General features: G+C 43.9%; 4 protein-coding genes across 7 annotated transcripts in view; 2 read left to right on the top strand and 2 right to left on the bottom strand.

The window, feature by feature from the left end:
- Positions 1 to 74,026: 74,026 nt before the first annotated feature.
- Positions 74,027 to 130,778, top strand: CA12 (carbonic anhydrase 12). The gene is made up of 13 exons (XM_046007815.1): positions 74,027 to 74,044; positions 77,402 to 77,638; positions 82,805 to 82,825; positions 87,705 to 87,801; positions 111,506 to 111,685; positions 112,538 to 112,680; positions 115,918 to 116,013; positions 116,885 to 116,948; positions 117,132 to 117,289; positions 118,598 to 118,724; positions 128,222 to 128,254; positions 129,115 to 129,202; positions 129,958 to 130,778. Exons 1-13 carry the CDS (start codon positions 74,027 to 74,029, stop codon positions 130,028 to 130,030), a joined length of 1,335 nt encoding a protein of 444 aa, XP_045863771.1. The 3' UTR covers positions 130,031 to 130,778.
- On the bottom strand, positions 122,524 to 193,103 carry APH1B (aph-1 homolog B, gamma-secretase subunit). Of its 4 annotated transcripts, none has more exons than XM_046007311.1 (7): positions 192,837 to 193,103; positions 191,046 to 191,216; positions 184,084 to 184,154; positions 182,854 to 182,976; positions 168,801 to 168,928; positions 160,917 to 161,111; positions 122,524 to 123,551 (listed from the first exon to the last, which is right to left on the bottom strand). In XM_046007311.1, the coding sequence occupies exons 1-6, from the start codon at positions 192,947 to 192,949 to the stop codon at positions 160,944 to 160,946; spliced, it is 774 nt and encodes a 257-aa protein (XP_045863267.1). In that variant the 5' UTR covers positions 192,950 to 193,103; the 3' UTR covers positions 122,524 to 123,551; positions 160,917 to 160,943. The 4 variants fall into 4 exon arrangements, with proteins under 4 accessions (XP_045863267.1, XP_045863265.1, XP_045863264.1 ...); XM_046007309.1 differs by lacking the exon at positions 122,524 to 123,551 and adding an exon at positions 158,260 to 158,962; XM_046007308.1 differs by lacking the exon at positions 122,524 to 123,551 and having other exon boundaries at positions 158,260 to 161,111.
- Positions 193,104 to 198,357: 5,254 nt separating this feature from the next.
- On the bottom strand, positions 198,358 to 257,405 carry RAB8B (RAB8B, member RAS oncogene family). The gene is made up of 8 exons (XM_046008429.1): positions 257,200 to 257,405; positions 213,925 to 213,985; positions 211,316 to 211,376; positions 208,798 to 208,875; positions 207,771 to 207,860; positions 206,508 to 206,573; positions 203,606 to 203,656; positions 198,358 to 202,796 (listed from the first exon to the last, which is right to left on the bottom strand). Exons 1-8 carry the CDS (start codon positions 257,321 to 257,323, stop codon positions 202,704 to 202,706), a joined length of 624 nt encoding a protein of 207 aa, XP_045864385.1. The 5' UTR covers positions 257,324 to 257,405; the 3' UTR covers positions 198,358 to 202,703.
- A 27,961-nt stretch (positions 257,406 to 285,366) lies between these two features.
- RPS27L (ribosomal protein S27 like) overlaps positions 285,367 to 288,358 on the top strand; it is a 3,524-nt gene continuing 532 nt past the window's right edge. The window contains exons 1-3 of the mRNA XM_046010297.1: positions 285,367 to 285,496; positions 286,383 to 286,491; positions 287,205 to 287,315. Coding sequence (XP_045866253.1) covers positions 285,491 to 285,496; positions 286,383 to 286,491; positions 287,205 to 287,315 — 226 coding nt within the window. The 5' untranslated portion in view covers positions 285,367 to 285,490. The remainder of the gene's footprint in view (positions 285,497 to 286,382; positions 286,492 to 287,204; positions 287,316 to 288,358) is intronic.

The following is a 288,358-nucleotide window of genomic DNA, read 5'->3' as shown; positions in this document are numbered from 1 at the left end:
ATTATTATTTTTTAAAGGTTTTATTTGTCAGAGAGAGAGAGAACGAGTGAGCACACAAGCGGGGGGGAAATGGCTGGCTGGCTGGCAGAGGGGGAAGCAGGCTCCCACTGAGCAGGGAGCCCCATTGCGGGACTCGATCCCAGGACTCTGGGATCATGACCTGAGCTGAAGGCAGCTTAACGACTTAACGACTGAGCCACCCAGGCAGCCCTAGATGCTAGGTTTTAAAAAGCTGCTAGTAAGTGATAGTGTTTTTGGTTTTAGAGACTATGAAGGTGCTGGCAAGAGCATCTTTGCAAAAACAGGAGGTCTCTGTCAGTGGTTTATTAGACCCTGATTAGAGAGAGCAGTAGTCATTCAGTCCACAAATATTTACAGAGCACCTCATATGTACCAGACAAGCGCTTTGATAAACAAATTTGAACAAAACTGACAGGGTTCCTGATCTCACTGTCTAGTGGGGGAAGTTTGGGGATAAGACAATTTTTAAAAAATAATATACTTTCTTTTACTGAAGACAAAACATCATCTGAACAGAAAAATTTAAAACACATTTCACCTCCCAAACACTACAGTTACTTGTATTTCAAACCTTCTAGCCCTTATATTCTCGAATGCACATTTTATTTTTAAAGGTGGAGGGGGCAGAGGGAGAGAGACGCCCCGGGAGCCTGATGCCCGGCTTGACGTGGGGCTCAAGGTCCATGACTCTGAGATCATGACCTGAGCCGAAATCAAGAGTCGGATGCTTAACCAACTGAGCCACGCAGGCGCCCCTAGATGCACATTTTAAAAAGCTATAATCATAATGCCAAAGTTTGTTATCACTCACTCATAATGAACACTTCTCTGTGTTGCTTGTTAATCTTGATAATTATCCTCATGGCTACACCGGAGGCAAATGTGTGGCTCCATCAAAATCTATGTAGCAATTCCCTTAAGCTCAGACACAATTTTTTTTTTCCTTTTCTTTTTCGATAATAGAAATTGCTGATGTTAATTTCTTCATACAGATTTTTATTGCATCACTTTTCAATAATCTGGGTAAGGTTCATCCTTTGTCTTGCCGTCTTGCTTCTCCCAAGAGCTATTACTAATTTATGATGCCACCTATATAAGTGAGTCAATTTTGCTGCAATACCAGGTACAGTGAATATTTTACTTTAACACATTTTTAAGCGTAAGTATTTTAAAATAGGGTCCCAAATTTGCTTTAATCTGCATTTCTTTGATACTAGTGGTCAGGTTCTTTTTTGCACGTGTATTATTTATAATTGTTCCTTTGTGAAATGTCTGTTCACATTGCTGTTAAACATTTGGTTCTTTCCTTAGAAGACAGAAAAGCACCAGAAGACTGTAGTATCGCAGGCTCGGGAGTCAGAATGGTACTTATTGCATTATTCGTTGGGTTAATAAGTCCTTCTAGAATCTTCCTAAGAAAGCTTAGCTGTTCCAGAATCTAGAGTACAAGTCTCTTTTACTGCCCAGAACTATTAAGTGGGGTCCCACCCTTGGCTGTGCTGGATTCAATAGTGGAAATGACACAATTGCCCACTGTTTATAAAAGAATTGGACATCAGCCCAGGTTACAACAATGCAAATGAAAATTATGTGATTGGGGAGTTAATTTCATTTCCTGCTGACTCTGAAGGATACAAAGCATTGTTGAGTGTCTCTGTTGGAAAGATCTTTCTGCTATGGCCCCCGCCCTGGCCCAGAGAAGCGAAGGGACTTGTTCAAGCTTACACGGGAAGCTAGAACCTCTAGCTCTTGAATCCCATCACGGCTGTCAGCTATCCTGAATTTGAATATACACGAACCCGTGATTCTCTCCACACAAAGGTCCACCTCTTCACAGCCTGGATGATTTCCAGAACACAGCTCTGGGAATGCTTTCTGTGTTGGGAGTTGGTTTCCTTTTCCTACATAGCCTCCAACAAGAACTCTGGGCCTTTCCTCTCTGGCAACTCAAATAACTGCATCGCACAGGGACCTGAGAGGTAGCTAAAACACTTGGCCAGAGCACAAGTCCTTCTCCTGAGAGAAGACTGGAAATGTTAGACATGGGGCCTACGTGAAGATGAGCAATTTGACTCTGTCAGAAAGGCTTTTGGCTTAATACTCACTACTAGTTTCTGGGATGATTAGATGAAGAAGGAACTAACATTTGATGAACTCATACTATGCCGTAGGCAATGCTTCATTTCATTTCTTAAACCACTTGTGGAGGAACAGATTTGGAAATGGAGGCTCAGAGAGGCCAGGTAATTCCATCAGACCCCACAGCTAAGATGTTACTCGCTGATCCTCAAATGGGGTTGGATGTGGGGGGCAGGGGCTGGAATGATCAATCAGAATCACCTGGAAGCTTCTTCAAACCATTCAAGCTATGTGTTCCATTGACAAAGCAACTTCACCCTCCAGAGCCTTCTGTAGGCTCTGTGTGCCAGGTGCCACTCCATGGATGTTCTAGTCTGGATAGGTATCAACAAACGTGTGACGTATTATGGGAGGTCGATCAAAATCCATGGAGAGGAACTAACAAAGATAAGGAAAAGATGCATCTGGAGAAATTCCTTAGGGAAAAAGGAATAGAAGAACCCTAAGGATTGGGACACAGGGGAGTATAAGTCAAGGCTAGAGAAGAGAGATAGTCCTCGTGGGTGGGAAAGTACAAGGGGACAGGCTGACTCATTGCAGGGAAGCGTGTGGCTGGAGGAGGAAGGGCATCGTGCAGGTTTGGGGGTAGGGTAGGGCGGGAGAGTAGGGCACTTGTGGTAGAATCTCTTTTTACCAGCCTCAGAACAGAGAAGCAGCAGCTATGGCAGGTGGAGCACTTGAGCGAGGTTCTAAGACCTAGTGCTGGCTGTGTGGCCTCGGGCAAGTCACCTCCCCTCTCTGGGACTTGGTTTCTTCCCCTTTACAAGAGGCATAAAAATAACCTTCTCCAACTAGCCCTCAGGGGGATTATGGTAACCGACTGAGGTAACTCACATGAAAGGGTTTTGTAAATTGTGAAACACTATACAAATGTCCCACATGGACTGTTGAGTACATTAAGTTCTAATTCATGATCATGCAGAATTTCAGCCTCTCCATTTGTTCTTGGCCGGTTTTATTGACAAGGCAGCATTTGATGCCCATTGAGAATGTGCATATTAGACCCTGGCATGGGTTAAGCCCCTGTTCATGTTCACATCCCCCATCCCAGCTCTGATGTTGTATCCTCAGCCCATCCAGATGGATCAGCCACATAGAAGATACCCTCTGAACTTGTCTGACTGCCCAGCTCTTGTTCTTAAGAAAGGGGTTTTGGTGAAAAGTTCATGCATACAACAAAACACATACTGATCTATAACAAAAATATCCCCAGTATCCCCTGAGAAACCCTTAATCGTCCTTCCCAGATGCTTCCCCTTCCTGCTGCTATCCTCACTTTGTGTCAATCTTTCTTGTGCTTTTGAAAAATAGCTACATCACATGCATCTTATCCCTAAGAAATAGATTAGTTTTTCCTGTCTCTGAACTTTATAAAGGAGATTGATTGTATTATAAGGATTTTTCTAGAACTTGCTTTTTGCATCCATGATGTCCCTGCGTTGATAGAGACAGCTGGCTTTCGTTCATTTTCGCTGCTGTATAGTATTCCATGGTGGGAATGTACAAGCGTTTACTTACCCTATCCTACAGCGAATGGACATTCGGGTTGTTTCCAGTTCGGGAATCTGATAAATAATACTTGCAGAGGTCTCCTGTTGCATACGTGTAAGAGCTTGTGTATATTTAGAAGGGCAAGTGCTGGTTCATAGAGCACATATGTCTTTAATTTTACTAGATAAGGCCACCCTGTCTCAACTGGTTATACCACTTAACACTCCCACCAACAGTGTATGAGAATTCTCCTTCTACATCTCTGTCTCTGCTTGTCTTTTCAATTTCCACCAACCTGGTAACTGTGGACAGGGCAAATTTTGATTAGTGAGAGATAAGAAGTAGGAAGGTGTCGGCAGGTGAGGAGCTGTCTCTCCACAGAAATCCCATGTGACCCACTAACCAGCTACAGCCAGCTCAGGGCACCATCCAGTATTTGCTCCTTCTGGTCTGAGTTGTATTTCATTCTTACTAAAGAGGTTGAGCATCTCTTCATATACGTGCGGTCCTTTTGTCTTTATCTCTGAAATGCCTGTTCATGTCTTTTGCCCATTTAAGAAATTAAGTTGTCTATTCCTGTTGATTTGTAGCAGTCCTTTAGAGATTCTGGACACGAATTCTTTGCCAGTCGTATGTGTTGTTGTGATCTCCCAGTCTCTGGATTGCGTCCTCACTCTGTGTGTGATTTTTTTGATGAATAGAAGCTCTTATTTTAGTGCCGTAAACCTCCATCTTTTCCTTTTCCTTTTGGTGTCTTGTTTAAGAAGTTACTTTTGGGAGTGCCTAGGTGTCTCAGCCTCTGCCTTCAGCTCGGGTCATGATCCTAGGATCACTGGGTCCTGGGATCGAGCCCCGAGTTGGGCTCTCTACTTGGCAAGGAGCCTGCTTCCTTCTCTCTCTCTGCCTGCCTCTCTGCCTAATTGTGATCTCTGTCTGTCAAATAAATAAAATCTTTAAAAAAAAAAAGTTATTTTGGGGGGGCACCTGTGTGACTCAGTTGAGCATCTGACTCTCAGTTTCAGTTCAGGTCATGATCTCATGGGTTGTAAGATCAAGCCCCATGTCTGGCTCCGTGCTCAGCGGGGAGTCTGCTTGAGATTCTTTTCCTCTGCCCTTCTCCCCTTTCACTCACTCTCAAATAAATAAATAAGAAATTACTTTTCACCTGAGGTCAAAAAGATAATCTCCCACATTTCCTTCTGTGAGTTAAAAAAACTCCAGATATCTTTCTTAGGACTGTTCTGTCTCCCAAGCTCCCGAATCTTTCCATAAGCCTGAGGTGACTTCTATTCTAGCCAGTCTCCTCTCAGCGCAGAGGGCTTTGAGTTCTAACAGAGGCCAAGAGAAGGACTCTGTGCAGGGAGAGGGCTGGTGGGCGCTGCAGGCCCAGATCTCAAAGGCTTGTGCGTCCTGCATTCTCCAGTGGCCTCAGACCCATAGGAGGCGCCTCCACACCAGCTCTGGAGCTCCCGGCAGCCCGCCCAGCTCAGAGGCGGTGCAATCTGGCCCTGTTCGGCTGTGCCCCGGGCTACTCTTCTCTCCCAGCTGCAGGGCCAGCACTCGCCATCGCTGAAGCCCTCCTACTCTCACCCAGCCTCCCCTTGGGCCTGAGCCACTGGGGCTGAGGCTTCTCTTCTCATTTTTGGAGGAACCACATGAACACATCCTCGCAAGTCTTTCCAACCTGTCCTCCCACCTCTAGCTCAGTCTCCTTTGCTAGAATCCCTCCTGATTCTGTATTGTGTTTTGGAGGACCCCTCACAACAGCCTGTCGTTGGGTCAGATACTGCCCCAAACCTCTGCAGAGTGGGACTGATGAGGGAACTATGGGCTCCTCAAGGGACCACAACACTTAGGGGGCCCCCAAAAGTAGCACGTGTAAGGTTGAGGCATGGCGCCCTTTGCGGGTTCGAATGTCCCATTTCATCGTTCCCTTTCATCTCCGCCAGTGAATAGCTGCCTTGTTTCTTCTTCTTACCTCAGGTTCTTCCTCTGTAAGACCCGGGTGACCATCGCTGTGTCAGCTTGTGTAGGGATGAAATGAGGTAACACAGGTAAGGTTCATTGTGCTTGGCACATAAGAGGAATCCATAATATTTGTTTCCCTTTGTCTTAGCTTGAGTATCCCCAGCAAACAGAGCCTGCAGCCAAGCTTTTGCGCTCGTGCTTTATTGGCTGGCTTCCCCCAGGGCCACCAGAGTGAGGGGAGGAGGGAAGAGAGGCAGGGAGGACCGAAAGGCAGATACTGGACAGAGCTCCTGAGCTGTGGGGTAGCTGGGTGGGGTTAAGCGAAATTTCTCTGGAGAGGTGGTCTGGAGTCCCAGAGGAGACACGAACTACTTCCCTGCCAGCACCTTCCTACTTTCTGTCTCTCGCTAACAGAAGTTTGCCCTGCAGGCTGTTCAGCCCCCTGCATTTCTGGTGCCACCCCCTGGTGGCTTCTGGGTAGCCTTTGGAGGAGCCAAGACCTCCGTGAGTCAGGTCAGCTCAGGTCTGGGCGTCTGAGCTGCTGTGATTCTTGCTGTGGTAGGCAGGATGGAAGTGTCCAGCACTCTGGCTCTTGTCCTTGGGGGAGGCTGAGGCAACCCATGGCATTGAGAGTGGAGGGGATGGTGGGGGCTGCTGGGATCTTATGAGCTCACCCACAGCATGAACTCTGCCAGGGCCATTTGGGCCAAGAAGCAGGGAAAGGGGTCAAGGTCTGGAAGTGGGAAGGCTGGAGGGCCAAGCAGTTGTAGGGGGCATATAGAGTGGATCTGTTACACCTTTCACTCTTAGGTTTACGCGACCTCTGCTTTCCAGGGCAGCTAGCCCTGAGCGCACCCACAGGGCTGTAGGTATGTCTGTATTCCCTAATTCATTCAACATTTGCACAATACTGATAAGGGTGCAGAGAGGAACGAAACACGAACAAAGTACATGACCTCATGCACTATGCAAATAGTGTATTTGGGAAGGATGCGATGCGCGTGGGTTTTGTATGGCACCGAAGCCGTGGGAGGTTATGTTAGAGACATAGGTTATTCCAGGGCTCAGCAAAAGTCTTCTACAGAAGGCTAGAGAGCAAATATGTTAGACTTGGCAGGCCATATCCATCTCTTGCATTTTTGTTTCTTTATACTCCTTTTAAAATATAAACACATTTCTTAGTTTGTGTGGCGGGTCCAAACAGGCTGCGGGCACTAACAAACCCCCAACCTAAATGGCTTAACACATTAAAGGTTTAATCTTGCTCACCTTACTGTCCAACGCAGCTCAGTGGCCTTCTGAGCCGCTGTCCTCTGTGCGGGGCTTCGGGGACCCAGGCCACCTCCATCTCGGCTGCCATCTCTGCCAACCCGGCTCCTGTGCAATGAGAAAAGAGCGTTGAAGGCTGGTGTGAGATCTTGAAGAAGCACACCACTCTTCCACGGACATTTTCTTCGTTAGAGCTCAAATGGTCCCAACATTGCAGCGAGGGAGTTGAGGAAGTCGTTTTCCGGTGAGCCTAGGAAGAGGCGACAGCATCATCAAATGCAGCACAGTCTGCGCCAGAGTGAGGAGGAGTTTGAGACATGTGCCCGTCTCAGAGGGCCCCAGGACCTGGCTGGGGAGAAAAGTGAGCGTGCATGAAAATTCAGAGAACAAAGCATCACTGCACACACCATGCCAATGTGTATTCTAACCACACGAGTAACTACAACAGAACACTTAGAAGACTCGAGGAGTTCGTAGCACCAAGAGATGGAAGGAAGTTGGAGTAGTTGGATAAAGGTTCATGGGGAAGGTGACCTGAATCAGGTTTTGAAGGATTGGTAAAACGCAGCCAGAAGCAGAGGAACGAGAACTGCTTTCCAGGTAGGGAGGAAGCAGCGTAGGCAGAGGGGTCACCCTGAGGAAGGTGGGAAGCTCCAGAGTTCACACTGGTCAAGGGCAGCACTGACCAGGTCTGACAATTACTGGCCAGGTGAGTCTTGGGTGTTGGGTCTGAGGGAGGTTCCTGGGGAGGGTCTGGGAGAGGTCCCCGAGTTGGGAGGGTTGCTGCTCAGGACAGCAGTTAGAGATGGCTTCTGATCAGTTTAACCCTGCTTTGGGCACCCAGGACGGCTTTGTCAGGGCAAATAGACTAAACATCTGGCCTGCATTGGAGGCTTATAGCAGCTGAGGATGTAAAGACAGGTGGGAGTTAAATCATGAAAGGCTTTGCTTGCCAGAGCACTTGGGATTCTCAAAGATGAATGCCGTTTATTTTCAGAGACAAAGCTTTAGCACCCCCCATAAATTAATAATGAATGAATGGTTAAATAAACAATAGTGTATCTATATAATCGAATAGTCTGTAATCATTAAGATCAAGCTCCTGATGACTTGTTAATGACATTTGTTAATGATATGGAATAAGTGTAAACAAATAGAAAACAATAGAATATAATACCAAGTCAGTAATTAAAAATATAAAGATCTTCAGAATAGAAGAACAAACATCAAATTGTAAATTGTGTTTTTTTGGGGGGGTGGTAGTATTATGCTTGATTCTTCCTTCCTTTTTTTCCTTCCTTTCTTCCCTTCCTCTTCTTGGAGAGAAAGTGAGGTGGGGAGGGACAGAGAGAATCCCAAGCCGACTCCACACTGAGCACGGAGCCTGATGAAGGACTCCAGCTCAGGACCCTGAGATCACGACCTGAGCCAAAATCAAGAGTTGGATGCCTAACCGACTGAGCCACCCAGGTGCACCTGCTTTTTCTTTTCATCATTGTTTTCTGTGTTTTAACTTTCTATAATGAGTGCAGAGCACTTTTATAATGAATAACATGTAATAAATATTATTTTTTTTACAAAGAAAGCTTAAACATGCGGAGTTTGGTGAGGTGGTTGCTGCGGTTTTACTCTTTCAGTGCAGCGGGGATTTCATCCTCATTTCCACAGTCTGCACGCATTGGGTGCCCACATTGTTCAGTCCACAGTGCCGAGTGCCGTCTCTCCCTGTGGTAGCAGACTTTGCTTGCCACTGAGCGCACGAGTGGAAAACCCTCCTGACTTGTCATTGTTCCTGAAATGTCCTCTAGGGCACCTGGAATTCCAGCAATCCGCTGAGGGTTCTGGAGACCAGGGGTGGAGGTCTGTATCAGAAAAACTCCCGATCTCCTGGAGCGTGAGCCACAGAGACGTGGGAAGGCCAAAGATGGACATCGGACTGCAGGGAGTGAGAACACATTCAGAGAGAACTTCTCAGTGCGCGGATGAGAAAACGGAGGCCAGAAGGAGGAAGGCTCTTAGCCAAGGTCACACAGTGCGTTAGTGGCAAGCAGGGACTGGGCCCAGGTCTCCAGAGTCCCATGATTTGTCGTCAACAGTCCTAGGCCCTTAGATGACTGGCTTTCCTAGGTTCGGTCAAATTCGGTTTTTTGCCCACTTTGCAGATGTAGTTTGGGTTAAGGTTCACTGAATCATTTCTATTTCTTGTCTGTTCAGTTTTGTGGCTCCCTGAGCTGTTTTACCTAAACTCTGATCTTGTTCAAATACAATATAGTATCAAAATAGTGAAAAGATTCTGTGGAAACAGTTGGGCAGTTTCTGAAAAAGTTAAACATAGAGTTACCCTAAGACCTAGAACATGCCACTCCTAGTTATATCCCCAAGCTTCGATCTACTAAATCACACACCAGTGTTCACAGCAGTATTATCCAAAATAGCCAGGAAATGGAAACCTCCATGTCCATCAATCAGTGGACGGATTGACAAAATGTTCTATATCCATACAAGGGCGTATTATGTGGTAATAAAAAGGAAGGAAGTACTTCATGCTAACTTGAGAACATCTGCTATGTGAAAGAAGCCAGTCCATAAAGCCTATAGGTTGTAGGATTCCATTTATATGAAATTTCCAGAATATGTATATCCACAGAGAGTAGATGAGCAGGGAGCCTGTTGTGGGGCTCGATCCCAGAACCCTGGGCTCATGACCTGAGCTGAGGGCAGACGCTTAACAACTGAGCCACCCAGGCGCCCGGAGTTGCTTACTTTTTATCAACTTCAGCTCCTTCAGCTGGGAAACGGGGTAAGGAAGTCTGTGTCGCAGATGGTTGCGTGTACAGAGCCTGGTGCTCATCCTGATTGCCTTCTGCTTTCCTTTTCTCACCTCTTCTTCTGTCTCTCGAGACGTTGTGTCACCCTGGCGTACTTGCCCTTCCTGTAGGTGTAAGAAGGTCTCCCAACACAGGGTTCTGGAAGTTTTCTGATTGAGTGCTTCTCCAGCATCCCAGGCAGAGGAATCCCCTCTTCCCATAGATTTTCTCAAACTCTTTAGTTAGTGACTAGATCAAGGCTTATCACACTAGAAGCTACATTGAATCACGTGGGGATCTTGCCAAAATGTAGATTCTTTTTTTTTTTTTTTAAAGATTTTATTTATTTATTTGACAGAGAGAGATCACAAGTAGACAGGCAGGCAGAGAGAGAGAGAGAGAGAGGGAAGCAGGCTCGCCGCTGAGCAGAGAGCCCGATGTGGGACTCGATCCCAGGACCCTGAGATCATGACCTGAGCCGAAGGCAGCGGCCCAACCCACTGAGCCACCCAGGCGCCCCCAAAATGTAGATTCTGAGTCACAGGTCTAGGGCAGAGACTGACGGTCTGCATTTCTAAAAATCTCCCAGGTGATGCTATTGTTTCTGGTCCTTGAAAACACCTGCATAGCCTGGTGCTAAGTCCCTGAGAATGATAAGTCAGAATAATTTATGGAACCTTCCTCAAGTAGCAAAATTTGAGTATCTCTGTAAAGTACATAGAGAGAAAAATAAATTAATGTGTTCTAGAACTAAAAGGCTTACAGAGATAGAGTCTGCAATACCACTGAAGAATTTTTTTAAAGTCCTGTCAGCTATTCAGAGATATTTCTAGCCTTCCATGAGGGCCCAGAGTTGACATAGGAAATTATAATTTGAACCATAAAAATTAGTAGTTGCAAGAAGTGTCCGCATTTCCCAAGCACAGCTTGCAACGAGTATCCCCTTCAAATCTGCTTAGGCCAAATCTAAGAAGTAGGCAGAGGAGGAATCATTGTCCTCATTTTGTAGATGAAAAAACTGAGGCTCAAGCAGGCTAAGAGACCTGTGAAGGCCCCCAGACTGCTCCTGGCTAAGCCGGGGCCCGTAGCAAACCTCTTCTCCCTGTACCTGGGGCCTGTACTCTCTCACTTCTCATGACAAGACACAGGATTCTATGCAACTCCAGATCTTCCCTCTAGCCATGGCTAGAGGCAGCTTCATGGATAAGGTAGCAAGAGAGAGAATTTCTACTAAAAGAGTATCATCAGAGGTTCAAGATCACAAAGCTAGTAATATTTCTACCCTTCTCCCTGGCCCCACCCCCAAATTCAGGACTCAAAAATGTCACGGTCTTGCCTACACTAAAACCAGCCTGGTTGAGGTCTAAACACCCATCTTGTTTATATGCCCTCGTTGTTTATAGGACACAGGAAAGCCAAAGGTCCCCGGCCTTCAGTACGTTTCCAGCCTCCCTTTCACGCAGGATACCGTGGCCTACCCCCACGTGGCCCCTGAAAAGTTCTCAGGACTTTAGTGAAGCAGAAACAATCTGTCTTCAGAGTTGGAGTTTATGTCTGTTAATTCATCATCTAGGTGTTCAGGAGTCTAAGGGTCTGTGTGATTTTTAACCTTGAAGGTTTCAACCTGGGAGAGGGCCTTAAAAATATCCATGGTGGGCGACCTATGGTGGGGGGGATAGCATTTCTTAAAGTTTTCTAGGCATGCTAATAGACAGCCAGAGTTGCAAGGATTTGTAGATCCTCCTCCCCCATCCCAAGGGCAGGTTCCTTCTCTGCATCCTGGCCAATGTAGAGGGGCTTTGCTCATCCTGGATGAAAAATGTCATGTGAATTCCATTCCACACTAATGAAATCATGCGTATGAAGCGTGGGCTGGAGGGGAGACTGGTTCACCTTTCCACTCAGAGAGGCAGTCCACGGACAGGGTTATGGGCACAGACCTTTTGGGTTTGCCTCCTGACTCTGCTACTGATGAGTTTAGTGAATCTGGACACACCGCTAAGCCTTCCTAAGCCTCAGCTTTCTTACCTGTGAAATGGGGCTGTGGTTTGTTGAAGGGACCCAAGGCTGGGCAGAGGACACAATTGCATAGCCCTCAGCATGAGTGTCCCTGTAGTTTGGCAGCCTAGGCGCCTCCCTTGCCTCACCTTGGTCCTTGCCGAGTGGATGCGAGGCGATTACGCATGCCCAGTGCTTAGCCTAGAGGCCGGCGTAAGCCAAGGACGTAATGTCAGTTGGAGCTGGGTCTGCTGCCCGCCTCTTAACTCAGCTGACTTCGCTGTATTTTATTCCACCCTGACAAATGAAATTCCATTCCTTTCCATTTAATTCAAGTCAACAACCCAACTCCACCCCTCCACTACCCCCCACCCCTGTAGCCTTCTGAACTGGCCACGGCAACTTTCAGTTCAGTTCTTTGAACAGCCCCCTACTCATACCATTGCCAGATTTTCTAACAACAAAAACGCAGGGTGTCCAGTTAAATGCGAATTTGAGATAATCACGGAGCAATTATTTTAGCCTAAGTATGTTCCATGCTACATTCAAATTTTAATTCGAAATAAATCTGAAGTACTTTAAAACGCGAAATCAGATTCGGCGTTCGGTTATTTTACTTGGCAGCACCACAACCTACTCATACGGCTCAGGCGGAGTCGGGCTCTGCTCTCTCCTGCTTTTCCTCTCCCTCCTTTTGGTGCTTAGGTTGGAAGCCTCGTTGTAAGTGCTCTCTGGCAGACGGAGCAGCTAGAAGGAGACATTGTCTCATTAATATCTCTATCTGCACTGCTTAGCCTAGTTCTGGTCCTCTTTGAGGAAGATAGAAAGAAAGGAGGGAGACAGGGAGGGAAGGAGAGAGGAAGAAAAGGAAAGGAGGAGGAAGGAAGGAAGAAGGAAAGAAAGTTCTGATTTTCAGCTAATCTGATTTAGCATATGAACCCGGAGAAGCTGAAATGACTCCCTTCTTTGTGCTGAACACTCTGTATTTTTAATAATTAACAGGCCCCCAGTGTTCGAAGATTTACAAATAGTTTATACACATCTTGTTGAATCCTCGCATCGAGACTTCTGGTCTTGTTTTTAACCCCAGGCAGTAGACGTAAGTGGTTGTGTACTCACAGTTGTTCCAGGGGTCCCTGTCCGCCTTCTCGGTGTAACTACTGGACCTTGGCTTTGTTCCTATCCTCCTCCTTCCTGGGCCTCAGAGAAGGCGGACCCCACTCCCACTCCCCAATCTGGCAGCAGCACAGGTGGGGGGGGAGGGCACTCCCTTTGCTAAGTTTTAGGCACCTGGCATGGTTCTCACAGATGGAAGCAAGGTTATTGTGGGGCTTGGAAGAACGGGGTTCCCCTTGCTCTTCGTAGAGCTGCTGTTCTGCTCCCTGGCTGCTGGACTGTGTTGTACCTCAGTTTGAGGAACAGTTATTCTGAGCAGGGGCTGGCAGAGCGGAAAGATGGAAGGAAACTGGGTGCTTGACCACAGCCGGGAGCCGATAAAGCCCACCCGCACCCTCCTCCCTCCCACTTCTCATTATACAACTCGTTATTGCCTCAGCTGTTTTGAGTTGGGTTTTCTGTTCTTTGCAGCTGAAAACATTCTGCTTGACATACTCCCTCTTTTGGGTAAAAGCGAACTGAGACTAACAAGGGAAATGACTTGCCCTGGGTCATACAGCTGGTTAACTCCAGAGAAGGGTCCCAGTACGTGAGCTCAGGTTCAAGGCTGTCTTCACTATGCCTCATTCCCCCTTGCTACTCCTGGTCACTCTTTGGGGTCTGCCACCATGACTCACATTCCCACTGTTCAGCTCTCGCTTTGGGTAAGATATTGAGGACTTGCAAAAATGTGACTACAGTTGTGTTTTACTTCTGAAGGTGTATGCAATGTGGCTGATTGTTCGCCCACACCCTGCGCCAGAAGTAAAAATCAATCCATTTTATATCAGCAGATTACCATGTGGGCACACACACTCACATAGCTGACTTTGCTTATAGCCCAAAGAGGGATTTTTCCCTTTTAAAAAATACATATTCCCTAGAAGGATGAAACATTTTCATAGTTAGTAGGAATTATCAATAATTTTTTTTTAAGTTCAGTGTATAGGGCTGGTCACCAGCAGATCTGAGGGCTTTAAATTTGCTTTCAGGTCTCCCTTCCAATTGTTTTTTTAAAGATTTTATTTATTTATTTATTTGAGAGAGAGAGAGCACACAAGCAAGGGGAGGGGCAGAGGGAGAAGCAGACTCCCCAGGGAGCAGGGAGCCTGATATGGAGCTCGATCCTAGGACTCTAGGATCATGACCTGAGCAGAAGGCAGACGCTTAACTAACTAACTAACTAACTTAACTAACCCAGGTACCCCTACCTTCTAATTTCTTCTTAGTATTTCACAAACTGTATATGTGCCAAAACACAAAGATTTCATCCTCTTCTGCAGAGAATTAGAAGCACTTTATTTAAAAAATCAACTTTTTTCTAGTAAGAAAAATAGTGTGATGTCAGGGATTGTGAATATAATTAATGTCACTGAATTATACACTTAAAAATGGTTACAGTGGCACATGTTAATTATACATATTTTACCATAATTAAAAATTTAATATATCAAAAGCCTTAAACTACATACTTTACATGGGCGAATTATATGGTATGTGCATTATATCTCAATAAAGCTGTTAAAAAAGTGGAACAGGCTATTATTTCCATTAAGAAAACATCGCTTTCCTTTGACATTTACGCTTCTGAAAAGGTGCCCAATTGCTAAATAATTTCAAGGGAGCCATGTGTGAGGACCCATTTACAAACGTCAGTGATAGTTATCACAGCCTTTCTAATGACTTTTTTGGGGTAATGTTTGATTTTTATACAATTTCAAACTTATAGAAAAGTTGTTAACATTTTACTTGTTTCAAAGTAATATATCACATATATGGGCACCCAAAGAGGGGAAATTCAGGCAATCTAAGTAAGTAGTATAGCATCAGGAGACAATCCATCATACAAAATAAACACAGCTTTAACGTTTTAGTGCATGATACATGTTATATATATATATATATATATTTTTTTTTTTTTTTATGGGCACTGGTTTTGTAGCATGTCCCTTAATTTGAATTTGGCTGTTCTGTCAGGGTGAGGTGCAGCTTATGAGGTTTTTTTTTTTTTAAGACTTTATTTATTTATTTGAGAGAGAAAGAGAGACAGAGTGAAAGAGCCTGAGAGGGGAGGTCAGAGGGAGAAGCAGACTCGCCATGGAGCTGGGAGCCTGATATGGGACTCGATCCCAGGATTCCGGGATCATGACCTGAGCCGAAGGCAGTCACTTAACCAACTGAGCCACCCAGGTGCCCCAGCTTATGAATTTTTGGTGGAAATAGCACAGCCTTCTCAGAAGGCACATGAAGTCAGTTGTCTCATTGGTGACGTTCGTTTTGATTAGTTGGTTCTAGATCTCTCAACTGTAAAGAGACTTTTTTCGCTTTGTAATTAAAAATATACAAGTCATTGGGGTACCTGGCTCAGTCGATAGAGCGTGAGACTTTTTTTCTCCTTTTTTCCCTCTTGAGCATGTGACTCTTGATTTCCAGGTTGTGAGTTCGAGCCCCAGGTATAGAGATTACTTAAAAATAAAATCTTAAATTTTTTTTTAAATACACAAATAATTTATTAGTATAATAGTTATAAAATGGTGATTTTCTGACCTACCATTCTCTATATTTATTATTTGACACAAAGAAGTTTTCTTCTCCTGTTTCCTGTCCCTTAATTATCTATTTGTATATATGTTTGCATTTATTTATTTATTTTTATAAGATTTTATTTATTTATTTGACAGAGATCACAAGTAGGCAGAGAGGCAGGCAGAGAGAGAGGAGGAAGTAGGCTCCCCGCTGAGCAGAGAGCCCGATGCAGGGCTCAATCCCAGGACCCTGGGATCATGACCTGAGTCAAAGGCAGAGGCTTTAACCCACGGAGCCACTCAGGTGCCCCATATGTTTGCATTTATAAATATCAATATGGGCTAGATTCATTGGCTAGATAATATGTTCTACTCTTTCACAGTTATTATTTATTTCAATGCCCAAATTGTCTCTGGTTTGTCCAGTAGTAACATTTTCACTCTGGTTGTTGTGTGTTTTTTTATGTCCCTATCAGCTTTTTAAAATTAATTGAGTTATTTTCCACGAACTAAAAAATGAAAAAACGCCCTCATTTTCTGACCCTACAAGATGTTCCCTGTCCTAGTCCTGGAATCAACTATTTCTCCAAGGAGTCCTAGTTCCTTTTAGTGGAGAATGGTTTTTAGAAACCAAGATTTGGGTGCTGGGCGTGGTAGAGAATGTATTTTAGAAAAATAAAACAAGACTCAGCAGCTCATGTGGGGGAAGTTGAACTGGGAGCCAGACAAAAGGCCTTCGCCCTCCCTTCTTGTCTTTCCCAGGCGATAGTGGCGTTATGCTCATGGACACTTGTTCCTAGCACTGAACGAAACCCATCTGCAGAAATGACAGAACCTTTTTTGTGGCCTCTTGGCCTCTTTTGCTGCCTCCTGGGTTTTAAAGTCCCTTGGAGTCCTGCCTTTGGTGAACCTGAAAGCTTGTCCTGCTTGGAAACTTTCCAACCTTCCCTAGAGCCAAAAAAGTCACCTCCCCCTGCCCTTTCTCCAAGGGCTTCAAGCTTTGGAAATAGGAATAAGAAGATTTGGACACAAACTGTGGTTCCTCTACCTGTGTAACTACGAGTGACTCAATGGCTCTGGGCCTCAGTTTTTGCATCTTTAAAATGGAGGAATAATGTTTACAGTCATGCAATACATTGACGTGGAAGTGCTCTGTGAACCATAACACGTCCATAAAAAATGTAATGGGCTATTATTACTATAAATTAAGCCTTCTGATGTATTAGTAGCTTAATGAGTTAATGCTCGCAGTTATCGAGTCAGCCTGTTGAACTGGGGATCCCTTTGAAGCCAGAGAACTCAGGTCTGCCTTTAATTACTTGTGTGCCCTTGGGGAAAATTACTTACCCTCTCTGGGTCTCCATTTTTTCATCTATAAAATGAGAACACAATTCCTACCTGTAGTTTGTTACTAGGTGTCTGCCGAGCCATAGGCCCACAAGGCTGACCAGGACTGGAGTGGAAAGTTGAGGGGAGGAGATGGTTGAGTGCTGGGGCGACATCACTACTTTAAACTCTCCAGGTAATTCCAGTGTTAAGTGAATTAATAAACCTAACTGCTGCCGTCCCTTCTCCTCTCTCCTTTTGGGGCTGTGACCCCTCATGGTGGCAACCCTTGGCCTGGGGGCAAGGTGGTAAGGAGGGCACCCCCGTACAGGCAAGCCTTTCAGATTCCCTCAAACATAAACAGCCGCACATTGGGACTGCCTGTTTCCTGAGAGTGCTTAGGTCGAAGTCCTTAAGTGACATAATGTCCAGGCCTCTGCCCCCCTCCCCCCGCCCCCCTCCAAGTACAAAGGATCTTATTTTTAAAAACTCTCCTTAATGATAGGTATATACTGAAATGTTGAAGCTGCCTTCAACATCAACAACATACTTAAATGTATAATAAGCACATTATGCATTTACCCTGGGGTTAGACAGAGACTTGTCATCGTGATCATCTGTGGTGCTGTCAGGGAGAGGTTTCCAGGAGAGCCCGTGGGTGCCCTCCAGCCAGACCCTTTCATGTGGGGCTGGTCTCTGGCCCACGTTTGAATCATTTTGACTAGGGAATTACAATGAAGACTTGGGCTTATATGACATTTTTGCTAGCACATTTTTGGGGCTGCATCATTTAGGACCTCAACTCCCCAAGATAGAGGGCGGTGTCCCCTTGCTTTGTCAAAGGAGTGGCAGGCAGAGCAAGAAAAAGACTGGGAGTCTTAGCTGCTAAGGTCCATCCTTCTTCCCTCGAGCAGATGTCTTTGCTTCCTTCAGATCTTTCCCTTCCCCGGGGAAATGCCTGCTTCCACCTGCAATGAGCCTTGCTGGGTAGGTCTGGCGATAATAAGCCTTATAGCTGGCAGAAGGCCTGGAGGTCGTGCTGCTGTTTTGGCTACTGTGTATTGACCATCTGCGTGTCAGGAGCTCCACGTGCATTATTGTGTCTTGTGGGCCATACTCCCAGCAGGGTGGTTATAGCTCTACTTACTTTCCCATGATAACACCAAGGCCCAGAGAGGTGAGATAAATTGTCCAAAGGCACACAGCAAGTAAGTGGCAAGACCAAGATGGGAAACCAAGGCTCACCAGTGGACTCCACTCTCAACGCTGAGCCCCACTCATCAATGAGGCCCCAGTTACCAAGCTCTACCAGCTCCTCTGGTAGAGAGAAATGTGAGGATTCATAAACAAGACTTGCCTTTCCACAATACAAACAAGCCAACAGGCAGAGCGTGAAGAAGCCCTGCTGTCCTTCCAGAATGTTCTCCTCTTACCTCTATGACCATCACCACACAGACGTAACAATAGTTGTGTAAGAGGCAGTAACGAAGGGCATTTCTCTCACTCTGGCAACAGGGGACTGTTCCCAGCCTTGTCTGGAATGCTCATTGTGTAGACACATCTAGAACACACCACAGGCCCTCAGGACTTGGCCCTGGCTTTCACACTCTAGGTATCCACTCTGCTTTTGTGCCCATCCTTTTCTAGTCCCCCTGGGCAGCAGAGGCCAGAGTCGTAATGAATTTATCTTAAAATCTAGTCTTGATTTTTAAAATTCAGGTCCATAGAATCTTCCACTCACAAGTATTTTAAAGCTGGAAAGGATCTTATAGCTTCCTGACTTAAATCGCCTTTGTTCACAGCTGGGAAACGGACATCTGGGGCAGTGTGGACACTGCAGAGGGTACACTATGAAATTAGTGGTCAGAACGCAGTGTTCCCAAGAAAGGCTAAGTCATGGGCTCCCTCTGCCCTTGTCAGTATGTCCTAGAGTTCTGTTCCTCTCTGACACTTCGATTCCTTTTCTAGAACCTTCTTCTGGGAACACTCCATCAAGAGATGAGGCAAGGCAGGCAGGGCCTGTGGCACCTAGGGGTGGGCAGAGAGGAGGGGACAGGAAGTCACTCACCCTCAACCCGAGGCCACAGCTTGGGATCCAGTGCAGCCTGGTGAGATGCTGGTCACAGAGACTCTTTGCTTCAGAAGCCAGGAATATTTTGAGGCCACAACCGCCATGTGGCAGAAGAGGGACAGGGCATGAGGCAAAGCCTCTCACATGGAGGTCAGGAATGAGCAAGCCCCAGTGACAAGGGAATTCGAGACCTGGGTCCTGGTTCCCGCTTGCCCGGAGGACCAGCTCTGGTCTGGACAGCTCTGGCCCCCGGCACAGCTGCTGGCCTGTGGCAGGTGCTCAGTGCATGACTTTGAAACCACCTGTGGAGCCACATGTGGAGTCCAGGTGCATTTCTGAGGTTTCTCATCTTGTTTGGGACAAAGAACAGTATCTTACTCTTACCCCACAGGTTCAGTTCTGAATAACATTAGCTCTTCTCAAAAATCCAGTCTATCTTTAAAGGAAGAAGACTGGTTACTCTCGGCAAGATTCAAAGGAAAGTGCCACGGACTTTGAAGGCATTTCTACAGGAAGAGCTCCCAAAAGGCTCAGCTCGAAGCAGTGATTCTCAACACTCTGCAGGCTTGAACCGCCTGGGGAGGTGTGCTAAGTCCCCATCCCCAGGCCCCACCTGCCTAATTCAATCGAATCTCAGTCTCGGGAGGTTGGACCCAGAATCAGTATATTAATGCTCCCTGGTGGTCCCAAGGTGTGAGGCTGAGACACAGTAAGTGGAGGGGCTTCCAGGCTGCTGACTTTGAAAAGATTTGGAAAGCTCAGTGCCCACGTGATTGCTCCGAAGTCTCCTTAATGACCCTGCCATTCCTGTTTACCCCCAACAGTGGGGCACACCTCCGTTCCTTTCACTGATCTCATTTGGTTCAGGAGCAGCCGGATGTCCCCTGTCCCTGATGGCAGCTTATGGACGGCTCCTGCCTGTTGCACACCAGGAGGTCTGCAACAAAAGAGAGGGGTCTTGCTGGTTGGTCCCGAGCTTTTCTCTCTTTGCCTCTTCATCTTTGTTGCTGGAGAAATCCAGTGTCTGCTGGTGATCTTGGAAAAGTTACTTAATGTCGCTGGGTTTTGATTTCTTTCCTTCCTTCTTTCCTTCCTTCTTCCCTCCCTCCCTCTTACCTTCCCTTCCTTTCCTCTTTCCTTCCCTCTCTCTTTCTTTCCTTTAGAAAGAACAAGAGAGAGAACACAAGTGTGTGAGCATGAGTGAGGGGAGAGGGGCAGAGGGAGAGGGGACTCCATGCTGAGCACAGAGCCTGATGTGGGCTCGATCTTACGACCCCAAGATCATGACCTGAGCCGAAATCAAGAGTCGGAGGCTTAACTGACTGAGCCACCCAGGCGCTTCAGGGCTTTGATTTCTTTATCTATAAAATGGGAAAAATACTAACCTTATAGCATTGAAGAAAGAAGTAAAGAAGACTGTGTTGGTTAAATGCCTGGCCAATGCCTGTCCCCGGGAATGGCAATCACTGAACAGTAGCTGATGTTTGTGTTTACCAACTTACCAGGCCCTTCATTCTAATACAAAAGACCCAGAGAGGTTTTTTTTTTTTTTAATTTGTTTATTTGTTTATTTACAGCATAAAAAAGAGATTCTTGGGGCGCCTGGGTGGCTCAGTGGTTTAAACCTCTGCCTTCAGCTCAGGTCATGATCTCAGGGTCCTGGGATCGAGCCCCGCATCAGGCTCTCTGCTCAGCGGGGAGCCTGCTTCCCCCTCTCTCTCTGCCTGCCTCTCTGCCTACTTGTGATCTCTCTCTCTGTCAAATAAATAAATTCTAAAAAAAAAAGATTCTTTTTTTTTAAGATTTTATTTATTTATTTGAAAGACAGAAATTACAAGCAGGCAGAGAGGCAGGCAGAGAGAGAGAGAGAGAGAGGAGGAAGCAGGCTCCCCGCTGAGCAGAGAGCCTGATGCGGGGCTCGATCCCAGGACGCTGGGATCATGACCTGAGCTGAAGGCAGAGGCTTTAACCCACTGAGCCACCCAGGCGCCCCCCAGAGAGTTTATTTTTAAAGAGGATATTATAGGGGCACCTGGATGCCTCAGTCAGGAGAGTGTGCAGCTCTTGATCTTGGGGTTGTGAGTTTGAGCCCCAAGCTGGGTATAGAGATCACTTAAACATAACAATTTTTTTAAAGACTTTATTTATTTACTTGACAGACAGAGATCACAAGTAGTTAGAGAGACAGGCAGAGAGAGAGAGAGAGGAGGAAGTAGGCTCCCCGCTGAGCAGAGAGTCCCATGCGGGGCTGGATCCCAGGACCCTGAGATCATGACCTGAGCTGAAGGCAGAGGCTTTAAGCCACTGAGCCACCCAGGTGCCCCCAAAATAATAAATCTTTAAAAAAAAATAAAGAGGATACTGTATCAGTCAGTTCTATTTTAATGTGCATAAGAAAGGTGAAGAATTTCCACTTCTTCAGTCTTGACTGCTCAGATGTGGATACTGAGTTCACAGTTAGCCACTTATAATGGTAGTTAGTGTCTCTCTAGCAGACATTGGTCCAATGCTATCATCACAGAGGTGGCCATACTTCAGGGCTATAATGGAAAGCAGAAGGTGTGAGAATCCTTCAACATACCATGCTTCAGGAGCACCTGAGTGGCTCAGTCAGTTAAGTGTCTGTCTTCAGCTCAGGTTATGATCCCTGAGTCCTGGGATTGAGCCCTGCGATGGGCTCCCTGCTCAGTGGGGAACCTGCTTCTTCCTCTGCCCCTTCCTAGCCCCCCCGCAGTTGTGTTCTCTCTCTCAAACAAACAAACAAATAAATAAATAAATAAAGTCTTTAATTAAAAAAAAAAAGATACCATCCTTTACAATTGAAAGAGCAACTCAAAATTTTGACATACTTTCAGGTTCTGACTGCTTTCAAAGTCAACCCAACAGCTCTGAGGAGACCAGATCCCCAGAGGCAATGGTTATAATCCCTTATGTTTATAAGGTTCTTTCAGATTTCAAGTATTTCCCACATTCATTGCAGCAACCTTGGGACAAAGGCAAGAGAACCTTGTACCCATTTTACAGATAAGGAAACTAAAGGGCTAAGTTTCTCAGCAGAACTGGGGCTGAAATGTCTGATATTTCCAAGAAAGCATGCTGACTCCAGTAGCTACAAGAGGAGAGACGGAGTCCACTCAGTAACTAGTATTCTCTACCCTGGGCTGGGCACGGGTTGAGTGTCAGGAAGGACAGTGAATGGCACAGACATGGTGCTGGCCCCAGGGAGCTTGATCAGGAGAGCCGCTCTCTGTTTCCGATTTGTTCCTCTGCTCAGGACAGTTTCTGTACCCAACCTGACCTTAGTGATGAGCCTCTAACGTACATCTCTACTGGGCGTGTGCTCCAGAAAAGGCTACTTTTGCTCATCGGCCAGACATAGACCTCTTCCAAGCCCATGGCTCATGACACACCATTCGGTTTGGTCAGCCGGTGCCCTCCCAGGCTGGTGCTGAGAGCCCCACACGTGTCCTCCACGCCGCAGACATTTGAGGTCTGCGGGCCAAGCCAGAGCCCCGCTGCCAGAGGCCCATTCTCACTTGTCCATCCAAAACTAACAGAGGAGCGTCCTTGGTGGTTATTCTCCTCACCACAGCTGGGATTACAGATCTCTGGCCACAGGCCTGATGACTTCTGTGCAAGGTGCTGGAGGTGGACTAGCGGGCTCCAGGGAGGCGGGGGAGCTATTTCCATCTTGTCCCACCAGCTCGAAACACCAGCTTCTCTTGTGCCTTATTTAGATGAATTGTCTTGACCTAAAACAAGTCAAGGCTATGACTCAGTTGAGTCGCCAAGTTGCTCAAAATGCTCTGGGCTCTTGTCTGGGGCTATTCTGAACACCATCTTTGATGGTTTGAGGTGGCCACCATGTTTAGGCAACTGAAGGAGCTTTTGGAAATCATTCTCTTTGGGTTTGGGGACCAGAATGAAATCCACTGGGGTTTGGGATCCCAGCTTGCTGTTTTTGGCCCACTCTGATTTTCAGTAGCATGGGTGGGAGGCGGACCCATGCATTCTACTCTTCTAGTAGTATTTCTACTCTTCTTAAGCACAGTGTGTGGAACTTGCAGACACACCAAGGCAAGGCCCAGAGACCAGATCCCACTGAGGAAACCACACTGCTCTGTGCACCAGGGACACACTCACTGCCTTATGGGAAGTGCCATCAGGTGAGGTAAACACATGCATTTCAGACCTCTTCTCGACCCCAGGCTGGCCTGAGGGAAGACTGGAGTAGGGCGAGGTCAACTCTGGTGTCCTGTGCTGCCCCCTGATCATTGCACGACTCCCCAGCCCCAGCCCCATGGTGGAGTCCGGTCTGTGGCTTCCTTCCAGGGACAGTAACCTGGGCTCCAGAATGGTCTGTTTGTCTTGCCACATCCACATCATTCAACTATTGCTTCTTCTTCATGTAGAACCTCCAGCGGTGAGAGAAAAATATGTTTTTAGATCCCGCCTTATGTCAAGATCTAAGCAGGATGCACAGACAAGAAGAGGTGGCCAGGTGTGAGGGCAATTTGTGAGTTCTGGGAACTTGGTTCCAATGCCGTCCATGCTGCCTCCTGGCTGCGTGCATGACCATGGCCTAAGACTCTTCACTTCCTGGCCTCTGTTTCCTTTTCTGTGACAGTGTCATGGATCATCACCCGAAGAAATGATTTCTATCAACAGCATCAGACAAACATGAGCAATGACAATGCACCTTGTACAAGTTTTGAAATCAGCCTTTGGTCCATGGTCAAACTCATGGCACCCCGCCATGTGCTCCAGCGCTGACGGGCTCGACTAAGTTGCAGTCTGCCGCATGGCGGCCATACTCAGAAGTGTGTGTGCACACTTGGCTCTGCAGTTGGACTATGGGCTTGTATCCGAAGGCTTCCACTTCCTGGCTGAGTGGACTTGCGCTGGAGTCTTGGTTCCCTCGTCTAGAAGCAAGGGTGATAATAGTACCTACCTCCCAGTGTAGTTATGAAGCTTAAATGAGTTGATTCATGTAACATTCTTAGAACAGAGCCTCGCATCCAGAAGGCACTCAATAAATAGTGTAACTGGCAGTTTACATTTGTAGAGAACACGCAGATGCATCATCTAATTTGTGTTCAATTCCTACCACATCCAGTGAGAGGCAGAGAATCATATCCATTTTACAAACAAGGAAACGCCAATTCCAACAGATGAAATGTCTCAGGTTTTCTAACTCCAAGACCAGCACTCTACTGTCCTCTGCCACATGAACAAAAACACTCTTTTTTTTAAAAAAATATTTTATTTATTTGACAGACAGAGATCACAAGTAGGCAGAGAGGCAGGCAGAGAGAGAGGAGGACGCAGGCTCCCTGCTGAGCCAAGAGCCCGATGCGGGGCTCGATTCCAGGACCCTGGGATCATGACCTGAGCCGAAGGCAGAGGCTTTAACCCACTGAGCCACCCAGGCGCCCCTGAACAAAAACACTCTTAACACTAAACCACAAAAGCCCACTACAGTCAAGTCATATGTCAATGGTTTGGAAACATTGTCACGGGCTAGACAAAATCAAGCAAATGTTTAGATGGGGCCTTGGAGTGATGGGCTCCCTACCACAATGTTCCCATCTCCTCAGCATTGCCGAGTCAGGTCTGACCTGCTAGGTGACAAAGGTTCTCCAAAGATGACCTCAGAGGGATGGTGATGTTTCCCCAGAGATGACTCTTGGGGACAGTCTGGGCTCCTTCCAGGCTGCTGGTGGGGAAGAGGATGAGGAGGTGAGAGGTTGGATGACTTCTTCCGGCCAACTGTACTGAGAAGAGTTTCTTCACTGGAGTTCAGCTGCCCTTCTTAAGTCCCCACTTCAATTTAAAAATGAAAATTATAAAATTTGGTTAGAGGCAGCATCCAACGTTCCAAACTGAAACACAGCTCCAGAAACACAGAGGAGCAAACGTAACCAGAACCCTGTGCCTGTGGAAACATTGAGAGCAAAGCACCAATTCTTTATCCTGTTCCTCCGTCCATCCATCAGTCCATCCAGCCAGCCACTTTTCCCTGCCACACGTATTTGTTAAGCTCTGACTCTGAAGGCCACCTCTTGAGTTACTCATGCCTCACCCAGTGGTCACAGTTAGCTGCCACTAAGAACAGTAGCCCTGGTGTCTCTCCTCAGTGGGCAAACCCGGCTCAAAGCAGCAGCTCGGCCTCCTTGGTTTGCCCCTTCCCTCCCTCCCTTCCTTTTCATCTGGGCCAGTGTCCTCAGACGTGGCGAGGATGGTGATTTCCCCGAGCACGGCTATTATTTTGTTTCCATATTTGGGCCACCTGGATGTCATGTGTTTAATTTCAAGGCACCATTAGACCCTGTTTTTTCTTGGCTTCTTGGAAGCAGGTCCTCCTAGAGCTGCTTCTTGGGTCCTCCCCTACCACATACAGCTGGTTACATATACAACCTCTCATCAGAAGAGCCCAGAATGATGCCTCCCTATTGTCACAGTCAGGCATCTGCGCCTGAGTCACCTGCCTGTCGGGAACATGGATGCCCCAAGCTCTTCTCCCCTGAGTGGGTGAGGGCGGTGGGGGAGGGGAGGGCAAGTGTGAGCAAAATGGTGAGCACGAAGCACCTGGAGGCGGGACACTTGCCTGCTTCCTCGTTCTTGTCCCAAATCTCCAGTAACTCACTTGCTCTCAGAGCCCAGGCAAGCAGTTCCCCCTTTCTCCGGCTTATCTGTATCTCAAGGAGGGGTTTCTGCCCCGGCTCTAGGGAGGACCGCTAGGGGCAATATGCTGTCCCGTGCTAAAAGGCACCCATCCCATCTAAAAATTAGTTATTATGGGAGACTGGTTGCTATAGGGACAAAAGAGATTCAGATGCCTGATTCCTGCTTCTTGCTTGATGCTTTTAAGACGAACCACCTCTGTGACTGAGCTGGGGGGTTCATGCCCAGACAGTTCTAGAAAGGGTTGGCAAACCTGAAGTCTGTCACACAAGTGCATACAAGTCACATGGCGAGTACTTAGAGATAATATCGCTGCTGGTGCCTGTGGTTGTAAAGATGCCACATGGTTTCAGAATATTGAGTGTCGTAAAAGGCACGACTGGAAGAACATTCTTCTGTGTAGGTCGGTCTTTCATGCTGCTTTTTCTCATCGTCTCTGTCCACATCTCTGTTCCTCCCTAGAGTCAGCTCACTTCATTTATTTTTTAAAAATGACTGTGCCGGGGTGCCTGGGTGGCTCAGTAGGTAGAGCCTCTGCCTTCGGCTCAGGTCATGATCTCAGGGTCCTGGGATCCAGCCCTGCATCCGGCTCTCTGCTCAGCAGGGAACCTGCTTCCCCACCCACCTGCCTGATCTCTCTGTGTCAAATAAATAAATAAAATATTTTTTTAAAAAAATGACTCTGCCTTTTTCTTCCCATTTCCCCTGGTAGTTCTCTCTTCAACTGGTCATAATCAAAAAACAATGCTAAAAACAATTCAGGGTTCACTGTTCTTACTGGTACTTACTGAAAGTTTTAATATTCTGTTCCAACTTCTGAATTGGATGGATAGAATATTTTATGAATGGCGAAGCACACAAACAACAAAGCTTATTTTTTGCCAACATACTAGAAATTTTACAACAGAGTGTTCTGGAACTATTCGCAGAGGATTTTTTAAAGATCCTCAATGGGAATAAAATCTTCCTTTAAGGGAAGATTTTTAGAAACAGCCAAAGAGGAGTATGGATTTGCTTCTGATGCTTTAAGATCTCTGCCATTAGTGACCTCTAAACAGATTTTTCACACCCCTTTCCCGCCTCAGGCCAGTGCTCTAGGCTGTAATCCTCAGGACCCTTCCATGTCCGCCAGCTCCACTGTGGGGTCTGGGGAGGTAGTACCCTAAAACCTGGGGAAGGGGGGTACTTGCGCTGGGCCTCACACTTTATGGAGTCTGCTCTGGCCCTTCTCTGGCATTACCCTTCATAGGGTGAGGGGTTCATGGTGCCAAATGGCTGTGCCCCCACTACAAGGCCTGCCTCAGGGTACCGGGAACTACCACAGCCCCGGCCCCTGTGCCTCAAAGTCTACTTTCAGGGCCTGCATGATTCTCTCTCAGACTATACTGCTTATCCTTGGCTGAGGGGAGGTCGGGAAGCTGTTTGTATGAAGTTCATGTGGGGGGCTGGGGTGTTGAGGTACATTCACCGAAGTCCCCTTGTGGTGTGAGACAGAGCTGGCAATGGAAAGAACTCGCCAGGGGAACCTCCAAGTTGGGGGCCTTCCTCTGCTGCCCTATTTGGACTTGGAACTTTGGGGAACGTGAACCTTCTAAATCTGACCCTGGCATCCCATCTTGTTATGAAGAGATACTTGTCAGGGTAGGAGGACAATATATTCATTCCACGTTGTGCTAGTGTGATTTTTATTTTTAAAATACTGAGGCATAGGTTCTGTGACCTCTGTTTGTGCTCTTGGCCTGGAGAGGTTAAGGAGATCCAAGCTGGCAGGCCTGTTGCTCTGGCCTAGTGTCGGCCTCTCCAGCTGGCCCCAGGAAGACCTCAACTTCACCCCAGATCCTGACGTACAGCTTCCCCACGGCGTCACACCACAGGGCCCAGGGCCAGCCCCAACGGACCCCTCCACCCAGCTCTGGTTCCTCAGAGGCCTGGGAAGGAAATTTCAATAATTGGGACCCAAACTGGGTAAATCGGGCTGGGACTTAAGCTAGATTGTTGCTTTAGATTTTTCCACGAGGTGGGCGGGCCATCAGAGGGGAGGGCAGCCCCTTTCCTCCGTGGCTGGTGGGCTGGCTCTTCAAGCAGCTCCACAGGTCTGGGGCCCAGGTAGCATGATGGCTGGAGGGAGTTGAAGGTCGCTAGGGCTTTGCCAAGACCTGAAATTGAGAGATTGGGTAGTCCAGGCCAGGAGAGGGAGAAGCCGGGATCCAGGACAGAACCGGAGGCAAGCTGCGAAGCCCATGGCAGTCACCTACAGGGGTATCGGCTGAGCACTGGCATTAAAGGACAGCAGTGCCTGCTAGAGTCTGAATGTGTGTGTCCCCTCGAAATACATATGCTGAAATCCTAACGCCCAAGGTGATGGTGTGAGGAGGTAGGCCTTTGGGATTGTGATGAGGTCACAGTGAGGGAGCCCTGTTTGTCTCCCAGCATTCCCCATGGAGGGCACAGTGCAGTGTGCGCAGGGGACCTCAGTGTTGGGGGCGAGCTGAGGGCCCCGGGATTGCGCTGCCAACAGCAGGGTCCCCGCGGTGTCCTGGGAGGCAGTGGGCTCAGCTACTGGGGACTTCCTTCTGCCTAGTGCCCTGCTCTCCTCTGCGGGGTCTGAGATGGGGCATCCGACGGCAGCATGAGTGTGACTCGGGGGCCGGAGCACGTGAAGTGAGTCTGTGAAGCAGAGAACAGCTCCAACCGGCAGGGTCCTGTTCACACTCCAGTTTCTCCAGAAACGACCCTGACTGACTCTCCCTGGCCAGAACACCCATGACGGATTAGTCTGGACCTCACATCTCTCCGTGCGTTCGATCTCGAGTCCTCTCTATGGCGCTGGGGTCAGCTTTGTTTTCCCCCAGGAGTGGGAATAAGGCCTTACACTCTGATGGGGAAGGCAGACAAGAAAGAAACAGATATACACAGAACACATTTCACGCACACATACAAGCTACCAAGGTAGGGCGTGAGGGTACAGGGTGACCGAGAGGAGGGGTTGTTTTCTTTGAGACAGAACCTCCAGGAAGGGGGCCAGGAAAGACCTCTTCGAGGAGGGGGTCATGTGAGCAGAGGCTCCAAGGAAGTGAGGGAGCCATGTGGTTACTGGAGAGAGGGACATCCCTGCGTGAAGGGCCTGTGGGCCCACAGGGTGGAAGGAGTGAGGGACAGAGCCAGAGCCTGGGTCACCTAGGACCCTGATGGCCACGGTGAGGATTTAGGATTTTATGTTCTGTGATGGGACACCCTTGGAGGGTCCGAAGCAGGGCAGTGATATAATATCACATATATAGGAAAGCGTTCACTAGGACTGCCGTGTGGAAAATGGACCAAGGGTCCATTTCCAAGGCTGGGCTGGAAGATCCTGCAAAACCCCAGGTGTCCTCATCCAGACTTCAGAGAGTTAATGTGCTTAGATGGGGAGAGGGTGCTTTGGCAGCGTGTGTGTGTGTGTGTGTGTGTGTGTGTGTGTGTGTGCATATATATATACATGGCTTTCTTTTTATGAACCTCGAACTAAATATTAGCATTCCCTTCAACGATAGATGTAGGCAACAGATCACAGTAAGAGCAGTGGTAATCACATTTACAACACATTACATACAGCTCCTGCAAGTATCTAGAAATATCGTACTCACCACCACTCTGTAATTATAATCGTCCTTAGACTTGCCATTAGATCTTTTCACTTAACGTGGCACTGGTGAAGCACATATATTAATATACTGTAAGTCTGTTCTTTATTTATTTAAAAGATAGATTGATTGATTTGAGACCGAGAATGAGTGGGAGAGGAGCAGAGGGAAAGAGAATCTCAAGCAGACTCCCCGCTGACTTAGGGGAGCCTGACTCGGGGCTCAATCTCATGAGCCAGAGACCATGACCTGAGTTGAAACCAAGAGTCAGACACCCAACTGACTGAGCCACCCAGGTGCCCTCGTAAATCTGCTTATGTAAAGTATTTTGATAACTATATTTCAATATGCAATCATATTGCATTGAATTGCAGTCTTCTTTGCAATCCCTGGCATTTTATGTATGTAGGTCTTTATTTATTTATTTTCTAAAGATTTTTATTTAACATACAGATATAGAGATCACAAGTGGGCAGAGAGGCAGGCAGAGAGAAGGGGGGAAGCAGGCTCTCCGCCGAGCAGACAGCCCGATGTGGGGCTCGATGTGGGGCTCTATCCCAGGACTCTGAGACCATGATGTGAGCTGAAGGCAGAGGTTTAACCTTCTGAGCCACCCAGGTGCCCCGATTCTATGTATTTGAAAACACCCTTCTGACACAGGGATCCATTAGTTCCTGGCCAGAAAATGCTAGGACTAGGTGGAAATAGTGTATGTGGGGAGAAATAGTAAGGTTCTGGATGTATTGTGTGTGGGGAGCCGGCAGAGCTGGCTGACGGATGAAGCGTGGAGGGGGCGAAGAGGGCCTCTGGGTCTCTGGCCTGAGCAGGAGAATGAAAACTGATGCTGTTACAGGGAAGAGGCAGATGAGGGGAGGGTGGGCAGGAAATGGGGAGCTCCGCGGGGCATGTTGATGGTTGGATGTCAAGAGTAGAGCTCCAGGGAGCAGTCGCGTGCATGAATCAGAGCTCTGGAGACGGGCTGCAGATGGAGATTCCACTATGGGAGTCATCAGTCCACAGATGGTATTGCCAGCCATAGGACTGGGTATGGGAAAGATTCCAGTACCCATCTTCCAGATAGGTAAACTGAGGCTAAGAACAGTAAAGTGTGGTACACACTGTGGGCGGGGTCAGTTCGTAACGCTGTTTTTTCTCTGAAGCAGCCCCTGCTGGCTCCTGGAGTCTGAAAATAACCTAGGGTGGCAGATCTGTCCCCCACGTGAGGACCGCGGCAAGAGGGACTGTTTGACAGCACTATGCCCAGTATCAAGTCTGGAACCAGCAAGACACAATACATAAGGTTTCCTTCCATCTTGACATGGGGAGCATCTCTCTCCTGAAGCAGACCTCTGCATGTCCACGGAGCCATGGTCATTTCATGCGCAATGGGCCGCTCCAGCTGCAGCGTATTTTGGGCAGAGATTACTCCAGAAAGGTGGTAATTTAACTGCACAGCCAGAGACGCTCTCATATATGATCGCTCGTATTGATGTGAAACCTCAACCACTGTTTACCACAAACACAGGGTGGTTAATAATTCTGTTTCAGACACAGAAGTGGGGAGCGATCATGACCAGCGTGACTGAATGAGCCTCAGTTTCCTTATCTGTTAACCGAACAGGTTCAGCGAGGTGTGCGGAATATCCCCAAGGCTTTAGAATGCAGCTTGGTTTTTCTCGGAGCTTCCTTCCCCTTGTGTGACTGTCCAGTTATTCCAGGGAAAGCTGTCATCCAAGAGGTGGGGACAGCTCTACAGGAGGGTATCAGGGTTTCTGTTCCTGGTGGCTGCTCTTCTTCTTCTTCTCCTTCTCCTTCTTCTAAGATATATTTATTTATTTTAGAGAGAGAGAGTGCGCGCACAGGGAGGGGCAGAGGCAAAGCGAGACTCTCACGTTGACTCTCTGCTGAGCTCAGAGCTGGATGCGGGGCTCAGTCCGAGGACCCTGAGGTTACGACCTGAGCCAAAACCAAGAGTTGGTCATTTAACCAACCGAGCCACCCAGGTCCCCCTCCCCAGGGGCTGTTCTGGCCTGGGGTAAATCTTTGTTTATTTTGGGGTCTCCATCCTTTTTGAGCTCTTGAATAAGAAGGAAAACTTTCAGAAGTGAGTAGAAAGATGAATCTCACGATTATAGAATGCTCTGAACAAAACACCCAGAAAAGTCCTTCACTTGAATCAACAGAAAAGTTTTTCTCCAGGGCTCTGTATTGCACAGACGGTGGTATTTGCATAGAGAGAAAGAACGGTGGTGGAGAGAATGTGGGCTTTGGAGACAAGAGGCTGGTCCCAGTCTCAGTGCTGGGGCCAGTTTCAATAACAGCTGCCACTGGGTGCCCACTCTGTGCCAGGCATTCTACAGAAACGGTTTCTTCCCACCATGATAATCAGCACACTTTACCCCTGAGGAAACATTACGGACACTGTTGTGCGGTTCCCCAGCTTGTGGGGGTCAGGGCGAGGGTGCAAACACGTGTTGCCTAGATGACTCCAAGTTTTCCTCACACAGCAGGGAGGACTGGGGGGAGGAAGTGCCCCTGAGACACCTGGGACATAATAGTTGTTCAGTGAACACGTTTCCTCTCATGTCTGGGGTACGATGGTTAATATAGGCTCCCAAGTTCCCAGAAGATTTGTTCCTTGCCTTTCCTTCAATCATTTCATTTTTACCAGTGCCAGAGCCACGAGAAATATTGGCCTTTCATCTAGGCAGCTACTTTGTCACGGGGCAGATTTGTGGGTCCAGCTTTTGCAAGCTTTCCCTCAGTGGGGCTGGGCTCTGGGGCTGTGGGGGAGCTTCTCTGCTGACCTTAGTTTCAGCCTGTGTCTGTGGAGCCCTTACTATGGGCCAAGTTCTGCATCCAGGGTTTCGGTGCATTTTCTCACTTCATCCTCAAAACAGACCCATGAGATAGACATAGTTGAGATCTCTATTTCAGAGGTGAAGAAAATGATTGTTGGAGTAAAGGGCTGCTTTCCTAAGTCCACACAACCCAGTTGTAGCAGTTAGGGCAAAAAAATCAGGTCTGCCTTACTCCTAAGTTCTTCATAGCCCTCAGAAAAGAGACATTTCTTTGGGCAAACTGGGGTTTGCCCATCTCCTCCCAGCTGTCTCCTCTAGCCTCCCCACCACCAAGTAAAACAAAAACAAACCCAAAATAGATGATTTTAAAATGAAGATTCCTAGGCATTTGGGAGGGTCCAGGGCTTTAAGTAAATAGCCATTGTCAAAGGGAAAGCTTTATGTGTTTCGTGGCAAAATTCCACACAGACAGTCACACCCCCTGACTTAGTAATTGTACCTCTGGGATCCTGCTAAGGTTATATTTAACATAAACAAAAACCTCCCTGAGTATATTTATCATAAAGTTATTTCAATATCTAAAATTTAGAAGCAACATAAACCTCCAAACTAAAGAACCGGGTGAAGGCACCAACACGACTAAATGACACGACCAAACGTCATGCAGCCATTAAAATGGATGATTCTTTAGACCATATAGAAATGGGGAAACATTTATGGACACATCATGTATGATTAAGTGAGAAACGTAGAGTACGAAGCACATACGCAATACGATTGCAGCTCAGCTCTATGCATGTGTGTGGGCAAGTCTGGGAAGGGATTAATGGAAATGAATCGAGTGGTGGTAGATCTTCCTCATAAGAAGGAAGCCATTAATGACATGAAAAAGGCAATCTATGGAATGGGAGAAGATATGCGCAGGGAATATAGTCAATCAAGGTTTACTAGCCAAAATGTATGAGGAATTTATACAACCTGACACTAAAAAAACCACAAATAATCTGATTAAAAATGGCCGGGGCACCTGAATAGACATTTCTCCAAAGAAGACATCCAGATGGCCAACAGATAGATGAAAAGATACTCCACTCATCACTCATCATCAGGGAAATGCAAATCAAAACTACAAAGAGGTATCACCTCACACCTGTCAGAGGGGCTAGGATCAAAAAAGACAAGAAGTAACGAGTACTGGTGAGGATGTGGAGAAAAAGGAACCCTCGTGCACGGTTGGCAGGAATGGAAACTGGTGCAGCCACTATGGAAAACAGTATGGCGGTTCCTCAAACAATTAAAAATAGAACTACCCTATGATCCAGTAATTCCATTCCTGCATCTTTACCCAAGGAAGATGAAAACACTAATTTGAAAAGATATGTGCACCTATGTTTACTGCAGCATTATTTACAATAGCCAAGATGTGGAAGCAGCCCAAGTGTCCATTAACTGATGAATGGATAAGGAAGATGTGGCACACGTGCGTGCACACACACACACACATGCACAATGAAATATTATTGAACCAATTAAAAAAAGAATGAGTTCTTGCCATTTGGGACAACGTGGATGGACTTAGACGGTATAATGCTAAGTGAAATGAGTCAGAGAAAGACAAATACCATATGACACGTGGAATCTTAAAAAAAAAAAAAGTGAGCAAATGAAAAATGTGGAAGCAGACCTATAAATACAGAGAACAAACCGTGGTTGCCAGAAAGAAGGGGGTGAGGGGAACAGCAAAATGGGTGAAGGAGAGTGGGAGATTCAGGCTTCCAGTCATGAAATGAGCAAGTCATGGGAGTGAAAGGTGCAACGTAGGGAATCTAGTCAACGGTATTGTAATAGTGTTATATGGTGACATGTGGTAGCTCTCTTGTGATGAGTACCGCATGACATACAGAGTTGTTGAATTACGACACTGTACACCGGGAACTAATACAACATTGTATGTCAGCTATATTTCAATTAGGAAAAAAAAAAGGAAAAAGGGGGCACCTGGGTGGTGCAGTCAGTTGAGTGTCCGACTCTTGGTTTCGGTTCAGGTCTTGATCTCAGGGTTATGGGACCGAGCCCTGCAATGGGCTCTACACTAGGCATGGAGCCTGCTTAAGATTCTCTCTCACTGTCCCTTTGCCCATCCCCTGCACTCACACTCACTAGAAAAAGAAAAAAAAAAGGAGAAAAAAAAGAAAATAGTGGTGTTAGATTGGTGGAAGCACAGGTGCTTTTTTTTAAAGCAGTTTCTGCTCATATTTTAAAAAGTTCAAACAGAAGGTATGAAGTTGGAAATATTTCTACTTTCCAATGACAGTTACTATTACATTTTCTTGTGCCCTTCTTCATAGACGCATTTTTAAAGTTAAAAAGATCCTTAATCCTCAAGATCATTTGGATTCTTCATTTTACTTCGGTTACTACATTTTTTTTTATTTTTTACTTATTTATTTGACAGAGAGATCACAAGTAGGCAGAGAGCAGGTGGGGGGGAGAAGCAGGCTCCTCGCTGAGCAGAGAGCCTGATGCAGGGCTCGATCCCAGGACCCTGAGATCATGACCTGAGCTGAAGGCAGAGGCTTAACCCACTGAGCCACCCAGGCGCCCCCGGTTACTACATTTTAATTAAAAAAATCCCAGACATACAAAAAATTTAGACTATACTATCATGGCCGTATGCATACCTACCTGGCATAAAAAGGATAAAAAGCATAAAAAAGGAAAACACTTGGATGCTTGGGTGGCTCAGTGGATTAAACCTCAGCCTTTGGCTCAGGTAATGATCTCAGGGTCCTGGGATGGAGCCCCACATTGGGTTCTCTGCTTGGCGGGGAGCCTGCTTCCCCCTGTCTCTCTGCCTGCCTCTCTGCCTACTTGTGACCTCTGTCTGTCAAATAAATAAATAAAACCTTAAAAAAGAAAAAAAAGGAAAACACTTAAAAATACAGTTTTATTTTAAGGCCTCCTGTGTGGACCCTCTAATCCCACTCCTCCCTCCCTGTCAGTGGTCATGACTCATCTGAATTTGCTGTTCATCATATTTTCTACTTTTACTATGACTACCTAACTCCCAAAAATAGTTGTTCTTGTTTGGCATGTTTTAAACGTTTCTGTAAATTATACTAGATTTTATTTCTTCTTCTGCAACCTGCTTGTTTCACTCAATATTGTTTTGTGAGATTTATTCACGTTGATACCAGTATTTTGTTCATTTCTGCTGCTGTTGACTCTTCCTGTGTTTGAATTTTAGCAGTTCCTGTACCAACCAGGAATCTCACCTTCCCAGATCCAGCACGCGGGCCTGGCTCCATTGGCCAACACCCCACATTGCTGCTGGGGGGCTTTCTCTGGCTGCTGGAGCCGGCTCCAATGCTGGGCGGGGCAAGGAGAGGGCTGGGATTTAACAGCTCCCAGAGCAGGCCTCGTCCTTGCCCTTGCCCGAGAGGAGCTGGTGGCTATGCTCTCCAGCTCCCCTTCTCTTCAGGCCGAGTAGCTCTGAGGCACACGCCCTTCTCCATCTCCCAGAGGTCCCCAGACATGAAGCTCTATTTACTTGCCCACAGTAGTCACTGGCTTGATAGTCATCTCAGTTTGGCTTCTCCAGAAGTAGATACTGAATCAGAGCTTGGGCACAAGGCATTTATGAAGAATTACTACCTGCAAAAGGGAGGCAGAGAAGCCAGGATTGGGCAGAGGGATAAGCAGAACTGCTATGCAGACCTGACAAAGCTTCAGTCAACCCACAAGGAGCTGAGGAACGAATAGGGGACCTTCAGAATGTCCCATGGTGATCCAAAATGTCTGCCTCTCTCAGTCCCTGGTTATGAGCTGCCCTGAGAGGTCATGACCTCTGGTGAGGCTGCTCTGGGAAGCTGAGGCAGACCCTCTACTCACCCCAACCCTTGCAGCTGGGCAGTGAGGCCTTCCCTAGAGGGAGCTTTGGGCACCATGTCCTTATCTGCCATAAGAACCCACCATGTTGGTTTCTTCATACGTCATGTGTCTGATCAGCTCCCATATGAACTACTTGTACTTGTATCCTTGTCTCGAGCTCTGTCTTGGGGAGACCTCAAACTAAGACAATGAATGTATGGTGATAGATTTATCCATTCTCCTGTTATGGGACACCCAAGTTGTTTCCAGTTCTTCGTTACTGCAAACTATATTGCAATGGACTTTCTTGTACAAGTCTCCTTGTGTACATGTTGTGGGAGTTGTTTGTTTGTTTTGGGAGAGGAGAGGGGCCAAAGAAGAGGGAGAGAGAACCTTAAGCAGTCTCCACATCCAGTGCAGAGCCCAATATAGGGCTCGATCTCACGACCCTGAGATCACAACCTGAGCCAGAATCAAGAATCAGATGCTCAACCCACTGAGCCATCTAGGTGCCCCATTATGGTAAATACCTAGAAGAAGAGTTCTTGCTTCACAAGGAGTGCATGTCTTTGACTATACTAGGGATTGGACTAAGGCCCTGCAGTGAGGTCAAGTTTGAAGGTGTGGATTCACTGGAGACACAGCCTCACACTGAAGAGGTTTTGTGCCAGATGGACTTTATTACAGACACACTCTCAGAATCCTTCCTCTAGAGCAGAGTTTCTCAAAAGTTAATACGCATATAAACCTCCTGGGGATCTTGTTAACTTGCAGATTCTGATTTAGCAGGTCTGGGTGGAGACCTGAAATTCTGCATTTCTCAGCTTTCAGATGTACTTCTGCTGCTCCATGGATCCCCTACAGGAGCAGACTCCAGAGAAAGAGTCTGATTAGGAGGCTATCAGAAAATCAAAGTAAAGTAGCCATGACTCTTTGTGATGATTGCTCACAAAATAGGGTGAAAAGAGATGACCTGAGGGGAATGACCTGTGGGCTAAACTACTAGGTTACTAGATGGGACATTATGCTACTAGGGGCCTAGTGATTCACCATTGGTAGAGTTTAGGGGTAGTAACACCAGGTTACTTCTCACTTTTGTCATGGGGAAAGATACAGATCGAGTGGTCAGTAGGACTACAGGTCTGTCTTGTTAACAGATTTTTCACCTCTTTCTTTGTCGTTCCAGACACAATGTTTGGCTGTCAGTTTAAGGGTGGTGTAACATTTGCCTCTGAAGGGTGCCCGGGTTAGGTGGATTTGTACTTGAGTCCTCAAGGGAGTAGGCCAGCTGGGCTGCTTTAAGAATTCACAGTCATGGACAAGCCACATGGCAAAGTCCTTTCTTTGTCCCCATAAGAACAGAGGGACATTTAATGTTAGTTAAAAGACTTCCATTTCTTTTCAAGATGGAGTAACAAGGAAGGAATTTATCATTCCATGCAAAATTACTCAGAAACAAGACAAAATATTTTAAACAAGGGTAGCAAATGAGATGAAGAAGTAATGAGGTGAACACCCCAATCACCTAGCTCACTGCCTGGAGAAAGTTTTCAGGATGTGGTGTATGGAGGGAATCTAGGCAGAGACCAGGGGACTCTCTGAGTTGAGTAAATAGAGAAGGGGTCCAGGGAAGCCAAAGCAGCTAGAGCTCACAGGGCTGAGTAGCAGAGGGGAGAGAGATACACAGAGAGAGAATGCTGAAGATCTGCAAAGGGTACCCCTTGAGGACACATTTGAGTACTGGTTAACCCATGCGTGTGAAGAATCTTGCTGAGATAAGAGAAAGAGTCACCCTAATTTTAAGCCACCCTAATTTAAGGGAACAGCACTTGGAGCTCACATAGGGTCCAAAGTAATTCCTGTTCCCGGGTGCCTGGGTGGCTCAGTGGGTTAAAGCCTCTGCCTTCGGCTCAGGTCATGATCTCAGGGTCCTGGGATCGAGCCCCACATCAGGCACTCTGCTCAGTGGGGAGCCTGCTTCCCCCTCTCTCTCTGCCTGCCTCTCTGCCTACTTGTGATCTTTGTCTGTCAAATAAATAAATAAATAAAACTTAAAAAAAAAAAAAAGTAATTCCTGTTCCCACCAGACAGAGTGGAAAACATTACAAATCAAGAGGCATTAACTAGAACACTAAGGAGGGTCTTACCTTGGGGGATAAATTTAACTCTAAATTAAATGAAGCTCTGATCTGGCCTAACAAAATTCAAAATAAGACCTGAAATGATTAAACTGTTGCCAAGTAACTTAGCTGCATTCCAGAACAAAACTCAAGAATATTTATATAAATATAAAAATATTCACATCCAACAAAGTGAAATTCACAATGTTTGACATCCAAACAAAAGAACTAGGCATGCATAAAAGCAGGAAAATATAATCCAGAATGAAAAGAAACATCAGTGAGTTAAAACTGACCCACAAAAATACAAATAATAGGATTCATGTACACTATATTTTTTAAGTTATTAGGAATATATTCTCTATTTTGAGAAGCTAAAGGAAAGAATGATCATGAAAAGCAGAGACATGGAAGATATAAAATGGCCTAACCTGAACTTTTAGAGATGAAAACTATAATGTCCCAGATGAAAAATGCAGTGGCTAGGATTAATGGGTTCTACATTGCAGAAAAAAAGAAGAGTGAAGTTGGAGACCTAACATTAGAAACTATCCAAAATGAAACTTAGAAAAGTTAGAGTACCAATAAAAAGTGGAATAATTTTAAGTGACCTAACATATGTGTAATTTAGAAACTGGACTCCCGAGAATGGGGCCCAGAGGATGAAAAATAATATTTGAGGAAATAATGGCTAAAAATATTTTAAATTTGGTAAAAGCTATAAATGCACAGTCCAAAAAACGTTATAGACCCTAAGCACAAAAACATGAAGAAAACAATATCAAGGCACATCATAATCAAATTGCTTAAAGCCAGTGATGAAGAGAGAACAAAAAATGGCTGAGGAAAAAGACATACTACAGAGAAACAAAAATAGAAATGACAGAAGATTTTTTTGGTCAGAAACAAAGCAAGCCAGAAGACACAAAACCATGACATCTTTAAAGTATTAAAAAGGAAAAAAAAACCTGTTAAACTAGAATTTTATACTCAATGAAAATATCTTAAAAATGAAGACAAGGGCACCTGGGTGGCTCAGTGGGTTAAACCTCTGTCTTCAGCTCAGGTTATGATCTCAGGGTCCTGGGATCAAGCCCTGTGTCAAGCTCTCTGCTTGGCAGGGAGCCTGCTTCCCCCTCTTTCTCTGTCTGCCTCTCTGCCTACTTGTGATCTGTGTCAAATAAATAAATAAAATCTTTTTTAAAAAATGAAGATGATCAAGAGAATGAGAAGACAAGCCACAAACTGGGAGGAAATATTTGCAAAAGACACAACTGATAAGGGATTGTTTAAAACTCAACAATAAGAAAAAAAAAGAGATGTAATTTAAAAAAAAAAAAACACAAAATTTTAATAGACACCTCACCAAAGAAGATATATAGATGGTAAATAATTATATGAAAAGATACTCCATATGATCTGTCATCAAGGAATTGCAATTTAAAACAATGAGATATCACTATATACCTCTTAGAATGGCCGAAATCTGGTACATTGTCAACACTGACAACTGCTGGTGAGGATATGGAACAGCAGGAACTCTCATTCACTTGTTAATGAGAAATGGTACAACCACTTTGGAAGACAGTTTTGAGGTTTCTTATAAAATTAAACATATTCTTGACATATGATCTAGAATCACACTCCTTGGTTTATAGCAGCTTTATTCATAATTACCAGAGCTTGGAAGCAACCAACATGTCCTTTAATAGATGGATGAATAAATAAACAGTGGTACATCCAAACAATGGAATATTAGTCTGTGCCAAAAAGAAATGATCAAGCCATGAAAAGACATATATTTTACTAACTGCAAGAAGTCAACCTGAAAAGGCTATATACTGTATGATTTCAACCATATGACATTCTGGAAAAGGCAAAACTATGGAGGCAGCAAAAAGACTGCCTGGAGTTGGAGTGGGAGGAATGAATAGGCAGAGCATAGAGGATTTTTAGGGCAGTAAAAATATTCCATATGATACAACAGTGAATACATGTCATTACACAGTTGTCTAAATCCATGAAAGTAGGGGCGCCTGTGTGGTTCAGTGGGTTAAAGCCTCTGCCTTTGGCTCAGATCATGATCCCAGGGCCCTGGGATTGAGCCCCACATTGGGCTCTCTGCTCAGCAGGGAGCCTGCTTCCCCTACTCCCTCTCTGCCTGCCTCTCTGCCTACTTGTGATCTGTCTGTCAAATAAATAAATAAAATCTTTAAAAACAAATAAAGCCATAGAAAGTACAACACAAAGAGTGTACCCTAGGCAAACTGTGGGCCTTGGGAATTGTGATGTGTCAGTGTAGGTACAATTGTGACAAATGTACCACTCAGGTTATGCCTGTGTGGGGGCAGGAGGTATATGGGAAATCTCTATGCTTCCTTCTCAATTTTTCTGTGGACCCAAAACTTTGCTAAAAAAATAAAATCTTAAAAAAATTATAAGAGGAAAAAAGAAAGATAGGTAAATAAGTGACTCTTAATCTCACAGAACAAACTGAGGATTGCTGGGGGGAGGGGGGCCAGGAGACGGGGGTGGGGTCATGGACATTGGGGAGGGTATGTGCTATTGTGAGTGCTGTGAAGTGTGTAAACCTGGCAATTCACAGACCTGTATCCCTGGGATAAAAATACATTATATGTTTATAAAAAAATTAAAAAATTTAATTAAAGAATTAAAAAAAATAAAATAAAAGGATGGCAAAAAGTAAAAAAAAAAAAGGAAAGATAGGTAAGATACTTTTTCAGACACATAAAAGCTGAAAAAAATCATCACCAACAGACTTATGCTACAAGAAATGTTATTGGAAGTCTTATAAGCAGAAGGGAAATGATACCAGAGGGAAACATAGATCCTCACAAAAGAAGAACAAGCGTAAGAAATAACAACTACAATAGCAATTTAAAGACTTTTTTCTTTTTAGCTAAATCTCCTTAGAAGATAATTGACCATTCAAAGCAAATATAATAATGCTGGGGCACCTCAGTGGCCCAGCTTGTATTCCCTCTCTCACTGTGTCTCTCTCTGTCAAATAAATTTTTAAAATCTTAAAAAAAAAATCTCAAACAATAACTGTGGCTTTGTCCATAGCTCCTTGCCATTCTATCAAGTTTGCTACATCTATTTTGAAGGTCTACTTTAAGGCATGCAAATGGTTAAGATTATTGAATTGAATTGATCCCTTTATTATTTCATTACTCTCTTTATCCATGGTAATAGTCTTTGTCTGAAATCTACTTTGTCTGATATTCATATAACCACTCCAGTTTTCTTTTGACTAGTGTTAGCCCGGTATATTTTTTCTATCCTTTGACTTTTAACCTATTTGTGTTTTTATATTTATTTATTTATTAAGGTTATTTATTTATTTATTTATTTGACCGAGAGAGGTCACAAGAGAGGCAGACAGAGAGAGAGGAGGAAGCAGTCTCCCCGCCAAGCAGAGAGCCTGATGAAGGGCTCGATCCCAGGACCCTGAGACCAAGACCTGAGCCAAAGGCAGAGGCTCAACCCACTGAGCCACCCAGGTGTCCCTGTGTTTTTATATTTAAAGTGGGTTTCTTATTGATAGAGTATAGTTGAGTCTACTTTCTTTTTTTTTTTTTAAAGATTTTATTTATTTATTTGACAGAGAGAAATCACAAGAGAGGCAGGCAGAGAGAGAGGAAGGGAAGCAGGCTCTTCGCTGAGCAGAGAGCCAGATGCGGGACTCGATCCCAGGACCCTGAGATCATGACCTGAGCTGAAGGCAGCGGCTTAACCCACTGAGCCACCCAGGCGCCCCTTGAGTCTACTTTCTTATCTCATATTACAGTCTTTGTTTTAATTTGGATATTTAGCCCATTTACATTTGTTGTGATTATTGATATTGTTGTCTTTAATTGTATCATCTTGCATTATGTTTTCTGTTTTTCCCATCTATTTTGTGTTGATTTTGCCTTCTTGTTCTACCTTTTGGTGGGCTAATTAGGTTTTTACATGATTCTATTTTTCTCTCTTTTCTTGATTTTTTAGCTATACTTTGTTTTTCTACTTTAGTGAATGCTTTAGGGTTATAGTACACATCTTTAACTTATTGCAGTTTAACTTCGATTGATAATATCACTTGTGTATAAAAACCTTATAACAATATACGTATGGATAACATAAAAACCTTTTAACAGTGTACCTTTCTAGCCTTTGGGTATTGTTGCCAAACATTTACTTCTAAATAATGGCATTATTTTTAAAAGATTTTTTTTATGTATTTATCTGATAGAGAGAGCACAAGCAGGGGGAGCAGCAAGCAGAGGGAGAGGGAGAAGCAGTCTCCCCACTCAGCAAGGAGTCTGACTTGGGTCTCGATTGAAGGACCTTGGGATCATGACCTGAGCTGAAGGCAGATGCTTAACCAACTGAGCCACCCAGATGCCCCCACCATTTGAGATTTTTAAAACTCATTTCCCGGGGTGCCTGGGTGGCTCAGTGGGTTAAAGCCTCTGCCTTCGGCTCGGGTCATGATCCCAGGGTCCTGGGATCGAGCCCCACATCGGGCTCTCTGCTCCACAGGGAGCCTGCTTCCTCCTCTCTTTCTGCCTGCCTCTCTGCCTAGTTGTGATTTCTCTCTGTCAAATAAATAAAATATTAAAAAAAAAACAACTCATTTCCCAATAACTGTTAGAATAAGCAGATCAACAGAAGATGGATTCAGTAACTCTGGGGCCCAAGGGAAAGGAAGTGTTTGGTAAACATGAAGCTCTCCTATTACTAACCACAAGTTAGGTCAGATTTCCAGTTTCTATAGTTTTAGGCATCCTTTTAATTTTTATATAAATAATCTATAAGGTTTTGCCACAGGACAAACTGTTGCTCCTGAATCACACAGAACCAGCTGGAAGCAGAATCCTTTGAATTTTATAAAGTCAGACGGAGAGAACAGTCTACGACTGTCTACCATCAAGATGCACCCAGATTATCATTGTCCCTTGGGGAACACTCTGGCAATAAAAGACATCCATGGCCTAGTCTGTCAACTCAAGCCTTCTCAAAATTGGCCCCCAAAACCCTGGGTCACCAGGAATTCGGGCCGAGTGGGAGACACACCTAGATCAAATGGTGTGGAAGGGAGAAGGAACCAGTCAGACAAGAGAAAGAGAAACAGAGATGGGTGGGAGTGGGGCTTCACATCTTTCCCTCCATTTTTCCTATTCCTCTCCTGTTTTGCTCTCTTCTATTCCCAACCCAAAAACATCATTTAGTTAAAAGCCAACTGGCCTTCGAATTGGCAGATGTATGAACCTCTCTTGGAAAAATGCCAAAATAAACCCCATTTAAAATGGAATGTGGAGTCCTGCAGAGAACGTCAGCCTTGGGCTCTAGAAGCACCTATGTCTGATGCTAACACTCAGCTCTAACCCTTGGATATTGTATGACCTTGATTAAGTCATTTAACTTCTCTAAGTCTTGGTTTTCCCATCTGTAACATGGGGGAGATACCAACATTGCAGGGCTGGTTGAGAGGACTAAACCAGCTAACCCATGTGTGGGTGTTACATTTCCCAGGCTATAACTGTGGATATCCAAAACTGAAAACTTAATTTTATTTTTCTGTAACATAACTTTCAACACTGCCATGAGGTCCCATCTTGCCTTCTAGTGAAATAACAACAGGAACAACAAGACAACAGTCAATTCCAAGCAAATTCAGACACTTGAGGATTTTCTGGTTCATTTTAGTTTGAAGCTCAGTGAAGTCAGTATTTTCTCCTCTTTCTTCTTTTCCCTAGGGTGTCCATCCTCCTTCATCCTGGGGCTTTCTGTGTCATCACCAGAGTGGAGGGAGACACCGGCCCTTGTTTACTCCCTGAAATGTGATCTGTTTTGACTAGGCTTTGGTACAACATGCACTGGCTTCTGGGACATCACGTCTCTCATCTGTTATCTGGTCATCAAGGCCATTCTGCATGACTTACTCTGCACTCCCTGGGACCTCCTGAGCACCTCTGGCCTTCCTAGGCTCACTGCCTTTGAAACATTTTAAATGTTCCTTAAGAACCCGAACAAATCCACAGTTTGACATGCAAAGGGTACAAAAAGAAAAACAGAAAATTCTCTCTCTCATCCCGTCCTCAGCCACCCCTCCTCTGTAGAGGCAATGATTTTTGCCAGTTTCTTATGTGTTCTTTCTTTTCTTTTTTAAAAGATTTAAAAAATGTATTCATTTGAGAGACAGAAAGAGAGCCAGCAAGAGCGTGAGTAGAGGGGGAGGGGCAGAGGGAGAGGGAGAAACAGACTTTCTGCTCAGCAGGGAGCCCAACATGGGGCTTGATCCCTGGACCCTAAGATCATAATCTGAGCAGAAGGCAGATGCTTAACCAAATGAGCCACAGTTGCCCCTTACGTATTCTTTCAAAAATAATTTATACATTGATAAACACAACCTTTCTAAAATCATCTCCTATAATCATATAATGCATATATATTTGTAATGATCTCCTGTCTTTCATGGATCAAAGTTTGCCTCATGCATACATACACACACTCACAAATATTATTCATGTACACAAATGTTTATATATATTACACATTACCATTGTTTATATATACACATAGTAAATACATACGAAATAGATATATATATAATATTTTTAACTGTCTTAGACAACAGAGCCTGAGGCAAAACTTCTGTCCTAACACTTTATGGAGGGACATAATCCCAGGGCACAGCAAGAGCCAAGGAAAATGATAGCGAGGCAAGGAGATATATTAATTTCTCGGGGTCACTGTAACGAAGTACTGTACACTGGAAAGGGAAAAGCAGGAGCCTGCCTCTGATGGCTTCTGGGCCCCAAATCATCTTTCTTCAAAAAGCCTGGACTCTATTTTCCCTTAATTTCTGTCAGAAACTGCAGGGAATCATCAGGCATCCATCTGGCACTTAGAGATAGTCTTTGAAAAATTGAATAACTTTCAAGTGTCTGGGACTATTAACCCCAGGTATTGAGTTATTCCATCAGATTCATTATCTTTTATTTATTTTCTAAAAGATTTATTTGAGGGGCACCTGGGTGGCTCATTGGGTTAGGCCTCTGCCTTTGGCTCAAGTCATGATCTCAGGGTCCTGGGATCGAGTCCCGCATCAGGCTCTCTGCCCAGCAGGGAGCCTGCTTCCCCCCTCCCCACCCTGCCTGCCTCTCTGCATACTTGTGATCTCTCTCCCTCTCTCTGTCATATAAGTAAAATACTTTGAAAAAAAATAAAGATTTATTTGAGAGAGCGAGCGAGAAAGCATGTGAGCAAGTGGGGGGAGGGGCAGAGGGAGAGGGAGAATCTCAAGCAGACGCCCACTGAGCCAGCCGGGCACCCCCAGATTTGTTATCTTGCACAATCCTCAGCAGATTCTTACTGAGCACCTACTACTTTCCAGCCAGTGTGCATGGCAGTAGGAAAATAGCTGGCAAAGGCAGCTCACCCTCCAGAAGCTGGTGCTCTAGCAAGAGGGAGAGAGACAATAATCAAGCGACTCAGTGCAATTCTAACAGGGCTCCGAGCAGGGAAGGACAGGGACTTAAAGAATGCAATTTTGCCCGTGTTGTTATTTATGTTTTCCCTCTTTCTAATTTTAAACTATTAGACAAGAAAATTTAGGAAGTACAGAAATGCACAGGGGCGGTCCTGGATGCTCCTTTATTATCTAGCAGACGAGAGCTACACGAGGGAAGGGGATTTTGTTTGTTGAAGGGGAGGCACATAATTTATACTTGGTGGCTAGCCTAGGCCTAGATGGCTTAGGGCTTCCTAAATTCAGGGACATCCAGTCCCACACAGAAGATAGATGCAGACTTTCTTGTGCATTCTCATCTCTTGGACGGCTTGTAAAATATGATAGATTCCTGGGGTTTTACCCCAGAGATTCTGTTTCTGAATATGGGACAGGAGCCAAGAATAGATGCTTGGCTTGGAGCCCCTCTCCGAACGCTTCTGTTTAGGGGCGCCTGGGTGGCTCAGTCGTTAAGCATCTGCCTTCAGCTCAGGTCATGATCCCAGAGTCCTAGGATCAAGCCTCCAATTGGGCTCCCTGCTCGGCAGGAAGCCTGCGTCTCCCTCTCCCACTCCCCCTGCTTGTGTTCCCTCTCTCGTTGTGTCTCTCTCTGTCAAATAAATAAAATCTTTTTTTAAAAAAACACCCCACTGTTGAGTGAATGAATTCTAATGCAGGTAATCCATGAATCCCACTCTGATCTAGACAGAGGTGCAGGAGGAAGTTGTGTCCACCGCAAAGATGTTACTAGGAGCATCCTGCACAGGGGAAAGCAGGAGGAAACCCTTTCCTATGTCCCTTCTATCCTGTGGCTCCTCTTTCCAGGACCCAAAATTCTAAGCTGGAAGAAGTATTTACACTCTAGTTCGGCTCTGTCTGGGGTTAAATAGGCATTGGGAGTTGGCCTAGGAACTTAATCATGACTTAATCATGACAACATTATTTCTTTTGGGCAGCATCAATGAGGTTCAAAGGCCAATTCAAGACATAAACTTTTAGAATTAAATCATCTGGTGAGATGGGAATTGCAGAGTAGAAAAGGAAAAGACAACATGTAAAATGTTGTAAAAAGTAACGTGAGTGTGAAAGACTACATTATATGACTCTGTTTATAGGAAATGTCCAGAAAAGGATAAATCTAAAGCAAGAGAAACCAGATCCACGGTTGTCGCAGGCTACGGGGGGTGGGTTGTGAATGAGGCTGTCCAGTAAAAGGGCATCAGGGGTCCTTTTAGGGTGATGGAAATGTTCTAGAACTGGACTGTGGCGAGGTCGCACAACTCCGCTACTTTACAAAAAAAAAAAAAAAAAAAAAGCCACCGAGTTGTACACTTCAAACAGGTGGATTTTATGGTATAAAAAGTACACCTCGTTTAAACTATTTATTAAAACTGACTCGATAAGATCTCTAAATTACCCAGCAACACCCCCCTTACACCTGTGAAGCCCTTTATAGTGTTTTCATTTACATTATCTCTATGGGCACGTCACATATCCCTGCAAGGAGATCTATTTTTGTTTCATAGTCAAGAACCTGAGACTCAGAGTTGTTATGTGACTTAAGTGGCAGGTTTCAAGACCTGTTTATGCACAGTTCTCTCACCCAGTAATATCCCAGGGCTGTAAACACCTTTGCCCAGGTACTATGCTCAGGAATGGAAGCAGGGGCCGAGCCCCTATTTTTCTCGTCTGTTCTTCTGTCTGGTCTTTGAGTTGATCTTCTCTCTGGTTACTTAGTCTTGTCGGTTCTGCATGCTTGGTGGGGCCTCCTTGGTTAAGTCTCTTGCTGTAGCTGCTTTGGGCCTAGATCCTGTTACCGCGGGGAGGTTACTCCGTAATTGGAAACATGCTGGGAGTAAGTTGGATGCAGTGAGTCAAGGCCAGCTTAAGGAGACTTTTTAGGAGGAGAGTGCATTCTGTCCGTCTCAGTTCCATTCTGGGAACTTCCAGTGGGTCCAGGGATATGCTTATTGGTCCTCTGGGGCCAGGACAGCCAATGATCTTCCCCTTGTCTCCCAGCTGGGCCGGCATTGGCACGAAGTATCACCCTTGGATCAGGCAGTCAGGGTTCCTGTCCTATAGATCTGCTTTACAGGATGATCTGCTCAGGCCTTTCTACGCCTGAGCTCTTCCCCACAGAGTGAGGAGGAGCCAAGGGGGGCTAGGGACAAGAAGCGCCTTCCAGATCAGGATCTGGGATTCTCTGCAGAAATGACCCTATGCCCTGGAATTCTCTGTTGAAATGACCCCAAGCCCTCTTCTAGGGCCTTTGATGAACTCTTCTCCAGATCTGTCCTCCCAAAGCGGGGCAGTGTCTGATGTGCGCCAAGGGGCCCAAGAGGTAGCCAAGGGGCCATCTGGTGGGAGCATGAGAATTAAGTTCGGAAGGGATTATCTGCGTACATGACACAAGGCCCTCTGCAGTGAGGAACAGAACAGAGGGTGTGCAGAGCAGCAGCACCAGCTGTGGGCCAGGGAGCCCCCATTTACATTCTTGCTTTAGCTCCTGCAAATACAAGCAGCATGCCTGCCCCAAGAACAGATGGGAAATATTCTAAGAACATACAAGAATCATGCAACCAGGGTGCCTGGGTGGCTCAGTGGGTTAAAGCCTCTGCCTCTGGCTCTGGTCATGATCTCAGGGTCCTGGGATCGAGTCCTGCATCGGGCTCTCTGCTCAGCAGGGAGCCTGCTTCACTTTCTCTCTCTCTGCCTGCCTCTCTGCCTACTTGTGATCTGTCAAATAAATAAATTTTTTTTAATCTTTAAAAAAAAAAAAAAAAAGAATCACGCGACCAACACACCTACCAGAACTTGTGCTGTGGAAGAGGGAGAAAGGTATCCCCATGGCTTTCCTAAGAGTGGACAGAAAGCTTCATTTATTTTTCATTGTCAAAAACAGACAAAATATTGGTTATTCCCAAGAGCGGAGGTTCATTTGTTTCAAAAGGGCAGTAATAGGTCCCACCATCATCGTCAGGATAAAGGGACAATACAGACAGTATCTAGTCGAGGGGAACACTGAACACATGCTAATGGGATTGTTCTCTTGTAATTTTCCTCCAGCTGGTCCCAAAGATAATGTTCAAAGCTTTACTTTTTCCTTCATTTGTCTTACGCTGTCTGGTGGGATATAGTTAATAGAAAACAGATACTGAGATGTTTTTGAACATCAAGTTAAGACACGTTACTAATTACTCTCCCACAATAGGAGAGCAAATGGTAGGCCAGGATCAAAAGCAACTGTTTTTCTACTTTTCGGAGCTGCCAGAATTCCCTTAGGTGTGTGCGCCAGGTAAGTGGGGGGACAAGCTTGGAATCTGAATGATCTCATCAACGCGGCTTCCGCCAGACCCCAGCTGGGGCCATCTGTCCAGAGTGATGAGGATATGATTTAATCTGCTCCATCAGAAAAGAAAGGGAGTGCTGAAAAACCGTGCAATCTGCTTAAATATCACAGCCTGCGGCCTGCAAGGAGTCTCCCGAGGTGGGTGAAGCCGTAGGGGCGTGACTCACGCCAGAACATACAGTTGGGATCCCTACACTCGTGTGGCTCCTTGTTGTTCACACGGCCTTGCCACAGACATGATTTCACACCCTCCTCCAAGACAGACCAGTGCTTGTCCACACAGAGTATCTGGGGTGCAGAGCCCTCGGCGTTGCCCCTCCTGTTTGGAGAGCACCAGGAGAGAATGACATTGGCTTTGTGGGTTGAGCAGAGCACCCTGTGCTATGCAGCCCATCGGTGACCCCTGAGATTCGGCTGTGCCACGTACCGCGAGACACCTAACCGGTGTGGAAGCCGCGATGCCTTCAGGGAAACCCCCACCTCGGGCCCTTGGGGGCAGCCCCTCCCATCAAGGCCCAGCTAACGGGAGGGTTGATGCACTTGTGCCCATGGCCTTGGTTTTGTCTCCTGCATGCCCTGAAGGAATGGTTGCTACTAACATGGGCGGGCATCTGGAGACCCACATTTGACCCACCACGGGCGTCTGAAAGGAAGCTCTGGTCTACAGATCTGGTTGGAGGGAATGGCCCCGAGCGGGGGGTATGTCCAAGGACTTGAGGCCAGAGGCTCGACAACCTCCTCAAGGGTGTTGAAGCTGGTACACTCAGAAGAGGCACAGAGGCAGGCAGCTGACCAAATCAACCTGAATTACCGTGACTACCATTGGGGGAGTGTCTCTAGGCTTTAAAGCCTCTATACACATTAGTCCATAGAATCCTCACAAGATCTGGCATTGGTTTTATTAGTCCCATTTCACAGATGTGGAGACTGAAGCTTAGTGGGGTGAAGAAGTTTCCCAAAGGCATGCAGCTGGAAGTGGTGGAACCAAGGGCTTTCTATCAAAAAGACTGCTTACAGAAAGTCAGAAGTATAAACCTTGGGTAAGAAGGTGCTCCCAGGCCACTGTCTAGGGAGCCTTATTTCACATCTGGGATTTTGCAAACACTATCACATAAGGTTCCACCGGGCACTTGGGTGGCTTAATTGGTTAAGTGTCTGCCTTTCCCTCAGGTCATGGTCTTGGGTCCTGGGGATGGAGCCCCACACTGGGCTCCCTGCTCAGCAGGGTCTGCTTCTCCCTGTCCCTCTGCTGCTCCCCCTGCTTGCATGCATGCTCTTTCTCTCTCTTGGTCTCAAATAAGTAAATAAAATCTTAAAAAAAAAAAAATTCCACAAAACTCAGGAACAAGGGCCTAGGTGTTTTTTCAAAAGATGACACTCTCTTCTCCATAGTTCTGTTTCAGGCTGCCCAGTTTTCCTGGTGAAAGACACTGAAGATGCCTTTTTCCCAGTCTGGCGGTGTTTAACCCGCTTGCAGGACAGAGAGACCATGTACCTGAAGGGACCAGGATGGTCACAGCAGGATTGCAGAACTGGGGACCCAATGCCCAGGACCGATGCTGGCTGCTGGGCTGGGTCAGGAGGGTAGAGCCCGCATCAGAAGTAGCTGTGAGCCACGCCCTGCACTAGAGGGAGTTTGGGACTGCCCCAGAGGAGGCCAGGGTTCCCGGAGTGGGAAGCTGGAGGAGGGGAGGCAGGAGGGCCTGAGCAAGGGAACCAGCAGGCCCCAGGTGCAAAAGAAGGGAAAGGGCAAGACTTTGTTTGACGAGAGGTTACAGGGGCCCATGGAACTGGCTGTTCTGGATGCCAGGCCCATGGAGAGAACATCCCGACTGTTTGCTCCTATGAAGCATTTTGTACAAATGAGACTAAAAACCCCACAGGATTCAAAGCAAACTTTTGCACACGCTGGCCTTCACTTTCCTTTCTGGCCTCACCTCCGCCAGTTCTTGTTTTGGTCTACCTTACACCCCGCCACAGAACGGTCTGTGCCTTCCTTCTGCCTCTGCGCCTGCCTGAGCTGTGTGCTCTCCCCAGCGGGCCCGTTCACTGGCTCACCAGACCTGAGCAGGAAGTCACTGAGAGGTGCAACCAGCAAGGATATGGAAACAGAGTTATCACAGAAATGTGAATTAAAATAACAACGAGGCATCATGGCATAGCTTTGAAATCAGCAGATTAAAAAAACAAATAAAATCACCCAAAGGCTGACACATCGGTGAAACAGCTTGCTGGTGACATTGTAAATGGGTCCGACTTTTTTGGGAGGAAGGTGGGGGACAACAGAGCAGTGTATTTCAAGAGAGAGAGAAACGTTCATGCTCCTTAACCTCCCTCAATCCTACTTTGCAGACCTAAGCTTAAACATGATACCAAGGAAGAAAAAAAGCTACATGCATAAAGATACCCTTTACATCATAAATTTTAACTCTGAATAAAACTGGAAACAGCCCAACTATCCTACAGTGCACGGCGGTAAAGGAAATTACATTCACTAACAGATGGGAATTATGATGGAAACTATTTAGCAAAAGGAAATGCATATAACTGGATGCTTAGGAGAGCACAAAACTGTGTTGGGAATATATTATGAAAAATCACAAAAATGTTTGAATTAAGGATGTATAAGGGAACACAGAGAAATTCCAGAAAATCACTACTTAATAGGGCATTATTTTTTATGACAGTGTTGTTCATCTGATTAAAATCTAGAGAAGACGCTACCCTTCCTTCAGAACCCCAGGCTTACCTTGTTCCTACTTGGTTGATGGTCCTTGGGTGTGACTGTGTCCTAGATGTAGCTCCCTTGGGATCAAAAACTCTCCAACGGCAAGAACTGTGTTCTACTCTTCTTTGTCTCACCTGAGCACTTGTATTTGCCTGGCACATAGTAAATGTTCAGTAAGCTTTTTTTTTTTTTAAAGTTAATTCAAGGATGATATTATGCTTAAAAGTAAAAACTCAACATATTGTTTATTTTCCGGTCTTCTGGCAAAAGGCGCTCAGAGAAATAGACAATCTGTATTATTTTTAAAGGCTCCGTGGGAAGGAAAATCCACATTAAAAAAGTTAGCATTTTACATCTGGTGTGACGCAGATGCGGAAACGCAGGCATCAGGTGGAAATCTACTTAGGCTCTCAGGAAGTACTTAGCTTTGCCTCTTTTTCATTCTTTCTTTCTTTTTTAAAGGGGGGGGGGTGGGCAGAAGGAGAGCAAGAATTTCAAGCAGGCTCCCCCAACCAGCCAGGACCCTGAGAAGGTGACCTGAGCGGAAATCAAGAGTTGGACCCTTAACTGAGGGAGCTGCCCAGGAGCCCCAACCTTTGCCTCTTAAAAGGCAATAAGATGTTTAAAAACTGAAGTTTTTAAAGGCAGAAGTTTGCGCCTCTGCAGCCATTAGATCCTGGTCAGAAGAGAATTACTCACCACTCCTGCAGGATCCCCCAAAGCTGCTGTGCCTGTCTAGAAGGAGCTTAAATGGCGAGGAGGCAGGAAGTGTGACAAAATGGCAGAGCTGAGCCCCCCGCCCCGCCAAGAGAGTAATGGGAATTTATGGTGGAACAAGTTTTAAGCACCCAGGCTATAATGCGTGCCTGGCACACTAGGCACATCACCTTAGGCTCCCGTTTTTACAGACTAAACCCCTGAAGTTCAGAGACATTACTCACCCAAGGTCAAATGGCTGCGGGGGTGGGGGGCTCAGGACCCACCCCACAGCTGCCAACAGGCTCTAACCAACTTCTCTATCCCGCAGGCCTTGCGGCCCACTCTGAACAACCCCATGGTGGCTGTTGGTCCTGGTTGCTGACGTCTCACGGTCTTCTTTTGGCCTTTTTCTCATTTTTAGAAGGCCAGTTCACATGGTGCAGGATCATGGCGGGGAGGAAGCGAGCGGATTCTTGCAGGAACAGCGATCTGGCTTTCTGGGAGCCTGCGACTCAGACGGTTCTCACCTGCCTTAGGTTTTCTCTCCTGGTTTTTCAGCCCGGCTCCCCCGCCCTTGGTTTTACTCGATACTCTTCGAATCGCCGTAGTCACTGGTCATTTCTCCCCAAGAAAATTGCCCACTCCCTTCTGCCAGTGACTTTCCCTGATGCCTGAGCGTGTAAATCATTTCCAGGACACATTTTAACTAGATTTAACTGAATACAGTCTCCCATATTGAGGAGACGGTTTGGAAAGGATAACAAGTGTTTGTCCAAAACAGTTTCTTCCAAAATTAATTTTTTTTTTTTCTCTTGGAAATAAAGCTTTTTCACAAGCTGACATTTCAACATTTAAGATTCTCTGCCTCTGGCTATATCCCCTTCCCTCTTTTCCTTCCATACATTTTCCAGTGGGGCAACCTGATAGTCTCTCTTTTTTTTTTTTTAATATTTTATTTGTTTATTTGACAGAGATCACAAGTAGGCAGAGAGGCAGGCAGAGAGAGAGGGGGAAACAGGCTCTCCGCTGAGCGGAGAGCCCGATGCGGGGCTCCATCCCAGGACCCTGAGATCATGACCTGAGCTGAAGGCAGAGGCTTTAACCCACTGAGCCACCCAGGCGCCCCCTGATAGTCTCTCTTAAGGTAACAACCCATCTCATGAATACCCACCCCTCTACACTCAGGCAGAGGTCAAGCCCCTCCCACCTGCTGCCTTCCCTTTGCTCATTTATATTCCTCTTGGCTTTATTTTGGGCCCTTCAAATTGTCTTCCTAGGGCGCCTGAGTGGTTCGATTGGTTAAGAGCCTTCGGTTCTGGGATCCCTGGCATGGCACTGGGCCTCCCTGCTCAGCGGGAAGCCTGCTTCCCCCTCTGGTGCTGCTACTCTCTCTCTGTCAAATAAATACACAAAATCTTTCAAGCTGTCTTCCTAAAATACGGAATTCCACATTAATTAAAAACGAGTGCAGCAAATCGGCGGTGCTTGGTAAGATCCATACTATGAAATCCCACCCATCTTCACTGTCTGGTCTTACATAGTTAAATATTAAGTGGTAGCAGATGTTCCTACTGGGGACTCAACTTGCAAGCCTGAATTTCATCATCCTCTCTAAAAGACATTCCCTAGTCCCCACCCCTTTTATTTTTCCATTAAAAAAAGAATTTTTTTTTTTAAAGAATATTATCTAGGTTTAAATAGAATTAAAACTTTTGTGCTTGGATAGTTTCGTGGCAGATGCTTTTTCTTTTAACCAGTAAAGGGAAATGGTGGAAATTCAGCCTATGCTGAAATTCACACTATGCTGAAAGTGTGCTGTGTAACATGTATATTTCAAAACAGTAAATGAATATTTTAATACATGTGTGTGGTGAGGAAATCCAGCCATAGATCCTTTGCAGCTCCTCCCACCAAGAGGTGGAATCTGTTTTCCTGTCTTTTAACTGGGGCAGTGACTTGATTTGACCGATATTAGCTGGCGTGCTATGAGTTCAGAGCCTAGACCTCAAAAGGACTTACAGCATCCGCCTTGTCACTCGGAACGCCCTGGGAATGCCATAAAAGGAAGCCAGTCTGCCCTCCTGGAGGGTGAGAGCCCAGCCCAGCAGCACTGCCAGACATGAGTGAGGCCATTTTGGACCTTCCAAGTTCAGCTGAGCTCCAGCAGAAAGCAGCTGCTTGCATAAGCCCAGGTGAGACAAGTAGAACCCACCAGCTCACAATATTAGGAGAAATAAATCATTTTGTTTGAAGCCATTAAGTTTTGGGTTGGTTTGTTCTGTGGCAATTGATAAGTGAAACACAGTGGCATCCCCAAGTCACTGTGGGTGTGTACATAATCCGCATACGTGTACTTTACAGGAAAAGTAGTTTAAAGACAATTGATTTCTTTGGAAGTTCCCCATATAAGAAATGGGTTTCTTAGGGAATAAATAGTGGATAGCCTAGGAATTTGCACTAACAACATTAAGCAAATAAAACACATACACACCAAAAATATACGTTGCCTCTACCGGTATCTCACTAGTCTGTGAAAAGTATGCGCTTTAAGCACTTTTGTTCTGAAATATTTCTGGTCTACATAAAGGATAGAAAATAAATATCAAACAACGCATACCACCACCTAGCTAAAGAAAGACTACTGTAGGTACATGAAAGCCCCTCCCCAGTCACATTCTCCTTCCTCCCTCCCTAGAGGGAATCACACTGTCCCTAATGGGTACTTATCATTTCCATGCACGTCTATATGTCATATATTACTTTGCAGTTTTACAATTTTATGTAAAGGGAATTATCTGTAGACATCTACAACGATGTCAGATTCTTGAGCTTTATCCCTGTTGGTGCAGGTGGAAAAACACTGGGCTCTATTCTTGGAAAAGTGTAAGTTGCTCATCCAATGGGAGTCAAGCATGGGAACTGGGACCCCAGTGTGACACCAAGTCACCTGCTTGTTTCCCTCTGTCTCCCTCCCACTAGTGTTAGTACGTTAAATGTGGGTGTACACCAAGTGATTCTACCCGAATATCAAGTGAATGCAAAGCAGAAGGCAGGGTCTCTGTTGTTGGGCAACAGAAATGTAATGTGAACCACGTATGTCATTTTGAATCTTCTAGCAGCCACATTTCAAAGAGTAAAAAGAAACATGTCCATAAGTTATAACAGCACATTAAATAACACCCGATAGATCCAAAATATTATTTCAATATGTAATCAGTATGAAAAATTACTAAGCAGTTTTTTTCATATCAGCTACTGAAACCCTGACGTGCATTTTAGAGTCAGAGCCCATGTTAACTCACAAGAGCCCCATTTCAAGAGCCCAGTAGCCACATGGGGCCAGTTGCTATGTTATTAGACAACACAGATGTACGTTTAAAATCTGACCTGGGGGCGCTTGAGTGGCTCAGCTGGTAGAATATCTGACTCTTGATTTCGGTTCAGGTCATGATCTCAGGGTGGAGGGAACAAGCTCCCCCGTTGGGCTCTGTGCTCAGCAGGGAGTCTGCTTCATCTTCTCCCTCTCCCCCTCTGCCCCTCCCTCCTCTCCCCTCCCCTGCCACACATGTGCGTGCTCGCTCTCTCTCTTTTGCTCAAATCTTTTAAAAAATAATAATAAAGTAAAATCTGACCTGCAAACACATGCCAAGTAATCCTCAGCGTGTCAATCTTCATATTAAGGAGCAGACACCGTGAAGGGGTTAATATCTTTCTATGAGGCTAGAGGAAGTCTTTGCACGGAGGGCTTCAGGGACGCTGGGATGGTGCGGGCAAAGCAGACTCCACTGAGCCACCCAGGTGCCCCCCCCCCCCTTTTTTTTTTTAAAGATTTTTATTTATTTATTTGACAGAGAGAGCGAGCGGGCAAAGCAGACTAAGTGGTTGGGGAGGCCTGGCGGGAGGCTGCAGCGCTGTGCTCCCCTTATATAATCTTAGGAAGGTCACTCGACCTTCCCATCTTTTGGGGCCTCAGTTTCCTGCTTCATAAAATGAAGGATGGACTGGGAGTGTTTTAAAGGCTTTTGTAGCACTGAGGATTTAGAGTTTTCTATTTCCCATGACCAGACTGCCTTGGGATAAGGGCCATGCTGGTCCTGCGCTGAAGGGATGGGAGGCTATCTTTCCTACACAGAGCACCATTAGAGAGGGACTCCTGCATGTCCCAAGGAGCCAACACATAAACCTCTGTTCTTTCAGGACGACCACGATTCCACCCCAGGCCAGGCTGGCTCCACACAAGTCCAGTCAGAAAGAACCACAAACCAGCCCCCCTGAGTGGCACAGGCCAGGCGGCACTTTATTTAGAGGAATCCACACAGAGATGCTACGGTTCGGTCTGGGAATATGATTATACAGTTTTGATGTGAGTTGGCTTACGGGAAGTCAAAAGTACTGGCTGCAAGTCCCAGCTCACATCACATTTACTGTGCTCTGCCTCAGTTTCCCTTTTTCTCACATTGCCAGCAGAGCTGTTATCTTACAGGTATGCCGGTTCTGTCCTGCCCCCCAAATCCTTTTTTAAAGAAATACAAGTCTTGAGGCGCCTAGGGGGCTCAGTTGGTTAAGTGCTTGACTCTCGGTTTCGGCTCAGGTCATGATCTTGGGGTCATGGACTCCAGCCCCACATGGGGCTCTGTGCTCAACATGGAGTCTGCTGGAGAATCTCTCTCTTCCTCTCCCTCGGCCCCTCTCCCTGCTCACGTGTGCTCTCTCTCTCTAATGAATAAATAAAATCTTTTTTAAAAAAAAGAGAGAGAGAGAGAGATAAGTCTTTACCTAAATCCTACATAAATCCAGGTTTTGAAGTAGTTTCCGGCGGAAGCCAGATGTGAAGTCAGGGAAGATCTCAAGCTTCATCTCCTTTTCTTCCTCAAAATCCAGTGGTTCTAAGGAGGACAGGTGGCCATACCTAGCCAGGGGAGCAGAGGAAAACAAAGAGAGATGGTAGCTTTTACTCTGTTCATCAAGCCCTCAGTGAGAGAGGGGTGGGGATCTGAGCTGTTAGCATTTTCCAAGGTCCCTTTTGAGGTGGGTGCCAAGGGGACAGGCTCTCAGTCACTCCTCTCTAATTAGGGGCTGGCAGGAAAAGGAAGGCTCTCTTCCTAATGTAAATTTCTATCAATAGTCAAGAGGTCCACTGGTCAGGGCCTTCTGATTCTAGGCGATCTGCCATTAGACAGAAATCTAAAGTTAATGCAGTGTTACATCCCTCCCCACCTTCCTTATTTCTGTAAAGTGGTGCATCACCGCCCAGACACTGCAGGCTCATTCAGAAATCACCTTCTCTCCAAGAGCATTTCTCCTGGAAAATCTCTGGTTTGATCCTCTCAAGGTAGTGACATTTATTTTCAGATATGATTTTTAAATTTCAAAAGTAAGGGGCACCTGGGTGGTTCGGTGGGTTAAAGCCTCTGCCTTCGGCTCAGGTCATGGTCTCAGGGTCCTGGGATCGAGGGCTACATCGGGCTCTCTGCTCAGCAGGGAGCCTGCTTCCTCCCTCTCTCTCTGCCTGCCTCTCTGCCTGCTTGTGATCTCTATCTGTCAAATGAACAAATAAAATCTTTTAAAAAAATTTCAAGAATGATCTAGAATTCAATTTAATTTAAAAAGTTATACATGGAGATAAATACATACACAGATATATACATACACACTCGCATAAAAATCTGGTAAAAATTAAAATATTATAAAAGAATATTCAACAAAAAGTTTCCTGTGTATTATTTCAAAGCTGTTCTATGCATAAAAAGGTATTTTTTTCAGGGTGCTTGGCTGGCTCAGTTGGTAGAGCATGGGACTCTTGATCTCAGGGTTGTGAGCTTGAGCCCCACACTGGATATAGAGATTACTTAAAAATAAATTCTTTTTTTTTTAAGATTTTATTTATTTATTTGACAGAGAGAGAGAGAGATCACAAGTAAGCATAGACACAGGTAGAGAGAGAAGGGGAAGAAGGCTCCCCGCTTAGCAGAGAGCCCGATGCGGGACTCGATCCCAGGACCCTGAGATCATGACCTGTGCTGAAGGCAGAGGCTTAACCCACTGAGCCACCCAGATGCCCCTAAATTCCAAAAAATTTTTTTTTCAGGCTTAAAAATAAAGATGTCCTGTTTAATTTTAAAGCTTCTTTAGCTCAAGACAAAGTAGAAAGGCAGAAACTGTGGATTTAGAAAACAGAAAAGAAAACAAAAAAACAAAGCCTGGGCTATAATTGTTTTAAATGATGTGTTGATGTGTTGAGTTTAAAAATATTTTGATGTGTTCCAGTGCATGGAAAACAAGATGCTGTGAATCACTGACTGTCCTGAATAAACTATCCAATATGATTATATATTTTTGTGTTCACTTGGCAAGGTCACCTTGACAAGTTTACACAATACTATACAGAAAACAGAAAGCTACCACATAAACTGGAGTGAGCAGGGAGGGAGGGGAAGGAGCAGAATCCTTGCTTGGAGAAGAAGCCTCAAGAATGGAAAGAGATGGCAGATGAGAGAGGTAGGTAAGCAAGCTCCAGGCCCGGGCTTTCCTGTAGAGTTTTCTGCCACGATGGAGAAGCCCACGGTCTGAATACAATGACCGCTAGAACTCTTGAGAACTTGAAATGTGAGGGACCGAATGTTTCATTTCATTTAGTTTTAATTCATTGGAATTTAAATAGCCACATGGGTTGGTTATTTTGGCAACGGACAAATAGAAGAAGCAAGGGAAGGAGATAGGGAAAGAGTAAGACACAAGTGGAAAAGTTGAGAACAATTGTCTTAAGAGACAGTGAGGGAGCCTGGACCCCTGGGAGGGATCTTCCTGCCCCTCTGGGCTTTATTGTGAGGTCTCTGTGACAGCGGCGCTGGAACGGCCTCTCCAGCGCTAGATTCTGGAACAGTGAGCATCCCGCCTGTGCTGACCACGGGAGGCCTGTGGGCCTCAACTGCGAGCAGGAGTCTACCATCCCAACTATTCCTCGACCCTAATGTGTAAAATAAGAGTTTACTCCAAGGAAAACCCACAGTTTTGATGCACCACTAGGTGTCACCATTAACCAGAATGAATTTTTATTTTTATTACTATTTTTTTAACCTGCAATGTTTGGTTAAAGTTTTTTCTCTGAATCTGTACTTGATCTACACAATTTATTTGGCTATTTTCCCACTTTTTCATACAAAAAGCAAAGTGGTTTTCATTCTGGGACCCCACTAAATAGGGATGGTCATTATAATTTGATTTTTCTTTCCAGTTAAAACTCGGCTAGATGCTACAAACATGATGTGTATGCACGCCACACATGCTCACTTGCTTGCTCATTCAGTCACTAAACATTTACTATGTGCCAGGCAGGGGCCTCCTGTACAGCTGTGTATGTTGTGTACTGCACAATCTGGGGGCACCATTCACATAGACCTCAATGTGAATGGTGCTCCCCAAAGTTGTTCAGCTCAGTGGCTCTGCTAAAGTCTGTTTTGTGCCATGCAGACAAAACCATGGCCCTTGCTTTTTTCCTTCCTTTCTGTTTTCTTAGGATAGTTAGCCTAAAACCTTCTCTGTACCTGGAAATATCTGTGCCGTATATAAGTTTTGAGAGTCATACATACCGCATGTAGCTTTCACCTTCTATCCTCAAAAGAATTCCCTTTCAGAAAAGTAATTCTCTGTACTGAGCATATTTTATGAATAAAGCAATGCACTTAGCCAACTGGAAAAAAAAGTCATTGCCTTTGCCCTAGAGGAATTCAAGAGGCTTGATCATACCTAAGATACAGCGGTTTGGCATATCTCAATCTGAGCTTTGACTACAAAAGCAGTAACGACAATTAAGCCTGAGCCTGGGGACCAAGACTTCTAGATCTTGGCCTGAATAGGGTTTCTTGGGGAATGTATTCATTAGGCTTCCCTGGGTCACGAACAACCTTGAAACTTAGTGGCTTAAAACAACACCATTGATTACTTTTCACAATTCTGTGAGTCATTTGCACAGTTCTGATCTAGCTGATGTGACGGATCTCTGAGGTCGTAGGCGGATCCTCTGGGGTTGGGTGACCTTGCTCACCTACCTGAGATTGAGAGGCTCGTTTGTTGAGGAGGGTTCTGCTGGAATGGCTCGTCTCAGTTCCGCATGCCCTCTCACCATCAAGCCCAGGTCTCACATGGCAATCTCGTCGTGGCGTTCTCAGGGCACCCAAGAGCCACAAGAGAGGGGAAACTTCAATATGCAAGCACTTTAGAATTTCTGCTTGGGTCATATTTGCCCTATTCTCTGGCCAAAGCAAGTTACATGGCCACACCTGGAGTCAGTGCGACAGGTACCACCGGAGGATGTGGCTCTAGGGAGGTGGGAACAAACTGAGGGCCCTGGTTGCAATAATCCACGGAAGAAAATGACTTTAATTCCTTCTTACTTCAGCTTTTGTATAACAACAATATTTTTTACGTAATAATGATATGTGTATTTCTCAGCTTTTATATGTAGGTAGATAATAATACCTTCTTTGCCTATTGCCCAGACTTGCGAAAAGAATAAAGACAGATAAAAGAGCTACGTGTCACTCAAAGAAAAGCAACAATACAAACATTATTAATTTTACTCCAGTTTCTTCATTTACCTTTGCCATGTCTCCTCTACAAGACGACAAATCTCTCCCACTTACTGGAAATTTCTATCGAAAGCAAAGGCCGTATTTCAAAAGAAATTCCCTTTATCTTACAATCTTCACCTATAAATAGGTACACTTAGGGGCTGTGTGTAGCGCACGGTGTAAGTAGGAGTATCATTCAGGAGCAGAGACCCAGGAATGTCTGGCCACATGCTACATTCCACAATTGCCCTGAATGTTGGACTTTACAGGTACAATTTGTTTTTTTTTGTGTTTTTGTTGTTGTTGTTTTTGAGAGAGCCTGTATGAGTGGGGGAAGGGGCAGAGGGAGAGGGAGAGAGAATCTTCAGCAAGTTCCACGCTCAGCATGGAGCCCGACTCAGGGCTCGATCCCACGACTCTGAGATCATGACTTGAGCTGAAATCAAGAGTCGGATGCTTAACCAACTGAGCCACCCTGGTGCCCCAGTGCAATTTGTTCATAACAGTTGCTTCCCACCGCATAGGCTGAGCACCTGTTACTACAGCACCCAAAGGGTTTATCCCATAATAATGAGAATGATGAGGTGTATTCTGTGTCTGTTCTTGTTCCTATCCCATATTGCTGAGTATTACTGCCAATTAACAACACCCCTGCAAATCCACATTCGATCTTGCTGGAACAAAGATTAGGCAAGAGCATTACTTCATCTTTACTATTGACTTCTTTTTCCTATGGTTCATGATCTCCAGCCTTTAATTTGATGAATAAGCATTAACTGAGCATTTACTAGGTGCAAAGAATTGCTGCGGAGATAGGAATAAGGCACAGTCCTTGCCCTCCTCAAGGTCTCTATGTAATGGGACAGTGGAGATATCTAAGAACAAATCGTAAGGCAAATCTGACGGATAAGCATGAGGGAAGGAATGATTTACGCCAATAAGATAAACTTGGGAGGACAACATAAGACTGACGACTTTTGTTCTGAGACTTGATGAATGATTAGGCTTTCTCATTGTGTAAAAAGGGTGGGAGAATTCCATGCCTAGGGAATTGTAAAGTAAACAGATAAGGTGTCAGAAACACACATTCCAAAAAAGATCACCCAGGATGGTCTCAGTGTGAGGTATGTTGTGGTAAGTGGAAAAGGAGGTGACTTGTCAAGTCCTTGAATGCTCTTATTAAAGACTTTACAAGAGGGGCGCCTGGGTGGCTCAGTGGGTTAAGCCGCTGCCTTCGGCTCAGGTCATGATCTCAGGGTCCTGGGATCGAGCCCCACGTTGGGCTCTCTGCTCAGTGGAGAGCCTGCTTCCCTTCCTCTCTCTCTGCCTGCCTCTCTTGTGATTTCTCTCTGGTCAAATAAATAAATAAAATCTTTAAAAAAAAAAAAGACTTTACAAGAGGGCCTTCAATGGCCTATGATGAAAGCATTCTCATGACGGTAATTATTTTAGAAATGCCACTCTGGCTTCTGGAAAGCAGCTATGCTCACCACTATGCTACCAACGCCACTCTGGCTTCTGGATCCCGATAAAATGGCAACCCATCTTATGCAACCCAGTGCTGGGAGTGCCTCAGAAATGGGACAACTGGTGAATCTGAGTCTCTAATGTAGTAACTGTAAGAAGCTTCTAGAGGACAGCAAATAATTGGGTCCTACGGTATGTGTGTGTGTGTGTGTGTGTGTGTGTGTGTGTGTGACTATAGCCTATGGGAGAAGGGGAAAGGTGCTATGGGGTGGAGGGAGCTTTTATCTTGGGCCCTTTCTTTCCCCCCTTTTTCCGCGGACAGATTATGGTTTATCCCAACTCCACTACAAGACAAAACAGAATCACTAGTTCTGCACCAGTAGGAAACAGAGCTTGTGGCTACGCGAGGGCAGGCTTAACTCCTGGAGATGGAAGAACCTAACAGGTGCAGGTAGACCCACCTTCGAGTTCCCTCGAAGAACAGGAACTGCTACTACTCAGCAGAGTGCTGGAGGTCGCGGCCAAGGTGTTAAGAAGCAATAGGTAAAAGGATTTGAAAGGAAGTGACAGGTGCCTGGTGGGCTCAGTTGGTAGAGCACGTGGCCCTTGATCTTAGAGTCATGAGGTCAAGCCCCAGGTTGTGTGTAAAGCCTACTTAAAAAAGGAAAGGAAAAAAAAAAAACAAGAAAAGTAGTGACAAAACTGTCATTCTTTAAGGTGATCTGATCATCTACATAGGAAACCCTACAGAATTAATAGAACCCTGGCGAGGATGTCAGGAACAAGATCTGCTTACAAAAATCAGAAGTGTTCTCCTATATCAGCAATATTTAACCAGAAAATGTAATAGAAAATAACATACCTTTCATGAGAGCAACACAATTACAAAGTACCTAATAATTAGCTTCATGAAAAGCTAAAAATGATTTTTGGAGAAAAAATGAAAAACTATTAAAGGACATAGAATAAGACTTGACTAAGCAGGGAGAGAGAGAGAGGCTATAGTGATGGACGAGACTCCCTAACATGTAGAGATGTCAATGTTCCCAAAGTTAATCTAAAAATGTAAGGCAATTCCAATACATTCCCATAATTTCTTTGGGGGCATGAAAAGGCATATTCAGACATTTATACGGAAGAATAAAATTGAGGTCCATAATTGGTTACTTTTGAGAAAAGAGCAAAGAGAAGGGACTCACCCCACTACATTTCAATGTCACGTGATAAACACCACAGTAGAAAACATGCACATAGACCTAGGACCACAAAGTGCCCAGAAATAGGTACATGTGCATTTGTGATTCTGGGTGTGATGGATGGGAAAAAAGGCACCACAGAGCAATGAGGACAGGGTAAGTTGCTTAGTAGACAGTACAGGGAAACTGGCCACTACATGGAGAAAAATGAAGTTGAATCTTCGATACCCATCAACAAAGGTGAACTTCAGATGCATTAAAGATATGAATGTGAAAGGCAATCGTACAAAAAAAACCATAGAAATATATATAGGAGAATATATTTATGATTTTAAAGTGGGGAAGACTACTTTTAAAAAACAAGACCCTGGTTGGCTCAGTTGGTTAAATATCTGCCTTGGGCTCAGCTCAAGATCCCGGGGTCCTGGGATGGAGCCTTGTGTCAGGCTCCCTGCTTAGCGGCGAGCTGGCTTCTCCCTCTCCCTTAGACCTTCTCCATGCTTGTGCTCTCTCTCTCTCTCAAATAAATAAATAAAATCTCAAAAAACAAACAAACAAACAAACAAACAAACCCCACCCCAAAACACAAAAAACCCAAGATCTAAAAAGTACAAACAGAGGCCAAAAAAATGGAGGGATTTCACTATTTCAGAATTAATGGTAATGGTGGATATTGTTACCAGAATTAGCTGACACATAAAAAAAAATATTTGAGACTTCTAAGTCTCAAAGACCAAGAAAAAAAAATATTTGAGACTTCTAAGACCAACTGGGATTATTACCTAAAATATAAAAGAAAATCCTACCAGTCAGTCAGAAAAAGACAAGAGAACCCAAGAGAAAAACAAAGTATACGAATATATTGCTCACACAAGAAAGTCTACTAGTTCCACTCAATTCCACTGGTTACAGATACATGAAAATGAAAACAAGAGTAAGAGATCTTTTTATCCACAAGGTTGGTAAAAATCAGGAAACCGGCTAACACCAACTTGTGGCAAAGTCTGAAACTTCTGCTCGCTGGCTGGCAGAGGACAGGGCTAGCACTCATCTAGGGCAGGTCAAGGATACACAATGCGGGACACTAGTTCCAGCCTGGCGACAGGTTCTACTCAGTAACTATGTTGCAAGATGGAAAAAGAATCCAGGGAGAACAGGAGTCCACTTCCTCAAAACAAAAGGCTGGCAACATTTGAAGGCGGGGCGATACTTAAAGGATGTGCAAAAGGGAAAGGTATTCTGGGAGGTCTTAAAAAGGCTCAGTCTGTGTGATGAGGCTGCCCTGGATTTGTTCATCCGTGCGTATCTAGAGGAGAAGCAAATTCTCCTGTGTCTGGGACAGGAGCCGGGGCTGCCGGAGGCAACCAGGTGACAGCTGAAGGTGGGCCCGGCAGGCAGAGGAGAGGAAATGTTTGGGGTGGTAGACTGACATTTCAAAGAGCAGAGAAAGTATTTATCACTGCAAGCTTTCTCAAAGTCCTTGCTCTAAGAGGAAGTTCGGAGCTTACCTGCTAGAACAAAGAGCCGTTTCTCCTGGCCACATTGAGCCACCACTGCTCGGAAGGTGAACACTTCCCGGGGGTGGGGGTCCTCCTAGGGACAGCCTTACAGCACCGAAGCGGTGTTAGCGTGCAGTAAAGTCTCTCCATATGGAGCGGTTTGGATGGAGTCTCTAGGGGCCAAGAGCTCTGTAGTTCTCAGGGGTAACTTGGCAGTACCTTGTCAGGGTCAACTGCCATAGACATTGTAACTCAGTGATTCCCCTCCTGGGCCTCTGCACCGTTGCTCGGGTCCTAAAGGACCATCAGCAGAGATGCTCATCTCACTGGAGGGCTGGCAGCAGGGAGCGGAGGGGATCTGCCAGGGGAATAGTGGGTTCATACACAGAAGCCACATAGGGCAATATCGTGTATTTTATAAGTTCACATATGTATCCAAGAACATGTTATCTAATTTTAGTATATGTGCTGCCGAAGCGAGCACCAAGAACATGTTATCTAAAACACGAGAGTGAAGGCCTGTGGGAAGGAGGGAAATGGAAGTGTCAGGGATGGAGGGAGAAAAAAAGAAAATGATAAAAAGAAAAGAGCAGCACCTTAGACAGCTGGATGATGAGTGGGACATTAACTGCACGGGCTACACTTAGAGACGAGGGGTGGGGGGGACGTTGGTGCAGAGAAAGGCTGTCATTCACAGGGTGGATGGAGAGCCAGAGGCTGGGGGCAGAGGCTGGCGGAGTCCCTGGGTGGTGCGGAGTTGGGGGGGGGGGCGGTGAGCACGGTTAGGAGAGCAGAGTCAATGGCAGTGAAGCCAAACCCTCAGCGTCGATGAAGGACCTGCTGTGTACCAGGTTCTGTCGGGTTCTTCCATCCTGTTTAGGATCCTAGAAGCTCCCCGAAGGAGGGAACCCTTAGAACAGCTGCTGCATGGAGGGGACCCCGGAGGTTTCTAACTTGGGCAACTGAAGGGGGAGTGTGGTGTCCTTAACCAAACTGAGAAATAAGTGAGGTGGGAAACGCACAAATTCATGGCCTGGGGTGGCCCAATCCATCACTTTGACATCGAGATATAAGAGGGCTCAGGCGGAAGAGAAGTGACAGTCACCGTGCTCCTCATAGTGATTGGTATTTTCGTAACAACAGGAAATTTGAGTGTTATTGCACATCAGATGCCATGCTTGAGCTGTCTGCACCTATTAGCTCGTTCACAACCCTCTAAATACTATTTTTTTTAAAAAGTGTCTATTTGTTCATTTGAGAGAGAGAGACAGAGCAAGCGTGAGTGGGGGGAGGGGTGGAGAGCCAGCATCTTCGAGAAGACTCCCTGCTGAGCACGGAGCCCTCTGCGGGGCTCGATCTCATGACCCCGAGACAATGACCGGAGCCAAAACCAAGAGTCAGACACTCAACTGACTGAGCTACCCAGGTGCTTCTAAAACACTATTATTATCTCCATTTTATTGATTAGGAAACTGGAGCTCAGAGAAGTACATGCCTCTGGTCCCAAGGTCACCGGAGCTTCCGCAAACCCACATCTTCTGATTCCTCAGCCCAACCATGTATCAGGTCCCATAGCACAGGCTTCCTTTCCACGTAATTCTCAGCAGTCTCCCACAAGATAGGCTTATTCTCTTCATTTTACAGATGAGGCATGTGAGCCACAGAGCCCTTCAATGACGGGTCCAGCCTCTAATTCAGACCCAAGGGCCATGGTCTTTTCACAGCCACAGCTGCACATCTATCCATGCAACTCCTCATGCTACCAAGCTACCGTGCAAAGCCCTTCATGCTACCGGTTCAAACCCTGCCCAGAGGTCAGAGTTGCTGAAGGAGATGCTGGGACCAAGTGCAATGCATGGACCTTTTGGGAGCACAAATCAAAGAAGTGGTTAGCAGAACCACGGAGAGGACCACTGGGAAAACATGATGGTGAAGAATTACTCTAGATTCTCAGTCTCACCCCAGACCTGCTGAATCAGAAACCCGGGCCGGGGTCTAGCAATCTGTGCTTGAACCAGCACTCTAGGGGGTTTTGATGCTCAGGAAAGATTAAGAACGCTGAGTCTTGAATTTTTTCAAACCAGTGCTGGGGGAAGGGTGCCGAGTTGGTGAAGGTGTAGAAGGAGCAAGGCTGGACATGAGTTGCCGATTGTTGAAGCTGGGTGATGGGTCCATGGGGCTTCATTCTAACTATACTCTCTGGGTTTTTTGCTTGTTTGTTTGTTTTTAAGATTTATTTATTTATTTGAGAGAGAGAGAATGAGATAGAGAGAGCATGACCAGCGGGAAGGGTAGAGAGAGAAGCAGACTCCCCGCTGAGGAAGGAGCCCAATGCGGGGCTTGATCCAAGGACCCTGGGATCATGAACTGAGCCAAAAGCAAATGCTTAACTGACTGAGCCACCCAGATGCCTGTGCTCTCTGTTTTTATACCTGTTTGGAAGCTTGCCCTAGGACAAAGTTTTCAAAAATCTGAATTGTTTTTCTGCAGTGATCCCTCCCTCCCCTTCTGAGAGAACAGAACAACTGTTCTCTCCTTGCTCCTCTTGGTCCTTTTTCTCCAACTTTGTACCATCTGGAGTGTTCCCTCTTGGCTTCAGAAATGGTAGCTCCTTTACTCTCTTTATTTGCCTTAAGTTTTCCAAATCTTAGAGGCTCCCTCTGCTCCGGCGCCGTCTCCTTGTCCTCCTTGCTGACGTTTTTGAATGGCCCAGCTCTTCTCAGTTGTCATTTCTCTCCTACTTGGCTCACTCTGTGTGTTTGCAGAACCGGATCTCTCCGAGGCATGGACCGGGACTGCCTGTCATCCAAGACCTTTTCTCTGCACTTGCCATTTGGGATCTTTCTGCTGCTTTTGCTGGCACTATTGACTCTTCCTTGGGTATTGTGACAATGAACCATAGGCTCAACATGGCGTCACTGAGGCCAAGTCTTGAAACAGGGACTTAACACCTAACCTAACTATAGTTTCAACCTCTCCTAGAAAGGTAGTCTTCAGTGGTCCATGAGGGAGATGCAATCTGTCCCATGGGTCCTCTCCATCCACCCCCAAGGGAAGATAAAGTACTCTGCAGGAGGAAACCCCTGCCCTGTCCCCTGAGGGAAGGTGTTCTTGCCTGGACCAATCCTTTCTTTTGTTAATAACCTCTTTGTCCCACTCTTTTTCCTATAAAAACCTTTGGTTTGGCACAACCACTCTGGGGAGCTCCCTTCCATTTGCAAGAAGGGATGCTGCCTGATTCTCTAATTGCTTAATGAAGCCACTTAGATCTTCAAATTTGCTCCAGTGAATTTTTGTTCTTCGACTCTAGTCTATTGAGTCTTTCATTAAAAAAAAAAAAAAGAAAACATTTGCCTCTTGCAATGTTTTTAAAATTTAACTTGTGTAACACTCAATTTGTAACAGATTTGCTTTAAAAAAAAAAGAATTAACCTCAAACACAGAAGTGTAACAAGTAAAATTGTCACCTTGTTTCTTGGGACTACTGTTTTCAAAATTTTTACTTCCTGCTGCCATAGCTAATGCCTCCTCCAGGTCTGAGTTCCTCCCTCCCCTCTCTCTGCTTTAGGTTCCCCAGGACAGCTCATCATCTATGGAACTGGAAGACCACAGCCTATTGCTTCTTCAGACTGAAAGATGGAGAAAGTTCAAGGGGGAGGAAGAAGTGAAATAGAGAAGAGGAGAGCAAAAGCAGAACCAGTGAGTGGGACAAGGAATGAAATGTCTTTCCTGGATGTCTGACTCTGATGACTCCCCGAACTTTTCCCTTCATTGAGTGTCCTTGGTTCTGAGTCTTGGCTCTTGGGTTCTTCTAGGAGCTCTGAGGCCCAGAAGCTTCTTTAGAGGGCCAGGTGATGAAACACTGAGCACAGTGTGAACTTAGAATGAAGACTCATGGTCATGCACTATGGCAGCTCCTGGCTATGAACTTGGACCCCTCCTTGCGGGCTCACTTCCAGGCCAGTGCTATGTATACAATCACTTCCCCTTGTCCCCAAAGCCATCAAGCCACTAACTTATAGACAATCTACCCATTGTCAGATTTTTCTGAATCCCTCAAATTGTAACTTTGTTGCTCTTCCAGGAATTTCCTGACCCTCTTGAGGAAGTCCCTCAAGAAACTTGACTCCCTGTTTTAAATTGCTAGTCTTCGCAGGTTTCATGACTTCCTGAAACTTGTCTTAAAATGTCATCAGTGTAGGGACACCTGGGTGGCTCGGTCAGTTGAGCGTCTGTCCGACTCGGTTTCAGCTCAGATCCTGATCTCAGGGTCATGAGACTGAGTCCCACGTTGGGCTCCACGCTCAGCACAGAGTCTGCTTAAGACTCTCTCCCTCTCTCTACCCCTCCCTCCTGCTTGCTCTCTTTCTCTCCCTCTATCTTTAAAAAACCAAATAAATCTTAAAAAAAGATGTTGTTGATGTAAAAATTATTAAGATCATGTAGAAATGTAGAAAAGTGCTGTGATCCAATGCTAGTTTTTTAATTAAAAAGTTGTATATACAATATGGCATATTTACTTGATGGTAACTGGATAAATATTTTTGTGGTCATGGACAAGAACAAGAATGGAATGTGTAAGGAGTTATCATCAGCTAGGATAGATTAATGGACAATTTTTTTTTCCTTTTATGAATTCCCTCTAAGCAAATTTTTAAAAGATTTTATTTATTTGAGAGAAAGTGAGAGCTAGAGAGAGAGAGAGCACACACAGAGGGAGAGGGAGAGAAATAAGCAGGCTCCCCGCTGAGTGGGGAGCCCAATGCGGGACTCGATCGTCGGCCCCCTGGGATCAAGACCTGATTATGAGGGGATCATGATGACAGAGCCACCCAGGTGTCCCCGTCTAAATAATTTTGTTTATAAAAGTCATTTGGCCAATATGTTTCCCTGTTCTAGCTCGATGTTGAGAGTTCTGTTTCCTGTCCTGGTGGGGCCTGCTTTGTCCAGCATCAGACTTTTGACTTTTCACAGAATCACCATGTTGCCCATCCCCCAGGTGGAAGACCACAGAGTTATCTTCTACTTCCCTGGGCTTCCCCTTTAGTTTGGACAATGGCTACAAGTTAGCACTGTTCCTTCCATAACTTTTCTCTGCCTTCTTCCCCACTGCCCTTCTGTGGGGGGCTAGTTATAGATTTATTATGATGGCATTTCTTTTACTCACGATCTCTCAAATGTTTGAACTGTGTTAGCATGGCTTTTCTCTCAGAGGGGTAGTGACCTCTGAGATCTTTCTTATCACAGATCAGATGCCTTCACTAAAGACAAGCAGCTTTATAGTTGCAAGTGTCAATATACTTCGTAATTACGGCATATGGAGTCCTCCCTAAATGTCTCAAAAGAATTTTACGAATTCTCACTGGAATTAAGTGGCATGGTCTCTGTTATAAATATGGAATGACTGAGGTATCTGAGGTATTTCTCTTTCCTGTGCCCCACTCCCAAGGGAAACAATTTGAAGGGAGAGAAACCCCAAGTTTCTGGGTTCTAGTTTTCTAATTCTCTGAACATTCTTTAAGGACTCTGCCTCCTGCCATCATTTCTACCCATCACGAAACCCTGTTGAGTAGAGAAAACACAGCTATGTTTATCAAAAATAACTTTTGCAGGGGTGCCTTGTGACACAGTCAGTTAAGTGTCTGACGCTTGGTTTCGTCTCAGGTCATGATTTCAGGGGTCAGGAGATCGAGCCCTGAGTTGGGCTTCATGCCCACGGGAGAGTCTGCTTGTCCCTCTCTCTCCCCCTCTGCCCCTCCCTCTGCTCTCTGTCTCTTTCTCAAATAAATAAATAAAATATTTGGGAAAAAAACCAACATTTGCATATCATTGTTAAAAAATTGAAATGCAGATGTATAGAACCTAGTTATAATTTAATCCGCTGCAAAGTGAGCCTCAAACTCTTTTTTTTCCTAGTGCACCCTTTTATTATAAGAGGGTATAACTCAGGAACGGATGGAAGAACGGCACAGGGTAAGGTCTGTGGAAGGGGTGCCGTGCCTCTCCAGGGCCCACCGTCCCCACATCTCTACCTGCTCACCAACCCAGAAGCTCTCCAAACCCCGTCTTTTCAGTTTTTTAATGGAGACTTCATTACATGGGCCTGACTGATGAAATCATCGGCGACTGGTGACTGATTCAACCTCCAGCCCCTCTCCTCTCCCCTGAGCCCCACACTCTTAATTTCAAGGATGGGAGTTGGGGCAGGCATAAAGGAGTGAGCTCCTTAGGTAAGACTTCTTTACTCTGTGAGCTCACCACGCAGTCTCTCCTCAGGGGAGTCTCTCTAGTTCACCGGCCGTGCTGTCCTAGGTGAGAGAACTCTGAAGCCTTGGCTGCCTGTCCACTCTCCTGGCCCCTGGGTACACCTGAGCCCTTTCTTTGGGGCTCGAGAGGCAGCTTGATCCTTGCCATGGCTGGGCTCTGGCCAGACAAGCAACTCAACTTGAAAGCTCCCTGGCCTCCACCCGTCCATGCCTCGAAACCAGCAATGTTAACTGCACCAGGGTCCCAGCCCACACAGCTCTCTGTCAGGCACTGGGGCTGAAGGAAGGTGGGGTGGCTTGCCAGTTTTCTTTGAAAGGAAAGGAAATGAGGGATCAGGTTATCGATTCCTGCGATTGTACCGAACAAGAGTATCTAAGCAAGGGGAAATTACCAGCTTACTCTAATAGCATGAGCTATCTCTGAGCTCAGGAATACCTCCCAGCTCCAAGATCCTAGTGCTCAGGCATTTCCTGTACTAAAGTAATTCGGAGTCTACTTGATTAAAAGGCATTATTGCCTCAGTAGGAAGACTGGTTTGTTAGGGCAAAAGTGACATTCTTTGAGAGGCCGATGTGTAAAAAGAGATGTCTGGAAATCATCATTCATTCTTCTCTTAGGGTTTATGGAAGTTGGTGTGGTTGCCTAACCTAGGAACTATGGGTGAGACAGTCCCCTTTCAGCCATTCGAGGTCTTTATTTATTTTTTTTTAAGATTTTTATTTATTTATTTGACAGACAGAGATCACAAGTAGTCTGAGAGGCAGGCAGAGAGAGAGGGAGAAGCAGGCTCCCCACTGAGCAGAGAGCCCAACGCGGGACTCGATCCCAGGACCCTGGGATCATGACCTGAGCCGAAGGCAGAAGCTTTAACCCACTGAACCGCCCAGGCGCCCCATCAAGGCCTTTCTACAGCAGAGAACTACCATTAATATCACACTCCTTATGTGCCACTGGGCTAAGTTCTTTATAGGCCTAGCTTAGTATATTTATTTCTCCCTATTGCTCTTTGGGGAGTACACTTAGTCTGGGGCCCTCACCTCTTTAAAAAGGAAAATAGGAAATTGAAACTCAGAGAGGTTAAGTGACTTGCCCAATTTCCCAGGAGTAGTGAGTGGTGGGGCTGATTTTCAAAACCCAGGTTCACGTGACGCCAAACGCTTTCCCCCTTGTCCCTGGTCCTTCCTAACCTCAGGCGGAAGTTGTCAGAATTGCTATCAGGAGGACTCACTGGAGGCTGGCACCGTGCGCTTGCTGGGATGTGCTCTATGTCTGTTGGTTTGAAAGACAGAGGGGAGAGAGGACAGTGCTTCACACTGAGAACAAGACCAGGATCTGGACCAAACCCCCAAAGTTAGAGAAGAGTGGATCCAACCAGCAGCAGTGAAAGGAGATGTGAGGAAACTTACGCTATTATAGTCTCATTATATCTCTTAAAGGGTCTCTTGTCAGCTGACCATGGTCTTCAGAATAGTTGACCTGGAAAGAGGAAACATATTGCACCAATGTTTATTTTCACTTAAAATGCTAAGTTAACTTAGTCCTGGGCAGAGAATTTTAAATTATTGTCATTTTTTTATTAATCACGAAGAGGGCTTTATAAAAATCCTGATGGTGAGCCACGATTCCCCACTCGGCAGAAGCAATCGTGACAGGAGTCAGGGGACACGTGGTTGGACTAGAGTCACAAGCTGTCATCGTAACTGGGGGCAGGGGCTGAATGAGAACTTACAGTCTCTTGTTGGAATCCGGTTTTTTGTTTCCTTCTATTGGTAAACCAAGGCTGAGATCAAAACCACCTTCGTTTCGAACCCTCTCTCTCAGCAATAGCCTGTGTATGTCAAGTCCTTTCATTTGGTTTTCCAAAGCACTTCCACATCTATGGTTGCATCCCACACTCACAACCCAGTGTGGCGTCGGACATTCTTATTTCGACTTAGGGATCCGAAAGCCGAGGCCGATGCTGGCCAGGAGATTTTCTATGGGCCTAGAGATCGCTCCTGGCAGAGTCACAAGTTCAGCATTCTCTCCTGCCGGTCGCTTTGCCCTGCAGCTGATCCTGCCTGAAAACGAGCAGGGCACCCAGGGTTCACACAGAGGTGATGACTCCAGGCCACGGCTGCAGAGGCGCAGGAGCGGAAACGGATAAAGCTACAAAAGTGACTGTATTTTCAGACCTAGACACTTGCACTAGGATCTACGGGTCCATGCGAGACCTGTCACTACCTAGTCAAAGGAAATCCCTTGGCTTTTTCCTTCCTTCTTCTTTTCCCTTCCCCTCTACTTTCCTTTCCTTCCTCCCTCCCTCCCTCCCTCCCCCTCCCTCTCCCTCCCTCTCTGCTTTCCCCCTTTCCTTGGTTAAAACAGAGTTCACGGACAAAACCAGGAACAATGCAGTCAGGCTCATGTTCTCACTGGCTGGAGAACTGTGCAGAATCAGAGCTCTGCGGTCTCGGGTTCCTTGTCCCACACTTTGGCAGGTGTGCTCTGCATTGATCAGGGGGCAGAGGTTTTCAGTCACCCCATGGGGACTGGGGAGGAGGACACAGCCGTGTCCCATGCTGAGCATGATTTCATAGAGCTGGTGCACCGTGTCCCTCATCATCAAATAAATGATCTGAGCAACCTCATCTCAGCAGGTTCCAGAAGCAGAACAGCCCCATCTAAGGGATCTGCTGGGATAGTTGTGAAAAGAGCTTTCCTGGGCCGCGGAGGCAGAGAATCATCTGGTCGAGGACTCAGTCTCTGCCACTCGAAAGCCTCACTCAAGGAAAGGACTGAACTTCTCCGAGCCTCAGATACCTGATCTGTAAAATGGCAAACCTAACACCCTCCCCCCAGGTTGTTGGAAGAATGAAGTCGCAAGCGCAATGTCAGGCAAACAGCAGGTACTCAATGAATGTTAGTTCTCTTCCTACCAGTCCTTTCTTTAGCATTCCCAATTGAGTGACCCCATTTGAAGGGTTAACTCTTACCCTGAGAAATCGCAGTCTCTCTAGGGGCATTGTTATGTCTGACAGGCCAAGGACTAGCTTGAGTATGGGCAAGTGGGGCCAGCTTTGAGAAAGAGGAGCCCAGTATTAACTGTGCATTTCGAAGGTTTTATGAAGTCACAGAATTGAATTCTTACATGGGTGATGTCTCCCCTCACTGCCCCGGGGCAGAGGAGATCCCTTCTGGTTATAAATCAACCTTGCATCACACTTATTCTGATCATAATTATATAATTGTTCATGAGACCGTTTTACATCTACACGCTCTCCAAGAGCAAGGACGAAGCCTAGCACAGTGCCTGGCACACCCAGGGTGAATAATGAACAGAAAAGTTCCCACTTGCCTTATCTCCTTCCAGCCAGATCTCAGTTCTGTTAGCGACCCAAGGGCTGGGATGACAATCTGCACTTTCGAGATGAGGAAACTGAAGTTTCGAGAGGTGGTACCACTGCTAAGGCCATTCAGTAAGTCGTGGTGGGACAGGCCCTTCGGCCCAGACCTCCAGACACCACATCTTGGGCTCCTTTCCTCCGCACTCCTCTGCCCTTTGAGTCGTCAGCCTTGCCCTCTTGTTGATTCCAGTGGTGACACTGTATAGGAGCTCCTCTCCCTGGAGCCTTCTGTCTGGGCATGCCAGCTGCCACAGTTTGAGTGCTGAAGGTCTCTCCTTTCCACCTTAGCCCATTGAGCAATGGCTTAGTTATTGGTTGACGAGCGCCCCATCTGATGATGGCAAAGCGAGCCCAGACGTGTCTGGCTACATGGGCCTCAGGGAGAGGAGCCTCTGGAAGGAAAGATTCCTAGAGATGGGAACTTAAGCCGGTTAGGTTTGTGCTGTTTGTTGGGGGGGGGGGGGCGGCGGCGGCGAGGGGGTGCTTGACATTCAGCTTCAATACTTTAGAAGATTGGTCATTCCATCCATTCCTGTTTGCTTTTCCACTCTTCTGATCCCCTAAAAAAAAAAAAAAAAAAAATCAAAGCTCTTAGGGCAATTGAATCAGTTTATATCCTCAATTCTCTTTTAATTGCTATCCATTCTTTACTAATTAACCACATCTCTGATCCAGACAAGTAGTAAACATCCAACCCTCTCCTTTTCCCCCATCAAACCCAGTTCACAATCTTGCCTTACTGTTCTATTACATCCATTCCCCCCCTTTTATTTAATCTCCCCACATCTCTGGGGATTCTTTTTTTTTTTTTTTATGATTTTATTTATTTGACAGACAGCGATCACAAGTAGGCAGAGAGGCAGGCAGAGAGAGAGAGAGGGAAGCAGGCTCCCTGCTGAGCAGAGAGCTCCATGCAGGGCTCGATCCCAGGACCCTGGGATCATGACCCAAGCTGAAGGCAGAGGCTTTAACCCACAGAGCCACCCAGGCGTCCCTCTCTGGGGATTCTTGAAGAACCCCTGGAGATGTATGCTCCAGGACAAACTGAACTTAATGTTTACCAGACATAATGGGAAAACACGTGAACTGAGAGTAACCAAATGTGTGTACGTGGCCCAGCTTCCCTGTGTCTTGTCGTGAGCTGGGGGATGAATGATTTCATCTGCTTGGGTTTAGTCTGTGCATCTCCAAAGCCGCAGGGGCTCTTCTCTATCTCTTGTGTCCTTCATGTACATTTCCTTAAGCCCTTGATGACAAATCAGAGACAGGAATGTCTTAAGAGCCACAAGTGAGCAGCTCACTCACTGCTCTGGAGCTCATTCAAGGTTCTTTATCAAGAGTTGCCGGGAGAAAAGGTCATCCTTAAGCCTGCTGTGGTCTGGAAGTGCTGGTAACAAGATTGTCTTTGTAACTACTTCCTTAAAAAGACTTCGGAGCTCTTTATGAACACAAACAATCCCTGAGCTGATAGGGACAGAACAGTAGCACCCCTTCTAATGCGGATGGCATGTGCTTCCCGGTGACTCTGTCATGGAAGCTGCTCTATCTCTCCAAAACCTGCTTGGACAAGTGGTTTCCCTGGGCGCTGAGGCCGGCTTGAGAGTCCGCGGAGGCTGAGAGTCAGCACAAACGGGAGAGAGCTGAGGCTGGTCAGGCTGCGGTGGCCAAGAGAATAGGGCAGGATGGGCCAAGTGGCAAAATCAGGGGTCATGTACCAGGGCTGGGTGAGTACCCTTCCTCATGAGGTCGAGCAAGTCTGTAGGCATGTCTGTAGGTCAAGCAAGTCAAGCATGTCTATAGGCAGCAAGGAGCCAAGAGAATAGGCAAGGTCGCAGAGCAGGAAGGAAACGGAGCCCAGCATGGGGAGCAGAGCAGACACTGGGAGGCCCAGGGAAGCCAGAAGCACAAGTGACAAGGACAATGGGAACAGTAAGTGGCAGTAATAGCAGGAGGAAGGTTTATCACTAGGTTAATAAAACCTCCAAGTTAACAAGTGAACATGGACTGAATACAAAGGGGAAACAGAGCCCCATGTATTTGACTCAATATATGCATAGGTATACTTAATACACAAATGTGTGAAAAGCGGGCAGAAATGAACAACAGGTGATGGTAATACGCACTGGAAGCCGAACCCAGACCCCAATGCAAAACGCCTAGCACGGTGCCTGACACATCCTAGGTAGTCAATAAACAGGACTTTTTCTTCCGCTGCTAACCCGCCGAAGGGCTAGCCCTCCCCCAGCTTCCTAGCGAACGGACTGATACTGTGAAGCAGCTTATGAGTTACTAGGGTCAGTCTAATTGCTTCGAAAAGCTGTTTACCGCGTACCCACGCTGTGCTATTTACCTATTCTAAATGAATTTCTTTGTGTCCAAAGGAAAATGCAAGACCTTATCAGGCTGCACTGTACCATCTGCAGAGTTTGAGCTGGAACGCACCCTCTCTGCTCTCCTTTCCGGTCCCTAACGTGGGCCTGGCACACGACTGGGGTGGGGGGACTAAAGGAGGCTCTTTTCCACGTGGCATTATACTTAGGGGGCTTCTCAGTAAGGCTGCGACAGACCAAGGCAGCGACCCCGGGAGCCAGTCTCCAGACGCACCCTTCCTGGGGTGGGGGGAGGGCGGGAGGGAAAGGATAGGCGGCTCTCCCCCAGCCCTGCCCGCCGCTCCCACGGAGACACCGGGGTTCCCAGGTGAGCGCGGTCCCGCGGAGCGCGGCTGAAGTCAGGCTACAACTCACCTCGAAACCGGGGCTCGGGACCTGCTGCGGGCCGGGCGTTCTCCACCTACCCCTCCCGCCTCCTCCCCCCGCCACGATGACATCATGGGCTTAGGGCTGAGTAGCTCTATAAAAGCGACCCGCGCCGCGCCGGGCGCCCAAAGAACAGAAGCGCTCGCACTGCCGGGCTGCGCACAAGGTCCCCAGCGCGGGAACAGACGCAGCGGGAACCCCCGCGGCGCGCCGGCCCGGGCCCCGGCCCTTGCCCCGCCCCCGCCACGCGCGATGTCCTGCAGACCGCACGCCGCCGCCGCCGCCGTCCTCCTGCTCCTCTGCCTACAGGAACAGCCGGCCGGCCTGGCCCCGCTCCACGGTAAAGTGTTCGCCTCCTCCTCCCTCGGTCCCGGTCCCGAGCGCGCAGCCGTACCTGGCCGGAAGACTGCCTGCGGGGCTCGCTAATGCTAAAGCAAAATCATTTCGGGGAAGCATACTCTCCAGGGGCGTATTTTTGGACAATTTGGAAAAGGCGTTTTGGAAAATTCTTTTTCCTTGGGCAGGCACGACCTGTTGCGGTGGGCGGAAGCATGTTGTCTTGGGATGAAAGCATGCTCCTGCGTTCTTGGAGCTCTCCCCAGGTCTGGAGGGGTGAGAAAGGGAACCAAGATTTAAAATGTGCCCCATCCACGATTCCTGTGCAGGTGGTCGAGGAGTGAATGTGGCGTCGGAGACGCCTGACTAGCCCCAAGGGTTTGTCGTGCCCCAGCTGCAGCACCTTCCCACAGTGGTGGATGCTTTTCTTTACCATTTTTACCTCCAAGTCAAAGGGATGATGCATCCCATTCTTAATCATTGTTTTTCTCCAGAAGGGCTCTACTATCTTGACCGTGAGTGTGTGCACTCAGAAGCGCATACACACCTCACTTCTGAGTGTAATTAGGGCGCTTAACCCCGACAGGCTGGAGGCTGAGGGTACCCAATGGGATGGCAGGAGGAGGTGTGGGGACCTGAACCAGAGCCTCCGGTCTTGGCAGTGAGTTTGGGTGCGTGGCCAAGGTCAAGGTTAGTTAATCCTTAGGAGAAGTAAGAGGATGCCAAGCTTTTGCCTGCCTCTCCAACTGCTGGGGGAGCACTTTTCTGGGAGTAGGTAGTGACTTTTGTGGAAACTTCCCGGGTAACTAATGGTAGCTCCTGCCCTTGATGGAGTTTGTTTCAAGTTGTGAGGACATTTGTAGGTTCTACCATTCCCGGTCGGAGGTCCTGGGCCGAGGTTAGGCTGAAACATTTGTAGGAGGGCTAAAAATGACTGTGACGGCTGGAAATGGATCTGCCCTTGCCCGACAGTGGTGTGGGAAATTGATCCTGCTCTGTAGCATGAAAACTCAGAGCTTCCTTCTCTGCTGGAGGTTACTGTGTCCACGGGGCTGGGTAGGAGGGAGGTCGGGGAGCTGGCCTGTCGCAGTGTTGGCATTACTCTTAATTCAACTTAAATCCACTGGCTGCCAAGATTTGGTTGATATTTCCCTTGTCTGGTCCGGAAGAAAGAGAAGGTTGGGGGACACCTGGGTGGCTCAGTTTGTTAAGCGCCAGACTCTTGATTTCAGGATCATGAGTTCAAACCCCATGCTAGGCTCCATGCTGGGCTCCATGCTGGGCATGGAGCCTATTAAAAAAAAATTTTCTGTGGGAGAAAGTGGTTATATGAAAGTGGAAGTTAATTTTTAAAACTGTAGACTTTGACATATATTCCCCTTTTGAGAAAGCTGCATAGGGAGCTGAAGTTTTGCTAGAAATCTCTCTTGTAGTTCCAAGGTGCTCAGAGACAGGAGAGAAACAACCATTCATTGGCTCTTTTCCAGAAAGCCTATTACTCCCTTCACTCTGGGGCAGCTCCTCCTCCCTTCCCTCTCTTCCCCTGCCTTCCCTGCCATTCCCTCCCTCTTCTCCTCTCTCTCTCCCTAGCCCCAGCCCTTGTCCCTGCCCTTTCTCATTCTTCCTCCTCCTTTGCCTTCCTTCCCTCCCCATCCTCCAAGTTGGGGTGGGGGACCTTGCAGACAAAAAGCCACTTTCACCCCACACTGAGTAGCCAGCCTGCCTACCTCCAGGTTCTAAGAACACCGTTTTTATTCTGTTATTCCTCATGTAGTTTTCTTGGCTGCTTAACTGCCTCAGGGGACAAGGTCAAAGCAAAGGTCACCAAGATGTGGAGTGTCAGTATTAACCCAAGGTGGGGAGAGGAGGGGGTTAAGCTAGGTAATGAGGCCAAAGTGTAGTCTGCCCTCCCCGAGCATTTAAACTCCCAACATTTGGCACTGGGGAATGTCAAAAAAAAAAAAAAAAAAAAATGACTGGAGTGGAGAGAAGGGAGCATAAGAAGGTGAGGTCACATGTCTTCTGGAGAAAACCTTGGAATGCTTAGTCGCTGTGGGAAACATTTCAGTGATTTCTGTGGAGTCTGCTCTGCCTGAACCTGGTTGGAGAGCTGGGCAATCTCTGGCTGCCCCAGTGACGGTTACTCAGAGAAGGTTCTAGGATCCAGAGCAGGAAGCAGGCAGGGCCCTGAACCCCTGGCCTGGATCCTTGTCTGTCCCACTTCCTAAGTGAGCACTCAGGCGTTCTCCCTGCCCGGTACAGAGTAGGCCTGCAGGTTCTAACAGGCATGGAGCTGGGCCTCCCAGGTCTCCCCACAGAAAAGGCAAAATGTCCCTCCTGGAAAAGCCTGTTCCCTCAGGAAGCCTCCAAGGTGTAGCCGCAGGGGCCTTGGCCTGGCCTGCCTCCTGCGTGCGGTCAGGACTCCTGCCCTAAACAGGAGGCGGGGAACCGTGAGGCGCTACCTGCAAATAAAACAAACACGTGTGCATGCATATCCCTTAGGGAGTCTTCCTCGGGTCAGTTCTGAGCTGAAGAGGGACCAGGCTGGGCCCTGACCTTCATCTGATGACCACCACCCCCCTTCCTTGTATGGTGCTGCTTCTCCCCAGCCTCCAGCTCCCGAGTCCTTCCAGACACTGTCATTTATACCCAAAGCACCAAAGCTTGAGGACCAGGTGGGCTTGCTCAGAGAGAGGAAGGCAGGAAAGTTTACTCCGGATGCTGCAACTTTTAAAGAAGGCGTCCCCGGTCCTGTGTCACCACCGGAGGTCTCAGTCCCCGATGTCCACTCTGTGGCCTGGTCCCCGAGCTTCCCGCAGTATCACCTGGATGCCACATCTGAGGATGAGCCAAGACCGACAGGGGAGACGGCATAGCAAGCGGGAGACGGCATAGCAAGCGGGAGACGGCGTAGCAAGCTTTGGTAGGGAGAGCTCAGAAGAGGTGGAATAGTAAAGGTGATGATTTGATTTGGGGGCAGGTGCAGTTAAACTCTTGGCCCAGGCTGGACTGCTGGGAGGCAGCCGCTGTGTTTCTGGTGGCCTCCAGGATTCCGGGAGCGGCCCGTCTCTCCAGGTTAGCTGTGAGGATGAACTCCCCGATTACTTGTGAACGTTTGTGCGCTGAGCTCCCAAGTGCTCTGCCCAGCTCTGACCAGTGGCAATGGTCTGGATTCTTCTAGCTCTGAAATCCAGAACTGTATTTCAGACAAAAATGCCTGGAGAGATTCAGTAAAGAGGTTGGAGCTTGGTTCCAAGGCAATGCCTTCTTTGTTCCTTGTCAGCGTCATTTCAGGCAAAGGGCTGGCAGTTCGTGTGCTGGGGGGTTTGGTTCTGCCTGTTTTCATCTAATTGCTAATTCCAGGGAGGTTAATCTTGGGACTCTTAACTCCTATGGGGTCCATAGCAGGTTTTAAGGGGTTCTGTGGGCCTCCTGAAATTAATTGCACATGAAATTTTGTGTGTCCAAGCCTGTGGGCATTTTTGTGGGGAAGAGGTCTGGAAGTACTCACCAGATATTCTAAGGTGTTTGAACACCAGCCCCCTCACTCCTTGCAATACCCTAAAGATCGAGAAGGAGACTCAGAAAGTTCCCGAGTTTACTGGAGGGCCTGGCAAATGTGCAGAGACACTTCTTAGCAGACACTGATCTTCCACTGCGTGGCAGGGGACTTTCTTTTCCTTATGGATAAAGCAAGGTGATAGGCTGCAGGTGGCCCCTGGGGACCTCACTGCTTCTCTTCTGGGGAGGAGGTCGGTAATACCTCAACCTACACAAATCACGGAGGAACCATACAGGCCTGTTTTATTGGGATCTGGAGATAGTGCCCAAATTGAAAAAGGCTTCAAAGTGCTCTAGGGACCAGGAAACTAGCGAGGGGTGCCAGGGGACTGCTTTATTAAAAAGCCTTTTAGAACCATCTGATGCTTTAAGCCATGTCCAAGTATAACTGGATATTACCATTTTGAAAATTAAAAACAAGATTAATTAAAAAAGCACGGAGGCAAAGAAAGGAACCAGAACTACAGAAAACCATGAGATTAAACTAGCTTTGCAAAAGCAGCAAAATCCTCTTTTCGCTTTTAAAAATCACTGTTGGCTCGAGTAGGAAATGCTCAGTTGTGGTTAAGGTTGCAGGTTGCCGGTCAGTTAGGTTTCACTGCAAATCAGTTCCCAGGAGAGAAAGGGGAGGTGAGAACCTTCCACTTCTGACTGTACCCTGTGGGCCAGGCATCGTGGTGGCATCAGGAGAGGCATTTGGGATTTGAAGAGTCCCTCTCACTGGGTGTGTCCTCTGAGACACCCTGAATCTCAGCATCTCTGTGAGGTGAAGAGGGAGGTTTCAGGCAGGGTACCAAGCAGGCAACTCTGCAACATTTTTTTTTTTTTTTCTGAGTATGTTTGGATGTAGGAACGGGGGACTTCTGTGCGTGAAGGGTGTGGAGTGGGAGGCGGTTGGTGACTTCCGTGATATTCCTGGCAGAACCTCTCCTACACATTCTCTCCACCCCTGGAATTCTAACTCGGGGGAGGGTGGCAGCTTCCTCAAGGAAAAACTTTCCTTCGGAAGAGAGTTTTCTCCTCTTTAGGGACTGGTGTGAACGGCTCTCCAGGGTGTGTTGTTTGGTGGGAGAAAGCAAGAGGCCTAACAGTGTTTCCAGTATGCTGACATCTGTGTGCAGAAATGGGCAGAAAGAATGTGATTACGTACGTGTGAGTAGTCACACTGTGAAAATGCTCCCAGCAGCTCATAAAGCTGGCTCTCTCTCTCTCTCTCCTGGAAGCAGGGAGATTAGGTGGGAGGAAGAGCTTTTACTGTGTACCCTTTGGGAGTTTTTGGGTTTTGCAACTTGTGAATTTTTTTTTTTTTTTTTTTTTTTTTACATATTCAGAAGATAAAATTTGGCTTCTCTAGGATCTGAAAGGCTTCTAATCAAGAATTCCCCTCCTTCCCCCCGCGAGTCCTGGCTGCCAGTCACTGCCCCGTGCCTCCCCTCTGGTGCACAGCGGCTCTGGGAAGCAGCTGATCTGACGCAGACTCTGACAAAGTCTGCCATCTGGGCATCCGCCTCCTTTCCAGCGGCACCCATTTCAAAATCCAATCTATAGCGTTTTCTCTCACTGGCTCAAGCTCTGTGGTACTTACTTTACTTTGTTTTGTTCTTTGCAGGATCCAAGTGGAGCTATTTTGGTAAGTAGAGATCTTAAATATTTCTTTCTTTCTTTTTTTAAAGATTGATTTACTTTAGAGAGCCTGAGCGGGGTGGGGGAGGGGCAGCGAGAAAGAGATCTCTGCTTAGAGCATGTGCCTGACATGGGGTTCGATCTCATGACCCTGAGATCATGACCTGAGTCGAAATCGAGAGTCGCACCCTTCACCAACTGCGCCAGCCAGGCGTCCCCTTAGATATTTTTTGGAGGAGACCGGTGTATGTAATGAAAAAGCCCAAAATGCTGTGATCTGCAGAGGTTATCGCCGGGGTTGAGAAGAGCAACTCTGGTATCGTGAAGAGAGTACGAAGGCTTCTCTAAAGAACTGTTCCGCACGGGCTGCATGTGGTACTTTCTCCAAGCACAGGAACCTGCCCTGTGCATTCAAACTGTGAATCTTAGCGTTCCACTTTCCAGAGTCCTGCAAGGATTTCTACCAAACCTCCCAGGTGACTGTGCCTTGGTTACCTCCAGACGGCAGGGGCCTTGGGTGGGACAGAGACCTTCTCCTCCATAGGACATTTATTTTACAATAAACAAAGAATAAAGGGCTCCTTTCTGGAAGTTTGGCTCAGGCCCCAGAATTTCAGGTCCACGTGTCCAGAATTAACATCTTGTTGCCATGTTTGTCAGTACTTGGGGTTCAGAGGTGGTGCTGGCCTGTCCTTACTGGGACATCACATATGCAGCGGGGTTTGGGGGGATTGGATCAAGAATGACATTTGCCATCTCCGGCAGGCCAGCAAAATAAGCAGCTTGCAATCAGCTCAGCTGGCGTATGAAATGAACTGGGAATCTGGTCATCAGCTGGGGTGGGAACGGGAGGCGGAGCGCTGGGTGCACAGACAAGTGCGAGGACATTCATGTCTTGTGAGGGGCAGTCAGGACCACTGGGCAAGATAGACTGTTCCAGGAAGAGGAAGCTGGAACTGGCCTCCTTGGCACGGTAGGAGGGGTGACCAGCAGAGGAGTTGATCCCAGCAGAAGCAGAATCTACAGAAAGGTCTGGCTTAGATTTGCAAAAGCTAGGCTTTGGCTGTTTGTTAGCCCGGGAGGCATAGAAAATTCACTGCGCTAATTCACCAACCACCTACAGGCCAGGGTCTCCTTGGCTCCGGCGTTGCATGGCTCCATCATTACTAATATCCCTTACGAACTTACTTGTGCAAGAAATGCCGCTACGTGGGTGGGTGATGAAAAGGACTGTGCTCCGTAGCTGGAAGAACTTGCAGCTCCCGGTTCAAGGCTGAAAATGGCAGGTAGGGAATAAAGCTTCAGTGCGCTGATCGTTCTGAGGAAAAAAAGTGCTTGGGTTGGATGGCCAAGGAGGGCTCCCTGGGGGGGGGGGGGCTTTCCTCTGGACCTTGGAGGATGGAGAGGATTCAGTGGGGGTAGGAAGGAAGTGCTGATGGCCAAGATGATGATGGCATCCCATGAGCCGAGGCAAGAAACAACAAGATGGTATTTGGGGGGTGTGGGGCGACATCCACAGAAAGTGTTCCAGGGAAGCAATTAACTCTAAGGTCAGAAAGAGATGTTGGGTCGAACAGGGGAAGACATGGGCAGGGGCGGGCTGGACCCTTCCCATTTTGTCCCAGAGATGAAGGGGCAGGGCAGTGAGTCATCTGTGTTTTAGGGAGAGTCACATGGCAGTGGGGACTGGAGAGGGAAGGATGGGGCGCAGGAAGAGCTCTGGCCTTTGCACAGTTCCTATTTGACGTCTTCCCAACCAGCTTGGGGCTGGCAGGCAGACGGAAGGAGAGGCGGGACAAATACTTGACACAGGAAGACTCAGCAGAGTCTGGACCATGTGGGGGGTGACAGGAGCAGCGCAGAAGCACTGCTTCCTGACCGCTCACTCTGGCCGGCCCCCTCGCCCGTGCCCTGCACCACTGGAGACGCACTCTGCAGAGTCGAATGGTGTGGGACATGCACAGGCTGAGCGCAGAGAAAATCTGGCTTTTGATGAGTGCCTTGAGTGCACATGACATGGGGTTCACCCTCCGTGGAGCCCGGTGAAGGAGGACAGATGCAGGGAGGCCAGGGAGGCAGAGGCAGACAGGTCCAGGCCGGCAGCTGGCACCAGTGCTCAGAGTCATGCAGGGAAGCAGAGGACCTGGCATAGGTGTTGGGGGGGAAACGGGTTCCAAGTCGTGAGGGCGGCACTGGCAAGTTGAGCCAGATGTCATGTGCTGGCTTTCCCAGGGTGCAGACCTCAGCGACTTTGCACGTAGATGCTGCTGAGTCATCCTGATCCAGAGGCCTCCTATGGCCTGGAACACAGGGCAGGACTTCCAGAAGCACATGGAAAGAGAACCCTACTCCTGTTCCCCCTCCACAAAGTCACCAGGCTGACCTCCTGGATGGCCTGCCTGGAGACAGGAGGACCATCCGATGGCCAAGCTGGGGCCCACCCTGCCCCTGTGCATCTCTCTGGGGTTGCGGAAGGGTGGCTGAAGCTGTGTCCTGGGTTTAGAATTGCTGAGCAGGGGGCGTCTGGGTGGCTCGGTGGGTTAAAGCCTCTGCCTTCGGCTCGGGTCATGATCGCAGGGTCCTGGAATCCGCCCCGCATCGGGCTCTCTGCTCAGCATGGAGCCTGCCTCTCTGTCTACTTGTGATCTCTGTCAAGTAAGTGAATAAAATCTTTAAAAAAAAAAAAAAAAAAAAAAAAGAATTGCTGAGCAGACCATCCCCACTGGGAACCAGTTCCAAATCAGTCCTGCTGGACGCCAGCAGCTCCACCAACCCTGAACCGGGGCGGGGGCGGGGGGGGGGCAGTGGCAAATCAGGTTGCCCTGTGAGCAAAAGATCAACTCCAGCTTGCCGAAGTGAAATCTCTGGTGTTAGAAGTCAAGGTCACAGGTGCGCTCCTGTGGTGGGGGTGATGGGAAGGAGACACGAGGTGGGTGCGGGCTATGTTTCGTTCCTTGGTGTGGGGGCTGTGTTCAGATGGTGAGAAGTCACCAAGCTGTTCACTGTTCACTGATGACACACTGTTGGGTATGTGTGTTGTAGTCAATAAAAGAGTTAACAAATTCCAGTTGGCTGGGAGAGTCATCCTTACCCTGGAAGGTTTTTTGGCCCTTCCCCACAAAAACCAAAAATACCCCTAAAAAAACAACAAAAAAAAAAATCCTTAGTGTGTTCAAAACACCAGAGCAACCAAAAAGAATGACTGTGTTGGTACTAAGGACCTAAGCGCACATCATGTGAGCAGAGAGTGGGCCCTGAGCTCCAACCCTGAGCACATCAGACGTTGCTTTGGTGCTCCCCAGATGCGAGCTCCCTCAGAAGCAGATGTCACTGTCTCTAGAGATCTGGGAGGAATAAGATAAGCCTTCAGAGGAGATGGGATGGATGGGGAACAGGGAAGCCAGGCCCTCCTCCTGGAGGCGTCCACCTCTCCTGGAGTCCAGGGCCCTACCTACAGGGTATCCTCGGGGCCAGCCCCTCCATGCCCACGCAGGGAACTCAGGAATGATGGTGGCTTGGCCTGGGGATGCCAGACAATGGGCTGGAGCCCCTCAAAGGCCCTCCTGCCCAGCTTCTCTGCTGTGGTGGCAGGGTCCTGGGCTCCGGCAGGACTCCGCAGGACCCAGGCACTGCCGCTGCGTTCCTCATGCTGCTTTCTCTCCTTCATCCCAGACCAGAGATTCCCGGTCTTAAAGGATTTCCTTTGAGAATCAGGAAGGGATCCTCCGTGGAGCCAAACCCCTCTGGGTTTTTTTTTTTTGTTTTTTGTTTTTTTAAAGATTTTATTTATTTGACAGAGATCACAAGTAGGCAGAGAGGCAGGCAGAGAGAGAGAGGAGGAAGCAGGCTCCCCACTGAGCAGAGAGCCCGATGCGGGGCTCCATCGATCCCAGAACCCTGGTATCATGACCTGAGCCAAAGGCAGAGGCTTTAACCCACTGAGCCACCCAGGCGCCCTACCCCTCTGGTTCTTCAGGCTCCTGCCTCCACCCACCTTCTTTCCCAAATCTGCTGGAATATTAGGTTGCCACGAACTTTCCCTGGTGCGTGACATCCTTCCCACACACTTCCCAAACCCAAGAACTAGACTCGAAACGTGGAGGGAGGTTGGGGGGGGGGGTGTCTCTACTTTCTATTCTGTAGTTGGGATAAAGGTGCTGCGTGGCCTCACACCCAAATGCAGTTCGGAAGGCAGACTCGGAGCTCAAGGGTGAACTTAAGATAGCCGTGAGGGAGCACACACAACTAAAAGGCTGATTTCATTAAGAATGGGTCTCGGCTTTACCCAAGGTAGAGAGGCTCAGCCAACTCCAAACACCCCCGTGAGCTCTCCCCCAGTCCAGCTGCCATCCTGAGGATGAATGTGAAGAGGCACGGAGCGCTCTGAGGAGAGAGGCGAGAAAGGCCAGAACGTGTTTTTCATACCAGGGATCTGAATCCCTATCCCTGTGTGTTGGGGGATTTCCCCTAAGGCTAGCAATCCAACCCACTGTCATTTCTGCGATCTGCGCTGTAGTTCCAGTCACTGCTAATTGAAGTTGGGACATCCAGGCTCTGTTAGGATGTGGTGTGGTGTGGTGTGGTGTGGTCCACCCACTCAGAATTATTTCTCATCTCTTCCGAGCTGCAGAATTGAGGTTTGTGTGTTCTGGGCGCATCTTGGCCTGCATTTCAGTGTTCGCATCTGGCCTTCCCAGCAGGGTCAAACAACAGGGAAGCTAGGATTGGTTCCTAGAGGTAGGTATAGAGGCAGGGGAGTGGGGGGAGGCAGAACTGGAGAGTGTGCAGAGCCCAGAACCAGGCAGACCTCCGTGAATATCTGCAAGGCTGCTTTCTGGCTGAATGGCCTTAGGAAAGTAACTTAACCTCTCCCCCCCGAACTTCAGGGTTTTCAACGACCAAGTGGAAGTTTGGATCAGCAGCCTCCGTGTCCCCGGGGACTGGGATGCCCTTCCCGAACTCGAAGAACTAGAAGTGAAACAGGTGGGAGGATGCTGGGGAGAAAAGCCCAACCCCTTCACTCCTGCCCTTTAGCAGTCACAAAGGCACCTTGTTTGATTTTGCTAGAAACGCACATTCTTGGGCCCATCCCAGATCTACCTACAAATCAAAAACTCCAGGGCTAGGTGCCCCTGCAGTCTCTTTGCACGAGCCCACTAGGGGCTTCTGATGCCCCAGTCCAAGCCTGAGAAGCACCGGCCCACTGCAGGGAGGATTAAGTAAGACAATGTAGGCAAAGAGGCTGGTGGTGCTTGGCACAGAGCAAGCACGTAATACAGCTAATCACCGTTTTCTTTCCCTCCGTCACACGGGGGGGGGGGGGTGGGGGTGGGATTACAGTAGCTAATATGTGGGAAGATGCCTTGTAAGCTCTGTAGCCCCAGACAAATGTGAGCTGTGTTCGAAAGGGCTGGCTTCTTCATGCTTTGCTGAATTGCCCGAGTTTTTAATAGCAAGGGGGTTACTGAACAAATAGGACATTTCCTTTGTGAGAAAGAAAGGGATTAAGCAAAAAATACAGACTCCTCACAGGCCAGAATGTTCTTTCTAGCCATGTCCTTCAGGCCACAGTGAAGTCAGACCTCATCTCGCTGGTGCTTTCCTGGCCTCTAGGGACCAGTCCCTGAGATATTCTCAGCCTCTCAGCCCAGCCCCCGGGGAGCCTCAAGGCTGATCCTTAATTTAGGGAGCCAGGGTGGAGGCCCTGAACCTGGGAAGAAATTGGAGGTTGGACTGTAAGGATTTGGAGCTAAGTAAGCCCAGCCCCAGGCAGGAACCCTCACCCACCAGAGGCAGAGTCAAGCCTTGGGACTGCAGGGCGAGAGCAGGCTGGCCAGAGCAAGGAGCGGGTCCCGTCAGCCTCTGGCTCTGCTCAGACTCGCCCCTTCTGCTTTGTGCCCCCAGGCATCCAGGTGAGGGCAGAGCACAGCCCTCCAGGAGCTGGTGAAAGCCCTTGGCAGCCCATCCTCAGCACGTAGAGAGATGAGCTCTGGAGTAAATTAGCTCCAAAGGAAGATTTAAGCCAAAAAGGCTTGACTTCAAAGCAGGTGTGTGAAGGAGGCTCCAGGCAGGGACTGGAAAGTCTGGTTTTCCGTGAAGAAGAGAATGGATCAGAGATTGTTCCAGCAATCTCCTGGGGAGGGAGGGAGGGCCCTCTTCCTGCTCTGCTGCTGTCCTCCTGTGCAGCGGCCACCACAGGGGTGAAGGGTACAGGCATCACTACGGAGCCCAGAAGCACAGCCAGACTTCTGGGGGCCACACCGGGTGGCCATGGACAAAGATCACAATTCACTGATTCTCAGATACACATTTTTTTTCTATATTTTAGCGTCTCTGAAATAGGGGTAGATGATCAGTGGTGTCCGGAAGCAATGAAATAGGGTAGTTGATCCACGAATGCTCACTGAGAAGCCCTCTGTCACAGGCCAAGAACACAAGGAAAGGAGCTGAAATGATTAATTTCCACAATTAAGTAGTGAAAACAGTGATAGCAAAGAGGTCAAAGACTAATGGCCAGTATGTACAGTGCCCAACACAACACATAGCAATGATGGGGAACCATATTTGATTTTCAACTGTAACTTTTTCCAATTTTCAATTCATGTATACTTTTTGGTAGTGTTCAATAGTATTACAAGTATATAAACAAAGTGATTTGGGTGCTCTGTATATGTGTATGTGTGTGTTCTAACAAATACTTCTTTAAGGACCAGGCAAGCTCCCTAATTCCCTGACAAGCACTGGATTTTTATGCCAACCAGGAAGGAACAAATCTAAGGACAGCACTTCCTTCTGTCTGTAAAGGTTGACTCAGAGCTGGTCTAGCCCTGCACAGTTTGTTAAGCTCCTCTTAACATTTTAAACGACGTTGCAATCATTAACTTGTGACCAGATCAGCATGTGACTTCTGGGCAAACTGGATGAGACCCATCTGGATCTTGGAAGGATACCTGGGCAGTCAGGGCAAAGGGTTCATGCAGTCCCCACCTTCTGGGACAGCTGGCTCAGGAAAGGCTCCTTGGCTATGATGAAAGTGAGATTTACCTAAAGCAGGCAGCGCTGACATTGGCCAGGGGTACAGCAGCCACTCCCTGGTGGTAGAAAGATAGAGTATCACTCTTCCAAGGTCCCTTAGAAGAAGGGAAGCCGGCGTGTGGAGTGGGGAAGGGAGGAAAGAAAGGTGACTGAAAGTTGTAGAACAAAGATACTCTGTAGCAAGTCTGAGGCAGTCATGCAAATGACTGTGCTTGCCTTTTCGTTTTGGCCACCAGGAACCCTAAGGAAAATTGATTAACTGTCTATTGTCCTATGACCCAGAGATCTAAAGAATCTTCCTTATATTGCCCTTCCAAGTTCTAGATTATTGTTCCTGCTCCTGAGCCAAATTGTTAGAACAGATAGATTTGTGGTATTTTTAGCTAGAAGGGACCTTAGAAGAGTGATACTCTATTTTTCTACCACTCTCTTTTTCCACACCCCTCCATGGATACTGTTGTTTCAAAGATTTTCTATAACAAATTAATATGTTAGTGAAATAGTTAATTGTCCTTATTTGTTATTATTCAAAGACAGACACAGAAGCCCATCAAAGTTTTCAGTTAGCCCAAGGTAATTGGCTCACACTCATGCTACCATACGGATGAATACTGAGGGCCGAGGCCTGGACTAGATGCTGAAGAAATGGTGCCTGAGGCATGGCGTCTGTCATTCTGGGACTGGGAATCTGGGAGGACACCATGAATTGGATAGGGCCTTCCAGTACAGAGAGAAGTGGCACGGAAGAGACCCCACCTTGTGTTTGGGGAAAGGACTAGAGAAAGCTTCCTAGAGGAGGGGATATCTAAGCTGAGACCTGGAGGACAGATCAAAGCTCCCCAGGCGAAGGGCAGGGGGTGGAAGGGCACTGGGGGCCAAGGGACAAATTGTTCTGTGACCACCTGGGCTGGTACATTCTGGGAACGACCAAGGAACTTGACATGAGAGGCTGGGGCAACAGGATGGGGCCAGAGCAAGAGGAGCTCCTGAGCCAGCTGAGGAGGTGGGGCCTCATTCTGGAGGCGGCTGGGGACTGCTGGAACATTCCAAGTCGAAACCTGAGGGGATCAGATAAGCATTTTAGAAGGACGTGGTTGGCTGCAGGGTGGAGAGTGAAAAGAGTGTGAAACGCTAGACAAAGGGAGTTCAGAGGGATGTGGGACAGGGGCGTGGGGGTGCTGAACCAAGGGAGGGGCAATGGGGGTCTTGACCTGTTGGTAATTCAGCTGGAAATGTCAATACCTTATAGAAATGTAGACTCAGTGCAGCCTGCTTGTGGATGAGTGTCAAATGTCTGTTCAAACTGGCATCCAGACTGCCTTATTGCCCAGGTGTGACCCTGAGATTGGGGGTGGGTTGGAGGGGGACAAAACTGACTGACATAGCCAAATCCCAGCCTATTTATGAATGAGGCAAGGGAAACTCAGGGTTCCGCAGTGGCCCGAACAGAGCATGAGGTGCCGAGCCAGGACCAGAACCTGGGTCTCCCGAGTCCCATCCCACGTGCTTTCCTGGTCGTTCGGCAGATGCTTATTTCATAGCAGGTGTTGTGTGCCCTGCACTACACATCATGACACTGTGCAAATGCCATTGAGGAAAGACAAGGGTTTTTTGTGTTTTTTTTTTTAAAGCAAATAATCGAATTTGCCAGGAACAAATTATGCCAAATTAACTTTTTCTTCTTCCCCTCATTGGGACAAAAGGCTTAGTGGTTAAGAAAGCACAATGGACTTAATACCTTTTGACATAGATAAGCATTGGATATGGTTCCTTGTGCCACACTCATGGGAAATGTAGATCAAAGACGGTGTGGTTGCTAGGGGGAAAAATTAATAGATTCCAGCCATTGTTACTGTTGGCAACACATGGATGTTACTCTGGTCGGGGTTCCTCTAGGGGCCACCCTGAATCTATTTCCTTCTCAGATTCTTTGGAAGAGGATGGGCGGCTAAATGAACGTGGGGTGGGGGTGGGAGTCGGAAGAACCACAGTGGATGGGAGAACAGGAAGCAGAGGACGGACGCAGTGAAGAAGCTGGTCAGACAAGTGTGTCAGAGCGAGCGGGCTGGCCAGTGGGGACAGAAGGAGCATCCCTGCGCGAGTGTGGCCGCTGCGGGACGAGGGCAGCCTGCAAAGACTGAAGGGATGATGAATGCCAGGCTGCTGTGCTCTGCCGCTCTGGGTGCTGGGGAAGGAGAGCATGTGTGTCACTCACACACAGACACACACTCGCACACACGCATGCCTGCATCCGTAATCATGTGCATGGCTACATCCTGGGATACGTCTACCCTCGCACACACGCCCATGGCCATCCCCTAGCCAGTGAACTGGGCTTCGCCTCTCAGCTGGCTTCTGACCTATGGCATGGGCGTTTCTATCCCCCTGCTCGGAGAGGTACTCCTCGGGTGAAATCTTCAAGGGACTCCTCAGTCCTTCCTCCTGGCAGCTCCCCAAGAGTCTCCCCGGTTCTTGGCAAACCTTTTGGTGATGCCTCCGCCTGTCCACCAGTAAGGATGATGGAGGGAAATTTCCATCCCTGAGTGAGATTCAGCGTCCAAGTCACACTGAGTGTGCAAAGCTGCCTGGTCAGCGAACTTGTTACACCTTGGAGAAAACTCAACTGCAGGAGCCTAACATTCTTCTTGCACATAACTGCGCACGAAGCACAGATACTTCTTCCGTTAATAGCCAAGGGCTTGTTAATCCCAGTGAGGATTAACTTGTCCAGTTACCACTGGAGAAGTTTTTCCCTCAATGGCGGTTTTCCTTTTTGTTCTGTTTTGTTGTGAGCATAAGCCCGCTGCAAGCAGGGCAGTGCTCCAGGACCTCTGCAGGGTATGGGGGTGGGGGGGGTGAGCAAGGAGCCCTTCCCAGCCTCAGGGAGAATCATCCAGAAAAATGATGTAGCCGCACGGGGGCTGCTCAGGCAGTTGCACAGACCCCAGCCCAGGGAGGATGCTCAGGAAACATTTGTTGAGTGAATGCGGAAGAACGGTTTATCTCTCTGTTTATTTTTGACTCTGGGAGTCAGGGAAGGCACCAGGGAGAGGGTAACACTTGATCTGGGGTGATAGGGTTTCAGAGGTGAAAGCAGGGAGAAAGCAATGCCACATCACCCTGCATATCTCATTCCAAGTACGGGGAGACCACAGGGAACCCTGGATCTGTTTTCCGGTGAGGTGAAGAGGAGGACTTGCTCTAAACGGTTGGCAAACAGCCCTCGGGAGAGAAAGGAAGCATTGAGACAATTGGCTCAGAAGGACGTGGGGCCCAGCATGTCTTGGGAGCCTATCACTTCTGGACAGCGATCTGATGCTACCACGCGCATTCCTCACAACGGGAATGGGAGGTGGGGGCTGCCGCTTTCATTCTGTGAGCAAAGCTCAGGGCAACGGGGGATGTGCCTGAGGTCTCACGGCTTCTAGGTGGCTGAGCTGTGGTGGGCAGCTGGCCGGACGGCTCCTGAGCCCGTGACCTTCCTGTTGTACTTTGCGCCTCTTGGGAGAGGAGATGGGAACTAGCCTGCAGAAGGATTTCAGGTGAGAGAGACCCATGAAAAAGACAGTTTTCTCACTAATAAAGGAAAACTGGGGGAGTAGCTTTGCAAAACTGCAAGAGGGCAATAGGTCAGCTATCGGAAAGCACTTGCTCCTTGTGAAAGCTGGGAAGTGAACCAAGTAAACATCAGGTCCAGGTTTAGAGGCCAGTCACCCTTCACTTTAGTTCAGGTTCCCCCATGGGTGACTGTACAAAGTTCGAGTCTTTTATCAGATCCCTTCTCTTCATTATTTCCAGACTCCCCAGGGAATACTGACAAGGTCACAGATGCCTCCATCGCTGTTCCTCCCCTCTCGCTCTGGACAGTCACCCAGGGCATACCTGTGGGTCACCGCTCACCAGCCTGTAACCTCTGCCGCTGCCCGGGCTCCGTGTCCGCTAAGGCACTTTGGGAGCCGCGGCCTGGGGTCAGAAGCCAGCCTTGCTGCTTACTGGCATTGTGACTTTGGGCATATCATCCGACCTCTGTGCTCCTGTCATCTCTATTTATTTATTTGACAGAGAGAGAGAGAGCACAAGCAAGGAGCAGCAGGGGAGGGGAGAAGCAGGCTCCCCGCTGAGCAGAGTGCGACTCGATCCCAGGACCCTGGGATCATGACCTGAGCCGAAGGCAGACGCTTAGCCCACCCACTGAGCCAAGCGGGTACCCCTACCACCTGTTTTTGTAGATAAAATTTTCTTGGCATGCAGCCCTACTCACCATTCACACAGTTCCTGGGAAGCTGTGGTGGAATGAGGCAGGGCTGGCAAGTAGTGACAGAAACTGTACAGCTCACAAATCATAAAATACTGGCAATCTGGCCTTTTGCCAGAACATGGCAGCCAACCTCTGATACAGAATGATGCCTGGCACACAGTGAGTGCTCATTACATGGTAGCTTAAAAAGCCAAAAAAACTCATTAAGCCTTGGAATTGAGCAAAAAATTCAGTTCAGACCCTGGGATGACAGACAGTCTAAAAGAAAAATCCTAAACAGATGTCTCTGTGCACAGTACTCCCTGAGGGCAACCATTATCCCTTTGCCCATGGGTCCCCCACCATCACGTAGGCACCAGTCTTGCTCTCCTGGCCCAGAGCCCTCCTGGGTTCCCTCTTCGCTGTCTCCAGGCCTCTATTCCTCTTTCTGGCCCAGGATGATTCACAGTGAGAGCACCCGGCCCCTTCAAGAAAAACCTCCACACTGTATGGTCTGGCCCTTGTTGCTCATGCCCAAATGAGGCAGTCCCGATAGTCCAGGCCAGGCCTCCTCAGCCTCCGCACTACGAGCATTCTGGGCAGGATAGTTCTTTGTTGTGGGGGGCTGTCCTGTGCCTGGCAGGATCTACAGCCTCATCTCTGGCCTCTACCCCTAGGTGCCAATAGCACCTGCCAGCCAGGACTCTAGAATGTCTCTAGACATGGCCAGATGACAGTGTTGAGAATACGGACTTGAAGTTTGAAATGCCATCACAAGTGGGACAACATTCCTGTCTAAGACACCTAAATACATATTTAGAAAAACAGTGTTCTTGGCATGGACGCAGACCTGTTACAGATGCATCTAGTTTGTATCACTGGATCACTGAACAGAACACTCAGCATCCCAGCCTGAAGCACCCCGTTTGGATGGCCTCGGCTGGGGCTACGGTTTCAGGGAAACCCTGGGTGGGGCCCTGCCTCACGTCCGCGTAGCTGAGAAGGCTAGTCAAAATGCTTCATCTGACAACATGGGGAGGGCCTCCCCGTGAACCCATTTCTGCTTCCTCCCCCAGAATCTGGAAGTTGCTTATGATCCCCACACCTGCCCCACCCCTCTTCCAGGCCAGTTTTCCAGCTTCATCGGTTTGTACATCTGCCTCGACCTCAAGTGAGAGGAAGAAAGGGTTGGTGGCTTTAAAAGAAGAGTTTAGGCACCAATTCACTTATTCTTTCCACCTGCCCTGCACTTATTCTTGGTGGGCTGGTCCTGGGATTAGAGACAAGCATGATGCAGCCCTTGCCTTCAACGAGTTGACAGCCGAGGGCCCAGCAGACGTGTGAGCCAGCAATTACAGTGGAGCAAGTTAAGTGCTGGGACACGGAGGGAGCATGAAAGGCCTCCGTTGGGGGCGAGAGGGGCTGTCAGGCCTGCCTGAGGAGCTGATTCTTGAAAGACAAAGGAGCTGAGCAAGGAGTTTGTGGGAACGTTACTGTGGCTGGGCGGGTGCAGTTAGGGCAGAGCAGGGCTTTCCGTGGTGGACCACAGAGGTCTGAAGAGGGAGTGAGAGTGCGTGGCACGGAGACACAATCAGGTGTCGGCTGCCTAGTGTTGGAGGAGTGGTGGTGGGAGACTCTTACTGCTGGGTCTCTGGTGTTTCAGCACGTCTGTGGGAAGAGGTGCTGATGGCTTCCAGACTATCATTTCAAGGATGTTTATGTAGCGGATCATTTTATAGGCTAGAGGGGGTGTCTCCTTGTAGGGCAGAGAGCAGATTTTTTTGCTATCCAGTAAGATAAAGACAAGGTCTCCTTTGGGAGTAAAGTTGGGCAGGCTTGTCAACTGCCGCTCTAGAAGACTGAGATTTCCTAAACGGGGAGTTGCATGGCCGTGATGCTGAGCAGTTGGCTCGTGCAGGTGTCACCCAGCCCCTCATAGTGGCGCCCTGTGGAACCAGGCTTGGCAAACAGGCGCAAATGTTGCTCCGCTACTGCTGTGCGTAATAAACTGTCCTTTCTCTCCAACTCAGGAGTCTTGTGTCTTTGCAATGAAGCTGTGGCAGCCTAACTTGTTAGCTTGGGTGAAATTTTAACTCTCCCTGCATCCGCTCCCCGCCCACTGACTTCAGATTTTTGACAGGTGGCAGTGGGGAAAGTCAAGGTTGGAGAAGGGAGTGAGATTACGGGGGGGCTTGAGGGCTGCACTGCAGATCTTAGGATAACTCCTAAAGCCTTGAGGAGCAACTGAAGACCTCTCAGCAAAGTAATGTGCGAATGTGGTGTGCGTTAGTGCGGAGGGGAGGGCTGTGTGGTAAGCCCAGAGAAACAAGGCCAGTGAGGGGCACAGATAGGGAGCTTTGGGTCTGAATAAAGGCTGTGCCAGTGGGGACACAGCAATGCCAAGTCTGAAAGAATCTTGATGTGATCCTTGATAGCACTTGTTCTGATGCAGGAGTCAATCCAGATAACTCATTGCATGTTTTTGTGGTGTCTCTTTAGGCCTTTCACGCTGTGACGTTTCTGAAGCATATAGATCGGATAGCTCCTTGTAGGTGCCTCAGTTTGGGTTTGTCCAGGGGTTTCTCATGAGATTCGGGTTGTACGTTTTGGCATGAATACCACAGAAGTAATGTGTCCCTGCCTGTGCATGTCCTCAGGAGGCACTCGATGTCATTGTTGGTGATCATTTTGATCATGTGCTTAAGATAATGCCTGGTAGCTTTCTCCATTTTATTGTTACCATTTTTCCCTTTTATAAATCATACATAATCTGTGGGAAGATCCTTTGAGCCTGGATGTGCAAAACTTGAATACTGATTGTTTGAATTTGATTTGATTTGATTGATTGAATACCAGATACCAGTATCGTATTAATTGCTAAATTTCCTGACTTGGATACTTGTACTGTGATTATGTAAGAAAGTGTCCTCGTTCTCAGGAGAGAGCCATCTAAGTATTTAAGTACCAGAGGGCATCATGTCTAACACTTTTTCTCAAAAGAGAGCCCTGACTTATGATGGTTCAACCTAAAATTTTTCGGTTTTAGGCCGGTGTGAAAGTGATACACATTCAGTAGAAACTATACGTGGAATTGTGAGTTTGGGTCTTTTCCTTGGCTAGCGATACCTGGTGTGATCCTCTCTGGTGACGTGGGGTGGAGGCAGTAACCCCAGCTCCCAGGCAGCCACCCCAACACAAGATAAACAACTGAGAGACTTACAACTATCCTTTATCCAGACAACCACTCAGTTTTTCCCTTTCAGCACAGTACTCAACAGTTTACATGTGATATTCAACAGGCTTTGTCTTAGATAATTTTGCCCAGTTGTAGGCTAGTATAAAGCAGGCTTAAGGTAGGCAAGGCTAAGCTGTGATGTTCAGTAGGTTAGACGCATTTTAAAATTACATGGTATTTGCAACCTACAATAGGTTTATTGGGACATAATCCCATCACAGGCTGAGGAAGAACTGTAATGACAATAATAATGTATGTATAGGTGTATATATTGAGAGATGTATAACATTGTGATAAAATGTTAACAGCTAGTGTTTTAGGTGAAGAGTATATGGGAATTGATTGTGCTTTTCTTCTAACTTTTTCTGTACATTAAAACATTTTCAGAGTAAGCTTTTTAAAAAGACACATAAAAGTAAAATCATTATTTCCCTGTGCCTAGCAATGGGATCAAAGGAGAAGATTTGATTCTAGGTTTTGGTGTGGTAAATGGTACCATCCGTTGAGACAGAGAAACTTGAAGGAAGCGAGAGAAGTTTTGGAAGGAGGACGGTCAGAGAGGAAAAGATGGCAAGTTTGGTTGTTCTTTAATTGTTTGTCTATCTGCCTTCCTCTGCAGCCATGTCTGGTTTCAGGAAGCCAACGGCATCCAGGAGGGGCGTCCAGTGGGCAGCAGTTCTGGAGCTCAGGAGGAAACTGGGTAGGGCAGAGGTGGACGGACCATGAGAAGGCTGACATTAGGGGCAGGGAGCTACAGATAGTGGGAGAGGAAAGGTTTCAGAAACGGGGTGGCAGTGGGCACTGGGGCCAAGGACTGCAAGAAAAACAAGAACTGAAGAATCTGTTTGAATTCAGTGGGGCGTGGGCAAGTCAGAGTCACAGAGCAGCGAGTCTGTATGGGAAGTAAAGAGGCACAAGCCAGCAGGTTAGGCAATTCTTGGAAGATGCTTGGTTGCAAAACGGAGGCAAGAGACCACAGTGAAAGCGAATGGGGAGGTACTGGTTCTACTAACAGACATCAGAAGTCCACAGCTAAATTCCTTGTGGGGATCACATTCAGCTTAGATATCCAGCATTATCCCTGACCTACTGTCTAACCCCAAATGCAGTCATGGTGGGTTACCCTCAGCCTCACACTTTTAACAAAGACGAGCAACCCTCTGTCAGCTAGAGGAGAAGGCTATATCAATGATTCAAAGCATCTGAGACATTTCCAGACCTCCTCTTGCCAGGGAAAGAGCCAGGCACAGAGGCAGCTTCTGCCCACGTCATTTGCTCTCCCACCAACTTCCTTCTAGTGCCAGAAAACATTGCCACACCACCTTGTATGGAATACGCCTCTATTAGCATTATGACGTGAGGGTTCCCCTTCTCATTTGGGAGCCTGTTACAAATAATAGCCTCATTGACCCCTAGACCCGTGTTTCCAGGAAACCAGGCTGAGTGTTCTTCATCTTGCCTTCATGCCAGCTCTAGTCACGGACTTTTTCTATTTCTTTTTTTTTTTTTTTTTTAAGATTTTATTTATTTGAGAGAGGGTGCGCATACACACGTGATGGAGGGGCAGAGGGAGAAGCAGGCTCCCCGCTGAGCAGAGAGCCCGATGTGAGTCTTGATCCCAGGATCATGGGATCATGACCCGAGCTGATGGCAGACGCTTAACCACCTGAGCCTACCAGGCGCCCCATAGTCACAGGCTCTTCTAAAACGCACACAGGTGAAACACTGCTGCTTGATTCTAGTCAACAACTATGTTACAGACTAACGGGACAATTTAACCAGAGTCAAATATTTAAACTATTGTAAGAAGCAGTGATACAAATGGGTAAATGAATGGTGCTATGTCCATACAAGGGGATAAGATTCAGCCATAAAAAGGAAGGAAGTATGGATGAACCATGAAAACACTGTACTATGTGAAAGATGCCGGACACAAAAGCCCCATTTTGATTCTGCTGACATGAAATGGACAGAGCAGGCGAATCCATGGAGACAGAAAGTAGGTGAGTGGTTACCAGAGGTTGAGGGAAGGAGCGGCATGGGGACTGAGGCTGGGGTTTCCCTGTGGGGTGGTGAAAACATTCTGGCGCTAAAGAGTGGTGATGGTTACCCACCACTGTGAACACACCAAATGTCACTAGTGCTAGATTTATATTATATATATTTGACTACAAGACAACATTGATTAATTAAAAATTTAAAAAGCAATCTTACCTTGGCGAGGGAGAATAAAAGCTCTGGCTCTGACATCAAGGCCTTTGATGTGAGGAGGGCTTTTCATCAGCTCTTCTCTTCTTTGGCTGCACGTTAGAATCACCTGGGCAGCTTTTTAAAGCTTCCTGTGTGTTGACCCCACCCAAGACCAGTCAAAGCAGATCTCAGGGGCTGGGCCAGGGGCAAACTTAAAAGCCCTCAGAGATGCCAGAGTAGGTCCAGAGTTAAGAAATACCGCTCTACACCAGCAGTTTTCAAAGTGTGGTCCCCAGACCAGCAGCATCACCTGGGAACTTGGTAGAAATGCAGAGTCTGGGCTCCACCCCAAACCTGCGGAATCAGAAGCTGTGGGGGTGGGGCTCGGTAATCTGTTTAACAAGCCCTCCGGGAGATTCTGATGCTCACTCACGTTTCACAACTGCTCTGAGGTTGGACTCAAGAAATTGAGGAGAGTTGGGGCGCCTGGGTGGCTCAGTGGGTTAAATCCTCTGCCTTCGGCTCAGGTCATGATCCCAGGGTCCTGGAATCGAGCCCCGCATCGGGCTCTCTGCTCAGCAGGGAGCCTGCTTCCTCCTCTCTCTCTGCCTGCCTCTCTGCCTAGTTGTGATTTCTCTCTGTCAAATAAATAAAATTAAAAAAAAAAAAAAGAAATTGAGGAGAGCTTTTCCTCAACTAGTGAGGGTTTACTGAGCATCTACTGTAATTTTGGTTCTGTGATAGGTATGCAAATATGGAGACCTACCACAGCTCTCCTTAAACATCTACTAGGTGGGGTTCTAGGAAAAGAAATTGTACGTTAAAATGAGATAAGTCTTTTTAGGGACAAATTGTATCCCATTATATGTCTGTATAACATTTTGTTTATCTGTTCATGTGCTGATGAATGGACTTGGGGTATTTCCACCCTTTGGCAACTGGGAATAATGCTGCCGTGAACACTGATATCCACGTATGTGCCTGATTTCAGTTCTTTTGAGTATCTACCTAGGAATAGAATTGCTGATCATATGGTAATTCTAACTTTTTAAGGAGCTACCATGCTGTTTTCCACATTGGCCGCATCATTTCACATTCCCACTGGTGACGTACACTTGGGGTGATGGAAACGGATCTGCAAACGGATAGTGGTGATGGTTGCAGAGCAGTGTGAATGTCCTTCATGGCACGAATTCACTAAAAAAGTGTTAAAATGGTAAACTTTATATTTTACCGCAATAAAAAAAAATTTAAAAATGAGCTGAGCCATAAAAGCAATTTGAGAAAAGGAAGTTATGTTCCTAATAGTCAACACTGAATAATTACCTCAAACACATTATGTTTCCAGAATTACATATTTAATAGTACATTAAAAAGGTGGTGTCTGCAGCCTTTTCTATTCAGAGATGCTTGAGCACGGAGAAAGAATATTTTTAACATTCTTTTTAAGGAGGGTGGAGCAGGACATCTGACTTGACTGTGGACTTCACATTTTTACACCACGATTCATTTGTGAATGAGTCAAGGAAGACCGAAGGGAAGATCGTGGGTCGAGCATTGACCAGTGACTGGGGCCTGCCCAGGTTTCATTACTGGGCTGAGGCTAGTCCCAATGTAGCAACTTGTTTAACTTTACTGGTTAGTCGCAGCTGTTGCTCAAGAACCGTTTGTGGGACACTAGAGTTTGCCAGGCTCTGGGGTAGGAGTCAGGGACCCAAGAGTGAGAGAAGCAAGCAGAAAGCCAAATGCAGTATTCTCAGGCTCCAGGAGGAGTAGCATCACCTGGGGGCTTGAAGAGAGCCACCCCACCGGGCACCCTCGGAGTGCCTGATTCAGGTGTGGGTTGGGGCCAAGAATCTGCATTGCTAATGAGCTCCTAGGTGACTGGGATGGTGGTGGTGATGATGATAATGCTTGCCCAGGTGGTCTTCTGGGGTAGGAAGATACAGAGTATTATTTTGGTAAGTGTGGGTGTTGTTAGGCAAAGAGAAATACACAGAGGAGGGGGACAGTTTGTCCTGCCTTAAGGGGGTGAGATGGGCAGGGAGAGGTATCTGCCCTTGGACCACCCCTTTCCCTCACAACCCTAGCATTACTGGGGAGTGGGGTGCCTCCAGATTACTGGGGAGGGGGAAGGGCTTCTGAGGACTAACAGAGAGCTGAGCGGGTGGCCAGTCTTACAGCTCACCTCTTCCTCACTCCCCCACCCTTCCCCCGAAGTGGCTAAACCAGAAATGATCCCCAAACCCTGCTTCACCCCAATGTCAGCCCCTCCTCTCAAGCTGGCCCAAACACGAACTGAAATAACAAAGAGGAGAGTCTCACATAGAATAAATATGAAAGCATCTTTAGAAAACTTCCCCTTTTGGGGCACCTGGGTGGCTCAGTTTGTTAAGCGACTGCCTTCAGCTCAAGTCATGATCCCAGGGTCCTGGGATCAAGCCCCACATTGGGCTTCCAGCTCAGCGGGGAGCCTGCTTCTCCCTTTACCACTCTTATATTCCCTCTCTCTCTGTCTCTCTGTCAAATAAATAAAATCTTAAAAAGAAAAAAAAAAAGAAAACTTTCCCTTTTGTATTAACCTGTAACATAAAATCCAAAAAAGCAGAACAGCCTTCAGCAATTTCCCTTTAAGCTTTGTAAATAACAAGTAACCCCGACTCTCTAGCCCTCCCTCACTGCCCTGTCTCTGACTCATTTGCAGCATTAACAAAGGAAAATGTCAGTTTGATTCCTTGGCCTCCACTTGTTTATAATAAAGTCATAAGACCTCTTCCATCAATCATTAACCCACACCCCTGCTAGCCTCCTTTCCTTCTGGGCAGGATCCTGGTCTTTATGGCCATGCCTCTCCACTTGACCGGCAGGAAAACAGGCAGAATTGGCAGAATGTGGCCTTGTGCACGGGGGACAGAACCCAGCCAGGTGGACTCTGCGGGAACTCCATACTACTGATAGGCTGAATCCCCCGGAATTCTGTGAGAAGCTGTGTCTTTTAATCAACCTCGGAAGTAAACTGCAGGAGCTATAAAGTATATATTAAACTTTTTTTTAAGACTTTATTTATTTATTTGACACAGAGAGAGAGATGATCACAAGTAGGCAGAGAGGCAGGCAGAGAGAGAGGGGGAAGCAGGCTCCCCGCTGAGCAGAGCCCAATGCAGGGCTCGATCCCAGGACCCTGAGATTATGACCTGAGCTGAAGGCAGAGGCTTAACCCTCTGAGCCACCCAGGCGCCCCGACATTAAACATGTTTTTAAATGTGGCTTCCACATCCCAACAATAGCCTGAGGACGTGTGGTTTCAATATGGATTTAGAGGGGTCCGAAGGCTGCCTTCCCCTCTGAATGGGGTCCTGGGGCTTAGCCATGTTCTGGGTGGCTCTGGGCACAGGACCATGACTGGTGGCCCTCAGGGAAAGAAAGGTGCCAGCCCCCTGAAAGGGGGACCTTTCTAACAGAGGAGTGTAGTGAGCAGATGATGCCGGGTGATTCTCTGTCTTGTCATAGGGCGATGCCCAGCTTGGGAAAGGGGAAGCCAGATGAATCCTCAGTTCTTTCTGAGTTGAAACATCACATGCATATAAAATACATAAGCTCTCTGCTGCAGCAAGTCCTCTAAACTTGCTGTGCCTCTGTCTGTGGAATGCCATTCCTTGGTTTTGCTTATGGTTGGCTCAGTCCCATTCCTTAAGTCTTAGTTTTAATGGCGCCTCCTCTGAGAAGCCTTCCTATAGCATCTGGTCCACGGTGATCCTTCTGTTTTCTCCATCCTCATCCTTGCTTATTTCCTGCACTGATTGCAGACTGGAATAATTTTAGTTACGTATTGGTTTGTTTCTTTGCAATTTATTGGGATGTACGCTCCATGAGGACAGAGACCAGATCTATTTTGTTCCCTAGCACATCTTCGGTGCCTAATACAGTGCCTGGCATTTGTTGAAGAAATGAATGAATGAACTTCCAAATTAAGCAGCATTCCAAGGAAGAGTATTTAGTCAACATCTGAGCATGCATTTTTTTTTATAAAAGATTTTATTTATTCATTTGATAGAGATCACAAGTAGGCAGAGAGGCAGGCAGAGAGAGAGGGAGAAGCAGGCTCCCCGCTGAGCAGAGAGCCCGATGTGGGGCTCGATCCCAGGACCCTGAGATCATGACCTGAGCTGAAGGCAGAGGCTTTAACCCACTGAGCCACCCAGGTGCCCCCGAGCATGCATTTTTAATGACAAATGTAATCCATTTCCCTAAATGTGTATTCAAATTTGATACACAATCTGTGATTGCTTCCATTTAAATATACACGCTGGGACAAGGTCCATTTTTATTATACAGTCAGATCCCCTTAGAAAACAAACTTTGGGAGACTAACCAAAAGCTCTTATTGGACTGAAACTTTGACTATTATTGAGAAAAAAGTGTGTCAGCATTCAGAATATGTAAACCTTGCCATGAGAGTTTTATCCGCTAGGGTAGGTTTTGGTCTGACGGTGTGTTCTGAGGCAGCTGTCTGCACACTTTCATACTGACACAGGCAAGAGGGCACCTCAGAGAATGTGACCACAGGGAGAGGTCAGGGGCAACAGCAGATCTGAGGGACCAACTCAGAAAGGCCCAAAAAGACAAACCTCAAAATAGGATAACCACAAATGTGCTTTTGTGTGGGTCCAGACGCATCAGATATGGTCCAAGTTACAAACAATATTTTTATTGAAGTTTTAATTATTCTTGAGCACAGAGGATGTACAGTCAGTGAGAAAGCATGGCCAGTGGGGAACTAGCAGTTATTAGGTAGTTCTTGTCTTCTAAGGAGCTCTCTGTGCTTTTATGATTACAATGCATGTACCTGGTATATAAGAAATCACTCAACTCAAAAGTTTTTTACTTACCCCTATACCATGTCTGCAAACAGGTTAAAAGATAATAAAATGATCCTACATTTACTTGCATCAATGCTTATTTGCCTGGGGCAGTAGTAAGTTTGTACCTGTATTTGTACAGAGTAAACACACCAGTACCGGGGAGAGATGAAAACCGGGCATGTAGACAGAGAGAAGCCAGGAGCCATACTAGCCAGTCCCAATGCATGGACCTTCTCTGGACCTTGATTCTAATAGCTATTCAGTGAGTTATGAGACAACTGGGGAAACCAGAACACTCACTGGATATTTGATGACATTAAGAAATTACTGCCAACGGTTTTTAGAAGTGAAAATCGTATTGTAGTTATTTTTCAAGACCTCTTATCCTTAAGCATCCACAGATTTTCATTAACATAATCCAGTGGAGGAGGGTAGACAAAACTAAACTCGTTGCGGATAGATAGATGGGTACATGGGGCCACTATATGATACTCTTTACTTTTTAAATTTTAAATTTATTTTAATTATTTTTTTAGAGAGAGGGGAGGAGGGGCAGAGGGAGAGGGATAAAGAGAATCTTAAGTAGGCTCCAAGCTGGGAGCCCAATGTGGGCCTTGATCTTACCACCCTGAGATCATGACCTGAGCCCAGATCAAGATTCAGACACTTAACCAACTGAGCCACCCAGATGCCCCCATACCCTTTACTTCTGTGCCTACTTTGAAATTTTCTGTAATTAAATTTTAAAAAAAGACACAAAATGTATTGGGGCACCTGGGTAGCTCAGCTGGTTGTGTCTGCCTTCAGTGCAGGATGATCTCAGGGTCTTGGGATCGAGCCCCATGCTGGGCTCTCTGCTCAGTGGGGGGTCTCCTTCTCACTTTCCCTTGCCACTCCTACTGCTCGAGCTCTCTCTTGCTGTCTCTCAAATAAATAAACAAAATCTTAAAAAACAAACCAACCACCGGATGTATTAAGAAAGTAGTGAAATATAAGTTCATTTTAAAAAATCACATTGACTTTTTTAGGCTTATTGGTGCACTTTGGTGCATTGTGGAATGTGGAAAACCAGATGGCTTGTCTTCCCATAGCCAGTCCTCTCTGATCAGGTTCATAGGCCTGCTGAGTTCCCAGATTTCTTTTTTTTTGTCCCCCTAAAGATTTATTTATTTATTTTACAAAGATCACAAGCAGGCAGAGAGGCCGGCAGAGAGAGAGATGGGGAGGCAGGCTCCCTGCTGAGCAGAGAGCCCGATGCGGGGCTCCATTCCAGGACCCTGGGATCATGACCTGAGCTGAAGGCAGGGGCTTAACTCACTGAGCCACCCTGGCGCCCCAGTTCCTGGATTTCTGACTGGGTTTTTACTTCATGGGGTTCATTTCCAGGCAGGCTTCAGTGTTCCCGCTTGATCCATATGATGAACATTCATTGAGTGCCTCACTCCATAGCCCAGAGTTTATTTCTGCCTCTGCTGGCTGGACCTTCCCCAGCCCGCTGTTTTCTCACTCCATCCATAGGCTCCTCTTTCTCTTGGATCCAACCCTTCTTCTCTCCTTCCCTTTCCCTTCTGTATGGAAGTATGCTTAAGTCTATCCGTTAAGAACAAATCCCTTCTTGTTACCCTCACCTTCCTATAACCACGTGCACACGTCCACATACACTCTTCTCTCATCCCTTTGTGGCTTGATTTCTGAAACTAGCTTCGGAGAAAGGGAGGGGCAGGGTGGGGCTGTGCCTCCAAATCAATTTCTTAAGTGTTGCATAAGGGCCACAATGTCAGACATGCGGGAGGGATGTGACAAAAAGCTCTAGTCCTCAAAAAGACTTTGAAAGCTGCAGACAGAGTTCTAGTCTGGATCAGGTTGAGGGGCTGGTCTGGAGACAGCAGTCATGCACTTGGCTTAAAGGAGCATTCCCATCACTGTAGCACCGTGCAAACCCCCAGCAAGCTGGCTAAGGAGTCCGGGGCAAGGAGAAAGCCCTGGAGTAGCTTTGGCAGGACTTGAGATGGACTTCAAGTGTGGACAAGATTTGGAAAGGAGAAGGGGAAAGAGGGCGGCATTGGAAGCCTTAAGAACATTTGTGAAGGTTGAGTTCACAGCGTGTTCTGAGGGTGGCGAAGACGGGCTGACCATCGTGGCTGACTGGGAAGGGTCGGAAGGCCATCGAAGGCCTTCACAGGCTGAGGTGCTTCAGGCCATGAAAGATGGCTACTGCCCTGCTCGGCTTTGTTGGGTCGGAAGGGGCATGCTTCGGAGAAAGGGAGGGGCAGGGTAGGGCTGTGCCTCGAAGCAGGGTGACATCTGGTTAAACTTGGTTTCAACAAGAAAGGAGCCTGGCGGTGAATTTAGGAAAGCCCGAGGCAGGGACTCTGCAGGAAGCCTGTGCAGTGTGACAAGACGAGGGCAGGTCCTGGAGTGGTAGAGGTGGTGGTGGTAACGGAAACATGGGACTTTATGACCCGGTGAGGGCAAAGGATGGACGCAGCCAACCTGGCTCTGAGTTATGAGCCTTGGAAGAAGGAGCGGGGGCGGGGGGGGGGGCAGTGGTTCTCTGGTGAGGCATCACGCCGTCAAATTGAGATCTAGGCTCTAACATGTCAACTAACTGCAGTATACGGACCTCACTAGAATCCCGAAGGTTACAAATAAACCATTACAAAGTGATGAGATAATTGGAGGACTGAATTCCGATGAGATTTGATAACCTTAAGGAATTGTTAACTTTTTAAGTGTGGTAATGGTAAGGTGGGTTCAAGAGTCCTTATGTTTTAGAGGCACGTACTGAAGTATGTACAGATGGAAATGATTCGGGTTTGTTTCAGGATTATCCAGGGATAGGGGAGAGTGAGTGCGATACAAATGAGGCTGATTTGTTTCTGCCAGTGGTTAGTTGTTGAAACTGGGGGATGTGGAGGTTCATTTTGCTATTCTCTCTGCTGTTGTATGTATTTGAAATTTTCCATGACAAAAAATTCTTGTCCTTGGGTAATGCGGATCCTGTACCCTGGGCCTCGGAATTCCCAATCGGAGATCACAAGAGGCCTTTTGAGCTGGGCCATGTTAATCTCCTGTCACATTTCAAAACAGAAGTTTGGCCCAACTCTGTTTTGCCTAAAGCGAAAAACATGAGCTGGAAAGAAATAATGCTTTGACTTTGTTTGGAAAAACAGACTGGGAGATACACATGATCTCCTTTATCGGGATCATGTGAGGAATCCAATTAACTGAAAAGGCAAAGTCAAAACTGAGAAAAGTGGAGTGCTTACGGCAGCTGGAAATGAATGCCTCTTAGGGAAGAGTCAGTCCCAAGTGGGGTTTCCTGGCACCAGGGCACTTGGCATAAGTGTGAAAGTTGAGACCAAGTTGAAAAGCCACAGTCTGGGCTGTGGCTGCCTGCAAAAGGCCAGCGTTACTTTGGCAAGAAGTCACACATCCCCCAGGCAGAGCCTAGGGATGGGGGGTCGAAAAGGGTCTCCTGACAACACCCCAATACTGCTTCCCCGGTGCCCACCCACACGGCACCACATACCCCTCCCACTCACAAGCCACGAGGATGGGAGGCTGCTCTGACAAGGTCCCCAACCGTGCAAGAAGGGGACACTGACCATCATGCTGGTGGTGGAGGGGGGTCCTACGAACTGCTGTGAAGCCCCATACTTGGCAGGTCATCTCCCAGGCCACAGGGCAGTAAACCAGATTTCTTTCTCACTGAATGCTCCCAAACAGAACACATCCTCACGCAGGTAAATTAGGAAGCTAGGAAGGTAAATTTTGAACCTGAGCAAGTGACCTAATTTTCTTTTCTTTTTTGATGAGAAAAAAAATGGTATGGGGTGGTAGGGAAGCTAGGGGGATTAATAAAGGGGCATGTGTCCCTGGAGAGGAACAAGCAGAAAATTAGCATCAGAATACGGCCCTGTAAACAGGTAAGGGCCTGCTCTGTGCCAGGCATCATGGGAGAGGCAGGGGTAAAGGTAACATTGCCTTCATGGAGAGCACGGGAGAGGGAGGACACAGGCATGCCCCAGATCTTCTGGATAAATACTAAAACAGGAGGCCGTGGAGGTTCTGTGACCCAGGGAAGTTAACTCTGTAACTAAGCCAAGGCCTACTTAGGGCAAATCATTTAATCTCAATGCTTCATCTATAATGGTGGGGAAGCCAGGCTGACCATGGTGGCTGACTGGGAAGGGTCTGAAGGCCACTGAAGGCCATGAAAGCCTGAATGCACCATCTGTAATGGTGAAGTTTTTACCTTGCTGATACTATAGAGTTGTAAGGGCCACAACTACTACAAATAATGACAATAAAGCAGGAGGAGTAGAAAAGGCTTTTTAGACCCTGTTGCCCATAAAGGACTGTGGCTAGTGATCAAAGACAAGCGCCCCCTGGTGACGGCAGCTAACACTGCGGCAGGTTCCTGAGGTGGCTGGCTTGCCTGCCCTGGGAGCAGCCGTGCCCTGTGCTCTCAGTCCCACAGCCCCATCCCAGCAGGCACTTTGTCACATGCCCGGGAGCTAGCTGCCTTGGCATGAGCAGCTCTCTCCAAGTCGTTCAAACTTGCCTGTTATAGAGGGTGGAGGCGCTTAGTCCTAGTAATCTCCATCCATCTTGGAGCTGAGAGCCAGAACGGAACTTCCCGAACACAGTGTTCAATTCTCTCATTTGAATGAAGGGTAAAGGAGACTCAGGCAGGGAATGTGACTTGCTCAAGGTCACTCACTGAGGTGGTGGGATGGCTGGTGCTGAAATCTTGTTTTCTGGACTCTTCTGGTCCAACATAGCTGCTTCTCTTTCCGAAGAAGGTTTTGCCAACACTGGCTCTGTTGCCTTTTACATCCCTACCCTTTCCTGCTCCCAAATACCCAATTTAGTGTCAGTTCCAATAAAGAGTATTTAGGGAACAAGGAAAAAGAAAAATTCCTCCTGATAACCTTTTCCTAAGCTCTCTGTTCTGTGGAATTTTTATTCTTTGGCAAAGTGTTTACCAAATGCCTGTTATTCATGTGGCCCTAAGCACAATGTGAGCTCACAGTGATCAAAATGAGATATTCCTATCCCCAAAGAGCTCTTGGTTTAGTTAGCACCAGAATGCTCTCTTCATGAAACCTTTCGGAACCTCTGTTCTGGGAAGAGAAAGTCCTTCTAACCCAATTCCCTTTAGTCATGCATCCGAGGAGAAATCATTTCATTGCTGTACCTCTTTACTCACCGAGTTTTTCCATTTCTGCATGGCCGGCAGCTTCTGCCACCCTGGCTGTGGGTCCAAATGCCACTGCGAGCAGAAAAAAGGCTGGTGGCCTCACTCTAGAAGGCTTGTTCCTGGTAGCTGTGCTCTTGCTGACCTGAGGCTTTGCATGATACCTCAGGATTGCTCCCTCTCGGCTTCCTGCTGTCCCTAAGGAATTTGGTTTTGTCCTCAGCTGAGGAATGGTCTTACTCTGATGTCCTCCAGGCTCCCTCTCCCTCTGCCATCTTGGTGTAGTTGAACTGCTTTGAATTCAGGGCTCTGTGGTCTTGAAAATTAAAATATAGCTCAGTGAAGACCCTGACTGACATGAGCAAGTGAGAAAACTGGTGTCCAGTGAAAGGTTGGACAGGACATTTTGAAATTCTTTCAAGTTCTAACATTTCCAAGAAGGTGTATCCAAAAGTTGAAAGCCTGAAAAATTAGTAGGGTTCTACTGTGTATGTTCAGAACTCGGATCAACTTCTCATAGCATTTTAAATGAACCTGGACACCAAGTTTTTCTTGTGACTCTCCTTACTCTCAGATGAAGTCCCCTAGTTAGAGAACAAGGGGTAAGGAGCCAGGATTCTGTGAGGCCAGTGTATTGTGAATAGTGCTGCTGTCTATGGATGGGTTCCCGGAAGAAGTGGTGTTCATTTCCTCTCTGCTCCAGTTACTATCATTCCTGGTGCTGAAATAATGATGGACCCCAGAGGTAAAACTTGGGTCCCAACTCGGAGAGAGCCCACAGGGCACCATGGTTCTACCCTAACGAGCCATAACATGCCAATTATTTGCTTTTCTGGAGAAACCTCCGCCTAAAAATCCATTTAATTACCACAGGAGATAATCTTTTAAACACAGCTTTACATTCTTTAAAGATTCTATTCCCTGTGGGAGTGAGAAAGTTTATCTGAACATGGGATTGGATTGTTTATTGCCATTTACAGAGGAAGAACAATTACCCGGTAGTTAGCGAGAAGCCTGAGCCCTGGAGGATTTATTTTTTAAGTCTCTTCCTGTTCACTGGTAGTTTGGCATCATTTCACAGTATTGTCACACTCTCAGTATAAACTTTGCGCTTAGCTCTGTGATTCCAGCCATATAATTACTTGATATATATTTTTAAAGATTTTATTTATTTATTTGACAGAGAGAGAGATCACAAGTAGGCAGAGAGGCAGGTAGAGAGAGAGGGGAAGCAGGCCCCCCACTGAGCAGAGAGCCTGATGTGGCACTCGATCCCAGGACCCTGAGATCATGACCTGAGCTGAAGGCAGCGGCTTAATCCACTGAGCCACCCTGGTGCCCCAATTACTTGACATTTTTCAAGTATCCCTATCAGGTGGGGTTTTATACTTGCTCTAGATGTGGGTATGTCAATGTCCTCCAGGGTTTCCTACTAGGAAGATCATACCTGTAACTCCACTGACCCCAGAGACCTCCCTGGAGCTGGAGCCAATTTTTCCAGCCTTAAGCATCCCAGAGGATTCAAGTTTGGGCAAGCACGGGCCCTGTTGTTGTGTTCAACCTGGCGCCCCCAAGACTGAGTAGTTCCTGCTTATAATAGGTTCTCCATAAACAGATGCAAAATTGTTGAAAATCAGTAGGTCTTTATGTGGAGAGGATATCTACTGTGTCAGAATATGAACAATGTAAAATTCAAATGGAGCTTGGTGGGCCCTAGTCCCTGGCATGGGGTCTGCTCTAGTCTTTTCCCCATATCACTTTAAGAGTAAGTGAGCAATAAGCTGAGATCTCTAGGCCTTGAAGAATATCCCTCTGGGGATGAAGAGAAGAAAAGCAGTGGATCCTATTGAACACCGGATTAGAAAGGGAGGAAAGAACGTTTGTGGAAAACCAACTCAACTTTGCGCTTGAATGTCCCCTTCCAGGTCCTGACGGGGAAAAGAGCTGGTCCAAGAAGTACCCGGCATGTGGGGGTATGCTACAGTCCCCGATAGACCTGCACAGTGACATTCTCCAGTACGACGCCAGCCTTGTGCCCCTGGGGTTCCAAGGCTACAATGTTTCTGCCAACGAGCAGTTTATCCTGACCAACGACGGCCATTCAGGTGAGAGAGAGATCTCTGCGACCTGCAAGGGGATGTCCCAGCATCCTTGGCTCCTTGGACTGCTCTCTTCCATCGGCAGGGAGGGGGCTCCACGGAAGTATCCAGGAGAAGGGGAGGGGGAAGCGGGTCCGGGGGAGCCCAGGGATGCCTGGATCATTCAGGGGATGCTGGAGGCTGCTCTGCCAGGCCAGCACCTCTCAGAAGAAGCACGTCTCTTGGGAGGGGGGAGCGGACAGGCCTGAGCCCGTTGGTCCCTTGGCTCAAATACTCCAGGAGCCATGCAACTCATTGTGGGGTCCCCCAGGCTTTGGAGTCAGACAAACATGGATTTGAATCCTGGCTTGACTCCTAACTTGGAAGTCATGAGACTCTGGGTAAGAATATTAACCTCCTTGAGCTTTTAAACACAGCTCTGGAAAATGGGCATATTGATGTGTACTGTGAAGACTAGAGATTACGTGTGTTGGGATCTGGAATATGGTAGATGCCTCATAAATGTCACTTTTATTGTTATTGTTATATTCTATGGCTTGGCAGATAGCTCATTAACTTCTATCTTCATAGATGGGTGTGTAATCCATGGAGGTGTAAACAAAACACCCACCCATTGGTCTAGTATTCACGCTCCTGCCATCCTTTTCCCAGAGGAGCCAAGAAGGTGTTGGTGCTGCTAGAATTGGTTTAGGGAAATGGGGCCGTTCTCAGAAGAGCCCAAGTTTCTGATCCTCAGGCTGTGTCTCTCTGCTTGCTGAGTCTACCTGCCTCCTGTCTGGCCCAGGCGGGTACTGCCTCCCTCACTGCTCTCAGGCAATGCTCAGCGGGCCAGGGCTCTGAAGGCTCCACTCCCCACAGTGAGGCTGAACCTGACCCCGGACATGCACCTCCAGGGCCTGCGGTCCCGCTACACTGCCACACAGCTGCACCTGCACTGGGGGAACCAGAATGACCCACGCGGCTCCGAGCACACTGTCGGTGGGAAGCACTTTGCCGCAGAGGTGAGTGTGGCCACGGGGCTGGCAGAGGCTGCCTGGCGGTGGGTAGTCTGGTACCCTTCCATCTGGCTGGTGGACAGGTAAGATCGGAGCACAAGCAGGGGCTGCCTTTAGGCTCGCCACGCCCACGCCCACGCCTGGCGCTGTCAGCAGCACAGGAAGGTAGAGCCACTCTGGTCACCCGGCAGCTCATTTGCGGTGTCCTGGTCCCCTTCCTCTCCTGAACACACAGGTTGTCTCTCTGCAACTTACTGAACGATGCTGTTCAGAAGGCAGTGCTCCCAGGGGGGCAGAGGGATGCACATACCCCTTTTCTAGACATTGCCCTTCTGCTTGCACAGATCAAGATCCCACCAGCTTCTCTGGCTGACATAGGTCATCCTAGGTACGTAATAGCATCTTGACTATGGCATCTCTGTGTTCCAATACCACAGAGACACCTATGGCCAAGGGCCAAACCTGTTAGAAGTGGGAGGTACAGCAGTCAAAGGAAGAACAGTGGATGACCCTGGTTATAAGGGTCTGATCAGTGTAATACAGCTTAGAGATCTCAAGATATCATCAACTGGGGCAGCTTCTTACCCTAGACTTGAGTTAGGGTCTGAGAATATGCATCAGGAAGCCCATTCTGTATAATATTTTGTGTGTATCCCACTGCTGGATCATACTGGGCTAACTGCTCCCCCAAACTTCTCAGTCTTTCCTCACATGCCATGATGTTTGCATCGGCCTTTCCCTTCCCATCTTTCCTTTCCTCTGGGCATGGGTGGTACTTGGAACCTTGGGACCCAGGGCTACTCTTCTACTTGGCCGCAAGCGGAGGGATGCCTGGCATTACAATCCCCTGGGCATCAGCGCGGTGACAGACTCGACCAGGATAGTTTGGGAGGTGAGCACAGCACTGTGTTATGTCATGTCATCCTGCGGCACTGACCCAAAAGGCCACACGAAAGCAGGAGGAGCGGAGCGTTGTGCCTGCCCCACAGGTGTGCAGGGGGGACGTGGGGTGCTTGAGTTGCTCCATTTCAGAGCTCCCATGGGATAGAACTTGGGCGTATGGTTCTGAACATTTACAGGGCAATAAATACAAGGAGATAAAAGCTACTGATCAGCCAGGTAAATAATGACATGACCATTCTCTCTTTACTGCTAAACTGCTTAATGCTCGGGCTAATTACAGGTCGAGTTACAAGTGGAGGGGCTGTAATTCCGGCCCAATAGGATGGCACTCTTGGAGGTGCACGTACTTCAAACCAGACCCATCTCTGACCCTTCAGGACTGCAATTTCTTTCAGGCTAATTGCAATGTGCAGGCCTCTACTTACCTATAGGGAATAAAGAAGGAGTTAGGGTGTAGGCTGGGAGAGTTTGAGCATTTAAAAATATTTCTAGTTATTGTATTTTCTGCTCGTAAGCCACATCTGTTACCAAGGGCCTAGTGAAGGTGGACCATACATGTCTATAATAGGGAAAATACATCAAGTTGACCCCAAAGTGGCAGATTCTCTATGGAGTGTCCCTGAAAGTGTAGCAGTTCTTCTGGATTGAGTCCAATAAAGAAGACTCTCTTAATCTCAGCAGGGAATTCTGTTCTGTCTGTGTTAGTCTTCACCTCCTCTTGATTTAATCTGAACACAGTAAGAAAAGTGGTGAAACAGGCCATGAGCACAAAGGGCAGCTATAGAAGTAAGGGTATAGAACCTTCAGAGGTTTAGCCATATAGAAGTTTCCATTTCTCAAAGCTGGGCCAAGCTTACACGGTATGGGCAACATGACAGGCTGTATCCTTCACAGGGAAACACGGTAAAGTAAGAGTTCCCAAGAAATCTTTAATAGAAGACTACTTAAAAGAAAAAATAATTTTGTATAGTTTTTAAAAATTAGAAAGGGTCATTTAAATTTGAACAACATGAGCTGTATTCAATAAAATATGCTTGAATTCTATTTACGAACACAGAAGATAGAAAAAGAGATGAAGGGAAAAGAGAGAAAATCTCAATGTGCTATAGTCCCAAGAGGCAAAGAATCAACAAAAATGTGTATCATATATATAGACCTACCTACTAATACAATTTCTTGGAGGACAGGTGACACCACCTTTTGGATTAAAAATAAGGTTAAACATTGTCAGAATATGTTATAACAAAAAAAAAACAAAAAATAAAACAAAACAAAAAAGAATATGTTATAACAATGTCATAATACTTAGACTTTTAAATTCAAGATTTCTCGGGAAGTTCTCTTTTCCTCACTTTAATAATGACAAGTAATTCCTGCTTGGAAAAAAATGAGCTTAGAATTTCATTTTTTAAAGGTAAGAATCTATATTCAGGGAGTAACATTCTTGTTTTCTGCTATCTTAAAATATGGCTGATTAAATCTGTATAAAAGCCATACTGTGATTTTTTTTTCCACCTGTGGGATAAATACGAGTCCTACTCTGGATACAGTTATAATAAGTTACCGCTGGAGGTTTCCTGCCTCAGCCACTACTATCAGATCAAATGCAGAGAGGCCAGGCTGAGGCTGGACAGGCTACATGAGACTATTTTCCCATAGGCTCCAGAATAAGTTGAAAAAAATCAGAGGGGGGTACCTGAGTGGCTCAGTTGGTTAAACGTCTGACTCTTGATTTCAGCCTAAGGTCATGACTTCAGGGTCTTGGGATTGAGCCCTATATCTGGCTCTGTGCTGGGTGTAGAGCCTGCTTAAGATTCTCTCTTTCCTCTCTCTTTGCCTCTCCTCCCCATCTCTCTCCCACTCTATAAAAAAAAAAAGAGAGAGAGAGAAAGAGAAAAGGAAGGGAGGAAAGAAGAGAAGGAGGGAGGAAAGGAAGGAAGGAAGGGAAGGAGAAAAGGTAGAAAGAAAGAAAGATTGAGAAGAGAGAGAAGTCCTCCGAAGAACCCAAGCTTTTTTGTGGCTAGTAGAAAAACCCATTCATTCATTCATTCATTCATTCATTCAATAGTTGTTGTATATCTGGTACTTTCCAAGCACGTATCAGACACGAATACAATGAGTGAATAAGATGGACAGTGTGCCCTGGTAGAGTTTTCAGTCCGGAGGACTAAGGGAAAAGGGAAAACTGGGGAGGCCATGAAGGAAAGGGTCTGAGAGGCCTAATCTACCTGGGGCAGGGGTAGAGGGGTTCTGTCCTCCCCACTGGATTTGAGTCTTCTGCGAAGTCAAGGGTTCCCAGGAGTCGTCCATCCCCTGTGAGCAGCTTTTCTTCCCCTGCAGCTGCATATCGTCCACTATAACTCGGACCTGTACCCCAACGCCAGCAGTGCCAGTAACAAGTCAGAGGGCCTTGCTGTCCTAGCTGTTCTCATAGAGGTAAGATGTTTAAAAGGATTTTATGTGAAATTTGAAGCCAGGAGGAGATCAGACTCAGCATCTGGTCCATGAATTCCTGTCTGTTGGACGTGTATGGCCCACTCTCATTGGCCGTGTCTTGCCTCTAGAGATGGAGGTATTCCCCCATAGGGTACATTCTCTCTTGGCCTAGAGGCGGCCCTTTCTGTGGCTGGGCAGCGGAAATGGGCGTGTCCTTTGGAACACTGGAAAAAATGAGCCCTCGTTCCTAGCCCTGTTGCATAAAGCTCAGAATTGCCCGTTGGATAGGGCCTGAGTGTAGGGGTTGGGGGTGGGGATCATGCAGTGCTGCCTCATCAGGTGTCTGAACCCCTTACACAACTTCTGATATCCAAGTTCCATTCTTTACATGGACCCTAGAGTGAGCTACTTCCTTAGTCCCAGAAAATGGGAATGTTTCCTGATTTGCTTGCATGTTTCTCCCTAATAAGACAACATGTACCTCATTTCTCAACATGCTTACTTGCCTGACTTGGCTTGTGTGAACTCAAGCTCCCTTAAGTTCTGGTTAGAGAACATGCTAGTTGTGGCTTTCTGGCTCACAGCCTAATGATCAGGAGCACAAGCCATATTCCTTGCCCTGGGACACAAAAGCCCCAGTGCCTTGAGTGCTCAGCACCTTGGATCCTGAGAAGCAAGAGGACAGGACCATCACCCTGAATCCCTAACAGTCCAGGGATCCTTCATAATTGTCCTGGTAAAGTGCATCCTCCGGGGAGGATCTTGGCAATGATAACTATATGCCCCTAGCTGAGCCCTTCCCTGAGTAGCGGTCGAACCAGGCTCAGTCAACAGAATTGTCCTAGTTCAGCCTGCCCCATCTCTGTTGCAGATAGGCTCCTTCAGTCCATCTTATGACAAGATCTTCAAGCACCTTCAAGATGTAAGATACAAAGGTAAGTGGTCTTTGGATGCATATTCACCCTCTGTTGGAGAAGGAGGGAGGGAGTCACTCCCATGTGACCTGAAGAAAAATGAATGCAGGGAGCAGGTTCATATTCTAGGTTCAGTCATGGGCGCAGCAGCACCTCGGCCATGGGGAGAAAGGCTGACACCATTTCTCCACCATGTCTCTCCAGGCCAAGAGGTGCTCATTCCGGGTTTCAGCATTGAAGAGCTGCTCCCCGAGAGGCCTGATGAGTACTACCGCTACAAAGGGTCCCTGACCACACCCCCTTGCCACCCCACCGTGCTCTGGACAGTTTTCCGGAACCCTGTGCAAATTTCCCAGGAGCAGGTAACTGTCGTGCCCTTCTGAGTCACAGACCACGTGGTACCTTGGTCCCTGCCATCACCCAGATCATCATCAATAACTTGGTTTCCTCACTTAGAGCTTCATTGACAGCTATGCCAAACCTCTCCAAATATCACAGGCACCTGGCAGCATGGCAGAAAGGACAAGCTGAGTTGCAGACTGGAGTTACTGAGTCAAGCTAAGAAAATGAACCCGGGTCCACAGTTCCTTACAAACGAGTTGTTAAGCTGCATTTCCTAACATTTCCCTCAGTAGCTGGATGGTGTTTCCTCTGTGGTGGGAGAGAGCACAGTTCCTTTATGGGGCAGAACAAAGACGGAGCCAGTTAGATGGTTTAACAAACCAGAGGGCTGGGGTTGCAGCAGTAAGTAAGCGACAGTCCCTGCCCTCAGGAAGCTCAAGGTCTAGTGCAAAACTGGGGGCACAGAGTCCTCAGCAATCATCTCTGACCCTCTCATCTTACAGGTGATGAAAGTGAGGGGTAAACAGATGAGGGAACTTGTGGGATCGCCCACTGATTGGCCACAAAGCTAAGCCCCAAAGGCAGACCGGAGTTTCTGGTCATTGTCCATCCCTCTGCTCGCCAGAAATTCATCAAGAAGAAAACTGGTTGTCCAGGAGACACGGCCCGGAAAGTGCCACACATGGGCTCCTGGCCCACCCCGCCCCCCCTGGTCCTCTCCCTGAGTCCAGGAAGGCCCTTACACTGTTGCTTCTTCTTTTTTACTATGAGCTACTGATCTGAGTAATGTAGATAAATGGCAACAGGTAGGCGGACAGGAATAAAGATGTGATGAATCAAGAGATGAAATGTTCGGGAAAATGGTAATACCCTAAGCTAGAAACTGCCTTGGAAACCGATTATATAATCTATGTGGGTGTATGAAAATTCTGTGGAACCAGTCGCCAGAGGGCCTGTGAAACTCTTGCCTCCTCCTTTTTGTTCCTTTGAATGAGACCATCAGAATAAGTGTTAGGTCCCTCTAATTTAGAGCTGGGTTCCAAATCGGGCCCATGAGAGGAACACTATTTCCGTGGGAGGTTGAGGAGTCCCTCTGCCACCCAGCAGCTAATAGCACTAACCTTCCTCCAAGCGTTGGGAGGAGGGGAAAGACCAGCTCAACCAGTGCCCAGTCAGCCAGATACCTGCTGGTGAGGGCACGGTTCTCTGGCTGTCCCATGGCTTAGTAATGTGCCTCCTGCCAAGCCCCAGAGCTCTCTTCACCATTGAAGTCAGGCAAGAGAGCATCACTCTGCCCACGGGGTATGTTTCTGCTGCTACCCTTGCAGCTGCTGGCTTTGGAGACTGCTCTGTACTACACATACGTGGATGACCCATCCCCCAGAGAAATGGTCAACAACTTCCGGCGGGTCCAGGAGTTTGAGGAGAGGCAAGTGTACATCTCTTTCCGACAAGGTGAGAAGATGTGGTGTGTGTGTGGGGAGTGTGGTACCGAGACACCCATCTTACATGAAGTTGGGTGGCTACCCTCGGGCTTTGTCACCGATGCCCTTAGGAATTGGGTTAAGAGCACTCTGGCTACCAAGGGAACGAGAGTGTGTAAGAAGCTACTGTGTGTGGGTTCACTGAGGCTGCCCTTCTGCTCTTGACTTCCCTGAGCCTTTGTGGGGAAACACTAGTCAGAGACTCTAGGTGTGTGGACCTGAGCCCTCATTAAATCTGGAGTCTCCCACAGATGGGGACGAGAGGATGCTCTGGAGGACCGCTCTGCTCTGGAGAACTACCCTTCTTTTAAGACACATGATAGGACTGTAACTCCTGACTTCTTACCCTAGGCTTTCTTGGCATGAAGGTCCACCTTTAGCCTGGCTGGGTGATTCAGAGCACCGCCGGCATCACTAATGTCCGGGAAGGTCCTTTGTAAGGATTCACAGAGGGGCATAATCCACATTTGCAGCCATAGCAGCTCACCGCCTAATATCGCAGGACCCGTCAGGCAAGAAAGCGTCTGCGTTCACTGCCCTATGGTCTCATCTCCTTAAGTGCAGGCACACAGGAGCTACACTGAATGAAGCGTGAAGTTTGGGTTAGTCCTAATGCTATGAAAGCTCAGTTCTTTTACATCTGTAACCCTAACTCCCCAGAAGGACATTGAACTTCTTTATCTGTTCAGTATCTGTGTCGATACTGTTGGAAGCCGGGGTCCAGGGAAACAGGTAAGAGAACACTGTTGGGACCCACACTCTTCTTTGAACCTCCAAGTTCACTTTCTCACTGTAGATTCTTGAGCCACGCTCGAGAAGGGAACCGCAAGTGGTCAGAAGCAGGGTAGGTCTGTGGAAGTTCCACTTTATCCTCATATATCACTTGTCACTGAACTGGGCCAGGTGACCCTATCTAAACATGACCCCATTGACCCACCTGTCAGCTCTCACCAGGTCTCCTCTGGTGTACCTCTTTTGTTGTTGTTCTTTTCCTACTGTGTGAGATTATAATTACCACTGACTAAGCTTAGTTAAACATAGGAGTATTGTATTTCGAAGCCCTTGCCAGAAAGCTTTAGAAACGCGCCCTTCTGAACGGGCCCATACCTATGGTCGGAATTAGCTTCTTCTGTCAGTTACAGAATCGAGAACTGCCCAAGAATTTATCTTTTGTGCTCTCCTCTCCAGATGCCACTGGTTAAGGTAATTTCTCTCTTTTCCTCAGTTTCCTAGTCTGAAAACTGAATCCGTGAACAATGACCCTTCCTAAAAATTGAGAATCTATATGATGATAACTGTCAACTTCTTTTCTAGGAAATGCCTCAAATGTATAGAATTATCCTTTATGATCTCTTTTGGATATAAATTTCTCTTTTCCTGTTCTTCAAAATGGAATATGTAGTAGTTAAGGGTTAAATGGGAAATACTTCAACTCTTAGATAAAATAAAAACTCTACCTGGAGATAAATGACTGGGCCCACATAGATAAGGTAGAATTTTGTTTGTGATTCAAAGATTGTAATCAGATCTCCTCTCTGGGCTGGTCTGTACAAGTCACTGGGGATACACTGGGGATGAGGTGATAAATATTCCCCCTCCTATTGTCAAAAGACCTAGGTTCGAGGCCTCTGTTTATTTCCTCCTGGTTGTATGATGTAAGCCAATCATGTCCCTCTTTGGCTTGGTTTCTTCAGCCATAAAATGATAGGCTGGACTAGGCGAGCTAACATCCTTTCAGTACTAACATGTTATATGATTCTAAGTGGACACTAACAACTGCCCATCCTCACTTTACGTTGCAGGGACAATGTTTGAGGACAGTTACAGAGGATCAGAAGAAACCATGCAGGAATTTGAGCCTGGCATCCCAAAGTAACCTCTTCTTGTAACAATGGATTGTGGCACTGGGAATAATTAGCCATCTTCTTAGACCGCCTCAGGTCTAAGCTGGCGCTCATGGAGAGGGCAGTGTGGTCAGGCCGGTAGCAGAGCTATTTCAGTAGACTCTCCTAGTCTAGCTGGGGAGCTTGAGGGGCCTCTCAGCAGAAGCCTGGAGACTGACTCCAAGCTAAGGACATCAGGATCAAAACCCAAACGCAGCTTTGCCACTGCCTTTCCTGAACGGTTCACCCAGAAATGCTGTTTCATGGAGCCCAAGCTGGGCCCAGCTCTCCCCTTGGAGTGAGACACCACGGCAGTCCAAGGCAAACCTGTTCATTTGGAGGCTGATTATAGAAACTTGGCCAGAAATGTCCCCTCCTGCTCACTTCTCAAAGACACAGGCAGGACAGTTGTCGGGGGGGGGGGCAGCCCCAAAGGAGTGAAGACCCAAATCTCACCCCTCAGGGGCACCTGCATTCATGAGGGGCCTCTCACACCCACTTGGAGGGGCCTCAGACTGTAACATGCCATTTCAGGTTTATGGGATGAGCCCGTTTGTCAGTGTGGCCCTTGAGCAATTCAGACTCAAGTATTTATACACTCTTCCACTGAGGCATGCTTGTAATTAGGGTCTGATTTATTCAGGGTTTTCTCTGGAAGTTAATAGGAACTACAGAGTTGGACTGTTTTGCCAGGAGAAAAGTAACGTTAAGGAAATCCTCTAGGAGAGAAAGTGCAAGGACTTTGAGATTAGGCTCTGAGGGTTAGCCAAATTGTAACAATTAGAACTGAATCATTTAGCTTGACCATGCTTTTTCCTCAACTGTGCTTAGAAAAGGCATAAAGAACTTGGTTTCTGTCCTTAAGAGGTAGTAGCCTGTCCTTCAGCCATCAAAAGGAATGAAATCTTGCCATTTCCTTGCCATTTGCAACAACATGGATGGAACTAAAGAATATTTTGCTACGAGAAATAATTCAGAGAAAGATAAATACGATATGATTTCACTCATATGTAGAGTTTAAGAAACAAAATAGTTGAACATAGGGGAAGGGAAGGAAAAATAAAATAAGATAAAAATAGAGAAGGAAGCAAACTGTGAGAGACTCTTAACTATAGGAAACAAACGGAGGTTTGATGGAGAGGAGGTGTGAGGGTGACGGGGTAGTTGGAGGATGAGCATTAAGGAGGGCACATGATGTAATGAGCACTGGGTGTTCTATGCAACTGATGAATCACTAGCTTCTATCCCTGAAAGTAATACTACACTATATGTTAACTAAATTAAATTTAAATAGAACATTTCTAAAAATAATAACTAAAATGCTGGAAAAAAAGAAAAAGAAGTAGCAGTCTGTCCTTAAGGAAAGACTTAAGTAGTCTGTTCTATGATTGGGCCTTATGCAGGGATTCTCAACCTTGGTGCTACTGACCTTTTGGGCTGGATTATTCTCACTGGGGGGGCTGTACATTGTATGATGTACACTGTGTAAATAATATACATTACTGTGGCATCAGCAGCATCCCTAGCCTCTCCCCACCAGATACCCATAATATACCCCCAATTCTGACTGCCAAAAATGTCTCCAGACATTGCTAATGTCTCCAGGGCAGGAGAGGCAAAATTGAGAACCACTGCTCAGGGATTACACAAAGCCTTTGCTAGGCTCAGACTAATTTTTTCCCCCATTCATATCACAGGATTCAGGAGTTTTCTATCAAATGCCCTGGTCTTTATTACAGCATGACATTTTCTTTTTTTTTTAATTGCCTATTAAAAGATTATTTATTTACTTATTTGAGAGAGAAACATGCGAGAGCACAAGCCAGGGAGGAGCAGAGGGACAGGGACAAGCTCTGTGCTAAGCACGGAGTCCCACACAGGGCTCAATCCCATGACCCAGAGATCATGACCAGAGCTAAAAATCAAGATTTGGACACTCAACCAACTGATCTACCCAGGTACCCCTAGAGCATGACCTTTTCAGTCTGGTGATGGTTACCCCTGAAACCAAAATGTTGTTGGGTTATTAAGGAGAACAACCAAACGCAAGAAAATCCCTGTTCCCCATCATCCTTTAGAATTTGAATATACCTTCTTTTTATACAATTGGGTGCATCCAAGGCTAAGAGAAGTGGATGGCAGAGAACTATCCACCCTAAGGAGAACTATACAAACCACTTTATCAGGGGTCCAGATGCCTCTGAGGAAGCAACTTGCTTTATAATCTCCTTATCATTTTTCTCCTTTGCTTTTGTACCATTTTTTCCCTCTCATATGTGTTGTGTTTCTTGTTTCCTTTGGTTAAAATGCCCACTCTTTGTAGAGAGGTGAAACTCATGTGAGGCACCTTTTTTTTTTTTAGCTCTTAGAGAGTGCCTCTTGCAAGGGGCACAAATAGAAGGCTTGAGCTAACTAGAGGACACAAGACTCATTGTTCTCAAGGAGGGATCCGAGAGGGGAGCACATCTGTGAGCAGACCAGATCTCACAGAAGTCCGATCCCTCTGGGAGATGGCAGAGGAAGATTTAAAGACCAGGGGCCTGATTCTTGGTTCCTTCAAGTTGACCTCTTTCTAGCTAAACATACCAGTCCTGAGTCCTGATGGTGATGGGTCATCAAGGAAAAACCTAGCAAACTGAAATGTTCATGTTACCTAGCCCTATTTTTAATATGCCAGGGCAAGGGAAACTTGAGAGACAAGGGGGAAGCCAGAGAGTTTCTATAATCATGTCCGTAGTGGGCTTGCTCTGAGCAACTGCATGTCACCGCTGCAGAGCCTGGAGCCAGCCGAGGCACACTTAGGAGCGCTGGACAGCAGACGGTGGGGTGGGGGGCGGCTTTTGCCCATGGTACTTCTGTGGAATAGCACAATGAGAAGCTGCTTGATGCTGCGGGACCTGGGTAGTTTATAAAACCTTTACAAAAGAGGAAAGAAATCTTAGAAAGCTAAGATGGCTAATTATCTACTTTCTGAGACTAGAATGTATGCTTTGTGGTTACTAACCTTGTGTTTCTAAAAGTTCCTATTTCTAAATAAAACCTATTAGATGGAAAGTATCATCAAGTCTACCAAGGTATCCAAATGAAAGACCAGAGGAGTTTCCACCTTCATCTTCCCCCGGATATGGGGGGTGAACAGTCGGGAGCAGTCATCAAATGTGCTAACAAGTCCCTAGTCCCTTCATCTAGTGCAGTGTAACAGGCCATGTACTTCCAGATCACACCCCAAGTCAGACACTCTGGGGAACAGAAAGCCCCAGCGTGGCTCCTAAGCAAGCCTCTGGAACAGAGCAGACCAGGCGGGAAGTCAGCAAGCCGGACCCCCTTGGTGAGGTGGCCCCGGCTGTCTTCCCATCACTTCCTGCCCAGCCCCGGTCCATGCCCTGTAGGGCCTCCCTTGGCACAGCACTGCTTTCGCCCGTGCACACTCGATTCCCTGCGCCTGGGATGCCCCTCACCTCTTCCATCTGAAAAAATTCTTTCAAGACCCAACTCTAATAATAACATTGCAGAAATCTTCCCTGTTTCCCTGAAGGTGCCTTAGAGTTTCCTTCAGTGTAGCTGGAACAACTCGTTCATCTCTGTGACTGTTCTCAGCCTACCACAGGGTCGTGACTTACTGCCACGCAGAAAACTAGAATAAGCATGTCTAGATTATCCACACATGCTACCAGCCTCCTAAGGACAGGGATGGTTGGCATCTTACTCTTGTGGCAGACATTGTGCCTGGTGTTCATGACGAGTTTGAAAGAATGTAAACCCTCCTACCCCCCAACCCCCACTTCCACTCTCTGCCCCTCCCCTCCTCAGGGTCTTTTCTGGAGAATGATTTGAACCTATGCCTGGCCAGCTGGCCTGAGAGTACTAAGTATTAGTACCTAAGCTCAGTAATCCATGCCTACTGCTCCAGGATTTAGGCCCCTCAGAGTAATATGGCTTTCTGTTCTGGGCCTGCAATCCTGCATTCTGGGAGGCAAAGCCCAAACTAGCTCCCTCATGTAATGTGGTGGTATCTCTTTGGCAGATGTATTTGTAGAAATTAATTCTTTTTGGGTTCCCTAGTGTCAATAAGAAAAGCTCCCCAGCGAGGTATGTTCTCCAAAGACAGTTCTGTTCTGTGGTCACAGAGGGCAGCTTCCCTGCTTTTCTTACCAAAGCCTCATCCAAAGATGGGACTAGCATCTCAGTTACTTCAGTCCACAACTTGTATTAAGCAGAATAATGAGAGTTTTTATCATCCCAAAGGGGATTTTATGTATTTAAATTATCAAATCCCTGCTAAACCAAAACTCCACTTGTCTCTAAAACTGGAGACAGCTAAAGGCATACACACATACGTAAGATATATACATACATATGTGTGACTACGTAAGACATCACAACAAAACAATCCATCCTTGAAAATAATATTTAGAAAGAAAAAGGATTATTTTCTGTTTGAATAAACAGAACTGCAAATAGACCTAAAAAAAAATGCCAGGATTGTTCCAGGAGGGGCAAGCTGTATAAGTGGGGTGCTTGTTCCTTCCGCTGGGTTGTTCTGTGGGTGCACATGAGGCTTCAGAAGACCGCAGAAGCAGCTAACTGGCATCCCTGAGTCCAGCCAGACAGCAGTGGAAGAGGCAGCTCCTGAGCCAGCCAGCACAGGTAGCAAGGCCCCTGTGGCAAGCAGCTTTCCTGGAAGAGGCCTGTGATAATCAAGGTCTTCTGCGTGGCTTCCTTCTGTGTGTCAGACTGCCCTGCCTTTGTTCCCCCTGGCCCGTACTGGAGCGCCTGATGGACTGCAGGGAGCTCTCTCACGTCTGTGGGATGTGCAGCCCTTACCAACCAGCTCAGAAGCCCCTTCACTGTGTTCTCATGCAGCAGCTCTTGTGGGCTGTCGCAGTCAATCAGCCTGTCTCGGTCTCTCCTGTTTCAGTGTTCTTCAGTGGGATCGACTTGTCTGATTTGCTGATTAGAAACAAACCATTGCTTGTTCAATCTGCAGATGAATGTCCCTGGCTGTGTGTCCCTCCCTCCATCATCCTTGTTGCCTGTGCTCTTTCTACAACATCTCCGAGACTCGGCTGTGATGCAGGCTTAGGCTTCTCTCTCTGGGCTCTACTTCTTCAGGTGCCCCACCGTCTATCCCTGTGCTCCCCAAGGTCTCCCTGACTTTCCCTCTCCTGTTAGTTAATAGAATGGGACCCAAGCCCTGTGCACTGCAATGCTCTCTACAGAACAGTCCTGCTTCCTTGATGGTTGTGCCGTCTCAGTTGGCATGGGGCAGCATCCCGACATCCTCCTGCCCTGGGCTTCTTGAGGGGGAGGATTCTGATGAGGTGATACCCTCACCGCCACTCCTCTTCCATGTTCTTCATCTGCTCAGTCAAGCTGCTTTGTTTTTGCTGCATCAAAGTCTTAGCTGACAAGCATCTGTCCCAGGCTCTGGGGCTCTCCTTGTCTTTGTGGCTGCTTGCTCATTTCATTATTTCCACAGAGAGGCAACTTAGGCCCTCACAAGTAGTCATCTATGAGCCAGGAACTCTGCTTAGCGCCCTGGATTAAATCAGGCTGTTGTTTATAGTGCCTAATACAGCCAAGGGCGGCCAGATTTCCCTCCAGATGAGCCACCAACCTGGGCCCTGGGCTCTTGGGAAAAACCCCATCCCTGGGGCCTTGCTTCTGTAGACTTGGCTCTGCCCCCTAAGCTCCCTAGGGGCAGCACATCCAGCCTGAAGTGCGGCTGCTCAGCTGTCTGGGGGTCTGTGTGGCTCTCTGAAACTGACAACTTTAGAAACTGTCCAGGTTGGATGGCTTAGCCAGGTGGTTAGGTTTACTAGTGGTCTTATGTGGCGAGAACTAGTTTGGTACCACCAGCATCTGGAGCTTTAGGAACAAAGAATAAAAGAGTATTTCATCAAAAGGCTTGGAAAAGAAACCACAATGAGCTGTGGGGTTTTGGTTGTTGTTTTTAAGATCTTAGAAGCCTTGGCGTTTCTAGGTACCTTAAAAAACCCCAAAATACCAAATTACAGTGTGCAGAGGCCACAGGCTATGCAGAGAACACAGCATATGCTATGCAAACACCGGATGCTCTCCCCAGGAGAGACTCCTATCCTGAGTGTCTCCCTAAGCCACACACTGGTCCTTGTGTTCAGGTTACAAGAAGAGAACTGGGGCAGGGAATCAGGCCACGAGAGTCACTCTCTCTACCACTTGGGAGGCCCTGGGCTGCTGATGGTGGCCAGCAAGAGCCAAAAGAACAGGCCACCCTGTACTCTGTGGATAGCTCCTCTCCACAGCTGCTCTGCTTATCCTTACAACAGCCTGGGGCGCCTTGGGGAAGCCAGACCAGAGACTCCTTGAGCCAGCCTCCAGTGAGGGAGGCTACACACTCCATATGAGATTGTGGAAGAGGACAGTAGGGAAAGGACACAGGACTGATGGCTCCAGGGGACCCAACTAGACTCTGGTCGTGCAGCAGGAAAAGGGGGTGAGCATAAACCTCATTCCCGCAGTCTCCGGTCTGGTTCCCCAGGGGGTCAAGTGCCCCCAGGTGTGAGTCCCTGGCCCTCTGCTGGTGTCTCACAACCGGTCAGGGCTCTCCCAGGGTCTGAGTCATCACAGTGGGCTCTGAGGGCACAGGCTCTCTGGAGTGTCAGGCTGGGTGGCCCCTATCTGCACAATCCTGGCTTCCAACATGAACTGGAACAGGCACCCACACTACACAGGCACATACATGCTAGAAGTTTCTACTGACGTCAGAAAACCACCAGACAAGAGGGGATGTGTAACAGAGACTTTCTTTAGATGGAGGACCATCCTGGAAGAATGGGGAGTAGTTCTAAGAACCTGGAAGAAGTATGCTGGGGTTACCCAAGGGGGAGCCTCATGACTGGGCTCCTCTGTCTCACTCAAAAAGATAGGCTTACCCGTGACCTTCCCCCAGGGAGGTTCCTAGGAGGCTGATTATGGAATTTTACCTCAGATATCTAGGCACTAGTTCAGCCCCACTGAGGATTCCTTACTCAACCCAATAATAACTCTCTGAGAAAAGCACAATCTTCTGGTTCCACAAAGCAGAGAAGGGAGGTGGGTATTGGGGAACGGTTTGCCCCATGGGGCCAAAGCAAAAACAGAACCAAATATGACCACAAGACTGGATAGGGATGGGGCAGAAGTCTAGTGACAGGCTCCAACTAAGCCCTGCCAGGCCCAGCCAGCCAGAACCTGGCCGGTTCCTTACCAATGAAGAGGGGTAGGGATCCGAGAGGCACTTAATAGCCTGCCCAAGTAGACCCTGATCCTTACCCTTCCTCAGCTTCCACTTTAGTCATGCTGTACTAAAAACTGAAGTCTTGCCCTAGCCAAGAGACTGCTGCGATAAAGAAGAACTGGAGAGGGAGCTCACAATGTGAATTCCCAAGGTGTGCAATTCCTTCTGTACCATCAGGCACCTGAGTCAAGAGTGAAATACTCCCAGAAAGTCTACATAAGCCCTGTATTTCCAACCAAACAAAAGGTGGGGCTTCACTCAACACACTGGGCAAATCCACCATGGTTTGACTTGGTTAATTTTCAACCTTTTCCTCTCCCTTTGAAGTGCAAGACCTTACGTATGCAGGACTGAGTCTGGGTATGTGGCCTGCTGGCCTTGCATGCTGCAGCTGGGTGACTGCTGTGATTCTTGGTGTGATCTGGGCGGTGATATTTCCAAGCCCATCCTCCCTGCTTCTCTCTGCTATCGCTCTGGCTACTGGCCCTTTTCCTTGCTGTGGGTCCTACCTTCAAACCACTCAATGATTCAAAGATGAAATGCCAATCAAATGCTTCCATAATGAAAGACCTAATCACTCTACAGCATGTGTACATTCAATGACCCTAAACAACACCTCTGTTAGCCATGCTGGGAAGCCGTTGCCTAAGAACAGGCCTACACCCAGTGTGGAGGTTGGGTGACTGCCTAGGTGATCTTGGCAGTGGGCTCCTGGTTGGTTTTGGACTATTTAGGACTGTGCAATGGAGCTTGGGAGCAAAGTCGATAGAGGCTTCCCAGTGGGCCTTAACTCCAGCAGGCCAAGACAGAGTAAGTTCTCATTCTGTAACCTAGGATTTCTCCAAGTATGGTCCAAGTACGTGGTTTATGAACCATGTACGTCAGCATCAGCTACAGCTGTTTCATAAAAATGCAGATTCCTGGGCTCTGTTCTAGACTGAATCAGTCTTTGATGCTCAGGCTGAAAAAATCATCTTGATGATCCTGGTGCAAGTTTGCAAACCCTTGCTGAGGTATCACTACAGTCTGAAAATGGCTCTAAGTACTCCAGCCAGTTCTACTAAGCCAAAGACCAGAACCTGAGAACAGAAATGGGGAAATTACATCCTTCTGTGGCAGGTTACACAGCTGTCACTTGACTTCACATCCAAGTGCCATGGGATGAGACGGACACAGGGGAGGGGGGGTCATGTAATGCCTGTTCACTGCCTCTTCCTCAGGCATCATCCTTTCAGTGGTCCTGGCTGGCGTTCTGGGCATCTGTGTTGTCCTGGCAGTGTCCATTTGGCTTTTCAGAAGAAAGAAGAGGTGAGCTGGTTTGGGTTCAAAATGGGAGCTGGGTAGCTTATTTGTCCACGAGGAATGATCTGTCTGGGAAGGCAGTCTGCAGAATGAAGAGCCCCCATCACCTGTACCAACGCTGATCCTAGGAGTGCTGTCTCCCAAACACCATCGCCCCCAGCCTCCTTTGCATGAGATCCTGGGCCATTAGGCTCAGAAGCAGAGATGTGCCTGTGGCTGTGGCTAACACCTGAAGACAAGTCTCTTGATTTGGGGGTGGGGAGGTCCCATTTGCCTGAACACAAGCAGCAAGACTGTCTTCTTTCTAACATCTTTATATCTGTTTTGTTGTTGTTGTTGTTGTTTTGCCTCTGAATCCAAAAAGGAAAATGAAGGGAAACTTGATGTATCACTCCCATTAGCTATTAACGCCCATTGCTTATGTTTTTATTGATGTTTTGTTTTTTTAAAACCAATTTATTTTTCTGGAGTATATAAAAAAAGTTTCCAGGAATCCTGTTATGGAATCAAAGGTTTAAAGTTGGGGTGGTAATGAGACCTTCTTCAAAATGCAGGTCTATTATCATCAGTTGTTATAAGAGAACAGTTGGAAAATGACCAGGTTCCTTTTCGGTTAATGCTTTATTTGGGGGGCATTCCTCCCAAGACCGACAGAACAGGGGAAGGGTCCTCATGAGAGGAATCTGACCCATACCTAAGTCAGGCTGCTCTCTGCTTATCTCTTCTCTTTAACTGAGACTGGTGTGTTCTTCTTGTTCCAATAGCAAAAAAAGCGACAACAAAGGAGTCATTTACAAACCAGCCATCAAGAAGGAGACTGAAGCCCATGCCTGAGGCCCCAGAACTCCCAGGCACATCCAAGGAAGGACTTTGCTTTGGACACTACACACTGTGGCTCCCTAAACAATTGAAATACCTAAGGGTTCTCTGAAGCCCAACCCACAGATGCCCCAGACCCATGGGGGCCTCTAGGTGGGTGCCCTCCCATCCTGATGCACAGCCACTGCCAGCACGATCTGTGGATGGGAGAACTCGCTAAAGAGGCAGGAGCCCTGAGCTGTCTGCTTCATCTGTGTGAGACCATTAAGTTGTCTCGATTCTGGGGGCATAAACCAAGTCACCCACTGGGCCTGTGATTGGTCAGAAAACACTTTCATCCAGGGATTCCCTGTAGTGTGGTTTCAAGGATCTTGGAAATTCTGCTTCTTGTCCAAGTTTTCAGACCAGAATGTGTACTCTTTGCTTAGATTTTGCTTTTGAGACTCAGTTTCTTTCCTCAGGGAAGGGGTTGTTGTCTTTCTCTGATTCCTTCTGCTATGACAAAACTTTTGGTCTAACCTTACAACTGGGAGGAAGAATGATACAGGAAGGTTCAAGGTGTCAGAGACAAAAAGAAAACAAAAGATATTCTTTGAAACACAGTAGAGGTATATCCAAAGTCCTGTCCTTTGGATCAAAAGCACTGAATGGACCTGAGATGGAGAGACTGAGAAGACACGTAAGGTCTGAAGGAACTCACTTTGGAGTCAGAAATGGAGTCAGAAGTTGTCAAGTTGCAAGCATGAGAAGGACAGAATATTAAGCCCAAGCCCAACCTCCTGTCAGCAGCGCAATTGTGCTTTGTACTTTACAGATTGATAAATGATCAGGCTATTCCTTGAAAAGCGTTGTTGCTTTCTCTCTCCTAGAGTAGACGTGAGTTCTGAGATGACCCAAACCGCTTTTGAACCTAGAGGAAATAGGCAGAAGCATAATGATTGAAGAGCTTTGTCAGCTGCCCAGATTTCATTTCGGCCACTTCTGTGGTGTCCCTACTGCCAATGTGGAATTGGGATGTCCCTACTTCCCTGACTTGGAGGATGTTGAGTCACGGCTTGCTTGAAATCTGTTTCAAGCTATGAAAGCAGGAAGTTATCTGTGCAGGGTGGGGGCATCATGGTATTTAGGGACCAATAATAACAGAATGTTACAAAGATACTTCATGGTCGTCTACCTGAGTCACAGTTTCTGTGAAGACTTAACTCTTTCACTGATGCAGGAGCCCCATGAAGACCAGTTAGTTCCATGACTGAGAAGGAGCCTCCACTACCAACTTCCAACTTCTCGTGGCCGGCACTTTGCAGTTCACAGAGAACTTTCTGATTCCTGGTCTCATTTTGACAGCACGGAATGTCCTATCAAAGCACAAGTTTCTTTATAACATCTTTTTCCTTCTATTCCTCCCTCTCACTCTGAGAACAGTCTTCTCCTTTCTCTACCATCATGACTTTTTGTACTGGTGGCAAGCTCCATGGCTTTGTAGTGAGTTTGCTAAACCGAGTTACAGAAGACCTAATGAACACTCAGACGTGTGTGTGCACGAGATTTTTGACAGCCTGGGAGTCTGGGTGGCATCCTCACCTTGCCTTTAGCATGGCTCATGCTGACCAAATGACAGCAGGGAGAAGCCTCATGACAGAGTGACGTGAATTAGATGATGCTTCCTTGGACTTGGCCCAAAGTTGCCCATCAGAAACCAACATAAATCATCCAGAGCCCCGGGACTATCTACCTTTTATGGGCAATTCTTGCAAGAGAACAAAGAGATCATTGTACCTGACACAATGGCTATTCATAAGAAGGGAGACTGACGAGGCCATGAAAACAGTGGCATTTTCTCCTGCCCTGTGGCTGAGGTAAAGCAAAAGCAGGGAGGCAGACAGAAGGCTCCAAGAATCAACACTGTCAGCTTCCTTGCTAATCATTATGGGGCTCCTGGGGACCAAGCTTAGGACGTGGGAAGCCTTTCCTCAGCTTCTCACTCATTCCACTGACACCAGTCGCCACTGAAGGAAACCAGCACCGTGGTATGTGAATTTCCTGTCTCACTCGAATCCCCTGGAGGGCCCAGGTGCTGTGCTGGGTGCACTACAGGTAGAGATCACAAAGACAAGGCCCGTGTGGGAAAAGGACAGGGAAGACCCGGGTTTCTTTGTTTCTTACTATGGGACAGCTTGAGTCTCTTTGTTCTGTTTCTTTAGGATCATTTGATAAAAATAGTAAAAACGTATACCTATTTCCCTTAATAGATATCCTAGGATTTTGCTGCATTGACTATTAATCCCATTTCAAGTTCAGACCTTAAATTCTTCTCCCCTTCACTAAACTCTCTGAAGGCCTCCTGAGCACCACTGGGAAGCACTGGGGTCTGCAGCACTCCTCTGTCCCTGTGCCTTGGATGGACCATAGGCCACTGTGATAATGGTCTCTTTAGCACTTCTATATTTATTGTAAGAATGATTGTAATGAAGACATAAACTGTAAATATGAGAAATTATAAATAAAATGTTTTTCACAACAGACTTTTTTTGGGAGGTGAGGTTAAAGCGTTGTTGTTGGCAAAGCACTTTGTAGTTCCTGGTCTGTGGTGACAGGTAACTGATTAGAGCAAGTAATGTCACTTGTCTATAATATCTTAGAACCTGGCTCCAAAGGAAAACACAGTGATGTACTTAATCATTTTATTGAGGATGGAGGCCTATGGAGTATGCAGCCCTGGGGTCACATAATTGCTTAGTGAGCAGAGCTGGGAAGTCTAGAATAATCAGGGAAAGGCTCAGAGAGAAGGGGTTATCTAAGCTGGGGCTCAAAGAAGAAGTCAGATTTGAACAGAAGGATAGAAAGAGGGAGGCATTCCTAACAAGGGGGCATGAATATAAAGAATGGGTCTTATGTCTCTCTACTTCACTAGGTATTGCATTTAGTGGGTTGAAGCCTTTCCTGGTTGCCTGTTAGCTATTTTGGATTTTTTTTTCCCCCAAAACATGCTACCATCTTCCACAGAATTTTGTAAATCCAAATCCAGATTTCACCTCTGGTTTGGTAAAAAAGGCAATCCTGTAGAGGTTACAAACAGGTACCATCATTGTTTATTTAGGAAAGCTTCTAATTTTCAATTCAGTTGCCCAAGGATGGAAACAGATGACCTGTCCAAAGGTAATTTTGCTCCAGCAGATGATAAAGCAGTGGGCCCAGCTTCAGAACAGAAACATTATAAAACCTCCGGGTTCTGACAGTCTCTTCAGTGAGGACACAGGTATTTTTCAGCTCACCCCCTTTAGCATCCTTCAGAGGTGAAGACGGGTGGAGCAAGGCACCCCCAAAGTGCCTGTGCGACTCTCATTCCTTTACACCTGCTCCCATCCCACTGGGGCTGGGGCGACAGGGGGTGAGTCTGGATTGAGCAACAGAAGTCATCTCCCTCTCCTCTCTCCATAGCCTTGTTCCCCATTCCTTGAACTCAAGATTCTTTGGGGTTGATGACCAGGGACATGTGGTGGCAAGAGCCATGGATTGGCAGGGGAGACTCAAGTCTTTTTTCAGGTTAGCCATTATCTCCTCATGTGAATCAAGCTATATGGACAATCTAGAGCATACAGTTCAATAGGATATACAACGATACAATGGGAGACATGTGAAAATTTAAAGGTATGGTAGCCACACACCCCAAAAAGGAAAAAATAATAGTGACATCAATTTTAGTAATAAATTATAAAGCCCAGTAGATCCAAAATGCTATAATTTCAACATGTAATCAATATTTTGATATGAGATCGTTTCATTCCTTTTTCTGTAGTAAGTCTCTGTATTGTACATTAACAGCACTGCTTGATTCAGATGCTAAATTTTCTTTGAAAATATTTGATCTGTATTTAGATTTCACAAAATTACATTGGAAAAGGCAGATTCACAAGCCTGAGTGGCTCCACACACACTTAAAAGTTTTCCAAAACCTGAAGCAATTATCAGCTTTTAAATTTAAATTGATTAAAGCAAAAGAAATCAAATGTTTTCTCACTTTCATTAGACACAAGTGCTCAGTAGCCACATGTGGCCAGAGGCCAACACAGCCACTGTGCAGATATGGACCCCTAACCTCCTCCTTCGACAAAGCCTTTGGTAGGGTTAAACCTAGAGAACCTTCATGCAAAATCCACCTGAGAAGAAAGCTTTGGGGACTGAGAGATGGGGGTGAGAGATAGAGGATGGGGGAATCCAGGCAGGTGGATATGGAGGCTGGAAGAAAAGAACGCAGACAGAAAATCAGGCCAAGGTGAACAGACCAGCAGACCTTAGGCTCAGCTCCCCTTCTCTTTGTACCTTTTCTTGTAGCTCTATGGGGGTTCCCAGCCCTCCTTGCCCTGGCTGTGTCTCTTGGCCATGTCCTGGGATCCAGGTGCTCAGCAGTGACTCAACTGAGAGCATTCTGGTGCCTTTGCAGGAGCATGAGCTAAAGGCATGAGGGTGCCTGGTTAACTTATTGGGGGACCTCGCTGCAGGACCCTGGCCAAGTGCCAGGTGCTAACTGTCCCCGTAACACCTCCTCCCTGATCTCAGAGTCCAAACATTCCTGCTTTATCTCTACTCTTCTGGACCTAGGCAGCTGGAAGGGAGCAAATGCCTGAAATCCCAGTCTCTTGAACTGTCAGCTGGGCTTAGTCCCTCAGTTTGGAGGGAGTTGCAAGTTACCTTCCATCAGGGCGTGGGGAAAAGTTTTGAGACAAGAGGAAAGGGGACCTCTGTTGCTGCTAGCTGAGCTGCAGTGGGTACCTGGCATCCATTCCACACTACATACAGCCTGGCAGACGCGCATGAACTACTCTGGTCCTCTGGCTCAGACTCAACTATGACAGGGTAGGGGAGAAGGTGTGAGGCCCAGACAGTGGTGGAAAGGAGGGGCCCTATGCTCTACCTGTACCCTGTCATTTCAGAATGACTGGGCAGGGATAAGGACCTAAGTGCTTTGTGATACAGAATTATTCACCATAAAAACAAATTATTATGACCAGATAAGCATAATGTTATGACTGCAGGTCAATCAGGGATTCAGTAAGCCTCCCACTTGTATGTTCTAGACTGCACCTTCACTCCATTATCCCACAACCCAGGGAAAAGAGGAAACATTGCCTTTTTAAGTGGGAAACCAAACAAGGGCTCTTGCCCAGGGCTAAATGAGGGTCACACAGCTCCTGTAGCTCACTGATCCTCAGTGACAGGATGGGGTCTGCCCTTGCAGCTCCAGTGACATGGAAACATCTTCATGTAATAGAATTTACCATGCTTATCTCAATCATGCCACCTCCTCATGAAGCCCCAAAGGCTAAAGAGACACTCAAGGCATTGTGCCACTGATTTCTAGAAAGTCAACAACAACCTCCTGCCTCCAATCTGCCTGGTAATATTAAACCCTGGCCTCTGTTCAGGAGAAGTCTGACTGAAGATTGTCAACTGCAAGTACACAAAGGAGTCAGCTCTGCCCCTGGGATGTTACCCTCACCTCTTACTTCAGCAAATCAAATATGTCCCAAGGATACATTCATTGAACTTCTCTGTATTCCTAAGGCTGAACTGGAGAGAAGGAATAAATATACACATGCACGTACTCTACAAATCCATTTGTATAAAACTCTAAAAAGTGCAAAATAAGCTACAGTGATAGAAAGCATACTGGTGGTTGCCTAGAGATGAGGTGGTGGTGGAAGGTGGGGGTACCACAAATTGGCAAGGTCAGGTGTATGTTCATTATCCTGTTTGTGGTGATGGTTTCCCCACATAGGTCAATACAATTCAAATTTTATACCTTAAATATGTGTCATTTATCTTACAACAATTATCCCCCAATAAAACTGTAAAAAAAAAAAAAAAAGAAGAAGAAGAAAAAGAAAACCTCCTATACACAACCAAATGACACCTTGCCCTGTCCTGGCATTTCCATTGCGAGCTTATCCTCCTGATCCATCTAGAAGAAGTCTGCCAGAACTGCACCTTCCCTGGGACCCACCCTGTGGGTGGGAGCCCAGGAAGGAGTGTGATGTCTATTCACGCGGCCAGCTATGACCTCTTGATATTGTAAGTCAAAGTCATTATTTCTGCTTGAGTTCACTAGTTTCAAATATTAACTTTTAATTACCTGCAATGAAGACAACAAACACAGGGCTATGGGTTCAAGGACAGACTTAGACCTCTGTAGGAACTCTGTGTCAGTAATGAGAGTCTACTGGCTTCTCCGCAAGAGAAGTTGCAAGAGGCAACGACTCTTCTGGTGAGGCAGGTAACATAACCAGTTAGGTCATCTGCTGAAACTAGTTTCCCAAGCTACCTAGACATCCAACAACAGATCTCATGCATCTTAGTTTCTTTCCTTCCCAAACACTCAACAAATAATCATTTGAAAAGTTTTCCTTAATAAAGCACAATCTTCCCATGGAGAATCAGCATGATCAGGAGCTTATCACTTCCTCTTAGTCACTGGGTGAAATCAGAATTAATCTACTGTGATACTATGATGTAGTAAGAAATATGTGTTTGGTATTTTTACCCAGTTCCTGGCACAGAGCTCCCAAATGTTATTCATAATAAGCCCCTTTAAGCCATACCTAAGTTTATGCTAAAAGGTGATACGTGGAGGGTAGGGGGCTGGATGCCACAGGGAACAGCCATGTGGTTAGAGGGCTGGAACTTTCAGCCCTACCCCCTGACTTCCAGGAGAAGACTGGGAACTGAGTTCAATAGCCAATAACTTAATCAATCATGCCTATATAACAGGACCCCCACAGAAACCCCAAACAATGGGGTTTGGAGAGCTTCCAATAAATGCAGGTACTGAGAGGTTGATGCACCCAGAGAGGGCATGGAATCTCTGTGCCCCTTTCTCATACCTTGACCTATGCACTTCTTTACCTGGCTGTTCACCTGTATTCTTTACAATATCCTGTATAATAAACCAGTAAATATAAGTAAATGTTTCCCTGGGTTTTGTGAGCTGATCTAGCAAATCATCAGTCATGGGAACCCACAATTTATAGCTGGTTGGTCGGAAGTAGAGGTGACGACCTGGAACTTGCAATTGGTATCTGAAGTGGGGGCAGTCTTGTGGGATTGAGCCCTTAACTTGCAGGGTCTGTACTAACTTGGGGCAGTCAGTGCCAGAAATGAGTTAAATCTACTATGTGTAGAACACATACTCAGTATCCACAGAGAACTGAACTGCGTGGTGTGGAAAAGCTCACACAACTGGTGTCAGAACAGCATTTCCCTTTATCTCTCTTCTATCATTCAAAGTAACTTCCAGTTGACCTCCTTTCTCATAACTCCTTATTCAAAAGCAAAAATTTAATGAATAACTACTGTCTGCTGAGCGCAGATTAAGCGATGGGGAGTCAAGCCTGATGCAGAGAGTTCCTATATTCAATGATAATTGGTATCACAATCTCACTTGGGGAAGGAAGCAGAAACCACTAACCACAGTACACAGAAGAGCAGCCGGCAAAGAACACTACATGCCTATCAAGAGAAGAACAGCCAAACAAACTGCACACCCAAAAGATGGAATGCTTTTCATCGAGAAGGGGCAAATTACTATATACAGAAATATGGATGAATCTCAGAAAATTATGTTGGATGAAAGAAGTCAGACACAAAAGAGTACATTTAGTGTTATTGCATTTATATAAAGTTCAAAACAAGGAAATTAATCTCCCCCGGTGACAGAAGCAGCTGCCTCTGTGGAAGGTGGGGTGGATTGACTAGAATGGAGCACAAGGGACCCAGATGGAGAAAGGTGGTGTTCTGTATCTTGATAGGGTTGGTGGTTACATATGTGTATCCATTTGTCAAAACTTTACTTTATACTTTAAATCTGTTCATTTTATTGTATGTAAATTATTCCTTGATTTATAAAAAAATATGCTAAAGGGAATAGTGGACAAAGCGACTTGCTTTGAGTCTAATCAGGAACGATTTCACAAAGGGTAACATTTGAGCAGGACCTTGGAGGAGGAATAGGATGCTTTCTTTCTGGTTGGAACTAACAAAAGCAAGTATGTGGAGGTATGAAAGTCCACTGTGTGTTATAATAGAGATCTCAGGGATGTGCTTGAGAATGGAGAGAGAAGATAGGGAACAGTGCGAGGCAGGAAAAAGTGGCTGTGATCCGATGGTGAAAGGCCCTGAACGATGTGCACTTTCTAATAAGGACAACAGAAATCATGGTGCGTAGAGTATAGTTTTATCTGATTATATAAACAGTGTATGCTCATTAAAAAAAGTTAAAATAATATAGAGAGCCAAAAGTCCCCCATAATCCCAACTCCCAAAATAAGCATTGCTAACAATTCAGTTTCATCTTTCCAGCCTTTATGTACCTGTGTGTATATTTTAATATTCATTTTTCATCAAATGGACCAATAGGATACATATTCTAAGCTCTACAAGGGCTAGCAAGATGCCTACCTACTTTCACTTTCACATTCTCAGTATCTAGCACAATGTCTGGCCTAAGAAATATTTGGTGAATGAAAGAAGGATCTTGCTTTTGTTTTCTAACATGTTCCAAACATCCTAATTCTTTTTTTTTTTTAAGATTTTATTTGTCAGAGAGAGAGGGAGAGCACACATGCAGGGGGAGGGGCAGGCAGAGGGAGAAGCAAGCTCTCTGCTAAGCAAGGAACCTGATATGGGACTCAATTCCAGGACCCCAGGATCATGACCTGAACTGAAGGCAGACGCTTAACCAACTGAGCCACCCAGGCATCCCCATCCTCATTCTTTTTAATGGCTGTAAAGTATTCTGTTCTTCAAGGTCTATCATGTCCTGACAGACATTGTTGAAAATTTCTTACCCTTACAATACTACTGCAAGATGCTTTTGCACTTGAATATATTTCAATAGGATAAATTCCTGGAAAAGAAATTCCTGGTTCAAAATATGCATATCTCAAAATGTTGTAGATATAATGAATTATGCTAAATCTCCACCCAAAGGGCTGTACTAATTTGTTTTCTCACAACATGTTGCTTCTACCATATGTTCAACAATCCTTGATAATATCAATATTTTTCATCTTTGATAATCTGATAATTTAAAAATTATTTGCTTGTTTTGTATTTCTTTTATTAATAATTTAGCATTTCATCTTATATTTATTGGCTATTACATTTTACCTATGAATTATCTATTTATGTCCATGGACTGCTTCACCAAATCATCTTTTTTTATTAATAGAAGTTTCTTATATATTATAGGTGACAACTCTTTGTAATATAAGCCAAAGATATTTCTCCCAGTCCTCTTTGTTTAGGGTGTCTTTTGCTGTTTTCAATTTTATGCAGTCAAATCTGTCCATTTTTTTCCCTTTGTGATTTGTAATGAAGTGCTCAGAAATACTCTATCCACATTAGGATTATGAAACTACAGTTGACCCGGGAGCAACACAAGTTTGAACTGGGCTGGTCCACTTACAGGCAGACTTTTTTCAATAAGCATATTGAAAAATTTTTGAGGACTTGCAACAATTTGAAAAAACCTGTAGACAAACTGCATAGCTGAGAATTATCGAAAAAATTAAGAAAACGTTGGGTGTGTCATGCACAAAATAGATATAGATACTAGTCTACTTTATCATTTACTTCCATAAAACATATACAATCTATTGTAAAAAGTTAAAATGTATCACAATTGATGCAGAGACTGTACATGGCACCATTCAGTCAAGAGAAAGGTAAACAAATAAAGACGCAGTCTTAAACCTTCACTGCATGAAATTTACTGCAGTACATGTTGTCCTGCCATAATAATTTCACAGCCACCTCCTGCTGCTATTTAGGTGAACTGAAGTGTGGCAAGTATCCGCTTAAAATGCTGTGTGATGGTAATCATCACCGCGTGACCAATTCACCTCTCCAGTAAAATTGCTTCTCACAGTAAAAGGTGAGCTCTCCTGTTCTCACACATTGTCCATTATGCTCAGTGCAATACTATAAACTTTGAACAACACTAGGGGCCCTTACGGAGTGCCACTAGTGATGCTGGAAGTGCTCCCAAGAAATGGAAAAAAGTCATGACATTACGAGGAAAAATTGCATGGCTTGATATGTACCATAGTTTGAGATTACGGCTATGGTTGCCTGCCATTTCCAGGTAAATTAATCCAGTGTAAGGACCATTGTGGGGAGGGGGAGGAAATTCACAAAGCTGTCACTGTGGCTATGCTAGCAGGTGCAAAATCCTTGCACTTTTTTTGCAAAATACCTTTATTTTGTATTGAGAATGCAGCTTTTATGTGAGCGCAGCATTGCTCTAAGAAAGACATTCCTATAGATTCTAAAATGATCTGAGAAAAAGCAGTCATTATATGATAACTTAGAGCAAAAGGAAGGTGAAGGATCTAAAGCTGGAGAATTTAATGCCAGCAAAGAGGGGCTTGATAATTTTAGAAAGAGGTTTGGCTGAAAAAGTGTCAAGATAACAGGAGAAGCAACAGATGAGCTCCCACTCACCATTAAGAAAATCACTATTGAAAAAGAATACTTGCCTGAACGGGTTTGTAATACAGACAAAAGTGTCCATCCTAGGGAAAAAAAAAGCCCCAAAGGACATTTCTTTCTTTCTTTTTTTAAGATTTTATTTATTTATTTGAGAGAGAGAGAGCAAGCACAAGGAAGGTTGGGCAGAGGGAGAGGGGGAAGCAGACTCCCCGCTGAGCAGGGAGCCCAACATGGGACTGGATTGCAGGACCCAGAGATCATGACCTGAGCCGAAGGGAGCTACTTGACTGACTAAGCCACTCAGGTGTGCCCCCAAAGACATTCCTTAATAAAGAATTGAGCACCAGTATTTAAGGCAAAAAGTAATAGGTTAACTACTGTTTTGTCCAAATGCAATCAGGTTTATGGATCAGGACAGTCTTTATCTATGCTACAAAGCCCCACGCTTTGAAAGGAAAAGATAAATACCAGCCGCCAGTCTCTTGGTTGTATAAGAAGGCTAAGATGATGAGAACTCTTTTTCTGGATTGGTTCCATCAACGCCCCTGAAGTCAGAAAGTACCATGCCAGTAAGTGATTGCCTTTTTTCTTTTTTTTTTTTTAAGTTTGTTTGTTTGTTTGTTTTCAGTAATCTCTAGACCCAACATGGAGCTTGAATTTATGACCGGAAGATAGAGATTTGCATGTTCTTCCGACTGAGCCAGCCAGGTGCCCCAGTAAGTGACTGCCTTTTAACATTCTTTTTTTTGGGGGGGGGGGAATGGGTGGGGCAGAGGGAGAGAGAGAATTTTAAGCAGGCTCCATGCCCAGCACAGAGCCTGATGAGGGGCTCAATCTCAAGACCCTGAGATCGTGACCTGAGCCAAACTCAAGAGTCAGACACTTAACTGACCAAGCCATCCAGGTGCCCCTGAAGTTCTTTTGATAGTGGACAACTTTTCTGGCCACCCAGAACCCCATGAGTTCAACACAGAAGGTATCAAAGTGGATTACTTACCCCCAAACACCAACAACATCTCTAATTCAGTCTCTAGATCAGGGGGTCATAAGATGTTTAAGGCTCGTGACACATGGTATCTTATGGAAAGTACTGTCAACACTGTGGAAAAAGCCCTGACAGGGAAAACATCATGAAAGTCTGGAAGGATCATACCACCAAAGATGCCATCATTGTTCTAGGAAAAGCCATGCAAGCATCAAGCCAGAAACAATAAATTCCTCCTAGAGAAAACTGCCCAGATGTTGTGCATGACTTCACAGGATTTATGACAGAACCAATCAAGGAAATCATGAAGGAGGTTGTGGATATGGCAATAAAGGTGAGAGTTTCAAGATATGGATCTTGGAGAAACTCAAGAGCTCATACACATCACATCAGAGGAATGAACGGAAGATGACTTGACGGAGATGAGTGCTTCGGAACCAGTGCCAGACAAAGAGGAAGGAGACGTGGAAGAAGTAGTGCCAGAAAACAAGTTGATGTTAGATAATCTGGCAGAAGGGTTCTGATTATTCAAGACTGCTTTGATTTCTACAACATGGACCCTTCTATGATTCAGGCACTGAAACTAAAGCAAATGGTGAAAGAAGAATAGGTACCATATAGAAACATTTTTAGAGAAAGGACAAAAAAAATTCAGACAGAACTTATGATGTATTTGCATAAAGTCCCAACGAGTGTGCCTGCCTCTCTCCTGCCTCCTTCACGTCTTCCCCCTCTGCCACCCCAGATACAGCACCACCAACCCTTCCCCTTCCTTCTCCTCCTCAGCCCACTCAGTGTGAAGATGATGAGGATGAAGACCTTTATGATGATTCACTTCCACTTAATAGTACAATCATCATGCCATACAGCCAATAAACTTTTCTGTTGTCTATGTGTCTTTATATGAAAACCTAATAAACGCAGGACAAGAACTGTGTGAGACACTTCTCTGTCACCATTGCCAGCATCACCCAGGGGGTCATCATACAGAACATCGCCTATGAGACTGGGAGGGAGTGGACAGCCCATCCTCACAAAGGCATAAGGTGAGTGATAGTTAATATAAAATTCACAATGTTTTAGTTCCCTTTTTTAGAACTTGGCTTTCAAGAATTAAAGTATGCCTCTCATAATTGCAGCAACTGCATATCAGCCTATCATCACAAATGGCTTTTTAAAAAAAGTAACAATGTTTCCAATACTGTATTATGAATAGGACTATAATACTGTATGTCATAAAAATTTTACAACAGTTCATTTATTAGTGTGTAGGCTAGGCTGCCATGAAGCAATCTTATTGCTGCTTCTTCGTTATCAGGGAATTGCTATTCATTATCCATGAGTTGTTATACCTTAAATAAATACAAATTTCTTTTTCACATTATCTTTTCAGTTTTGATGTCTAGTGTTAGTAATAACACTACAGTGTTATCTGTATCATCTACAGTGTTTTGTATCATATAACATCTATATATAGATCTACATCTATATATAGCATCTACAGTGTTTTGTATCATATAAGAGAATATTGATGTAGGTACTGACAAGACTATTCATCTTGTAAACACACAATATAAACTTAGTGTTAATAAATACAGTACAGTACCATAAATGTATTTTCTCTTATGATTTTTTTTTTTTTTTAATTTGAGAGAGAGAGCTCGAGTCAGGGAGGAGGGGCAAGAGGAAGAAGGAGAAGCAGACTCCCCACTGAGCAGGGAGCCTGACGAGAGGCTCAATCCCAGGCCCCCAAGGTCATGATCTGAGTGAAAGACAGATGGTTAACTAACTAAGCCACCCAAGGCATCTCTCTTATGATTTTTTTTAACGTGTTTTTTTTTTTTAAAGATTTTATTTATTTACTTGACAGAGAGAGAGACAGATCACAGGTAGGCAGGGAGGCAGACAGAGAGAGGAGGAAGCAGGCTCTCCGAGGAGCAGAGAGCCAGATGTGGGGCTCGATCCCAGGACCCTGGGATCATGACCTGAGCCGAAGGCAGAGGCTTTAACCCATTGAGCCACCCAGGCACCCCTCTTATGATTTTTTTAAATAACATTTTCTTTAGCTTACTTTAAGAAAACAGTATGTAATACATATAACATATAAAATATGTGATAATCATCTATTTATGTAAGGCTTCCAGTCAACAGGAGGTGAGTGGTAGTTGAGTTTTTAGAGAATCAGAAGTTATGCATAGATTTTCAACTACATGCGGAGTGGATGGGAGGGTCAACAGCTCTAATTCCTGCATTGTTTAAGATCGACTCTATTCTATTTTTTTTTTAGTTATTTTATAGTTTCACTGCATTTGAATTTTTAATCTTTACATTTTGTTTTATAGTAAAAGCAAATAAGGACCTGGCTTTACTTTCTCCTCCCCTCCCCACCAATATAATCAAATAAAACATCAAATAGCCCATTTATTGAAAAACTGATTATTCTTCTGTTAATTTGAAATGCCAATTATGTTATATGCTGAATTTTCATATATATATGAGCCTGCTCTGGAATCTTCTATCCACTTCCACTATTGTAGATTTATGGTATATTTTGGTATCTATTAGGATAAACAGATTAAGATTTTAAATATGCTTTATTCTCTGAAAGTAGCATTGTTATCAATACATCTAGACTAGGTAAATTACAAACAAGACATAAGTTTATTTATCATGTTAAAAAGTTTAAATATTGATATACTGAGTGTTCTTTCAGAGTGTGTTAAATAGATATTTAATACAGAGAATTGCCTTTTCTTTCATGACATTTTGTTCAGTTATTACAGAACAAAACGTTTTGTGTAGAATACTGATTCTATATTAATTGCTTATAAGCGCATTGTCAATAAACATGTACAAATTGCAATTCTTTCCCCCCACCCATGTTTGCCTTGGTTTTATTTGAATGTATTTTATATCTGTTGGCTCTAGTAAGAACAATTTTGGGTTTATAATGTGAATGTCTTTAATCACATTTCACAATAACTCATTTTTGTATTTTCAAAAGTATTGATCTGTGATGGATTAGAAAGTTGTTTTTTTTTTAATGGCCCTTCACTACAGAGTTTAAGAAGCAAACTGGTTCTAGAGAACCAACCAATTTCAATTTCTGATTGTTTGCTGCTACAGAGAAACATGATTAATTTCTGTATCAAAAATTGAGCCTTCTACCTGCTAAATTCACTAAGTAGTTTCAGTCACCTTTTCATAGCTTCTTTAGGACTTTCTATAGCAATAATTTATATTATCTGAAAATAGAGAATTTTATTTCTTCCTTTCCAATCTGATGGCTTATTTCCTTGTCTTTTTGTACAGGCTAGGACTTCTAGTACAATGTTGAATCAAAGTGGGGAGAGTGGACATCCTTGCCTTGTTTCCAATCTTAGTGGAGAAAGCATTCAGTCTTTTATCATTAGGTGTGGCCTTAGATATAGGTTTTCATTTCATTAGGGAAATTTCTTTCTAGTCCTAGCTTGCCAAGAGTTGTTGTCGTTTATTAAAAAAAATTAGAGGTTAGATTTTGTCAGGAGCTTTTTTGGTACCTATTGATATAATCACATGTTTGTTTTAGTCTGTTATTATGGTGAACTCAAGATATTTATATGTTAAACTAATCTTGTATTATTGAGATAAACTCCATTTGGTCACATGTATTACTGAACTCAATTTCCTAAAATATTATTGAAGATTTTTACATGTATATACATGAGAGATACTGGTCTGTAGTTTTATTTTTATTTTTGTTTTCATTTATAATAAAATACCCTTGCCTGGTTTTGTTACCAAGTAATGTTTGGTAACACTCATAGAATGAATTGAAAAGTGTACCATCTCTTCTATTTTCTAGAACAGTTTGTGTAGAATTGGTATTGTTTCTTTCTCTTTGGTAGAATTCTCTGATGAAGGCTTCTAGGAATTTCCCTCATGAAACTACAAATTCAGTTTCTTTAATGGATACAGGGGATTTTAGTTTCACTCCCACATGTAAAGAGCTTGGAGCTGTCACTCCCATCCTTACAACAAGAAAACACCAAACAAAATAAAAATCAATAATGTCTTGCGCCTGTTAGAGAACTGAGGCCTCAGGACCAGCCATAACCCTGAAATCTGGAGACATAGGTGAATCTAGAGTCACAACTGAAATTTGGTTGCCTAGAGCAGAAGCCACTAGAGCCATAAATCGGTAGGGACACTTAAATGTTAATTTTGACAAGCTGCTGGAGTCTGATTGTGGAATAGCATAATAGTCACAAATTCCCAAAACTAGCACACAGTCTCAGGAGGCTCACATTTTTGTAGGTCTTACCTCCAACACTACCAGAATCTCATAGTCAATCTTCCATGGCTCTGGCAGGGTAAGAGTAAGAGCAATCATTGTAAAATATGTCCAGTGTTCTCCATAACAAAGACCTACTGTCCAGAGAAAAAGACCTTCTAAGAGCCTTAACCCATCTAGGGGAAAGGGCATTTCTCCTACTCTAGCCTTCTTTGTCTTTCCTGTCTTTCCTATGGGGTAAAAAGCTAAGAGACATTTAGTCTAAGGATGCAAGCCCACTAAAAAAATTGATAATTATTTTAAGAGATAGAGAAAGCATCTGAATGCAGGGACAAGGGAAGGGAAGGGGTGCCGAGGGTGGGGGGGAGGGTGGGGAGACAGAGAGAAAATCCCAAGCAGGCCCCATGCTCAGTGAGGAGCCCATTGTGGGGCTTAATCTCAAAACACCAAGACCATGACCTGAGCTGAAATCAAAGAATTGGACATCCAAAGGACTAAGCCACTCAGGTGCTCCTAGGAAACTGAAATTAATCTTAAGATTATAGGACACATACTTTCTCTTACATCTTACTGCCACACCAATAGATTTCCAATATAATAACCAGGGATTATAGCTGAAAGAGCTGTAAGACACAGACTTTCTTTGATGAAGAGCATATAGGGAAACCCAAAGTCCAGGTGGCAGACAAAACAAGGCCACTAGAGGAATCTGAAGCCTCTGGTACTGAAAGCTGCAACAAATATTAAATACAGTCCAACTCTTGCCCAGATTAACATAAAACTTATACTAAAAACCTATTTCAGTTCTTGTTACTCAATATATGATGCTCAGCTTCTAATAAATAATTACAAGGAATGTTAACAAGAAAAAACATGCCTTACTGAATATCTGAATACCTGAATGATATTTAGGTTTTCAATTTCTTCTTTTTCTATTTTTTTAAAAGATTTTATTTATTTATTTGACACACACACACAGAGATTATAAGTAGGCAGAGAGAGAGGGGGAAGCAGACTCCCTGCCGAGCAGAGAGCCCGATGTGGGGCTCCATCCCAGGACCTTGAGATCATGACCTGAGCAGAAGGCAGAGGCTTAACTCACTGAGCCACCCAGGGACCCCTTCAATTTCTTCTTGAGTGAGCTTTGTTTTTTTTAAGTGATATGTCCATTTCATCTAAGTTTTAAATTTATTGGCATTGTTTATAATATTCCATTTTTATTTAATAAATGTAGGATCTGTAATGCTAGTCATAATTTATGTGTTCTTTTTTCCCTTACCAATCTGGCCAGAGCTTTATCAATTTTATTAATTTTCTCAAAGAAGCAGATTTTTGTTTTATTGAAATTCTCCATTGTTTTTCTGCTTTTTGACTTTTGCCCTTTGTCACTTCCTTTCTTTTACTTCTTTTTAGCTTTGGTTTGTTTTTTTTCCTAGTTTCTTAATGAGAAAGCTTACATCATTGATTTTTTTTCACTACCAATTTTCTATTATTTTGTTCAACAAGCAATGTTTTGCTCTAATAGACATAAAAAAAATCAACTTTTATCCTTGCATTTTGATTCAGAGTGCAAAACAGGATAGTCTAATTATAAAGCTAGTGAATTATAACAATCACTTCTCTAAGGCTCTTTAAAATTGCCACAATATATAATCTTATTTAAACTGATTATGTTTTCAATTGAATTTATAGATTTTTTTTCTTTTCAGTGTAACAGAATTCATTGTTTATACACCACACCCAGTACTCCATGCAATACATGCCCTCCCTATTACCCACCACCTGGCTCCCCCAACCTCCCACCCCCCGCCTCTTCAAAACACTCAGATAGTTATTCAGAGTCCATAGTCTCTCATGGTTCATCTCCCCTTCCAATTTCCCACAACTTCCTTCTCCTCTCCATCTCCCCATGTCCTCCATGTTATTTGTTATACTCCACAAATAAGTGAAACCATATGATAATTGACCCTCTCTGCTTGACTTACTTCACTTAGCATAATCTCTTCCAGTCCCGTCCATGTTGATACAAAAGTTGGGTATTCATCCTTTCTGATGGAGGCATAGTACTCCATAGTGTATATGGACCACATCTTCCTTATCCATTCGTCCACTGAAGGGCATCTTGGTTCTTTCAACAGTTTGGCGACCATGGCCATTGCTGCTATAAACAATGGGGTACAGATGGTCCTTTCTTTTCACTACATCTGTATCTTTGGGGTAAATATCCAGTAGTGCAATTGCAGGGTCATAGGGAAGCTCTATTTTTAATTTCTTAAGGAATCTCCACACTGTTTTCCAAAGTGGCTGCACCAACTTGCATTCCCACCAACAGTGTAAGAGGGTTCCCCTTTCTCCACATCCTCTCCAACACACGTTGTTTCCTGTCTTGCTAATTTTGGCCATTCTAACTGGCATAAGGGGGTATCTCAATGCGGTTTTAATTTGAATTTCCCTGATGGCTAGTGATGATGAACATTTTTTCATGTGTCTGATAGCCATTTGTATGTCTTCATTGGAGAAGTGTCTGTTCATGTCTTCTGCCCATTTTTTGGACTTGATTATCTGTTTTGTGTGTGTTGAGTTTAAGAAGTTCTTTGTAGATCCTGGATATCAACCTTTTGTCTGTACTGTCATTTGTGAATATCTTCTCCCATTCTGTGGGTTGCTTGTTTTGTTGACTGTTTCCTTTGCTGTGCAGAAGCTTTTGATCTTGATGAAGTCCCAAAAGTTCATTTTTGCTTTTGTTTCCTTGGCCTTTGGAGACATATCTTGAAAGAAGTTGCTGTGGTTGATATCGAAGAGGTTACTACCTATGTTCTCCTCTAGGATTCTGATGGATTCCTATCTCATGTTGAGGTCCTTTATCCATTTCGAGTTTATCTTTGTGTACAGTGTAGGAGAATGGTCGAGTTTCATTCTTCTACATATAGCTGTCCAGTTTTCCCAGCACCATTTATTGAAGAGACTGTCTTTTTTCCATTGTATATTTTTTCCTGTTTTGTTGAAGATTATTTGACCATAGAGTTGAGGATCCATTATCTGGGCTCTTTACTCTGTTCCACTGGCCTATGTGTCTGTTTTTATGCCAGTACCATGCTGTCTTGGTGATCACAGGTTTGTAGTAAAGCTTGAAATCAGGTAATGTGATGCCCTCAGTTTTGTTTTTCTTTTTCAACATTTCCTTAGCAATTCGGGGTCTCTTCTGATTCCATACAAATTTTAGGATTATTTGCTCTAGCTCTTTTGAAAAATACCGGTGGAATTTTGATTGGAATAGCATTAAAAGTATAGATTGCTCCAGGCAGTATAGACATTTTAACAATGTTTATTCTTCCGATCCAAAAGCATGGAATGGTCTTCCATCTTTTTGCATCTTCTTCAATTTCTTTCATGAGTGTTCTGTAGTTCTTCGAGTACAGATCCTTTACCTCTTTGGTTAGGTTTATTCCCAGGTATCTTATGGTTCTTGGTGCTATAGTAAATGGAATCGATTCTCTAATTTCCCTTTCTGTATTTTCATTGTTAGTGTATAAGAAAGCCACTGATTTCTGTACATTGACTTTGTATTCTGCCACATTACTGAATTGCTGTGTGAGTTCTAGTAGTTTGGGGGTGGAGTCTTTTGGGTTTTCCATTTAAAGCATCATGTCATCTGCGAAGAGAGAGAGTTTGACTTCTTCATTGCCAATTTGGATACATTTTATTTCTCTTTGTTGTCTGATTGCTGTTGCTAGGACTTCTAATACTATGTTGAACAACAGTGGAAAGAGTGGGCATCCTTGTCATGTTCCTGATCTCAACGGGAAGACTGTGAGCTTTTTCCCATTGAGGATGATATTTGCTGTGGGTTTTTCACAGATAGATTTTATGAAGTTCAGGAATGTTCCCTCTATCCCTATACTTTGAAGTGTTTTAATTAGGAACGGATGCTGGATTTGGTCAAATGCTTTTTCTGCATCAATTGAGAGGACCATGTGGTTCTTCTCTCTTCTCTTATTGATTTGCTCTACCACATTGATTGATTTGCGAATGTTGAACCATCCTTGTAACCCAGGGATGAATCCCACCTGGTATGGTGGATAATCTTTTTAATGTGCTGTTGGATCCTGTTTGCTAAGATCTTGTTGAGAATCTGAACATCCATATTCATCAGGGATATTGGTCTGAATTCTCCTTTTGGTGGGGTCTTTGCCCGGTTTGGGGATCAGGGTAATGCTGGCTTCATAAAAAGAGTCTGGAAGTTTTCCTTCTGCTTCAATTTTTTGAAACAGCTTCAGGAGAATAGGTGTTATTTCTTCTTTGAAAGTCTGGTAGAATTCCCCAGGGAATCCGTCAGGTCCTGGGCTCTTGTTTTGGGGGAGGTTTTTGATCACTGCTTCAATCTCCTTACTAGATTATGAGTCTATTCAGGTTGTCAATTTCTTCCTGGTTCAGTTTTGGGAGTTTATAGTTTTCCAGGAATGCATCCATTTCATCTAGGTAGCTTAACTTACTGGCATATAACTGTTGATAATAACTTCTGATGATTATTTCTATTTCCTTGGTGTTAGTTGTGATCTCTCCCTTTTCATTCATAATTTTATTAATTTGAGCTTTCTCTCTTTTCTTTTGGATTAGTGTGGCCAATGGTTTATTGATCTTATTCTTTCAAAAAACCAGCTTCTGGTTTCATTGATACATTCTACTGCATCTCTAGTTTCTATTTCATTGATCTCTGCTCTAATCTTGATTATTTCCCTTCTTGTGTGTGGAGTTGGTTTAATTTGTTGTTGATTCTCCAGTTCTTTAAGGTGCAGAGACAGCTGGTGTATTCTGGATTTTTCCATTTTTTTGAGGGAGGCTTGGATGGCTATGTATTTCCCCCTTAGGACCGCCTTTGCTGTATCCCATAGGTTTTGGACCAAAGCATCTTCATTCTCATTGGTTTCCATGAATTGTTTAAGTTCTTCTCTGATCTCCTAGTTGATCCAAGCATTCTTAAGCAAGGTGGTCTTTAGCTTCCAGGTATTTGAGTTCCTTCCAAACTTTTCCTTGTGATTGAGCTCCAGTTTCAAAGCATTGTGATCTGAGAATATGCAGGGAATAATCTCAGTCTTTTGGTATCAGTTGAACCCTGATTTGTGACCCAGTACGTGGTCTATTCTGGAGAAGGTTCCATGTGCATTTGAGAAGAATGAGTATTCTGTTGTTTTAGGGTGGAATGTTCTGTATATATCTATGAGGTCCATATGGTCCAATGTGTCATTCAATGCTCTTTTTTTTTTCCCCTTAAAAACTCTTTATTAAATAAAATTTTGGTGGGTACCTGGGTAGCCCATTTGGTCATGCGTCTGCCTCTGGCTCAGGTCATGATGATCCCTGGGTCCCCAGATCCAGACCTGCCCTGGGTTCCCTGCTCAGCAGGGAGCCTGCCTCTTCCCCTTCTCCTCCCTCCTGTACCCCTTCCCTCTTCTCCCCTGCTCACTCGCTTGGGAGCTCTCTCTTAAATAAATAAAATCTCCAAAAACAAAAAGGTTAACAGTGAAAATATATTAATTACTAAAATTTTTATAACGGAAAGAGCTTATGCATTATCATTTTCATCTTTTTTTTAAAGATTTTATTTATTCATTTGACAGAAAATGCTCTTCTTTCTTTATTGATTTTCTGCTTGGATGATCTGTCTGTTACTGAGAGAGGCATGTTAAGATCTCCTACTATTAATGTGTTCATATCAATATGACTCTTTATCTTGATTAATAGTTTTCTTATGTAATTTGTTGCTCCCATATTGGGGGCATAGATATTTACAATTGTTAAATCATCTTGGTGGATAGTCCCTTTAAGAATTATGTAGTGTCTTTCTGTATCTCTGACTACAGTCCTTAGCTTAAAATATAATTTATCTGATATGAGAATTGCTACCCCAGCCTTCTTTTGAGGCCCATTGGCATGAAAGATGCTTCTCCATCCCTTCACTTTCAGTCTGGGTGTATCCTTAGGTTTGAAATGAGTCTCTTGTAGACAACATATGGATGGGTACTGTCGTTTTATACATCTGCAACCCTGTGTCGTTTTTGTTTTTTTAATTTATTTATTTCTTATTTTTTTATAAACATATAATGTATTTTTATCCCCAGGGGTACAGGTCTGTGAATCGCCAGATTTACACACTTCACAGCACTCACCATAGCACATACCCTCCCCAATGTCCATAACCCCACTCCCCCTCTCCCAAACCCTCCCCCTCAGCAACCCTCAGTTTGTTTTGTGAGATTAAGAGTCACTTATGGTTTGTCTCCCTCCCAATCCCATCTTCTTTCATTTATTCTTCTCCTATCCCCCAACCCCCCATGTTGCATCTCCCCTTCCTCATATCAGGGAGATCATATGATAGTTGTCTTTCTCTGATTGACTTATTTCACTAAGCATGATACCCTCTAGTTCCATCCATGTCGTTGCAAATGGCAAGATTTCATTTCTTTTGATGGCTGCATAGTATTCCATTGTGTATATATACCGCATCTTCTTTATCCATTCATCTGTTGATGGACATCTAGCTTCTTTCCATACTTTGGCTCCTGTGCCGTTTTATGGGCATATTTAGGCCATTCACATTGAGAGTGATTATTGATAGATACGTTTTTATTGACATCGTGTTACCTTTGAAGTCTTTCTTTCTGTAGATTGTCTCCATATTTCTGTTCAATGATATTCTTAGGATTTTTCCTCTTTTATAGAACCCCCCTTAATATTTCCGGCAGTGTCAGCTTGGTGGTCGCATACTCTTTTAAGCCTTGCTGGTCTTGGAAACTCTTTATCTCTCCATCCATTTTGAATGTCAGTCTTGCTGGATAAAGTATTCTTGGCTGGGGGCGTCTGGGTGGCTCAGCGGGTTAAAGCCTCTGCCTTCGGCTCAGGTCATGATCCCAGGGTCCTGGGATCGAGCCCTGCATTGGTCTCTCTGCTCTGCAGGGAGCCTGCTTCCTCCTCTTTCTCTGCCTGCCTCTCTGCCTAGTTGTGATTTCTGTCAAATAAATAAAATATTAAAAAAAAAAAAAAAGAAAAGTATTCTTGGTTGCACGTTCTTCTCATTTAGTGCCCTAAATATATCTTGCCTGCCCTTTCTGGCTTGCCAGGTTTTTGTGGACAGGTCTGACGTTATTCTGATAGGCTTTCCTCTGTACGTAAGGAGTCTCTTTGTCCTAGCGGCTTTCAAAAGATTGTATCTACAATTATGATTTCTCAATTTTACTATCAGGTGCCTTGATTTTTTTTTAGAATCTATAATCTTGGGGGGAGACCGTTCTGCCTCTAGTACATGAACACTGGTTCCATTCACGAGATTGGGAAAATTTTCGTGGAGAATTTGTTCCACTCTACCTTCTAGACTTCTTTCTTTCTCCTCCCCTTCAGGGATTCCAATAATTCTGACGTTGGAACGTTTCATGGCATCATTTATTTTCCTAATTCTGTTTTTTGTGGTTTCTAACTGTTTGTTCCAGGCTTCCTCCTGGTCCTTTCTGTTTGTTCTCCAGATCACTAATTCTATCTTCTGTCTCAGTTACCCTAGCTTTTAGAGAATTTAGATTAGATTGGAACTCATTGAGAACATTGTGAACATCATACCTGGTGGCTTTCAGTTCTGTCCTAATCAATTCCATTTTGTCATCCACGGCTTTCTCCAATCTAGCTATTGCCTGGATAATTGTTAGCCTGAATTCCCTTTCCAACATATTGTCTATGTTGATAGCCTTTAGCTCTGCTGCGGAAGGCCCAGCCTCTGAATTTTTCTTCTGTTGGGCATTCCTCCTCCTAGTCATTTTGGTGAGAGATGGCTGAACGAATGTAGCTGGATGTATCGACCGTGGTGCAGTCGAGGTGCACCCTGGAACGCTTCTGAGCAATCAAGAGTCCCCACCCAAACGAAAGAAAAAAGAGAGAAGAAAAAGAAAAAAGAGAGAGGGAGAGACAGGAAAAAAAAGAAAGATAAAATAAAAGAGAAGGCCCGGCCCAACTGGGCCCCAAGGTAAGATTTATGAGGTATACAAACAAAAACAGACAAACAAAAAGACTGACAAAAGTAGATGACAAGAGGAAAAAAAAATATCTATATCTATATATATATATAAAAGCAAGACAAAAAAAGAACCTCGTCAAAAAGAACCCCAAGTATAAGATTTATATACTACCAGGACAAACACAAATACACAGAAACACTGGCAGGAGAAAAAAAAGGGAGAGTGGTTATAAATTCTCAGTGTGGGGGAGGAAGTTTATTTTGATTCTTCCTGGATGTATCTTGATATCTTTGTTAAGAGGCTCAACTTTCCTAAGATAAAGAGGGATTAAAAATTGGTTTACCTATAGGGGTAGCACTGATTGGGGAAAGGGGACTATCTTGAAGTTTAACTCTATATGAATATTAAAAAATAAAAATTTAAAAAAATGAAATTTAAAAAATTAAAAAATAGAAAAGCAAAAGAAAAACGGGTATATGTATCAAAAAGTTCAGGTTAAAAGGTTATTATGGAATTTGATGTACTGGACATCTCACTATGATGGTAAATAGGTTAAAAAATTATCTATAAAAAAAATGAACCAGAATAGTGGGAATGAATTAAAAATAAAAGTTGTATCTATGAAGTAGTGGTGGTGGTTCTCGTCTTTTTTTTTTTTTTTTTTTTTTTTTCTGGTTGGCTTTCTGGGGGAGGGGTTTGCCGCGTGGGTTTTCAGGCAGTGTTTCCTGAGTTAAGTCCTCCCGTCCCCCTCAAGGGGGTGGGCTCTGAGGAAACCAGTTTTTCAGGCTTTTGTTTTCTGGAGGTTTTTTTGTTTGTTTGTTCGTTTGTTTTCTCTCGCCTTGACAGCTTTTGATGATTTTTAGAGGTTTAGAGGAAAGCAAACTGTACCCAGACCTCCCTCTCAGAGAAAAGTCTCAGTCTGTTCCCCTCTGGGTGCTGGAGAGCACATAAGTTCCCCCTTGGCTGCTGGCAGAACATGTTCCCAGTCGTGGTCCCTGGGGACGCAGGAACTCCTGCTTGTACCCAAAATCACAACAGCGGTGGCTGTCTGGGCAGCTCCAGACCGCCAGAAAGGTTCCAAGCAGCGATCGCACACTGATCGCACACAGATTTTCCTGCTGGCCCGGGCTGGGAGTGCTCAGACTTTCCGGGACCGAGAGCGCTGGGTTGGCGCCTGAGTGCATCTGTCTCAGGGGAGAGTGTGGGGCACGACTCAGACTCTGGTAGCGCGGTGCGGTGCTCACATGGGGACTGCAAAAAGGCTGTGTTTCTGCTGGCTGGTGAGGCTCCCAGCCCCTCACGGGAGCCGCACCCCATGTGCTCTCAGGTGCGCTCACAGCTCAGGGACCAAGACCTGGTTTCTCCGCTGCACTCTCTCTGGCTCAGCCAGGGGTGGCTGTCCTGGGTCCAGGGACTTAAGCCCCTGTCCCTAACCACCCGATTCCCACAATTTCCCCCCATAATCCTTTGCTCTTTTTGAGTGCTTTCAGCCAGAGTCCAAGTTAATGCTGGTTCCCAGTTGCAGGGCACTCTCGTATTGGGGTATTACTTTCCAATGGGTCACCTCTGGTGGCTCCCTTCCCCTTTTGTTTATCTTCCGGTATCAGTCCTACGTTCCCACTCCGCTTTACCTGCCCACTGGCGTCTTCTGCCCCTGTAGAGATCCAGACGTGTATAATTCTAATCTTAGACTGATTTCATGGGTGAGCAGAGTTCTCTGGTAGGTAATCAGCTCACTTTAAGGTACAGGTTGAAACGGCACCTCCTCCTACTTCTCCGCCATCTTGTCTCAATCTCACGTCATTGATTTTAAATATTTTGACGTATCTAATATAAACATTTAATGCTAAAAATTTCACTCTACTCCTTCTTCACGTACTTTGCTTTGGCAACTATCCCCCCATCTCCTGCATCATCAATTTTTCCCTTTCCACTGAGTAACTGTCATCCTTATACAAACATGCTGTTATAATGATGTATTACTTGGGAGCTGGGGAGAAAAACACTTCTCTGTTTTCCCCTCATCCTCCTCAGGCTATCATCCCATTCCCCTACTGTATTTATAATGGTTCTCTGTACTTGATATGCTATGTCTACGTCCTTATAATCCACTCCATTTAGGTATTCACCCCTACACTGAAATTCTACCTCTCCATATGTAATGATCAATTCTTACTCCTCATCGTACTCATTATTCAACAGCATTTGACATCCTTTCCCCTCTCAGGCCACCACACTCTCCTGATATTCCTTTCTTCCTCAGTGGACAACTCCACTTCCCCATTCCAACCTCTCAATTGGAGAGCCCCAGTGTTCAGTCCTCAGTCCCACCTTTTCCTCTGGATCTATATCCATTACCCAGGGGCGTTTCATCTACTGCTAAAATTTCCAGTATCATGCACTCTAGTTAGTCTATATTATTTCATAATGGTAATATATTAGGCAATATTTATGTATTTTAATCCAGGCAGTCAGATTATATGTTCCCAGAGGATAAAGACCTCTACCATCTCATTCTTTTCCATCCTTTTAAAGTATCTAATGCAGTGTTCTGTGCATGGTAGGCCTTGATCAAACACTACAAACCCCATCTCTGATTTTGCACAAGCACTGAAAAATGAAAGGTTTCACCACTAGGTAGAAGAAGGATTTACAGTGATCCACACTTACACAACAAGTACCTCCTATTACTGAGTCTTAAAGTCAGGACCTGCTCAGGGCTCATCAACTATTATGGTCACCTTAGAAGGTGTCAAATCCTTAAAAATTCTTTTGCTGAGACTGAATCCATAAGCCAGTTGAGTGTTTGAGTGGTTCATCTCTTCAGCATTTTCAATGAGGTGAGGATAAAATATATACTTCTTTCCACTGGAGGTTTCTCATGTGTTGAGGCTGGACACGGGGGAAGTCCTTGCTCTAACTAAATACCAAACAAACAACAATTAAACTAGAGCCACAGTTTCAGTGGGGAAGAGCCAAAGAAGTTGTACACAAATCTGGCCTGTTACCTAAGAAATGCACACCTCTTCCACTGGCTTACAAGTGAGGACTAAAAAGCTCTTGGTCCCTGAGGATATTTCATCTAATAACACAGTCAAGATAAATCTAGAGCAGCCTCATTTCAAACCAGAGTAAACAGGCATGACATGGCTTGAGTTTCAGGCCATAATAATTGTCTATACAACCTGTCTGATGGTGAAAGACAAGCTCAACCCCTTCACTGCACTGTCTCCACACCAAGGGAGAAAAAACAAAAGGATTCTATAGGTTGCTCAGGATCACTGGGTAAAAACTAAACTCTACTCTCCTTGTCAACCAACTGCCATCTCTAGCGACTATTATATGATATTTTATAAATTCCTACAATGACTTAAAACAGATTTTTCAAGGTGAGTTTCCAGGATCTTTGAGAATAATCTTCCACTTGGTTTGAGCCTCAAAGAACTTCTCTGCACTGTTTCTGAACAACACAGAAATGAAACAGGCCTTATGAATTTTGAGGTAACAAAGATTTCTCTTTAAAAAGTCTCAGGGCTAACCAGTCATAAACAACAGAATATGCAGTCAAGTTTTGTAGGAGACAAAAAGTGTAACAACAGATACTGAAGAATACACTGCTCCAAAGAGGACACATGGGAGATGAGTAGTGCCAGACAACACTTTTATTGTTCACTGAAAAACACAGGTCTGAAAAGAGTCTATTGCATTGTGCACTGAATGCAAGGCCTGATATTACAAGTATATACGACACAACAGCATAACTTATATAAAATGATACATATTGTATACTTATATAAAATGATACATATAGTAGCCATCTCTCTAAACACTAGAATTTAATAGAAGTAACGCCTTTTATTATAGAAGAACTGTAAACACTGCAATCTTAAACAAAATGCTCTAAGCAAAGCACTTCAAAATTGTTTTGTTGTGATATCTACTTTTTCCACCTGGAGTTAGGACCCTGTAGGACCCAAGAAAAAGTTAAGTAATGAGAGCTAGCACTTTCAAAGAGCTCTTCCCAGGGAGCTGGGGGCTGCTGCCTAAGACAGGCCGCCACCACGCAGGCCTCCCTGGAGCCCTTAGGCGCACAGTGACTGCTAACCCCTACCTCCGGGCTAGTCTGAGGTGATGCAAAGTGGGAGGAGTTACACGTAGGAGGAAGCTCCTGTCACAACTACTTATCCTGCACCCAACTCTACGGACAAGAACACCTAATATTTTTAATGTGAATTTGCCAATCTCAGCAAACACTGAAATGTGCTTTAAGAAAAAAAAATTTAACGAGAACAAAAGACATTCTCTATGCAATCTGAGGTTACCATCATTTCTTCCTTTAAGCCACGCTTTCAATAGATGCTCTAAAACAGGCTGCTACTACTATATTATGAGCCAGGCAGGCCAGGATTGAGGTAACTAAACTTCTCCAGTTACAACAACTAACTTAAATGATTAAAAAAATAAATACAAATTTATTAGAGAGCAACAAAATCAATCTCTATTAATCACATGGCAAAATATTCAAGCACTGTAGCAACATTCACATTCCAAGGTCAACTCTAAATTTACCCACATTTCCTTCCAAACTGAGGAAGCACTGTGTGGAGGAGAGCATAAACTATCAACACCACCTGCTGTCCAAATACTATCAGGGCTCAGAAGGATCCTCATAGATAAAAAATGCAGAGGGAAAAAAAAAAAAAAGGCATCTCAGTTTATACACAGCAACAGAAGAAAACTATACTCTCCCTCTGGGCACCACTGGCATCAGGCAAAGCAGAGCTATTTGTAAAAATAGTGCCTAAACTGACTATAGCAAAGCTCACATTTTAACAAAAATCAGCAGTACGAAGTTCCTTTATGCATAGGGAGTCAAAGATTATTAAATAATTTCCTCAGACAAGAGTCTCACCAAAAGAAAAATTTCCTCTTGCCTGTTAAGTTTTTATAAATGAGATTTTACAGTATCCCAGCTTCTTTACTTAATATTAAGTACAGAGGACATCCTCAGATCACAGTAATGAGTAATATTAATATTCTCATATTTTTCAGTACTTTACAGATCAAATATTTTATCAGACTATCCATTCAAGAGATTTGTACGTCAACAGTGATAACCAACTATATATTTTTCTTTTTCTGTCCACCAAAGAACACCACGTTCCGACAGGAATACAGCCCAGTTCCACAGGTATCTCGTTCCCCTGCACAGTAAATTTCACTGGTCAGTCTCTCTGTCCTTGACTCTTTCTATGACTCTTCTAGTCTAAGGAAAATTTGTATAATGGTAGAACACCACAAACTCTGGTGGCAGCATTGGTATCAGTGTTGCGAAGTAAACTCTAGGAGAATAACTGTAATTGCTAAGGACTATTTACAGCCTTGCTGGAAATCCAATTTCTCTTGAATCAATAGATTAAGAAATTCTAGTTATTTAATCATGGGAAGGGATTTCACAGATAAAAGTCTAGTTCACGTGAGAGGTTCTGGCCCCTGAAATGATGTGCAGCTAGCTGAAAATACTGGCGACCTTTCCATTTTAAACATGTTCATTATTCCTCTCCACCACTGTAGTGTGAAGTTCTTCCATCTGTCATGGCACTAGTGAGCCCTCTCATTGCTGCTCCTATTTCTTTTGGATGTTCTACTGTACATGTGGGATCCACTGAGCTTATCACTTAAATGTGTAGGGAATTTTCATTTCACACCATCCGTTCTCTAAAAGCCATCAACGGGTAACAAATTCTAGTTAGTAAAGGCACAATTCATTGGCATTTCCTCTTTATAAAGGAAATCAAAAGGGTTGCCTAGAAGCTGAACAAACGCCTTGGGTATTCCTATAAAGGGAAGGTTATATCTGCTACTAAAGCCCAGAGACATTTGCTAAATCTAAAGATTATATGGATTTTGTAAAAGCACAAATTTGGCAGTTTCAGACATTTCTAATTTTACACTATATCACTTGTTGGCAGGGGGTGGGGAGTGCCCTAGTATCACAGGGGCAAATTAAAAGTGTCAACATCACTCTACTGGCTTGTTTTCCTCATGCTTCTGATTCTTTCACCGCTCTAGTGAAGTCTGTCCCAGAGCACATCACTCAGCAATTGGCAGAACTGCTGAGAGATAGAACAGGCTTCACCTCAACCTGCCCTGCTATCCACACTCAGCTGGTAAACACTGCATTGGGACAGAGCTCATGAAAAGCCTTAAACCCAGGAAAGACTTACAGAAGTTGCACAAAAATTCCTGGTTTTTAATACCTACCCAGGAATCAGAAAATAATTGGTTTTTGGTTAAACAAACTGAATCTATGCTCAAAAACAATGTAATGTCTCAAAAAGCAAAATCCAGAGTAAAAACTACAGAAAAAATGCAGCTTGTTAATCAATAGCTTACTCTAGCTAAATCGTCATAGAAAGTCAGTGCAATTTGCTACTGCATGTAGAAGCACAACCTGCCATGTTCTCATAAAATAGGGTGCTAGTAAAGAACACGAAAAGTTCATAGGGATGAAAGCCCTTTAGCCTTTTGTGACTTCATGACTTAAAAAGACAAACACCAAGCAAGATTTGACCATTCAAAGATTTACCTGCTCAGCACAAGCTGAGTTGAGAGACAACTGAACACCTGACTTTTATTCATTTACGGTGTTCTCAGGAACGTCTTATTTGGACACCGATGGTTCTTAAATTGGCTGCATTTCAGAGTCATCTGGGAAGCTTTTAAAAATTACCAAATGCCCAGAGGCACCTGGGTGGCTCAGTCGGTTTGGCATTGGACTTTTAGTTCCAGCTCAGGTCAGGATCTCGGGGTCCTGAGACTGAGCCCCACATCAGGCTCCACACTCAGCGCAGAGTCTGCTTGTCCCTCTCCCTCTGCTCCTCCTTCTCCTCAAATAAAAAAAATCTTAAAAATTACTGAATGCCCAGACCAATTAAGTATGGAAGATGGAGCCCAGGTACCAGTATTCGTTACACCTCCCCAGGTGACAGTCTAATGTGTAGCCGGGACATGCACACTCACTAATGTATCCCTTTCAGAGAGCTGTGGCATGAACGTCATATTTTATCTAGATGGTTTTGTTTTTTCTAAATTCCACCAGGAAAAGGAATTTTTAGAAAAAGGCACAGTTGTGCTTCCTCTAAAGATGCAGCTTACTGTTTGACAGGTGCTGGTTCTCAGAGGTTATCTGGAGCGCTGGTTGAAAAGGAGGAAGTCCTTGTCTTGGCAGAGTAGGCAGAGCTTCAGGCTTCGGCAGCTGCCTCCAGCAACAAAGAATGCCCAGATGCCCATGAGTACCATGATTAAATATGTGGATACCAGATTTATTCCATAATGCGGACTTATGAAGGTCTGCAAAAAACAAACAAACAAAACAAAACAAAAAAAACCCCAGCTTGTATAATAACAGTAAGCTTATTAAACATGTAGAGTAACTAAAGAATAAGGAAAACATAGGATACTTTCAATAGCTGGGCTGTGTTTCACCGAACATATGATGTATGTCACACACTGAGTACCACGAAGACACACAGAACTAACCTTGTCAATAGACGCTAGCCCATAGATGTGTGCTTCGCTATATTCAAATGACAAGGCTAGAGGGTAACTAGAAGTCAGAATCAAATGGAAGACCCAACAGAAGATATATGTTATACAACCTGGGCCCAGGTCATAACAATTTCTGTGTTAACCAGCTCTTAATTTTCAAGAAAGTAAGACAAGTCCAAGTTACTTCAGGATGAATCCTTAGTATTCAAGGGAATAGCATCTCTTTTTCACCTGCACAGCTGAAGAGGGTCCAAACGTTCACTTAAACTCTGAAGGAGTGCCAAGAGGTATTATGCTATGTAACACTGAAGACCAGAGTATCTACCCTAATGGAGCTTATATGCTAAAAGAAAAAAACCAAGTAAGGAATGAAGCAGCAAATAAATGAATCAAATAATTACACATTCTGATGAACATTAGACAGAATAATTATAATCATGATGGTGCTAGATAAGTAAGAACAAGGTGGTCTACTTAAGTTGCTGAGGGGTAGTCCTGAGGAAGTAGCATTTAAACTGACATATCGTTGGAGAGAGCCAGCCTTGTGTAGACTGAAGGTGGGAACTACAGGAGGGCAAAGAGCTTGGTGCAGCTGAGAACCTGGGAAGAGTGGTATTAGTCATGTGTAGAGATGGAGGGGCAGCACATGAGATGAGGTCAAGAATGGAAGGCAGGAACCAGTAAATGCAGCATGTTGGTAGGGGGTGTGGACTTCATCCCCAGTGCAATGGAGGGTCACAGAAGGGGTCAAGGTAGGGGAGCTTAGCGACTTGATTTAGATGTTTAAAACTGCACAAAATGGGTTAAAGGAGGCAATTGTGAAAGCAGGGAGACTCATTAAGAAGGTTGTGCACTGACAAACCGTAAGAGACTCTTAATCTCAGGAAACTGAGGGTTGATGGAGTGGAAGGCAGTCCGAGGGACAGAGCGGCTGGGTGATGGACACTGGGGAGGGTATGTGTTGTGATGAGAGCTAGGTATTGTGTAAGACTGATGAATCACAGACCTATATCCCTGAAACAAATAATACATTATATATTAATAATAAAAAAGGGGGGTACCTGGGTGGCTCAGTGGGTTAAAGCCTCTGCCTTCGGCTCAGGTCATGATCCCAGGGTCCTGGGATCGAGCCCCACATCAGGCTCTCTGCTCAGCAGAAGGCCTGCTTCCTCCTCTCTCTCTACCTGCCTCTCTACCTGCTTGTGACCTCTGTCTGTCAAATAAATAAATCTTTAAAAAAAAAAAATAAAAAAGAAGAAGAGGATTTTACACTGGTTGAGGAGAGTACAGGATGGTGACTTAGATCAGGGCGGTGGTAGTAGAGATGGAGAGAGTGGGTGATATGAATGGACAGGACTTGCTGATGGAAGGAATGTGAGGGAAAGAGGGAGGCCAAAGTGGCTTCCAAGTTTCTGGCTTTTGGTAAACGGCAGTGCTACTTAACGGGATGACAAAGACTTGGGGAAAGATGACACTCAGAGTGATGGGTGAGAATCAAGTCCAATGAGGATAAGCTAAGAGTAACATGCCTATGAGATTTCAAAGGACAAACATCAGGAAAGCATTAGGCATACGAATATGGGGCTGTGAGGAGAGACTTGTGCTAGGAAAGAGACCTGTGCTAAAAGCACAGCCCATAGACAGTATTTAAAGCCATGACTCTGAATGCAGTTACCCAAGGAGCTACTACAGAGAGAGGGGAAAGGAGAAGTCAGAACAAAGCCATGAGAACATTTATAAATTTTTTGGGCTGTTTAGTATCGCAGAAGCAAATTAAAAGTATCAACAACATTCTATTCTCTTGATTTACTGAAAAGGAGTCAGCAAAGGGGTCTGAGAAGAGCAAACAGTGAGGTAAGAGGAAAAGCAGGCCATGTGTTATAGAAGTCAAAAGAGGAACATGTTTCACAGAGAGAGTGGTCAACTCTTTTAAAGGCTGCTGAGATGAAAACAAAAACCCCGATGTGTTCTTGAGAAATGGAGATTTCCTTTGATCTTGACAAGTGCAATTTTAGAAGGGTGGTTGAGCAGAACCAAGACTGGACTACAAGTATGAGAGGTGAAGAAGTGGAGACAAAATTAGTGGAGGTAACTCTGAGAAATTTTGCTGTGATGGGGAAGAGAAAAAAAGGGAATGATGGCTAGACGGAGGAAAGGCAATAGTGGAGAGTTTTAAGATACGTCTATATGCTAAAGACGAGAAGGAAAACTGGTGGTGTGGGATCAAGGACACAATCAGAGTGAGGTCCTTGTGGGAAAGAACTGGATATAGAGCCCAGGTAGAGAGAAGGAGAAAATACTTCCTTTCCTGGGCCAGAGTAAGGTGGGGAGATGGGTTCCCAGCTAGCCCAGAACTTACACTTACCAAAGGAGAGGAACTAACTGGGTCAACCTGTCACCACAGACCTCTGCCTATAAAAGCCTTCAAGGGGAGTGCTTCCATGGCTCATCACTGTTCTTACCCTCACCCTACCTGCGCATGCTCCTGGTTAAGATACCGACCCTGCCTATCAGCTCTTTCCTATCAGGAAAATGGGCTGATTTTGCAGATGGCACCTTATGCAGAAAAAGTGCCTTTCTTAAGAGGCATCTGTGGACATTGAGCACATTGAGGCAGGCATTGAGCACTTTCTGGATTCTTTGGAAATCCACTGAATTTTAACTTACTTTATAGGGTGCTAAGTTCTTTTGTATTTCTCTTTAGTTTCTTTAAAATTTTTTTCTTCTTTAAACAATTACAGAAGCAATATGTGATTGTTGTAGAAAATTAAAATACACAAATGAGTATGAGTAAAATAAATTTTAAAATTGAAATTCGGATAGGTTAATATTCATTGAACAGAAAACAAAAGCTATAAATGATAAAGCAAAATTGATTAAACTACATCAAAATAAAGAATTTTTGCTCATAAAAAAGACAACATAAAGAGGATGTAAAGTTAAACCACAGTACAGGAGAAGCTATTTACAATAGGTACATCTGACAAAGACCTTTTTTAGAGAATACAGAAAGAACTCCTAGAAACCAAAAAGACAATCCAATAGGGTTATAGGCAAAAGATTTGAACAGGCACTTCACAAAAGAATTATCCAAATGGCCAATAAATATATGAAGACATGCATAATCTCATTAATCTTAGGGAAATATAAAGTAAAACCACAATGTGCAGGCACGTGGGTGGGTCATTGGTTAAGTGACTGCTTTTGGCTCAGGTCATGATCCTGGAGTCTGGGAATCGAGTCCAACATCAGGCTCCCTGCTCAGCAGGGAGTCTGCTTCTCCCTCTGCCCCTGCTCATCCATCATGTCTGCTCTCTCTCTCTCTGTCTCAAACAAATAAAATCTTTTAAAAAAATAAAAAAATAAAATAAAACCACAATGTGATACTACGATACACCCAGCAGGATGTGTGACAATAGAGAGTGACATAGTAACTGTGGGTGAAGAGGGTGAGGAACTGCCACTCACAAATTAATGGTGCGGATGTAACTTGATACAATTACTCTGAAAAACTGCGTGGTATGAACAGTTGACATATATACACCGCATGGCCAGCAATTCCATTTCTAGGCATATATCACATATATCTAAAAGCAATGTGTACATACATTCAAAGGGACATATAGTAGAATGCTCAAAGCATTACTATTCACAACAGTTAGAAGCTAGACACACCATTTCTGCTGTAGAATGGATAAAGCAAGGTACAGTTACAAAGTAGAATACTATACTGCAAAAAATGAACAATTAACAGCTAGCTATACATACAGATGAATCTCACAAACATGATGTTGAGTGAAAGGAGTCAGACACAAGAGCAAAGACTAAATCGTTCTGTTTATATAAAATACCAAAAGCAAGACAAGCTGCACGTTAGAAGTCAGGACCATGGTGGGAGGTTCATGAGAGCTGACAGTGTTTTCGTTTTCATTTGGGTTCAAGTTACATAGGTTACATTCATCAAGATGGATGCTTCTGATCTGTATACTTTTCTGTAGGTGTATTTAAATAAAACAATTACTTAAATATTCTCTGAAACCTGCTATTCAGAGATAACCACTGTTACCATTTTGGTATATCATCTTTCAAATTTCCTAGGTTCTTTTTATTTTAGCTTATTTTCCTGGGATCTTTTTTTAATTTTTTTTTTTAAATATTTTATTTATTTGACAGAGAGAAATCACAACTAGGCAGAGAGGCAGGCAGAGAGAGAGGAGGAAGCAGGCTCCCTGCGGAGCAGAGAGCCCGATGTGGGGCTCGATCCCAGGACCCTGGGATCATGACCCGAGCGGAAGGCAGAGGCTTTAACCCACTGAGCCACCCAGGTGCCCCTTTCCTGGGATCTTTTAATCATTAGAGAGAGTATCAACTATTCAATATTCAACATTTATTGGATTGAAGAAACAAAGATTGATAAGATAAGGCCCCATCCTTGATGATCGAACTCTAGTTAGAGAGATATAAGAACTATATTAAAGATAACAACACTCGGAGGATAAGTGTTATAACACAACTATGTATTAAGGTCTAGTGACTGTGCTGAGTCTGGAATATGCACCTTTGCCAGGGAGGCCTCACACTGAACTAGCACTTTTCCAAACTGACTTAGATTAAGGGGAGATAAGTCACTGCAGATAAAACAGCATGCACAAAGCATGCTGTTGGGTCGCCACAATAGATCAGTTTCGATGGAGTACATGATGTGAACTGTGGAGAGAAGCAACAGGTAAGTTTTGTACCAGTATGAATGGAAAGGGGCTTGGGTCAAATAAAGAAGTCTGGGTTTTATTCCACAGGCATTTGCTACAACTGATCATTTTTACCTCAATACATTTAGCTCCCTGGACACCTGGCTCCTGGTTTTCCTCCAGCCTCACTAGTGGCTCCTTCGCAGTCTCCTTTGCTGGCTCCTCTTTCCCCAGTCTCAAGGTGGGAGTGTCCCAGGGCTCAGTCCTTGGGCCTCTTTTCTTGTCTGCTTGAACCTACCCCTTGTAATCACTTTTTCTGGCCCTGGGTTGTCCTCCCAAACTCCAGACATTTTCATCAAACTGCCTAACAAACATTTCCATTTGGAAGTCCAATAGGCATCTCTATTACATTTATAATGTGCCCAGATAAACTCCTGATCTCCCCCCACAAGCTTCCTCATCCCAACTGACGGTAACTCCATCCTTCTTACTGCCCAGGCCAAAACCCTGGAGGCACCCTTGGCTCCCTCCTCTTCTTTCTCTCCTGTGCCTTACCCAGTCTGTCAGGAAATACTGTTGGCTCTACTTTCAAATATATGTCCTCAATCTGATAATTCCTCATTATATCCATTGCTATTTCACCCAAATTATCACCATCCTCCTCTTGATGACTGTAATCTTTTCCCTTGCTACAGTTTACTCTTAACACAGCAAAGTGATCCTTTTAAAATCATGTCCCTCTCCTTAAACACCCTACGCTGACTTCCGTTTCACTGAGAGTAAATGTCAAAGTCCTACATTACCTAGATGTGGTTCTCACTTCCAACCTGTACTTCTCCCCCACCTTCAACTCTGTGACAGTATCTCCTACTAACTTGCCCCTGGCTCACTCTGCTCTGGCCACCCTCACTTCCAAAAAATATGCCAAGCAAGTTCTTTGATCTTAGGACTTTGCTACTGGCTGTGTAGTCCACGATGTTCTTTCTCCAGAGAGCTACATGACCATCTTCTTCACTTCTTTCTTAAATGTCACCTTCACAATGAAGCCTACTCTGACCATCTAATTCAAAAATTTGACATCTCCTGCCTCCCTGCACGCTGGATTCCTTTTGGCCTGTGCTACTGGCCATAGCACCTATCACTATAAAATTTATTATGCCTATTGCTCAAAGCCTCTTTCTCCCCACTAAACTGTAAAAACAGATCTTTGCTTTGTTCACTAAACTGCTTTGTTTACCTTGACCAGTGCTTGGAACACAGAAGGCACTCAGTAAATATTTGTTAAATGAATCAATAGCCAATTGGATGTATAAAAAGGACATCTGCTTTTTCATGTAATTTCCTTTCTGATTATGAAAGTATACATCATAGAAAACTTGGAACATGCCAAAAACTGTAAAGAAAAAAAGAATCCACTCCGGGAGAAACACTATTAATATTTTAATGCAGTCTCTTTCTAGTCTTTTTTCCAATGAAGACTTGGCTTCACATAGTTGCCATCATATCAGAGGTTAACTTTTTTTTTTTTTTTAAGATTTTATTTATTTATTTGACAGAGAGAAATCACAAGAGAGGCAGGCAGAGAGAGACGAAGGGAAGCAGGCTCTCCGCTGAGCAGAGAGCCCGATGTGGGACTCGATCCCAGGACCCTGAGATCATGACCTGAGCTGAAGGCAGCGGCTTAACCCACTGAGCCACCCAGGCGCCCCAAAGGTTAACTTTAACATCCTGTACCACTGAAAAGTTTTAGGTAGGGGAAGCAGTGAGATTGCATTTCTTCCTATCTATCTATCTAATCTTTTAAGTAATCTCTGTGCCCAGCGTGAGACTCCAACTATGATCCTGAGAGCAAGAGTCACATGCTCTGCTGACTGAGCCAGCCAGGCACCCCTGTAAGATGGCACTTTAGATGGATCAGAGGTCAAGGAGCCCAGTATGAGAAAACCTGATATAAATTCTAAATGGATGGAGAATAGAGAAACATGAGGCAGGACACCACCAGAAAGAACCTTTTCAATACTTTGAAAGAGAAATCATAAGGGTCTGGACAAGGCAGTGGTGGGGATAATTCTGATGTAAATATATGACAAATTACAGTAAAAGTCAGACCCAAAACATTAAATAGTTCTTAAAATGCATATCTAGTCAAGCTTTTTTTTAAAATTTTATTTAGAAAACTAATTTAGAAAACACATAATTTCATGTGGAGGGAGTAACTGGGCACTCCTATTATTGATCAGAATGAGCAAAAATGGTACAACTTTTGTGGAGAGTATTTTAGCAATGGACATCAAGGACTTCAAAAATACGCATACCACTTAATATTTTCATTCCTTGGAAGCTAAATATCATATTGAAAAACTTCCATGTACAAAGATGTTCAAGATAGCATTATAAGAAGCAAAAGTAGAAAAATATATGATCAATCAGTTAAGCAAACTGTAATATGATTTTTATGTAATAATATAAGGCTATCAAAATTTACATATTAAAAGGGTTTATAATATCATGGAAATTGTTTAAGATGTGTTACCTAACATAAGCATAATACAAGACTACTTCAGGTTGACTATACCCATAAAAGAAAGACACAAAGAAAACAACCAGCAAATTAATAGTTGTTTCTTTCTGTAGGAAGACAGATGATTTATTTATTTACCTTTTGCTCATTCACTTAGTCACCAACTTTTTGGAATTGCTTCATCTGACGTTGAGTTTGTATTTCATTTAGAGTAGAACCTATCATTTTAGATATGGGGTCTTGAGTTCTAAACAACTATGTGAGGACGGTGGCGATACTCACCAGGGCGGACACCAGCAGATGTGTCAGCAGAACTACGAGAAGGGCAGACCACTTCTTCTTCTCACAGCCATCAAAAAATATGATACCCCAGAACACGTGCAGCAATATGATAACCAGCGTCATGAAAGCTGAAAGATAGTCATCCGTTAATGTCCAGTCATATAGACAACAGATGCCAAAGCCCACTGACCACCTGCTCATGATACACAAGCTCCTGGGGTACACCACACTGCTGTGAGAGTTCAAACACCACCTGCCAGAACCGGGACACTGACACACATTTGCTCAAATAGTAACTTGGAAAGCAACACTTCTGAACACAGGGTCAGCTCTGCAGCAGCTTGTCATCGAGAATGTGAACCTGTTAAACCTAAAGGCAGCTTGGACTGACTCTAAGAAGTTTCGCTGAGGAAGGGAATAAAACTAGCATAGTATCTAGTCAAATCTTTCCAAATTAGCCTTCTGCACTTTCCTGAATTAAATGGATTATCTTCAATTTAAACAAATCTTCTCACTAAAGTAAAATTTTTCCTGTGTTCTTTCCTTTAAAAAAAATGCCAATGGAAGTATTAAAAATATTAAAAACTGCAATAATTATCTCATATTCTTCTTAGGCAACCCAAACTGAATCTGATCAGCACACCCAGGTTTTTCTGTGGAATAGAGTGTGTGTGTGTGTGTGTCTGTGTGTGTCTGTGTGTGTGTGTGTGTGTGTCTGTGTGTATGCGCGTGTGCACGCACTCTCTGCTACCCTGGAAACATTATTTAAAATGGGCAAGTTCCACGTATTCTGAAAGCTTTAATATGAAAAAAAGGGCATATCAATTTTCCTTTTCAGTCACATATTAAGATACAATTAACACCCACCAATCTGGCAAAAATTCAAGTCTAACAATTCTCTTTCACATTGTAGATAGGAAAACAATCTAGCATTACCCAGTAAAGTTAAGAATATGTATTCTCTATTTCATTCCAGCAATTCCACAGCTAGATCTATACTCTGAAGAAATTGGTTCTTAGATCAAAAGTTCACTAGTACCTGAGAACTTGTTAGGAATGCAAATTCTTGGGACCCACCCCAGACCTCCTGAATCAGACAATGAGCTTAACAACTAGTGTTTAAACAGCCCTGCCAGTGATTCCAAAGTAGTCAAATTTGAGAACTACTGCTCTGGAAAAACTAACATATTTGCACAATGAGATATATACAAGAATATTTATATCAGCATTGTTTGTAATAACAAAAAAACTTTCATCATTACCAAGAATGGATGATTTGTGGTGTAGTCACACAATGGTATACTATATGATCTTAATATAAATGATCTCAAGAATGTAATGCTGAGGGGGGAAAAAACCATATGGTGGGAAGATGCCCATTATTTATACAAAGTCAAAAACATCCAAAAACAATATTAAAAGGACATAACTACTCTGATTGGAGGAAAGCGAGTTGTTCTATCTAGTGAAAGAGTGCCATCATTTCAGTCAATGGTGGTAAATAGTTTAAGTAGAGGAGGGATTTTAAAATATATAACTTTGGGGGCGCCTGGGTGGCTCAGTGGGTTAAGCCTCTGCCTTCGGCTCAGGTCATGATCTCAGGGTCCTGGGATCGAGCCCCACATCGGGCTCTCTGCTCAGCAGGGAGCCTGCTTTCCCCTCTCTCTCTACTTGCCTCTCTGTCTACTTGTGATCTCTCTATATATACCAAATAAATAAAATCTTTAAAAAAATAAATAAAATAAAATATATAACTTTGGGATGAGGGTAGACTAAAATTCAAATGACCTAAGGCACCTTCCTGCTAAAAAACATTTTGGATGACTTGATACTGTATCCAAAGTAAAGTCCAAATGTCTCAGATTACCATCCAAGGCCCTCTACAACCTAGAACCAAATTATTATTCTTTTTTTTTTTAATTTAATTTAATTTTATGTTTTTTAAGATTATTTATTTATTTATTTGACAGACAGAGATCACAAGCAGGCACAGAGGCAGGCAGAGAGAGAGGAAGGGAAGCAGGCTTCAGGCTGAGCAGAGAGCCCGATGCGGGGCTCGATCCCAGGACCCTGAGATCATGACCTGAGCCGAAGGCAGAGGCCTCAACCCACTAAGCCACCCAGGCGCCCCCAAATTATTATTCTTTACTAATCTTCAAATACAGCCTACATGGCAGAAAGCCAGAAATCTTATACTCTATGTCTCTGTGCTTTTACTTATTTTTTTTTTTTTTTTTAAATTTTATTTATTTATTTGACAGATAGAGATCACAAGTAGGGAGAGAAGCAGGCAGAGAGAGAGAGGAGGAAGCAGGCTCCCCGCCAAGCAGAGAGCCCGATGCGGGACTCGATCCCAGGACCCCGAGATCATGACCTGAGCTGAAGGCAGCAGCTTAAACCACTGAGCCACCCAGGCGCCCCTTTACTTATTTTTTTAACTGACTGTCCTTTTGCCTGAATATTCATCATCCCCCTGCCATTTCACAATATCCAAATCTTACTTTAAGATCTAGCTTAAAACCATCTCCTTAGTGAGTTCTTTCTGACACCCACTCTTCACTTTTTTAAGAACCCTCGACACACATTTGCTGAGCACCTGGATAGTCTGGCCTGAAGATTTTGTACTAGGGCTTGGGAGTTACACAATCTCGAGATGGAATGCAGGCTCCACAGTGTGGGCTTTAGGCAAACTATGTAACCTCCTTCACCTTCTGTTTCCTTTCTTTCTTTCTTTTTTTTTTAAAGATTTTATTTATGTGACAGACAGAGATCACAAGAAGGCAGAGAGGCAGGTAGAGAGAGAGGGGGAAGCAGGCTCCCCGCCGAGCAGCGAGCCTGATGTGGGGCTTGATCCCAGGACCCCGGGATCATGACTGAGCCGAAGGCAGAGGCTTTAACCCACTGAGCCACCCAGGCGCCCCATGTTTCCTTTATTTCTAAAACAGGGACAATACCTCCTCACAGGGCGGTTGCAGAGAAGAACAGTGTTTTGTAAATCTCAGCTTTTCAATAAATACTACTACTATGTGCCACGGTCTCTGGATTCAAAGTTGAGTATGGCAGGGCCTTTAGTGAGCTGTACCGTCAGGTGGGAAAATGAGGCAGAGCAGCAGTAGTAGTGTGGGTAGTGTGCATTGTTTGAAAATGCACTCTTCTCACTCTTACAGATTACTTCTTTCTCCGACCTTGTGTTACTTTTATATTTATCTTCTTCCTCATCTCTTTCTTTATTGCGTACAAGTACTTATTCGGTGTCCACTATGATAGACACTCTTTGGGGCACTGGGGCTATCACTGTGCACAAAACACAATCTCATCGAACTCTGCCTCGTCCTTTCAGTTTACTGTTTTATTAACACAGTATGCAAAGGGGACCTCCCAGACATTTGTTGAAACACTGTAAGTTCTTACTTGACTGCTTATTTATTCCGCTGGCATTAATTTCTGGCTGGCTGCCATATCGTCATAAGACTTTACTACTACAACATGCCATTTAGAGTATTAGGATTTATTCTTTATTCCCTCTGCAACTGGTCAGAGGTCCAACAGAAACAGAGACCTGAAGATCTATTCCGCCACATACAGGCAGCTAGAGGTACATAAAATTTTGTTACTTTTCTCTAGAAAATGGAATTAATTCCAATTAAAAATGAAGATTTGCTAATAGTATCTCTAGGAAACTATCTTTTAATTACTAAAACTTTCTCATTTCATGTTCCTAACTATAAAATTCTAAAAGTCCTTCAGTAAATCTAACTCTATAAAATTTGCTTTGTTCTAATATTTGTAAACGTAGAAAAAATCCTCTCCAAATTAATTATAAAAAATCACAATTCATTTATAATCCAGATTAATAAAAGGAGCTTCCCTAATTTCTAGTGTTTTGGAACATTAATCAGAAATCCGAACAAATCTGGGTTGCCTACGTGGCTCAGTCAGTTAAACGTTTGACTTGATTTCAGCTCAGGTCATGATCTCAGGGTTGTGGGATCGAGCTCTGTGATAGGCTCTGTGCATGTGGGGCCTGCTTAAGATTCTCTCTCCCTCACCCCATGCACTCTCTCTAAAAGAGAAGACAGAATGAAAGAGAGAAAGGGAGAAAGAAAGACAAGAAAGGAAGGAAGGGAGGGAGAGAAGAAGGAAGGAAAGGGAAGGGATGAGGAAGGAAGGAAGGGAAGAGAAGGAAGGAGGACGGAAGGGAGTTAAGAAAGAAATCTGGGGGCGCCTGGGTGGCTCAGTGGGTTAAGCCGCTGCCTTCGGCTCAGGTCATGATCTCGGGGTCCTGGGATCGAGTCCCGCATCGGGCTCTCTGCTCAGCAGGGAGCCTGCTTCCCTCTCTCTCTCTCTGCCTGCCTCTCTATCTGCTTGTGATCTCTCTCTGTCAAATAAATAAATAAAATCTTAAAAAAGAAAAAAAAAGAAAGAAATCTGAACCGAAAAAAAAAAGAAAGAAATCTGAACAATTCTAACAAGTATTGTACATCTGTTTGTGAAATTGTAGCTGCCAGTTTGATAATGAACTTCTAACAATCTTTTAAGTCAAATCCTCTTGGTAAAGAATGTTTTATTTTAACGTATTTCTAAGCAAAATGTTTCAGAGTTATCTTTAAGAAGCTATAGTTAGGAGCGCCTGTGTGGCTCAGTCAGTTGAGTATCTGACTCTTGATTGTGAATTCAGATTCCTGGAATCAGAGTCCTGGGATACAGCCCCATATTGGCCTCTGCACTCAGCAGGGAGTCTGCAGTTAGGATTCTATCTCCCTCCCCCTCTGCCCCTCTCACTCCTGCTCTCTCTCTCTCAAATCAATAAATAAGTCTTTTAAAAAAAAAAAAAAAAGCCTACATTTACAATTTGGTTCTTTCTCCTTGAATATACTCCAAATGTTTTTTTTTTTTTTTTTTTTTTTTTTTTTTTTTTTTTTTTTTTTTTTATATTTTATTTATTTGACAGAGAGAAATCACAACTAGGCAGAAAGGCAGGCAGAGAGAGAGGAGGAAGCAGGCTCCCTGCGGAGCAGAGAGCCCGATGTGGGGCCCGATCCCAGGACCCTGGGATCATGACCTGAGCCGAAGGCAGAGGCTTTAACCCACTGAGCCACCCAGGCGCCCCTACTCCAAATGTTTTAACACAGAGACCGACAAACGTCATTTTCATGCTCGTCCCTCTCTCCCTTATTCCTAATATTTACTTTTCTGTCCTTGCAAAGATAACGGCCTAAGACAGCTACTGATTCTAACACCGGATCCTACCAGTACAGAAACTATCACCTGGCTTCCTCTGACAACTTCATAGAATCTCTAACTATGCCAGAGACAGCCAAGGGCGGCTGCTAGGTGGTAGCAGCAACAGGCAGAGGAAGACTTTGCAAAGCCAACGGTTAGCCTCAACCACCTAGAGACAGGATATGATTACTAATGAGCTTCTGGCTTCTTTTTTCTGAGAAGAGTCTGGGGCGTCAAGGTTCTGTGCAGTGAAGGACTCTCCTCCATACCTCTTGGTTATAGAAACTCTACATTCTTAAGGGATCTCCAATAACCTAGCTCAAGCAGAAGTCAAACCATAGAACTAAATATTTTTGACAATGCCTTTCCCATAACAGGGATTTAACTTAAAAATTTTGCTTTAAAAAGCATGACAATTTTGTGACCTTGTTATTATAATACAGAAGTATATATATTACAAATCAAATAACATTCTCCAAGATTTAAAAAAGACATCTTGAAAACCATCTCATACTACATAGCAATAAGAAAGGTGTAATACTATCTTCTAATACCAGTCAGATCATAAAGGAGGTGTTCTGAAAGCAATCTGAATAATTACTGGTGTGTAAATAGCATTTATCATCTCATATTTATGAAAGTGTTTCTAAAGTATGTTCATGAGCTGAACAGACCGCCAAAAATAGGATTTTGTTTAAAGTCTCCATAGCATATGTTAAGGAATGATGAAATTCTCTCTTCAGCTTAGTTCATCAGTGTGGAGAGTCAGCACTGGGAGGCCTAATAGATGGTTTCTGATCTAATCCCTATGCAATGAAGAAGTAAATCCCACAGGATCCACTTCAAATCCAGTTTAGAAGTTTACTTGATTACAACAGTCATTGTGGGAAAGTTCCTTCTGAAAATGAACCCAAATCTGCCTTCTAACTCAATGATTCATAAGTGAGGCAATTTTGCCCCCAGAGAGCATTTGTCAATATCTGTAGACATTTTTGGTTGCCACAATTGGGGGTGGGGAACTTCTGGCATCTAAAAGAAAGAGGCCAGGGATGCTGTCAAATACCCTACACTACACAAAACACCCCTCCATCTCCTGCCAACAAAGAATTACCTGACCCCAAACGTCAATAGTGCCAAAGACAAGCCCTGCTCCAACTGCTGCTTGTTGATCCTAGGAAGGCTTTCTGAAGAAACACAAGTCAACTCTTTTTTTTCTCACATGTGGCACATTAAATAAAAAAATAAATAAATAAAATTGAGAGCTATCCTATGACTCAGCAATTGCACTACTGGGTATTTACCCTAAAGATACAAATGTAGTGATCCAAAGGGGCACGTGCACCCAAATGTTTATAGCAGCAATGTCCACAATAGCCAAACTGGAAAGAACCTAGATGTCCATCAACAGATGAATGGATAAAGAAGATGTGGTATACTATGCAGCCATCAAAAGAAATGAAATCTTGCCATTTGCAATAATGTGGATGGAACTAGAGGGTATTATGCCAAGCTAAATAAGTCAATCAGACAAAGACAACTATCATATGATCTCCCTGATATGAGGAAGGGGAGATGCAACATGGGGGGTAGAAAAAGAATAAATGAAACAAGATGGGGTCGGGAGGGAGACAAACCATAAGAGACTCTTAATCTCACAAAACAAACTGAGGGTTCCTGGGGGGAGGGTGATAGGGAGAGGGGGGTGGGGTTATGGACATTGGGGAGGGTATGTGCTATGATGAGTGCTGTGAAGTGTGTAGACCTGGCGATTCACAGACCTGTACCTCTGGGGCTAATAATACATTATATGTTAATAAAAAAATAAAAAAACGAAACTTTCTGTATTACTCAGCTATTGTCACCAAAATGGTGTGTAACAAACCATGCCAACAGTTACATTCGTTATAGCATGGGGTACCTGGCTGGCTCACTCAGTGGAGCATGTGACTCGATCTTGGGGTTGTGAGTTTGAGCCCCACATTGGGTATAGAGTTCAGTTAAAAATCAAATCTTTAAAAAGAAAAAGAGTTATTGGCTATTGCTGTCATTGGGAGCATTGGTGGTCTAACACAGTACCCACCAGAACCTAGGGTATAAATCTCTAATGGGGAACCCATCTCCTAGCAGTGTGCAGGGAGTGTGGGCTCTCAGGATCCTATTGCTTTGTATTAATGCTGTGTTGGCTTAATGAAATTAACTTGGATGTTTCCATGTTTGTTTCTGGCCTGGAATAGTTTCCTCTCCATCAGATTTATCTTTCCTTTAAGTGTTTGCTCCAAACAAGATCTCAAACCATGATGCCAATATAAAACAAAACCAAGCACAAAAGAATCTGGATGGAGATTAAATGAAAATTGGAGATAAGATCTGCAGTTCGATTGGATGTGAGTTATAAGAAAAAGGGAAGAATCAGGAACCGCTCCAAAGTTTTTGGCCTATGCAACAGGAAGGGCATCAACTGAAAGGAGGAAGATTTCAGAGGTACATCACTTAAAGATGTTGTTCCACTGTCTTCTGTCTTCCAGAATTTCTGAAGAGAAGTCAACAGTATTTCAAATCATTATTTCACTGACTATAAGGAGAAAAAAATCTCCCTAGATATGGAAAAACAGCCTACCATCTGAAACCAGAACTTTAATCTCAAGATTGAAATATTCAATATTCAAAGTTACTATCTAAGTAATTCTTTGTAAATCAAAATATTCAACTTAATTAGTGGTGAAGAACTTTAGCATAATGAAAAAGCTATAAAACCAAATAGATCTATCCTTTAAAGTAAACTTTAAGGTTGATTGATTCCTTAAAAAAGAACCATAAAGATTTCCAAACATTTATGTATACAATACAAAAGTCTGGTTTCAGGAACTTGGCTAAAACATCCTCCAAGAATAGCAATGGAAAACCTCAGAGTACCTCAGTGAAACACACTACAATGTGAATGATTCCCCCCAGGAATTGTGCAACGCAGCAGCCCTGATGTGAACATTCTAGTTCTCTTTGGAAGAACTGAGGGAAGGTAGAGGAGTCAACTGGTACAAGTGATCTCAGCAGTGAAGAGCATCCTTGCTGATGAGAAGTAGGCACACAACAGATGCAAATGCTCCCAAAAGAGCCACGGAGCTTCATAGCATTAAGCTGGGGTGGTTGAGGAAGGCCAGACTAATCAATAAAGTTGAAAACAAGGTAGTTTTTCTTTCCTTTCAAACTGTAAATATTAGATATAATGGATAAAATATATATTCCTATTGGACTGAATGAAAGAAGAAACTATGCTAGATGATATTCCAAAAATGTTACTTCTTTCCAGTGCAAATCATCCATACACAGTATCCTGCCCCTCACTACTATGAAAAATATCTCTGGGAGTTTCTCTAGGAGGAAAAAAAAAAACCCAAAAAACAAAAAAATTAAAGGCAGCAGTAGATGAAGAAAATAAGGACTGACTCACACAAGAAGAAGAAATGAGAAGCAGAAGCCATCAGACTGCCTGAGCTGCACAGGGGCTGGCCACTCAACCATGTGATGAAAGAGACAGCAGTGTTTCGGAGAGTGGCCGGGGACATATCTCAAGGAGCCACAGCCTGCGTCATTCCTTTAGCCAAACTCTGTGAAGCAATCCACTGAGCTGCCTGTTTGCACACTGCATGAAGGCGGCTGGCTACCTGCTCTCTGCACACATGGGAACATATCCCAGGCTGCTGGTCTCTAACAAGCCAAGATTGAGAGAAAGGACAAACCAAAAGCATAATTTTCCATTCTCAGTTACTGCTAGAATGAAAACACATAATGAAAAAGTATAATCTATGACAACACTGATGACATACTACAGCATATGGAACATCCCTGTGTCATAAGCAGTGGCAGTTAGTTATGATAATTTATTATAAGAAATTAAGATTCTAATACATTCCAAGAAGAGTAATCATCGCACATTAAGCTCTATTGTTAAAAATTTTCTTTGTATCATTAATAGATGTTCTATTTTTCCTATCACTTTGGAATTGTTGATGTAGTTATCAAAGAAACTTACAAAGAGCCTTCATTTAAAAGTCTAAACATGTAACAAACTTGACATACTACAAAGATTATACTTAAAATATTGTAGCAAAAAAATGAATGAAAGAAAAAAGTAACTCACTGGGTTACAAGACCAAGAATTTATTCTCATGCTCATTGGTCGGAAGGTTGACTGTGCTTTGGCTGAATATGGCTAGGCTCAGCTGGGCTGCACTGCTGTAGGCTGCTGGTACAGCTGGGTTTCACTCCTCACTGCTGCTGCACACAGGTCTGCCCTATACATGTTCATTCTGGGGTCAAGGTCAAGTGGGCATTAACTATGTAAGACACGTTCTCATGGAATATGACCAGAGTCCAAAAGCACAGGCGCAACCACCCAAGTAGTAATTGAGCTTCTGACTTCCTTACATTCGCTAATTAACCAACTGAAGCCACATAATTGAGTTCAACTTCAGGAGCAGAGAAGTACAACCTGGCCACCATGAGGCCATACAAGGGTGTGGATGTATAATTCTATAAAAGGGAATGACAAATTGGGACAAAAATGGAATCTCCTATATTCCTCTTACTTTTATTTTCCTTCAAGTTCAACATTCCTCTTACTTCGATCAGTCCCCACAAGATACCGCTTCTATGTCTTTCACCATATCACACTGCTCTTCTGTACCAATTTCAGTCCTTCAGTATTCCTGTTAAATCACAATGCTCAGAACTGAATATGAAACTCCACATGGGGTCTGACCTGTATTGATTTCTCCTAGTGAATGGCTAAAGAATATAAAACCTTACCTAGACAGGAGCACTGCCAAGAAAATAGAAATGAAATAATTTTGGAAGGTTTTGGTTTTTCTTAAAGATTTGTTTGAGAGAGAGAGAGATGTGCACCCGTGTTCAAGCACATCACAGGCATGAGCAGGGGAAGGGGCAGGAGAGAATCTCAAGCAGACTTCCTGCTGAGCACGAAGCCCAACAACATGGGGCTTGATCTCCTGACCCTGAGATCATGACCTGCACTGAAATCAAGAGTCAGACAGTCAACCGACTGAGCCATCCTGGTGCCCTGATTTGGGGAAGTTTTAAAAAGAAAATACTAGCTTCCATTCCCTAGTGAGTAGTAGTTAAAGACATTTTTCTTCTAAAGCATAAGAGAGAGAGAGGGGACGCCTGGGTGGCTCAGTTGGTAAGGTAGTTGCCTTCGGCTCTAGTCATGATCCCAGGGGCCTGGGATTGAGTACCACATGGGGCTCCTTACTCAGTGAGGAGCCTGTTATCTCCCTCTGCCTCTGCCGTTCCCCCTACTTGTGCTCTCTCTCTCTGACAAATAAATTTAAAAATCTTTAAAAAAAAAAAAAAGCATAAGAGAGGCAATTCAGAGTGATAAACCCAGATTCCACATAAAGAAATTATCCTCTAAATTCTGTTTTTTAATTTCAGGACCAAATTCTCAACCCTGATAAGAACCACATTCTCTATCTTTAGGCCATTTGAAAGTTTATTAGATCACTTAAATATATACTCTCTAAATTAATTTCAGTTAATTCATTACAATTCTGAGCTAGGTATTATTTTTGTTCTTCCTGAAAGATGAGGAAATTTAGGGTTAGACAGAAGTCCAGTGAACAATGTCTTTCTACCTCTAGGCCAGTAGGAAAGACACCTCTTCCTCCACCAGGAACATTCCTCCCTGACAACCTCCTTCTTTTGACGGCCTAGCTATTATTCATCCTTTCAGTTTCTAGTCAAATAGCACTTCCTCCATAAGCTGTGCCTAGCTTTCATTTTTTCAATCAATATTTGAGTCCATCTAGCAGTAAAGGACTCTACAAGGTGCTGGAGTGAACTAAACACACACAGTCCTTGCACTTAAACGGCTTAGCATCTGGCTGGAAAAACTTAAATAACTACACAGTGGATCAATTAATTACAAGCGCAGGAAACACTACAGAACAAAAGCACATTACCATCTGAGTGTGAGTTAGAGCTTGACTTCTGTGTGCTCACGGCTCTTCCTCCTCACAGCATTTAGCACGCTGAATTATAATTAGCTGTTTGTCTTTAACCCCCACTTTATTCCCCACTATGAGTGGAAAGTACAGGCATTAACTAAACTGTATTGCCATAGCTTGGTATAACTTCTGTTTAACACAAATACTTAATATTAATGTGTGGAATGAGTGATTAAACGATCAAATGAACTTGACCAAAATACTAAATTAATGAACCAGAATAAGACTTGAACTTAGGACTCCAATTTCCATACTTTTGCCTTTATATAGCATTACTAAGAAATGGTAATGATTCTAAGAAAAGTTAATATTACCCTGCTATGCAACTACACATAAAAAATAATTAACTTGTACATACATATTATTGATAAACTATGCCTACCTGTAACATGAAAATCTATGTACACACAAGTATCATACAGCGTCTCTCTGATACTAACATAAATATACTATAAGTAACCCCACAGGCCTTATTTATTCTGATAACTAGTTAGGCATTTGTAATGAAATATGCTAAACATATAAACTTGTAGATTTAACTGACAAGTTAAAAATGAGCTCACGCCTAAATAAGTTGTAACAACATTAGCTATATATTATATATAATAAACACAAATACATACAAATTTGGGATTATTATTTTAAAATGCAATGAAAAGTAACTTCTTAAATGTATAATTCAAAGTTCATGCTCCAAAGAATAATGCTATAATAAACTCTTGCATATAATAAAACAATTGTTCTTTCACTCTGTAAGTATATATTCATAGCATAATCAGCCAGCTATCCTAACTGAAGACATTAAAACATTTTATTTTCTTCTGAATATTGCATTTTCCCTTGAATTTATAGAAATTATAAATACAACTCCCAAACTGTTAGCACATCTTTCTTTCACTTTCCTCCAAAAGAATCACTTTAAGCTAGTCTTGTGAAGGGGATTAGCACCATCTAGTGAAAGAAGCTAGCAGAAAAATAAATTCCATTAGGAGAATGCTACTTAAACCAATAGAAAATTGTGTAAGTAGCAGTAAATTTCAGACCAATTTCAGAAATTATAGAAAACTATAGCAGTAATATCCCCTCCTGATTATGTTCTATTTATTTATATTGGACTCTAACAGATGTTAGCTATTAACATTACCTTTATTCTAAAAACCTAACACTCATTATTATAATTCATCAAAAAACTGTCAGAAATGTTCTAATTATGGAATGCTTAAAATGAAGAAAATTTGCTTTGTTGGAGGCACCACTAAATAAGTCCAACCCATGAACTTGTGGCCAGATATAATGAGCTGTGACTCAGTCCTTACAAAGTACAGTCCTTGGAAAGTCATTATACATTTTTGTACAAGGAAGATCATTTTGGCGGCTGCGTACAGGCCAGATTCACATGAAAGTATGTTGAGGAAAGACTAACTAGTTGAGGGCTGACGGAAGTAATGTAGACAGGAGACACCAAGGCCTAGACTAAAATGAGGAACGCGCGTCCAAGGGGGATTAGGGGTCACTGTAACAGCAGGATGACTGAAAACTAATGCAGCAGTTTTTAAAATTTGGGCACACTGTCTTTACCTGGTTCTATTATTATCTTTACTAAAACAGTTACTCATTTGTGTTTAGCCTTTTTTTCTCTATTAGAAGGTAAGCTCCTTGAGGACAGAAATTCCTTTAGTATAGATGTTAAATAAACAATATTTAATTAATAGGATATGTGCATGGGGGGTCACTTAATTTAATAATATAAATTGTGGAGATAACAAAAAACACAGCAGAATTTTCTGAAAACTATTTTTAAAAGAATCCTCTCAGAAATTTAGGAGAAATTTTATGTCAATTATGTACACTACAACCGTCAAATGCATGATCACTGCCTCATGATGACAATTTTTACTTGGTGGATGAAAAGCAGTTTGAAACGAGTTGGTCCTTTCCTACATTTTTGGGTTAAAAAGATCATTTCATGTATTATCATTTTTTCCTCTCAACTTATTTTTTCAAAGAATACAGCATGATTTATTCTCAAATGTTCAAAAGCAGGAAAACTATTAATTTTTTTCAGATATACACATGAAGGTAAAAGTTTCATGTTTTACCTTCAAAACAAAACATGTATATATGTTAAAATCCTAGCTTTCGAACCTGGTTAACCTAAGGAATTAAAAACACAAAATCAGGGCAATAGTACCTGTGGGGGAAAAGCTATGAGAAACAAGGGACTCTAAGTTCTCTCTAATGTTCTAGTTCTTAAGAAAAAGGGAAGATCAGTTGTTAAATGACACAGATATGTTTAAATGTACATTTTAGATGCATAACATTACTTTACATTAAATAAGAAACATTTTTCCCCTTCTCAATTTCAAAATTCAGTTATACTGCCTATCCCAAAAATGGGCCAAGATGACTAATTAAAGACTAAGGCTTTTACTGAAGATAAAAGCAAACCAATAAAAACAGAAAGGCACATAACCTATAAAAATTCACTTATAATACATCAACTACACATCCAACATTATCAGTATAGCAAAATAAAAATAAATTTTATATATGCTAAATTCCACCCTAAAATTCTAAAATACTCTAACCAAATTTTTTATTTTCCTACATCCTTTACTTCTGCTATCTAACAGTATTTTGCCTTTTCAAATTATCACATAAATTTAAATTGTGAATTCCTAAGCCAGAGAACTCAAATAAGGATGATTATTTAGACCAGAAGATTGAATATTCACATCTAATTGGCACATACCTGAGTTTAGGAAGAACTGGGGAGAGTCTCCATGAATGCCCACTGTGGCACATACCTGAGTTTAGGAAGAACTGGGGAGAGTCTCCATGAATGCCCACTGTGCCTGGTCCCAAGGAGTCAGAAAGGGTATTTACAAAGGCAAATACTCCACTCATGATTCCAAAGCCTAAGCCAGAAACTAAAGAGGAAGAAACACGTTAGACCCTTTTCATGCCAAGATTTCTCTTCAAATCAGGTTTCTAAGGACTAGAGAACACTATTTTGACAGGCAAACGGTATATGTGCTGCTGGAGAAACAGTGGAAGGCTGGCTCAGGAAAGACTGTGCTTGGCTAAATGATAAACAGAAAAGGGTGTAAATAGGAAAGGGAAGGGAAATGAACAGTGGAATATAGCAGAGAAATGAAAAAAGAAAAAATCTAAAGAGGCACAGAAACAATAGGTGAGAGAGGACACAATGCTGCAGTTCTGGCTTTGGTTTATTGTAACAGTCTGTAGAATTAAGTATGAGGGCTTGAAACTGGAACTAAGCTTGAGGGATGACTGCCTATAGTAGAAAGTAATTTCTGGGTCAAACTAGGTTGACTCAACTTAGGGATCTAGAATTAATCTTTAAAACATAATTCTAAAAGAAAACCCTGCAGGGGTATTAACTATATTAACATGGAAAGTCCTCCAGAGCCAAAGTTAGGGTAACAGCCCAACAGAGATAATAGTAACATTCCTTAAAAACTTAACTAGAGTATATGCATATTAAAAGCATATTAAAAACTTAACTAGAGTATATGCATATTAAAAGCCCAACTTTCAAACCTGACCAACTATTTAACGGACATACAGGTCACCTATAATTACTTCCCTTTATGTAACGGTCCTGGAAAGCTAGGAAAATGTACACCAAAAGGTCAAGGCAATAACAGAATACTATTTAAAATCTACAAAGATGGTGTGCCTAGGTGGCTCACTCTGTTAAGTCTCTGACTCTTGATTTTGGCTCAGGTCATCATCTCAGGGTCATGGGATTGGATCAAGCCCTACATTGGGCTCCATGCTCAGTGGGGAGTCTGCTAGAGATTTTATCTCTCTCCCTCTTTCTCTCCCTTTGCTCCTCTCCCATGTCTGCCCTTGTGCAAGCACTCTCTCTCTCAAATGGGTAAATCTTTTTTCCTAAAAAGACAAACAAACCCACCCCCCCAACACAAAACTACAAAGATATAAAAAATAAAAATGGCTTTTATGTCAAATCTGGCTTTTTCTCTTAATGACACCATGCAGTTCCAACTTACCATAGGCCAGCAATCGCATAGAAGGTGCTGTCTCATCTGGGTTTATAGTCTTCAAACCCTCACTGGCTTTTCTAAAATAAAACCACACAATTTTTTAAAAGGAAAAGCCGTATATCAGGAAAATACACAAGGTATTTCAAAATCTACTTATTGAGGCTCCTGCTCAGGTTATACCTTAAATCTAAAATTCATTTAAACAGTCGTAACTATAGAGAATAGATGGTTACCCCAGGGGAAGTGGCTGGGGGGATGGGCTAAATAGGTGATAGGGATTAAGGACTACACTTGTCTCGATGAGCACTGGTGGAGTATGGAAGTGTTGAATCACTGCATTGTAGAAATGAAACTAATATTACCCTGTATGGTAACTGGAATAAAAGTAAAACCTAAAAATAGCAAACAAAATAAAACAAAATCCATTTAAACTAAACCCAGCAAATTTTCAATTAACTAATATCAACCAAAATTTCCAACCAATTTGCCTTTTATCTGACTTTTCACAAAGAAGAGAAAAAATAAGAAAAATATAAGTAAACAAGCCATCAGAGATTGAACTATTAAGGGAAAAAAAGCAATGGTTCTGACTATTTTCTGAGCTCAGTAAATATTTAATTTAATGTCCTATCTATCACTCTGAATTCTTCCCCTCGTATGAAGTACTTAGACCTTTAATCCCAGTTTGTTGGTCCTATTGTGTTGTAGTATCTCCCACCTCGGTTATAGCTATTTTGCTACCCTCCCTTTTACCTTCCACTTCGTAGAACCTAAATTATACTCATCTTCCAAAGTCTCATTTAGTCAGCAGTTTCTCAAAGAAGTCATCTCTACCAGTGATTGGTAATCGCTAATCTCTCCTTACTCTTAAGTCCTAGAATGTCCATGATCTGAGCTCTCATAGGGGTACTTAATCATATGATCTTCGGATTATAAAATATTCTACATATTTGTTTCATATCCCAATCAGGCTTCAGGGGTAATTAATCAGAGAAGATGCTACCCTCAGAAAAGATAATAAATGAAACATTAGAATACTGGTCACTAAGAAATAATCTTCAGAGTGATCATATCTGTGCTTCTGTTGGGAACAATTCTCAGACTTATCTTGAGTCCCTACTCCCATGCAGATGTATTAGGTAGGAATGCAAGGTGTGGCTGTCAGTTCTATTACTGTCACTATTACTAACATTTGTTGGCTAGAAACTCTGCAACAATGATCCTGACTCAAAGGATATTTACATTATATTTACAAGAAGGTATATTTGTTAAAGCAATAAAGAAACCAAACATTTAAGATTGATTTTTCACCAAGTGCTGAAACAAAATGAGTTAGGTTAACTTTAAGAGTAGAAAATTTAATTAACCAGAACATACTTATACTCTGGGCATTGTGTTAATTTAAATTTCAAGGTATTCGTATTCAATATAGCAGGCCTATTTATTACATAAATATAAATACCATTGGTTACTTTAAATTAAGGCAATGTAGAATTAAACCATAGTAGTAATAAGAATAATGAAAAGGACCTTTTTCTTTTCTAGACTCAAAAGAAACAATTTGCCATTTCAGGGCTCTCCATTTAGAAGCATTATTTGGTAGCAAGGACATTAATCAAAACTTAAGTGGCTGTATCATCTTTCTCTGGAGTAGTAACCAACCAAAATGTTCAATTTTCCTAAATAAAATAACCTGTCACAGGAATGTTGTTAAAGGCTAATTAAAGGGCACCTGAGTGGCTCAGTGGGTTAAAGCCTCTGCCTTTGGCTCAGGTCATGATCCCAGGGTCCTGGAATCCAGCCCCACATCACATCGGCCTATCTGCTCAGAGGGGAGCCTGCTTCCCTTCTCTCTCTGCCTGCCTCTCTGCCTACTTGTGATCTCTCTCTGTCAAATAAATAAATAAAATCTTTTAAAAAAAAAAGCTAATTAAAGCTGAGAGACATATATGATAGTAATCTCTATCAACAAGTAGACATAATGGCACAACAGAATCAAATTTTAGAGGATTTGTTTGTTTTATATAAATTGCTCAATAATGAATAAAACATTTTTGCTATCTGGTATAGCAAGGCATCACAAGTATATAAATTCAAAAATCTAATAAACTTCCTCATTCTATGTTGCAAGTTTATGAGAGGAAAGGTCTATGGAAACAGTTCTCAACGCTAACATTAGGAAATGGAAAAGTAGAAAACACCATTAGTTTCCATGGTCCTGATGGATAGAACACATGATTGATGATGTAAGGGACAGTGTTTTCCTTCTTCCTTTTTTTTTTTTCAAGATTTATTAATCACAAATAAGCAGAGAGGCAGGCAGAGAGAGAGAGAGAGAGAAAAAAGCAGGCTCCCCGCCGAGCAGAAAGCCCCATGCGGGACTCAATCCCAGGACCCTGAGATCATGACCCGAGTGGAAGGCAGCGGCCCCAACCCACTGAGCCACCCAGGCGCCCTCTTCTTATTTAAAAAAAAAAAAAATATATATATATATATATATGTATATATATATATATAGTGTATTATTTGTTTCAGGGGTACAGGTCTGTGATTCATCAGTCTTACACAATTCACTGCATTCACCATAGCACATACCCTCCCCAACGTCCATCACCCAGCCATCTCATCTCTCTTACGCACCTCCACTCCAGCAACTGTTTGTTTCCTGAGATTAAGAGTCTCTTAAGAGGCGCCTGGGTGGCTCAGTGGGTTAAAGCCTCTGCCTTCGGCTCGGGTCATGATCCTGCGTTATGGGATCGAGCCCCACATTGGGCTCTTCGCTTAGCGGGGAGCCTGCTTCTCTCTCTCCCTCTGCCTGCCTCTCTGCCTACTTATGATCTCTGTCTGTCAAATAAATAAATAAAACCTTAAAAAAAAAAAGTCTCTTAAGATTTGTCTCCCTCTCTGGTTTCGTCTTGTTTGATTTTTCCCTCCCTTCCCCAATGATCCTCTGTCTTGTCTCTCAAATTCCTCATATCAGTGAGATCATATGATAATTGCCTTTCTCTGATTGACTTATTTCACTTAGCATAATACCCTCTAGTTCCATCCACGTGGTTGCAAATGGCAAGATTTCCTTTTTGATGGCTGCATAATATTCCATTACACACACACACCCCACATCTTCTTTATTCATTCATCTGTTGATGGATATCTCCACTCTATTGGGACAGTGTTTTTAATTTGACCATGTTACTGAAGTGGAAAATTCTGTTTACATTTATTACTATTTTCACGAACAAAAAAGACAAAGTCCAATTTTTGAAATATAAACTTTGTGGGGGCACCTGGGTGGTTCAGTTGGTTAAGCATCTGCCTTTGCTTAGGTTGTGCCTTCAGGGTCCTGGGATAGAGCCCCACCTTAGGCTCCCTGCTCAGCAGGGAGTCTGCTTCTGCTTCTCCCTCCCCCTTGGCCCTTCCCTACCTCTGACTCATGCCCTAATAAATAAATAAAATCTTAAAAAAAAAGAAATTGTAGTAATGATTATCTTAACATTTTTTCTATAAATGGAAGATGTTCTAAAATTAGAAATATTTATGGTATCAGCATTATAAGTCAAAACTGGATTAAATTACAAAAGCTTCAAGTCAAAATATGTTTAATGTATATTTTAGGCAACATATGCAACCATAATTTGGATTTCTTAAAGAAACTATTATAGGAAGAACTATCACTTGTGGCCACATGCCAGTTTCTCACAGTACCGCTCTTAGCTATGCTGAAAGTTACAATTCATTTATTCATTCTTCAAGATGAAGTACTTGTTCCCAAGGCCTGACCCATGAAATAAATCTATATGAGAACACAGTGATAAATATTTTGATTCAATTTCATATATATAAAAAACTGGTGCAAACCTTTCACGTTATAATCTTGGAGCCAAATTCAGATAGCAAAAATGTGATTGGAGCAGTACTTTTTTTTTTTAATAAACATATAATGTATTATTAGCCCCAGGGGTACAGGTCTGTGAATCGCCAGGTTTACACACTTCACAGCACTCGCCATAGCACATACCCTCCCCAATGTCCATAACCCCAACCACCTTCTCCCTCCTCACCCCTCCACCCCCCTCAGTTTGTTTTGTGACATTAAGATTCTCTTATGGTTTGTCCTGGAGCAGTACTTTAAAGTAGAAAACCTACTTTGGAAGTGGAGATAGCTAATATATTAATTAAACCAAAGTTCCTATATTTGAATGTAGTGCAGCACAAGAGCAAGTTAAACATATTTATATGTTTATTCATGTTAGTCATGAATAAAGTATCATAATTCTCAAACTTGTTTTAACATATAACTACATGACAGCCACCATTTCTATGATTTGCTAGAAAAATATTGTACAATAATGCAAAGGCTTGGTGAAGATGCATTTTTCAATGGGAAGTAAAGTCATCTATTAGTACAGGTTTGTCCTATTTTCTGTTTGTTAATTTCCAAAGGCCCTTTCAGAGGAATAATCATGGTTTCCATAGAAGGCCAAAGAGGCTTCTCTGAACTTGGTGGCATGGGAGCCTTGACGGACCTATAATTCCTTTCCAGTATGTCCCCACTCCCTCACTGTCCTCATTAAAAATAGCAAGCTATGTTCAGCTTGTAGTCCTTCAGAACCATAGGACAGTGGCAACAAAAGGCTGCATGCCAGGTATAATCCATGAAGAAACAAGGTGGTAAAGACCAGCAGACTTAGTCATTCCAGGTAAGTCGGATTTTAGAACCTAATACCCTACGGGGTTGTTAAACCCATGTCCCTATACTGTGAAAATCTATCAAAATTAGGTCTGCTCCAAAAGTAGGATGAACATATGTGAAAATGCAAAACCAACATGAGCTGGTGATACTGCTGACAGGAAAAAAACAGTGCAACCTGAGACTGAGTTCAGAGTACAGTGCCCAGGCAAGGGTGGGAAAGACCACTGCTCTCTGTACGACTTTGACCACAGAAGGGTACTGTGTTGGGTCCTAAGCACAGGTAAACTCCAGACACTAACAAAAACAGGTGTCTATTGACAAAAAAGAGATAGAAAGGTTTAGAAGCCATATCTATGTCTTCTGAGGGCCAGGTGAAGGAATGAGGTATGTGTAGCCTTGAAAGAGACAAGATGATAACCATTGAACAGAGATTTCATTTGGTTATGTAGGGCAGAGGTCAGAAAGAGGAAGATTTTGATTACCTGAATATATTATACAGTTAAAAATAATTTTGGAATTAAAGTAATTGCTGCTTACCACAAAACATTCAACCACAGCTGAATAGATGTTCCATCTATTAAGGATTATATTCTTGTGGAAGCTTAAATTGTTCCTACTTGGTTGCTGCTCTTTGATAGTTCCAGAAACTAATGGAAATTTCATTTTTAAACCTTTTCTAAGACTTTTACTTCTAAGCAATGGCTTCCTGGCTTGCTATTTGTAAGTAAAAGTGCTTCATTATTAAATTTTACTATTACTAAAAGCAACCAGTAAGGGGGTGCCTGAGTGGCTCAGTTGGTTGAGCATCCGACTCTTGATTTTAGCTCAGGTCATGATCTCAGGGTCATGAGACTGATTCTCATGAGATCTCTGCTCAGTGTGGATTCCCTTTGAGATTCCCCCCACCTCCCTCCACCACCCTCTTCTCTAAAGAAATTAATCTTTAAAAAAAGAAAAAGGCAACAAGTAGGGGCACCTGGTAGCTCAGTCGTTTAAGCCTCTGACTCTTGATTTCAGCTCAGGTCATGAGCTCAGGGCTGTGAGATGGAGCCCCGCATGAAGCTCCACATTGAGCATGGAGCCTGCTTAAGATTCTCTCTCCCTCTGCCCCTCCCCACCCCCACACTTTAAATAAATAAATAAATATATAAAATATTTCAAAGCAACAAGTAAAAAATACAGAAGGCCTGGCATATTGGCAAGAACAAATTATCAGAAGCCTATTACAAGAGATGTTTTCGAGACTCTGTCTTGATTGCATACATGAAATTTGTGGAATGCCTTAATTATCTCATTTGCAGAAATAAAAAGAGCACACTCATCACTTTATTAAGGCTTACTACATAATCAAAGCCAACCTCATGACTGCCTGAAAGAAAATATGGTTCTAAGTTCAAGCTGTGTTTCAAATCTGCGGTTTCATGTGAGGTCCTCATGGATCCTACAGATGACCAACTTCCTGGCCTTAAAAAAGAACTCATAACCATGGTTTTTTAAATATATTTTTCTATTATAGACATGAAATCACATGAAACATCATAAAATAAGCCCTGTTTTCCCCTAATACAGCCAAAATAATAGTAGGCATAATCTCCATAAGAATTATTTATTTTCAGTGGTGGCAAAGAGAAGCACACATTAATTCTAAGCTGGAACAGTTTTTCTTGTTATTTCAGTGGCTATTTCTCTAGCTTATTTTCCTGCAGGGCACTTATTATCTTCTAGCATACAGTGTATTTTTGTGTTCATCCAGTATTGCCTCTTTCACCATAACCTCTACGAAGACAGAGATGGTCTTTTAATCATCCCGTATCCCCAGTGCCTAGGACAGTGCCTGGCACTGAGTAAATTCTCAAGAAATATTTTTTTGAATAAGTGAAGGAAGAAATGTACACAAGTTAAAATACTCAGTATTTGCAGGGCACCTGGGTGGTTCAGTTGGTTGGGCGTCCAACCCTTGATTTCAGCTCCAGTCAGGGTTGTGGGATCAAGCCCCAAGATGAGTGGGCTCTACCCTTGGCAGGGAGTCTGCTTGAGATTCTCCCTCTCTCTCCCCCCCTCCTTCTGCCCCTCCCCACCACGCAAATGCACTCTCTAAAATAAATAAATCTTAAAAAAAATTCTCAATGTTTTCAGGCTGGAAATGTACAACCCCTTGACTTATAACTCTGTAGGAAGGCACAGACCCTCAATACCACACTATATTAAGGTTTCAAACTATTAAATCATAATTCAAATATAAATGGGAAAAAAGGAAAGCAAATATTTAACTTACTTTAAGAGTTTATAATACACAAACCGAAACATTTCTTGGATAAGGACTGAGACCAACACTCCCAAGATCAGCAGATATTTCTGTATTGGTCCATCTTTGTTGTCAGTGATGGTTCTTGCCATGAACCAAAAAAGAGAGGAAAACAGCAGAGACACCAACCAGAAAAAAGCTCTGAAAAATAGAGAAAGGTGTAAGTGAACAGGATTCATAATGATTTAAAAGTGAGAAAACCCTACTTGAGAAGGGACAGATTTCCTGACTCTTTTATAAGAGGGGGGGAAAAGTCTTCATAAATTGATGCCCTGGATCACTTTTTTTTTTTTTAACATTCATTTATTTATTTAAAGATTTTTTTTTAAATTTATTTGACAGATCACAAGTAGGCAGAGAGGCAGGCAGAGAGAGGAGGAAGCAGGCTCCCTGCTGAGCAGAGAGCCCGATGTGGGACTCGATCCCAGGACCCCGAGATCATGACCTGAGCCGAAGGCAGCGGCTTAACCCACTGAGCCACCCAGGCGCCCCCTGGATCACTTTTTCTTAATCAATGGTTCATTTTCCCTGGTGAGATGAACATGCAGTCCAAGAGGAATGCGAGATTTTTTCCTAACATTTTTTTTCCAGTGGCCCTGCTCCTTCTAAACTACGTCTGCAAACTGTCAAGGACTATCTAGCTAAAAGCCTGATTGTTTGCTACTCTTCCTAATTAGTGCTTTGTCCATTCATATGCAAATATGTATCTTTCGCTCCCCCACCACCCCGCCCCCCCCCAAAGTGTACATCTCTATTAACGGAGTGATTGGTATAAAATTCAGAGGTTGAAAACCTGTTGAAATCTAAGTCAGCTTTCCAGGCTTGCCTTCAACAACACACCTGAGGATTTTAATGATTATAACAAGCTTTACAAATCTTTTCCTCAAATCTCCATTGTTTTTAAAATGACCCATCTGATGCGGCACTTTCAATACAGTTGTGAGAGGTGAAGCAGCTCAGAAAAGGTGGTCATCACTGGCCTACCATGGCTGTTTCTCCGGGTATTAAGTGAAACTCAAAGGTGGAGGGGGAGGTGCGGGGCCCCCGGAAGAGCTGCCAGACAGGTGAAAACCGGGATTATGACCACGTTCGCCGCAAGAGTTCAGTATTTACCAACCTCCCGCAAAGAGATGCACTGACAGGGGCTTCGGTGTTTTCAACGGGTTTCCACGGGTTGCCACCCTTTGGCTCTACACCTGAATCACCTGGGGAGCTTAAAAAAAATCCGTAGCCCGAATTCCACCCCCTAGACATCACGATTTGGCTGATCTGGGGTAGGGGTCGGGCACGGGTATGCTTTAAAGCACCTAAACTCCGGGGGCTAATGTGCTCTTAACCCATTTGGGATTGATTATAGATGTCCGTGAGAATCTGCGGGCAACTAGGGACCCCCTCCAGTAAAATAAAAGATGAAAAATTTGAACTTACCCACAATTTTTTCATACAATTTTAATGGCTGCACAACTCACCAGAACCCACCCACAGACACTCGGCAAAAACTCAGGAGCCATACATCAGGGTTTTCTGAGCTCCTTCCCCAAAGCCCGGCCTGTGGGGTCCTGGGGCTCTTTTTCTTTTCCCGCCGACCCTCGGAGGACGAGGAGTACCAGAGGAGCGGGATCTCGGCTCTCCCCGTCCCAACCCTTCTCCCCTCCAAAGCCCAACAAGGTCGAGCTCCTTGGCGGGGACGCCGGGGGTCGCCGCTCCCTCCCGCAGGGGAGGAGAGCCCCAAGTCCGGGTTTCCCGGAGCAACCGCCTCACCCGATGATGAGGAAGATGACGCGCAACGGCTCGGTGGCGATGGTGAAGATGTAGAGGGCCAGCGCAGGCCCGAAGGCAATAAAGGCGCAGCCAAAGAACACGGCCGCCGTCATGGCGACCGCGGAAGCCGGCCGGGAGGCCTAACAGGGACGCAAGGTGCGCCGGGCGCCGACAGAGCTGAGCGCGGCGCGGGGGTGCGAGCAGGGAGCGACGGAGGGGGCTGGAGGAGAAGCGGAGGAGGCGGGGCAAGGCAGAGGGGGCGGGGCAAGGCGGAGGAGTTTGGAGGCGGGGCAGAGGAGGCTGGAGCGGGAGGGGCGGAGCGCCGCAGAGGGGGGTTGGGGCGGGGCAGAGGGGGTTGGAGGCGGAGCGGAGCGCGGCGGAGGGGCCGGGAGTGGGAGGGGCGGAGCGCTGCCGAGGGGGCTGGAGGCGGAGCGAAGGGAGCAAGGCGAAGAAGGCTGGAAGCCGGGTGTGGAGAGCTGGAACCCGCCGGGCAGAGCGGAGCGCAGAGCCTCGGAAGGAGTGGGAGGAGGAGCGGAGGGAAGTGGAGAAGGGGCGGAGGGAAGTGGAGGAGGGGCGGCGCGCGGTGGAGGAGGTTGGAGTTGGGGCGGGAGCCGCGGGGCGGGTTAGGGCGGAGCGGAGGTAGGGGTTGGGACGCAGCGGAAGGGGTTGGAAGCTGGGCGGAGCGGGGCGGGGGGCGCCGGAGGCTGGGCGGCGCGCGCCGGAGGCTGGGCGGCGCGCCTCCGCTGGGCTGGGGCCGGGGCGGGGCGGAGAGGGGGTGTTAATGACTGAGGCTGGAAGGCGGGGCAGGGGCGGGCCTCAGCGCCAAGCTTTCCGCCTCACTTGGCATCTGGGGCCGCCCTGATGCAGAGGCTCTGTTCACTGGCGACTTTAGCTGAGGGCCACGATCCCCGCCATTTCCAGCACCACTCACTGGTGCGCATTGATCAGGCCATCGGTGCCGGCTGGGAGGTCACTAGGAAGAGAGGAGGTTCCTTGGAAGAGAGGAGGTTCCTCAGCCCGCTTTGGAGCCAGAACGGGGAAGATTCCAGATCCAATGAAGAAAAGCAGCTGCAGACAGATGCAGAAAAAAGCAAGTAGACCAAACTGACAGTCACCAGTATAATAGTCATCTTCAGCATTCATGGTTCTAAATAAAGTTGTCTTTTCTACTTTTAAGTTTTTTTCTAAGTAAACTTGTCTTTTTTAAGGCACATTTTGCTACTGGCACACTTAGGGGGACTTCCTGCTCTGTCATATATAATACCCATACAGCGGTAACCCAGGCGATAACTCATAATAGTATAAGTATAAAATAGCAATAAGGGAAGCTGTCCTCAGGGTTGTTTTTGTGTGTGTGTTTTCTCCGCACACCCCCAAGTCTTTGGAAAAGTTGTGCTTTTTTTAGAGAGGGGGAGCAAGGGAGGGGGAGAGAGAATTGTAAGCAGTCTCCAGGCCCACTGAGGAGCCCCATGTTGCAACCTGACTTCATTCACTCCACAAAACCCTTCTTCATTTTGAAATGTGTTATACAGCACCTACTGAAACTCAGGCTGAGACAACAGTGCAAAATGATAGACTCACCATTATGTAGATTCTTTTGGTTCTATCCTGAATCAAAGTTATCAAATGCGGTTCCATCACTTCAACTCCATGCAGAAATACCTTCACAGAAGCATAATATACTCAGGTCCTTAGCATAAATTAAGATTTTTATCCAACAAACAGCCATCTACATTTTCCCTGCACATTTTATAAAACTTTAATTATCGGGTGCCTGGGTGGCTCAGTAGGTTAAGCGTCTGCTTTCAGCTCAGGTCATGATCCCAGAGTCCTAGGATCAAGTTCCACATGGGGCTCCCCACTTGGCAGGGAATCTGCTTCTTTCCCTCTGCCCTTCTCTGCTGATGCACATGTGCTCATGCTCACTCTCTAATAAATAAGTAAAATCTTTTTTAAAAAACATTTAATTATCGTTATTGAATATTTTTAATAGATCCATGCTTTATTATTTGAGTTCGAAGCTAGAAAAAAATTGTTTCTCCTGACAAATGCATACACTCAGCTCTGAGTGCTAACTCATCACATTCAGACCTTATCTTGACTCCCAAGAAGCTAGGAGCTAAATATATCTTCTGGGTTTCTGTTATTATAATTACTGCAATGACTTCAGAAAATGAGTTACTCTTTTATCCTTATTTTAATGATTACCCCAACTGTAACTAGATCCATGTGCCTTGGTTAAAGCTGCTTCAAATATTTTGGAAGTAGGCAACTCAACACACAGAACTGTAAGTTGAGGGAATTTGTATTCATAGTGTCTTGACCATATATCAATTCAATCTTAGTCCTCAAACCTAGTTTTAAAAAATGGGAAGGTAATGCAAAATGTAATGAGTTTGGCCCCCCGTCAGTAAAGATATCTTTAATGATGTCCTCTGGAATAGAAAAGAAAAAAGCAAGTAGACCAAACTGACAGTCACCAGTAAAATAGTCATCTTCAGCATTCATGGTTATTTACTAGAAAAACCAATTTCAAGTTTTCTCTGAATAATAGTACCTTACACTTACATAGGGCATTGCTGTTCAAAAAGCCCTTTTACATGGACTTCAACAATGCTGTTTATAAGAGAGGAGTTTGAGGCTAAGTAGCAGTGCCATTGACTCCTCAAGTTGCTTTTGTTTGTTCGCTTGGTTGGTTTTTTTTTTTTTTTTTTGAAGACTTTATTTATTTCAGAGAGAGAGCACAAGCAAGGGGAGCGCAGGCAGAGGGAGAAGCAGGCTCCCTGCAGGGAGCCCAGCTTGGGTCCCAGGACCCTGGGATCATGATCTGAGCTAAAGGCAGACACTTAACCAACTGAGCCACCAAGGCATCCCTACTCCTCAAGTTTTCAATTAAGAAGGAAATGGAAAACAAAAAAGTTACAAAATGACATAGCTTTCTTCAACATGTTAATTTTGATGATTGCTGAAGCTCACTGATTCTCTTCCAACACTTATTAAACACCTACAATGTGCCAGGCTCCTTACTGGATACTATGGATACAAAGCTAAAGACTGGTCCCCCTGCTTACAGGAACTTAGAGTCTAGTGGGAAGAGAATAAGCAGACAGAATCCAGTGCACTGAAACTCTGGGCACACATGGGAGGGGGCGCCTAACCTGGATGGGTTGTGCCCAACGTCTTCCCAGAGAAACCCTTACTGAGTCCTGAAAGACAAGAAGAGTTAGCCAGAAAAAGGGTAGGAAGTCAGTAAAAGGTGCAGCATAAGCAAAGGAATGAGAAAGCACGGTGTGTTCAGGAAACTGCAGTTATTGGTGATGTTCAAAATGGGTATGAGTTAGGGTATGACAAGATCCCAGCCCGGAGAGAAAAGATGTGGGTGTGGTAAAGCTCTTTGTTTGCCAGGCTGAAGAGTTTAGCTTCTACCCCAAGGTTGTGAGGTACCACTGAAGGATTAAATTTGGCAGTGAAAGAAGATTCCTGTTCATGCTGTGAAAACTGGCTTGGAGGAAACTAAGAGTAGACTGGGCAACTGGTTAGGAGAGGTTGCAGAGATCTAGGCAAAAGATGGGGAGGCCTGAACATAGACAGGGGCAGAAACAATGGACAAGTGGATGGATGAGGAAGAGATAAAGGTGTTTGATCTATAAGACTTGGAGGCTGGTAAACCATGTGTGGACCTAAGTAGATGATTGTGCTAACATCTATCATGAGGGAGAAAAGAGGAAAGAGAACAGCTTTCTCCTCTTGGGTTTAAGGATTGTTGGTGGGAATTTCTGGGGAGCAGGAAAGATGGAGAGCAGAGTTAAGACTCAGACATGTTGTTTGATGTACCTGTAGCAGCTCCCAGGGGGAGATGTCCAATAGGCAGATCAATTTGGAAATCTTCCTATCTGCAAAGAGGGCGGGGCTAGAGATATAAACTTGAAAGCCATATTAGTTTCCTATTGTTGCTGTAACAAATAATCACAGGCTTTAACCCACTGAGCCACCCAGGTGCCCCTCATAGTTTCCTTCTGATTCCAACTCCTCCTGTGTCCCTCCTATAAAGACTTTTGGGATTACATATACTCCACCCCAATAATCCAGGACAATCCCCCCCTTTCAAAAGCCTTACCTTGACCACATCTGTGAAGTCCTTTTTGCTATGTAGAGTGACATTCAAAGGTTCCAGGGATCAGGACATGAACATCCTTGGGGACCATTATTCCCCCGATCACAGAAGTTATGAGCATTTAAAAGCCATGAAAAAGGATGAAATTTTTTTGGAAAAGTGGAGAATCAGGAGAATACTGTCACAGAAGCTATGAGAACATTTCTGGGAGGAAGAGATATACTGGTCAAATACCGCCAAGAGGTTAACCAAGATAAGGACCAAAAATTGTCTGCGACTTCAGCAACTAGGCCACTGCAAGACCAATGTCAGTGAAGTGGCTGGAAACTGCAGTAGGCCAAACTGGAGTAGGCCGAGGAATAAAGGAAAAACGAAAAAGTGAAGATGGTAACTGTAGGCAACTCTTTGAAGCTTAGCTACAACAGGAAGAAGAGAAAAAAGGGCAATAGGGGAGAGAGACACGAGGCCAACATCTGTGGCATTAGGGTGCTTAGATGATGAGGGGCCAGGTGTAACACGGGATAAGAGTGTGAAGGTGGAAGAGAAAGAGCTTCGAGTTCTCCGAAGGGCAGAGGTGGGAGGACGAGTGCAGAAAAGAGGCAGTAGTGAGACAGGCACAGAAGAGAAGGGATGCTTCTGCTCCAAGAGGAAGGAGTGAGGATGAGGGTGGCGTTGGGCGCTGGACCCTGGTAGGCCATAGGATAGAGAGGAAGAGAGGCTAACTGATGCTTTTCTCTGGGAAGCAAGAACTGAAAGACTTATCAAAAGTAAAGGGAGAGAAGTGGGACACGAGAACATTGAAGGTTCAGAATGGTGCTGGGGATGAATGTGAAAGGCTACAGCCAGTGCACGTGCACAAGCATTGTGGGAGAAGAGTGACAGGGCTCGGGTATCAGTCTGTGGTATTTGGAAGTGAAAACCAAACAAGAGAAACTAAACTTGGGAGGACTAAGAAGGGAAGGATGATCAACTTAAGACTGCCATTTTATAACAGAATCACCTCAATGTATTCTGATCTAGGTAAGAGCAGGAGATCTGGCCATTTTTCTGAATCTCTCTCTCTCTCTCTCTCTCTCTTTTTTAAAAGATTTTATTTATTTGACAGAGAGAGACACAGCGAGAGAGAGAGTGAGCACAAGCAGGGGAACTGGGAGAGGGTGAAGCAGGCTCCTGCCGAGCAGGGAGTCAGAGGCGGGCTCGATCTTAGGACCCTGGGATCATGACCTGAGCTGAAGGCAGATACCTCACGACTGAGCCAGCCAGGTGCCTCAATTTTTCTGAGTCTTTAAGCAATTCCAAGTCAGATAAGTTTGCTAAAATATCTCAAGCCTACCCTGGTTTGAATCATACACGTAGCAAATCTGAAGAAACATTTTTTAAATGTGCAATTCATTTCAGAGTCATGAGTTATTTTCATTATGTAGTTTTTATTTTAGACGAACATTACTGTAAAAAAAAGTTCACCTGGAATAAAATCCATTTAAAAACAAAACAAAACAAACCACAGCATCAGTATCAGTATACAGTTAATGAATTGGCTTAAACAAGATTAACCACATGACAGGTTCACTTTATCTGCAGGAGCTTTTCACATTCAGCTGTTGAAGCAAAAATAAAATATGCTGAAACATATACAGAAGGATAAATCTATGGGAAAACTAGGTATTTCCCAATAGGGGCATGATTTTAGTCAAATAGTTTATGGCATTTTGTACTAAAGGAACTGCAGTGTCAGCTGCAAAAAAAACAAAATATAACCCATCTGTAAGGCCATAGGAATGAATTATAATAATTAAGTTCACATTTTTAAAAAGGTAAGAAAATGAAACCAGAAGTTCTATTAGTTCTTGGCAATAAGAAATGCAATCGCATATGGCACAAGCATTTCAAAAAATGAAGTAATATTTGAAAATATCCCTAAAATAATTATTTGCTGATATTCACCTCTATAAATTTCAGTCATTTAGAATTTTTTCAGACTGAACAGGACTCCCGTTAATTTTATTAGTCTTAAAAAAAAAAAAAGACTGGTTCTCTGTAAAATTGTGCTGGGATTTAAAATTTTATTAGCATATTCCCTCGAGGACAAGAAATTTCTCTTCTCTCTCTCTCTCTCTCTCTTTTTTTTTTTTTTTTGGACATTCCATTTCCCTCCCTTCTTTGCATATAACAAGAAGGGAAAAGGAATGTCTTTTCTGTTAGAAGAAAAATTCTAAAAAACCTGACGGCAGAAATGAGTGCTTAAAATCTGAGATAAGTAAACCAACATAATGAAATGCTGTATTAAAATTTGAAGCTTAAAAGCTCATCTTTAAAGATTAAGTACTAAATGTATAAAGAAAGCTAAGTCATGAACTAGGAAAAAAATCTGCTTAAATGCATCACTTACTGTTCACAGGAAAAACTTTATAAGTCTTACTACAGATTCTCAGCATTCAGAATCTGTAAAATGGAATTATAATCTCTTACTTAGAAATTTCTGCAAATGTTCATCTATATTGCACAGCTAAATTTCTTAAGGGAGACAGGGAGATCATACCTTGTTTGCACTAGTGGCTATGACATGTATGTTCTATTCTAGAGTAAGCTATCTCCTACCTTTTCCAATGATGTCTTTAGTCCAAAACAAAACATATAATCTAAATGGTGTTGGAGGCTTCAAGGCTGGCTCACCGATTTTCTACCAGGTATTAGAATACTAGTTAGCTAAATGAGGTATAATTAAAAAATAGTCCTTCAAAGTAAAGAGTATAGTCTTCTGAACATTTATAACAAAGACTGCACAAAATGTTCATGTAAATAGTAAGAAACCCTGCGACACCTCCTAACCGATGCACAGGTGGATTATTTTCTCATAATCTGTACGAAGTAAAACATAGCTAAAATAAATCCCCAGTGAAACGTTTTACAATCAACTGGTTTACATGCTACTGAGTTACAGCACATTTTCAGTGTCTGAAATCCTCAGACTCTACTTGAAAAGGTCTAGTCCAATCATTGTCAAGAATCAGCACACTGATAGTCACGTGCAGCCCCTGAACCACAAATACTGCTGCAAACACCTTCCTGTACCTTGTCCGTAAGACCACAAACATGTTCACACAAACTAGCTTTCTTCAGTTTCAGCAGGGAACAGACAATTATCTGTCACTAAATTCATCTACACATAGAAAAAATAATGCACTATATGTACATTATTAAGCAAAGTGGAATATTTATTGGGTCATTTTACCATGCAGAAAGTGAACTTCCTATGGTCTTAGCTCAAATTATATACAATTTAGCAAAGCTAAACGTAAGAAAATAGCAAGGACGATTTATTTCTATTAACAGAGCATCTACCTCCAAACTGCTGCTACTTCAAAGAGCACTTTTAGACTCATCTAACTTTTACAGGCTCTTTCAAAGGGAAGTTCGTGGAGACTAACTATTAACCCACATCAGACAAAAGAAGAGAGAAGGAATGAAACAAAAGCAAAGCGTTGTGTTTAAAAACAAAAAACAAAAAAACAAAAGTCAACCACAGAATGTGTCAGTTTTGGTTTGCAGACAACCCCTGAGATATAAACCAAAGTGTTAAGACACCAAATAGTCAGAGGTAAATTACTAGGAGAATTACATTCATACATGGTGTCATAGCACTTGCCTTTTAGAAAGTATTTTGTTACCATTCAGAAAGCTTAACTGCTTGGATCTTTTTCAGAAAATTAGTAAATAAGAGATGTTTCTAAGAAATTATTTTTTCTTTCCAAAAATGGAGCTAATTTTAAAATGGTAGATGTACAATCAACTTTCAATCAAGCAACTACTGATTAGACTGGGACACAACCAGGTGCCTGTAGGCCTATAGGTAAATACAAACAAACGAAATCAAGAAGGCAGAGATCTGCCAACACTAAGTTTAGTGTATCCATCAAAAATAGCTCTGGTATATTTGCAGCTGCTAAACTGTACATAAGTTTTCAAACAATAGTAAAGGTCTGACGGGTCCGAGCATTCCAATGTTATGTCTTGATCTGAAGCAATCCATTTGCTTGAATCCACTGCTTGAACAAGCAATCCATTTCCATTTTCATCTCCACTCTCAACTCTCAAGCATGACGGTAACCTTCATGAAACAAGAAAAGCCTAACAGGAAGGATAATTATTGGCAGAATTCATTTCCCTAATCACCTATTCATTACTCCCTGCTGTATTATGACATTGAAGGCTAGAATAACAACAACATGATCTGAATTTGGCACAGAAGTTAACACTAAATAGCTTTTTATTTTTTTCTTATGTGAAGGTTTCATCTACAAAAGGTATACCAGTACCACTGTCTGGTTAGAAAGGCAGCTGAGCTTTTGGCTGGCTTTGGCCCAAATGACTGGACCGAGTTCTATAACAACAAACCCAAACAGATGGAACCGGGTTCTATGCATTCAATAACAGATGTTTTAAAATGGAAACCTTGCTCCTATTTTCTCTAACAAAAAGGCAAGACTTTTCCTAGAGGCTGCACTAGGTCTAATTACCTTTGTTAGAAGAAGAAGAAAAAGAAGAAGGGAGAGAAGAAGAAGAAGAAGAAGGGAGCTCAAATAAACACAAAACAAAAAGTCATTCTGTTTACCATTACCAAGAGCTAGCTCTGTTACACTTATATCAACAAGTTAATCCATCTCCTTATAGGTAAGCTTTCTACAAACAAAAATCTAAATCTAATACTTGTTAACTTTTGCAGACAGGGATCACAGTAGAGACTGGTATTACAAACGAAACCAGCAAGCTAAAGAGTGAACTTAAGAAAAAATACATTGCATGTATTATGATGCTGATAAGACAGAACCACAATAAGATGCTAAAATAAGATCTAAATGGTACATTTCTCTGCCTATGTAAAATTTCAGCTCAAGAAGTTCACAATTAGAAACAGACAACAATGTTCAAATACGTTATGTTTTTGATCACTAAGTGGTTACAAGAGGTCAAACATAGTAGAGAATAGTAAATATAAACCCCAGGAAACGCAAGATTAAGGTGATTTCCAAATGTAGCTTCTAGTGATCAGAGAGAGGTAATCAATTGAAAAAGTGACTTATTCAGCTACCCAAACTCTCCAACAAAAAGGTCGGAATGAAGCAAAATTCTAAACAACCTGAAGAAATAAAGGAATTATGGCCTCTGATGAATAGATGGACATTTTAAATGAATTTTTAAGATCACTTTTATCAGAATTTAATGATTCTTATTTAAGGAAATCACAAATTAGAGCCCTTAAAAAATTCTATCAATGCAACAACATCTGGCTACACGAGCCAGACTAAACATCTTTTAATTTTAGTACGTTAACCTCTGCTTTAAATGTTTTACCTTTTTCAAACATCCCCAGGTGCACAAATTTGTCTAGAACTTATAATGAGGCAAAAGTGTGCAAATATGAGTTTGAAACTGCGCTGTAGCAGGGACAGGCTAACACTGATGTGCAAAGTGAAAAAGAAAAGATAGCAGCTTCTGGGACAAACCAAAGGAAAAACAAGTTAAGTCCTGCGTACGTCTCCACTTCATTGCTTCCATGTTTGAAAAACGGAGCCTGTTAACTTGATAGGCCATGAGGCTGGAATCCACATGGCATTCTGTGTCGAGAAGTCTAGGTTCAGTGGTGCTCTCAGCAGCAGCCAGGCGGTGTGATTCTGAGGCTGGCTGACCTGTGCTTTCAGAGAAGCAAGAAAGGGTCCTTTAGGTGTGCTGCAGTCTCTCAGAAACTGAGTTCATCAAAGTAGCGAACAACGGAAGAAACTGGTCTTCTTTGATCGGTTCTCTGTTATTTTCACTGGTCCACCTGACCCTGATGAATTGCTGTCATTCTAAAAAAGGGAAGATGAAGTTACCAAGGAAATAAAAGTTTCATGGTTTGATCCCGATTATCTAAAATGTACAAATGTCAAACTATGCCACAAACGTGTCTTTGGTAGAGTATTTTATTAGAAAGGGGACTTGTCAGGCACTTATGTTGTCCATATCTTTGGAAATGGTGGATTAAAATGAGAAACATATTTTTAGGATAGTACCTTTAAATTAATAATGTATTAGATGGGAAGCTCCCATTTCCAGTTCAGAAAAATAGCCAATGGAGTGTAAAGTTTCAAGGGTAATGATGGAAACAGTGTTAGGATAGCGGTATAGGCAATCATCTTGCTAGAGGTAAGAACAGTTGCCAATGTAAGGTATACAGTTATATTCAGGATTCTGGCAAAAACAAACTTTCAAGGTGCTCTTGACGATTCATTACTGACATCATTTCTAATTTAAGTGAACTTTAGCAACTTTAAGATCATAATTACATATGGGCATAAATGCCTGTCACGTTAAAACTAAACTAGAAAATTTCATGGCAAAAATTTAATTTGTGTCATTATTATTTTAATTATTCTGGTCAAAATTCCATTAAAGACCACCTACAGAATTAGATGAAAGAATGGAAGCATCCACAGTTCAGAAGAAACAGAAATAAGAATCAAAACTCAATCAGGTGAATATGTGAGTCAGGAAAATATGAGTCACTGTGACTATGTTACAAACAGCCCTATCCTTTTAAATCAAATAAATAAACAGCAAAAATAAGAAAAACAAATTTAACAAATAGCATAATGAAAGTAAAAAAAGTGATACGAACCATTTTTCTGTTGAGTTTTGTCATTATATCTCGTGCAAGTGTAAAAAATGCCTAAAGGTAAACCAAAAATTTTATTAATATATGTTTATATTTTATAAAATAGAAATGTAGAATGTTATCATTATTTCATTATAAAATGTTATGTGACACTTTTTAATTGAGAAAATAACTGTAATCGTAGTATACACCTGAATATTGTATCTTATTTGTCAGTGATATCATGAACACTTTCCAGTATTATAAAACTGTCAATCATGAGGCACCTGGGTGGCTCAGTAGGTTGAGCATCCGACTCTTGGTTTCAATCAGGTTGTGATCTTGGGGTCCTGGGACTGAGTTCTGTGCTCAGCATGGAGTCTGATGGAGATTACCTCCCTCTCCTTTTCCCTCTCCCTCTGCTCCTCCCCCTGCTCGTGTGTATGTGTGCTCTTTCTCTTGCTAAAATAAATAAATTAAATTCAATTAAAACCCTGTCATTCATTCACTCATCAAATATTTTCTGCACATAATACCTAGCACAAGTTCCTCATGCGACACTTGCTGAGTTATAGGAAGCTTCCTCAGTGCAACAAAAAGCACCTATGGGGGCTGAGGCTCTAGGTCGCCACAGGTCCTCAAGAGCAGGGTGCAGTGTCTTGTCTTGGAGATGCTGAATATGTCTAATAATTGAATGAATTATGCTAGAGCTCTAGAATCTGTTTCCACAAAAATCTCTACCTTTTATCCCCAATCTCCTCTCTTTCAAATTGCTTTCACTCTTGTACCTGAGAATTGTATCATCTTCTATGTCTTAGCTCAGCTCGATTCCCTACCGTGGAAATAAGTTCAAACAGAAAGAGGAAAAATCTGAGTAATCTTCGTGACATTTTGTGCCTAGTGTGCCTTGACCCAAATGAAGTATTTTTTAAACCTATCATTTCTACTTGTTTCTACAGAGCCAAGACTTTTTTTTTTTTAAAAAGATTTTATTTTTAAGTAATCTCTACACCCAATATGGGGCTTGAACTCACAACTCCAAGATCAAGAGTCATATGCTCCACTGACTGAGCCAGCCAGGTGCCTCTCTACAGAGCCAAGACTCTTAAAGAATCTTCGGTTGTCTCCATGCTAAACCCACAACTGTTGGTCTCTTTGTTCCCAACCACCCCTGATGCCCCCAAAGATGTTCAGGAGAAGGTTTATGTCCAATCTAGTCAAAGAGAAACAATATGGTAACTACTCTCCTCACTTATTACCAATGTTGCACTGTCACACTGGTCACCTGTGAGTCTAAGTTCCGAAGGAAGCTCATCCCAGTTTCTAGGAAAAGCTAACGACACTAAATTAAAGCTCTGGGAATGCTGCTAATTTCTGCCGAATACCTGGTCAGAATAAGCAGCTCGGGCAACTCTCAGCTCTGAACTCACTCACATAGTTCTCAGCTCTCTGTAAGCCACAGATGCCATCACGGTGCAGCCACAAACAGAGACCTAAACCTGCTCCATTAAGCCAGGGTACAGAGTTCACTTTGTGGGAGCAACTCTATCTGGGCCATCTCAGGGCACAAATTTTCTCCTGTTTCTACTTAAGAGGTTCCCTCTTTCTGATGGAAGGAAACCCCTTTGTGGCAAGCAGAAGGAAGCATTTTTCTGCTCCTCTATGCTTGTGTAAATCAATCAACAGAAGCTTCCTGTTTCCTAACACCCATTAGCTAACCTGAAACAATTAGTGTTAGTTATTAAAAACATGAAGAAAAAGTTCTGGCCAGTGTCCCTTAGCCAATAAAGTCATTTAAATCTCAATTTTAAGCCATAATGGTTATGGTGAATGGTGGTAGTCTAAGAAATGAAATGTTTATAAAACTATCAGTATTACTATTCATTCAGTTGCATGTATTAACACACACTTACCATTTTTACAACAAGTTTTAAGAATGTTATTAATGGGGCACCTGGGTGGCTCAGCTGGTTAACCAACTGCCTTTGGCTCAGGTCACGATTCTGGAGTCCTGGGATCGAGTCCCGCATCAGGGTCCCTGCTCAGTGGGGAGTCTGCTTCTTCTTCCAACCCTCTCCCCTCTCATGCTCTCATTCTCTCTCTCTCACTCTCAATGTCAAATAAATTCTAAAAAATTATTATTTGTCAGAAAGAGAGAGAGCACAAGCAGGGGGAGCAGCAGGCAGAGGGAAAAGCAGGCTTCGTGCTGAGCAAGGAGCCCAGTGCGGGACTCGATCCCAGGATCCCGGGATCATGACCTGAGCTGAAGGCAGATCCTTAACCAATGGAGCCACCCAGGCTTCCCTAAAAAATGTTTTTAAAAAAGAAAATATTATCAACAGCTGCCCTTGGTAAAGAAAATTTATTCTTAGAAGCCTTTAGATGATTTGTCTTTAACAATTAACTTACTAAAAATTTATTAAAACTACTCTCTGATAAACACATTCATTTCTACTAAATGCTGTTGTGTTACAATGTATCATGCTCAATCTAAGGAAATCTGTTCAATAATCAGTTTAATTCTCTCTTGAGAGAGTACAGACATGAAAGTAATTAAGATTCTCCTGCTACAGGCTACTATAAGATGACACGAACCATGATAAATGAGCAGAAAACTGTGCTTGTTCAGTGAGTGCAGGATTTCTGGCTTCCTAAACAAAGGGCAAAGCTGAGCTTGAACGGAACTTCTACCTTCTGCTCAGTGAATCTTAATCAAGCAATCTCATATAGCCCATGTGGGGGCTGGTTGCTAGAAATTCAACAACCTGGGTCCCCATAAAAGTCAGAAGCACAAAATTCACAAAATGGAGGTGGAGCTCACAGAAGGCATTCACTAAGAAAATAACAACTTTGGAGAGTTGCTTGAACATAAGCATCTAAGCTCTAATGTTACCCCGTAACAGGTCACTGAATATTTCTTTCTTACCTCTTCTACATTTGTACTGGATTTTGCACTTGTCTCCAAGAATTTAATCCCATAGTCAATAGCTAACTGAAAGGCAAACAGAAACATTTAAATTTTGTTCAAGTTGCTTCAACATATAAAGCATTTCCTTTTTCTAGGTTGTTCAAAGTCCCAAAGGTAGAGGATCTAGCTGAAAACTCTTGTGGTTCTCAAATTTCTTTGCTTTCTTCTGTGTTTGAAATGTAGACATCTAACTTAACCATCATAAGTAAAATGGCAGTGCTTCCACTCAAGACATGACTTAAATTATTCTTTTGTTCTATTATGCTTTAGTTCTCTAATATGCTTACAAGAAAAAGCGTGAGACAGATACTTGCTCCTACCATTAATTTAGGATTCATTGACCCCTTTCACCTGCTCCCAAAGTACAACTCTCTAACAATTACTGTACTGACTTTTTATTATTTTTTAATAAATTGGTACATAAAGAATGAAAGCTTAAAATACTAAGTACTCACTGCTTTCATGTTTATTTGGTTTCTATTTCCATCTACTCCCAAAAAGCTCCCAGTTTATTTAAAATAACAAGATTAAATGAATGTTCTTACAGGAAAAAAGTTTGCAGTCAGATTTAAAAACAAAATACATTTTGCATGCATCACTAAAAAAAGGCCAAAGCAAAATTCCAAGACTTAAAAACTGAAGCCTCTAAGTTAATTTAGAAAATGTTATAGAAATAAATATGTACATGTAATAAATTCTTGCTTTTTTTGCAGGGTACAAAATAGAAAACACCATAAATGACATCCACAGCTTGATGAATTAAAAGTAGTTTAACCATAATGACCTAAATCTAATATGGTGTAAAATATTCTTAGGAAAAAAAATAATGAATTGGAATGTGATTACTGGTTAAGCTTCACCTATCCGATTGCTTTTAATTGAAGAGAATGATTTATTTGCCCTTTAAAACTGGGCATTTTCACACGGATATGGAAGAAATAGCCTGAACTCTCAGCTGCAGGAATCTGAAAAAGGACCAATTTGTATCTCCCAGAAAACAGCAAATTCTTCAGGAATGAGTCATGACTACACAATATATGGAGCTGGATCTCGAATACTAATTCACGCCATTCAAGTATGGATTACATCTCTTTGTTGTTTTTTTTTAAAGGATTAAAATATAGATATTTTTCAAACTGAAATCAATAATTAAGTTATACTAAGAAAATAGCTGCTTAGTGTGAGTAGATTCTAATCTTTACTCATTCAGTTCAAATTTACCTTCTCTCCTCTTTCTTTTGACACTTGTCTTTTGTCATTCATATCACATTTGTTACCCAGGATCATTCTTTCAACATCTGAAGAGGCATGCTGTGGGGAGAAAATCGTATGTTGTAAGAACAGCCTGAGCAAAACACAGCTATTCAACAGACAAATCCTAACCTGTCAGAAACATATCCATAAATTTAATAATAAGAAAAATACTCTTTCGCTCCACACAAAGCCTGATGCAGGGAAAAATTTTAAAGATGGGAGGAGGGAAAAGGTACAGCATAATAGCCTATGTGAACTTTTTCCCCAAAGGCTTACAGTCATTTTTGTGCCTTTTTTGGTACATGAACAAAGAGAAGTAGAACTTCTGGTTATCCAACAACAAAACTTCCAAATACTAGTTTGGGTCAAAGAAGGAAAAAAAAAAGTACTGAGTGAGCCAATGAGAAGGTATTCTGGATTCTGAACTACTTAAAATATGAAATCTTGTAAGTTATTATAAATGTGTACAAAATGATTTTAAAGTCAGATTTCTTTCTGAAATGTCAAAGACATTCAAAAAACATCTTAATACCAGTCAATCTGGAATTAAACCAAATTTCAAACATCTAACGATAGAGAAAATGTTAGAAGGGAAAAATGCTAAGTTGATGGAACAGGGAGATGTCTTTGCCAGTCAGACAGCAAGAAGCTGGGAGTCAGACTTTAAAGCTAGAGGAGCACAAGCAAGTCTCTCTTTCTGGCCTCAGTTTTCAACATGGGTAAAACGGGGACTTGGATTAAATTATTTTCAAGATCCAGCCCACGTTTAAAATTCAGTGAGACTGCTCTGCTGTGCGTAGCTCCTTGCTGGATACAGCGGTTCCACCGGCGGCACCAGAGATCACTCCGGCTGTGCTCCTCAGAGCAAGGAGGCCTCAGCTGCCAATGGCGTACTTCTCAGCAGCTCAGCTGCCTCTTCCATAGAAAGAAGGAGCCCTCCACAAGCACCCAGAAGGACTCCTCTCTTATATCATCATTCTCCTTCCATACATACCTCTTCAATGTTTCTTATCCAATTTTTAATATTGTCAAAGGACTTTTCATTTGTGATGTCATAGACCAGCATAATTCCCTGTAGGAAAAACCTTTATTGAGTACGTCATACATTTAAAGTTATAGAATACAATGTCATGTACTCCTACCCTCCAGAAATCTTTTATTTGTCCTTTGTCTTTTTAATTAAGAGATTCATAATAAAAATTTTAAAGTACAAAGAAGGAAAAATAAATTCCTGTCTCACTGTGTGAATAGTCTGTAAACATTTTTTTTTACCGTTTACCTTCAATGAATTAGTGATTATAGTAAAGGCGATACACCCTTTCTACCTGCCTGCACATTGTAAGAATCAGTACCAAATGGAGCTAAAGGAGTGTTTCAGTTAAAACAGAGATAGTGATTAGAGAAAGAGGTAATCACTTCCACTGTGTACTTTATTATTGCAAGTAGAAATGTCTTGCTTCTTACTCCTATACTAAGCTCGTAACTATACTGCTTTAAAATTATTTCTTTTTGGGGCACCTGGGTGGCTCAGTGGGTTAAGCCTCTGCCTTCCACTCAAGTCGTGATCTCAGGGTCCTGGGATCGAGCCCCACATCGGGCTCTCTGCTCAGCGGGGAGCCTCGCTTACCCCTCTCTGCCTGCTTCTCTGCCTATGTGATCTCTGTCAAATAAGTAAATAAAATCTTTAAAAAAAAAAAAAACTATTTCTTTTTTAGGGGTGCTTGGGTGGCTCAGTGGGTTAAGCCTCTGCCTTTGGCTCAGGTCATGATCTCAGGGTCCTGGGATCGAGCCCCACATCGGGCTCTCTGCTCAGCTGGGCGCCTGCTTCCCCCCTCTCTCTCTGCCTGCCTCTTTGCCTACTTGTGTGATCTCTCTCTCTGTCAAATAAATAAATAAAATCTTTTAAAAAATAAAGTAAAAAATAAAGTTATTTCTTTTTATACTTAAAAAAATAAAATCATTTCTTCATATATAGGCTGATCAAAATATCACTATCTGTCTACATAAATTGCAGACACTTAAAACATAATACATTTATTATACAGGTTTAATGAAAGGCATTGTCACCGTATTTTTAAAGATCCTCATGTCTGATTTTTTTTTTTTAAAGATTTTATTTATATATTTGACACAGAGAGAGAGAGATCACAAGTAGGCAGAGCAGCAGGCAGGGGGGCGGGGGAAGCAGGCTCCCTGGTGAGCAGAGAGCCGATGAGGGGCTCAATCCCAGGACCCTGAGACCATGACCTGAGCTGAAGGCAGAGGCTTAACCCACTGAGCCACCCAGGTGCCCCATGTCTGGTATTTCTAAACAGTTTATCTCCTAAATGTATCAACTGACACTTACATGGTAACTATTCCAAAATCTGTATCACCAGACCACACTCCTGTATTAAGTGCTAGATCTACCCATCTGTCTGTCCATTCAACAAATATTTAGTGAGCCCCCACTATGTGCCTGATCTTATACTTTGTGTTACCAGTAGTGGACAAGATAGACAAGGCCCCTTCCTCTCATGGCCAGCTAGCAAAGAAAACAATAAACCAATAATTACACAATTTGTTACAACTTTGACAGTTGCTATGAAGAAGTATGGAGAATTTTGAGTACAAATGTGGCTAACCTGGCTAAGGGGATGAGGTGGTCAGGGAAGGCTTCCCTGAGAAAATGACATTAAGGCCAAGACCTGAGGTCTGAGTAGACTTGAACTGGGCCATAGGGCTGAGGCTGCGGTGAAGAGGTAAAACCCACAGTGCCTGGCACACAGCAGAAATGTTGTCAAGTACCCTGCTGATGAGAATGGCCCAGAACCCACTGGACTGAGTGAAAGAGGCAGCTTGGTAAGAGTGTACAGATCCAATGGCAGAACGGCACAAGACGAAGCCGAAGAGAACAGGGTCAGATGTGTTTTGGAGACCAATGACCAGAGAGCAGCTCCCAAATGTCCCGTGTGGTCACCAAAAACTCAACTAAGTAAAACACAAGGTTGTCTTTGTCCCCTCCAAATCCTGTCTTCCTCCTTATACCCTTGTTTTGATAAAAGGTGATACAACCCTGCCAGCCAGCCCAAGCAGACCCCTGAGACCTATCTCCTCACAGGCCAGGGTCACTAAATCCTGTTATAGGCCCGAAAACCACACTAGCTCCTGATTCTGACCCCTCAACTCCTAAGCCTGGTCTTATTCCTATTCTCGTCTATTAGCCTGAATTACTGTCATTGCCTTTAACTGGTCTCCCAGCTTTCACTAAGATATACAATTGCTCAGAATGTGTGGAGGAGTTCCAGAACACTATAAGCTAATAACCTGATGAATATTATGAAGACCAATGTCAAAGCATGCAGCTACTGAACAGAGAACATAGAAAAACCCTTCAAATGTCTTGTTTTCACATCCCCAAACCTATCTCCCCCATTACGCTAGACTGTAGCTTGGATCCTAAAATCCTGAGAAATGAATACTCATGTTTTACTCTCACCTGAAGAGTTACAAAAACCCTCAAACACACTCACCATGGCTCCTCTATAGTATGCCGTTGTGATGGTTCGAAATCTTTCCTGACCTGCTGTGTCCCTAAAATTTGAAACAAAGGAGAAAGTGGTTTTAGAATTATCACCAGCCTTGCTGAGGAGAGACCTTAAGCTGTAGAGAGAATTCTGGGCGGCTCACAAAGGCAGCGGTTTCAAGGGCAAGGGGAACGAGCCGCATAGGGAGCATGCTGTGTGTCTGTGAGCTGGAGGCGGAGGTGGCCACAGGGGCCTGTCAGGAGCTCACAATGACTTTGGTGGGAAACTTGGACCTTGATGATAAAAGTGGCAACGAGAAAATACATGGCCCTGCTAGGAACTGGCATGTTCTATTAGTCAAACACACATGGGAGAGAACAGAGAATAGTTCTAAATTCTTGGACCCCTGCAAGTCGTTATAATCCTTTTTGTAAATGCCCGATGATTAAGGCATTTTGCTCTCTGATTTCTGTACAGAGTCTGATTTCTGTACAAAGCAAGCAGTTGGGTTGCACTTACTACTGTGTGAATTCTGCTCAGCAGAGCACACTAAAATGGATCTCCTCAAGAACTTTGTCAGCTGTAGAGCCTGGGATTAAATGGGAGCCTGGAGTTTCACACAGAATGGCTGACAATGTTTCTGAAGACGTTAAGATATGAACAATATCTCAAGATTATATACACGTTCATGTATTCTTGCTTTCTGGCTGGTGGCATTCTCTTAAAATCCATTCTGAAAAATTCAAAATTTCTCATACTTTACTTGAAGTGATCCCTATAAAGGGAGTCAAATTTCCTTGCTATCTGGGAAAATCAGTATTTCTAAATTTGCCATGCACCACCAGAACTCATTCTCTCCCTGTGCTACTAAGGCAAACGAAAACTGTACAACTTAACTGCAGGGGAAAGACAGGCATTTGTGGAAATACACATTGGCATATCAACCCAAATAAGAGATGGAGGCCCAAGGGAAATACAGCAAATTAAAAACATTAATAAATACCCTAATGTTTATTTATACCTTAGAAAATACATTTGTCTGTGCTCGGGTGATACCCACCACAGCCCAGTGTAGCAGTAAGACACTCATCCTCATTCTGTAGAAGAGGCAACAGGCTCAGCTGGGTTATGGTCTACCACTGAACCATTAAATGGCTCAGCCCCTTGAATGACCCTCAAGCATCCTCGGTCTCAGCGGTTTAGGGCAAGGCCAGGCTTCCCACCACAGTCATCTTCTCCTGCCATTCTCTCACTGATCAGGATTAGATACCCAGAGCACTTGCCTGGTATACTGCAAACACACCATGCGGAAAACAAAAGCCAAGCATCTTGGAGCCAGCTAACTATATTTTGGTCTCACACACTGCTGGATTTAGAATCAGCTCTGCAGTGAGGACAGAGGAGAAACCCCTGCCATATTAAATACAGGTTGTGAAGACTAAATGGAGTCTTATTTTGCTGCTTAGAGTACTGATAAATAGTGCTATGATATTATATTAAGTTCTAATTAGCTGACTGCTAGCTGACTGCCCACAGGCTCCTAGTAACAACTCTTATTCAATTCTCATTCATGGTCAGGACTGTTCAGCATAGAGTCAAAATTCTCTTTGCTTCTCCCTTAAACTTTTTCTTTAGATCTTTAAAATATTCGGTCTCTTACTAAATATCAACAGATGAAAAGGGCAACCTGCGGTAACCTTCACCATGTTTCCCAATGAATATACCGGGAACTGTTATCCTAGGCTGATATGTAAAGCTGACACGATGCCCCAGATCTGGGGAGTTGTCTCAGCTTTATCAGTGACCCAGACAGAATTCCTCAGATGGACTTAACCACTCTTAAGTCCTAGGTTCTTCCTCTTTAAAGAAGGACCAGTGGATTTCAACATGATGCTCTAGTTCTACCCTGGTTCTGAGATTCAAAGAAGAACGGCCTAAGGAAAAAGCTGATACATATTATTTTACTATTTTGCCCTGCCTGCTTCTTAATCTAGGCTGCTCTGAATTTCTAAGCTTTGACTACTGCTGTCATCATCACACATTAGATGGGTTCAGTGGTCCTCATTTTTTTTTTTTTTTTAATTTAAAGAGAAGCAACATGAAAGCAAATAATAAAATGTTAGATCTGGAGGGGAACTCAGATGTCTTCAGGCTCACCAATCAATTTACCAATGGGGAAAAACAGGACCTAAGAAGGGAAGCAATTGGCCCAAGCCCTCAGCTGAGAGGCAGAACCTAGAATCTAGATCTGTACTTCAGAAGAACCTGCTCAGGGTTCCTACTGTGATGATTTTTGCCTTATCTGATTTCAAAGCTGCAACAACTACAGTGAAAAAGTGTATACACTCTTTAGTTTTTCTTTCCTTCCTACAAAATTAGTGTCTGGGAAGAATGAGTTCTCAGATCTCTTCCAGCTTTAAGATCATTCCTTACCTTCCCATTCTTGGTGGAGATACCTTTCAATACTTACGCACTCCCCCTTGGTTCTGGTAAAGAAAAGATGTTTTAGCTCTCACAGGTTACCTCTAACTTACCACAATTCACATTTTAATTCCCACTTTCCATTCCAATTAAGGTAGAAACTCTGTGTATAATTTTTTTTTTTTTTTACTTACCATATCTGAAGCTTAATTTTCTTTCCATCTAGTTCTATCGTTCTGATTTTAAAATCAATTCCTGCCAGAAAAGAAAAAGAAATGCTAAATTTCTCCAACCATAATCCAAGTCTTATTAGGAAAAGGACAAAGATTTCTATTGAAAAAAAAAAAAAAAAAAAAAAAAAAAAGCTCTCCAACGCACTGGAAAATGTGAACACAGAGAGGGTGTGAATGGTATGTTTCCTCTGAATACAGGCTGAAGAAAGGAATGCTAATTACTCTGCAAAGAATTCCCACACATGTTAAATGCAATGTATTATATGCCTCATTATTTTGATACAAATGGATCACATCCCTCGAGGTTACATAATTTAGATAGACTGAGAACATACCATATTCTCGGCTTCCTGAAATACATATGAACAATGATGCCTACCCTTCCTGCCCCAGTCTTCCCTAAAAAATGCCATGAGACCTCTTTAGAATGTCTTTCTCCATCTCCTGCCATGTGTTCTTTAGGATCTACAACTGGCTAAGGAGAAAAACAAAACCCTAAGGCCCCAAACCTGCCTATTTATTTAGCTCAGGGACAGGAAACCTACATATTTATTTTATACAGCTACCAAGTATCCTATGTACAATTTAATAAACATTTCCGGCTGCTTATAGGCTGGAGCTGAAATAGCTAGAATGGTTTTTAGCCCTAGCTGAACTGTAGGATTACCTGGAGAACTTTAAGAACTATTTATGACTAGGTCTGCTCCTTTCCCCAAATTCTGAGATTCTGACTTCGTTGGTCAAGGGTAGGACCTGGGGTGCCTGGGTGGCTCAGAATGTTAACATCTACCTTCAGCTCAGGTCATGACCTCAGGGTCCTGGGATTGAGACCCACATCAGGCTTCCTACTCGACAGAGAGCCTGGTTCTTCCCCCCTTCTACCCTCTGCTTATGTGCTCACTCTCTCTATCTCAAATAAAGAATGAAAATCTTTAAAAAGGAAAAAAAGAAATGGCGGGGTAGGATCTGTGCTCTGGTAGTTTTAAAAGCTCTCCAGGTGATTCTAACCTATAAGTAGCACTCAGGCGGGCCAGACAGGTACCCCATAAAAGACGTTTGGGGGCCCCTGGCAGTTTTCAACCCTCTCTCACCCATCCACCTCCCCCCAACCCTGCACAATGGTAGTTTGAAACTTATTAGAAATTTCAATTACAAAGAACCACAAAGTCCTTGACAAGTATCAGAATGCTCTACACTTACCAGGAATAAGCTGCTACTCTTTGAAGGGACAAGTTAATGAATACAACCCAGATGCAGTTTGCTAAATCTTTATCATCTGGCCACGCAGCTTTTAGATTTTTCTATTCTTTTGCATTCTGTTCAGAACCCCTTAAAAGCGGTTTCCATGACATTTCAAGAAAACGTGTCAATTACATATCTGCTAAATTGACTTAAACATTAAATGCAGTTATGCTGGGATGAGAAAAGCCTTCAACAGCTATGTTACTACAATGTTTCTACATATAAATATTGAAAGTACCCCAAAAGACTGCCACTTGGAGGCTCCCTAAAATCTCAGTCACTCTCCACTTATTTAAAACATTTAGGAAACTTTCTCCCGACCCAGCCTTTTGTTTTTTGTACTTGTTAGAAGGATCACCTTTCTGTAATCTGAGGAGGTTCTACCATTATCTGTAATACTTCACCATCTTTTCACTATTCAGAGGTGTTCAGTGTTTAGAAGAGTTGGGACCAGTGGTATTTAGCTTTTGTTTACACTGCTGTCAGGAGCCAGCTGATAGACAAATGCACAGAGCAGAGCCAAATTAGCACAACTAGAATTTCACTAATAATGGAAAGTGTCGTTTATATTATTATTGAAAAGCAGTAGACCTGAAAGTCCAAAGATCTAGACTATCGTTTGGGTTCTGTCACTGACACCTTTTGGGAGGTTCTTAACTGCTCTGAACCTCTGTATCTTCATCCAGAAAAAAAAGGGTGAGGGGACTTAATTAGATAACGTGTTTGAATGTGCTCTGGGAACTCTGAAATTCCATATCAATGTAAGATATTACATATTCAGATGCTATTATCCTACAGCTCTTGTCACCTGATGCATGAATTATGGTAACAGCTTCCCAGGACTCGGTGCCAGCCTCTCTCCCTGGTCTAACTCCCCTCCATGCCACTCTGAGGGTAACTGTCAACCATCTTAGCGGTAATGGCACCTCATTATTAAGGTGTGGGGTCAATTTCCTCTGCCTGGCAATACAGCCTTTCAGAGGCACTGCTCTCCTGACCCTGCCACCCTCAGAGCCTCTCTCCAACTGCCCCCCACCTCCTCCCCTCTGCACATGCCTGGCCACCTCATGCAGCAGCCTTCCTGAGGATGCCACTCCACCCATGGGTCCTCCCCCACTTCCTCCCTCAGCTCTTTCCTTGGCCATGTCCTTCCCTGACATGACAAGTCCTGGCTTAATCCTGCGTTATTTGGTTTTGTTAACGTATTGCTCTGAATTACTCTCAAATCAAGCAAAGGGTCCATCCTCTCTTTGATAGTTCGACTGCATACAGAAACACATATACAGTAGATAATAAAAGGTTAAATACTCTCATCTAAGTAATAAATAAGTAAAGGTCACATTCTCTTAAGTATGGAGAGAACTAAGAACAAATTGAAAGTTCAAAGTTTTCTTAGCATACCGTAGTAACAATAGTAAGGATGCTAAGACATCTATTACAATATGAGAATCAAGATCTTATCATTAGTTTGACAATAACAGCAGTAGACTACAGGTGGATTAATATTCACTTTAAAATGTAAAGATAACTTCCTGAGACTACTCCAGAATTAGAATAACCAGTCATAATACAGTAATGTAATTATATCAATTAGGATGCTCTCTGCTGCAAATAATAGAAACCTCAAATCAAACTAGCTTAAGGTAATTTGTTGACTCATATAATAAGCCCAGTGATGAGTTGAGGTTCAGGGATGGCTCAATCCAGTAGTTCCGGCTCATTTCTCTGTACCTCCTTTGGCTCTGCCCTCTTGGGAGTGTCAGTTTCATCCCCTGACTGGTAACGGTTCCTGACCACCACAGCAATGCCGAGAAGAAAAGAGATCATCTTCCTGCGCCTCTCACTTCAAAGTGAGGAAATGTTTCCCCAAAGCCTCCAGCGACCTTTCCTTCATGTTTCACTTCTAGAATTACAGCCATGAGAATGTCATGTTCTAGCAGCTAATACTGAGTTCCAGAACAAACCACGGCCATGGGCAGTCACCAAGATTGGATTAAACTAAACTCCTCCCTAAATTTAGATTGATCAAGACCCATCATCCCTGCAGCTGGGTCACTTCCCTGACCCACAGGATGGCTAAAAATAGGAGAATGGAAAAGCTGTTGAATTGATCACAGCATCTGTTAGAATAATACTCCAATCTATCAATTAGTAAAATTTTGTGTTCATAGCTATACGAAATGGACAAATCATAACAGCTATCACTACCACCCTGATGTGTAGGTTACCGGGTTTGATAATAACTCTAATACTTCATCTAGCATTCAGCTACTAACAGAATATGAAGGGAAAAAAGGACAATGAGCAACCCAGGTAGTTGCCACGACATCTCTGCACTAATCCATGATCTTCACAGCCTGCGAGTCCCTGAGACTATAGTTCCAAAGCACAGGCCTGTGTCCTAGCCTCAGGTGATTAGAGACTGCAAAGAAGGAGGGGGCTGTCAGATCAACAGCGGCAAGAACCACAGCTCGAGTCCCGCATCGGGCTCTCTGCTCAGCGGCAAGCCTGCTTCCCTCTCTCTCTGCCTGCCTCTCTGCCTACTTGTGATCTCTCTCTGTCAAATAAGTAAATAAAAAATCTTTAAAAAAAAAAAAAAAAAAAAAAAAAGACCATAGAATCTCAAAAATATAGCTTCTGAAGGGCATTACACTTAGGGTTAAAAAAAAGCCCTTCATATTTCAACAGTCTTTTAGAAAGCATCATTTCTTGGCAGCACATAATACGATAATTCATGTTCAAAATGACGACCCTGAGTCATCCCAACTCATGAGCAATCCATGGGCCTGCCCAGCTGGCAACACAGCCCAACATCTACTCTCAGGAGACAAGACTCCAACACTGCTTCCATGTTTACTAGAATAAGCCCGAACATTAACTTCTTGATGGCTTTAAAGCAGTGCCAGTTTTGTCATTAATATTTATCTAGTCAATAGAATAGGAAATCTACATGGTAAGAAAACATTCCCAAGGGACTCAAAGTCATTTTCATTTTGAATTTAAATACATACACACAGACACACAAGAGTTTTGTGTTGTTGTTTTTTCCTGAACCGATTCTCATGCTAAGCAGTTGCTCATCACTAATACATACTATACTCTGTAAGGAGGCAGAGAAGCCAGAAAGGAATCACAGAATTCTAGGCTTGGAAAGAAGCTTAGAGGTTCTTTAGTTTAGTCCTCCCTGTGTGCCCAAGCAAACTGAGGCCCAGAGAGGCACAGCAACTTACCCAGATTCACAAAGACTAACTCAAAAGAGTCTAAAATCAAACTTGTCATTTAAAGATCCTTCCAAAGAGATGTGTGCAAGAATGTCCATATCTCCCTGGGGGAGGCCTGCTCTTTAAGGGTCCATAGCAAAAGGTTAGCAACAATGGGAATGGCCCCCAGTGGGAGAACACCTTGGTATACAGGGGATATCCAGGAACAGTGAACAAGAGTCACATGTACCAACATGATTGAATCTAAAAACATAATATGAAGTGAAAAAAGCCAACTGCAAAATTTCCCAGAGTCAAATCATTCCTATATAATTTCAAAAATACCCAAAACTGGGGCGCCTGGGTGGCTCAGTGGTTTAAGCCTCTGCCTTCGGCTCAGGTCATGATCTCAGGGTCCTGGGATCGAGCCCCGCATCGGGCTCTCTGCTCAGTGGCGAGCCTGTTTCTCCCTCTCTCTCTGCCTGCCTCTCTGCCTGCTTGTGACCTCTCTCTCTGTCAAATAAATAAATAAAAATATAAAAAAAAAATACCCAAAACTATAGAACGTATCATTTATATATACATCCATGTTTAATTAAAAGTATAAAAACATATGAGAATGATCCAACAAAATCCATATAGCTGTTACCTTTGAAGAGAAATGGTAGAAGAGGTGATTAAAGAGAGGTTCAGAGGGACTTCAATTCAATCATTTATTATTTCTAAAACTGCATGGTGGTATCTAATTGTGAGAGTGTTTTATAGTAGGTATACTCTGTACGCCTGAAATTCTTACTAATTTTTAAGAAGCAATAAGTAGTTATTTGAAAAAAAAAGTGATATCTGAAGATATTCATTAATGATAGTAGAAAAATCTAACCAAATTTAGACATGAACGGCAACTTTAAAAACATAGTGGGAGCTAGCAGTGGTGGAGGGAGTGGGTGGCAGGCACTACTCCATAAGGTACTGCTCAGTATACAGAGGGCCTGTGAGCCCTTGGTAACCAGGTGTGGGTGATAGCAAGACTGGATCAAGTTCAGAAAGTGAGGGGGCAGATTAGGGACTTGGGGTAGCAAGGAGTGTTGGCCACTCCGATTTTATGCAGGGAGTTTAGGGGCATTTCCTTCCCAGCCTGGAGGAAAAAGAAGGTTCTGTTTGGGTTAAGAATAATGAAAGAATACACATTTGGTCACTGCTGGGAGTGGCACCCTAGGAGAGGAACAAAGAAGATCTGATTTTCCATTCCAGTGGGTGAAGGAAGAGGATATCCTCCCTCCACCCTCAGAATGCAGCTAGGGAGCTGTGCCCGTACCTCTGAGGAGTAGGTAAAGTTGTACTTGAGGCCTCTGCATTGTCCAGGGTGACCCACATTAACAAGAGCCATGTGCCATATCTCTGAGGAGTAGGAAAAGTTGTACTTGAGGCCTCTGCATTGTCCAAGGTGACCCACATTAACAAGAGCCGGTAGAAACCTGGCAGCGAGGCTATAGGGAGAGTACTCGCCTAAAGCATTGCTTATCAGATATTTCTCAGAAACCAGCAGTGTAGTTGGAAGCAGCCAAGTAGGGAGGGCCTGGCCTGCAGAACAGAGGGAAGGAACCTTTGAACTTGACCCACTTCCATAGTTAACAGACATAGTAGGGCAAAGGAGGTTGGCATGAGCAGTACTGGGCCCCTTTTCATTCCACAAATTAGATATAATTTAACACAGAGAGGGAACAGAATGACAAAATTATTTTACACTGATGTCAATTAGTCAGCCAACAGATGTTTATTTACTAACAACCTTTTCTGTTTTCAGAGCCTAGGGAGGTTGCTCTGGGTTTGTGCTGGAGTGTGTAAAGAGTATGAAGAAGGACAACAGCTCCAGGCCTCAACAACTCTGGAGCCAGCTAGTCATCCTGACCATCAGGCTCGCAGTGATCTGGATGCATTTTTGCCCTGTGAGTCCTGTAGCTTAGAACAGAGAGCTCTCTCTTCTACCTTAGAACGGTCTTGGATTACTTGGTGAAGTAGGCTGACCCAGGACAATCGGAGAGGGGAGGGCAGGGAGAGAAACAGCAAAGACCTTTTACTGACATGTTTCACACACCTGGTTCCCACTCAAGTGCTTTTATAAAACGTCCACTTGGGCTGCAGCCAAGATATCCATGGGGGAAAAAAGTCAAATTTCTGGCACACTTAGTATTTCAATGAATGATAGCAATGCAAAATTCTAATGCTGGGATTACTCATGGTGCCATACATCAACAGCAAAACAACACAGGGTATCTATCCCCTCTGACCCACTTTAAGAAGCAGAAGTCCAACACTGCACTTTCACAATTAAAAGGGGGAAAATGTACTTTGCTTCAAAAGTACATTTAGAAACATCTGTGATCCCAAGCTATGAGAATATGGGTTATGTGGTTGGTCTATTTACATGTCAGAGGTATTCCAGAAATAGAAAAAAACTGTCCCAAATATTGAAATCTACTTTAGAGAAATGCTACCTTCACTTCCTTACTTGAGATTTTTATTATTAATGATGAAGATGCAGTGTAGATGGATACTGCTATTTTGCAACTTTGACAACTTCATTTTGCTTAGGCTTTCTTTTTTTTTTTTTTTGTGGACTTTTAAACATGGAGATTTACTTTTGAATGTGGACTTTTAAACATGGGCTTTAGAGTACCTGACTTTAGGACAATTAGCTAAAATCTCTAATTAGAAAAACAGAGTACTAGAATGGGAAAAATTAAGAGTCACAGATTGAAGCCTCAAAATATATTTTTTTCCAAAATAAAGGACTTGGAGAAAATGCGTTGAAGTAGAAATAAAGTTAAGAATGTAACTTAGATCGGGGCCCCAGGGTAGCTCAGTCGGTTAGGTGTCTGACTCTTGATTTCAGCTCAGTTCATGATCTCTGGGTCCTGAGATCGCCTGCTTCGGGCTTTGTGCTGGGTGTAGCCTGCTTAAGATTCTCTCTCTCCATCTCCCACTGCAGGCCTCACCCCCCCCACCCCCCACCCCGCCTCCAAAAAAAAAAAAGAAAGAAAAGAATGAAAGAGAGGAGTTCAAGGCATTGTTCTTTTGTAAATACACATTCTGTAAGTTCATAAAAGCATGTTCACTGGGGCACCTGGGTGGCTCAGTGGTTTAAGTCTCTGCCTTCGGCTCAGGTCATGATCCCAGGGTCCTAGGATCGAGTCCCGCATCGGGCTCTCTGCTTGGCAGGGAGCCTGCTTCCTCCTCTCTTTCTCTCTCTGCCTGCCTCTCTGCCTACTTGGATTTCTCTCTGTCAAATAAATAAATAAAATCTTTAAAAAAAAAAAAAAAAAGCATGTTCACCAAGTACCAATTTTGCCGCCTATATTCAGAACCATTTAATTTTTTGTTTTGTTTATATTCAAATTTATAATGTGGTTTCCTTTTTGAAAATCAGAAAGTTTAAAGTTTAGCAGAAAAAACATTAAAAGTAAGCTTTGAAGGCATTTAACAACAGTTTTAAATGAACATAGTGGTCTGTGAATATAATCTACCCTTTTAAAAACACACCTACTATACCAAAAAGAAGAAAGAAGTTTTTAGATTTCTTTGGTTCCTCTATTCTGTGAATAGAAAGCAGTAATTTAAACCTCATTTATGGTGTAAATCAATAGTGACACATAGTACTCCTTCCTGCGGAAAAAGCTACACATCTTTACATTGTTTTAAAAAAGTTTCTACATGTCAGGACACCTGGGTGGCTCAGTCAGTTAAGCATCCGTTAATGCCTTTGGCTCAGGTCATGATCCCAGGGCCCTGGGACTCAGCCTTCACTGGGCTCCTTGCTCAGTGGAGAGCCTGCTGCTCTCTCTGCTTATGCTCTCTCTCTCTGACAAATAAATAAAATCTAAAACAAAAAAAAAGTTTCTACTTGTTGCCGAATTAAAGTCACCTCTTGGCATTCTTGGCGTTAAGAGAGCTGTACCTATACAATCTAATCATACCAACAAAAGATAAACGCATAAACTAATTTTAGAAATTAGGAAGAATTTACTTCTTTGAGCCATAAAGTACGTGTGGCAGATATAAAAACAGTGCAGATAAGAACAGTTTTAAGTAAGGTCTCAAAGGGCTTTACAGATTAAATTACAAAGATCTAATTAACCCTTAAAATGTCTTTGGGAAATAAAAGGGTGAAAAACCAACTCATTATGTACCAAATGATAACTGCTAAAATAAGCTATGTGTTGAATGACAAAAAGTTTTCAATGCTAGAACTTCAAAAATATCAAGAGGGAAAACAACAACAACAACCCGGAAATAGCAAATGAGGTGCAAAAACACAGCTACAACTCAGATGAAGCATGCGGGAACACCTAGGAAGGACGAGAATTTTAAATCTGATTAAGGGGCCAGCTGAGATTATCCGGCGTTCAGTTCACCATTTGAGAATGGCCAAATGAATGCATGACAAGTACCTTTTGCAAATCTTGCATTTTCAAAAGGAAATGTGTTTTAAGTGTTACTCAATCTGGAGGTAGCAATGTGCTTGAAGTTGTTAAAATGTGGATTTTAGAGGTTTTCAATGAACAGATGTTTTACATTCAAAAAATCTCTTTTCATAAAGCGCCTAATACATGAATTAAGCTTTCTTGAAAAATAAAAGTTCAGAATGCCTCGGAGATTTCCATTCCTTTCCCCATTATTAATTCATGACCATCTCAAGAACCAAACTGCTCCCAAATGAAAGCAGCCGCATCTCCTCTGCTCCAGCCACTGTTTCTGAGAAAGTGTACCTCTGTAGCAGGCAACCCCCTCCAGTATGAGTCACTATCACTTTCCTAAACCTGGAATTTCCTTGTTTGTCTCTGACAACTCAGGGTCAGGTCTGTTTCACTTAAGGGTGAGGGAATAGTGGTTATTCAGAAAATGAAAACAGAAAAGCAAACCCCTGATTTGACACACTGTTGCTGTGGGAAAACTCTACCGCCAAATCACTGGAATTATCACTGGAAAAAATTACAACTACATTCCAATGATGTTGCACCAAAAATGCAGTAAAACTGATCCTTTAGATCTTTCCAAGTATTGACTGTATAATATTTTCCATTCACTTGGATGCAAACGAAAGCTAAAAAGAAAATAATACATAAAAATAATATAACTAAGTAACAACATTATGTGGTGCAGCTAACTAAAAACAAATGATGTATATTTTTTCCCTTTGAGAATGAGTTCTTAAAACAAGAAAAACAAAAAATATTTTATCGATGTAATATATCAGTTAGCAACTAGGGCTGAAATAAACTTTAGCTATAATTTTATTATTTTTCAGGAAAATTTCCAAATCACTTATTTACAAAAGATTTCAGCTTATAGTGGTCCAAAACGCAAAATTAGTAATTTTCCTCACCAAGTTAATACAAACAACTTTTCTTCTTTAATGGGGGAGCAAGGGGGTAAGCGTCTATACCAAATTATGGCAGGCTGAAGAATCATCAAAAGTCATAATCTCTTTCCTGCAACACCTACCTCACCCTTCCCACCTTCTCCTCCCACTGATTGTTCTCCAGATAAAAGGAAAGTGATCAGAGATTATAAAGTAAAAAAACATAACTGCAAACTCGTAGTGCTGAGTCTAGTTAGCAAAAAAGCCTTTTCTTGATCAAAACCAGCATCAATGCCACAAAAGTATAGTAAAATTAAGCAGCATTTACAGCTCACTGTAGCCAGGGTGACAGATGGGTAATTATAATAAGCTACTGCTAATGAGTCAGGTTAAAACAAACAGATGGGAGTATATGCAAGTAAAAGGATGACACAAAGATCAATAAAAATGGGACGAACAGAATATAGTTTTTCCCAGTCAAAAATGAAAAACTTCTACAAATGATTTTATCACCCGGATTTGTCAACACACTCCCTGGCAATACCAAAGTTTAAAGTTCACAGCACTACAACCTTACAAGCAAAGGAAGTAAAGACTTCTATGGGCCCACTATGCTATCTTTTATATATATATAAATGGCTATCCACCTCTACATACTTAAGACATTTTGCTTACTTTAGAGAGTGATAAACATTCTGCCACCTATTACTTCTTTGGGCTGGCTTTTAACAGAATACAATGATACCAACACCCAGTACTAACTGGGTTGGTAAATCCAGATCTTCTCTTACTCACATTTCAGGTCTACAGGATGCAGTCTGGACTAATGAAGGACAGAATCCATCATATTTTCTTTAGTCTCCCTCTTCCCCCAGCTATTGCCACTTTAGCTTTCAAATACAAAAGAATGAGGGGCGCCTGGGTGGCTCAGTCAGTTAACCGTCTGACTCTTGGTTTCAGCTCAGGTCAGGATCTCACAGCTGTGGAATCAAAACCTGCAGCACACTCTGGGCTCGGCACACAGTCTGCTTCAGATTCTTTCTCCCTACTCCTCTATCTCCTGCTCATACTCTTTCTCTCTTTCTCAAATAAGTAAGTAAATAATCGTTTTTTAAAAAGACAAAGAATGATAACTCTATCAAAGCATAAAATGAGTTGGCTATCAAAACATGCTACCCTCAGACTTCCCATTTGATCATTATGCTCCCTATTTCCAAACCCCAGTGTTTGGGGTTAGGAGGAAAGAAAATCTAAACAATATGGACAAGAGACCATTTCTAAAAAGCTGTCCTGATACCTGAATGGCTCAGAGAGTCACCCAGTACCACATAAAATAATTTTCCTAAAATTGACAAAAAACATTTCAAATTATATTTTATCAAGCTTGTTTTTATTAAACCGATTTCAAAGCAGAACACCCCATTCAAGGCTCTCCACCCCCATCCCCAATAACTAAAAAGAGGACCCAGGCATCAGAGCAAGAAAACTAACTGCACAGTTTCCACTCTGTAGCCCTCAATCTTGAATAAAAGGATTATTCACTTATGTTTGTCTTTACCCACTTCTTCCAAAATAGACTACTCTTTCCCAATCCTGGAGGAACACATTAAGGATCACTGAATGTTAGCACCTGTCTTTCTCAAGCAAGTTTTTCAAAGTTACCAATACAAAATATGTTTTTTAACAGGTCATAAGCAGGAGGTTGCCCCAAATGACAGGCATGTAAGTAAGATACAGAAGACCACTGGCAGTTTCCAGCCTGATCTTGGGTCCTGGAGGGCAATGACCCTTCTTTCCCACTACAGAATACCGAAAAGTGAGTGATTTCTTCTTTTTCTTCTTCTTCTTCTTTTTTTAAAGTAGGCTCCCCACCCAGCACGCAGCCCAGTGTGGACTCAAACCCACGACTATGAGATCAAAACCTGAGCTGAGATCAAGAGTCGGATGGAGGCTCAATCCACTGAACCACCCAGGCACCCCTGAGTGTACACTTTCTTGAAAATAACCTCCTACATCCCCACCCTTTACTTCCCAAGGCTAGAGTAGCCACTGAAGGCTGTCTTTTTCACCACGAAGGAATATTTTTAAAGTATATATAGATATATTATATATTAAGAGTACTATATTTTAATATATTAAAAGTAACCCTCGGTCACTGTGAAGATATAAAGAAACTTGGAAAGCACTTACGTTATAACATTAGAAAAGGAACAAGATATAAATGAACTAGGTCTATAACATTCAATAATTTTGAAAAAAAAATTCCAGATGCTATAGCAGAAGTAGTTACTCACTACGACTATACTTCAAATTCTACATTAAAGAAGTAAAATGAGTATATGCCATTTCTCTGGGGGAAAAGGTATTTAAAAAAAAATTTTTTTTTAAGGATTTATTTATTTGACAGAGAGAAATCACAAGAGAGGCAGGCAGAGAGAGAGGAAGGGAAGCAGGCTCTCCGCTGAGCAGAGAGCCCGATGTGGGACTCGATCCCAGGACCCCGAGATCATGACCTGAGCTGAAGGCAGCGGCTTAACCCACTGAGCCACCCAGGCGCCCAGGAAAAGGTATTTAAAAAAGCACACCAAATAACTAATTCACATACTCCATCTGAAAGGTGGAGACTAAAGACTGCAATCATTATCTACCAAAGACACTGGACAAATCTGTCCCTCTTTCCCTAATTTCTTCAGTTCTAGTTTATTTGCTGTCACCTGCAAAAGAACGCATGGGAAGACAAAGAAAGGGATAAGGAAATGTGAGCTTGCTTTCACGTGATGTGTCTTTGTGGCATCTGCAGAAACAAAGCCAAGAAGAAAGACAACATCTGAAGATTTCATTTTTCCATGCTATCCCTGTCCCTAATTAACACAGATAATTTTGAGTCTGCCATACTATAATTTATTAATCATATTCAATTAATCTAATCAGCTGTAAAACAGGAGGGCAACAGAGCTAGCGTTAATAAAAGTGAGCTCATTGGACTTTAAAAGCTGCTCAGCTGAGGCTCAAGGCGAATTCACACACACATACACACACACACACAAGGGCAAAAGTGGCCTTGGTGAATAATCTGCTTTGTATATTTTTTTTAAAGATTTTATTTATTTATTTGACAGACAGAGATCACAAGTAAGCAGAGAGGCAGGCAGAGAAAGAGGGGGAAACAGGCTCCCTGCCAAGCAGAGAGCCCGATGTGGGGCTCGATCCCAGGTCCCTGGGATCATAACCTGAGCCGAAGGCAGAGGCTTTAACCCACTGAGCCACCCAGGCGCCCCTGCTTTGTGTATTTTTAACTCATCTTTTTACTCATAAGGCCCCACATTACAGTGTGGTTTAGAAAAAAGAAATGGCAGGTGTATACAGATTATTTTAAAGTAAATACAGGGACACAGTGGGTAGAGAATTCCGGCCTTTGGGTGTATGGCAGATAGACTGAGCCAGACTGTTGTCATATATAAAAAGTTGAGAAAAAGCTAAACATAATCCACTTGACCACTGAGGTGGAAATTTTACCTCTGCAATTGAAAAGGTGGTATTTGCCAACATTAAGTTCATCTACCCAGTGTTTGGCAGAGCCAAAAGTGCCCCGGCAGCACCCTAACTGTAACCCTCAGTTATCACTATGAAAAGCAAAAACAGAACTCCCCACTCACATGATCACTTTACAGACACACTGTCATTTCAAGGATGTCCTCAGGCAAGCTTGGGGCAGGATTTCCACATCTGGCGGTCACAGTGTGAGTACGCCCAGTTTGGGCAGCGTTGCCATTAGGTCAGGAAATGCGTACGACAAAGGACTTAAGAAATAAGAAACATGATACACAATGACTATGTATTTCTAACCCCAAACAGTCTGTCAGCACATTGAGGAGCATGAGGGAAAATGTCATTGGCCATTTTGGGAAAAGAAGAGATCATAACCACTGGAGTGCGATTCTTTGCATGAATTTCTGAAAGTAACAGAAGAAAGCAAAAAAACCCTGTACCTTCAGAAAACTGATATTTAATCTACTTCAGATAAGCCTTTATGGGCCTCAAGGCTAAAGTCCACGTTTGGAGATTAGGATACAAAGGGCAGAGAAATGTCAGATTTGGCCCTTTTTCAACTGTGCAACCAATTCCAATTCTATGTATGAGTACAGTCTATTACTCAAATTACAAAATAGAAAACTGATTGGCTACACAAAGATCCACGAAGGAGTGTTCAACCACACAGTGAGGTTTAGCTTAGTCAAATGGAAATCAAGTTAATTAATGAAAGGACAAATTTCAATATGTGATTTGATAAGAAGTCTTGAGCCTGACAGGAGCTTGAATCTTTGCAGGCCCTTAGCAATACAGAGATGAAGTTATGGGCCTGAAAGAGTTCCTAGGCCATGCATGACTGGTCATTACACTCTCTTACCAGGAAAATCCTATGCGTCACTTCTGTCTTTTGTAAAAGGTAACATTCTAAGGTCTGCTCCTCAGGAGCAGGAACTAACGACAGATGATGAACCCACAGAATACACGATTTCCTAAGATAGGGAACTGCCTGCTTCGATTCTGTCACTTCCATAAGCAAGCGTGTAATTATCTCCCCAAAGGCTGACAGTAAACAAGTAGCATTTGTCTATCACAAATGGCAAACATGGTAATAGCAAGTTTTCACTGTTTAGAAACCAATTTGACTTAAGGTTTCAAGATAATTTAAAAGAAAAGGGAGGGGGCACCTGGCTGGCTCAGTCAGCAGAGTGGGCGACTCTTGACCTCGGGGCAGTGAGTCTGAACCCCACGCTGGGCAGAGAGATGACTTAAATAAATAAGTAAACTTTAAAAGGGGGGAAAAAGGTACTCACTAAACCATCACCTTCACATTCCCTGCCAATACTCCAGTATAGATACTTTCGTCTTGGTCAAGTTTGAAATTTTCTCTGAACTCTAAGAACTTTAAAGGCGAGCTGAAAATTACAATAAGCAAACATAATATTCACAAGGAATGGTAATATTAAAAACTCAGCCAAGTTTTAACTTATATTGGCAAACGCTAGGGAGCTCGGCAAACCTCTGCAGCTCAGATATAATCTTGAGTTCCTGACTCCAAAGTCCTTTGTCTGATATGCACCATGAGATCATATTAAAGAGCCACCATTTATTATAAACTTACTATGTGCCAAGTATAACTCCAGGAAATAGCTACCATCCCCTCCATTTCACCCAGAAGGAAGCTGAGGCTCAAAGAGGTCAAGTAACTTGTCTAAGATGACAATCTGGTGAGTGGCAGAGCTAGGTCTAGCCAGCTCCCTTCACTGGGCCACGCACTATGCTAAGGACGAGAATTCTGTGGCTCAAGTGGTGAGAACAGGGGGTTCACCTTCCAGAGGCCCTCCCCACCACGTGCTACTAACTCAGATTACAAAGGACTGGGGAGGAGCCAGTTTCCAACAGAGCACTGAAAACTGAACCTATTTCCAGGTCTTCTCTGTATCAGGAAAGAAAAACAGGTCCACTCTGAGGAGACCTGAACATCAGATATTCCTTCTTTGAGTCCTTGGAGTATGCACAGTGCAGCCACTGCATTAAAAATTCTTATTCTGGATTAATGTGAAATAGATCTGATCATCCTGGAATCTTCCAAACTGGAAAAGACTCCATCACTGCAAGTCTATTTTGAATCAAATTGAATCTTTCCCCCAAGGCAAGGCACCAAATAAGGGGAGTTCAGAAGAAAAGAGAAGAGGCAATTGTCTGCTCTTATGACTGAAATCCATCTCATGTTAGTCTCTAAGACAGGGGCTATGACACGTATGCTGCTCTAGGGAATGTGCTCTTGGTTCTGCAGGAAAGCTAGGAAGAACCAAAACAGTTTGGGATGCCTGGGGTATTATCAGTGGTCAAATGTACTTCCTGGCCACTTGGAGGATAACTTTTAAATGCACATTAATGTCTTCCAACATGAGATGAAAGCTTTACATAACTCGTCTCTATCTAATTGTGGTTGGATCTTCCAACTCTGAGTTTATAATGAGAAAGAAACTATGATGGAAATAACTACAAGTGTTCATTTTAACGGTCACAGTTCTGTGACATCACTGAAGCTCCAAGCTCAGTGCTCTTTTCACTACATCACACTGCTTCATCAGGAGACAGATAATGAAATGGGTTATTTTATACCTATTTCTGAGGCTGCACCACAGGGGGGGAAAAAAAACACTGTAAAAGATAGAAGAAAAACTTATTTTTTGGAGCATTGTATCCGTTATAGTCCAATCAGGAAAACAAAGCCACTTCCAAGTATTTACTACATAAAGAATTTAATGCAGGGAATTGATGACAACAAGCCATGAAGTTGCTGAGAACCAGAGGAAATGGTCAAGGGTTTAGCAACAGCAGGAAGCCAGTACCACGGCTAAGCTGGAAAGGCAAAAGGAGGAGAAGGTGTTGCCCAATAAAAGGGTGGGCCTGTCCAGTGAAAACGGGAGTCCCAGAGAAATAGTAGCTTCCTCTGCTGACGAAGCTACCCCAGGCACAAAGGCAAAAGGAGAAATAGCCTGGTGTCTCCTTGTTTCCTTCCCTCACATCTCCTGACAGTGTCTCTGTCTAAACCCAGTCTGAAGCTAGCTAACCCAGGAGCCTGGGCAGGCAAAGAGGGAGGAACAGAGCTGAAGGAAAGCTAACCAAGGATATGGTTAACCCTTAGCTACATGAATGAAATGTGTGTTACTATTACATGCCACAGACTTGGGAGCCGAGTAACAGCAAAAGTTGAATGATAATCAAACATGATTTCCTGTTACCATGAGATAATGTTAATAATTATTTTCAATAAGTGCTTTGAGGAAAAAATTGCCACCATTAATTTGTGGGCCTGGGGCAGAGGGCCAGCACCTGTATCAATCTGCAACCATGCCCTGGTGCTCAAGGAGAAGCCCTCAGGGAACCCGTCTAGGAAAGCGGCAGGACCCCCAGTTGGAGAGGGAGGCAGCCCTAGCTATTACGATCCTGCAGTCAACTGGGCAGTTTGGGATAGGAATGACCTGGGGAACTCTGAGTGTCATACGCTGGCAAGCCAGGAGCCAGGCCTGTTCCAAAAAGGAAGTCTGTCACTGAGTCAGCGATGTTGCCAAGCCCCAAGCCCAAGCAGTCCCAATATAGCTCAAGGGTGGCCACGGACAGGGTGACTCCAAGCTTTCTACTTATATAATTCCATCCCAGGACTGGCTTCCAGCACTGTACTTACAGGGCAGCCTCATCGCTATTTATAATCCCTCCCTTCTCCCAAAGTAGACTGTAAGCACCCTCAGGATGTGGGGGTACCTTTTCAGCTTACGAAATGCTATAATTATCCATCCACCTTAAAATACATGTCCCCACCCAACATACCCAGCCTTACTTCTCACAGTTCCTCAGAACACACGCTCAGAAGTGCCTCCTTCCTGTTCCACTCTGATATTCCCCACCTCTAAGCATGTGTCTGGATTCCCCCACTGTCTGGAATATTCTCCATCCTTCCCATTGGAATGCTGACAACGGCTCAAGACTCAGTAACTCTACTTCCTCTGTCCTCCCCCTATCATAACTGACTCTGCTCACCCTCTGCCCCAAATTCCTAGAGAATTTAGAATAAGTACCGTTAGAGATGGCATTTAATTATTCTTTTTATTTCATAGGACACATTTCACCTTCCCAATTAGATTTAGGTAGGCAAACGAGCCCAGTGATACAGCAGAGTAAGATGTTTACAGGGATGAATGAGAGGTAAGTCCTTATGAGGCAGGAGCCTCAACTTTTACTTACAACAATTCTTTAGGAACCTCCCTCTTGTTTGCTAAACACACTACAGGTACTCAAAAAATACTCCTTGACATTGATTAATTACTTCTGAATACAATCAGGTCCACACATCTCCAAACTAATCCTCTTGGAATGCCATATTAATGACTGACAAATAAAGTTACATATTTGGATAATTTTAGGTGCTAAAGAAAAGACAAACACACACACACATACACTAAAATATTTTCACTGTTGTTAAAAGAACAAATCACAAAACACAGTACTGAGTACACATAACATAGATGTCTTTTCATTTTAGAATGGGAAAAAAGACAACAAGGCAGTCTCTTCTAGAGATACAGGATTGAATTAAAAGTTCTGTTACCAGAACGCCTGTGTGGCTCAGTAGGTTAAGTGGCTGACTTTGGCTCAGGTCATGATCCCACCATCCTGGGATCAAATCCCGCTTCGGGCTCCTTGCTCGGCAGGGAAACTGCTTCTTCCCCTGCCTTTGCCTGCCACTCTGCCTGCCTGGGCTCATTCACACTCTCTCTCTCTGTCTCTCTCTCTCTTCTCTCTCTCAAATAAATAAATAAATAAATCTTTAAAAAAAATTTAAAGTTCTGTTACCATTGTCTCAATTTTAATCCTTAAAGTAACATGTTAATTTAGATAGGTTTAGGGGCATAGGTGACTTTTAAAAATCCACATGCAAGTAAATAAAAACCAATTCTGTAATTAAATCAGGAGGAACAATAATATAAGTGCTACCACTAGGGGGAAGAAAGAATTGGATATTTTATCTTGGTTAGAGAGTTTTACTTTCTCCCCCAACCACAATTTTCTTCAAACTCTGGCAACAATCACAAAACTGTATGTCATGAAGTCTCTGCTGTGTAAGAACTTCTGCCATTGCTCCACCAGCCAGAATGGCTTCCAGGGGCCACTTAGAGAAGAGAAAGCAGGACACCAAAAAAGGAGAGAGACAATAGGCTCATTACCCGAAAGACCCTAACAAAAACAGAGCAAGTCAAACCAGCAGCCAAAGCCCTCCATCAGTAAAAGCCTTGACAGTTAAAAGGCCCAGTTTTCTTTCATGAGAAAAAGGGGGTTTATCCAATTAAACAGCCTTCAGATAATTGCTTTTTCAAAAAAAAAAAAATCTTGTTTTTTAACTCTTCAGTGACAAATGCAACCAGAGCAGTGGCTTCCTAGCTTTTTTTTTTTTCCCAGAGAGAGTGTGGGCGGAAAGGGGGCCAGAGGAGGGGGCCAGAGGGAGAGGAGAAGGAGAGAATCTCAAGCCCACTCCATGCTGAGCTCAGAGCTAATGTAGTACTTGATCTCACAGCACTGAGCTCACCACCAAAGCCAGAATCCTGAGCTGGCTGCCTTAACCAACTGCGCCAGCCAGGCGCCCCAGATTTCTAGCCTTTTTGACCCACAATTGAGAAATACTTTTTTTTTTTTTTGGAGAAATACTTTTTACATCACAGCACATTACACATATATGCATACCTGTGCATGTTACACGTTATATAATTGAAACAAAAGTTTCAAAAAGAGCAGCTGATTTTCATCCCTTGTTACTTTCATGCATACAAAGGACTCTTGTATTTTCTATTCTCTTGTGTTCTGGTCTATTCTCTTTCCCTCCATGAAAAAAATAAAAAAGGCTGGTCTGGACACACTAAATGGTTACAACCCATACTGAAAAATGGTGGCCTAAAGATCATTCTGGAAGTCAACCAAAAGTCATATGCTCTTTCTTTCTTTCTTTCTTTTTTTTAAAGATTTTATTTATTTGACAGAGAGAGAGAGAGAGAGATCACAAGTAGGCAGAGAGGTGGGGCTGAGCAGAGAGCCCAATGCAGGGCTCCATCCCCGGACCCTGAGATCAGGACCTCAGCCAAAGGCAGAGGCCCCACCCACTGGGCCACCCAGGTGCCCTCTTTCTTACTTTTTAAAAAATATCCATTGCTGATAAGGAGAGGCCCCTCTAGCTTCACTTTTTAATGACAGAGAGAGAAAAAAACAAAGACAACTTCAGGGACCACTAAGGACTTAAAAAATGTGTTAAATATAAGAAGCCATTAAAAAGAGAGTATATGTGTGTTGTTCTTTGTTTTGTGGTTAAAGAAACATACAAAGGAGCAGGGAGCCAAGCAAGCCTTAAAGGAGAAAAAGGAGAATTCTAATAATGGAAATACTGCCTGGGCCATACGCCCAATTTTTTGAGCATAACATTGCCAGAGGTTTGGCTTCCTCCATCACCTGAGATGCTTCAATCCATCGGCCTCAGGCCAAGAAGCAAAAAAGAGAAAGGCCCATCACAAAAAAGTAGAAGAGTTCAATCCCATTGGTAACTGACCTCATTCCAACTGAATGGAATGGGGCTGAACCTTTTAAATGAGGAAATGACTGACTACAAAATCATGGACTCCGGTTTAAATCAGTCCAGAATGGCTACAGCACAAATTGTACCAAAGAACAAAATGTCAAGCAAAATGAGCATTAGATTAGATAACTCTGTATAATGGAATCAACTAATACCCCTCAAGAATCTCTCCCGAGACCCCTCACCCCCTCAATAGATAATGATGCTGACAACTATAATGAGATAGGTCATCACTAATAAAAACAGCTATCACTTCTCTAGAGTCCACTTAGTGCCAGGCACTGTGCTAGGCAAACTTACTGTATTTTATCACTACTCTCATAACAAGCCTGCCCAGGGGACTAATATGCCCATATTACACAAGAGGAAAATGAGTTCTGGGTGGAGGAAGGCAAAAGGCCAAATCAAGGCGTGGAGGAGGGATGTGTGTGCAAGAGGAAGGGCCTTGGAACTGAATTATGCAGACACCAGTCTTCAACTTCCAGATTCCCTGAGACCCAGCTGCTGGTTTGGGGCAAATGTGGTATTTGGTTGTATTGGTCGTAAACAGCAATGGCAGGTATCTGCCCTGTTTGGGATGGGGAAACTGTAGAAAATGCAGACACCTGACTCTGTGATAATGAGACACGAGTTACAAGGACAGAAGAGCTTTAGATACCCTGTTCAATTTGAAAGAACTTAATTACTAAACAAGAAAAATACACATAAATACTATGTATTTCATTAAAAATATTTTTCCTTTAGGAAAAAAACAAAAAACAACCCTCCCTACACACAGTTGTTAAGTTAGGAGGGAAAAACCAGAAATGTGAACTCTCAAAAGCAGAAACTCGCATCACAAGGGTTACACAAGAAAAGAGAAATGAACCGCTGAACTGAAATTGGAGGCAGGAGATCCCGCCTGGGGCCACATCCATTGTCAGATGCACAAGCTTTGCAAAGAGTCAGAACTGAGCACACCCATTTCTAAGGAATTCAACACCACTGCAGAATTCCTATTTCAGACTGAAATTAAGCTCTTAGGGAGTTACGTCAGACAGACCCTTTACCTCCCAGACTGTAACACCGTGGAAAGAATGACCAGTTTGAATTTTTAAGCACTGGAAATTTCTACATTTGACAAAGTTGGTGCAGAAAAGGAAGCCACTTTTTATTTTGTTCTTAAGAGCAGATGAGACATAGAGATAAGAATAAGTGGAAAATGTAGAAAGTTACTTGGAAGACAAAATTTACTCATTTAAGTTTTCATACTCACAAGTTGAGAAGAACGCATGTAAGAATTGCCCTTAACCAGAGGAAGATTGTTTTATTTTTTCATGGGTTTCTTTTTTTTTAGTGTCCATATTAGAATTTAAATTTATAACTTAAGCTTTTATCATTATTTTTAAAGTGAAAGCTGCATCATCTAAAGTCATAAATGCACAGCCTACTGAATTTAAAAGAGACACATGTCACAGTTTTAAGCATAAATTGAGTGACTAAATGAACCAGAAATTCTTTAGGCAGTACAGTGGCTTTTCTGGGCATTTGGCATTATTTGGAGGACCATGATTTACTAAATCCAGCAACCGAAGTCATATCATGATTGCTCCCATAACTTCACCTCTGCCTCCCTTCCCACATGCCACTGGTTTGGGGCAGTGAAATAGTACCTACAAGACATTTATCCTCATCGGATTTTACTTGAAGAAAGAAGTCAGAAAGCAATTATCTAGTACAATTTAGTTACAATGGCAGGAACCGCTAGTCGCAGAAAATGATAAATTTTTAAATCTGTGCCTTAAAGGTTAAATGATCTCTAGTTTTGAAGAGGTGTAAGTTAGAACCTAGAGAGTTTCCTTTTGATTTCAAAGGGGAGAAAGGGAAGAAAAAGAAGGAGGGAGGCAAGAAGAGTGGGGAGGGAGGGACAGAAGAGAGAGGGAAGACTTAGATGCTAAAACATGCTTTAGGTTTCTGCCAGAATCTTCCAAAAACCTAACACAAACCTCATAGTTAACTCCTGATAGTGGCATGTGCTTTTAATTATATTCTGAAAATGTGCAAGCAAGCAAGGCAAAATTATATCATGGTTCTCATTTACATTTATCATTCCTTCTCTACGGGAATATATAATCACATACAGACATCTGTGGATGATTATATGTGAAGACGGGCCTTTCAAGATCAAGTTTAAGAGTTCTAGTGTCTTTCTTCCTATTCATACACCAATTGGGAGGCAATTCACTAGAGCTGTTTTAGTGAATAGGGAAATGTGAGGAAGCCCACAGGGAAGGCTATCTCCCCACCATGTAGAAAAAATTTGTAATAATTTAATAATAACAAAAAAATTATAATAATTTCCCTGATCCCCAACCCCCTCCTTCACCCTGTAAAGCTCGGAGATGACTTTTCTTTGCCCTATTTGTAAGAATCACTTTGTACTTTACAACACTTTTCTTTGTAAGGATTCCTTATTTTTTTTTCTTCTTGAGTCAAAAGTAATGCCAAATCACTTCTGAGGCTCAATCAGAATTTCCCCTCCCCTAGTTGAAAGTGACATTTTCTAATACAAAAAATTTCCAAGCAAAATGGGGTTTGACTAGAATAAATATGAGTCACAGATGAACATGAACTGAAACAGAAAAGGGGCTGGTGAAATCCCTCCCTTAACTTATCTCACAACCCGGAGGTTTAAAAATGACAAACACGGTGACCTATCCAACAGCAACCTGGATATCAAGTTTTTGTTGCTGTCTGGGTTTTTTTGCTGTGAACTACTTCTGCATGCTCCGCTTGTTACACACCAAGGATGCTTTTATACCAACTCAGGCAGGACCACAATGTATTGCACTCGAAGACAGGGCTCCTAGGGATGCCATTAATAGGGGAATTTCACCTCTGGACAGGATATATATGAGGGATATGGTCAGTCAATATGAAGCAATACGAAGGAAAATGTGGTGCTTGGCAAAAAAAATCACCAAAACCATAACTGGATTTAAGTGGAGGTTAATTTTGAACTCTACCACTCTCATTTTTACTTTTAAGAAGATATGTAGTGGCACCTGGGGGCACAGTTGGTTCAGTGTCTGACTCTTGCCTTCAGATCAGGTCATGATCTCGGGGTCATGGGACTGAGCCCCTCATCAGGCTCTGCACTCAGGGGGAAGTCTGCTTGAGTTTTTCTCTCCCTCACCCCTCCTTGCATGCTTTCTTGCTTTATCTCTCTCTCAAATAAATAAATCTTAAAAAGAAAAAAAAAAAAAAAAAAAAAGACAGGGCGCCTAGGTGGCTCAGTCATTGGGCGTCTGTCTGCCTTTGGTTCAGGTCATGGCCCTGGGATCAAGTCCCACATCAGGCTCCCTGCTCTGCAGAAAGTCTGCTTTTTCCTCTCCTACTCCCCCTGCTTGTGTTCCCCCTCTCGCTGGGTCTCTCTCTGTCAAATAAATAAATAAAATTTAAAAAAAAAAAGATATATTTTAAGGAAGTATTTGCCAAACACAGTATCAGGAAGTTTTATAAAGAAAACTTCAAATTAAGCCTCTCCCTAAGGTCTTACACATTCTTTCCTGTTCAAATGGCCAACATAGTTAAGATACAACAGGGTAAAATCAGCCTGTCAGTGAGTGTATACAGTGAGTGTATACAGCCTGGAACAGAGCACAGTTATAATATTCCAGTAGGTGAGACAATAATCTCCCAACTTCTCCACACATAAAGGGGCAAGAGCTTCGCTGTAGTGTCATCATTTCCCCACAATCTCAGCAATTTCTATACTTCTGATGTACAAAGGATATTGAATTACTGGTCCCCAGTCAAAAAAGAAAAGGTGGGCTGGAGAAGCCAAAAGAGATTTTAAAGTAAAACACTTAAGCCAATGAAAGCAGAGTTGATCATTGTCTTTTACTTGGGCTTTTGCAGATAAGACACACATCTCCAAGAAACCACAGAATCCTCCCCCAACCTCTGTTTCTGCTTTTATCCTCTGATACTACAAGGGCTCCAGTGGGTCACCACGCGGCAGTATCTTTTGGCAAAAGAACTTTCCCTAGGTTGAGTTAAGGCCCGGCCCTTCAGAGTTAATTAGAACCACACCACATAGTACTGTTAGTATGCTGCGAGAAAATGCCTGTGGTATGATGTTAAGCTTTCGTTCTCCCCAAGAGACAATTCAATTTCTCATCTTTTATTTACACATCAGTTACTCATGATAGAAAACCAGCAGAGCTTAAAAAAAGGCAGCCATGATCTGGCCCAGTGGTCAGTGCCCGCAGCTGTGGCTGCCACCATTGCCAGTGCCCCTGGCTACCCTCCTCCAGCCTTTCTTCAGTAAAAAAGGGGAGACCAAAGAGGTAGTGGCAAGCTCTTCCTTTTCCTGCCAAGGTCCGCTATGTCAGAAATCCTGCCATTTTCTCCAAGTCGAAAATGATCTCAGTGCCTCTGTGGGAAATGGTGAGACACGGTTCCAGCCACACCAGGTCAAGGACCCAAAGGTGGAAGGTGTCTTGCACTGAATGTTTGCACTCAAACATATACTAAGGAGGCCTGGCCGCTGTCCTATTTCTCATCTAGGTATGCTTTTGCATAATTCAAACTCAGTAACCAAAGATTTGAGAGGGCGACGGGGTAGAAGTAGACAAAGTAGGAAGAAAAAAACCTAATTCACTTTTTAAAAATTGTCTTAAAGAAAACTGAAAGTGACAGGCTCATATACGGCTCACAGATGGCTTACTCACAGACACAGAGAAAGTCTCATTATCTAGATCAGGCCTGAGTTCACAGAGTGCTGGTAACTCTTGAGAAGGCGAGAGGCCAAGAAACTGGCCTATCATCTAGGGGAAAGAAAATATTCAGGACCTCTTCTGTCAAAATGAAATCTAAATCAACGTTACAACTAAGATTTCACAGGTTTCACAGAAGATGTCAAATGTGTAATTCTCACTTTAACCACCACAACCACAGCAGACCTTGATCCAATGCTTGAGATAGCTAGAGCTACAGACTAAGATGGTTTTGTCTTTAAAAGAGAAATGGGCAGGGGGGCCTGGGTGTCTCAGTCAGTTGAGCATCCAACTCTTGATCTCAGCTCAGGTCTTGATCTCAGGGTCGTGGGGTCAACCCCAGTTTGGTAAAGATAAATGGGCAATAATTCTCAACATGTTTTAGTAAGCAACTATAATTTTCATTTCAGAGTCATCAAAAAAAAAAGTCTGAACTAAAACTTTTTTAAAAGATCTTTTCTCCCGAAGATGTAAGCTTTACCTAATCCCTTCATCACTATCATCCTAGGACTCCAGTTCCATGATAATTCTTTTGAGCACAAATTATGTGCCAAATACAACGTCAAGCAATGCAAACAGCACAGAGAAAAAATAAGCTTCTGTCCTAAAGAAAGTTATCGTGGGAGTGGGGAGGTGGGGATGCAGAGAAGGAGGCCAGTTCTACTTGAACACAGGAAGAACATGGAAGATGTCATGCAAAAGCATGTAGCATGTAGCAAAGTGCTACAGTGTACAAAGTACCTCTGAGGAAAGAGAAAGCATCTTCCAGTGGGGGGAGGGCGGGGACAAGGCTCGGACATGGTGTCCCATGAAAGGAACATCCTGAGGAGCATCAGGAAGGAAAGGTGGGACGTCAACAGGCAGAGAAGAAGAAGTGTGTTCATGAAACAACCCATTCGGGGAGGAAGAGTGGTTCCTAGACTTTTGAACTTTGTGAACTGGTAAAATTTGTGAAATGGAAAGAAAAAAAGATGGTGGTGGTAGGGGGAATGGAAAAAGGTGAAAGAAGGGCTATACTAAGCTAGGAACTGTTATCCCATAAAATTTGCTTGGGGAGAAAACTGAGCTAGAAATAGCATTTTCTCCCTCAGAGAAACAAAATTGCAAGAATTTCATTGCAATTTATCTTTTTAATTTGCAAATGATAATGAGATAAATAATGACCATCTATTATCACCAGCATTTTACAATTAAAAGAACATTTGAATTCCAAAAATGTAGGATGTACATCTTCTCGGGAACTGATAAAATGGTCTTCCTTCTCACAAAAGGACAGCTAGGAAACCTACACTAGTCAAGTGAAAGCTTGGCTTTCACTTTGTACCTGCTGGTACACCAGTTTAGGAGGCCCTGGGTTTGAGTGTAGGACTCCCATAAGAAACAGAAGGAAATACAAGCTGACACCTCACTACAGGGAATGTGGAAGGATAGACTGAGAAAGATGCATTCAATTAGGCAAAGTGAAAAATAAGACTTTTAAGAGGCGAGGTAAGGGATTAGTATGATTAATATCTAGAGCTATGCTCTACAGTGAAATTGATCAAAGTGTGCAGGTAGAATGGGAGGCAGGGGTATTGCCCAAGCGAGTCTGGAAGTGTCCAGGACACCTGGGGGACACTGCAAAGTTCAGGCATGGAGGGCCTATATGAGGGTGGTAGAAGAAAGAATGGAAAGGGGTTGGAAACAACTTATATGCAAGATTTCTGAGCCTAGTTAAATGAAAACAAGACAAAACAAAGCTGATGGTAGTGTTAACCAATACATGAAAATTCATGAAAGGTACGAGATAGGAAGAGGAAATGAATTCATTTGGGGGCAGAACAGGCAGCGCAGCAGGTTGGGAGAGGCTGGGGATGTAATGAGATGAAGCTAGGGAGTCCTACCTGGAAGACTTGGAAGGGCGCAAGCCTACCTCCTTCATCACTTGGGGATTTTTTAACTCTACAAGCCAAGCACTGTACTAGGCGCTAGGGACAGATGAAGAACAACAGGGCCGCCACCTGCACGCACAGAGAGTCAATGTGGCAGGAAGACAGAACTTCAGGCAGTAATCACACAGACGAACATGATTACAAATTACATTAACGTGCCTAATTTCTAAGAGAAAAAAGGAAAAAAATCGAGAACAGACACTTGGACAATGACTTCCACTAAAGGCAAAATGAGGCTACCAATGGAAACAGAAGGCACAGTTAGAGTAGGAAGCAAACTGGAGCAGACAATTCCTGGAAGCTGGTAGAAGAATGAGCTTCAAGGAGCAAGTACTAAGCAGTGTCAAATGCTGCTGAGAAGCCAAGGGGGTCAAGCTTGGAGAAAGGCCCACTGGCCTGTTCAATGAGGACGACAGGATGACCTAGACAGTGTTGAAGCTGGTGCAGCAGATTTCAAGGGGTTAAGGCATGAGGATACAGAAAAAAGTGCAGGGGACAAGACTTCTCTCTCTTTTTTAATTAACATATAATGTATTATTTGTTTCAGGGGTACAGGTGTGTGAATCATCAGTCTTACACAATTCACAGCACTCACCATAGCACATACTGTCCCCAATGTCCACCCCCCCAACCCCTGTGCACAAGACTTCTCTTTAAAGGAGTCAAACAACAATGGAAAGGAGAGAGACAGATAGGTGACTTGAGAAAGTCATGCATTTATGGGGTCTCCTTATTAGAATGGGGACAACTTCAACAGAAGAAGAGAAAAAAAAAAACAAACCAGGATGTAAGAGAGAAAGTGATAATGGCGGGGGGGGGGGGGGCAGTCCCAAGAGAGAGGGAAGGTATTACAAGAAATCAACCAACAGGTCAACACTGCCTCTTTGGAGAGAAGGTGAAAGGAAGCGAGGGAAGGTTACCCAGAAATTAGAGATGGCAAGAAAAAAGGTTGAGGACACTCCTGTTTGGGGGTGGTGGGATCTTCCCTAGAAACTACAAAAGAGATATGAGGGAGCCATGGGCAGCTGGGACTTGGGGAGAGGGCATCAGCCATCAACTGGACATTCACTCAGCAAACATTCCCTGAGGGCCTTCCATGTGCAAGAGAGTGTGCACATATGCCTGATCATAAATGAAGTTAGCAGGCATTTGCTCTCTGGGTAAAAGAGAAATAGGTTGATTTTCTCGCTCTTGCATCTAGAAAAAGACCATAAGCAGTAACAGGTGATAATTACACATTCTTTGAAGCTGATGGATGTGCTAATGGATGAGACATCACTATTGTCGGAGCCCAAGATCCATTCCTCAGAAGGAAATGGATGGTGTTAGTTGGCTTACTCCACAAACAAATCCTGGGTGCCTGAGCATCAGAAAAATGAGCTCTGAAGAGGCATATCACGGTTCCTGTCCTCCAGAAGGTCACAATCAGAAGTGATAATCTGAATGCTTCTGCTCTTTCCACCATTTGGCACATTTCATTGCCTGGAGCATTAGCTGAACCCACCATCACAATCTTTATTATAAGGTAAGCTTTATTATAAGGTAAGCCTCCGGCCATCTGAAGGTTGTTAACAAGATACTCTTCTGGACGCAACATTACGTTATGGAATGGACTGGAATAGCATGGTTTTTCAGTGCCATTAAGCCTCAAAATGAACCTTTTTTTTTTTTTTAAAGGATTTTCTTTTTAAGTAATCTCTATATACCCAAGGAGGAACTCGAACTTAATAACCCCAAGATCAAGAGTCACATAAGCTCCACTGACTGAGCCAGCCAGGTGCCCCAAAAATGAACTTTCTTAAAACCATGGCAGCTTTTAAAATTACAAACCATTTGCACATCACCTTGCCTATGTTCTTTCAACTAGAGTCAGAATAAAATCTATGTTCCTGGGGTGCCTGGGTGGCTCAGTGGGTTAAAGCCTCTGCCTTCGGCTCAGGTCATGATCCCAGGGTCCTGGGATCGAGCCCCACATCGGGTTCTCTGCTCAGCCGGGAGCCTGCTCCTCCTCTCTCTCTGTCTGCCTCTCTGCCTACTTGTGATATCTGTCTGTCAAATAAATAAATAAAATCTTAAAAAAAAAAATCTAGGGCGCCTGGGTGGCTCAGTTGGTTGAACAACTGCCTTCGGCTCAGGTCATGATCCCAGACTTCCAGGATCAAGTCCCACATTGGGTTCCCAGCTCCTTGGGGAGTCTGCTTCTCCCTCTGACCTTCTCCTCTCTCATGCTCTCTCTCACTCATTCTCTCTCAAATGAAAAAAAGAAAAAGAAAAAAAAAAATCTATGCTCCTTACCTTAGCCCTCAAGGCCCTTCATGATGTGGCCCCCGCCACCTCCGGTACCAGCCTTATATGTATATTTTTAATGTTTAAAAACACTTTTAAGGGGCACCTGGGTAGCTCAGTGGGTTAAGACTCTGCCTTCGACTCAGTCAGGGTCTCAGGGTCCTGGGATCAAGCCCTGCATCAGGCTTTCTGCTCAGCAGGGAGCCTGCTTCCCCCTCTCTTTCAGCCTCTTTGCCTACTTGTGATCTCTCTGTCAAATAAGTAAATAAAATCTTTAAAAACAAACAAACAAAAAACCACTTTTAAGCTAGCGAAGAGCATCTCACCTCACCTTCCCACTCCAAAACAAGTACTGTACAAAACCAAGCCCAATTTCAGATTTATGCCTACCATGTCCATGTAATCATTTGTTAAGTACTAACTATCACAAGGGGAAAAAATCGTGCTTTACACTCATACTGACACATTTATTCCCCTAATTCTCTTGATAAGACAGTTCAATGATTAAAAAAAATTAATGGCATGTATCGATATTGTAAAAATGTGGTTAATGACTTTTTTGAGATTAAAGCATCATCATCTTGATTATTTGGTAAAGAAAAGCCTATCAACTACTTTCAAGTTGGGTAATTTACTCCATTAAAATCAGCTACCGTGTTTCAAGATTTAATGTATTGTTCAAATTCATGTATGCAAACAAACTCATTAAAATTCAAGAGACTTCACTCAGAAAGTCGCTGTACTTAAAATTCAGGGCCCTAACAGAGGACATTGAGCTGGAATATTTAAATTGAAACATTTGTCCCTCCCAGACAGGGTACTGAGCACTGTGTCTTGTTTTTGTTTTTGTTCTCACCCCAAGGAAGAATTCAAGATGCCCTGGGAGTCTGCAGTAGCCAGAAGGCTACACAAAATTTACTCCTTACATTACACTGACATGTTGCCCCTGAGGTCAAGGGCTGCTCTTGGCCACCTTCTTAAAGCCAGTCAAGGCCAGGGACAATTCCCTTCACTTTGAGAAGGAGGTTCAAGACAAATATTTCTAATTCTGGCTTTGTAAAATCCACGTGGGCCACAACTTTCAGAATGAATTTTCTAGAAAACCGAAGCACACCCCATAAAGTAACCAAAATGGTCCCATTCATAATTTTTATGGAACTCACTCTAGCAAGTGCCTCTTAAATTACCTGGAGAAAACAAAACCCCTTACCAACTACTGAGCCCGGCTGCACACTAGCCCCTGTGCTAAGCGCTGCGCTCCAGCACTGTCACTGCAGCACCTCACAGCAATCCTCTGGGCAAAAGGAAAACTGATACCAAGGAGGTCAAAAGACTTGGTGATACCGCCCAGCTGGTCAGGACACCCGGCACCACAATGCATCCTTGAAGAAAACTAACCTTTTTTTTTTTTTTTTTTTTTAATATTTCTGAGTCACTCGTGGTGTAGAAAAGCACAGTGGTTAAAAACAAACTCTGGAATAAGACTGCCTGGATTCACATCTGGGTTGGTTTCACTACTTACCAGCTATGTGCCCTTGAGAAGTTGTTCAACCATTTTGTGACTCCATTACCTCTTCTGGAAAATGGGAATAATTTACAGAATGTGCCTAAGAGGTTGTTTCGTGAACGACATGGATCAATCCATGAAAAATGGTAAGCTATGTAAAATGCCCAGAACTGTACCTAGTATATATAATGGTATATATAATTTATTGAGTAAGCACTCAATAAACGTTAGCTCTTATTAAAAGCAAGTGCTCTAACAATGAAGTCTCAAGGAATTGCCAAGGTCCTCCCTCACAGCTGTCTGGGCCTACCTCAGTGAATTGCGAATGAGTTCACTCACCACTCACGCACATGCCTTTTCGTGTGTGTGTCCCATGTGCCGAAGATAATATACACATGATGGTGCATTTGATTCTCAAAATAAAATGAAACCAAAATCCTGAAATGGAGTTACTATCCTTCCTTTATCAATAAAGAAAATGCTTAAATCATTTGCCCAAGGCTCTCAAACAGGACTTGAACTTGAACTTGTCTCAGCAGCCCAAGTTCTTTTATCCATACCACGTTATTTTGTCTTCCTAAGTCTATTTTTCATTGTCATTTTGTCAGTGAATCCTTTGGTTATCACTCGGGATCAGTTCTAGAAGGGTCTCTAGAGTGTATTGCTCACAACACTCTGTTTTTGATTTGAAGAAACGGAAGCCCAAGAAAGTTTACTACTGAGCTGCCCACACTCCTATGAGTATCCCTGCTGCAGTGGCATACTGCCACTTTTTCCTCTTGGATGTTGGTGGCCTGCCTCTTGGAGGACCTCAGCTCAGCTCCTAATCTCCTAAAGGCTCAGAGAAACAAATGACCACTGTAAAAATCCAGAATGCAAAGCTAAAATGAGAGACCCAGGGGCTCCCCTAGCAGGCAACTTCATGAGCTTTAGCAGATGGGACTTTATTTTATCAGGTTTAGCTGCTTGGGCCTTTCTGCTTTTTGGCTCACAGCAGCATTCTGGAAACTCAGGGCTAGCAAACCAATCAGGTGTTAGTCCAGTCTACAATGCCCTGCGATTCTGAGGAAAACTGCCAAACAGGGCTTTACAAACAAAACCCAGAGTAGAGATGATCTCACCCTGCAGAAAAGAACAGGACAGGCTAGCACAAAGTTTAAACTTAATTTGCCAAAGGAAAGAAGCGTACAATTAAAGCAGCTATTCCTAGCACATTACAGTCTAAGGCCAACAACATACAAGTGTAACAACCAATGGCCCCATGTGGAGAGGCGGTGCTGCGTTGCCATTACAATTAGTTCCCCTTTCACGAGAGAGTTGGGTTCATAATTAAACTCTGTCCCTTCCTGCCTCCATTCTGCTATGCACATATCTGACTGCTTCCTAAGGGATGGGGTTAGAGGCCAGGAGACAACCCCAAGCCACAGGTTCACTGACCTCCCAGGGTCAACAGGCAGGGTGAAGCATGTTGGCGTGAGCTGTATTAAGAGATTTCTCTGGGGAGAAGGGGATTTCATCTTTCCATGCAACACACTTCTCAAGTCACTTTACATGGTTGTAACTCCAGCCTCAGTGCCAGTACAGTCCCTCCCACGGAAAACTCCAGAATCTGTTCTGGGAAGAGCAGGTTGATGCAGACAAAAGTGTGGTCGGGGTTCCTCTAAGGTTTACTTGTTGGATCAAGTCAATTACTCTCTCAGGATCTGAGCTTCCAGAACAGGGAGATAGCAATGTCTATCCATAGATTTCATTATTGAGGAGTTTAAACAGAAATATAAGTGAAAGCACTTGGTGAACATACCTCCAAGTGAGGTAAAAGGCAACAGATACTGTCTGCTGATCTAACTGGTCTCCTGCATAAAATTCTCAGTGACTCCTGCCCTTCTCAGGACAGAGTCCAGACTCTTGAGCAGGTCTGAAAGCCCATTACAACCTGTCCTTTAATTACCTTCAACTTCACCTCCCATCTCACTTGAGGCTTCAGCTAAACAGGATGTCTTGAGTTCCTCCAGAGGGCTGTGCTGTCTGGTGCACCTGTGGCAGGAGCCCTCCGTCCCCCCATACTCTCATTCTACACAACTAAGTCCTCCTCCAGGTTCTGATTTTAGCTTAAATGTCATTTCCTCCTAGAACCGTTCCTCTACCTTACCTCCAAGCTTTCACAACCTCTTTTTTTTTTTTTTTTTTTACCCCTTTGGAGCCCTCTTCATCATTGTGTTAAATTGCCCGGATACTTGTTACTCTTTCCCCTCTCAAAATTTTGTGGATGAAACAATGTTGCTGAATGAGTGAATTTAGAGAAAATGAAAAAGACTTAGTGTCTTACATTAGGAAATGACTAACAAAATCTCTGCAGTTCCCACCCTGCACTTCACAACCTCACCCCACCCCTCGCCTCTCCTTTTAACTGGTAAGAAAGTAAAGATCAGGAGAAGGAGCTAAAAGGTTTGACCAAAAGCATTCCGTTAATCAAGGACTCTAGAGATGTGCTTGGACCCTATATCTCCTGGTTCTACAGGAGATTTTCTACAGAATGTTGGCTATGTCCAGATTTTATGCTATATGTATTTTCATAGCAAGAGAAGTGAAGGCAGATGAGATGTAAGAGAAAGGAGACTTGAAATCCAAAACTGCTGCATAAGGTCTGGCTCTGTGTGACCTGGGGCCATCTCCATATCTCCAGGCCGCCTTCCCTTATCTGTCAAATGGAAGTTCAGTACCAGCAAACCTAAGCAGCAAAAAGTTTCTTATCTTTTTAGATTATTTTTCACCTACCTCACCAAGTTTTATGTAAAGATAATGAGATAAGTTGAAAATACTTCATGCATCTCTTCTCAAAGAAATATTTTTTCCAACTTCTCCTGTGGTTATTTTTTTGGTGACATTCAGCTTTATTATTCAAACCAAGCATTTTTTTAGAAGAGGGAGGGGCAGAGGGAGAGGGTGAGAGAGCATCTTAAGCAGGGTCCCGGTTCAGTGTGGAGACTGAGATGGGGCTCGATCTCAGGACCCGAGGTCACGAGCTGAGCAGAAACCAAGAGCCAGACACTTAATCGACTGAGCCACCCTGGCACCCTGAACCAAAGCATTTTTTTGAGCACAGGATTCAAATTCATTAAGCAATCTCTTTAGGACTACAAAAAGTTTAACTGATTTACAAGATCAACACAGGCTTGGCTGGAATTAACTAGAGCTACTATTTCTTCCTTCTGACTTCATGACATCAAGACACTAGTGTTCACCTGCAGAAAGAACCCTTGCCCATAGTCGTTAACTGAAGAAAGAAACGACAAACCCTTTTTCTTTACACACACTACTTGATTTCATAGATTCATAGAATGCTGCAGCCAGAAGAGAGTATGAAAACCATCGAAGCCTGTATCTGCCTTTCACAATGAGAAAACAGACCCAGTCTCCCTCCTCGGGAGGGGCTTAAGCCGGACTGATTGCAAACACACACCAATTGTTTTTCACAGTATTACATATTTTGCAATAATAGATGATTTGAACAAAAAATTGTGGTAAATCATATACTAGATCACAACACAAATTTCAAATGTAGTGGTATTTGTCAAAATTGAAGGTTGAAGAGCCATGATAGAGACACACCTGATATTATGTATGCATGTTTTAAAATTTGATTATGATGGAATTTTCTGGAAGAAAAAGAGATTTTGCCAGTCCCACCACTTTTCCATGCTTCTGTAAGACTGGAAATTTTCAAAACAATGGGAAATGCTATCAAATCATTTGTTTGTGGACAACAACCTCATCTGTCACTGTTTGTTACTGTCTCTGACTAAAACAAGCACCAATTTTTTTTACTAACTAGTTCTAAACAACGTAGACAGCAACAAAGTCAAAAGTCACTATTAATCCTCACAACTTTTTATTTATTTCTTTTCTTAAAGATTTTTAAGTAATCGCTACACCCAGTGTGGGGCTCAAACTTACAACCCTGAGATCAAGAGTTACACACTCCATCGCCTGAGCCAACCAGGTGCCTCACTCTCACAGGCAGAGGTTTCTAACTCCTTTCCCAATAGTTTCTCCAACTACTAACAAAAGCAAAAGAGACTGCAGGAGTAGCCAAAGCAATTGACAGGGGTGGAGGGTAGAATGTTATTTTCATTCTTAGGTAACTTTTTTTTTTTTTTAAGATTTTATTTATTTATTTGACAGGGAGAGAGAGAGATCACAAGTAGGCAGAGAGATGGGGAAGCAGACCCCCCGCTAAGCAGAGAGCCTGACTCGAGGCTCGATCCCAGGACCCCAAGATCACGACCCAAGATGAAGGCAGAGGCTCAACCCACTGAGCCATCCAGGCACCCCTGTTATTTTCATTCTTTTCCTCTTCCCAATCCAATCCCTCTCCCCCCAAAACTGGTAAGGGTGAAGTGTTAGTGGGTCTGAACTGAGACAGTAGTCTGAATCATTCCAAAACTGAAAGAGTTAACTCTCAATAAAAAATTGTTTTCCATGCCATCTCAAGATTTTATTCAGAGAACTTTAGAAAAGAAAAAGTAAAAAATTCCTTGTTGAAAACCATAAACAGTTACCCCATCCAAATTCATAGGCAACAAACAAATTATAGTAGGGTTAGTCACTGCTCACAATACAAACTCTTTTATTTATTTTTTTGTGATGGAGCTTGTGTATTTTTGTGTATGAGATTGGAATATTTTGTAATACCTATTCCAGATAAATTTTGCATAGGGCCATAAGAAACAAACTCTTACAATTCAACTTTTAAATAGATCACCCGGTATTTCATGTCAAAACATGACTGGGTATTTTAGAGAGTGTCCCTTTACTTCGTATATCAGGAAAACATCTATAAGTTATTAAAATAATCACTGCCAAGTTCTTTGCCAAAATATGCAAAATCACAACATGATGTGGGGAAGTCATGCCAATCCCAGCTCTGCCAGCAGAAAGCTATGCAACACGACATATTGCTTAATTGCTTTGCAGTTGGTTTTCCTCAATTGTGATGAGGTGGGATTCCATCCCTGACCCAGCTTTTGCAAACCAAGGGCTTTAAAGTCCTGCAATGCTGTCACTGGGCTGCAACTAGAGCTGTCCTAGCCTCTCTCTTAGGGATAGCAAGCCTAAATTTGATGAACGTGAGGACACAGAGAGCTTTAGCATTTTCTCCTGGGAACCGAGAATTAACATTCTGGGAGGAGGAAGATGAGAGCTACTTGGAAAATGTCCAATGGTTCAGCAACAGGTAAATGCCAAAGCACCTAATCACACTGATGCTGAATGCTATAGGTAAGACAACGAGAAAATAGGTATTTCATCACTGCCAAGTAACAGGTCTGCTGCAGAGAACAGTTTCCAATTGCCCCACCACTTTATGTGGCTTCTCAAAGGAAGTCCTGAGTAACTTAGTAACTTTAAAGAAAAAAAAAAAAAAAAGCGAACATTTCTTCCTCTAAAGACCATCAAGGTACCTACTTTCTTAGCCTGCTACTTCTCCGCCATCTTCCATCAGGTACCTACTTTCTTAAAGGTTCTTATTAATTCAACACAAAATAATAAAAATCCCCCCAGATACAACACATCCAATTATCATCCCCAGACAGTATTTTTAATACTGAAATTTAGCCCTCACACGATGGACAGCAAAACCTATTCCCTTGCAAGAAGAGATGGCCAATGTGTAGGGCAAAGCCACCTGCCCTATCCCTCCCTCAGCACGGCAGAGGTCAGGGACCCGTCAGCCCCTGGTCTCCCCCTGGTCTCCGGAGCTCAGTGCTCTACACCACGCAGCGCTGCGGGTGGCCGCCACCACTCCTGCCCATGCTGGCATTCATGCTGAAGTCTGTTTCATCCCAGCTTTGCATATTTCTCAACATACTCTGCCCAATATTGAAATACTGAAATGGGTCTTCAAAGAAAGCTACCTCATGACAGTAAAGCCCTTCATGTAAGCCATAAGGTGGTCATTTTTTTCTACTTTATGTAATTTTAGAACAGTAATAAGAGCAGAAAACATAACTGGAAACATTCATTTTACTCTAGACCCTGTGCCATTCTAGTGAGATACACAAGAAGTTCTATACAATAAATATTTATATTCATCTCTTTAAAAACAGAATTTGGCTTTATTCAACCCAAATGCCCAGCCCAGTTCCAATCCACTCACTACCCTGTCACTCAAACAAGCACTGGGCAGAATACAGACACAAACAGAGCTCCATCTGCTAATTAAAACTGGGCATGAAACTGTTAACAGGCATCTGTTGCATTGTTTGAAGCTAATGGGCAGAGACAAAGCTAAAATGGCTCTTCTAAAGCAAACCCAGTGATTTCACTCATTTTCTATTTGGTATTTATGTCAGTGGGGGATTGGAAGCCGGGTGTCAAACAGCTTATTATGGAGACTGAAAGATAAGTGATATCTTACCTATTCTAAAACATCCCTTTAAAACAGATAATAGAAAGCTATATAACATTTTATACTGGGGAAAATACCATTCTCGTGGTAAGAATTCCAATTAAGCACTTCTGATTGTATCTCAGACATAATCTAATTATAATACTATGAAAGAGAATAATAACCAAAATTCAAGCAATGCTTTATAGCTCATATAGGGCTTTCACAATTTATCCACCAAGCCATTCATTCATCCAGCTGATGAGTCATTTAACATGGGCCTTGGAGACTTAAAAGGTAAATAAGGCTCGATTTCTGCCCTAGGGAATTCACAGCAACCCTGAAAAGTTGGTATAATATTAGACTCTATTAGAGATGAAGGAACTAAGGCTCTAGAAGGATAAGTGACTCACCAAGGCCAGAAAACTAGGAATGGCAGATGCCAGGATGTAAACTGACTGCAGACCTATTCACCATGCTCTCTCCCTAACACCAGATGTGAAACAGTCCACTTCAACGGCTACTTACTTTTCAGAAGCTCCCTATTATGTTAGGCTCCACAGTATTAATCACCACCTGAAATGCACTTCTCCATCCCCACTCCAAGCCTCTCCTCATTCTGCATGAAATCTCTTTCCTGCAGAATCCTCCCACTTCTAATACACACAAGAGAGCTGGTCCCCAGAATGGCTCCACGTGCGGGCAGACAGGCTGGCCTCAACAAGACCCAGCCTTGGGCCATGCCAGCAGCTCCCTGGCGGTCTTCTGCTTCTGGTTCCATGGTTCTTTTCAGATGCAGTTATCGGATTTAACTCAAAAATCAACTGCTAATTTTTTCCTGGTCTTCAAAGGCTAGACTTATTTCCCTCGAAGATAATATCCAAACCTATTTCCCCACAGCTTTCTCAGTGGGTCCAAAACAAAGCTTCTCCCTGATTTGCTGCCAGGCAGAACAGCTGGCAAAACTCTTTTTTGTAAAGTACACTTAGTCTTAAAACATATCCATATTGTGTCCAAGACTCAGTTTCCCCACACCCACTCTTTATTTGCTGAATGGCTTTTCTCCCTCACTAGAACAGGAATTGAGGAGGTTAGGTTTAACCCTTTATTATCAAGCATTAAGCTCTACTTTTTCTGAAACAGTATTGTCAGGAAAGCTACGGCTTGGATGGAAAATCTCCTGACAGCTTCGAGAGAACACAATGACATTAAAATAAGGCTTTATGTACAAAATGTTCAATTTGAAGTTGCATGTTCCTTGCATATTTCTGTGTGAGAGGCTGAAACCAAGGAAAACAACTATGAAAATTAAAATCCACTTACTCTATGTATTTGGCTGATGCTTAGTCAAATGTCGATGACATTTTGGATAAAAATGTAAATATGACAAAGTTTGTTTTTCAGTCAGTAATTCTTGATAACAGCCTTGAATTGTTACCAACCCAAAAAAGTTTTTTAGTTTTAGGCTAGGGTTGACAAACTTTTTCTGTAAAGGAACAGTTAGTACATATTTTTAAGCTCTGTAGAACACATTTGGTCTCTGTTGCATAGTCCTTGTTTTACATTTTAATAACCATTTAGAAACGTTAGCAAGCATTCTTCGCTTGTCAATGGGCACAAAAACTACAGGCCACATTTGAAAGCCCCAGGACCATTCTTTGCCAACCCCTGTTTTTAGGAAAAGTGAATCCAAGAAAAAAAATGCAACGTTACAGAATAAAATATCTAAAAGTGCTCTGATGAGACCAGGCGGCAACAATTAACCAGCATACTGCTATTAACATGATTTCATTAGCTATTTTGCACGTGGAAGGAATTTTAACGACAGGATGCACTTTGATCTCCCAACCCGTAACTAGGGACACAAAAGAAACAGGCAAAAGAGGGCTAACATATGCAGAGTTATCCCAAGAGAAATCCTCACAGAAAAGTGTAAGCGCAAAACCTAATTCCTCCCCGGGAAAGGTGGCGACTTGGATTTATGGAGACGATCAGACTGACAGACTGATCAGAAATAGCAGCAGCGAGAAGTCACGCAGACTTGAATTAGGGGCTTCATGAGAAGTTCTGCTACAACCAGCTGTGTGATCTTGACACTGTCAATTCAACCTTAGCTTTCCTACTTACAAAATTGGGGCAGGGCTAGAAGGTCGATAATCTCCAACTCCTCTACTGTCAAACTATGACCATACTAAATAATGAAACCACTCAGGAAATACCCTGACAGGAAGAGGGGGGAGGGGAGGGGAGAGACAGCAAAGGAATGACGCTCACGCTGTCCAGTTAAAGGACAGGGCTGGGTTTTCTCTTTCCGTTCTAGCAGCACGTTGCTCAGTACAGGCCATTCCAAGGTGTCGGTATGGCCTCCTATCAATAGTAAACTGCACCCACGTCCCACAGGAAATATAATGCACAGGTGACTGTATTACTGTTTCCTAGTTGTCTTAACATCACATCTTACAGACATTTAAAACATTAATTATGATTATGCAGGAGGCTTGGTGGAGCTCAACAAGAAGCTTTTTTCAGGGGCGCCTGGGTGGTTCAGTCCGTTGAGCTTCTGCCTTAGGCTCAGATCATGATCCCAGGACCCTGGGATCCAGCCCTGCACCAGTTTCCCTGCTCAGTGGGGAGTCAGCTTCTCCCTCTCCCTCTGCCCCTCCCACGACTACCCCCATGGCGCCTGGGTGGTTCAGTCGGTTGAGCTTCTGCCTTAGGCTCAGATCATGATCCCAGGACCCTGGGATCCAGCCCTGCACCAGTTTCCCTGCTCAGTGGGGAGTCAGCTTCTCCCTCTCCCTCTGCCCCTCCCACGACTACCCCCATGCCTGCCCCACCGGTGCTCTCTCTCACTCTGCTGTCTCTCTCTCTCAAATAGATAAATAAATCTTAACAGAAAGAAAGAAACAGAAAAACTTCTTTCAGTTCTCAAACCTCTGAACTGGAAGGCTGGTTGGTCGTAGGCACTGGGCCTATAATTTCAAATGGATATAGCCTCCCTACTCAGTAGTTAACGGATATTATCCCACTGATACACTGAAAGATTCCAAATGGGTCAGGTGAAAGACAATGCACCTTCCACCACCCCCAAAAGCAGAAAGGAAATGAGGAGAGCTGGGATCTCAGAGAAGGAAGCAGAACCTTAAAGAAGTGAGAAGAAAGTACTTGTGAGAGAGACATTACCTGTAATCAAAATGAATGTCTCCTTCCTTTCATGATGGCCTAACCACTATCAAACACCATCTAAAGATGGCAGATGCCTTTTTAAACAATGACTTGAACTTTGACAAAGCAATATTAAAACTAAACACGTATCTGCATGGGAAGACACAAGCACACATGCATATCTACCAAATCACAAACACACAAACCTCAGATGTTAAGAAATGGCTTTTTCCTGTGATGTTGACCTTATCAAGTTTAGTCAGCAAGGCTGTGGCAGACCCTGTCAAAACCCAGTCAGAAAAGCCCAGAACTTATACACCTAGGTATCTCAAAAAGTAATTATGACTGGGAGGAGATGGACCACCAACTCTTACCTCAACTACTTCAGATGACCAGCGGATGGGGGAGAAGGGGGCTGGGAGTGGATATTGCTGCTAAAGATGTGGGCACTCCATGCCTATGTGTGCGGTTAGTGAAGGATGTGTGGAACTTTTTTCATGAGCATGGTGTTAATATTCACCTTCTTTTCCCAGCTTAATTTCAAATGCAAAGCATTAGGTTTCAGGTAAAAAAAATTTTCTGCTGTTTGAAGGCAGTGTGATACCACTTCCTGTCAGGCTCTGTGGCTCAATAAGAGGCATGGATTTCCCCTCCTCCATGTCAACTGAAAATGCAGCTCATAGCCTCTTTTAACCACATCCACCTCACAGAAAATACAAAGACCAAGATCACATTTGAGACTCATTCCGATTAATGTCTGCCTTCTGTTCAACACAGTTTCAGGACACTGGTTTTCCTGCCTTCATAGCTGCAACCCTTTACAGAACCAATTTCAATTAAAAAAAAAAAAATCCACACAAAAAGGATTCTAAGCCAACCGCAAGAAAAGTATTTTTTTAAAAAGATTTTATTTATTTATTTGACAGAGAGAGATCACAAGTAGGCAGAGAGGCAGGCAGAGAGAGAGGGAAGGGGCTCCCCGCTGAGCAGCGAGTCTGATGCGGGACTCGATCCCAGGATTCTGGGACCATGACCTGAGCCGAAGGCAGAGGCCCAACCCACTGAGCCACCCAGGCAACCCAAGAAAAGTAATTTTTAAAAGCTACTATCACAAAAGGAAGCAGATACCCTTACAGGAAATATGGGACAAAAATTAAGGCAAAAAAAGGGGGGGGGCTAATAAAGTTATTTCAAATGACTGAAAGTCAACCAAGGAACTTAACAGAAACCACATCATTGAGATTCACTCACTTTGGACACAGGAGAATGCTTCTGGGAGGGTCACACACAGAGAGAATGGACAAAAGGCTACCCACTCAACTTGTTAGAAATTGTCCTTTGCCATCTGGACTGCGCTATGCATTCAACAATGTAAAAGATTTATTCGGGGTTTTGAAATTAGTACCAGCATCCAAAACTAACGTTCTTTAGTTGCTGTGACAGCTCCCACCAAATCTCTTAGGAATATACTTGAGACATGACATTTAAAATCTGCTTCCTCAGAAAAGAAAAAGTCCCACTCAAGAATGACTGCCAAGAACTTGCAACTCAAACTTCCCTAAGCCCAGACAGCATAACACCGGGGAGGTTTCAGAGCACTCAATCAATAAGAAAGAGGCCAGAACAAACAAACAAACTATAGACTTCCCGAGTTCTCAATTTTAAGAGCGCTCCATACCCAAATATTCTTTTTTTTAAATGGCAAATTATCCTTAAAACACACAGTATTCAAATACAATTGTTACCATAGCACCATAATAATCCCAGAAATTCACAGTGAAATATGCTATAAGAATCATATGAAAGGTGCTTAAGTGAGCTACTATTAGAAACTACAAACATCACCCAGACAACCAAAAGATAAGATTCTTAAGGTATTTAATTAACTGCAGCTATTTAACAAAGAAAATGATGTTAAGGTCACTTGCATAGGCAGTTTAAAACCAGCCTTGATTTGGTCTTCTTGATTGGTCTTTGCTCTTATGGTAAGTTACCTATCTCCTCACCTGAACACAAAGTCAGCCAAGACAAAAGTAGAAAGGACAGCTCCCCGCCAAGATCAGGAAAAACGATTAATCAATTCAAAGTAATTGGGGGGTACACTGTTATGTTGTGATTCATTCAGCAAGTAATAATTAAAACCAAGGCAAAATGCATAGGGAGTCAGGCAGAATGTAAGATCAATTCCTCCGCTGAGAAGTTATTAAACATTCAAGCCCAAGAATTTACAAAGTTGAGAAGTGTTGCTTCTCAGGAGATGGTAGTAAAGGAGTGAACCATGTTTTCCTGATCACACCATTCCCAAGAGTCACCAATTCTCTTAACACTGGTTAATGCTCACAGAACACTTTACACTCTGTAGACATTATTCCACCATTAGTCACGTTTTGATCTTTTTCCTGCACTTGAGCCAAAGGAAAGGAGAGAGAAAATGGTAACCAGGGTTCCCAGTTACTGGAGAAAGTCCGGTGCCCCACGTTTTCCACTTCCTCTCCCTTTCCCATTTTCTGTCTTCTCTGCTTAACCTCTGGACTGTATATTCTGCTTCTCCTTTTCCTTTCTATCTCACGCCCAGCTTTCCTTTACTTTCTCCACCACCTGTCCTCTCTCTGACCTCTGATCCCCTGAACTCTTCTCCCCATCCTGCAATTTTTGTTCTGCACTCCTTCCATGACAAGAGATCCAGACCTCTTGTGGCCAGTGCCCCCCATCCCTCACCTCCTGATAGCTCATTGCTCTGAATTCCCTTCCGACTGTTGGGTTCTCGCCTCTTGTCCCTTGTGTCCTCTGTTCTTTTACTTCACGTCCCTCCCATTCCTCCCGAAGCTTCATTTCCCCCTTCGCATTTCCTTCCTCTTTCCTGTCTTTTAATCCATTTCACACCCACTATCCCCTTCTCTTTCTCTACGAGATTTCGTGTCTCCCGCCCGCCACTTTGTCCCGCTAAGACCCTTCCCTGTCACTCCCTCAACCCTCTCACTTCCCCCAATACCCCTAGTCCTTGTTGCTCTGGTTCCCCTTCCCCTTCCTTTGCCCCCAAGTTCCCTCTTCACCGCCCCCCCAACCTCACGTCCCCGCCCGCCCCTCTCCCTCACTCCTTCACTCTCTTCTACTGCCCTCGCTACCCTGCCGTCCCCGGGGTCCCCTCCCTGGGGCTCCCAAGCTCTCCTCCAGCCCTCTCCCCGGCCCGCTTGCACCCGCCCCCCATATCTCTCACTCGCTGTCCCCGGCCGCGGCCCCTCTCTCACCGATGGTGGAGATGAAGGTGGTGTTGAAGGCGTCCTCGGAGAAGCGGAATAGGAGGCAAGTCTTGCCCACCCCCGAGTCGCCGATCAGCAGCAGCTTGAACAGATAATCGTACGTCTTCGCCATCTTCTCGCTCCGGCCCTCTGACCCGGGAGCGAGAGAAGCGGCGGAGAGAGGCGGGGAGGGGGCCGCGGACGAGGGGGCGTGTCCGCCTCGCCACTGCCGCTCGCCCCGCCCTGCGACCCGCCCCTTCCCTTGAAGAAAGCCTGCGCGCCCCGCCCCGCGCGGCCAATCGGCTGGGGCTTCGTCATCATCGCCCGCGTCCCGGGGTTAGATGGGACTTGTAGTTCATTGGAGGAGCCTCGGGCGTGCCCGGCGCTAGCTGTCGGAGCAGCCCCAGGGGATAAAAGAAGATCCGCTGGGTGCTGGGGGAGTGGGTGATTAGACGTTTCCACCCCGGCCGGGAAGGAAGGCTCGATTTCGAACTCTGCGTGTCGTGCCGCCGGAACTCAACTTCACGGTTTCTTTGTGTGTGGGCGCCTTTCAATTCCAGACCTCTGAATCTGAGTCCCAGGACTACCGCATCTCTTCCACCCGGACCCGGAGCAGAAATGCTTTCTTTGCTTCACGCGGCTGTGGCGCAGCCTGTGGATTATCTGCAGGGCGCGTTATCTGGCTTCGCCTGCGGTTCCTGCCCGGCACCACCTCTGTGCCCCCTTCCTCAGCCCCCCCAGTTACAGATCTCGAAAAGAATGAGTGCCGTTCTAACTTGAACCCCAGTCATGTTCTCTTCACGCCATGCAGACCAGAAGCAAATACTATTGGTATTTTAGAAGATCTGCTATGCAGACCACTCCCCTCCCCCCAACAAGACGGTGGATAAAAATCTGGGATTTTTTAATATTAAGGCTTGCGCTACAGGTCTGTGTCCTATAAAGTGGCAAGCATTATGTGAGGCAGGAACTATGACTGTGGAAATCTAAAGAATAAGATCTGGATTTTGGTTCAGCGACTTAACTGCTCCCTCTCTGCGACCCAGTTTTTTCATCTGTAAAATGGGTATAAAGCAAGCTATTTCATAAGGTTGTAGAGAAAATGAAATGAGATGTTTAATATGAAAGCACTTTGAAATCCATAGGCATTGTAGAAATGTTAGTGGTGATGGTTACCTTCTTAAACCCTCTGGAGGCTCTCAATGGATGACAACGGGGGGGGGGGGGTGCATTTTGTTATACTCACTTTACTCCTTTATTTACTGATTTAGACTATTCTTTGTTTTGTGCATATAGTGGTCAGCCCTCTTTCATTTGCTAGTGACAGAAACCCATCCAGATCAAGTTCTCTTAGAAGGGAGGTTTCCTGGTTCAAGTAAAGTCAAAGGGCAAGGAATGGCCATATAGGTCTAGAACCAGAAGCTCTATCCAGTCATGGCTCTGTCTCTCACCTCTTCTCCCTTCTCAGTTTTAATTTTTAATATGCCAAATACCGATTGATAAGACCCACATGAACAAAAGCTCTTCAGGCTCCTCAATAATTTTTAAGAGGACAAAGGGGTCCTGAAGTCAAAATATTTGAGAACCACCGGCCTAGGCATTTACCTTAGATCTAAGTAAAAACTTTCTGAAAGGTTAGAGGAGGGTATTAAGGGAGGCAGTGGACTCAACCATTAGTGGAATAAGGAAAAAACTTGGGACAGTTAGTTAAACAAGACAAGCTTTCTGAAACACATCTTGAGTGCCTTGTGACTTCATGTATGGTGCCAGTGGTATTCCATTTTTGGTCTTGTTGTGGCAGAATATTCAGTTGGTCTTAGTACTGGCCTTCACCTTTTATGTGGAAAGAAGATGAAATGTGGGATTTACTCACACTTATTGATAACACAGTACCCAGAGAGTTGCTGCTAATCTATTATCTAATTCCTAAAGCCCAAGATGGGAACAAAGCTCCTAAGGATGTCAATGTCATTTTCTGTCCCCTCAAGAGAAGGGCCCCTTCCTCTGCCTCTTTGCCCCAGCCAATTCTTGGACAAGTCTGTGAATTTGGCTTCAACTGGGGCTGAACAACCATGAACAGCTCAGTTCTATACCTTCACCTTCATTCTGGAAAAGAAGGGAGAAAAAATCTTCCAAGACCAGTGAAATCTTTCTTTTATAAAATGTATATTGGGGCACCTGGGTGGCTCAGTGGGTTAAAGCCTCTGCCTTTGGCTCAGGTCATGATCCCAGCATCCTGGGATCAAGCCCTGCATCAGGCTCTCTTCTCAGAAAGGAGCCTGCTTCCCCCTCTCTCTCTGCCTGCCTCTCTGCCTACTTGTGATCTCTGTCAAAAAAAAAAAAAAAATTTTTAAATGTATTGATTAAAATAAATTTCAGTCCCACTATCTGCATGCAACTGTTGGCATTCGTTTTTGGAATGAATAAGAACACACTGATGTGGTACAGAACTTAAGTTCAGAAAGAAGTTAGTTAGGAATTTTAAAGTCCCTAAATTTCCTTAGGGGAATTTTGTTAACTGATGGGAATTAAAAAAAAAAAAAAAAAAAACCCAACTCTGTCTTGTTTTCACTTCCCTGGTTTTTCTTTGCTACCAAGTGTATATAACTTTGGGACTTTCTAGGTGGTAAGTCTGTGCATCACAGTTGAACCATTTAAGAATTTTGATATGTGGACACTATTTCAAGAAGAATCCAAATTTTTCCCTTTACGCATTATTTTTATATTTAAAAAAACAATGTTCTTAGAATACAGATTTGGCGGTAGTAACAATACTACTAAGTCAATGTACTTTGCTCAAAGGATTGGACAATAAGTATATCTGTAGAGCTGAGGGTATCACATGGAACAGGTTGCTGGTTGCCACCTTCCTTTCTTTCTCCAAATGGCATCGGAGGACCCCCTTTCTAAAAATCTGTGCTACTATGCTCTGAGGAAACCACATCAATATTTTTTGCCAGTTGCCCAAACCCATCTTTGAAATGCTACATCACTGCAGAGCACTAGGAAGACTAACACATTCTATCTGATTCTGTAAATGATTATTGAAGCCTTTGATAAGGTTAACGTGGGAATAGCAGCTTGACTTACAGAAATCTGGATGTCCAAGGAGCTTACGCTCTGTGGTTTTTGTCAGGCCAGCATGCTTTCTTCCTGCTTTTGGAAAGCTCCTCCTCTCCCTCTGATGGCTGTGAATCATGGTACTTCACTCCTCCAGCGAAAGCGATGGACATAAGACCAGGCTGGGTCAATCTGAGTTCTTCCCTGTGAATCTTCTAATGAGGTGGGGTAAAGATGCTGAAAGGAGGTCTGAATGGTAGGAGGTCTGTGTGAGTTTCAGAGACTGGTTTTGATCAGAGATTTAGTTCATTTTCCTGTTTTTTTCTTTCCCTGCCCTCCTCGGCATTTTTACTCTGTCCTTGAGCTGGCCTGCCTTTGCCCATGGTGCACAATTCCAAGGGATTATTCACGTCTTACAGTTTATTCATTTGGGGATCAAAGACACCCCCCCCAAGAATCTATACATATTCTTGAGGGTTGGTGTGTTCTCTAGGAAAATTTTCAAACTAATTCAAGCATTCTTCAACTGTTTTAAATTGCTCTATAAAACTTGCATGTAAGGAAAGTTACCTTTCTTAACTGCTTACATGAAATTAAATTTGGCTGAGACCCCTACTTGTCAAGGGCTGGCAAAACTGGTATCTATCATTACTGGGGCTCTTCCTCCTCTTAACTGCACCATATAAGAATCAGGAGCTTACATGGTCCTGAAAAATTAGGGGCAAAGCAGCTTCTGGTCATCAGCCTGCACCCGTCAGCGTTGCCACTTCTGTCTAAATACTCTTGCATTCTGGTCCTCTGCCATCTGTTGAGCACAGCTGCCCCGGTGGGCTACAAAGATGTCCTTTATGGTGATTATTTTCACTGACTGATGACTCAGCCATGGAATAAGTTCTCTGTTATCCAATAGTTTGTGTACTTCTTTGTCTTCTCCCTTAAAACTTGAGCTCTTTGAGGGAAAGGACATTGCTAATTTCTCACTGTGCCCCCAGCATGCCTAGCATGATGCCTTAATTGAGCATGTACTCAATTAAGTTGTCAAATAAATGAATAAACATCTATCATGCCAGTTTTCTAATTTTTTAACTAGCTGGGACACCTTTAGTTTATTATTCGCTGTAAGACCTAGGTATTTTTGACCTCACAAATACCTTTCTGGTTGTATGTTATCTTGTATTAATGTTATTCATTCTGTAAGTATACTGTTCATTGTTGTGTTTAAGAGGTCAGTGTGATTATATCTTATTTCTCTAGCTTGTCAAGATCATATTGAATGATAATCCCTCAAAAATACCAATTTCTCTTGTCACCTGTGTGTTATCCAAAAACATGCTATTTGTTTAGTGATATTCCAGTGGGATAACTCTATAATTATCTTCATCAGAGAGGGACAAACTGTACTCTTCCCACCCACTGATCTTTCCCGAGTAATCACAGGATGAATAATGTCCACTCAAACAAATATCCATTAAGCTCACTATGAAACCAGCTCAGCAAGGCCACTTGGAAAATACTAAGTGATCTATCATGTGGTTCCTGCCCTCAGTTTGCTTCCCAGTTAACTGAGAGGAGAATCCACAAGTGAAAAGTTCAATGATAAATGGAAGACAGGTATTTGGTTGTATGCACATCATTTATCCAGATGGGTCAAGTATTCATTCTGATTGGTTGGCTTTTAATTCAGACTGGTCAGGCATCCATTTTGATTGGTTGGGTGTCCATTTTTATTATTTGGGCATACATTCTGATTGGTCAGGCTTCCAACCTGATTGATCAAATGCTCATGCCAAATAGATTATTAAATATTTTGTGTATCATGACTAGATGCAAAAGTTAGATAAAAATGATATAATACCAAAAATTGCTGCCTGAAAGTACAGTATCTGCTTGATTAACACGTTTCAACAAACCTAGCTTCTTAGAACAGAGTCAGTAGGTGTAAAACAGAGGTGTAGGGGAGATGAGTTAATGAACATGACTGAATGGGAGGCCATATTCTAAGGGCATAGGCCTTAGATTATGGTCGAGGACCATGGCCATGCCCAGATGAAAGCAAAACTCTTTTTTGAGTGTCAGGAGTGAATACTTAATCATCTAGAATGCAGAGGAAGTCACCCAAGTTGCTACGATTCTGAGTGGCTCCATTTCTGGATAGGGTCCAGCCGGCAGAAAGGGGAGGTCAAGCTTAGCCTGCATAGAGAATTGGGATCAATATTTTACTCAACTAGAGGGTGGGCTTTAAAGAATCCATTAAATACCTCTTACATTATTTCTTTCTCTGATATAAAGTTTCTGACAATAAAATATTTTACAAAATTGATAACATATTTTAGTAAAATCCATTCCTTTCACTAATCTAGACATTGCTATGCAAGATTTTGTGTCAAATAAGACATATGCAACAAATCTTATGCATTTGGGTAGAGTTCCTTGTAAGCTCAAGTAATTAAAAAAAGCATTTTAGGACCAACTTTAAAATGGACTCTGATTCAATGGGAAAATGAAGATACACTGAAACTCACAATCAGTATCATGACAGATCCGAGATGCTTATGGCAATAAATAATAGAACACTGCATGGCTTAAATAATGAAAATAGTTACTGAATCACATACTGAAATAATCGGATATAAAACTAATGACAGGTGAGTCATCCAGCAGCTCAAATGACGTGCCTGGGACCTGGGTTTTCTCTCTCTCATTTTCTTAGCAATGCTTCCTCAAAGTAACACATATTTCAACAGGCCAGCCCAATGTGGTTGCAAGATGTCGTCTTGAAACTCCCCAAACTCCTTGCTTCCACATTCAACAAAGCAGAATGTAGAGAATTCTCTTCCTCAAAAGTTTTTTAAAAATCCCCTAAAATCAAGTTCCCTGGGACCTGACTGCCCTGCCAGGGAACAATCCCAGCATCCAAGAGACTGGCCTAGACCAACCGGGGTGGGGCTGAGCCAGGAGGGTCAAGCTCAACGTAAGTCATGGGCTCTGTGAGAAACAGAGGAAACGGGAGACAAGACTACAGAAGCAACAAATGAATACCACCAACTGTTTCAGTGTCAAGTGCACATTGATATGTGCATTGAGTACTGTTAAGTGATTGGTTATGCTGGAATTTCTAGAGAAGTAATGGAGCTGAAATCCAGGAAAATTCTGACTTGTTCTCTTAAACAGGTGGGTCGATTTTGAGCCGGAAAAAAGAGCCAAGAAGCAAATAAATGTTTGCCTAAAGAGGGGATAGGTGATCCAAATCTAGATTAACATCGACACTTAGACACCTGGCTCCTCTCTACTCTATCTCAACTCAAAGCAAGCAGCAAGGATTAACCAAACATTTTGCCAGCCTTGACCTTTCTTTTTTTTTTTTTTTTAAAGATTATTGTATATATTTGAGAGAGAGAGACTGGCGGGGAAGGGCAGAGGGAGAGAGAGAATCTCAGCCAAACTCCCTGTTGAGCAAGGAGCCTGACAGTGGCTCACTCTCAGAACCCTGAGGTCATGACCTGAGCTGAAATCGAGTCGGACACTCAATCAACTGAGCCACCCAGGCATCCCAGGCTCGAACTTTCTATGTTCTGGGGTTTTGTAATGGAAAGAGGATTGAACTAAGCACCAGGTGACCTGAGTTCTGTTCCCAGCTCTGCCACTAACAAGCTCCGCTCTGTGACCTTAAACAAGGACAACAACCTTTCTATGCCTCAGTTTCCTCATCTATAAAGTGAGGGGGGGCTGAGTTAGATAATCCCTTTCTGTCTGTGGAATACTTTGGCTCTTGAATGCAAACCCCATAACAGGTGACCCTCCCAGGCCAACCAAACACCCTGGTGAATCAAGGGGATTTATCAACAGCCTCAAGGCCTAGCAGGTCTCTTGGAGGCCAGGCAGGGCATGGTGCAGGGAAAGGAGCCCAAGATACCTAGTTCCTTGTTCCAAAGAGCATTTAGTTCATCCTATGACTCAGTTATTGGTACTTCTCTTTTTCCAAGGAGTGCAACGTTTCAGTCCTCTCTGTGGTGGCAACAACAATTTATGACAGTGCCAATCTAAAAGTTTAAGAGAAAATGAGAATCTGCTTTGTATTTTCAGTCATATCCAGTCATATTCCTGCTTCCAATTCCTACTTAATATGGATAATCATTTCCTGAATAACCTTACACATAGACTTCCTTTCCCCCCCCTAATTTAACAGCAGCAAGGCTTCTTAAATGAAGTTAATTAGGGAACATGTCGAACGCTCCAGAACCTATGACAGAACACCTGATCTCTCCTGAAATTCCTTGCTTAACTGTTCAGACAGAACTGAAGCAGTTAATATGAAATCAAGCAGAAGTCTTTGGTTACTCATTTTTAAGATTTACAATTATCAGTGATGGTTGGAACACAACAGAATGCTTTAGAAATAAGGCTGAATAGGTGATTCTTTGGGGCCAGGATGAATATTCAGATTAAGAAAAACTGCTAATGAAATCCTAATCACATAGTAATTTCCCACGTATTACTCTCTGAAACTCAAGTAGCTATATGGCCTAATTAGGCCTGTTTGGGAGATTATCACAACATCTTATTTCTGCAATGAATGGCATCATTCAGCGTTTAATATTCATTGAGGCTTTTATGAAACAGAGAGGTTTCCATATGTCTCTAGAGCAAAACATTTGTATTTGCCATCTGCTACTCAAGAGTAGTTTTGTAGAAAAAGAATGCAAATTGCTCGGTTCTTTAATTGCTTTGGGGTTAGGCTACACTATAGTTGGGACTGTGGGACACCCAATTCACCGCTAGGAGACTACAGTTGTTTATTTAGCTACCAACTTACAGAATTCTTTACAACCACTTTACAACCAAACAGCAGGAAAAGAAAGCAAAGCCTAAAACTATCTTTGTCCTTTAAACTCAAGGCAAAGTCCATTATGAAGTGATTGTAAGACTTTTTTTAAATGAGCATTAAGGAGACACTGTCTAGGACACTGGACTTTGAGGTTGGTATAGCAAATATCAGTTCTTTTCTTAATCCTGAAACCAAAGGAATAAATGACTCAATACTTGCAAAAAAACAAAGGATTGCCTTGAACTCAGTATCAAAAAAAAAAAAAAAAAGGAATTTACTCTTAGTTACCCAGGAGATAATTACTTGGACTCTGGACTCTGTGCTGTTTGTTTCGCTTTTCCCCCTTCTCATTAGTTTCTTGAATTGTGGATAATTCTCTGCTCAGTAACATCTCCCTAGCCTATGGATATGCACTATTAGTTTTGCTTAATCAAGAATAACCTCAACCAAGAATTTAACCCAAAGTGGAAACCCTGGAGCTTAACGAAAATCTGTAGATCTCAATTACTGATGCTCTTTGGAGCCCTCCTCGCAGTAGAATTTCATTCACTGGGGTTATTGGCATATGGAATGTAAGAAATTGACAAATGAAAGGGACCTAATTTGGCCACTGACTGACTATTTCTAAAACAATTTTCTGTTTTAAGATGCTATAAAAACAATGAGTATATGAGATCATTTATTGTTTCCAAAGTTTGTACCTCAGAGTACCCAGTGTTTATCAGTTGGTGAAGTCAGAAGGATGGGTTTCATGGCCAAATGCTTTCAAGAGATGCTGCTCTCACAGTGTTTTGATGATATGGTTTCTCTGAGTCCTTAATATGCTGATGTGCTCTGTGACTGACTCTTCAAACTGGGTGCAAAGCGCGGCCTTCCTCACACTTGTGCTCTGAGGCACTTTTTGATGGAGCACCTTCTGGGGCCTGTGTTTAGCAAAACATACGTTGGGAAACTGATTGCATCTAAACCCTTAGTACCAGATATGAAGAGTGAATAAAGTAAATTCCTACTGTCGTGATGAAAATCAGCATGTTTACAGGAAGCTGACAAACTGGGCTGGTTTCTTCTGAATCCCAGGGCAGGGCTCCCTCTTGCTGTCTCTCTCACGACTGCACCCACCCACAGAGTGGTGGCCAGGGGGCAGGGCTGATGGGATGGCTCCTTTCTCCTGCCCTGGGGCAGCTGCCTTGCCCCCAAGTCCTGGGGACAGACATGGTTCTGAATGGAAATGAAAAACACCTTATGTCCAGAAGCAAATTTACCCAGCATTCAAAAAGTGCAAAAAACTAGATTCTTACATGAACATTCTGGAGGCTGAGTTTTTCAGGGGAAAAAAAAAAAAAGCTACTGTCAAGTAATTCAGCTAACATTTGCTTTTTTTCTTTTGTATTATTCTGTATTTTGAGTGAGTTATGGGACATGTTAGAGGGTCACATCACAGCCAGGCTAATTTTCTACAGTGACATCTAAAGTTCTGTAAAATGATCAGTACAATAAAATGCTCTTAAAGATAAATTATTTAAATTTCTTGAGGGTATGAATTATATTCATACTGCGTCCCTAATGACTAACACAGGATTTGGCATATACTTGGTGCATAGCGATAAATATGTTTGCATTCATTAGTAAATTATAATCCGATGATTAGACTTTAATAAAATAACAGCTATAATACATTAATGGTACTAATGATATCCTACCTTTTCAAAAATCTCAAAGATAAATTCCTTGACCTGGTGAAGGTTTAAAAGCAGAAGCTAGTTAACACTCTTTATTTGTAATCTTCTATGTGATGTGGTTTTTCTTTCAGGGAATAATAAGTGGGATCACTTCTGTTTTACTTTTAAATACATGCACATAGACTTAGAAATGGAATAAATCGGTAGACACCAAGTCCTGTCTTCCAGCTATTGTTGAATTCCCCTGTCAGCCCCTTGGCCTGTATTAAATATTGCCAGAGATAACACATGTAATACTAAGCCTGAACCCTGGAGGGCCTGAGTCATCAGAGAAGGATTAAGTCAGTGTTGGCAAATTATAGTTTGTGTTCTATATTTTCATTCACTTAATAAAAATCTTTTTTTTAGCACCTATAATACATAAAGCGATCCATAGGTACTATAAGGGGAATAAAGATGAAATTGGTACAGACCATCCCTTAAGAAGCCTGCATGAGAGGTGGGGCACATGTGTACATAATTACAATGCTGGGTCAGATTATGATATGCCAGTAATGCACTGTTGTGTTAATTTGTAGTTGTTCCCTAGTTTATTTTTCTTTCAAAACTGGTAGTCTATAGGTCAGCAGATTCCCCAGTGTATTAGAATGCCCCATTCCTGGATTATTCTAGATAAAAGAGCATCCGGGACATCAAGCTTTATGAATGGTCATCAGCATCATCTGAGAGCCATGCTGCTTATTAGAGAGCCGGACTGGACCATCCCAGCAAGATCTTTTGACCGGTCTTAAGTCACTTACTTGGATACAATTCACTTGAACAGGTTGGTTAAGGAGGGTCAATCACAATGCCATGGGAGTCTGAACTGGTGGGGAGGCTGGAGGCATGCCTGCAATGCCTGCAGGAAGGTGGGTACTTTGGGTGGTAATGCCATAACAGTTGGATCATCTAGTAATAGATGGGTCAAGTTGTCAAGTGACAACCAGAAATGGGGTCAACATAAGCACCATGAATTGTCCCTGGCTCACAGAGTGGCTCTGTCTGAACAAAGTGTATCTGTAGGGGAGAAGGCTGGGAGAGCCAGAGGACAATCTGTCTGTCCACACCCCAGAAGTGACCACCACCCGATGGTTTGAATTAATTCCTTATTTCTGACTGGGTCTGTGTTTTTATCTCCGTTAAAAAATTTTTAAGGAATTTATTTATGTAACCAACATCCAAACATCATTAAGGAAATAGGTCTTTCACACGTTAGGAAAGATGATGTCAGAGAAGGCTGAACTAAAGCCTTTATCTGAGCCAAGAATCCAGAATCCAATGCTCTTATCATTGAAATACACAACAACAACAAACTAACAACAAAGTATACATCTTATACATTTCACTATTTACCTCTTTTGCCTTGAGAATTGAAGATTAAACATACTTTTTTGAGTAGACATAGTTCTAATTAAATGTTGTAGATCATTAAATGAAATCAAAATATGAGTTAACAAAGAAGCTCATAATTTTAACTTTTCTGTATGTCAAGCCAAGACTGAGATCATGACTCTGATTCTGAGGGAAATCAGGCAGATGGAGGGATCGGTTTTGTCCCATAGCTCCTTGCAACCTTGGCTGACTCAAAGACTGCGACAGAGAGCAAGGCAGCACACACCCAGGGCCCCGGGGAGTCACTGCTCTTCTTCTTTCTACTTGGTCCTTTTGGGGAGGCAACAAAAAGGTCACCCAAGCCAGGATTATCACCTAGAGCTTTGGTATCTGGGTTCTCATGGGAGCACAACCTCTCCAGTAAAATACTTGATTATGGAGTTTATTCATTTGATTTCTGGCCCTTATACCTACTGGAGACCATGCCTACTGCCCAGAATAAATGATTTGTGGGAGGAGAACAAGCAAAACACTTGAAGCAGTTTATGCCCGTGTTTTATAGTTGAGGTAGCAATTTCTTATGGTATCCAGATTTGTGCAGACTCCAGTATTAACTCACACTTTTGGCTTCTTTATTATTTAGCCAGATATCACTTGCTCTTATGTCTAAGCAAGAGGGGCCCCTCCCCTGGGGCCGGCTCTTTAAAGAGCCCTACTCTTGCCCTCTTCTGGTCACTACTCCCCACTGGGTGAAGAATTCACAGGCCAGGTGGATGTATTCATTCAGAGCCATGCTCCCTTTCTAGAACCTACTCTAGGTACCTAGACCCCAGAATTCCCTGCCAAAGACCCTGCTTCCAGGAATAGTAGGGGCCTCTTTTCCTCACTGTGCCATTGGTGTGGCCCCACAGGCATAAGCAATGACCAAAAGGGGGTGCTAACATGGCCAGAGCTTGAACACATGGTCTGGCATCCTCAGTGTTTGTGTATGAAGCCCTTGTTGATCCATGTCCTGCCTGGAGGTGGGAAAGCAGGGCATCAGTGCAGGCTAGGGCTGCTCTCCCTGAATCACCACATTCTGGTAGGGAGTTCTGTGGAACCAAAATATTCTAAATTTCTTATCATTTTTCAGGCCATTATAAACATGTATCTGTCAAGGTAGGAAATTTGTTATCTTCGCTTACAATTTTTAAATATTTAGACACAAGATATGTGAGCCTGTTTTCAGTTGGTTGGTTTGTTTTTTTAGGATTCTATTTATTTATTTGACAGAGAGATAGAGAACACAAGCAGGGGGAGCAGCAGAGACAGAGGGAAAAGCAGATTCCCACTGAGCAGAAAGCCAGATGCAGGACTCGATCCCAGGACCCTGAGATCATAACCAGAATTGAAGGCAGACCTTAACTGACTGAGCCACCCAGGCACCCCATTTTCACTGTTTTCTTTGTTTCTGTTATTTCTTGTTATTGTTTGTTTTCACTTTTTTTCACCTCAACCCCCACAAATTATGGGACTAGGCCTGCTCTCGGAATAGGTTTGATTCTGAGTTTGTTTAAAATCATAATACAAAGGATCAGTAACAGAGGGTTCAAACATGGGTGGTGGGTGGGCTGCTTTGTCATCAGGTCAAATGTAGCATTACTCATAAGCAATGTTCCAACTATGTCCCCATGTCCTAGCCCGGCTCCCTGGCCTGATGGGAGAAATTGTGCATGTGCGTGTGTGTGCATGTACGTATGTGTCTAACATCCAGTGGGAACCAGAAGAATATGACTTGGCTGTTTTCAAATAATTCAAGCCCCACACTGCTGCTCTGCTCTAGATTGCTGCCATTTCCCTGCCAAGAAGCTCTTCCCAGTTGACTTCCTTAAGCTGCTTGGAATTAAGAGCTGGGCACCGTGAAGGCCTCTTTCCAGGCAAAAAGGAATGAACTAGAAAAAAGTATTGGGTCAAGCTTCCTTGATTGAACCACTTCACTTGAGCAAATCCCTAAGCCTTTCTGTCTCTTTTGTGAGGAGTAAAATGAGCAGACTAACTCAGTCCTACCTCAGAGGGCCATGAGTGGCAGGTTTAATTAATGATGATTGTGACGGGCTTTGTAATGTAAAGTTGTACATAAATGAAAAGGAGCACTATAGCTATTTTTTCCAAAGTCTGGAGTGCATCCTGCTTTCCACTGCCCCGGTGAAGCTACACACTTCAGGGGGACAGAGAGGCGCAGCTGGGCTTGCATTACCTGAAAAGAAAGCAGGGTTGGCAATGGGAGTGGAGCACAGGGCAAAGAATCAGTGCACATCTCAGATTCCTGGATGGCAGGCAGTACCAAGACCCACTGGGCCCAGCTGGTGGAAGATGATAGACTGATTTCTGCAATCAAAATGCAGAAACAGGGGCGCCTGGGTGGCTCAGTGGTTTGGGCCGCTGCCTTCGGCTCGGGTCATGATCTCAGGGTCCTGGGATCGAGTCCAGCGTCGGGCTCTCTGCTCGGCGGGGAGCCTGCTTCCCTCTCACTCTCTCTGCCTGCCTCTCTGCCTACTTGTGATCTCTCTCTGTCAAATAAATAAATAAAATCTTTAAAAAAAATGCAGAAACAGGTGTATCCATTTATTTCTGGGACCATTCTAGAAAGATTCTTGAGATCTAAAGGGTCACATTGAGTAAAGAGCTCTTTCCAAAGATCTCCCCTGCCTCTCTTCCTCTTCTCCCTGCCTTGGTTTGCTGGCTGACAGCTCACATTAGAGGTGTTTACTGAAAATATGCAATAAGGATCAAGTCATCAAGGATGCGTTTCTTCCTTTAAAGTCATGGTCTTATTTATAAGGGTCACATTCCATGGTTCCCTTAAAGACATAACTACATGATTTACCAGAAGTCACCCTTGTCTTGTTAAGCAGCACACTTCAGAATTGTTACTTTGGTTAAATGTAATGGTTAAATGGTTAATTGTTACTTTGGTTAAATTTGGTTACTTTGGTTAACATGGGATTCTGTCTCTCTTCTACAATTCATCTAACAAAATTCATGTGCAACAAATTATAACTTTTTAAAAAGATTTTATTTATTTGAGAGAGAGAGGGTGAGAGTGAGCATGAGAGGGAGTGGATCAGAGGGAGAAGGAGACTCCCCGCTGAGCAGGGAGCCCAATGCAGGACTCAATCCTGGGACTCTGGGATCATGACCGGAGTTGAAGGCAGTCGCTTAACAAACTGAGCCACCCAGGTGCCCTAAATCACTATTTTTATACAGTAAGTAAACATGATTGCTCCTTCCCTTAATGTCCTCTAGATTTCATGTTTCTAGGATGGTGTATCATACACTGAAATTATGTTTATACAGCCCTTTCCTTATTATTAGATGACCTTAAGCGCCTTGAAAATCCCAAGAGGGTCTTAGTCATCTTTACCTCCCTCCTGACATCAGTGCCTTCTTTATAGGAGACACAAAAATACACTTAATCAAATACAGTGAAAAATGAAAAGACCTAAGGAGTAATGAAAATGATGGGAAACTAGGGGGCTCCTTCCTTCCTTCTTCCCTTCCTTCCTCTTTCTTTCTTAGGGTGCTTCATTTTCAAATAATTTTTTTTTAAGTAGGCTCCGCGCCAACATGGAGCCCAGTGCGAGGCTTGAACTCACGACCCTGAGATCAAGACCTGAGCTGAGATTAAGAGTCAGATGCTTAATGGACTGAGCCAGCCAGGCACCCCTCAAATAACTTTTTTTAGAAAGAGACGGGGGAAGAGGGGTAAAGGGAGAGGGAGATGGAGAATCAGGGTTCAATCCCATGACCCATTAGACCATGACCTGAGCCAAAACCAAGAGTTGGATGCTTAATTGACTGAGCCACTCAGGTGCCCTACCCGCAAATAATTTTTTAATGTCTTGTTTGAATCTCTAAGTATATTATATTGGTTAAGATCAAAATTCTTGAGCTTCAGCCAAACCTAGGTTTACATCTTAGTTCTGCAAGTTAGCAATCATGAGGTCTTGGGAATGGTACTTAACAAGCTCTGTGCCTTAGTTTCCTTATCTATGAAATGGGAATACCACTACTATTTATCTCCTACAGATGTTGTAAAGATTATCTGAGGTAAATCCATGTAAAGTGCTTAGCACAGTACCTGACATGAAACAAGTGTTCAGATAATATCACTGTCATCACCACTGGAGATTATAGGGTCAGAAGTCTTGGTTGCTCACAGAACCTTAAAGGATAGCCATCAGATTTAACTGCTTACCCCAGAGTTCCTCTCGATGCTGGCTTAGAAATATGAAGCAGGAACCTACTTAGGTTAGACACTCAAAATCTTCTGCTCCTAGCCCCTGCTTGCAGATTTTATTCTTTAGAGACTTGAAGTATGGGTAAGATAGTTCTCATTCAGACATAACATGAGGACTATTTAAAAGGCACTTGGTTGTAAAAATACATTGCCAGGCAGTGTGGATCCTTGTAAGTGGGCTCATTTCCAATGCACTTGGGATGTCTTTAAAATGGTATCCCACTTGGGGGTGCCTGAGTGGCTCATTCAGTTAACCCGAGGGTGGAACCTGCTTAAGATTCTCTCTTCCCCTCTCCCTCTGCCCCTTCGCTGCCATCTCTCTCTCTAAAAAAGGGGAGGAGGGGTGGTGTGCCTGGGTGGCTCAGTTGGTTGGGCATCTGACTCTTGATTTTGGCTCAGGTCATGATCTCGGGGTTGTGGGATCAAGCCCTGCATCAGGCTACATGCTCAGCCTGGAATCTGCTGGTCTCTTTCCTTTGTTCTGCCCCACATTTTTGTTCTCTATGTCTAAAATAAATATCTTTTTAAAAATGGTGTCTCTCAGGGCACCTGGGTGGCTCAGTCGGTTGAGCATCTGACTTTTGCTCAGGTCGTGATCTCAGGGTCCTGGGATCGAGCCCCACATCAGGCGCTCTGCTTGGTGGGGAAACTGCTTCTCCCTCTTATTCTCCCTCTGTGCTCTCCCTTTCTCTCTCTCTCTCAAATAAAGAAATAAAATCTTTTAAAAAATGGTATCTTTCCTCAAATGTGGTCTCTAGATTTGATTATTCTACATGAAAAAGAAATGTTACTGCATACATTCATCGCCAGTTTGCTGAAGTTTGTGGAAAAAGTGTTTTTAGTCAACAGACCCCATCTAGCAAATAACTTGATGCTTCAGGGAGAAGACAGAGCAATAGCGAGACAGCCTGAGAGGAGGACTTAGACCACCAGCTGCCTTGCCAAAGGCGGTAGTGACATGGTTTGGAGGGAGTAGGCAACCTTATGGAGTTTCTGTCCAACCTATGCCTCCTTTCCTAAGAGCTCCCCCCACTCTCTTCCACTGGGGTGGGCCCCAGGAGTCACTATCATTCCAAGTGCCCAGAGCCTACTGGAACCCACACTCCTGACCCAAGCTGAGACAACCAGCTTCCCCTCGCCAGTGCATCTGGAACTGGGACCCAGGCCTTCTGGTTGGTCACTATTGGCCCTGGGACGAGGACAGCATACAAATGAGGGGTTAGCATGGACAATGTCACTATGTGCCCTGAAAAGCAGAAAAACGGGTTTGGGAGAGGAGGTTGAAAGAGCAGCAGGGAGACAGAGAGATGAGAAACCAGGTCACCCCTAAGAGGAAAAGGGAGGTGGCAAGATAAGAATTGTCTCCATTCCCAGGGCCTCTGAGGGTTTTGTTCTGGCCCCCAACCCCCACCCCGAGGCCCTGCTGCCCTTCCTGCCCTGGCTCACCTCCAGCACTCTTTCCATTTGAGCGCAGGCAGGCTGAAGATGTATCTGTTACGTGAAACCCAAGGAGTCTTGGCTGCAGAGTGGGTGGCAGAGAGAGAGAGAGAGGCTAAGCCAGGGCCTCTGGCTGCACAGGCAGGGTCTGCCTGCTGCAGGGTCTGCCCACCCAGGAGAGCCCATCACACTGGCTGCCCAAACCAGACACGCACACCAGCCATGTTTGCTGATGACAGAAATGGATGGGACAGATTCACAGCTACTCCTGAAATACATTGTCACTTCCTGATACACTTTCTTGTGTAGTAGGGAAGAAAGTGGCATCCTAGAAGCACACCCAGAATGTTTTAACCCAGAATACATCTGCAGGGGTTTGTGTAACTGCAGCTGTCATTGGTCATGCATGTTGCAGGGGAAAAAACAAAACAAAACACAACAAACACCGGATAGGCACTGATCGCTTTAACATTCTGTCAGTCCCCATTCTGGGCCATTGGACATTTGCCTGTAGCTTTGGCTCTGCCCCAGATTCAGGGGCAAATCCTACCTCTAGTTGAAGGTTTCAAGGAGCCCTGGTACAGGAGTTCAGGAGACAATGTCAGGTCACTCTGGGACTTGTCCTGCTTCATCAAATGCTCTGGTTCTGGACTCTGGGCTTCAGCCTCATCCTGGGATTGAGTCAATTTGATTCTCTGTCATAGGACCTGAGTCCTGGATGCCCCAGGCTTCAGTCTCTGCCTCCATAACCCGGCCAGGACCCTGGCCCCATCAAAATCACTACTCCCATGTACATACAGCTATTCTTCCTTGGTCACCCACTGGAAACACAGACCAAGCTGAGACCCTGTTACCCGCAATCTGTCCTGTGGGACCCACACTGCCACTCTGGGCTCACACAGTTATTGCCAACACCTCCCCCAGCTGTACCACCCCCACTTTCACCAATCATCATATTTGCTTCACTGATGGGACACCTTCCTTTTCGTGCCTGAATCTCTCTAAGTCACCCTGTCAACTGCTAGCACTCTGAGGGTCCCTATGGTCCTGCTTGCCTGAAGACCTCCTCCCTCTAACTTCAACTGGGCACCGATCACAGTGCCTAGCATGTAGCAGGGTGACTGGGAAGCAGTGTGGTGGAAGGAGCGTGGGTATCTTGAGGAGACCTGGTTCAAATCCCTGCTCCCCCACTTACACAATTCCTCCAGAATACACTTAATTCCTCCAGAACGCCAAAGAATTGTTGAAATGATTATGTGAAATACTGTGTTGGCAAGATTTCGTGGTTATTTGATAAAACACATCTGCTTTTCTTTCCTGCACTTATACTTTTTAACAGCTTTATTGATATTCACATATCATACAACCCACTGACAAAGAGTGCAATTCACTGGTTTTTAGAATATTCACTGGATGTAGATTTCTTAAAATGCAATTAGAACACGAGAAATATGAGGTTTAGTAACACTTGAAAAGACTTAGGGTGTTAGTCAGCTACAAGGTTATGTAAATCAACAGTGGGATGCCATCACATTGCCAAAAAAGCATATGGGATATGGGGCTGAACTGATACACATGTGATGATCAGAACAAGGCAAGTACCAGTTCCCTGTGATTCAGAGCTGGCAATGTGTTTGGTCACTGGGCCTATTTTAAGAGGGATGTGGGCAAATTGGAGCATGTCCAAAGAAATGTAAAAAGGGTGATGAGAAACTGAATACTATGATATGCATCCTAGAGAAGTAAATTCTAAGAAGGGGTGAAACCCTGTCGTGAAACCCTGTCCTCAATTAGCTCAAGGCTGTTGGTTGGAAAATGAATGACATGCGCTTTTTATGTCCCCTTCCTAGGCCAGAAATTCAATAGGTGAATTTAAAAGCAAGCCGACTTCGACATAATAGAAGGAACAATTAAAGCTGTTGAAAAGAGGAATGCATTGTCCCTTCCTAACCTGAAATTCCATTTTTAATATATTACTACATTATTAGCAAGTCTGAGAGCAATGGCTTGTAGAGCTCTTGTTCTGGGTAATGGGCTGTGTTCGGGTGGATAAAATGATCTAGTGGGTCAACTCTTCTTTATTCAAGGCCAACCATCCAGTTTGTGGGTTTGTCTAATAGCCCATTCTTTCTCCCGTTTTTAAAAAAGATTTATTTATTTCACAGAGAAAGAGAGCATGCAGGGGGGAGGGGCAGAGGGCGAGGGAGAGAGAAACTCGAATGAATTGGGGCTCAATCCCACAACTCCGAGATCGTGATCTAAGCTGAAGCCAAGAGTTGGTCGCTTAACCCACTGTGCCACCCAGGTGCCCCTCCCATTTTTCATTCCTGCTTTTGATGTAAGAGAAAAGGATGCCCCAAAGTGTCAATATGGATGTTTTATTAGCAGTTTTGATTACTGGAAATATTCCTAAAATAAGAATCTGGCATTACCTGATCAAGAGGATTGTGCCCCTCTCTTCTCCACTCTGTAAGAAGTCCCTTCACTTTAGTACTTGAAATTGACCATGATGCAAACATGTATGGAAGTCAGCAAACACTACAGATCAGCAACCCAACTCTCCCCTAGCTCCTTGTGTCCCACTCTTTAGAGTCTATGCTACACAATGACCACAAAGCTGGCACAATTCTACTAGATTTTTGGACTAAGTATCTCTATGAAAAATATATGTAGAGCCAATGGTATTTAACTTTCACCTAGTGGCAGTTTGGAATATAAATAGTTTAATACAGTTAACTAGCTTCAGAAGAATGGATTTTTTAAGGGGCAAAATATTTGGAGATTAGACTCAGTCTTACATGTATTTTTCCTTTAGAAAAACTCACAGTACCCCTGTCTGTATACTTGGAGTCTATTATGCACAGCTGCTTAGGGAGTGACTGAATAACAGACTAGGGGGACAGAGCCAGGACTAAGGCCTCTGGAAAAGGGAAGATAAAGCTCTCTACTGGCCAGTGCTTGTCCTGCATGACAAGTGGCTCCTTGTGCCACCTATTGGACTTTGAAAGAACAATCTCTTGGTTTTTGATTCAAAGGTAAGACTCTGGGAGTGCCTGGGTGGCTCAGCCAATAAGATCTGATGATCCCAGGGTCCTGGGATAGAGCCCCTCATGGGGCTCCCTGCTCAGTTCGGAAGCCTGCTTCTCCCTCTCTCACTCCCCCTGCCTGTGCTCCCTCTCTTGCTGTGTCTCTCTCTGTCAAATAAATTTTAAAAATCTTTTTTTTTAAAAAAAGAGGTAAGATTCCAGTGAGTCTTTTCTGCAGATGGAACAAATTCATGATCTTCCCCAAGTCAGAACTATTCTATAAACCTTGCATTTTACAAGTCACCACGAGGGAAATCACCAGCAGCCCAAGATTCCCAGAGCCAACTGTTTTCTTTATCATCAACAAGCTCTAGGAATTACAGCTGGCACTTAATGAACATCTGTAGGATACTATGCCCTTTATAAGCAGTATCTCATTATGCATTCATATAACCTTATGAAATAGACTTGCACATTATTTTCATTTAACAGATGAGGAAAGAGCTTACAAAGGTTAAGTGGCTATTAGACTTAAAAAGTTTCTGTGCTCCCAGGTAACAGGGCTTACATTGTCTTCCACTTTGTATATAGCAGACATTCTACAAATAGTGAATACGTTGTAAAATGTGAATAAATAAAGTACCGTTCTTCTAAATACTCTGAGCCTGCTGACCCATTAGCCTTTTAATCAGCTTTTATCTAATGGGAAAACAGAATGATTTTCATTTATTTTGCTTGAACATGTTTTCCAAGGGAAGAGTTCACTATAATATCCCATTAACCCTATAATGACTTAGACTTATTTTTCCAGTTTAGAAACAAGTAAACTAGGGCTTAGCCAGGATTCTGTGGTCCTTCAGTCTTTTCATCACATCAACTTGAGGGGAAACCTCAAGGCATGCCTCAAGAAGGACCTAGAAAGTTCTCACAGGAAAAGGAAAGTTCTGGATAAATCAGAGGCAGAATAGTTAGTTCTCAAAGAAAGATCATCACACCAGTTACAATGGGGACAGATTCCTGCACCTGCTCTCCTACTTAGGCAAGTTGGGGAATGAGAGCACATTCTTATTTTAAGAAGCCTATGGACTTTGGGGCGCCTGGGTGGCTCAGTGGGTTAAAGCCTCTGCCTTCGGCTCAGGTCATGTTCCCAGATCGAGCCCCGCATCGGGCTCTCTGCTCAGCAGGGAGCCTGCTTCCCTTCCTCTCTCTCTACCTGCCTCTCTGCCCACTTGTGATCTCTGTCTGTCAAATAAATAAAATAAAATAAAAAAAACTTAAAAAAAAAAGAAGCCTATGGACTTTAAGGGAAGAGAACACAAAGACACATGGACACAAGGAGCATGAAACTGCAGTACAAGAACACGAAAAGAAAAACCACTGGAGACAGCAATTATTGAGAAAGGATTAATGTAGGCGGTAAGTGATGCAGTAAAGAGAGAGATTGCATTTGCATACATTTTTGCTGACCTCAGCATCTTTGTAAAATGTCTTCACTAGATGCTGTGGGGAGACAGGAAAGTTTGAGAGAGCACTGGCCTCTGGCCTCTCAGTGGCTCACTGTCTTCCCTGGAGACTCAGGCAGGCTCTGAGAGGGTTTGCAGGAAGCAGCAGCTGGAGAGACCAGGAGACCTGCCACCTGATCCTCAAGGCAGGCAGCACAGTGCTGAGACACCCCATCTGGCTACCTGCTCTGGACAAGCTGAACAGCAATGATTTTTCCCCCCTCTGTATTTTTCCCTCTCCCTACCTTACAGCAGGATTTGCCTATAGTTCTTCTGGGCTTTGCTTTTGAAACTGTTGAGCCCTCTGAGGAACTGAGAATAGTAGCTCTCAATCTTGCCTCCTCATAGAATCACCTGGGGAGTTTTAGAAAATACTGCAGCCTGGGGCGCCTGGATGGCTCAGTAGGTTAAGCATACAACTCTTGATTTGGGCTCAGGTTGTGAGACTGAGCCCCACGTCGGGCTCCGTAGTAAGTGTGGAGCCTGCTTAAGATTCTCTCTCTCGCTCTCCTTTTGCCCCTCCCTGCCCCACTCCCCCTATAAACAAACAAACCCTACCGCCTGGGTACCACCCCCAAATGCTTTAAAACTGACCTAGAATACTCCTCTGGGGATTCTAATGTGTATCCAAGTTTGAGTATCATTGACTTAAAGGTTTCCTCAACACAGTAAGAGAGAGTAAGATTTGCTGAAATGGACAAAACATCTTGGAGGTGGATGGGGGAGAAGGAGGTGGGTGGGGGAGTTCCCTGTTCCAATCTGGAGAAACATCCTTGCTTTGTTACCTGGAGTTGTGGAATCTAGGTTCTGGCTTCCTTACAGTCACACAGAAAGGTAAGAAGACTCCGGAGAGAATGCTGAAAATGCTGGGATGGTAAATCTAGGGCAGTGTTTCTTTCTTTTCTTTTTTTTTTTTTAACATTATTTGTTTTTTTTAGATTTATTTATTTGAGAGAGTGAGTGAGAGAGAGTGGAAGAGAGAGCACAGCAGGGGGAGGGGAGGGAGACGGAGAAGCAGGCCCCCTGCCTGAGCAAAGAGCCAGTTGTGGAACTTGGTCCCAGGACCCTGGGATCATGACCTGAGCAGAAGATGCTTAACAGACTGAGCCATGCAGGTGTCCCTAGGGCAGTGTTTCTCACACTGGGATGTGAATGCAATTGCCAGAGGCTCTTGTTAAAACGCAGATTCTGACTCAGGAGGTTTGGGGTTGGGTCCTGAGTCTGCATTTCCAACAAGTTCCTAGGTGGTCCCAATGCTGTCCGTAATGTGGCAAAAGATCTTCATGGCTAGGATTCTAGGCTCTCTCAAGAGTCCCATTTTCATCTCAAACCACAACCTGTTACACATGAAGGATTCTGTAGTCAGGGATAATGGACATCCCTGCAGTGACCTGGTTGGGTTGATGACTGAAGGGCAGACAGAGCCCATCTACAAATCTACAAAGCCTGGCAGGCTAAAGAGGAGCACATCCTGGCAGGGGATTCCCATGTCAGGGTCCTGGCAGGTCGCAAACGGCCCACTCAAAAGAGATGATGGAAGATAGCTTCACACAGATATATTTACAAGGCTGAGCACAGTTAACAGAAATCAACAAAAAAATCATGCAATACCACCCCTCAAGCAAAAGAACAAAAGGGGAGGAAGTATTGACTGGAATCCCTTACGAGCTGTAGGAAAGGGACACCAGAAGCAACTGTTTCCTTCAGAGTAACAGGGCCATATGGAAGAAAATGGCCCACCAAGGATAGAACTAGGGGAGTAAATACCCCAATATTTCTCACCCACTTTGTGATTTCCTACTTATGCACCTCATTGGGCCCACTCAATTAGAAACCAGAGGACAAGAGAACTCAGCAGATGCAGCCCGTCGAGATCAGCCTCCTGGGCACAGAGAAGGGTGGACAGATGGAGAGCAGATCAGGTGAGGGACACATGGAGAAAACCCAGCACAGTCTCTAAGAATGAGGTGACATGTTCCACCAGGCCAGCCTGCTTCATGTGTCCAGGCTATTGTAACAAAACACTGTAGACCGAGTGACTTAATTAAACACGGACATTTATTTCTCACAGTTCTGGAGGGTGGCAAGTCCAAGATCAATAGTGTGGGCCCCTTTGGAGCGCACTTCCTAGCTTGCAGATAGAAGTCTTATCACTGTATCCTTAAAGGGTAGAAGGAGTGAGGGAGCATTCTGGGGCCTTTTCCATAATGGCACTAATTCCACTCATGAGGGCTCTATCCTGAGGACCTAACCGTCTCTCAAAAGCCTCACTGCTCAATACCATCACCCTGGGGGGTTAAGATCCAACATACGGATTTCAGGGGGACACAAACATTCAGCCTAAAGTACCAGCCCAGGTGGCTCAGCTTCAGTCAGAAATTAAGTTGGCATGGAAAAGAAAAAAGCAGGACAACAGCGCTGACACCTGAGACACTTACCCCTTATAGATGGGAGTTTACCTGAGCGTGTCGGACATCCTCATGAATGACAGATGGATTTCAACCCGACAACGCAGCTTTTGAGACAAAGGTTGCGACCCTGTGGAGAACTGGTGAGCAGAGAAGAGGCGGGCTTTCTGCAGTTGCTGTTGATTTCAGGAACGTGTTGAGAATAAGCCACACATGCTTTGATTCCTGACAACAGGTGGACCACAGAGGAAGAGAAAAAGAATGCAGCCTTGTTATAGAGTTTGCTGATGACACAGATTTCTCTGAGGCTCTCAGAAAAATACTTAGGCAGGAGTGTGAAAAGTTATCTCTGGGGCTCCACCTCACACCCTGAATTTCTTACAACTAAATTTCCGACCACCTTTCTGGGAGAAGAAGGGCACCAGCCTGAGGCACGCACGCCAGCCCAGGGGCAAAAAGGTTTCTGAGCTATTTAGAACAGGCTTGGGTTAGCCTGAAATTTCGCACCAGTTAAGCTCCTGGCTTAGCTGGAACACCTGTGAGCTTTCCCAGTGTCCGAAGTTGACGAAGGCGGAAGGGAGCGGAGATGTCTGCACACTTCTCAGGTGAAGGCGGCGGGTGCACAACCGGAGATAACAACGTACCTTCTCAGATGTGGCCAGATAGAACAGCGAGGAAATTCTCAGCAGCATACAGAACTCCAGCTGGCGCTTCATGGTTCGTGGAGACGCCACTGGGAGATCCTTCCGCGGGATCCCTGAGAGCAGGGTGCCAAGACAAAGTGACTCCAGGTCCCTCTTTCCGCCAGCATTGCAAGGACCCGGGACACTGTAGGAGACAATGAGCTTTGGAGGAGGAGGCAGAGTTATAGAGCCCAGGTCTCCCTGACCTTCAGTTTTATTCCTTCTGCTGGTATAGTGACTTAGAAGTTGAGCGTTTCGACACCGCCCGGGCATCAGTAAGGAACGGAAGCAGTAATTAAGCGTGATCATTGGAAAGTGTTCTGAGACTACGCATCAAGTACCAAGAAGTTAAAGGATAAACATCATAAAAGAATGCGAAGAAAGTTTAGCGGATGCTAAGGTGGCAAAGGCTTGTCAAAACACAAATGCAAAAAAGGAAACACCAATAGGTCTGAAATATATGTATATGAAATTTTAAAATTCTGTATAGGGGCACCTGGCTGGCTCAGTGGGTTAAAGCCTCTGCTTTCGGCTCAGGTCATGGTCCCAGGGTCCTGGGATCGTGCCCCACATCGGGCTCTCTGCTCAGTGGGGAGCCTGCTTCCTCCTCTCTCTCTGCCTGCCTCTCTGCCTACTTGTGATCTCTATCTATCAAATAAATGAATAAAATCTTAAAAAAATAAATAAAAATTCTGTATAGTTTTAAAATCACCCCATAAATTAATAGGAAATAATAAGTTGGGAAAAATATTTGCAGCATAAGTGGTTACGGGTTAATGGCCTTAATATGAAAGAATACTCAACTGGGGGCTGGTGCCTGGCTGCTGGCTCATTCGGTAGAGCATGTGACTCTTAATCTTAGGGTCCTGATTTCAAGCCCCACACTGGGCATGGAGCCTATCTAATTAAAAAAAAAAACAAAAAGGATGCATAAGGAAGTAATGGATGATCATCTCAATAGAAATATGCTGGGTGCTAATAAGTTCATGAAAAATATTAATTAAAATAACAGTAAAATATGATAAAACACCATACAGTTCTTCAGGATTGACTGACGTCAGGAACAACATAATATCAGTATTATCAAAAGTACAAAGAAAGGGGCATTCTCAAACCTTTACAACTGAAATGTGAGAGTGCCTTGGTGGCTCAGTCGATTGGGCGTGTGCCTTCCGCCCGCCCAGGTCGTGATTCTGGACTCCTTGGATGGAGTCCCACATCAGGCTTCTTTCTCAGAGGGGAGCTTTTTTCCTCCCTTTGCCTGCTGCTAGCCCTGCTTGTGCTTGCTCTCTCCCCCCTCTCCTTTCTGACAAATAAATACAATTAAAAAAAAATTAGAATGTAAATTGGTTTGATTTTTCTGGAGTGTAATTTGGCAGTTTATATTATAAAACCTAAAATATACATAACTTTTGACTCAGGAATTTATCTTTTTTAAAAGATTTTTTTTTAGAGGGAGAATTTATCTCTCTTTTTTTTAAAAAAGATTTTATTTATTTATTTGAAAGACAGAGATCACAAGTAGGCAGAGAGGTAGGCAGAGAGAGAGAGGAGGAAGCAGGCTCCCCGCTGAGCAGAGAACCTGATGCGGAGCTCGATTCCAGGACCCTGGGATCATGACCTGAGCCGAAGGCAGAGGCTTTAACCCACTGAGCCACCCAGGTGCCCCAGAATTTATCTCTTTTTAAAGAGCGTGCCCGCAAGAGAGCCAGCACAAGCAGAGGAGAGGGGCAGTGGGAGAGGAGGAAGCATTCTCTCCACTGAGCAGGGTGCCTGATGCAGGACTCAATCCCAGACCCTGGGATCATGACCAGAGCGGAAGGCAGACCTTTTACCGACTGAGCCCCCTCTAGGAATTTATCTTAAGGAAATAATCAAGGGAGTGTATAGAGACTTACCGACAAGAGTATTTACTACAGTATTATTTTTAAAATGACAAATCCTTGAGAGGCAGTATTGAAGGGTCAGACTTAACAGAGTTCGGGACTGGCTACATGGGTTTTCATTATTGCATTTGTTTCCAACTGTAACAAATTACCATAAAGTTAGCAGCTTAAAACAACATAAATTTCTCATCTCACAGTTCTACAGTTTAAAGTCTGACCTGGGTCTCACTGGGTTACAACTGAGGGGCTGAAAGGACGGTGTTTCTTCAGGAAACTCCAGGTCAGAGTCCATTTCTAGCTTCTACAGGCTGCCCACGTTCTGTGGCTCTGGCCCCACTTCTTCCATCTTCACATACAGCAACACAGCATCTCTCAGACCTTTCTTTCATCACTGCATCTCTTTCTCTGAGTGTCTTCCTCTTCCACTTTTAAGAACCCTTCTAATCACTTTGAGATCACCCTTGTGATCTGGGCCTACCCAGATAATACTCCTAATGAGCTAATTAACAACCCTAATTCCAGTTGCCATGTAACTATAGGTCCTGGGGATTAGACCATTGAAGTCTTTGGGGAGGGGTCATTATTCTGACACACTATTGTATTATTCCTTATACTTATCGTCAAAATATTAAATATTTTGTCAAAATATTAAATATTTTGTCATATTTAAAATACAAAATATTAAAAAACCCAAACCCAATGTCCACTTTAGTGTACAGATGAAAAGAGGATATATAGTCATAGAATGAATTCTATGTGCTCATTAAGTCATAATCTAGGAAAATACATAATAACATGGAACAATGTTCATTAGAAGTAGTGGGGGGGATCAAGTCTACAAAAGGATATGTACAAGATGATATGTAAAACCCAAACTCCCAACAAACCCATATGCAAGTAAATAAAAAATGTTTGGAAGGTTATAGGTTAAATTGTCAAAAATGTTTATCTCTGGATAGTAATTTTAATTTTCATTTTTTTCTGCATTTCCCCAAATGTGTGAAATAAAAGGTGATGGAGAATGTCATCTACGACACTTTTCTGGTCAAGCATTTCCCTGGTTTCCTAGCTTTTATTATTTTTTAAAATTAACATCTAATGTATTATTTGTTTCAGGGGCACAGGTCTGTGATTCATCAGTCTTACACAATTCACAGGGCTCACCATAGCACATACCCTCTCCAGGGTTCATCACCCAGCCTCTCCATCCTTCCCATTCCCCTCCACTCCAGCAACCCTCAGTTTGTTTCCTGAGATTAAGAGTCTCTTATGCTTTGTCTAAAGGTTTTATTTATTTATTTGTCAGAGAGAGCCTGGTTTCCTAGCTTCTGATCAAATTCCCTCACACCCATCCCTCAAGCTCATCCTATCAAAAATATTTTGAAGTGTGGCTCTCCATGCCCTTTTTTCAGGCCAGAGTTGTCCGCTCTGTAAAGTATAATTCTCAGAGGCATGAAGGAGTCGAGCGGTGAACTAAGCTCGGCAGCGAATCCGGTGCTTCTTAAAAACTTTCTCAGGGCGATGCAAACCCAAGGCAGAGCCGCATTCCCCGAACTTAACCGGTCCCTTAGAAGCTGGATGCACAAATATACAAAACTTTTATAATTTCGTGGACACGGATTAACAGTTTTGATTAATGCTACAGTTTCAATAAACGAGCGGACACCTTCGGCTCCGCAGAACCGTCGCAGAGCGGGGTCAGGCGGCGGGGAACGTGGAGGAGCCGCCAGACCGGCGCCCCGGGTTCCGCTAGGCCGCCGGGCTGGGGCGGCCAAGGGCAATCTGTTCTCCGCAACCTAAGCCCCAGGCGGCTTCCCAGCCCGGCCACACCGCCTAAGCCTCGCCCCGGGCACCACTTGTCCGAGGCAGAGCCCTGGGGCCAGCGGCCCTCGCCCGGGACCCGTTAGCCGCGCGCGGTCCAGACTTTAGGAACTACGCGACCCTCGCATGCCCCGGCGGCTGGGAATCTCCGGCCCCGGTCAAGGCCGACCCCACCACCGAGAGGAGCGCCTAGAGCGGACCGGCCCGCCCGCCCGCCCCGCCTCCTCTATCCCGGAAGTTGATGCCGCTCTCCAGATCGCGTGCTGCTCGCTAGGCGTGTCGCCTTAGAGGTCTGGACTGGCTGGGATTGCGAAAGGTTCGACATGCCTGTGAGTTGTTTACTTTCTGGCTTTCCGTTTGTTTCAGGCTTCTGTGTCGGGGGGTCCTGGGGTGGGTTAGCCCGGCGGGCCGGGGGAGAGGTCTCTGTCGAACACGCCTCGGTAGCTACGAGCCGCCCAGCTCCTCCGCGCGTGGCGGACTTGTTGGGACTTGCCCGGGCAGCGCGGCGTGTCGGGCCCTATTCTGGGCGTGGAGCAGAGGGGACCCGGGGCCGCCCTGGGCTCCAGTCTGGACTCAGTGGCTAGGAGGGGGCAGCTCTTCGGATGACACTTCGCCTTCTTGGGTTTTGGTGGGCGCCCGTGAGACTGCAGTCTTTGGAGTCTTTTTGCTTTTGCGCTGGTTGGTTCTCGCCCCCTCTCGGAAGCGGTTTTCTGCTGGTTTCCTTTTTAAAAAACTGTTTTCGCAGTTGCCTTGCATGTTAACTCCATCAGGACAGTCACGCTTCAGCCACGCAGAGTTCCTGTCAGATCAGATGTTGAACCCGGGGGCAGGGGACAGAAATCACCCCAGCGTTGGCACTCTCGGGTCTGCCTCAGCGATTTCTGCTCTCAGCGGGCACAGGGTTGGGGTCAAGTTCTTAGCACCACAGTGTTTTTATTGGAGACTCGTACTCAGTTGAATAAAGAAAAACGGGATTAACCGTACCATATGCTTCTTGATCGTCATAGAGTTCCTTTACCGGGACTTGGAGAACACGAGCGTTGTAAAAAAAAGTATTGATTAAAGTTACTTAACAGGCTGAATAAATAACATCTGGCGTGTTGCATCTGCCGAGTATGACTGTTGTTCCTTGTTTTGCATATATCTTTCACATACGGTTAAATTTGCCAGAACGGTGGATTCCTTCTAGCGATAATAATACGCTTTTTTATTCAGTTGGCCAGAGATTTACTACATCCGTCCTTGGAAGAGGAAAAGAAAAAACATAAAAAGAAACGGCTAGTTCAAAGCCCAAATTCCTATTTTATGGATGTAAAATGCCCAGGTAAAATTTCAAATCTTAATTCCTTTCCCAAGGAAAATTTCTAAAGGGATTGCTAGTGTGGTGTGTTACGTTTACATAGCTACAGAAGTTAGGACTTTTTGTTGAGTAGAAGGGGGATCACAGAATTGGAAATGTCAAAAGGGACATTTTCCTAAAAAACTACCCAAACCATTGTAGAAACTATTCGTGGGTGGGAGGGGGTGGTGGCTGAAGATGGGACTCCAAAGGGGATATGACATTCGACTTACTAAGTCATTAAGCTGTTCAGATGATTAGTTTTCTTTTTCATGATGCAGTGAAAAGTCTGTTGATTCTTTAGTGTTAAGCTGTGCTGCCCAGTGTGTGACCATACGTAGCTACTGGGCACTTGACATGTGGCTTGTCACAGTGGGAAATATTCTTTAAGTATAAAATATACACTGGATTTTTCATATCAATTTTTAATATTATACACATAAAAACCATATTGCTTACATGCTGAAATGGTAATAGTACTTTGGAAATACTGAGTTCAATAAAATACATTATTAACTTCACCTGTTGGCTCTTTTAAAACTTTTTTTTAATGGGATGACTGGAAAAGTTTAAATATGTGGCTTGCTATTGCACAGCACTCAAGTTCTTCATCTTTTACAAGGTCTTTGCTAGAACTCTGGTAAACAATAGGCTTTATTTTCTTCTGTTTTTCACTTTTAACATTGCCCTTTTTCTAGGTTGCTACAAGATTACCACGGTTTTCAGCCATGCTCAGACGGTGGTTCTTTGTGTAGGCTGTTCAACGGTGCTGTGCCAGCCAACGGGAGGAAAGGCCAGACTCACAGAGGGTATTCATTTGGCATTTTCTAACCCAGTGCTGAGGTTTTATTATTATAAATATCTACCTTTATTAAAAGCCAGTTTAAAAGAAATCTTAAATTCATTATTACCAAAAGAATTTTATCTTTAGTTGTATGTTCTTTCAGTAAAGAGTGCTCTGCTCAAATGGATAAAAAGTTTATGCCTTTAATTTTGCAAAGAACTCATTGAACTATTGTTTTTGTTAGTTTGGAACACCTAATTCTCTGTAGTTACTTAGTTTGCTTAATTTGGAATATTAAATGTAAGCCCAAGTGGAGCAAAAGAATAAGTACATACAATAGGACATAATGGATTTTCAAACCCATAAATTTTTAAAATTCTCTTGTAAATATTTTGTTTTATATGTATTTCACACATTTGACTAAAGACAGTTTTTATCATTGCTAGTTAGGCAACAGATAACTAAGGTATCAATTAAAATGCCAGCAGTTTGATTTCTCAGAGCATCTACTTAACTGTTAAATAAAAATCCCATTTTATTTCTTTTTCAAAAAGATTTTATTTTTAAGTAATCTCTACATTCAACATGAGGCTCAAACTTAAAACCCCAAGATCAGGAGTCGCATACTGTACCGACTGAGCCAACCAGGTGCCTCTAAAAATCCCATTTTAATTCCTCTTTCACTTTTGTGCAGTAAGAGAAAAATAGCAATTATGTATATTGTTTTCCATAGAAGTACTTATAGATTTATAGTTCCATAATGATACTTGAAGTTTGCTTGTGAATTTGGGGGGGTGTTTTGAATTCCATGTTGTTCTCACCAGAAGAGTTATAAGTATATTTGGCAATGAATCCAAGATTTCTTTTGTGTGTCCTGGTGAGATGTAAGTACAGAGTTGGCATATGGTATTTAAGTGCAGCATTGCTCTCAAAAGCATACTTGTAAGATGTTTTCAACCTTTGTGTCTTGGAGTTTTGTGCCCATGGATGACTAATAGGTTATTAGAGTTTTCCTAATAGATTTGAAGAGAATTCTAATCAAAATCAGTTTCTTAGGAAAAGTAATTC

The sequence above is a fragment of the Meles meles genome, chromosome 6 (genome assembly GCF_922984935.1).
Source record: "Meles meles chromosome 6, mMelMel3.1 paternal haplotype, whole genome shotgun sequence".
NCBI classification, from domain to species: domain Eukaryota; kingdom Metazoa; phylum Chordata; class Mammalia; order Carnivora; family Mustelidae; genus Meles; species Meles meles.
Note: the sequence above shows the minus strand (reverse complement) of the source record. Positions and strands in the feature narration are given on the sequence as shown.

Coding starts and splice junctions, on each gene's coding strand:
- CA12 (XM_046007815.1), top strand. Junction 82,826..87,704: donor ATCCAAGTGGAGCTATTTTG/GTAAGTAGAGAT, acceptor CCCGAACTTCAG/GGTTTTCAACGACCAAGTGG. Junction 118,725..128,221: donor GTACATCTCTTTCCGACAAG/GTGAGAAGATGT, acceptor CTCCCTTTGAAG/TGCAAGACCTTACGTATGCA.
- APH1B (XM_046007311.1), bottom strand. CDS start 192,949: ATGACGGCGGCCGTGTTCTTTGGCTGCGCCTTTATTGCCTTCGGGCCT. Junction 191,217..192,836: donor GTCATCTTCCTCATCATCGG/GTGAGGCGGTTG, acceptor TCTATTTTTCAG/AGCTTTTTTCTGGTTGGTGT. Junction 161,112..168,800: donor ATCTGCTGGTGTCCGCCCTG/GTGAGTATCGCC, acceptor TGTTTTTTGCAG/ACCTTCATAAGTCCGCATTA.
- RAB8B (XM_046008429.1), bottom strand. CDS start 257,323: ATGGCGAAGACGTACGATTATCTGTTCAAGCTGCTGCTGATCGGCGAC. Junction 213,986..257,199: donor CACCTTCATCTCCACCATCG/GTGAGAGAGGGG, acceptor CTTTTCTGGCAG/GAATTGATTTTAAAATCAGA. Junction 206,574..207,770: donor CAAAAGAAAGAGGAGAGAAG/GTAAATTTGAAC, acceptor TTTGCCTTTCAG/TTAGCTATTGACTATGGGAT.